At 48.1% G+C, this 239,957-nt stretch overlaps 9 protein-coding genes and 1 long non-coding RNA gene across 16 annotated transcripts; 5 read left to right on the top strand and 5 right to left on the bottom strand.

The window, feature by feature from the left end:
- Window positions 1-687: 687 nt before the first annotated feature.
- On the bottom strand, window positions 688-12,390 carry TRADD (TNFRSF1A associated via death domain). The gene is made up of 5 exons (XM_074583227.1): window positions 12,225-12,390; window positions 9,269-9,418; window positions 6,445-6,722; window positions 4,534-4,726; window positions 688-3,364 (listed from the first exon to the last, which is right to left on the bottom strand). Exons 1-5 carry the CDS (start codon window positions 12,388-12,390, stop codon window positions 3,057-3,059), a joined length of 1,095 nt encoding a protein of 364 aa, XP_074439328.1. The 3' UTR covers window positions 688-3,056.
- Window positions 12,391-12,412: 22 nt separating this feature from the next.
- On the top strand, window positions 12,413-19,319 carry FBXL8 (F-box and leucine rich repeat protein 8). 3 transcript variants are annotated; one of them, XM_074583225.1, is made up of 6 exons: window positions 12,413-12,552; window positions 12,935-13,115; window positions 13,211-13,383; window positions 14,424-14,588; window positions 16,511-16,742; window positions 17,283-19,319. In XM_074583225.1, the coding sequence occupies exons 5-6, from the start codon at window positions 16,579-16,581 to the stop codon at window positions 18,256-18,258; spliced, it is 1,140 nt and encodes a 379-aa protein (XP_074439326.1). In that variant the 5' UTR covers window positions 12,413-12,552; window positions 12,935-13,115; window positions 13,211-13,383; window positions 14,424-14,588; window positions 16,511-16,578; the 3' UTR covers window positions 18,259-19,319. The 3 variants fall into 3 exon arrangements, with proteins under 3 accessions (XP_074439326.1, XP_074439324.1, XP_074439325.1); XM_074583223.1 differs by lacking the exon at window positions 14,424-14,588 and having other exon boundaries at window positions 13,241-13,383; XM_074583224.1 differs by lacking the exon at window positions 14,424-14,588.
- A 6,996-nt stretch (window positions 19,320-26,315) lies between these two features.
- On the top strand, window positions 26,316-52,382 carry HSF4 (heat shock transcription factor 4). Its single transcript, XM_074583624.1, has 13 exons — window positions 26,316-26,438; window positions 30,414-30,522; window positions 31,683-31,810; window positions 33,135-33,259; window positions 35,568-35,643; window positions 37,103-37,167; window positions 40,059-40,158; window positions 40,936-41,060; window positions 43,051-43,275; window positions 45,357-45,462; window positions 46,900-46,965; window positions 48,317-48,404; window positions 49,635-52,382. The coding sequence occupies exons 1-13, from the start codon at window positions 26,316-26,318 to the stop codon at window positions 49,829-49,831; spliced, it is 1,533 nt and encodes a 510-aa protein (XP_074439725.1). The 3' UTR covers window positions 49,832-52,382.
- A 1,475-nt stretch (window positions 52,383-53,857) lies between these two features.
- On the bottom strand, window positions 53,858-68,033 carry DNAAF1 (dynein axonemal assembly factor 1). Its single transcript, XM_074583194.1, has 14 exons — window positions 67,805-68,033; window positions 66,541-66,772; window positions 66,067-66,204; window positions 65,482-65,617; window positions 62,869-62,960; window positions 61,811-62,032; window positions 60,838-61,004; window positions 60,451-60,572; window positions 59,674-59,888; window positions 58,362-58,619; window positions 57,653-57,762; window positions 56,204-56,272; window positions 54,774-55,122; window positions 53,858-54,473 (listed from the first exon to the last, which is right to left on the bottom strand). Exons 2-14 carry the CDS (start codon window positions 66,674-66,676, stop codon window positions 54,376-54,378), a joined length of 2,112 nt encoding a protein of 703 aa, XP_074439295.1. The 5' UTR covers window positions 66,677-66,772; window positions 67,805-68,033; the 3' UTR covers window positions 53,858-54,375.
- HSDL1 (hydroxysteroid dehydrogenase like 1) lies at window positions 68,031-78,778 on the top strand. 3 transcript variants are annotated; one of them, XM_074583197.1, is made up of 6 exons: window positions 68,409-68,532; window positions 69,028-69,260; window positions 71,294-71,739; window positions 73,682-73,909; window positions 74,846-74,855; window positions 78,687-78,778. In XM_074583197.1, exons 1-6 carry the CDS (start codon window positions 68,528-68,530, stop codon window positions 78,776-78,778), a joined length of 1,014 nt encoding a protein of 337 aa, XP_074439298.1. In that variant the 5' UTR covers window positions 68,409-68,527. The 3 variants fall into 3 exon arrangements, with proteins under 3 accessions (XP_074439297.1, XP_074439296.1, XP_074439298.1); XM_074583196.1 differs by lacking the exons at window positions 68,409-68,532; window positions 78,687-78,778 and adding an exon at window positions 68,031-68,138 and having other exon boundaries at window positions 74,846-75,767; XM_074583195.1 differs by lacking the exon at window positions 78,687-78,778 and having other exon boundaries at window positions 68,203-68,532; window positions 74,846-75,767.
- LOC141741952 (uncharacterized) lies at window positions 71,366-76,813 on the bottom strand. The gene is made up of 3 exons (XR_012586545.1): window positions 76,757-76,813; window positions 75,847-75,941; window positions 71,366-71,490 (listed from the first exon to the last, which is right to left on the bottom strand). It is a non-coding gene; the product is annotated as an uncharacterized LOC141741952 (long non-coding RNA).
- On the top strand, window positions 78,687-103,375 carry MBTPS1 (membrane bound transcription factor peptidase, site 1). The gene is made up of 22 exons (XM_074583193.1): window positions 78,687-79,181; window positions 80,366-80,623; window positions 81,042-81,245; window positions 81,622-81,732; window positions 83,038-83,147; window positions 83,535-83,651; window positions 84,632-84,699; window positions 85,318-85,420; window positions 86,189-86,340; window positions 87,344-87,505; window positions 88,076-88,220; window positions 89,347-89,535; window positions 90,127-90,299; window positions 91,298-91,413; window positions 93,425-93,581; window positions 94,450-94,574; window positions 95,600-95,677; window positions 97,466-97,606; window positions 99,945-100,076; window positions 100,588-100,714; window positions 101,397-101,527; window positions 102,543-103,375. Exons 1-22 carry the CDS (start codon window positions 78,995-78,997, stop codon window positions 102,737-102,739), a joined length of 3,183 nt encoding a protein of 1,060 aa, XP_074439294.1. The 5' UTR covers window positions 78,687-78,994; the 3' UTR covers window positions 102,740-103,375.
- Window positions 103,376-106,147: 2,772 nt separating this feature from the next.
- SLC38A8 (solute carrier family 38 member 8) lies at window positions 106,148-110,924 on the top strand. 2 transcript variants are annotated; one of them, XM_074583190.1, is made up of 10 exons: window positions 106,148-106,333; window positions 106,785-106,983; window positions 107,183-107,336; window positions 107,460-107,564; window positions 107,888-107,945; window positions 108,175-108,289; window positions 108,424-108,571; window positions 108,657-108,856; window positions 109,057-109,108; window positions 110,668-110,924. In XM_074583190.1, exons 1-10 carry the CDS (start codon window positions 106,148-106,150, stop codon window positions 110,762-110,764), a joined length of 1,314 nt encoding a protein of 437 aa, XP_074439291.1. In that variant the 3' UTR covers window positions 110,765-110,924. The 2 variants fall into 2 exon arrangements, with proteins under 2 accessions (XP_074439291.1, XP_074439290.1); XM_074583189.1 differs by having other exon boundaries at window positions 108,421-108,571; window positions 110,668-110,861.
- NECAB2 (N-terminal EF-hand calcium binding protein 2) lies at window positions 110,854-196,888 on the bottom strand. 2 transcript variants are annotated; one of them, XR_012586544.1, is made up of 14 exons: window positions 196,485-196,888; window positions 187,665-187,689; window positions 156,682-156,790; window positions 135,537-135,562; window positions 132,892-132,989; window positions 117,024-117,160; window positions 114,094-114,212; window positions 113,831-113,910; window positions 113,040-113,096; window positions 112,796-112,908; window positions 112,379-112,456; window positions 111,933-112,024; window positions 111,643-111,735; window positions 110,854-111,042 (listed from the first exon to the last, which is right to left on the bottom strand). XR_012586544.1 is itself a non-coding variant. In XM_074583192.1 (13 exons), exons 1-13 carry the CDS (start codon window positions 196,680-196,682, stop codon window positions 111,707-111,709), a joined length of 1,161 nt encoding a protein of 386 aa, XP_074439293.1. In that variant the 5' UTR covers window positions 196,683-196,731; the 3' UTR covers window positions 110,854-111,706. The 2 variants fall into 2 exon arrangements, 1 of the variants encoding a protein (XP_074439293.1); XM_074583192.1 differs by having other exon boundaries at window positions 110,854-111,735; window positions 196,485-196,731.
- Window positions 196,889-216,443: 19,555 nt separating this feature from the next.
- Window positions 216,444-227,784, bottom strand: OSGIN1 (oxidative stress induced growth inhibitor 1). Its single transcript, XM_074583188.1, has 6 exons — window positions 227,526-227,784; window positions 223,095-223,197; window positions 220,418-220,554; window positions 219,911-220,102; window positions 219,504-219,595; window positions 216,444-218,846 (listed from the first exon to the last, which is right to left on the bottom strand). Exons 2-6 carry the CDS (start codon window positions 223,177-223,179, stop codon window positions 217,853-217,855), a joined length of 1,500 nt encoding a protein of 499 aa, XP_074439289.1. The 5' UTR covers window positions 223,180-223,197; window positions 227,526-227,784; the 3' UTR covers window positions 216,444-217,852.
- Between the last annotated feature and the right edge of the window lie 12,173 nt (window positions 227,785-239,957).

Below are 239,957 nucleotides of genomic sequence, written 5' to 3'. Positions count from 1 at the left end.
GTGCCAGATAATACTAAAAAACCCTACTCTTTTTAGCAGGAAAGGAATCCGCTTGAGAACAGAATCAATTTTTCATTGAATCTAATGATGATGATGACCAATCATGGAAAAGAAGGTATGAAACAGCTACTGCTATGGTCCCAAACCATGCCATGTGCTCAAGATAATTCCATCACGGAATATCACTGGAAAACCCTTTTTCTTCGAGTCTCCGCAATGAAGGCACCTGTGAATGCTGTTAAAGACGACGATATTCCAGAAAGGCTGCCAGGAGCTCCAGCACTTAATGGCACTTTTGAGAGGGAATCTGTGAGTAAGAGGAAACACATATGCCAATTGCTGGCAGAGGAATAAAATGCACGAGGTTTGCATTAAGGAAAAAAAAACACATTCATGCTAAGTCCTCTCTAAGACAGTAATAAGAGCAAAGACGTTTTCTGGGCTCGAAGCAGATGCTGAATAATAAGCCTTTCTCATTCTGAGCATTAACAGACACTAGAAAAGCAAGAAGTTCTCACTACTCAGTGGCTGGCTTATAACTGTATATGAAAGTTGTGCACATGAGTAGCTAGCCTGAGAGCTTAGAAATGTTCATTACAAAGGAGACAGGCTATGCATATGACCTTGTCTTCTAAAAAAAAATCATTTTTGCAAAATCAAGAGCAAACCCTCTTGCTGTTAAAGTAATTTTCAAGTTTCTGATGTTGTGGTTTTTCTGTTGTTTTTTTTTTTTGTGGTTTTTTTTTTTTTTTAAAAAAAATACCATTTGCCAGGTGTGTTGCTGCCAGAGTTCCCCAGCTGGGATCTGGCAGGAAAGCTAAATACTTTGAGGTATGGTTCCACAGCAGCCTAAACTAACTGCCGTCAGCAGTGCTGTGCTGGTCCCGAAAGCAAAACTGTCAGAGAGAAGATGACTGCTTCCTTCTGGGAAGAGCACTGGTACTGCTATACGGGAGAGGGCAGGACACGGAGCAGGAATGGGGGAGATGAGACTGCAACAGCAGTGACATAGAATGGCTTAATAAAATGCCGTGGGGCCACAGCCTTTGTGGAGATGGTGCCTGCATGAAGTCCTGCTTCCTTTGAAGCTAAGGGCAAGATGGAAACAGATTCACACCCTGGAAACGTTCTCCCCATCTCTGACTCCCCTCCATTTCCTTTCCACACTGTGCACATGATCTTGGGGATTCCAATCCGCAGAAAAAAGCCAGGTTCCTCAGGATTACGCTGGGGAATGCGATGTTCAGCACATCTGGGGCACGTGGACCCCAACTGGGTGCGAGCTGGCCATCTAAATCCTCCTGATCCGGGCCTTCAGTCAGGTGGTGCTCACAGCATGCGTTTTAGCAGAAGCTGAGGGAGCAGTACCAGCCCCTGGAGCTTGGATCCGAGCCCACACCTGAATCCCATGTTGTGTCCCTCCTTATTGAATTAGACCTTTGACTCCAGGAAGGATTAAGATGTGAGCTGACGTTTAAAAGGCCGTCAGGGCTTGCCTGTCTAAAAGCTGGTCCTAACACATCTGCCGGTGGCCTGATACTTGCCTGCACACGCAGGCTTTGTGTGCTGGCAGAGCCGCCCTCTGCAGCTGAAATAATTTCCAAGGCCCACTGGCTATTCCCACAGATGGGAAGGGCAAAGTGGGATAGAATTAATGAAAAAGGATAAGTAAAACCGTATCAGGAAAGCGCAGGGAATAACTCAAAGGTAATCAAGCTGCTGTTGTGCTTCGTGGGACCCATGTCATGCTAGATACTTGTTGCTCTGTGCTTTGTTAGGGGCAAAGGTGTAAACACTGCTTGTTGCCATCTGCATCAACCATACCAGCAGAGGGTCGGCTTCTCCCACAGGAACTAAGAGCACGAGCCAGCCCCGGGGTTTGGGTGCTTTGTCCTTGAAGCCATTTTTAACCCTCAAAACCAGGGCAGGTAAATCCGGCGGCTGATGCCCAATTGTCACACAGTGACGACACTGCCAGGGAAAGGCTCTGTGCAAATCCCGGCGCTGGTGAGGCGCGATGGCGTGAGCTGTCCTCTGCGGGGACTCCGCAGGCAGAAGTTAAGAAGTGGGCGAAGGCACTAGCCAGCTGGCCGGTCAGAGGCGACTGCCCAGCTCTGTGGCCTGGGGTCAGGATGGCACTTGATGCTGTGACACATCTTAGAGCAGCAGTTCCAATCTGCGCTCCACAGGTACCTTGCTGACTACGAGGCTGTTTTCCTTCCAGCTCTGTGGTGTTTTTCTTTTCACGGATGCAGGCTCCCTCGGGGCTGGTGGGAAAGAGCCAGGCGCGATGTAGTCAATATATTCTTGTCCACCATGGTCCAGAAAAAGCTGGGAATCATTCTCTGAATTTGTCTTTGCCCATAGGGCTTGTTCAGTGCCTGAAATTTGTTCTCCAGCAGCAATGGTCTGCCCTGTGGGAAATTATGACTGTCCCAGGTAAAAGGGAAACCTTCGGGTGGTGAGAGGTGGGAAGGAGCTGTACTAGAGCAGGGCAGGAGACAGATGCACTTGCCACAGATGTTCCTCGTTTGAAGAACGAAGAAGTATAATAATATAAAATTTGCTTTTCCTTAATTTCCCCTCTGTCTTTGCTTGATGTCATGCCTGAGGGCACAAATATCTTACATATAAAAAATATATTGCAGCTCTTCAGGTGACAGCCCTGGGCCACAGCCTGAGATGCACTGGTGTTGTCTGCGTCCTAGAGAAATTCTCTGAAATGCCTTCCTTGCTCTTCTCCTCTCCGCACCCTCCCCTAGGCCTCTCTAACTGTCTGGCTGCTTCCCTGCGACATTCCAGTCCTGAAGGAAGTCAGGCTGAAAGCCTCTCTCACCAGTTCACGGGAAGGTAACGTGGACTTCTAGAAACAGAATGAAATAAGGAACGGCAGAGGTCCGTGCTGGCTTCTGCGAGCACAGAACCTCTCCCCGGGCATTCCCATCTAGATGGAATCCTGCGGTGATTTTCAGGGCTTTACATTCCCAGACACTGCAGCAGTCTTGTACACTAGCTAAAGCAAGGAAGCTCTTAGCAATGCCACTACCCTTCGGGCTCTAGGAGCAGTCCTCATTGGAATGGAGGCCCAAGAGCTCCTCAGCCAAGCTGATGAGACCATTTTCTTCCAGGGCTGCGATCAGCCGCGCTATTGTGGCCTTCTTCCCCTCCGACTGGATAAATCTGAGAAGCAGCTGATAGGCTTGTTCATATAGTCCCTCTCGGTCATATTCAAGGGCCAGGTTATCAATGACAGGATCACGCAGGGCCCGGCAGTTCTTCTGCAAAGAGCGACCCACTTGCTTCCATTTCTTGGACACGAGCTTGGCAAATTTCTGGTGGTCGTCTGGTGTAAGCGTTCTGTTGGCTGAAAGAGACAGAGGGCAGGTAAAACAGAGGGCTTTCATGGCTGATGTGATGCAGCTTGGACCAGTCCAAGGTCTGCAGAAGTGCAAGAGCAGTGAAGCTAAAGGGACTGCCCCGCCATGGGCCAGGGGTCCTGCACACCGGGCTGTGATGGCATGGAATGCTCTGTGACACAGGAAGGCTCTGATGGCATTCCGCCTCCACTAGAAAGGGAAAATCAGCTGGAGTAAGCCTCACCGCTTGGGGTGTCCCTGCTCCCTGCGTATGAGCTGGACGTGCCCGCTCTCCACTTAGTCTGCCATCCCCTGGGGCAGTGCTGGTGCCTTGGGTGGCAAACTGTAGCACATGGTGAGGCACTTCGCTGCTCACAGCCATCTGCCCTGGCACATCTGAGCTCTCTGCCTTGCTCAGGCCATTTCCCTTCTGAAATCCTCGCACAAGATCAGAGTATCTTCCTTTTTTTTTTTTTTTTTTCCCCTCCCCCCAGGATGGGACTGTCCTGTGGTTTGCCAGAGCCCGTTTTTTTTTTTTTCCGAGGGACATCCTCTTTATTTGTTTCAGCCTTTCAAAAGCAACTTGGCAAGGCCTTTCTGACCCAGTCTCCTGTTCCCTACCCAAGTATCCTCAAAATACTGAAATGCAGACAGGAGCTCTCTCCTTGGCCGTTTAGTACTGGAGACTGCTTACACAGCTTAAGCACACTCAGAAATGACCCAGCTGATCTCAAGCTAGAATTGCTATGTGAGACTATCTGAAAGCTCTCTGTAGAAAGCCAGCGTACAGATGGCTGCAAGCAGGGCTGATGGTGTCCGTAGTAACCTTCCCAGTCTGATCCCAACCTATGCTATTAATTCACCTCAACCAAATGATGTGGAAGAAGAGAACTACGCTGTACTCTTCAGTATTAAAGAGTTTTAAAATGTGAGGAACTTGGAAGAGACACAGAGCCTGAAGCATCTGGTTCTGCGCCACCCCAGCAAGAAAACAGGTTGAGGCCTGATCTGAAGCAGTGTGGCAGTATCTTAGGACTACTGTAATTCCTTCCTTATGGGATGCTGGGAAATCCTTGATTTATCTAAGGTAGACCCCAATGTAGTCATGTTAATTCTCCCTTTTGGGCTCTGCAGTGAGGAAGACCAAGGGCTCTCTTGGTCAGTTCTAGCTACTCACCGAAGTGTTGTCCCTGAAAGATGAAGGTGACTTGTGGGGAAAGGGAGCTGCCTTGAGAAGGACAAGGTAGAGATGGGGCGTTCAGAGAGGCGCAGCCTTTTACAGCCGTATTGTTGTTGATGCTCTGGTGAACAATCAGGCTCTTGAGGCATTCCTCCAGCTCTGAGATCTCCTCATCCCGCAGGCGGTCAGGCTGTAAGGCAAACAGCGTCGTCAGTGATTTGTGCCAGGTTCACCCCCTCGCAAAGCTGTAGATGCTTAGCTGGAAGGTGCAGCTTCAGATGATCATGCCATGAGAGGAGCAATGAGACAGCTATTGCCTGTGAACTGACCAAGTGAGATGGTCTAGTGGAGTTCTGGCTGTAAATGTGTGAATCTGCATTGGTAATGTGATATGAAATAGGCAGTCTGCCCCTCCCAGGTTTCCCACATGCAGCAGTGCGCTTACAAGTTGCGCAAAACTGCTACTAGTCCATGTTTATTTTCAGCGGCCCTCTGCGAGAATTAGGGCGCATCACAGGCAGCGTGGCTTCTCTGACTTACTGCACATGAGGGGCAGACCCACAGAATAGGGTGACCTGATCCCAACAGCTCTGGGCCACCAAAGCAGGCAGCTCCTGCTACCCGCCTTCTCTCTTTTTGCCCCTTTGTTACCTGGATCCTCACCAAGCCAGTTTTTCCTCACTAACCAAGAGAAAATTAGCCTGACCTCCAAAAAGCAGGTAATAAGAAAAGGAGTAAAGCAGGTAAAGCACATGGGAAGAGTCACTTGGCGAGTGCTGTGACTCAGTCTAGTGTTCAGCTCACGTACAGCAGGTACCCAGCACTGCCACAGCCAGTGACGGCTGTGCTGTACTGTCATCTTTGTGACCGCTCCACTGGTAGGCAGAGTCAGACTGAGTCAGTTTTGGGGAACTGAGAATAAGCCCACCTCTTTTGCCCAGTTCAGCTGGTTCAGCAGAGGGAGGGAGCAGCAAGCAGAAGCTGACAGGGTATGGGACATCACGTGTTGTTTGGTCCAGGGCTGAAAGGTTTGCGTTTCATTCTCTGTCCTTACAGAAAAGCAACCTGGCAAAACACACTCTTGTACCTAATCTTCCCAAATAGATGATGACTACCTATTTCTCAGGACCACCTCGAGGAAACCAGAGCTATAAGGTATTGCTAGTTCCAGGTGGGAAAAAAGAGGAGAGGAGAAAGGCAACAAGTGTAATCATGTCAAGTGCCTTGCTTTTGTGGTGAGATGACAAGATCTCACTGCTTTTGCTAGTAGGATTAGAGTGCCAGTGCCAAAGCGTGTGATGAGCTAGACGTTAGATATCACCCCTGAGGGAAGAGACTTTGCCTTCAGAAGGGCGGCCTACTCCTGCTGGCAGCAGATGCTGTGTGTCCCCACTCTGTCCCACGTTGTTGGCATAATGTGCAGACTGTGCTCACGCTCATTTCTAGGTGCAGTTACCACTGCTACTCTCAAAGGAGGTGGTGTGTGAAGCGGGGGAGGAAGGTGCTGAGCAGTGACGGTTCCACACAGGACTGCTGTCCTCTCTGCCTGCCTCACAGGTGTATCTAGGCACGCTTGCTTGTGCTCTCAACTGCACCTTCTGTAATTCCTCGTCTTAGTGGTGACAACAGCCACACTTACTGTTAGACACAGAAACCACAGTGATTCAGCAGAATCTCTGTAGGCTGTTTTAGGTAACTCTGTTGTCCTTCCAGAAAACTGCACTTTTCTGGGTCTTTTCTGGAGTCTGGGGAAGGGCAGAGCTGTTTCTCCATATTACAGTTGCAAATGGAAGGATGGAGAAGTCAACAACCCAGCACGCTGCAGCAGAGCAAGATTTGCACCCACCTTCCTGAGTCCTGCGCTACCGCTCCTCGCTGCTGCCTGCCCTCCCTCCCTCTCCCATTCACCTTTTCTCTGTAGATGCACTCCAGGCAGCGATCCTCATCCTTCAGCATGCTGTCGAGGTGCTCGTTGCCAGCCTTCAGCTCCATTTCAAGAGGCACTGTGGTCATGGCCAAGGAGAGCTGGAGGTGATTCTGGAGGGACTCCTGGAGCGCTCCTTCCCGGTAACTCTGCAGGAACCGGCGGCAGTTCTCCTGCTTGCAGAACTTGAGCTGCACTATCAGGTGCGGGTGGCTGCAGTGCACTTTGAGCATGTCCACACCATTCACACTGCCGGTGGAGTCTGGCAGGGAGAAGTGAGCAGAGTCACTATCCAGGCATGAGACAGACAACCCAGACCCACTCCCATCCACCACCAAGCCTGCAATGGAGCAGCTTTTGAATTCTCTTCTCTCTGTGATAAAGTCCTCTGGGAAGAAAAACCTGTATGTAAAACCAAGAGGAAAGGATTAAGTTTTTGCTGTCCTGCCACCATCAATCCCCATGAAGTATGGTGTCCAGCTGAAGCTTCATGGTACTACACTCCAGGTAATTATCTCAACACTGTTTATTAGGGGAGGTTTTAAGTTGGAGGTTCCATTTCCAGGACAGAAATGGTTACGCTAAACCGGTAGCACAGGAAAGTTTTAAAGATGAAAGTGCATAGTTCAGCCCAGTGCTCAGTCAGATTTCAGTTCGTGTGACTGGAGTTTTATGCAATGATGAAGGTCCTGGAAAAAGACCCAGCATTTCCTCTCCACCCCGTGCCCAGAGCTAACTTTTTGCTGTCTCTGAGCCTTCAATACATCCCACAAACAGAAAATGATAGATCCAGCCACAGGAACTAGGTTGCTTGAGTCTGGGCCTTGACTTGTTAAGCTCTTTTGCACAGAGAATTAATTCATGGTAAAATCTAAGCAAGAAGCAGCCAGGGATGTACCCTCCAACATTAGTGCTGGGGGAATGTGAGCAAAATGGACAACAGAAATTGTCCAGGCCTTCATTCTTCCTTCTCCCAGCAAAATTAAAATTTGATTAGCTGTGCACATTGACCTTGTCACCACAGGGATTTTATATGCTGATGATGACAGTTTAGAGTATGTGTTTTTCTCTCTTTTGCAGCAGAGGGCTGTGGGAGGCTGGCTGTACTGCTTCTGGACCCAAATTAACCTCCTGGCCTGCCCTCACACAGGGCCCTACGGAGGTACCAGGTCAGACAGGCACTACTACATCAGGTGCTTCTAAACCAAACCTCATGGCATTAGTTAGACATGCTTGGAGGGCAATCCCAAGGCAAAACAGTCTTACGTGCTCCACATTAGGCAGGACAAGTGACCTGCCATTTAAAAGTATATCATCTAACGGTGGGTTACTGAATCCTGGTTGCATCACAAAGTCTAGTTTGGACCAGATGTGTAACTGGGACACAGGGCTAAGCACCTAGGAAAGGCACTTTAATGCACTGTGGCTGACCAGAAATGCCTTTTTATCGCTTCCTTCGTGCTTTGTTTTTCGTGAGTGGTGGTTAAACAAAAGCTTCCGTAACAGGGTAAGAGGCCTGGGGAGGGGAAAAGCTGCACAGACATGGAAACCTTTATGAACGGTGTAAAACACAGCTTAAAGCTACCTCAAAAGAGAGGACTTTGCACGTAGTTCTTCATGAAACTTCAGCCAGTGTCAGATTTCATGTCCTTCTTAGGTCTGAACGACCATGGTAGGATTTAGCGTTTTTGTGGGCTTTCCTTTAAATGTGTGAGGAGATTTACATTCCAGTAACACAAAGCAGCCATAAATCGAGCCTAACGGGACAACTGTGTCAGGCTTCCTGCTGCTTCACATCTTTGGACCAAGCTGTGAGATGAGCAGGCCTGTACTGGATAAACTAGCTGACTTGGCTTGACTCGTGATTGCCAGAAGAAATCACAGAATAGTTACACAAGCCCAATTAAACAATATAGGTTCAGCTCTATGACAGGTAAAGAACGCCATGAGAGTCATTCTAGGCAAGTATGATAAACTCTGCAAATTACTATTATTCTGCAGTCAGCTTGGTGCAAGGGTGGATAGAGAAACGCAGTTTTATGGCCATTTGTATCTCAAGTCCTTTTTTATGTAAATAGGTCTACATACAGCTGAAGCAAATGTAATTGTGCCTGTTGATATCGGAAAAGAACTTGAACTGGCTATCACTAATTTTAAAAATCGTCTTCTCAAAGCAAAAATCATGTTTCTGTGGTGGTATAAAGACAGCAATTAAATCTTCTTTCACAGCCACTGCAATCTTTTCTCCTCTCACATAAATGGGTTTAAACAAACATTCATAAAGTAGGATAACTCACAGGATAGTTCAAGTTGGAAGGAAGCCCAGGAAGTCTGTAGCCCAACCTCCCATGTGAAGCGGGGTCAGCTCTGAGGTCAGACCAAGTTGCTCAGGGCTTTATCCAGTCCCGTTTTGAAAAACTCCAAGGATGGAGAATACACAGTCGCTCTGAGCCAGTGCTTGACTTGTCCTCATGGGGAAAATGTTTGTCCTTGTATCTGGTGTCCACCTCTCTTGTTTCAATTTGTGCCTGTTGCCTCCCAGTCCCCATGCACCACTGTAAAGGTCAGTCCCCCAAAGCCTTCTCTTCCCCAGGCTGAACAGGTCCAACTCCCTCAGCCTCTCCTCAGGACAAGTGCTCCAGCCCCCAGCCATCTTGGTGGACCTCTGCTGAACTTGCTCCACTTTATTGTCTTTATGAAATACAGTGAACACCAGCTTTCCTTACCCATGAGTGTGAGATTAAAGAAAGGCATGGCATTGTGTGAAGAGATGAGAAAGTGTGCCAAGATATCAGAGAGGATGGGTACCTGCTAAAGCCAGCTTCAGCGCCTTGAACACACTAGGTTTCTTCTGGGAGCTTTCATAGAGAGACGGCAGAACGATGGTCTTGCATGTCGACTGGAGGAAGAGATAAGCACTGCCGATCCAAGGAGTGGAGCTGCCAGCCATCTTCAGCCCTACAAAATCACACGGGTGAGCTGAGAGACCATAGGGAAGACGGCCTGATGCCGGGTGAGCGCTTACAGCAAACACTGAGCATAAACGTGACAGGATTATGGGGATTTACCCTTATTTCCTAGAATAGGTACTGATGTTGTTAAAGCAAATGTAACCTTTGTGGAGTTTACTGTTACTCTGTAAAGCACAGCACAGTGGGACATGGTGTCCCAGAGACTCAGCAGCTCACAAAGCTCTGCTTTCATTTTCCGTTCATTTTGTGCTTCAAAGGGACTCTGAAGCAAAGGGTTTCAGTCCTCATGCCTCTGCCTGCCCAGCCAAGCTGGCAAAGTCTGAAGATGCATAGCTGGGGTGCTGCAGGGAGCACCCTGCAGTCCTGGTTCTGGCATGCTCACACAGACCGAAGCCCTATTGCAGGCAGAGGTCCTGGTCCCCTGGTTGTCCTCCCTAAAGGACAGGTACGCAGTGGGAGACTTGGGGCTATCCCTCTGCTTTATGTACCAGTTCATTTATTATTCCTCTCCCACCACCTGCCTCTTGCAGCAATCACCTGGAAGCCAGCACACCCACCTCTCTGTTCTCATCACGCCCGTTCCTCGCTGGCCAGCTAATGCAACGCTTACATCTACCGCAGCTGCACCCAGCTCTGCTCCCACAGATTTGGAAGATGAACCAAAACACCTCCCAGGCTACAGATACTCGGAACAGAAAAGCTGTGCTAGACTGGGCAATGCTGGACTGAGGCTGTGGCGGCTGGAGAGCACCTGACAGTCCAGGAGACAGGCATGGCCACCTCTCCTTTCTGGTGTGTACACAACCTGTCTGAGCTGGTGAGTTGGTCACCACAAGCCCCCCGGAACCGCTCCCACAGAAAGCGGCGCTCAGAGCCAGCCCTTCCATCACATCACAGTGACAAGTAATTGGGGCCAGTCCCAAGTCCTGCCCCCTCCCTGAGTACTTGCTTGCACCTCTGTCACACCATCAGCTGCTTCCTCGCGGGCATCCCTTCCTTCCTGCTTTCTGCCCTGTTGCTCAACCCCAACAGCCTTCCCTTGGCTGCAAGCCCTGACCCGACAGTATAACTGCTGGCCTGGAGAGCATCCCTCTCTTCAGATGTCCCCTAGATTGTGGGTGTGAAGGTCTTTGGTCACCAGGGGCTGCCAGACCAAGAAGGATGACCTCCCATGGACAGGCTGTCCTCCAGGTGGTAGCTGGAGCTGGGAACCATTCCATCCCTTGATGCATGTCCAACAGCACACTGGGATGTATGGCACACTTTGTTTCCCTACTATAACCTTGAACTGTGCCCAGCACAGGAGCCTTTCACTTGTTCAGAAAATACAGGAAATAACCAGCAAATCATAAAATTCACACTGAGTTCAAGGAGTGCCTGTGGGATGCAGGACTGAGTGTTTCCAGGCCATGGCCTCCCACATCATACAGGCCTTCTAGAAAAGCATCTCATAAAGAAAAAAGAGGAGGATGCACTGCCGCTGCAGTCCTGGTCTGGTCTGAGCCCCCCAACACCAGGAAGTTTGGGATCTGGGCACCCATCTCCTTGCATCTTGCAGGAGGAGGGTAACAGAAATCTGAGCAACACCTTAGAAAACTACAGACATGGCATATCTAAAAGATTTAACCCAGAGAACAATTCATCTTTTGCAGTGCAAGTGCCTGAGAGCTCCCTGACAGCCCAGAGGCACATGAAGAACAAGGTCCACTCTTTCACCCTGCTCCCATTGCTGCAGCACGGACCCTGCTGGCCCGGCACCACTTCCCTGCACAGGCTGGGGCCCTGCTCCTCACCCACTGCCTGTTTCCACTTGGCGATGCTGGGGAGCCTGGAGGTTTCCCAGCTGAAACTCAAAAACCCAGGTGAGGAGCCCTTTGCTGCTGTGCCTGGGCAGTTTTCCAGCCTGACACATACCTCCCCAGCCCAGTCCCCACTTGGCAGTGGGGACCCCTCGATGTCAAACCCTTGTGGGGGGCTTCAGAAAAAAAAACAAGTCCAGGCACTAAGGTAACATATGTGATCATCATTATTGCCCTTTTTGCTGACATCACAGAATGGTTTGGGTTGGAAGGGACCTTAAAGCCCACCCAGTGCCACCCCCTGCCCTGGCCAGGGACACCTCCCACCACACCACGTTGCTCCAAGCCCCGTCCAGCCTGGCCTTGAACCCCTCCAGGGATGGGGCAGCCACAGCTTCTCTGGGCAACCTGGGCCAGGGGCTTCACCACCCTCACAGCAAACAATTTCTGCCTCACATCTCAGCTAAATCTCCCCTCTTCCAGTTTGAAGCCACCACCCCTTGTAAAAGGTCCCTCCCCGGCTTTCCTGTAGCCCCTGCAGACACTGGAAAGCTGCTCTCCTGCAACCCCTCTCCAGGCTCTGGGCCTCTACCTCTGCTATTACCATGGTGTCTGGCCAGGCGCCAGCCTGCTGCCGTGAAGCCGAACTGGGAGGGGGTTGGAAAGCCCAAGGGACTGCCTTTATTTTAAGGAAAAAGAGCAGAGGCCAGCCGCCAGCCCTGGGCCCCGCCGGGCCGCGTCGTCGCCCGTGCCCGCCCGTCCCCACCCGCTTCAGCGCCGGGCCCGGCCGACCCGCCCCGTGAGGGCCCCGGCCCCGCCATCCCATCAGCGGGGCGGCACCGGGCGAGAGCGCTCCGCTGTCCCGGCCTGCGCGGCCCCCCCCGGCCCCGCGCTCCGACCCCCGGCCCGGGCGGGAGGAGACCCCGGCAGCCTCCCCCCGCTCCCCGCCCGCGACAGCCCCGGTCCCCTCCGGCGGCTCCGGGCGGCTTTTACCTTCTGCCACCGCCGCCGCCCGGCCTCGGCGCCGCCGCTTCCGCCTCTGCGCGGCGCCGCCCGCGGGGGCGGCCGGGCCGGGCCCCCCCGGGAACCGGACCGCGGGCGGAGGGGGGCAACGGCACCCTCCCGTCCCCCATCGAAATATTCCGCTTCCCGTGAACATCCGCCGGTTTTCTTGTATTGCCCCCCAAAGCCAGCCCCGAGAACCCGCGTTGCGTCCGCCCGAACGGTGCCGTTGGCTGAGGCGGGGCCGGCCGGGCCTTGGCGCCTCTAAGGGCTCCACGCCGGCGGCTGGACGGACACCCAGCTTCGGCCACTCGTGTGGGTGAGGATACGTAAGGTGGTCAGGAACGACTTTGTTCAGGCAGCTGAAGAGCTCCTTGCTCCGTCGGGGGTGGAGGGGTTCGGGGTCACTTGGACCCCGCGTAGCTCGTGGCCAACAGCACCGTGTGGCTGGTGGGTCTTCAGCCTTCCCCCGCGACGCTAACGGGAGCGAGCAGTGGAAGCGAAGATTGGTTGGGTTAGTAATTACTGAGCTGCGGAAGGAGTTCATTTCTCACACCCTCCCTTCCCCGGAGCTCATTTTGAAAAAGTGGTCTTGGGGTAATTTAATTGCGGAACGCAGTAACCCTGCAGCACCTGTAACTGCGCCCAGGGGTTTGCTCAGGAGGGGAGAGCGATTGATGATGTGGAGTTTCCTTCTCCAGGCAAATCCAGCAGGCTCGACGGGACACTGCCGTCCAAGAGCGCAGCGGGTGAAGGGGGAAAGCTCCCAAAAGAAACGAGCAGGGAGCCCGGCACCATTTGTGAGAGCAGCCCTGATGGAGGGGACCTCTGAGACTCTGCTTAGCAAAAGCAGAGCAGCGTGATACCGAGCGCAGTGAGCAGGTAGGGACACCTGGGCTGGTCTTCGCATCTCCAGATGATGGTGTCAATATAGTTGCTGAATTCTGCTGGGTGTTCTGGTTTCGTCCTTCCTGCAGTGACCGGTCTCCCACCTCTTTCCGAGCCAGGCGAGGCTGTTAACTCCGCTGCGCTCCTCTGACGATCCGAATGGACAGGTAGAGAGAGCGAAGCAGCTTTTCCCAAGTCCATGAGAGGTTCTGCATCAAGCAAAGCAAGGAGCTGGATTTGGGTCTCCAGCGCTCAACTTCAGGTAGGAGCTTCCTGCCCAGGCTGCGTTTGCTTGTATAGATGTCCTGCCGTGCACAGTGGGGTAACACATAGATGTCCCGCTGTGCATGGAGGGGTAACAGCAGCTCCCTTGTTTGTCCCCCAGCTGGCGAGAAGCTGGCGTGGGCCTGGGGCCAGATTTTGTGCCCATGTGCTGGCTGCTGTCACTCTGGCTCCGCAGTCTGTTTGTGCAAACTCCCCACGGGGCTGAGCTTCAAACAGAAGTGGAAAGCATTATGAAAGATTTTTATATATACATAGATATATTGAAAATACATATGTATTTAATGCTATTTTACAACAACAGTATTTTAACAATGCTATCAAATTTGTTTGCTAAAGGAAAAACATAATTGAAATAAATGCCTGAAGGGGTTAATCCATGCTGGCTCTCCTGGGTGCTCTCCTTCACAGGGGCAGGCAGCACCCACAGTCCCCTTCAGGGTCTGTGCCCTGGTGGGGCCAACGCTTCTGAAAATCAGGCATTTACTTGCTGATAGTTTAAGAAGCAACTTTTAAGTTCATGCTTTTAAGGGTTAAGGGGGTTTAAATGAGCCTGGACATCCCAACCTTCCCCTACAAAAGACAAGCCTGAAGCAGTGCTGTGGGAACCACAGGGGGAAGTTGCTGTGGGGACCATCCCTCACCTGCGTCTCACGAACATTTTTCCTTGAAGCTAATCTATTTGCTCTATGTTGAGGGGGTAAGAAAGGAAAGGGCAGCTGAGACCTGAGTTTCTGCTAATCCTTGCTGAGTGCGAGCTTTCAGGGAGCATCCCGCAATGTGAAATCAAACCACTCGGAGTTTCACCGCTTGGGAAATAAAGATGAGGCTGCAGCTCAGCGGGGCTCCGCCGGCGTGGGATTTGGGTGTCGGGATTCAGTGGCGTGCCTGCTTGGGGAATGTGGAGCTGCAGTGTGGGGAAGGGTCAGCCCTGCAGGCAAGAGGGGTGTTAGCTGACTGGCGGGAGGACGGGTGCGGAAGGAGGAGGACAGGGCTATTAATCTGTGCCTTCCCATAAAGGATAGCGCAGCATCCCGGCTCCCACCCTGTGGGCAGGGAAAGGCAGCTGGCTCTCGGCTGGTGATTTTCCGGATCTCCTCCTCTGCTCCTCCATCCGGAATGTAGCCAGTGCTGGCAGCCGCAGGCGGGGAGTACAGAGGAAGAAGAGGGGCTTTGCTCCGAGAGGTATGCTGCCATGGTGGCGTCTTCCCTGTGCCGCTGGGCTCACAGGGAGAGTGGTAGCCATGCCCCGGGCGCCTTGGGCCCCTTGGCTGAGAGCCGCACCGCCTGTTCCTGTTGGGGTTGTCGGCTGCTCGCTCCCAGCAAGCCTCCGCCTGGGGCCTGCCGTGCGCAGAGCTGACAAAGCTCCGTCATCTAGTTAATAAAGCACAGAGATCACCGATGGCTTGCCGGAGCCGGTCCGGACCCGGCTCTCCTCACCGGGGCAGGCACGCAAGGTGGAGCCAAGCCAGCCCGCAGCGTTCACAGACTGTGAACCGGGCTCCTTGCCAACCCAAAGCCATTCCCTTACTTAAAGTAACGCCAGTAATTTTGCCTTTCTGCCTGTCTTCCTGCTCTCTGGCCGTATGTTTAAGCTTTTCCAAACAATCACCATGGCTAGAAATGTGCCCTTATTTTCTAAGAGATTCAAGGTCCTTTTCACCTGACTGTAAGGGCTCGACTTTAAGGAAAAATATTGTAATGAAAATGAAAGGAGCTGAACGTGTGAGATTTTGCCTAGGGCAAAGAGCAATTTAACATTTTGGCAACCATGTATTAGAGACGGTATTAAAAGCAGCTAAAAGCAGAAAAGCAGGGTCCGAGCTGTCAAGGTGATTGTCAGAGAAAATGACAGAAGATCGTGAGTTCCCAGGAAGGAAACGGGACTGTATCACTTGGCTGTTCGAGCTCGGCGGTGGGTGGAAAGGGGCTTGTCACTGATAGATGGCAGATAAGATAGTGTAGCTGCTATGCTACTGCCACTTCACGCTCAAAATAATGAGTCACTCTTCAAAGCAGCGTATTAAAGAAAAATGTGCGATGGTGCTCCTCTCCGCATTATGCTTTTTGCATCGCTACTCCGTATTTGCTTCGTGTTTTTCAACTCTTTCCCTACTTCGAGGATATCTAGAAGTGCAGGTTTTCATTCACATGAAACCTGCGATGCTGAAATAATGCTGTGGCTGCGGGACCTGGGGCTTCCATAGCAAGAGGGCATGCCCTGAACTTCGGAGGGAGATTGCGAGGCTCGGCCCGTGCTCCAGCGCTAGCCTAGGAAGGGGAACGTTTGGATTTAAAAATCCGTCGCTTGTTTATGAGAGGGTTGAAAAAATTCATCATGTCGGTAGTTTTATTTGTGCAAAAATCTAGAAGATGGATAAAACACATTTTTGGAAGATGAGGAATGAAAAAATAAGGTAGCGGTCTGTTCCTGTTAACCACAGCCTTCTTCCCAGGCATTTATTCTTTTGCATTATAGCTCACCTGAAAGGTTAATCAAAATATGCGTTTCCATTTCTAAGTCAGACATGTATAAATGCAGTTTCTGAGAACAGGATTCACAGTAAATAAGAGACTTTTTTCAAACCGTCACCTCTCATGATAGGCAAGTACCGCTGTAATTAAGCTACTGGTTTCTACTGTAGGCCTTCTGTTTCACTGTCAGTAAAAATGGATATGTGGGGCTGTTTTCTGTGCAGAGCTTCTGCTTGCAAAGAGGTTGGGTTTTTTTTTCACCCCACAGTTTGAGAAATCTGTCTCAGCTTTTTGAATACCGGTGCAGCAGTACTGGAAAATTCCCTTGCATTTTTATTACTCAGAGTGGCAAAACGTGATGGTAAGAAAAAAGGCGCTTTGTTTCACCAAGGCTTTGATCTGATATCTTTAAGTCTTGAAAAGTATCACCCAGCTTCTTAGCATTGATTGAAAAAACTGTGCAAAACAATTGGCCAACAGATTTTCCTCATTCTTGCGTTCAATTTCAAAATTCGGTGAAGTTTCAAGTTTGCAAAAAATTTTGATCTTCTCTGTGATCCAGTTGCATTGGTTTGATTTGTTAAATAAATTCTAATGTCTGTGTCTGTCTTCTGTTTTGTTTTTCTGAACAGGGACTTTTGAGAATTAATTGCAGTTTCGGAAGTTTCTCCCATTTTTGAAACCTGACTGAATTGGCAAAATGCCCGCTCCAGTTCCAGGACTGTGGAACTACCTCCCAGAAGAAATCCTCATCCAAATTTTCTATTATCTTTCGCTTCGAGATAGATACGCGGTCTTCCAGGTGTGCAGGCAATGGGCTACAGCTGTTTCTTCCAGCTCTGTTTGGCATTTCACAGAGATCAGGTAAGAGGGGTGGGTTTCTAATGTCCAAGCATCTTTGCAGGCGTCACCAGATTGTTGTTTCCAGTGCACGTCAAACATTTACACCGCTCTACTATGAGGTTATTGATGTGAATTGTGACTTCTGTGCGTGACGATATTATCTTACACGACTAGTACCTGTTTATATAATAGAGAAAACCGTGTGTTTATGATGGGTTGTTTCAGGTGCTGCTGCTGATTTGGGTTTTATGGGAAATACTACATCCTTAGGTATATTGCTCTAAGTTGCCATTTGAAAGTGGCAAGAGACAAAGGTACCGAATAGTTAACCTTGTTGTGACACTGACTTCTCTGATGGGTCTTTCTGGGGACTGACTCTTCTCACCTCCTGACTCCTTCAGTGTTTGACCGTACAGCGACTCTCCAGGCATCAAGTAAGAAGAAACATCTAGGGTACCTGTTGACGTTTGCAGAAACGCTAGTAAAGGAAAGGAGAGTATCTGCTCTGTTCTTGCTCAGCTCAGCGTTCACGGTGACTAAGAGTTTGTTTTACCCTTCCAGCTGTGATTCAGAGGATGAGGAAGGCATGCTGCAGAGCTTGCTCCAGTTCCTCAGCCAAATCAAACACCTGAAGATTGTGTTTGACCAATCCAAGGAGGTCAACCGGAAGAACGTGACACGCATCTTGGATGTGTTGGCAAAACAGAACCACAAACTGCAGCAGCTGTGCATTGTGTGCCATGGGGAGAACCCCTATTTCTACTCTGGCCAGGACATCCTACAGAGCATACGGAATATATGTGCCACTACAAACCAGATAGATCTTCAGCATATTGATTTTCGACAAATGCCCTTCACTCTCGACGACGAGCTTGTTGAACTCTTGGCTACCACCAACCCAAACTTGCACAGTTTGTTCATCAACAACCGCACCCTGGTGTGCAACGTGGCACCAGGCACCATTGGGAAAGTTCTCAGAGCATGTCCCAAACTCTCAGCCTTGGGGGTTTACTATGCCAGTTTGTCTGATGATGTGTTTCAGGAACTGCTCAAGCCCGAAAGAGCAGCTTTCACCCACTTAGACATTTTCTGTGAGCGCCTGGACAAATATATACCGGTTATCTCAGAAGAGCTCTGGGCTGCTGTAAGTCAAAAGCATCCTCAACTCCGTGTAGACCTAGAGTTTGATCATACGGTCCCTGCCTGCAAAATCCCACGGATCCTAAAGCTGAATATACCTGTGAGCACACTGCAACTTAATACCTATAATTACATGGTAAATCAGATTAGGTTTGTCACGCAGAGCTACAGCGGTACTTTAAAGAAGCTGATGCTGCAAACCACGTCCTCGGAGGACTTGAATTCCTCGCTCATCGATCTGGCCAGGCAGTGCAGAAATCTGTTGGAGATCCACTGCTACTGTGTGGTTAGCCAGGAGGTGGTAGAAGCGTTCCTCACGCACTGCCCCAGTCTCAAACAGTACACTCTGAAGGTCACCAAGGAACGGCACCCCTGGAAACCAGTAACAGTTCGGTGACCAGCTCCTACTGACTTCCTGGGGGAATCATGGGCCATCTGCAAGAGGACGGGGAAAGAAAATTTGGGGCTACAGGGAAAATGCTGCAAAGTGCCCTCTGCACTCATTGAGAACGTGCTGTTTCACCAGCGCTGGCTGTTACATATGATGCACACCTGTTCTGCAGACCAAGCATTTACACTCAAATGTGATAGAGAAAGGATTATACAGAGATACAGAATTGCCCCCCTTGGTTTTTTTTTTTTCCTTTATGGGGTTATTTAGGGCAGGTCTTTTTTCTTCTCTGTTTCTTTGTTTAGCAGGAATGCCGAGTTTACCCTTTGCCGGTTTTTACAGAGGACCTCAGCGAAATTTAGTTTTGATTTTACACTTTAAAAGAATGTCAAAGTCAAGCACATTGTGTCAGGCGCCCTCAAATAGACAGTTAAGGAAGTGGCACTTTTTCTGCCCAGTGGGGTACTTAGCCATGCAGATCCAGTGAGCTGTAGCAACAAACTGTCATCATCTGATGGAAAATCCACTCTAACTTTGGTAATTCCTCTTTTGGCATTTCGGTGATGATGAACTTGCCGTTATCCAGTTGTCACGTAACTTCCAGCTTGGAGGGAAACAACAGGAGCTGAATTATAGTAGAAAGTACAAGCAGGAGAAAAAGCACTTAAGGAAAAACATTCACAAGGTAGTAATAAAAGGCACATGGCCTGCAAATTCCCCTGCCCATCTTGCCTTGCTTTTGCTCAGGAATGCAGATTTCCAGGTTACAATTTGAATACCTTTTGCAAAGACCTTTACTTTTATTACATTGTTAGTGTTTCTTAGGAGAATCGAGAGCCTTGGCAGTTTTCGCAATGATACCTGCATTCATGTGCACGTTATCGTGCATCTGAAGTAGGGGGGGGGGGTGTTGGCCTGCTGTACCAAGGGTTTTGGTGAGTGATATTTGAAGAGCAGTTTCTGAGTTGAAATGAACTTGGCATAAAGCTACGCTGTGAGCACCTATTTAGAGCTATCTAAAGCATTTATAATAATAATAAAAGCATATTATCATGTGTCATGGATGGAATTATTTGACACGGTTATGATTTCGCAGCGATTCAAAATGTATTAGTGACTTGAGGTAGATCAAGAGGTTGAATTTTAGCAGCACTTAATCATTAGTCGACTGAAAGATGTACAAAGTGATTTAACAAAATAATTGAACAGCAACTTAATTACAGATTTGAAGATGACAAGATCCACACCAACTGGCTCTAAGGTATCCCCAATCAATACATCCACATATGAGCAAAAGCGTTTATCACAAATTAATACGTCTACATGTAAGAAAAGCCTATAAGCGCATACACACACACTTGTCTCTGATTGCTGGGATCAAAATCTCTTAGTAGGGGGAGACTCCAACAAGCCGAGGGGTGCCTTTTAGCTCCTACATGTGCAGGGACAAAGAGAACATCTGCATCTGTAAAGCTGATGTGCACGCCAGAAACAGAGGTGGAGAGGTGGACGAGAGACTAGCCTATAGTTAACGATTTCTCTTTTCCCGTGTTTCGAGTAAATACTCACAGTGCATCGGCATTCCCCAACGGGCCATAATTGAGGCTGGAGAGGGATTCTCTCACCCTGGCCTCTGCTCCTCCAGGTGTCAGCCTGAGCAGCTCCTGGCTCCGGGGAGGTGGTGGCCACAGCCCGCTGTGAGCCAGGAGAGCTCAAAGGGTCTCACTGGAATCGCTACTTATAGGAGCCGAGATAATTGTCTTTTGTCAGGTATGTTCCCACTCGGGCCCAGCTCAGGCAATGGGATATTCTGGCACTTTCCAGCGGTTACACCGGCCCAGAACTCGCTGGATCTTGGGGTCCTGGTATCCCCTGTGCACCGTGGCCACAGTCCTCCATATGTTGTCAGGAGTGATGGATTTATAGTTATTATTTTCAAAGGGCAGGAGCCATGGGAGCCGGGCACGCTGAGGGGTTGCCATAGCGTTCTGGTCCGTTGCTCTCCACCTTTCCTTTCTTTCATGTTGGACCATTACGTGATGTTCTGGCCCATTGTATGTGTCCCAGGTGGGGAGGAAATCGCGCCAAGCACTGAGTGGCCCAAAGTGTGTGTGTGTGTGGGGTGTTGCACCGCCACAATCCGCCCCGTGACTGAAGTCAATTTATCTCGTCCGTAGAGCGGCAGTGTGCCTGCCTCTTGCCTATAAACAGGGAATGCCGCAATCCAATTATAATTTGAGGGAAATGTTGTGTTTGGCTACTCTCTCCGACTTTCATTAAATGTGGTTAAATGACATCGTATACGCAGGGAAATTTTGGCAAAAACATAACTTATTTTAGCCATCCTCCAAACTCTGAACAATGTTTAACAATAAGTGCACTATAGCAGCGATCACTAAGATCACGATAGGGTGCAACACCAGGTTTAGTGTTCCAGTCGCCGTTGGAGACCATCCAAACAGGACTTCCCACCATGGCTGTTCTCTATCTTTTTGATGTTTTTTCACACTCAATGTATGTCTTCGACGTTTCGGTGGACTGTGATAAGAGTCTTTTGTACGGTTTCTCATGCTTGTTAGAGAAGGTTGGTTAAATCAGGGGTGGTGAAGGTATTGTCTGACTATAGTTAGATTCATTCTAACAGCTGTGGGTTGTAGCTCACGGTATAACATATAATCAAAAGACAAATCATCGTGAGCAGTTTTTGGTACAGAAAAATTAAAATCACAACCAATAATCATAGAAAAGTTGCACACACATAAGTTAAGCTGACTGGTTGTGTTATAGGCAAGATCATCTATCAATAAAGACTGACACAATGTTCGCGTGCAGACACATCCTTTTCCAACATATATGACCAGTTTCCGGAATCTTATTGGGGTTGCTCTGAGGGCTTTTACAATTAATTGATGAGCATTTTCTTTAGTTTGTTCCCAATGAGGTAAAATGTCTGATAGGAGCCATTGACTTGCTCCCAAGGCTGAGAAAGGTGGCTTTAGTGGGCGGTCTGGTTTGGTAAGATCATGGTAGCAGCCATAAGTTTGTTCAGTAGGACTTCAGTGTCTATGCTATCTAGTACTCCTAGTCCTGTTCCCAGGAACCCTGTGGTGTCCCAGCATACGCCTCGGGATTGCTTATTGTTAAAAGCTCACGCGTGTAGCCATGCTAGCCAGCCAGCGTGAGCGACTCCCAGAAAGGTAGAACAGTCTGGTCTAATTGGTGACACATTAAAGTGCAGGGCTAGTTCCAGTCTTTTTAGGGACCGACTGGGGTTAAAGAGAACTCGCTGTTGTCCTGTATTTTTACTTCTGTAAGGGCCTGCACTATAAATGTGAGGAGACAGTTTGATAGGAGGCCAAATTGGCAAAGATGGTTGTTGAATTTTGATTTCAACCTGGAAGGCCAAACTGGAATGGAAATTGAAGTTGGCCCAGAAACACATTCTGAGTACTGAGCAGGATGTGGTAAAGGTATACCAATATTCACGTCCATAAGGACAAACATGTGCGTGGTCAAAATCACGTTTATTTCCAATATATTCTACAGTAATGTGTAAAGCTTTTGCACACTCAGTATGGTTTTCAATTGGGCATCCTATTGAAACGGTGTCTCCACTTATCCGTTTTAGAGATGGAATTTGCCAATCTTTGTCATCATCTTTTATAATCCATTTTTGTTTAGGGAAGGCAAAATTATTGCGTAACACTACTACAGACAAATTTAGAGATTTGGCAGGGTAAGTGTTGGGTGCATACTCATTATAGCCTGTACGAGCGTGGATCTATGGCCATCCTGTTGTACGCGAGTCCCATATATTATGTGTGCCAATTGTCAAATCAAATAGTAGATCTGTGGTTTTATGGCCCTAAATACGAAATGCAATTACAGGTTTGGTAAAGGTGAAATTATATCAGTGGACTGAATTTGGTTCTGTTATTTTATAACAATTGTTGTTGTGATTTTCTGGTATAGAGAAATCAGTACAAAATACTTTATTTCGGTTGGCTTATGGAACGTGGATCCATTGATTACCTGGCACCCAATTTGTATTTTCTCTTCTGGCATGGCTTGGAGTTGAGCCATTCGATGGGAGTCATCCCAGCCCCATTCCTCTTTTTTGTATACTTTTTTCCCCATGTAAGACTAAAGTAGAAAGACTTAGGCCTGCCTTGCTTTGTGGTCTTCCAAGACTTCCAGGGTATCTTAGTAGTGCATGGTCCCATGGGTCTTGTGTGTGGGCCATTGTAAGCGTACTTACTCCAACGAGGAGAGAGAGAGAGAGTGGGGAAAGGGCGTGTATCCATCATCGTTGTTGTTGCCATTGAGGTATATCCCAGCAGATCGATGCAGCAAGGGAGAGAAGAGGTAGACACGATGCTGGGAAGATGCCGATGTCAAAGGTGGGATCACTTCCACTGTGCTATTGAGTGGGTTCGTTAGAGATGTTGTTCCTTCCCAAGATGTCGTTGGTGGAGTTCGTCATTTCTGTTTAAGAGAAAGAAAAAAGAAAGAACTGTCTCAGCGGGGAAGGCCGAACAGGTTACCCCCTTTTGTGATGCAGCATATGTCATACGCTTTTCACCAGGGAGCCGTAAATTAGCTTTTGCAGTTTGGCACACAGCAGAAGTTCCCACGATGCCAGTAACTTTAACTCTTTGCCGTTCAGGTCGTAAGCCCAGCTTGTCAGCATCCTCTTGTGTAATAATTGAAATTTGCAGTGCAGTATCAATGAAAAATTTTGTTAATTGCTTTTGAGGACCAACTGGAATTAAAATGTAAGGGTCACTCTCATTTAGCCATTAGTAAGTTTCTACTTTCCAGACAGGTAGGCCCAATCACCTTCCAGCCACTATTAATTCTTTCTTTTATGTTTTGTAACTGATATCTATAAGGGCAGAAAGGGTTAATTTTCTCTCTAGGAGCCCACAATGGAGGAGTTGGAGTGTTTGGATGGTGTCGTTTCTGGAATGCTTGAATTAGACTCAGAATGACACTAGTCAGCTGTCTCTGAATCACGGCTCTAGGAATTCCTAGCGCCAATGCTTGATTCCATAACTCTTTTCTCCACTCCTGGCCCTTTAATTGCTGGTCGAAGGGTTTTGGTTCTTGGGTGCTATTTTGATGTGAGTGCTGAATTTGCCTAACAGCACAACCTGTATTTTTTGTTTCACTGGGAATTCCGTCCCATCCCGTTTCTCACATATGATCGATAGTTTCATGCATTAACATTACCCAGGTGGGGACCTCCCTGCGACATGCCTCACTCATCTTCCTCTTCATCCTCTTTAATGGTCTGTGTTAAATTTATTCATTCATTATGATTTAAGTTCCTCTGGATTTCATCCCTTTTTGCAATAAGGAAAGGTTTGAGTGTGGCAGGGGCTCCTTTTATTAATGGTTTAAGCATAGCAGGAGTTACAGGAGCATCAACGGAGTCATGCTGATGCATGGCTTGAATACAGGAAGCCTTTGTAAAAGCTGCAGAGAGCTCATTTAGAGATTTGATAGGAATTAATAGGGGTTCTCGCCTCTCTAAAACGTCGGTGCCACCAGCCCAACCTGCTACTCAGCTGGTTGGTGAGTGGGAGTCCTTTGGGGGGTCAGACCCAGCATTTAAGAAGACGCCAGGGACCCAATAGCTCTTGGCTCCCTTGACATCTAGCAAAATTCTGTCTCCCCCGGTTAGAGACACTCCCCGTAGGCACTCGGTTTTGGTTTCTCTCGGCTTATGGCCATCACGATCTTGTAAATTGGTCTTCAGAGTTGAATCACATGGAGTTGTTCCAGTAGTGCTTTCTCCTTCACCGCCCAGAAGTCCTGCAGTTACTTCTGATTTAATAATTGGTCTGACCGGGAGTAGGGGAGGCTCAGGCGGATGAAAAGAATTAGCTTTGTCCGAGCCATTATTTTTTGAATCATCCCAGCTGTTACCATCCCAGTCTTCAGGAGACACAATTAATTTTCTAATTTGAACTATGTCGGGGGCATTTGGAGACTTCATTAGCATCAATTCAACACGTTCTCCAAGTTTTTGTTGTTTTAATTGAAATTCATTAAGGTTTTTTTGCAGTTGTTCTATTTTAACTGATAACAAGTTGTGTAGATTTGCGCCCCTCGAGCTCGTCCTGTAAGTCCTGTATTTTTTGAGTAAGTTTTCCTCTTTCCTGCCAGGCAGCTTCTAGGCACACTCCCAGCATTTTACAAATTATACCTTTGTCTTTCCCAACTTTAGTCGAACCTCTAGTGTTTGTTAACTGTTTCTCTACCTCTTCCCAGTTATGCCGATTATTACAAGCCCAATCCTCTGGGAAGGTGGGATTTGGTTGAATACCACGTTTTTGCAAGTATTCAGTGATTTTGCTTGCCATCCTGCCGACTATGCCAATCTGTCGCGGATGGAAATACTTGACACGGTTATGATTTCGCAGCGATTCAAAATGTATTAGTGACTTGAGGTAGATCAAGAGGTTGAATTTTAGCAGCACTTAATCATTAGTCGACTGAAAGATGTACAAAGTGATTTAACAAAATAATTGAACAGCGAGTTAATTACAGATTTGAAGATGACAGGATCCACACCAACTGGCTCTAAGGTATCCCCAATCAATACATCCACATATGAGCAAAAGCGTTTATCACAAATTAATACGTCTACATGTAAGAAAAGCATATAAGCGCGTACACACACACTTGTCTCTGATTGCTGGGATCAAAATCTCTTAGTAGGGGGAGACTCCAACAAGCCGAGGGGTGCCTTTTAGCTCCTACATGTGCAGGGACAAAGAGAACATCTGCATCTGTAAAGCTGATGTGCACGCCAGAAACAGAGGTGGAGAGGTGGACGAGAGACTAGCCTATAGTTAACGATTTCTCTTTTCCCGTGTTTCGAGTAAATACTCACAGTGCATCGGCATTCCCCAACGGGCCATAATTGAGGCTGGAGAGGGATTCTCTCACCCTGGCCTCTGCTCCTCCAGGTGTCAGCCTGAGCGGCTCCTGGCTCCGGGGAGGTGGTGGCCACAGCCCGCTGTGAGCCAGGAGAGCTCAAAGGGTCTCACTGGAATCGCTACTTATAGGAGCCGAGATAATTGTCTTTTGTCAGGTATGTTCCCACTCGGGCCCAGCTCGGGCAATGGGATATTCTGGCACTTTCCAGCGGTTACACCGGCCCAGAACTCGCTGGATCTTGGGGTCCTGGTATCCACCGTGCACCGTGGCCACAGTCCTCCATATGTTGTCAGGAGTGATGGATTTATAGTTATTATTTTCAAAGGGCAGGAGTCATGGGAGCCGGGCACGCTGAGGGGTTGCCATAGCGTTCTGGTCCGTTGCTCTCCACCTTTCCTTTCTTTCACGTTGGACCATTACGTGACATTCCGGCCCATTGTATGTGTCCCAGGTGGGGAGGAAATAGCGCCAAGCACCAAGGTGGGGGGAGACTTTGCACCACCACCACATTTAGATTCTGTGTGTAGCTGTTTTTATGACCCTCTCTTCTCACCCAAGAGCCAAATCATTTCTCTTGACAAATAACATAGCATCTGTAGCCAAACCAGCTTACAATTTTGACTTTTCAAAAACTTGCCACGGATGTGCAGCCCTGAGGTCTGGCCAGCCCTTATTCATCTCTCCTGGCCAATGTTTCCGACAAGAAAATTGCAAAATAACACTTCAGGTGCCTTCACAAACCTGGCATTGCTGTGCCTGGGCGTCCCACAGGCTCTGGGCAGGTGGGTTCATGCTGGTGACTCGCTAAGCGCCCAGGAGAAGGTGCGCAGCACGTGTCCCCTTTGCATGACGCTGCGGATTTATTCACGGCTCTGTGAGATCGGCTGCGGTGCATTTTCATTCTGTGTATTGTTCTCCGGGGCTGGTGATGCCATCGCTTTGTGCTGAGTTTTTAAGAGTGCGAGCAGCACTGCTGATGTGACTCCCCGGGAGCCTACTTTCCACTGGCCCGGGATAAAAATTCGGTGGTTCATCCTCTGTCGGCCGCAGGCGCGTGCAGGGAGGCAGGCACGCCGAGAGCGATGGGGTTAGTGTAGCCGGGGCGCCGCAAAACTATGCAGGATTCACCCGGCGCTCTGGTGATGGATGGATACTCCAGCAATGTGCCAGCTTTCCTAACCAAACTCTGGACGCTGGTGGAAGATCCCGAAACGAACCATCTCATCTGCTGGAGTAGTGTAAGTACAGCCAATATCAGGTGTCACCGAGTGCCTGCAACACCGGGAGAAACCGAGGCGTGAGGCCCAAACGGTACCACAACAGCTTTACAAGTGCTGGTCAGCTAAGTGGGAGAGTGAAAGGACCAGTAGTTCGTTAGGGGACCTTTTGAATATACTTGATATTATTTATTTGCAATATTGTGGCTTTTCTGTTTCAAAGGGAGAGCTGGTTTGAGAGTATTTTAATAACAATATTTACACATTTCACTTAAAGCATCTTAAGTGGTGTCTAATACTGAATCTTCTAAAAATCCAGGCTCTTTGAGAGGTTTCTCACCTTGCTTCAACCTGCAATTCCCTAAAATATTCTAGAAAAGGTGCAAAACCCTTAAATAATTCCACTACTGTTTGTGTTATTTCACGTGTTTCTTATCAGCCTTTCACAAATGCTTCGGGAGAAGGCAGCAGACAAAGAGCGTTCACACCTGAGGCTGAAACCGATAGTTTAAACAGATCTCAGAGTGGCACCCTAAATCGCTCGCTATTTCGGAAGAGCTTTACTTGATGTTACAACTAGTCCGTGCGATGATCGTGGTGAGGTGTGTATGTGCTGTCTGCCCAGCTTCATCTGGATAGAGTGCTTTGCTTTGGCTTCTGATTTCTCACCAAGGTGTTAAAGTACTAAGTGCAATCAGAGAATTAAAATGATTTATTTGTCCCCCTCGTACAGTATTTTGATACCACGCTGTGCTTTTGACCTGATTAGGACGTGCTGCAGATAATGTTGTGATTTGTCTTCAGCGGGGAGTTATCAGATCAGTTGTTTGCATAATCTTGTTCTCTGAAATTGAGACTCTATAACAAAAGCAGATTTAAAGGGAAGACGTCTAAAGCAGCCCCTCTGCCGTGTGTTTGCGTCCAGTAGAGTTTTCATGCAAAACTTGATGGGGTTTGAGTTGCATTGCTATCCAAGGCAACAGATGCTTTCTGATACTGGTATTACCTGGCCATACCTCTCCCAACCACCGAGTTTTGGTATCCTGTGTCTTAAATAAGGACTTTTAAACCAAGAAGGATTTTCTAAGATGTATAAATAGTCCCCTCTCTGTTACGCTTGTTTGCCTGACCACCCCCACCACGCTCTGCTTTCCTGCAACCTAACATAGGCTGTAGCTACGTTCTTGGGGGGGGTTGGTAAGGCTTTTAGGTGCCTAAGTTTCCCACGTCGCATCCTCCTCTTCTACCCATCAGTGTTGCTGGAGCTGAGAAATTGCGCGCATGCCTAAGATTTGTGGATGTAATCGGAACTCTTAGAAAATAGGACCTATAAGGACCTATGAACTGTTTCTTAGCATGAAGGAGAAGAGATGGGAGAGGAAACCTGGTGACAGTTTATATATATACTAAAGGCTATTGTAAGGTCAAAAGGAAAAGTCTGCTGTCTGTGTCCATGGTAGATTGGACAAGAAGTAATTAAATGCATTTTTGAAATGGAAGATGCAGTCAGGAAGAAATCCTAGCAAATTCCTGGAGTAGTTGGCCTGGGCTGGGCACAGGGTGTCTGTCATCTTGGGTCTGTCAAAAACAGTTAGGAGAAGCATCTGCCAAGACTGACATGCTGCAGAGTCGATTTTGCCTTGGGCAGAGAAGACTTTCAAAGTTTCTCCCAGCTTGTGCTCCCCTGATCTGAGACAAGCAAAGCACAGCTGCTGTATGGGAACAAGCTGGCACATGCACCGTTCTTCGGTGAACACACAGTAACTCCGAAGTCTCTTGTGCCCATAGGAACCTTTTTGGGAACACCGGCTTCTAAGAACATTGCAGCCCTGAATTCAAAGGAAGGACCTCTCAAAAGAGGTGATAAGGAGGTGTTCAGGTACACAAACCCCTTGTGATTTTCCATCAGCATGCCCAGCCTGGGACACAGCTGTATCCCAGAGTGAGTGGGCAGAAGCACAAGGGAAGCAGGATAATCGGGCTTTGTCCCCACAACAGCCTTTGCGGTGTTTTGGGAAACCCTGGTCCCTGCTGTCATGTCTGCAAGCTCAATCTGTGAGATAATACCAGCACACAGGTCATGAGTGAATCTCTTCAGTGCTGGATCAGCCTTTGCTTCTGCTGCATGGGGTAAGGAATGATAGGGAAGACCCTGGGGATGGTCAACGGGCACTGTCGAGGCAAACAGTCGTGTTTGCAGCCATGAACAAGGAGCAAGAAGCACAGCTGACCCAAAGTTGCATGTTTGTGGGCGTGCAGGGTTAATTGTTAGAGCTGAGCACAGAGGGCATTGGCACTGTTTGGTGATGGAAGCGTAGTGGCGATGAGCAGGGTTTGCCAGCTGGCTGTTTTCCAGAGACTGTGGGCAGGCTACAGGCACACACCGCCCCTCATTAGTCACTGAGCTTTCTCATGGTCCTGATTAGACTCCCTGCTTTAGAAACTTCTAGGCAGCCCCGAGCACACCCGTGCAGCTACAGACCCTGTGATGGGACCCACACATGGCTGGGTGCTCACTCTTACGAAACACTGTCCTCCTCTGTCAAAAACCAGTCTGCTGTGAAATAACCCCCCCGGGCTGATACACCACTTGATGCCGGTAGTAACGCTGAACGCAGCAGGAGGATGACGGTGGCTGTGCTGCTCTCAGAGCCCTCCCTGCCAACATCGTGCAGACCCTCGTGTCTTTAGCTAGCTGTCCCTGGAAACCCAACTGCAGCTGAGCTGGTAAGTCCCTAGCATCTGCTGATGTCTTTGCACTGGCACAGGTCTCTGCATCTTGCCCGTCCCTCCATAAAGCTTAGGCTGCACAGCTGGGTGGTTCTCCTCGTAGCTCTTTGCAGCTCTTCTCTCTCTCCTCAAGCAAAGACAGTGTGAGCCCCTACATACCATTCTCTGCAAGTTTACAAAAATGCCGCTTGTGCCTCAAACTCCATGGCTGAAATCATGACTCTTCATTCCTCCAGATTCCCTGTGCTGCCTGCCCATCCAGAGCAGAGATCGTATTTAAGGTTGTCCCTCTGTCTCCATGTCCCGGAGACACACTGAGGCTGTTCAGGTTGGGGATTTAGAAAACGTTTTTCCTAAGTGTTGGTTACAGATGAAAATCAATTGCCGGTTCTTCCATCCCTCAAAAAGGTTGCATGACTTGCTGTTTGTAAGATGTTTCAAGGCAGCTTCAGCGCGTCGTGTCTCAGGAGCCTTCTCTGCACCAGCTTAGCTGTCAGCAGGTGGAGGGCCGGGCAGGGAAAACACATGGCCTGCAGCATGTCCGTTTCCGCCAGCGATCCCAGGCAGTTTGCATTGTTTTGCAATCACAGATCCTGGCACTGCAACCCCAGAAACGGGTATTTTATCTGGTTAACATGCGTGTTGCTAGCTTGGACTGTAAAGCATGACTGTTTAACCTTTTGCGGGTTGCCCTCATGGCTGTGTACTTTTAAAAATAATCAAGAGAAGGTGCGTATTGCTTCTGGGTCAGTGTGGTGTCTCCAGAGATGATTTGCTTTCTTGCCTTGCTGTGTTTCTTGTGCCAGGTCTCCAGGCAGCGCTCCCTCCGGGACTGCTGTGCTCTGGAACAGATGGGTTGGAATTAGACCTATACAAGTAGATCGAGGGGTTATAATGGCAATTCACACTTTCCAGGACCTTCTTTGGACACCAGAGTCTTTCTGTGAGGTCCGTACAAGTGTGGACGATCAAAAGCTACCAGTTATTTGTGTGTAAAAGTCTGCAGTTTCTTTCTTGCATCCGAGGCTCTGAACTAAGCAGTAGCAAAGCTTAGTAGAAAAAGATCAAAACTGCGGTCAGAGAGGACTGAAAGGACCAGAACTGAACGGAGCATTGAAGCCCTCATTGAAGGCTGTTGTCACTTTTCTCAGCTTCAAGGTGGCAATTCAAAGAGCATGACTTCCCCTGCTGTAGGACTCAAGGAAATCACCTCTCATGGTCAGGGACGCTCCTCTGACTTTGCCTTTGTCCTTGTCTCCTTTGCAGAATGGCACCAGCTTCCATGTGTTTGACCAAGGACGCTTTGCCAAAGAGGTGCTGCCCAAGTATTTCAAACACAACAACATGGCCAGTTTCGTCCGGCAGCTGAACATGTGTAAGTTCAACCTCCAGAGCCAGGCCATGTGGGTCCTACAGACACGCGGGGAGTGACAGAGGGTGCAGGTGGGACAGGAGGTGTGAGGGACAACTGTGGATAGAAAAGTTGAGGTCTCACATATATGTGTTATTGTGGCATTATTGATTTTGCCAAAGCGGACTTGCCTCTGGGATCCCAGGAGAATGATTTCCTTGCATTGACCTTAGATCCCAGCATGAAATTTCTGTTAGACTACATTGTAAGATGCGAGCTAAGAAATGTTAGCCACCAGGTTTTCTGCTTCTCTTGCACCAATTTGATCACCTATTATTATTTCTTTTGCATTTTATTCTATATGGGCCTTTTTCCAGCAGCCTGATGCTGTGACACCTCCCTCAGAAACGGCCACTTTTGAGGGCAGAGCCCAGAGCTTACCCATTTCACCAGCCACATCGCTGAAATAATTACGGACAGAACTTCTCCCTGCAAACCTTGCTTTGCTTTGCAGACATTATCACCTCTTTGTGGAGGCTTAGGTGTAGCTTTTAGCCACATCTAGACCACGACTGTATTAAATTCGGGTCGTTCTTGGAAGTTTTTCAATGACTAATTCACAAAGTTCCTCAGTAAAGGAATTTTACTATTTAAGTACGCTATTTAACTTTGCTACTTAACTATACACTAGCTCTATTGTAAATTTTATGCCAGTCTTTAGATATGGTTTAGAAACTTTTCTAGGACTTGGGAGGAGTATTCCAAGTAGATATCCAAATGTACATGTGACCCTTTTTTCCCAAAAGTGGCACCCGGTGCTGGTCTGTGCCTTTTGAAAAACCTTCCCCTGAATCCCTTTGGCTCCCGAGTCAAACCAGAGATTTCCTAAGAGCGGGCATTCCAGCTCTCCTGGCCAAGGCATTGCCGGTGAGGCTTTCATGGCATGGGCCAGCGGCAGGGGCGGCTATTGGGATGCACAGCACTCTCCCTTGTGCCGGATTTCTTGTAGACGTTGCCCAAAAACTTGCCCAGCCCCAGGGAGGGGGCACAGCTGTGGCCTTGAGCACTGGAGCAGCTCAAAAAGAGGGGGGAGTGAACAGAAACATTCTCAAAAGCGACGGTGGTGGGAGGCGAGGGGGAAGGCCCGGGTCTGTGGGACCCTCACCCGCGCCCTCTCCACGCAGACGGCTTCAGGAAGGTGGTGAACATCGAGCAGGGGGGTCTCGTCAAGCCCGAGCGGGACGACACCGAGTTCCAGCACCTCTGCTTCCTGCAGGGCCACGAGCACCTCCTGGAGCACATCAAGAGGAAGGTGAGGGGGTCTGAGGGGGGATACGCACGGCGGCAGGGCCTCCGGTGAGCCCCCCAGGGGGCACGGCTGAGGGGAGGCAGACCCTGGTTCCAGAAGGTTCTGGAAGCACAAGCACTGCCTGGTGCTTGTTCCAAACATCCCTCAACAGCGTGCCCCACAGCTTAAGTAATGGTGTGTGTGGAGGCGTAGCTCTCGTGGTTTGCTTTAAACCTCTTGTCTCTTTATTTAATGTGTTTCCCCCGGGCCTTCTGCTAGGAGAGAAGTAGTGAATACTTGCGTCCTGTCCCTCAGGCATCTCGGGCGGCAAGCACCTCACTTCTGCCCGAGCAGGAGACCCTCCTGGGCCTTTCTAACCCTCCCACGTCCCTTTTTTGGGGCGGATTGAGCGGGACGGCACTCCGTGGCCATTGCGAGGGTTTCTACCACAGCTGTGCTCCTCTCTTGATAACTCCTCAAAATGCTTCTTTGCTTTCAGACCGCGGTCCGCCGTGCTATAGACTGCTCAGCGTAACCCCAGTAACCCTGCGCTCTAGCTTCTGTCTTCTCCATACGCGTGTATGGTTGGGGCAGGGGTCCTTGGCGTGCAAGGCTTGGCTTCCATCAGAGTTTCGTCTGTGTTTGTTTGCTCTGTCGCTCACTATCACGAGACCTTCGTGTAGTGCCGCACGGCCGGGCCTGCTTCGCACCCCTCTGCTTTTGAATCGTTACCCGCTTTTCTAGATAAGTACAGCATAGCTCCTACTGGATCTCCCAACAGTCATCTCCTGTCATTATAGAAGCAATAACCTACTCCTACCTTCTGTTTGCTATCTTTTAACCTCTTATTGATGTCCGAAAAGGGCTGTTCTCTTACCCAATTAGTGTATTGACTTCAGCGAAAGCCTTGTGGAAACCCAAGTGTAATATATCAATTTAAAGCAGTTCCTCGGGCTCATTCTTATAAAACATGAGGCTGGATTTGGTCTCTCTGTAGTTAAAATAGACAGAATTAATCAAATAACCTAGTTCAATTCCACCCTGTTCTTCAAAATACCTTTTTTTTTTCTTTTTTCCCCAAGCTGATTTGAAATAAGCCCCCACTGTAGTGCAGATTGTCCTGCTGCCGACAGACCCTCTGTAGGAAATGATTTTTCCTGCTCTTTGCTCTGTTTTATCCCTTTGACTCTTGCAGTAATACCCTAAGGGTAGTTCAGACTCTTGTGCATACATAGCCTGTCCTGGTATTTCTGCATGTCAGAGCCCAGCACCTGCGCCGTGGCAATGACTCTGTCTCTCTATGGCCGTCTTGTGTTGGTAAAATCCATCTTTGATTTTAATTCCTCAGGTGTCGGTAGTGAAAAGTGAGGAGACCAAGATGCGCCAGGAGGACCTCAGCAGGTTGCTATATGAGGTACAGATACTGAGGAGTCAGCAGGAGAACATGGAGTGTCAAGTGCAGGACATGAAACAGTGAGTTGAATGCTACTCAGGCTGCTTATTACGGGCATTTGCTTCTCGAGAGTTGTTGAACTTGGTGAATGTTTGAAAGGAGGAACCTTACACACCTCCTTCCCAGGGAGCACGTGCTGAGCCAGGGACTAATCATAGGAACTAGATCTGTTGAGATGACAACATGTAGGATTTCTATGCAGACCCCATTATCTACAAAATGAATTAGTACTCAGACTCTCTGTCTTCCGTGAAAGGTGGCCGTGTGCTCGTCGTCTCTGTTTTCCCTTTAGAGATGGGGGAAGCACAGCGGGGGCCATGCAGGAAGTATGTGTATAACCTGGAGACTTAGCTCAGATAACGGTATTTCCTCCAGATAGAAATGATGAGAAGCTCTTTCTCACACCTAGAAAAGTCCTTGGCAGAAATGTGGTGGTGCCCACTCCAGCTTTCAAAAAAAATAAAAAATATATCTCTCGTCCTCCACCTTCAAAATATATGACGGTCCTAAAGTATATAAGAGCACAAGAACTGCTGTAATGTTTAGTGCGTCTCTCTGGGGACTGTGTCTTCTGACCAGGCCAAAATTGTTGTATAAGTGCAAACCAAGCAGATGCAATGTTGCTTGCATGTGGCTGCCTGACCTCCAGCTGTCTGAGACTGGGATTTTGTGAGTCAGACACGGGCACTAGGAATTTAGGAAATGGATATGGTTTTATAAATCGTGTACTTGGAGAGGGTTTTATTTGCCTCCAGAATTTTAATCCTTGCAGAGAACTTTGTTTAAAAAGCACTTGAATAATGAAAAAGACCCAAACCCCTTCTTTTATAGTGAAAGTTGATATTCGTACATCACCAGATGACACTGGCATCCTGGGCCCTGAGAGAACACCATATACTGGGAAACTTCATTCCAGCCCAGCACCTTACATGCAACAGATAAATATTTTTATGCTACCTCAATTTTTAATGACTCCCACACTTAACACATGCATGAAATCACACCATGAAATCCAGGTACAGTGGCAACGAAAGAGTTTCTAGGCTTGTGTCTTATTTAATTTTTAAGGAATTCCAGTATCGATGATTTGGCCTTGCTTTTAGTTTATTCTCCTTTTTGATTAGCTTGCTGCCTTCCTCCATCTGGCAAAAGGCAAAATTGCATTCAACCAAGGAAAGTAATACAATTTTTGTAAGCTAAGACAGACCAGAAATCCCAGGCTGAAATCACGTTAAGAAATTTACACTGATGAAGAACCATTAGGACATAACTCCAGCACAAGCTGTCAGACTAAGGAAAGCTGCATTGCTGAAAATCCTGTCAGTACCAGTACCGAAAGTTCCCTGCAAGATTCTTGCTGTACAAACTGCTATACTCAGGCAGCTACTGTGCTCTTTCGAGTCCTGGACCTTATCTTCCCAGTTCCAGCATCAATCCACACTAGAAAGACTAAAAAGCAAAAGCATCTGTAAATTTCACCTGCATGATGGGTTTTGCTGGCCTGTCGGTTTTGCTACATCCATATACTCTTGAGATAAATTGACTGGCAAAGCCTTTTGCAGCATGGACTTGCTTGGCATCCAGGTTTGGAGGCAGCACAGTAAATAAACTCGGCATCTCCCCATCCCGCTTTCTGGGGCTGACTGTTCAAGGAAGCCTGTAAACTCCCCTGTGTGCTGCATTTGCAGACAGAAAATAAATATGCCCTATGCAATTGCAAGCTGGCCACGGGGTCTGTGCTGCATGAAATCAGTGACACCCTTTAACGAAATCATTACAGTCCTCCTAGTTCAAGGCTCTCAGATGCAGAAGCATCCCTTTAGCTGCTGCGGTCACTCCCAAACATGCCTTTGTACCACCACGTGTATGAGGTTTCAGCAGGCAGAATACATAGGATCTCTGTCCATGGGATCTCTTGGTCTTTGGGGGCGGTTGTGGAGAGGTTGGGCTTTCTTGGCTCCCACAGGAAGAACAGCCTTGGTGATCCAAATCATTCAAAGTCACAAATCAGGCCTTGCTGAAATTCTGAGTTTGGCCCAAATGTTCCATGAAAACTAAATACATGTCTTCCTGTTGCCCTCCCCTACAAATGTTGGCTTCTCTGTATTTGTTTTTCCTCCCTGCTCCGGTCTGTAGTTCTTTTGAGGTCAAGGAAAAGTAAGGAAAGCAATTGTGTGACCCCATTTGGGATGCCCAAAAAGAGCCAAGCACTGCAAGAGCCCCAGGGTGAGACAGGCTTTGGGCAGTTTGGTCTGCGGTGCATCATGGCAGCACCACGAGCTGTTGGGATGTTACTGTGCTCAGGGAAAATTTCTGTTTCACTTTCAGGCAAAATGAAGTTCTTTGGCGGGAAGTTGTTTCCCTCCGGCAGAACCACTCACAGCAACAGAAAGTGATCAACAAGGTAGTGGTCATCTAAACTCCAAACTCACTTGTACTGCATGGTGTATGTCCTCCTCGGATTTTTTTTTTTTCTTTTCTTGTCCCATAATCTTCTCCACACTCTGATATCACCATATGCTTATTTTCCCTGTCTTTCAAATGGCATGATGTTCTTACGTGTCCTATGGAAAGTGGTCATTAAGAAAACACAGATTATGCCCTTGAACAAAAGGTTTAAATTTCCCTTGCTGTGATGTTAGGAACCACTTTTCTGTTGAAGTCCTGAGCAAGAGAGCACAGCTCTCGCCGATTGCCCTGTATTGGCTGCGTTCTGGTTGTACCTATGCCTTTGGGCTTCCCAAATCTTTCGTTTTTCCTTTGTACAAGAGAGGAGCCTCCCTCCTGCCAGCACTGAAGCTGCATACAGCAGAATTGGCTAGCCATTCCCCCACTGGGGACCTCTGGCGACTGTTACGTTTTCTGGGGTTGCTGGTATGGTTGAGGCATTGCCGTACAACGTTTTAGACTGAAGAAGCACTGTGGAGCCATAGCCCTCAAAATCTAGCATGACCAGTACTAGAAAAGGCCTCTCCAGTGATTCCCAGATGGTGCTGAGTGACTGAGCATGTCACATTTCCCAGTCCCCCCGAAGAGCCAGGCTCTGACCCTCACGTGGCGTCACAGTCACAGGACTGGGTAGAAATGCACAAGGTTATCAATCAAACCTTCCTCCGGCTCTGAGGCCGGACCAGCCACACCACTCATTGCGGGGGCACGTATGCAACTCCATTTTGTTATATTGAGCAATGGGGAAGAGACAGCTGTGATACATAACAATAATAATGCTCTCCTTGTTTGGAGGTCAAAGCAGAGCATTAGGCTCAAGCTGACTTGGGAATATGTTGCTCGATGATTCCTCTCCAGAGCCATTCTGCGTCATTTTGAGTGTCCTGTTTTATTAACACTGAATTTCACAGGGCTGAAAAACGCAACTGAAAGAGCTCAGACCTCCATCCAGGGTCTCCCCTAGGGGGTTGCCTCTTTGCCTTGCAAAGTCTGTGTCAGAGCCTCTCGTAAAGGTCTCTAAAGACTTTTATGGAGGCCAAGTCTAACTCCAGGCCTAGGAATGTTTGCCTGTGTACTTCACAGGCAGGTTCCCGAGCCTAATAGGGCTACCCGGAGTTCTGCATGCACAGAAGCGGAGAGAGAAAGCGCTGAGCACGTGAGAGAAAGCAGCCTTGGCACAAAGCAGGCACCTGGCTGTGTTTCTTGAAAGCTAGGCAGGTCGTTTCAGTTCTTGGAAAGCTTAGTTTGGTTTCGGGCTCCAAAGTCTCGTGCAATTTGGCTCCCATATTTCGTGGCTGCTCCCAGCTGTGGGGTGGTGTCAGGAGGGAGGAATGCGTGAGAGAAGAACGGCTGTGAGAGCAGGGAGTGCTGAATCACTCTGCTGATTAACACCGGATTTTGATCTCTCCTGACAGCTGATTCAGTTTCTGTTTGGCCAGCTCCAATCGAGCCCCAGCAGCACTGGGATAAAGAGGAAGCTGTAAGTACCCTTGTGTGGTGCGCAAACGCTCACGGGTGCATAATGCTGCCCCCTCACTAAAAACACAAGCTCAGCTTGCCCAGGCAGGCGGTCACCGGACCAGGGCACCATGGTGATGGGAGATGAATGGGCTGAACTGCCGAGTCAGACCTGCTGACATGCCCCATTCAGTGGTCTTTAGAGAAGCACCGTGTCAGCTCATGACCTTTATTTGGGGAACACAGAGCGCGCTGGGAGATGGGAACGCTAACCAGTGGGAGGGTAAAGGGCAGGACCCTGCTGCTGGTCCTACAGGTCCTGGTTTTGCCACTTGTCATCAGTGGGAGCGGGGCTGGGCCCAGCCAGCCCACAGACACCTTTAGTTTGACCCGCAGTCACTGAATGGGTTGGGTATCCAACGTGGGTTGGGTGGCGTGTAACCTGCAGGCCTTACAGAGAGGAAGGCAGAGAAAGATTTTACCTAAGGGCTATCTTTAGCGTCATAAATAAGCTCTTCAAGGCAAATGAATAGAGGAGCTTGAATTAGGAAGCTTAGTGCCTTCCAGGAGAGCAGCCATGCATTTCTTGCTCTGTCATGCTTGTGATCTAAAGAGGGGAGAGGGGCTACTGAGAGGAAATTGCCTTTGTGGCTCAGGCTGAGGGCAGGGACCTGCCTCCTGTTCCCACCTTTATTACCTTGTGGCCTTTGGCAACTCAGAAACTTCTCCAAGCCTTGGAGAAAGGAGCCAGACTTCCCAAGAATGGCTGCTCAAGGGCTTGATTTTCTTTTAGTCAGTGTCCTTGCTCTTGGCTGACTCTTGGTGCGAGGATTGTAAAGGAAACACAGGATTGAACAAAGGAGCCCATAATCTGTACAAGCGAGCTGGATACTCTTACCTCTGCCTATCCTCTCTACTGAGCCTCTGGGAAACATGAACAGAGAATGTTAACAAAGAAAAGGACTCAAGGGAAGGATATCAGCTGCTCTGAGTTCCTGAGGTTCATGAGCGGGGAAATTTTCTTCCAGTGGAGTGAGGAAGCAGAGAAAGGAAATGCCAGAGCTGATCTCTGATTTCCACGGCCAGGGCCATGCCCTACCTGCAGAAGCTTTGCAGACCAAGAAATGTTGTCTTAGACTGCTGCTTTTTCAAAAAGCAAATCATTAGCGAGAACCCGTGCTGATAGGGGCAGAAGAGCACAGAACTGTCTGCACAGCAACTGCGTTGGCCTCCTTATGAAGAGGGAGCACAGTGATACAGCCCAGCTGCAGTTTGCACAGTATCGCGCATGTTGAGTTCCTGCTTCCTTGGAAACATGAAGGTCTGTGTTCAAGGAACCTCAGCTCTTGTGAGCTTCTATATCTGCCCTTCTATCTTTCACAGATTTCTTTACCTGCCTGTCTTTTAAATGCCTGCAGAGAAGCATAGCGTACAGCCCGGAGCAACTGTTGGTGCAGACCCACATGCTGACTGGGGGCTCTGGGTAGCTGTGGACAGGTCTGTAGGTCCCACGGGCATGTCTCACCTAGGAGGCTGTTAGATGAGTTAGTCGCCAAAGTTACTTTGGTAAGAAATGTTGGATGGGGAGGTTCATTTGTGGCTCTTGGAGCAGAGAGCTGGACACTTACAAATTCATAATTGTCACAGGGCTAGCTGTGATATCTTGGCGTGTACTGAAGGGTAGCTTATGCCATAACAAGGTCCATATCAGGGTGATTCAAATGTTCTTTTCTATTCTGTGTCTTTAGTTAATGCCACAGAATAGAAAAAGGCAGTTAAACGAGCTGTTAGACAACACTGAGATCTCGAGCACCATGGTCACTGTGTTGTGCTGCATAATGCCCTTCACTGTGGGATCTAATTGGAGTCTGAGCAAACCCATAATTTCTCACAGCATATCCTGCTCCAGTGTCTGTAGGACGAAGGGAGCTAGGAATTATCTTCTGCCAAGCCTGCCAGACGTTACTGTGCAAAAAACTGTTGGCTTTCCCTGGTGCCCTCAGCCAAATCACTGTCTTCCCGATGAACACTGAAGATGCTTTTCTGGACTGCGGGACGGTGGGAGGAGAAGAGGGATTTGCTAGGCAGTTTTATAGGACCAGCATTAACAACAGTGGGTGTGTAGCAAAATATACCCATTCGCAGCTTCTTTGGGACTGTATCACAACACCCAGGGAGTTTCATGATGGAAAGGCAGTGCCATTTTGAGGCTTCTTCTCATTTTCTCTAGGTTTCATCATTTAGGAATCATTTACATAAAGCGCTCCTGCTACAGGACCCAGCGTGCAGAACCACTTCTTGCCGTCAGTGGCCACCAGTAAAAGCCTGTCAGTCATTTTTTAAAAGCCCGTATGCAATGACTTTAGGCTCTGCTTTGCTTTGTGTCTCCCCTCCGTTTTATTACTTACTTAGAGGGTGGCACGGGTTCCTTTTATGCAGCGCTATGTACGGAGATGGAGCTTTGCCAAAGAGTCCCCGGGCGTGAGGGAGCTGGTAACAAGGCCAGATTCCCAGTATTGCGCTAATAATTTCAGCGTAGCTACCTCTGGTTAAACAAGCTGAGGACCCAGCCTAGAGCTTGAAACCACTAGCAATTAGAAGGAAATATGAATTGAATTTGTTCAATTCAAAATATGCATCAAAATTGTGATTTTTACTTGCATCTTTGGAATAGGATCTAGAAAACCCAGATCATCCCTTCTCTGTAGGGCTAATACCCTCTTTTAATGGTGACCTCCTCCAAAACTGTTGTTTCCCTTCCTTGTCCGTAACACTGGACAAGAAAGTACCTTACAGCTGAGGAAAAAGAGAGTACCCAGGGGAAAACAACCGTCAGCTGAGAGACGTTCCTTGTGTGACCAACCGGGATCCAGTCAGTATGTGCTGGAGAAACAAACCCATTTCTCTTCACAGACCGCTGATGCTTGACAACGGGATCACGGCTCCACAAGTGTCCAAGGTCAGCCGGCATTTGTCTACGGACCCCCTCCATGACCCCTATTTCATACAGTCGGTAGGTTTACGCCAGCCTCTGAGCTTTGTGGGATTTCTTTGGCCAGGGTGGAAGAACGTTTGAAGCGATGATACAGATTACAGAGTGGGCAGTTTGGCAGGAGTGTGACAGCAAAGAAGAGGTTTGCAAAGCTGAGTGACATTATTATTTCTTCAGCTCCCCTGTTCCAGGGAGGGACGCGTGTTTGCACACGACGCGTGTTTGCTGTCGTGTTCACGTGGCGGGCCATGGGTTGTGGGAGGGAAAGGCAGACCCCGCACACCAAACTCTTCATGCTGTTACCCCAGGCTGGCTCACCTCAAGGGCAGAGAGGAAGAAGTATGATCTAGAAGTGGGTACTCTGGTGTTTCTGACCAGAGCCAGGTTTTTGCCGTCACTGAAGGATCCCCGCCAGTGTAACCCACTAAAGCGGACACCAGACACTTGTGCAGTTAAAATACTTGAGCTGGCATGAGAGACCCATAGTCCCCTGTTGGGCTGTGTTGGATCTTTCCCTCCAGAGGAAGGTAAGCAGTCTAGGCAAAATGTCAGACATGGTAAAACCTCTCAGTAGCTGACACCTGAGTCACAGTGCTTATTTTACACCCGCACCCCTGCGTGGTTGGAGGAAAGACCGGAGGAAATGATAATGTTGCATAGGAGGTAAAAGCTTCCTTGGTTTCCATACAAGGGGGACTCAAGGGCATAGTGAATAAACCGTGACTGTCTGAGATAGGACCTCGGACTTGTTCTGGTCTTCAGAAGGATAAATCTGTATCATTTTTACTTTCCTCTTAGCCATCGACAGAACCTGCCTCTTGCTTAAACAGCCCTGCAATTGCTGGAGGACCCATCATATCTGATATTACTGAAGCATCACCTTCCAACATAATAAATATGCAATCCCCTCCGGAAAATGACAGGTAAATATCTTTGTGATTAAAAACAGGGAGAGTTGGGTATGGACCGCGTAACTTCAAAAGAGTTTGTCTTTCCTAGCTGTAATTTTACCAGAGTTTCTGACTGATTCGCAAATCTCTATAGAGATGGTGGGCTGGAATATTTTTTTCCAGTTTCCAATGTGGGTCAGATTTTCAGAATTCGGGAAGGATAATAACAGCATGACTTTTGAAGCAAAGTAATGAGTTTCATGCTGAGAATTTCCACTCACCTCTTTGAGAAGTATTCCATGTTTCTTTTTATTTTGTCCTCAAGACAGGGGCTGTCTCAGACTTTATCAAATAATGAGACGCTAACACTTGTTGAGTTTGTTGAGAAAGAGAGAAAGGAAGTTTCTTTTTGGCTTTGACAAATAAGAAACAGAATCAAACTGTACATCTTTCTGCTAATGAGAACAGAAAGGTTGCATCACAACAACTTCCGATGTTTGACAACTTTTCTGTGAAAAGGTCCCAGTAGCTCAAGAACTGAATACAGAGGTATTTTAATGCTTATCTCTTCCTGCCACAGCCATGCAGTGTATTGAGGGCTGGTGGCAGAAGAGCTACAGCTAAGTCAGTGGAAAGTAAGTAGACAGATGAATCATGGAAACAGTTTCTCAAGCATATAGGCAAGGCAGTTATACTCTAGAAATCGCCTGTAAATCTGCCTAATAATTGAAACCATAGCATAAAATTAGCTAGACAAACAAACAATCTGGAAGCCGTTTCTAAAGCAGAAAAAATTTAATACAACCTTCAAGTTAAATTGCTTTTTTCTACTAATTACTGAGTGCCATCTGGTGGCCTCTGATCTGTGCTGTGTCCACGTGACTTAAGAATGTGAGCCAGCCACAGCCCTAAGGAGTTCAGGAGTGTGGTGTTTCCTAAATCAACGTGAGCTTCTGGTGGGAGTTTTGGATTCATGAGATGAGAAGACTATCTGAAAGGAATGCCAAGGAGGATTTTGGAGTGTCACATCCCATCCCATATGTGTGACATGTTCGTGTGTTGTTTTGCAGCAAAGCTAGTCTGTAAGTGTTGTAAGATAATATTTTTTCAGTACGGCTTTCCATGCCCTGAGCCTGTTGATGTACGTGCCTCTCTCACTTTGGCTCCAGTTGTGCAGTTTCAGAGAGAGCAGTAAAGTCTCCTATAAGTAGTTCAGAGCAGATTTTTACATACAAAATGCTACTATTCAAAACTTCAATGACACATATCTATCTAGGAACCATAGAGTCGTAGAATAGTTTAGGTTGGAAGGGACCTTAAAGATCACCCAGTGCCACCCCCTGCCCTGGGCAGGGACACCTCCCACCAGCCCAGGTTGCTCCAAGCCCCGTCCAGCCTGGCCTTGAACCCCTCCAGGGATGGGGCAGCCACAGCTTCTCTGGGCGATAATGTGGAGTGCCTCTGTACCATTGGAAAAAGGCAAACCTCTGCTTCCAAACAAATGAAACATCTGACTGGGACTGTCAGCTTCTCTTCCAAATCCTGCAGGGCCACAAGAGCCCACCTGTGTCACTGGGATCTCTTGAGTGCTTGCTGGTCCAATCCTAACTTCAGGTCTAACTGATCCCATTCCTATCTCTAGGGTGGAGGCTTTTCTGTTTCAGGGGAACCTCTCTAACCTCGTGACCCTTTAACCTGTCTCAAGCCTAACGCTCATCTCAGGAATAATGAACACATGGAAGTGTATTTCCCGTATTTGCAAAACAATTGAATTGGGCAAATTCATTATAGCTATGACTGATGAAGTGACTGAAGCTATTCCAGCTGAGCATGTTTTTGGAGCTTGCTGAAAAGACAACCAGGTTGCTGGTTTCTTTTGCCAGTCTGGGAGAATGGAGAGACTCTGTGGGGCAGTTTGATGGGAAGTGGAAGCAAGCCCTTGTGCTATTAGCCCTTCCCAGTAGCGCCAGGCCTTTGTGGAGCAGATGTGTGTGTGTGGTGCTAACACTTGTCTCTGATGCAGAGAGAAGTGCCTCATGCTAATCAAGGAAGAGCCGGTCAGCCCTGGAGTGAAAGCCCCCGCTGAGCCTGATGTCCCCCTGCCAGGCTGCCGGGCTTGCTCTGAGCCCCCTGTGCTCCCGGTTGCCATGGTTCAGTCTGTTTTGGAAGGCAAAGGGAGTTGTGGTGCAGCCCCACCGGGGACCTCGCAACCATCCGAGAGAAGAGGCAGAAGGGCGTTGCTGGACAGGTGAGGGGAGCGAGGGAGAGCTGCGGCCCCTGCGTGTTTCATGACCCGCTCTTCCCTTAGCTGGGGAGAAAGGGAGGTGGCTTTAAGTCACCTACTACAGCCTGGTGACCTCCATCCTGTACCTGTGGCACCTGCTTAGAGGACCCTTTGAGCCTAGGGGACAGTTCACAGGGGTGGGGGGGGCCTGTGAATGACTTGCTTGAAGGACCCAACAGAGGAAGAGCTGTCAGAGCACGTGCATCAGAGCCATGGGAGCAGGAAGAGGCTTTTTGCAGTGAGAGGGATTTGCCCAAGGTCCAAGTGAAAGCTGGAGCCCAGACCAGCATCCATGTCTGCAGACTTGCAGGCCACTGGACAGCACTACGCCTCCAGTAGCTTCTGTGCCCTCTGTCATTTGTTTTATTGAGTCTTCAGTTAGATAAAGTCATAAGGAAATATTTGTCACTGGTCTTTCTGGGCAGTGAATAAGGTGTCACTTGTGTGCCAATCCAAAGATGGTGATGGAAGATGACAGTCCATCATCATCGTAACCTCTGCACTTCTGAAGGTACAGCCTCTGTGGGGCAAATATTTGGTAAGGCAGCAAAGTGTTTATCAGGCCCAGGCTTGGGCTTGAGAAGGAAATAATTTGCCCCCTTTCTTTTCCTCTCCTGTGCTGTGAAGTCAAATAGACTTCTCTTGTTAGTCTCTTCTCCCTTTGCATCTCCTCCTACCACCTGTCCAAGGTGACTTTCCTGAGTCAGTGCTAGGTGTCTTCAGGGGACAGCCAGTCACTTTGGCACCATCACATGGGCCACACGTTTCTGGGGAGGTACCGGGGAGCTGACACAGCAAGAGATCTCAGCTTCCCCATCTCTGCCTAAAGGTGAAAACCCATGAAGCTTAGCTGCATTGCCGTGCTTGTCCCCTTGAACTGGAGGGGCTCAGTAAAATGCTAGGCAGTCCAAAGCAAGGCCTTGTGAAAGCCTATAAAAGATAAAAATCCTGCCTTAAAATCACAAAATAGTAAGTGAGGTGACTCACAGGGATGGAGAGTTGGGAGTTTGTGTTCACTGAGTGCAGAAGTCTGACGCAAAGGGATGGAGGCTTCATTATTTTGAAGCCAGGGCACACAAGTATCCCGCGTGTGACAGTCACCCAGAGAATGATGTCCTTTTGCAAGGGGGGGGGTCAGCACAGCGTCATTCGGCTCAGCCACAGGGCGATCTGGGGGAGCCGCTTTTGGAGGTGCTCTAGCATGGTGTGAGACGGGCATCCCAACAGCACCAGCGTTAGGGGTGAGTGTGCGGCAGACTTCTCCAGCAGCGGGAAAGCACGTTGCAGCTTGCGGGATGAAGCAGAGGTTAACTGCAGAGTTCACTCTTTATGGCAACGGCAGCAATGTGAGAACAACAAGGGGGGAAACCCACACTAGACTTACCAGAAAGGCTTTTATTTTCCTTTGGGTTCTTATAGAGAACTAAATTCTTCCTTCATAACCCCACTGGCTACTTCAAAACATTTTATTAGAAGAAAAAAACGCCCTTTTTTAAAGACTCTAGATTTTAAGAGAAATTTTTCTAGCTTTTTGGGGGGAGTTAAACACAGCAGGGTGGCACAGTTGCTCCTTTAGCTGAATGTCTCTGGTAAACGCAGCCTGCAGGCTGAATGCCTGCAGTTAAAAGTCACTCCTTTAAAAACCTTTAATTACTGTTAACATTAGTGAATCATAATTCAGGCTTCTTGGACCCAGGAGGATGGAAATGCAGCCTGTTCTGGATCCCAAGTGCCTCTCTAGAAGGATTTCTTCTAAGGAAAGCTTTAATTTTCCCGGTCTTGAAGAGATGTGCACAGACTGTCCGTCTGCAAACCCCACGTGTCACCCAAGAGAGGAGTAGTCTCCCCAGTCCCCTCTGTGCTCTGCTGGGCTGTACTTCTGGGATCAGCCCAAGTGATGCGGCATAAACCCAGGCTGACAGGCTCGTGGTTTCCTAAGTGAGATGTCAGCATAAACCTCATGTCAGAGGGCTGTTCAGTCCTGCTTTCTGTATGTGTCTGTGCAAGTCTCATTCGTGGCCATGTTTCCCCTTGTCTTTTCTCAGAACAGATATTTCAGACCCGTTGGAGGGCACGGACTGGAGCTTGGAAGGGCTGCAGCTGCTGCTGCGGAGCCAGCAGTACGGGCTGGAGCCCGCCAGCCTCCTGGATGTGAGTGTCGGGCCCCCCCGGGGGCGGCTGCGGGGAACGGTTGTGAAGTTCCCAGCGGTACCTTTGGGCTGGAAATCAGATGGACCGTGTGGCTTGGTCTCGTGTGGCACCTTGTCTGTCACATGCTGCCAGCAGAGTCGCAGCTCTGGTTTGACCTGCTCATAGGAGCTGGCAGGATTTCAGACTTTAAATGATGCTTTTTTACATTTCTTTGGTAAATACACATATTTGAACTTCTAGGAGCACAAATTGGTAAAGACATCATCATGAAACCTAGGACGTGTAGATAAAATAGATTTAATACAACTCTCTAGCTAGTTGGGTAATTTCTCTGGGTGGGTTACTTTATTTTCTGCGTATTCTGCATCTTAGATACTCCTAGGTTGTGTTTAGCTCTACTACCTTCCCCTTTTCCTCACGTTCTGGGAAGCGTAGATGATGTTAAATTCTCTCCCTGCTGAGATGGTGATCTGTTTGCAGTTCTCAGGTCACTTTTCTTTAGAAATACTTTTTTCTTAAGTATATATGCAGCAATATGGAGGTTTGTTTCTTTCACTCTCTCCTCGTACATAGAGTCAGTATATGAAAGGGTTTTGCCAGTAATCAAATAACTCTATGTAGCAAAAGAATCTATATGTCAAAGATATGCTCCCTTGAGGAGGTGCTTCAGATGCAGGCACATGGTAAACTTGCATGGATAAACAGGAATGAAAAATCGTTAAAAAAAAAAATTCATCTTATTCTCTTAAAGCCAGTTCCTACGTCTATATTTGTTCCTAAGAGCCTATGATTGATTTTGACTTTATGGAAAGCTTCTCTAATGGCCTGCTCTGTCACCGGCTCCGTTGGTTTCTGTTTCTTCTGTCTCATTAGGAGGGGTTTTCCTGTCACTGACCCACTTTTCTCTCTCTGTGCCACTGAACGTCACAAGAGTGAGAATGAATCATAAAACTCTACCCCAGATCAACAGCTCCTTTGCCCACATTGCTCAGACTTCTCAAGAAATTGCCAGTGGGGCGTTGATGCAGCAGGAATCTGCCCTCTGCTACTGGGTTTTGGAAGGCTTTTAAAAATCCATGTGATTCTGGAAGCGTCCTAGGCCCCAAGAGCAGCAAAAAAAAAGGGCTCTGACTTGCGTGTGCAGTGACACAAAAGCTGCCCTGGTTTACAGCATGACTGTGGCACTGGGTGCCTGTGCCACCCCTCCAGTGGCAGGCAGCAGGGCGGGCGGATTGGTACTGGTGTCCCCGACGCAGCCCTCGCTGGTCTGGCCCAGGTACAAACCAGCACTCCCCAGCCTGGAGCTCTGGGTGACGTGCCAGAGCAGCTGGGGCGCAGGCAGACGCTGCTCCCCGGCACCTCCACAGACAGCTGAGGATACGAACACCTCCAACTATTGCACCTTTCCGAAGCCTAATTGTGTTTTCCTCCCAACAGGTCTTTAATCCCAATTTATCTTTGAGCGAGTGGAATTTGACTGAAATGGAAGCCAGTCTGTCCCCGGTAAGAGATGTGTATTTCTGAGATACGATAATAATAATAATAATGATGATAATAATAATAATAATGATGTCCTTATGAAGCAGAGCTTGTGCATAACTGAAGAACGCTTAATTATTTTATAGCCAGAGAGAAGGGTGCGGGAAAGCCCAGCATCTCCTGAGGGCAGGCTGGGAGCGTTATCTTACACTGCTGACCTGTCTCTCCCCCTCAGCCAGAGCTTGTCTGATGTCCCGGAGTCTCCGATCGAAACAATGGTGTGAATGTCACTTCCCACTAACACCATAGATCCATAAAGTGTCTTTGTGCCAAAGCCCTTTATAAAATGTGCCTTTATAAAGTGCAGCCATCCCTGAAACCACACGCAATTAGAATGGAGGTTCACGCGTAGCCGTGCAGAAGAAACGAGGAGAAGTTCAGTTTGGCAGTATTTGTTTGGAGTTGGCAGTGACACAGGCATTTCTGAAGTGCATATGGTGATTTAATAAACAGTGAAGGAAAAGTGAGTTTCATGACTTTTTCCTGCTTGATAGAGGGTGAGTTTTCAGAGCCCTCACTGCCAGCCAGGCCGGATAAAGACTTGGCTGGTTCTGCATCTCTACAGACGTGCCAGCGAAGCATAATCTATTCTAACGGAGTGTGAAAGGTCTCTAAGCCTTCCTCATGATATCACTATCCTTTTGAGTGTTAGGAAGGAGAGGCTCTGAAGAGACGGCTAACATTAGCAAGTCTTGGAAGCAAGGGACGATCTCTTTTAAAAAGGATGGCATGAGAGGAAAGGCCAGGGGGAGCTGCAATGTGCAATAGCTCGGTCCCCGAGGCCGCTGGTGCAGCCTGCCCTTGGGCTGGCTTGTGCTGCGGAAACTCTTGAGTGTAGAGGAGCCTGGAAGCAATACCCGCAGCAGCTCCGCAGTGGGAAGCGCTGTGCAAGCAAAAGCTAGTTTAACTTTAAAGACAGTCATAGGCAAATGGGAAGAAAATTACTTTTGTGTTTGTTGCCAGCTGCAGAGGACTGTGGGTTTGCCCTGTATGGCAGCCGGGCAGGGACAGCCACAGTGACACCTGGCCTCCTCACGTGACATGAGCTTCACACTGTATTAACCAGTGCCGATAGGGGATTACCTCTCCCTTCGCCCTCTCCTTCAGGCGTATCTGCCCTTCAGCACACGCTTTCGGGTATTTTGACGGCATGCAGGTGCGGCTGGCAGGAGAGGCAGGGCAGGGAGGACGGCTTGCGTTGCTGGCGGATGTTGTGCAGCATTGATGAAGCACTGATTTCCAGAAATGGCCTAGTTCTAACAAGCTCCCCTGTCTTTGTATAATTGTACATTGTAGTTTATATTTTTGCATCAAGATGCAGCGACTCACAGTGGACCTGGAGAAGAATGCAACTGAGGTGTCCTCAAAAGGGTTCAACCCCCCGTTTAACAACGCCTGCCCAGGTAGGAGCACAGCGGCTCTTGGGGACTCAGAAATGGGGATGTAATTAAGGTGTTAAACATGTCAGCACCTACACGCAACGTCTGGCACTGACCATTTGCCACTTGAGGGAGCAAAACACGTTTGTTATTTTGCCTTTGTGAGTGTCGGTCAGCAATGTTCCCACAACAACTGCTAAGCTCGTTACTGAGCAGTGGGAAATGCATGCGGGATAAACCGAGGCTTAAATGCAATTGAGCTGCCACTGCTCCCGTTTGGGTCCACATCGTGTCTATCAGCGGCTCCACTGTTTTCTCTGCCTCTTCATCGCCACCTGAGAGCAAAGTGGTGATCTAAATGGAGCAGGGGTGGCAAGAGCTGTACAGGTCCTGTGTTTCCACTGGCTCCTGCTGCAGAGGAGGTGACCCGGAGCTGCTACCAGCCAGAGGCAAAGGTTACGTCTTGGTTTCTCCAGACCTTTTACCAGACCTCAAGGGAACCGGCCAGCTGATCTTCCCATCAGTGACTCGGATAGCGTGTGTCATTGACCATAGATATGACTCTAGAAGTGTTTTCCTGGTCTTGGAATAGTGATATATTGATATTTTCAGGTCAGCTGGGCTAGACCTGAAAGAAGAGATTTTGTGAGCCTTAGTTTGGTGCTGTAGCCACCTGAGCCCACCTGAGAGTTTTGATGTATTGCGTGTAGTTCAGGGACTTCCAGTCTCCACCTTAAGCTCAGCATCTTACATGAGCATCAAAGGCATTAAAAGCCCAGCTGCACTGGAGAGAATCCTTCTGCAGGCTGGGGCTGAACTGCACAAGAGGAGCATCTCCTGTTTGCAAAGCCTTTCTGGTCCATGCGTGATGCTGGAATAATGGAGCAATTGGCAGATGTCTCCTTCTGCAGTGATGAGGAAAACCAGACAGTTCTTGAGTGAAGGAGAAGAGAAGCTGCCCTCACCCACTTCTCAGTGTCTCCAACCACTTGGTTGTCCCTTTTTCACTTCTTGTGAGGCATCTCAGCATTTGGGCAAAACCCAGCTTGGCACCTGCAGAGACTCCAGTTGGTTGTAACGGGTTTTTGAGTGAGCCCGAGTTTGACTCAAGTGTTTCCAAGCAGTTTTTGCCTGGAATGAGGCCCCTCACCTCCTGTTGCCATGGGAATTTGCAACTCTTCAGTTCTACACACGTAAAGTCCGGTAACTTGCCTTCCAGAAACTGAGCTTTCTGTTGTCCATTTGCATTCCTAGGGAAAGATGTCATTCTGGAAAGCGCCCAGCAGTTCCTTGTCGATCGTCAGTCCATCTTTGGCAACGACCTCATCAGCTTGCCTGAAAGTTCATCGCTTTATGTTCCATCTGAAAATATGGCTTCCTACCTGTCCTCTGTGGGTGTCCAAGGGGATATCCCGTTAAACCTGAGCTCTTCAACTGACAACAACCAGTGATTCATCTTCCAAGAAACGACGTCTCTCTCCCACCCATCCAAGCATCCGCAGGTTTGAATGTAAAGAAACAAACGTGACTCAGAAACCCCCAAGAGAGTTTCTTTTTGTGCCCTTTCTTTTTGAGTAGATGGAAATGGTCAGTAGCTGTTGCATGACCCTCCCAGCACCTGGATTTCGGTGTTTGTCCAGGATAACAATTTTAAAACAGAATGCTGCTCCTATGGGGAGTGAGAACTTGGCAGGATGGCTTTTTTTTCTTGAAAATGCTGTTAGAAATTTCAAATCTTCTAGTAAAATTTAAGAGAAGAGTAGCTTGAAAGTACATCAGGGACTTCATAAAATAAAGTGGTCCTGGCTAGTGTCTGCGATGTCAAACTGTTGGATTTTAATGAGGGCAGCACAGATTAGCTGAGATGCCTGACCCTTCTGGATGCTGTTTGTTAAATAGGAAAATAGTTCTTTATGCTAGTCCAATGCTCTAAAAATATTCTATTATCCATTTTCTGGTGTTGTTGGGATGTACTTGTGCCTCTCCCTTATCCTCCTGGGGTGAGCAGGAAAATGAAGATCCCTCAGAGTGTGCAGAAGATTGTTCTCAGAGTGACGGCTCTCAGAATGTGTCTCTGGCTCCTAGGGGAGCTGCAGACCATCACAGACCCCAAAACATCCCATGCCAAATTGAGAGGGTTTGTTCATTGTTGTGGGGTTTTTTTTCCCAATTTATTTTCTCTAACATAAGGGCAAGGCACTCCATACTTAAATAAAAATAAAAAAATAAAGGGATAGACTCTTCTGCAGGTACAATTTTCCATTTGCAGGGAGGACCGAGAGCGCGCTCTGGGCTTTGCTGCTGGCTAAGTATTCCATGTCCAGTCCAATGATTTTTTTTTTTTCCTTGACCTGCTCTACTTCCCCTGAAGACGTGCCTGTTGGTTTATTGATGTATGAAATCTGACAAACCAGTCTGATTGATGGGATCCCCTTTTTAGAAGGCCCCTCGGCTGCTCGGTGTAGGAGAGAGGCAGAAGGGTTAGTCCACCGCGTCCCACCAATTTTTCTTCTGTCCTTTGTGCATCTGAGACCGGCCCCCAAAGGCTGAATTAATCTTCCTCTTCCCTGTGGTTTCTGACAACTGAGTTTCTCAACAAAGCAGAGCTTTGTTTTTTTATGCTGTAGTTCTAATGAGAACGTATTATTTATCTCAGTATCCTCTAATTGAGTTCCTTTTCCTTAGGAAAGCTACCCAAATGCAGTAAGGCAGACCCAGGAAATTCAAACTCAGGGCTCCCGCGGGCTTCGACAGGGGGTATAAGCCGGGCCAGTACCATTTGAAGAAATTCTCTGCCTGCTTCCATCGCTGTGACGATTCTTGGTTCTAAACCATATTTCTGAGCATCTTGAATGCTCAAGCAGCATCCAACCCAAAAGGTAGCCAATGGATCGGAGGAATGCAGGCTCAGATTCTCCTTAATAAGATGAGCGTGTTTCAGATGGACCTTCCTGTCACAGCCCTTCCCTCCATCCATTTTTCAGCACGTGAACATATGGCTTAGTTCAGAAACATTTGCTTTTGAGCACATTTTTTTTCCAGCCGACCACTGTGTGCTGGCAGCTCCGTCACCGCCTTGGTGGCACCGTCTTTGCAGAAGCGAGGTTGGGAGCACTTCGGAATTAATGCCAGACGCTGGTTTTGTGTTCAGGACTGAGGGGAAAATTCTGGCAGCCCCCATTGGCCTGGTATTTAGATGATGTGCTTGAGTGTGTCATGGACAAGGTTTTCCTTTTTGATGGATTTGTGCTTAGAAAGTCCACCCAGATCAGCCCATTTCCCACTGTATTTTGTCATTTCCAGCGATGGGAAGTCATTGAGTTGCACTCTCTTTCCCTCTTTTCTCCTGGGTAACTGAAAACTGTCTGCTATCACCTGACAACACGTGTGTTATCCCCCTTGAAGATTTGCATCCTTCTCTGAACCTTCACACGCGAGATTGCCTTCTCGTTAACACTGAATGTATCGATCCAATAAGGTCTTTAAGCACGTGCCTAACTTCAAGCTCCTGAGTAGCTTTCCCGTGTTTTCATGAAGCCTGTCACACGCTCGGGGTCAAACATACGCTTCGGTGTCCTCCTGGATTGTCTCGTTGGGGTTGAAGAACGAGCCATCCCAGCAGAGCTCCTTGCAAGCAGACAAAAGTGCAGCTCAACCACCCAGGGTGCCTGGCACCGTCTTCTCAGGCTGCGCCAGTTTTTCTCGTGCCGGCAGCAGATTGCCCCCGCTGCGCGCAGCCGCTTGGGATGGTTCTTGGGTTGGTTCTTGGGTTTTCCTTTAGGCTTTTTGCTCTGCTGTAACCATGAGATTGGAGCTTGATGGTGAGAGAGGAACCGGCAGGAACAGTATTCGGGAGCCGCTCCTGGGAGGAAGCAAGCTTGCGTTCCTTGGCTTTTTACATTGTTAATTTTACTTGAAGGTGATGTGCTGACACTGCGTTTTTTGCACTATGCTGTACATTTGTAAAGTTTTACAGAAAACACTAATTAAATACATTTCTTTTTTCTCATTTAGTCCTGCTCTGGCATTCCTCTCACTACTTTCGCCTACCCCTTTCTCTTTCCCTCCTTCCCAAGTCCTGCTCAAGTGAGGAGCCCCCAGGAAGATGCCCCAGTGAGATAACGTGGGTGCCACTGGTGGCTGTGCTCAGCGCCGCTAAACGGGAGAGATCTGGCCTGTAAAATGGGGCGATTAAACACAGCTCAGGCAGCAGCCGAGGTCTTCAAACTGAAACGCTGGGCGGTGTGAGGATGTCAGGTACTGTCAGGATCAGAGTCAAAGAATCGATAGTTCTTGACTCACTTTTTTTTAATCTTTTTTTTTTTCTTGCTTTTAGTGACAATAGAGCTCAAACTTCACTCTTAGAATTACTTTTTTAAATTTGTTCCTGCTCTGTCCTGGAGGCCAAGGGTTTTACCAGTGTGTTTTCACTCACGGACGGTGGCTGGAGTTTAAAGCAATCGTCTTGTTTCCCCTGAGAGCTCTTACGATGATTTTGCATTCTAGTTAGGACGGGTTCTTTTACCACCAGATGGCACCTAAACCCAGCTAATTGGAAATACAGCTTTTCAACAAGTCCCTAGTAATTTTTTTTTCTTTAAATGTGCACACGTACGGGGCCGGTGCAATTTTATTTATTACAAATTATTAGGGATTTATAGAAATATGAAAAAAGACATCCACCTAAATTTGGGTATGATTAGTGGGGCGAGGTCACCTAAAGCCTGCCTTCTGCTGCTGCCACTGCGCTGGGTGGCTATGCCGCAAAAACAGCATCAGCCGTCGCCGATGAGGCCGATGCTTTTATGTGGCGCTTAAGCAGCGTACAATTGTTTTCTGCCTGCCTAGCACAGCCGCATCCGTGTGAAGAAAATGAGAGCCGTTAAAGCCTCGGCAGAATTGGCCAAGAGTTGTCCGTTTCCCCCAACCCTTTTTGCGGTGTCGCAGAGGAAGGGCTGCTCTCCAGCAGCCTCCACTGCCTCGTTTTATTCTCCAGCTCAGAAAGGGGAGAAGGCCCGGGGAAGGGGAAAGGGAAGAAGAGAGAACCCGGCTGGGGCATCCCTGCTGTTATCTTCTGTTTCACTTTGGCACAAGATACCGCTGCGATGTAAACGAGAAGCCAATGGAAGAATTCCTTTGGGCAGCTTGTTACGCCAAGGCTGTCTTTCTGCCACTACTGACCAATTTAGTTTTCTGTTATATTTGAAATCGAGATCCTGAGACACTTCTCACAAGGAAAAAGGATGAAAATGGCAGAGCTAAGTTTACGTTTCATCACAGACTGCCCTGAAAGGTAAAACTGTGTTTTCCGTGCACGGACACTATTTCTGCATCTATTTTTGCATAAACAATCATAATGTCTATGAATATCAGATCTGTAAAATACCCTCTTAAGAAGCAATCTCCATTTGTCGTTGAAGTCTGTCTGATATGCCATACATTTGTAAGGAGATGATACAAGTTAAAATATATTTGGCTACAGGTAGAATCTTTATTTAGCCCAAATGACAGAAACATGTTGCATTATGGACTGAAACTACATTTCATTATGTATGTAATGAAACCCAAAGATATAAACATTTAACTGAGTAATTTCTAGAAGGATGCAAGGGGAAAAATGACATGAGAGAGTGGAATTTAACGTTAAAACAGTAGTGCCCTCGCTTTCAAAGGCAGCGAACACTGCCAGCTGCCCCAAAGAGCTTGGAGCCGAGGGACCCCCGGCAGGTTTGTCAGTGGGGCCACGGGCGCTGGCTCCCTGCGGGTCATAGAGGGCTGCGGGCTCTTCTCACGCTGACGCAGCCACAGGCTCTGCCCTCAGGGGGGGATGCTGGAGGCCACAGCAGCCTCCCCCCGCCTGAAGGTGGTGGGTTTTTATACCTCAGTAAGTGTTACGTCAGCTTTAACTAAGGGTCCCGGCGCTGAACTCTGCATTTTGAGCATAACCGCATGCAATCAGACAGGCACTGTGCTCCGGATTTGGTCTGTATTTTTTTTAATCTAATTCGCTCTCAGGGTCCTTCTCACCTTGTGCTTCGTGAGGCCGTCCTTCGCCCTCGGCCAGGCACACCATTTCCCCATCACTGCCTTTCCCTGTTAAAGCATGAAGGCAAAAGGCAAATGAAACTCACCGGTGGTCTTTAATACTGGAAAAAGAAATGTAGAGCCCAATCTTTAAAAACCATTTAAATAAAACTCAGCAAGAACTTCTGTATGGAAAAACAGAAAATAGCATTTTAATTCCTAATTTATTAGCGTTCCCACATAAATAAAAGGAAGAAGTGATTGTTAACTAAAAGTGGATCAAAAATGTTTTCAACAAGAGCTGAACTGTCACTGTGAATGTGCCACCCACCTTTTCCTCTGTGGTTAATTATGTCACTGTAATCTTACCGTCCCCTTCCCATGGGCTTGAGCCACCTGGTCGATCGCAGACGGGTGACAACAGCAGATTACCCTCGGGTTCAGTGACAACCTCTTGTATCAAGGGTTTTGAGGGGGTTGCTTGTCTATGTACGATCTCCAGGTATCTGTGTGGATTAGCAGGCTCTGTGACGAAGCTTTCAACAAGGGGTCTTAAGTGCTCCTTTTCATGCTCTTTATGTATCTTACGCGCATTTGAAAAAATTGCTGTTGAAATTTCTTCTACTGAATTCTCAAACATGTTTTTATTGTTTTCCTCTAATGCAGAATCGCTGTCATTTGTCATTTCAGAAATTATTTCAATCTTTGGGTGACATTCCTGTCATAAAGGTAGAAAACAATTGAAAATATGTTACTCTAGATGTAAAAGCAAAAAGGTGGGTAACTATCTCCTGGCTCCACGTAACAGCTGTCGGCTTTGCCGTGCTGTTCTCCCAAAAGGTATGGGACGTGCTTCATACCCATAGCTCTGCTTCTTTGTGGACAAATCTCGGGGCACCAGCGACGAACTGATCATAGACTATTACCAGTTCATAAAAAGCAGACGAATTTCAGCAATGCGTGGGCTTCTTCGTCTTGTTAAGAACTGAACACCCTTTGGAGCGTGAGAGCTGCTAACACATACTCCTTCAATAATCCTCTTTGTTCCCTTATCTTAATTGTAGGCTTTGCTGGCCAAGGCATTTTGCAACGCTGTTAGGAGTCTGTGGCCAAAAGAGTGAATAAATCCTGGGCCTTACACTGACTGTAGGAAAGGTTTGCGTTATCTTGGAGGGACTTGTGAAAACACGTACTGCATCAGTCTCTGGCTCCAGCAAGGCAAGGAGGAGTCTACATCAGCACTAGAATTGGAGCCGGGCTTTTAATCTCTGTCGTTTTCTTTTTCCTCTTGTTTCTGCTTCTAGGTTTTTGCCTAGCAGATCAGTCCGAGCACAACACTGGTGTGGGCCTGTATCTGACCAGCCCCAGGTGGAGCAGAGGAGTTTCAATCTCCCTGTGTTTTCAGTTGAAAAGTCTGATTTTATTCAGCAGTAGGTGATTTGTACTATCTATTCAGTCCTTTGCAGCGTATTAGTACTGGTAAAGTACATTTTAAGAGCAATCTTCATTAAAACACTACATGCTACTAAGAAATTAATCTTATTTAACTGCTGCATTGCTTGATCTTAGGTTTTTCATTCTCCTATTTTTGCAATGCAATAATGTAAAAAATCAAATTAAAAAAGGAGTTACAAGTGGATAGAGAAGATCCGCTGAAACATCCATTTTAGTTTATAAGTGCATAACCGATTGTATTTCCCAAAACAGCATGTCACAACTTAGATGATTATCCTCATTTTGCAAAACATTTGTAAATGTGTTTAGGCAAGCTTCATCACTAGAATTAATAAGAATCTTACCTTTTGAGCAAAGATTTCCTCTTCTGGGGGAAATTCACTTACATCTATATCTTCTAAATCGGGCAGTTCCTGAGGACAAGCACAAGATGATTCATCAGTGGGAAAAAGGACTCTGAAGGCACACAGGTTTGTAAGAATAGCATTAGAAATGTACAAATGAAGATTTGAGACTAATGCTTGGAATCTGATGTCAACAGGAAAGCTGTCAGTCTTGTTCCAATCAGCAGGGCGCATTTGCAGATCAATCCAAAATCACTTGCTAAAAGTGATCCTGGTTTAGGTACAGAGAATGTAGTTCAAACACCACCCAGGCATGTGCAGCAACATGGGCTTGTTTCTGCTTGATAGAGGGATGTCATAACCACCGCATTACAAATCCTCCTCCACTTTTCTCCCTTATATTACTACTGAGAGTATCTACGGACTCCAGATGTGAATAAAGAGGACGGTGCTGCTCCAGAGCTTCTCTCCATTGGCATCGTCACGGCTGTTCCCTGCTATGTCAGCGCTAAGCCTCCTTGGAAAATCTGCAATAGCGTAAGTATTGGAGGGTGTTGGGAGAAGCTCTTTCCATTACTAAGTGTCATTTGGAGAACGAAGTAGCATAGAACACTGAAATGTGTATTAGCGTGTGATTTGGGTTTGGGTTTTGCTTCTGTAGAATTAGAATAGTCACACTTTTTATGTGTGAAAAGCCAGTCCATGCACGTATGCTGAAGAGTTCCTTTTGGACTGCGTTAAAGTTTGAGCAAAGGAGCGTGCTGCGGTGCCATGTATTTGCTGTATTTTTCACTGCTATCACCCATGTCCTCCTCATGGTTAAATGTGGTTAAACATGTTTAAATGTTTGCATCAATAGATAGAAATCTTAGATAATAAAGACTGTATTAAATATACAAATTGCTAATTATATACCTGAATAATGCACGTTCTGCTTTTCCTGGAAATATTCCTAAAAGTTCTATTTTGAGAATGAATTTATAATATCTGCTGCTGCTAGCTAACATTTACAGTGACTGGGTGGCTATTTCTTCCTTATACTTTTTCTGCAACAGTTCACATTTTTAGCTGCATATTTCATTTGAGTTTTGCCTATGAGGACGCATGTATCCATTAGATTCTTTTTGTTGTGATTTCTGTTTTTTAAATGAGAGCCCTCTGAGATATCACAGAGATAGAAGGTCAACTTCAGGTGATTTATGGCCAAAGGACAAAATAAACTTTGGAAGCAGTGGTAAATTCTTTAAACATGCTGCACTGGAGAGAAGAAATACCCCTACAACTTTACTTTTGGGGTTTTTTTTTCTTTCTTTCCTTTTACATTTCCTAATAGTAGACCATTTTTAGAAACCTGGCCATATAGTTTTATTAGCCAGGATGTTACAAGAATTCATTTGGGAGCAGACAATACCCACCCTGACCTTCCCAAAATCTGAATCCAATACATACGTCAAGATAAAGTTTCTCCGGTGTCTCCATTTTGATCTGTTCAATTTCAGCATATTCATCCAGTTCCGGAAGCATGGCCTTTTCAGTAACTGCCTTGTCTCTTGCTAGATCTATAGAATAAACAGTATTCAGATGCAGAGAACTAACTGAATAAAAGACTTTCTATATGGCAACAGCAAGCACTGCAGAACCAAACTGCTGGAGACCCGGCTACCACTGCAGAATTCACAGCTTTCCATCGTATTCTTGGTCTCCCTTACATTGTATACATTAGTATTTGCATTTTGCGATAACATATTTCACAAATCTACAAAAGCATTCTTCCACCTGTGAAGGCACAAAAACCACCTCTAGAGTGACGTCCAGCTTCTGCTGGCAGACAGACCCCACAGTTTCTGTGGGAGCAATGGAAGCCTGTAAGCTCTCCTGTCCTGGCACTAAACCTGGGACGTAGGAGAAGTGGAATTCCACTTTAAGTAGCAGAAGTTGCAGGTTAAGCCCTCCACATTTTTTTTGTTTGTTGTATTTAAAGAATATTTTATCCAGTATTACTTGATTTTCAAGTAGTCACTGTGGAAATCTAATGCGAAGTTCTTATCTATGAATCAGTTGGACTGAATCACGGCAGAGGCGGTGCTACACTAAGACAGAGCTCGGCTCATCGTCTCTGCTTCCTCAGTTTGGTTTGATTCTTCACTGTGTACATTACCGTCTGTCGTCTTGTTGAAGTTTGAGTATTTGTAAGAGTCTGATTCTTGTGCATCCTCTTGAATCCTAGCAGGAATATTTCCAGATGGGAAATCTGTGTCATCTTCCCTATTTGGTAGAAGTGTTGTCACTTCATCACGAGCATCAAAATTTTCATTTCTAAGTTTCTCATTCTTCTCTTGAGTTTCTTCCTTTTCTGCTATATTTGAAGTCTCTGATGCATTAGAATTTCCATCACTGTCATATGAATTTGTCGGTGCTAGTACAGAAGAAACATGTTCATTACAGCTGCTGAGTTACTCATTCTAAATATCCAAACTTTACTATGTGATCTTAATAGTTTGGCCTAAAATATGCATCAGAAGCTCCTACTTTGAGCAGCTATTCATGGATCAGCCAGCAGTCCTCCCAAGACCGCAGCAATGTTGTGGGTTTCCCCGTCCCAACTCCCCAGCAAACACAGTTCCCAAGCAAAAAAACTCATCGAGGGAAAACACTATAGTAAATAATCATCTGGCATCTATAGATAACTTTGAGAAGACTCACAAGTGACTACATATTTAAGTATATGTTTGAGCATTTTGATGGATCAGTGACAAACGCTGCAGTTACTCCGCACTGCAGCACTGCCTTATTTGCCTTCAATCCTATTTATCCTGAAACACGCATACTTCTCTAGAAAGGTGAGGTTGGGACCTATTACTGGCAGTAAATGTATGCCTCCCCGAATAATGTGACTGGAGAATTTGTGGCATAAAAAAGGGCAGTAAGTGAAGCAAATCATTAAAGACCTTTTTACTGCCTGTGTTACCACTGCTGCCGGCTCTAGGCTGAAGCTCTTACTGTTGGTGAACGCAGCGGCGGAGAGGTGCCTGGATGGGGACTGGTGAGGCGGTTAGCACTGGGACTTACTGGAGCCCACACGCCTACTGAAGCCAGCCCTGTTCTGCATCTTGGGGAAGTATCACCGCTGGGGTGTAATTGCTTGCCTCCACCCATGAACGCCTGCTGGAACCCTGACCAGCATCTGGTTGCTCTGCTAAAGGGCACAAGAGCTTGAAATGCTGGGACAAAAAGTAGTTTTTTGTTTTTCTGTTTCATCAGCAGTGAGAAGGGAGATGATTGCTTAAAATCATTGTGGTTAATCTAAGATACAATAAGATTAATAAAGTACTTAGTATGGGAAAAGAAGATTCATAAACATATTCCAAAAATCGCATCAGCCTGCTTCTGAACATTCGGGAACTATTCATTTATTTTAAACATTCAAATTGAAGCAGACACAGCCATCTTTCAAAACAGTAACAACAAACCTTCTAGGATGTCTGTTGCACCTCCATTTCCACGTTTTGCACTTTCATCTCTTTCTTCCACAGACTTTTGTCTTTTCTTTTCCTCTGCTTTTTGCCTGATTGCTGCTAAAGCATCGATACTATCTTGGATTTTTTTTCTCTCTCTGGTTTCCCATTTTTCCCTTTCTGCTTTCTCAGCTTCAAGCCCTCCAACAGCCCAGGCTTCTGCACAGGCTCTAATGAAAACACAAAAGCTCACCGTAATATAGCTATAAAACCCCATCTTTGTAATAAAAGAGAAATTTAAAATAGCTTGCAACAGCATAAAATAGCTGCAAGGGTTAAAAAAAAAAAAGCATACATCAATGACAATCCCTTACACAACAGGGATGCACATGTATCGTATCTTTTACGTGGAACTGCAACAAAAGAACCAAGATATCCAAATGCAGGTGACTACACCACCAGAGATCTGCCAGGAGTGCTCATCTTGGCTCTGCTTTCCCAGACGCTCGTTCAGCTTCTGTTGAAATCAGGATTTGCCCCTGGTCTACAGACTTAGCGTAAAACAACTCTGTTCAAGAATTAATTCTCATGTTAAAAAATAGATGGTTTTTTTCCTAGGTATGTTAGATGTAGAACTCTGTAGTACAATACTCTTGTATTCCAAGTCACCCACCCTCAATAAATTATACCAGTCAATCTTCCTTTTCTTCTGTGACAAAACATGGGTGAGTGCTCATTAGCATTTGAGCTTTAGTACTGTGTAAAGGTAAAGAAGATGCCTCTGTTTCTTACCTGTCCTTTGGGAAAACTGGTCTGTCATCCAGGTATGTCAGTTGTTTTAGTCGAACAATAAGTGTTTTTCTATAATTAGCAATTTTCTTTACCACTTGGTTTCCCATCAAATTCAGCACACGCTAGAGAAACAAGGGAAACAATTTTTAAAGTCAAGCAGCAAAAAATACCCCAATCTGGATATGCTCTTTCCCTATCATTTCAAAACCAAGAAGTGAATAAAACATCCTGGGTGTTACAGGTAATCTAGAAAAAAAACCCAAACAAATAATGTTTAATAACATTTCTTTTAGACCGATACCTATTGTGCCCTGGACCACGCGACAAAACCATTTAATGGGATTCACCCACCTACATGATACAAACCCCCAGCTATGTTCAGCTTACCAAATTAGGCATGGTCTCCAGAATAGTTATAACATTTGGATCACTTAGATTGTTGTGGGAAAGATCGAGGACAGAAATACTCAGACACTCTTGCAAGTGCTGTATGTCTTCCACCGCTTGTAACTTATTGTGAGCGATCTGTAGAGTCTGCAGGACTTTCAGACAAGCTGTCGGACAACAAGGGGAAAGGTAAGAGTCGTTGCTTCACGGAGGATTTTCTGGAGCAAGTAGAAAACTGCATTGTCAAAATAATTGTTTCTATTGAATTGGGAGCTTTTTGCCTAAATTTTTTATTCTACTCTATGTATGTTTTGGCTAGGGCTCCAAAGCTGCTTTCTTCACCCCAGGAAAAATAGTTCTTTGGCTTTAGGATGGTGGTTGTTTTTAATTCACTTTTCAAACTAGTCAGTTACACAAAAGCAAGAGCTTGTATTCTCAAGGAAGATGGACCGGTATAATTTATTGAGGGTGGGTGATTTGGAATACAAGAGTATTGTACTACAGAGTTCTACATCTAACATCTACAATTGATAATGTAGAGGAATTTTTTTTTATTTTCTGCTGAAGATGGAATAAATCCTTTAACAGACATAAAAGATTTCGTAATCGCGTCTGTAACTGCCAAAACGCATCTTGACTGCAAAGTGAATGCTGAAAACTGGATTGTCAGCCTGTCTGCAATGCAGGTAAGTACTGAGATGGTATTAAGAAGTGAGGAAAAACTATTTAATTGTCCTAGGTATCACGTCAAAGTAATTACTATGTCTTTTCTGTATTCTCACCTATTGCAAAATACATAGGTTTAACTCTTCATCAGAAGCCTTGTGGACTTTGGTATGGGAGATTGTGCAAAATTCTAACATGAATTAAAAAACCCGTTGCAACTACTGCCACTAATAATAGCTTAACTTAGTCAAAGCTTAGGCATATGGACTCATTATAGGTTAAACCATGTTGCACCAACAGTTCTTACAGAGATTCTCAATGGTCTTAACGTAGTTGTTACTGATATTGAGGGAATCCAACTTTTGTAAGGGTTCAAGGTTTTCAATTTTGCTAATCAAATTGAGTTGCAAGTAGAGGCAACGCAACTCTGTCAGAGCCTCCAAATTCTCAATTTTCGTTAAGCCATTGCATTCCAGCCATAAACACTTCAATCCAGTATACTCTTCAAGATTTTCCAGGCGGTCAAATCCTGCAGAAAAAGATGTTTTAAAATTAAATTGCATTGGCTGAAAACAAGTCTTTGGAAGAGTAAATTTCATTAAACCACTGCTACTGAAAAGAGCCTGTGAGAACACTTGTACTCAAGTTGCTGCCAATATTTCCACTGAATTAATGGTACAGTACCTGGCTCATAAAGGGCAAAACCATATAGGTACCTGTTCTGGTCTATACCTCGTACATATTGAGAAAATAGCAAAACCAAGGCCAAAGGTAGAAGGTAGATTTAGCATGTGCTATTTATTTAAAACAATTCTTATGCTAACCTGAACCAGCTAACCGTATCATCCAAAAACCTGCTCAAAAATCATAAGAGGACAATCCATGTTCATTCTAGCAACTTCTTTTACTTTCAGTAGCATTTGAGAACATGCGGCGAGTCTTTACTGTTTGTTTCCTTCCTGACCATTTTTATTTGGCAGTAAAAAGTCCCCAAAGCTGGAAAACAGCTTCTTTATAAAAACACATTTGAGAAATACAAGTATTTTCCTCTGAATGCAACCTAGACCAGTATTTTAAGACATTTCTTAGAAGCTAATGTTTTGGGGAGGAAAAAAAAAGGTTTCCTTTGATTCCTATTGATCCTTTGAAAGACTCCACAATGTGAATTAGGTCTATAATCAGTTCACTTTTCTACCTTCATGTTGACTCATTTGGTTTCACAATTGCACTAATGTATGTAAAATTAAATTATGTTTCTAATTTAAAAGAATGATTAGATACCTTACTTCGGTGAGACGTAAAATAGATGCTGAGCTAAAATACCACTTAGAATGATAAATCTAAACAGTCACATCCACATCTTACCTTTATAATGTAAGTAAAGTGTATCATTTAAGTATGGGGTCAAGTATAATTTCTGCTGTTTACAGATTTCTCGCAGAATCTTTTTTGTCATTCTAAAATAATAACGGGAAGCAGAAGCAAAACAAAAAATGCATTTCAGTGCACATTCTGAAATCTTTGGGTTTTTTAACAGATTTCAACGCAACATCATTAATAGCTCTTTTATGCAAGAGAAATAGCTACAGCTTTCAAGGCTATACTCCAAATAAAAAAGCAGTAGTAGTTTTTTAGAGTGGCTTTCCATTTCTACCTGTTGGAAGTGAGTTACCAGGCTCTTCTGCTAAAAACCAGAGAGTACGTAGGAAAGCGGGTAGGGAACTAGAGAGTCCATCTTCTTGGAAAAGAGCAGCATGGTTCTATGTTAGATTCTGGTTCCTTCCTCTCCAGTTCTTTGCTCCAATCCTTGCTGCTTTGGTGCAGGACCTTTGGTGGCATAGCCAATACGCAACATTTTTCTCAGACTAGAAAAATCAACAGTTATCAACCTAACGTTTTAATGAAATGCCGACTCTGGAATAGCACTGAGACAGAGGACTCAGCAAGAGGCACTGGGCAGAGAGCTACAGCGTGAAACAGCAGAGGTGCAGGGGCAAAGCACTTGGGCTGGCAGCCAACAGCGGCCAAACGAGGCCACAGCTGCACAGGGCAGTCAGCTGGACAGCAAACCCCCGAAGCCATCAGAAAGTACATGGGTGGCCTGAAAACTCTGCAAACAGAAATGGATGGCAGCAAAGAGCCGCTGATGGGGTGACTTATACCTTTATGTGGGACTCTGTGCCAGCACTGGGTCAACAGTTTCATAGAGCTGGTAGTCCCCAAGCAGGGACTTTGCAAGAAATGACAGGACATTGACAGGAGAGGACATTCATTTTGGAGGCAAGGTGTTCAGGGCTACATAAAATTTAGTAACATTACAGACAAGAAACTTGGGAACCCATCAAGAAAACACTTAGCAAAAACATTCCAAAGCCGAAAATACCTGTATCTTCCTGCTTAGAAAGATTAGATTCTGTAAAACAAAATTCCAGAATCAAATGTCTAGTAAATATCCCTCACTTAAAGTATAATGTTAAATGATCCAAAATTACCTTCTGCTTCTAAATTTCATCTTAACAAATTGAACTTTGCATTTGTGGTCATAAGTATTTTTAGGCCTAAGGTCTGTAACACTAAGATTTTCTTGGCATGAAGATATTTTCAAAATAACAAAAAAACTTGAGTAAAGGCAGTTAATGAAAGTTAAAATGAAACTTCAACTTAACTTTAACTTCAATGAAAGTTAAACCTATCATAATGAATTTGCTTTTAGATTTATTTACTTACTACACTAAAAATCTCAGTATTGTTGAAGAACAAAACTGTAATAGTCAATTAGTCAATAGAGTTCCTGGGGCAATGTGAAATACGTTTGTCAGCCTGCAACTGCCCTGTATGCCTGACATAAATCTCTGAAGGAATGAAAGATTTATAAACTGTGAGCAAAATCTTTTTTCTGTTTTCTTGTGCTGTCAGCCCAGCTACATTATCGTACGCTAGCTACGTGCAGTATATCCCATTGTTTTTCATTGTGCTATTTATAGTGGTGTTTAATCAAATTATTAGCATCCTTGGGCAATTTATAGGATCATAAAATGTTTTCCTTCAAAACGCTATCTTATGTGCAGTTATTGCTCTCTGCCATCATTCTTCATAAGAACTTAATTCTGAAGCGTGCCAGGCTGATTACCCCAGGAGAATGAAGTTTTCTGGGTAAGCGCAGTCCAACCTACCTCCTGATAACTCAGTGAGAGGCTTTCCCTTGACCTTGAAGGACTGTAACTGTCTCCAATAGCACAGCTATGTTAACGGTAGCAGCAACGTAAACTTTGCGAATTTTCACCAACACGCAGGTACAGGAATGGAGGGTAAATATTCATTGTTCCTTATATATCACTCCATTACAAGCCCACGTGACCAGATTTCAACAAAGTTATTAAATAGTACCAGATATGGGGTTTAATTTTATTATTTGCTTGCAACGTGCTTAATCAGAGATAACACGAGAATAATCCCATTTCATAACTTCCCAATAACATAATCTCATTTCATATTAATTAACAGCCATTGCAGCATATGCCGGTTAGGCTGGACCAAAAATCATAGCCAGATCTTACAAAGGAGATGTGCCTTATTGGTACCCATCTGAAGTACCTCTGGATTTCCTCTGCTAAAAATTATCTTGGCAACTGTAATATTTACATTGTGATGAATTAATACAATGCATTCTCTGAACCGATGCTGAAAAACGGTCAATTCTACTGACAAAAGACAACCACAAGCGTTTGCACAATTTTCTCCAGATCCATAAAATAGACTACATCAGGTAGTTAGAACGTAGTTTGCTACCGCGGACATAAAAAAAAAGGCTGAACAGATGCTGGAAATATCACCAATATTTCTGATTTATCAATTATTCTCAAGTTCATCTTCAAAATTATTCTCCTGAATTAACATTAGCATGTAGAGTAGCAAAACTCCCATTGACTTCAGTGATGCCAAGATTTAAATAGAAAACATCAACAAACAATGTGTTACCTTACACAGCCGCTCTTTTCTTCTGTCCTTTGACTGAATGAGCTGGTTACCGATTTGTGATCACCATCTGATTTTTGTTCATTCTGTTGATCTGCTCTGGACATACAGTTGATGGCCTTCTCTTGAGTTTTAACATCTTTGTAAATGAGAAAACAAGCTGCAGTTTAACAGCATGGGTGGGGAAAAAGTATCACGTTGGCAATTACTTTAGAGAAATATTGAAGAGCGTTTGAATATGAATTTCAAGAAGGAAGCGTTGCTGGCATTTTTATGGAAAGGATCAACTTATTTAGAAGGCAAAGTAGTAAAATTAGTAGCAAAATAAATTGTTGAAATTTGCATATTTTTTTTTTAGATCTGGAAGTCAGGTAGTACCCACCAGTCTTAAGATTATTATAACATACAGTGACAATAAAGTACTGGCACCAATGTTGTTATGGTCTTAGACAGCTACTATAGATTACATTTAATTAACAATAATTTGAGTTTAACAAGACTACTAACTTTCCATGTAAAGAGACTACAGTAACGGTGTATGAGTCATCTCCAGCACTGTTTGTTAGTCTAGATCCTCTACAAATTTACCCTTTTGCATTCGTTGGAAGGGGTCTCCAGTGCTATACTCCAAGCTGTCTTTAGACTGCCTTTGATTACTTGCATTTTCAATACTCTTCTCTTCAGATTCTTGTTCTGGACCTTCTAGTTGCGCTTCTAGTCCGTACACTTAAAAAGAGACAGTACAAACAAAATGATTGTACCAGCTCATTTAAATACGATTGTAATTAAAACATTTAGAGGTCACGCTAGCTGTATGATTACAACACGGGAAAAAGTATCTCTCCAGCAAGAAGAAAATGAAACAGAAAAGAAAACCATAAAAAAGCACAAGAAGATAGCAATTGAGTAATCTTCAGTTATGGCAAGACTTTCAGTGACTTCAGTGGGAGAAACAATAAATTCATACTGTATCCAGGGGAGTAACGACAGACTTGGTTTCTAGACTTTATGTTCACTAAAGTTCCCTAAATTCACCCAAGGGAGACAGCTGGAAGGGCTCACCTGTGTTGACGGAACTGCCTTCATTTTGTGTTTGGGTAGCTTTGTTACTGGTGTCATTCACAGACTCTCCTGACACCTCCTGCACAGTAACCTCCCCTCCAAGGCCTTTGCCTGAGTCTCCATTTTGTGGTTGCATTTTAAGATATGTGATTTAGACAAACATCATCCAAGTTGGTATTTGACTTCCAATCCAACTTCCAGTCAAAATGTGTAAAGGCCTTAGCAGGAGAACCTGTTACAGATTAAAAAAACGTATGAGTAAATGATGAAGCCAGCTCACAGCCAGCAACCTGGGGCTATTCACTGGGGAGTCACTTTTTCCCCTTTTGAAGCTGGCACGCTGAGGACGCGGTGATCACGCCCGTTCAAGGCACAGCCTGCATCCTGCCTCACTGCAAGCCCGGTGGGCTCCCAGGGGGAGCTGTAGTCTCCTCACATTTCAGCCCTGCATGTTTTGCTGCTGTCACCTGGGAGCTCTCTAGGCAAGACTCATGTTCTAGAGCACACTGCTACATCCCAAGCACAAATCCAGGCTGGGCAGGGAATCGCTGGAGAGCAGCCCTGAGGAGAAGGACTTGGGGCTGTCGGTGGATGAGAAGCTCAACACGCCCCGGCAATGTCCTCTGGCAGCCCGGAACCCCCCCGCAGCCTGGGCTGCATCCCCAGCAGCGTGGGCAGCAGGGCGAGGGGGGGGATTCTGCCCCTCTGCTCCGCTCTGTGAGACCCCCCTGCAGTGCTGCCTCCAGCGCTGGGGCACCAACAGCAGAAGGACACGGAGCTGTTGGAGCGGGGCCAGAGGAGGCCCCGGAGATGCTGGGAGGGCTGGAGCCCCTCTGCTGTGAGGACAGGCTGAGAGAGCTGGGGGGGTTCAGCCTGGAGAAAAGAAGGCTCCGGGGAGACCTTCCAGCCCCTGCCAGGCCCTAAAGGGGCTCCAGGAAAGCTGGGGAGGGACTCTGGAGCAGGGAGGGGAGCCATGGGACGAGGGGGAACGGTTTGAAACTGGAAGAGGGGAGATTTAGGTGAGATCTGAGGCAGAAATTGTTTGCTGTGAGGGTGGTGAGCCGCTGGCCCAGGTTGCCCAGAGAAGCTGTGGCTGCCCCATCCCTGGAGGGGTTCAAGGCCAGGCTGGACGGGGCTTGGAGCAACGTGGTCTGGTGGGAGGTGTCCCTGCCCAGGGCAGGGGGTGGCACTGGGTGGGCTTTAAGGTCCCTGCCAACCCCAACCACTCCATGGTATCTCCCGTTAAACCTCCAGCTCCCTTTACCTGACCCGAGACCTGGGCTGGGCCGGCTGTTCGGACCCAAGCCCCGGCGCACGGGGTGGGCGGCCGCTCCTGTCCTCACCGCGGTACCTCCGGGTCAGCAGGAGACGCAAACGGCGGGGGACGGAGCGGAGAGACCCGAAGCCCGCTGCTGGGGTCCCCGGCCGCGCTCCCAACGGCCCCAACAGCCTCCGTCGCCATGGCGACGCCGCGCGCGGCCCCACAAGCCCCCGCGGCCGCTACCGGCGGCCCCGCGCAGGCGCAGGCGGCGGCGGGCCGGGCAGGGGGAGCCGCCGGGAGGGCCCGGCCCCGCGGCCGGCGGCGAGGGGTCCCTCTGGTACAAGCCGGCCGGGGCAGGAAGCGCGGGGCCGGGGCGGTTGTGGTGGGCCGGGGCAGGGAGCGCAGGGCCGGGGCGGAGGTGGTGGGCCGGGCCCCCAGCTTGCTGTCCGTGTCGGGGGGTGAGGCCTGAGGCCCGCAGCGTGGCTGGGCGAGGGGCGGGTGGTGTGTGCGGGACTAAAGCCAGCGGCGGGCGGTGCCGGCTGCGGCTGTAGATGGGGGCTGCCGAGGAGGCGGCGGTTGAGGTTTGTGCTTGTTTCATAAAGTTACTCACTAGTAAAAACCTCGTGAGGCAGAGCAAGCTTTCTAGTGAGAGCCGGTGTGCCGTGTAGCGTTAATGCGGGGCACCGGCCGGTGGCCGAAGGATTTTCGAGCCGTAAGGACACGCAGATGCGGTGCGTTTGCTGGGAAAGGGTCAGTGCTTTGGGGTAGCACCGGGGACCAAAGTTACGTGTCTGTCTCAGCTTGCTGTGGCTCTTGTGTAGCCTTCTGTGCTTGGGAGAGCCTGCTGTTTGTTGTGTGCTCAGCTCTCTCCTGATCGTTATCCCTGCCTCCTTTATAGATGGATCTTAATCTTCCAAAAACTAGTTTTTACATGCTGAGCTTCCCTTATCTGCTTGGATTTGAATTGTTAAAATTTACAGCATCGTTGATCAGTGTCATTGCAGTATAACTGATTAATAGCTAAACCCTTGAACGAAGGCTAAACAGTAGCTAAACCAGTGAGGGTGATGGTAGGCGATACACAACTTTTTTTATGGCTTTTCTGCATCAAAATGGTGCTCAGACTGCACTGTGCTGAGTCTTAAAGGTTATCCATTCAGTCTGAAGAGTTTACGTGGCCCAAGAGGCGATTGTAATTGCCCCTGTCTCTCTTGTTTTTTTTCCAGGCTTGTGATCACCATGGCTGCAGTGGATCGTTTCTACCTCCTGTACAGAGAGATCAGCCGCTCCTGCAGTTTTTACGTAGAGGCCTTGGCTATAGTTGGAGCTTGGTACGCGGTCAGGAAGTGTGTCTCTCTTGCGTTCAACACTTACAGCATGCTGAGGGTGCATGTAATTCCAAAGCTGGGCGGCGAGATTGATCTTGTCAAGCGGTACGGAAAGTGGGCCGTGGTCACTGGTAAGAGACTGAAGCAGTATATTTGCTTATGTTTATATAGCATATTGTGCCGATGCTGTGAAACTTGCTAGCTTATATTGTTGGGTGAGCTTTATGTCACAAGCTGGGCCTGCATTATCTCAGGTTGCAAGTTCATCAGCGTGAGCAGTGACAGTTGTTCTGTGCCTTACTAAATTCACTTCCTTGGGAGATGGGTGAGCTCAGTGTTGACTAACCGCTGGGAAAGCACGACGGAACAATTTTTCCCCAAAATTACAAGGTACACTCCAAACGCATATGAGCGCAGAGAGAGATGCAGACAAGATCCTGTTTTTTTGCTATGGGCTTTTCACATGTGCTCAGGTTCTTCTGCAAGGTTTAAGTCATGTGCCTCTGACATCCTTGCCTTTCATTAAGGTTCTCCAAGCTCTCTGTTGTCATAGAAAATATAAAACTTGTATGAGTTGGGATTGCAGAAGGTTTCTACTGGCAGTCACAGAAACATGGTGGGATGACTCGCATGACTGGAGTGCTGCAGTGGATGGCTGTAAACTCTTCAGAAAGGATAGCCCAGGAAGGAGAGGCAGTGGGGTGACCCTGTATGTTAGGGAGTGTTTTGATTAGAGCTTAATGAAGGTGATGATAGGGTCGAGTGTTTATGGGTGAGAATCAGGAGGAAGGCCAGCAAGGCAGATATGATGGTGGGAGTCTGTTATAGAATGCCCAACCAGGATGAAGAGGCAGGTGAAATATTCTGTAAGCAGTTGGGAGAAGTCTCACAATCGCTAGCCCTTGTTCTCTTGGGGGACTTAACTAACCAGACGTCTGCTGGAAATACAGTGCAGCTGAGAGGGAACAGCCTAGGAGGTTCCTGGAGCATGCTGGGGATAACTTCCTGACCCAGCTGGTAAGGGAGCTAACTAGGGAAGGTGCCCCGCTGGACCTGCTGTTTGTGAACAGAGAAGGACTTCTGGGTGATGTGATGGCTGGAGGCCATCTTGGCAATCACGAAATGATAGTTTTCAATTCTTGGAGAAGCGAGGAGGGAGGTCAGCAGAACTGCCACCTTGGACTTCTGGAGAGCAGGCTTTGTCCTATTTAGGAGCCTGGTTGACAGAGTCCCTTGGGAGGCAGTCCTGAAGGGCACAGGAGTCCAGGGAGGCTCGACGTTCTTCAAGAAGGAAATCTTAAGGGCACAGGAGCTGGCTGTCCCCAGGTGCTACAAGACAAGCTGGCAGGGAAGAAGACCAGGCCTGGCTGAACAGAGAGCTTTAGCTGGAACTCAGGAAAAGGAGAGTTTATAAACTTTGGAAGAAGGGGCAGGCAATTCATGAGGACTACAATGATGTCATGAGGTTATGCAGAGAGAAAATTAGAGGGGCCAAAACCCAACTAGAACTTAACCTGGCTAGTGCTGTAAAAGACAATAAAGTGTCTCTATAAATACAATAGCAACAGAAGGAGGTCTAAGGAGAATCTCCATCCTTTATTGGATCCGGGGAAAACATAGTGACAAAGGCTGAGGAAAAGGCTGAGGTACTTAATGCTTTCTTTGCCTCAGTCTTTAATAGTAAGACCAGTTGTTCTCGGGGTCCCCAGCCCCCTGAGCTGGAAGATAGGGATGGGTAGCAGAGTGAAGCCCCCGTAATCCAAGGGGAAATGGTTATCGACCTGCTACATCTCTTAGACACACAAAAGTCTATGAGGCTGGATGGGATCCACCCAAGGGTAGGTACTGAGGGAGCTGGTGGAAGTGCTCGCCGAGCCACTTTCCATCATTTCTCAGCAGTCCTAGCTAACCGGAGAGGTCCCAGCTGACTAGAAGTTACCAAATGTGATGCCCCTCTACAAGAAGGGCCATCAGGAGGATCAGGGGAACTAACGATTCTGTGGTTCTATGACAACATTATCTTTATTGTTGTGGTTTTGAGATCGCTACATTCAGTGCCATGTGATCTTCAGAGAAGGGAACAAAACTATAATTGAAAGAACTGTCAAAAGAGAAGGCTAGGGCCGCTCTGATTTTCACCTTGTTTTTTTATTTTCTATTACAGGTAGCACAGACGGTATTGGGAAGGCGTATGCTGAAGAACTGGCAAAACGTGGTGTCAACATCATCTTAATCAGCCGAAACAAAGCGAAGCTGGAGGCTGTATCTAGAAGCATATCTGAAACCTATAAAGTGGAAACAGACTTCATAGTAGCTGACTTCAGCAAGGGGCGTGAGCCTTACCCAGCCATTAAGGAGGCTCTGAAAGACAGAGAAATTGGCATTTTGGTGAATAATGTAGGAATGTTTTATTCTTACCCGGACTATTTTACCAACCTGCCTGAGGATATGCTGTGGGACATGATCAACATTAATATTGCTTCTGCTAACATGATGGTGCATATTGTGCTGCCGGGCATGGTAGAGAAGAAGAAAGGGGCAATTGTGAATGTTTCTTCTGCATCCTGTTGTCAGCCAACACCAATGTTCACCATCTATGGAGCCTCTAAAGTAAGTTGGGGTGTAATGTTTAATGGTATGCACTGAAAAGTAGATGCATTATAGGTTGGTTGGTTGTAAACATATTCAGCACAGATATCAAAATATACTTGAAAGTTTTCTAGGGATTTGTTCAAGTATCGGAGGTGAAGGTTACATGTAATATGCAGCAAACTCTTTGTCTTCACCAATACTGGGCTTTGAACCAAAGTCAGTGCTATCTGGATTATGTGTGAACTGTGGCATAACGGTAGTTCTAGGAAAAATGTTACCTTCCTCAGAGGAATGATGCACAAAGCAAAGTGGCAGTTCTATGAGCCGTTGAAAGGGTCAGGAATTTCATCTCTCTCTCCTTCAGCTGAACTATGCAGACATACCTCTAGCTGTTTACACACTAGTATTGGGTAGCAAGAATTTGCTAAAATTACCACTGTGACAAGGGCTGTGACCAAACCCAGCCATTGCTTCACCTAACACCAAGGGGCAGAAGGCTTCTTACATCACTGTCTGTATCATATTTGGGGAGAAGGGAAAATAACTTCCACCCCCGGTAATTATTCTTCCTGAGGAGATCCAGTCAGTAATGAATAGGATGGGGCAGCTGGGTGATGCTGGAAGTACGAATGCACGTGGGGATGTGGATTTACGCTGGATGACTTGCTGCTGAATCCACAAAAGCAACAGAGATTGTAGAAAGATCTTGTCTTGATCCGGTGTCTAAACACAAGTTATTGCACCGAGCTGTGGGTGGGTGCCCTCTGCTGTAGCCTGACCCCTCTGCAGCCTTGCTCCTGGAATAACTCTTGCAAGTACTTCCTTTTGCCTGGAGCTCTTATTGCCCCAAGGTATAAAATTCCTTGCAGGTTTTCTTCATTGTGGAGACTGGCTTAAGATTGTTGTAACGTTGTAAACTACAACCAAAACAAGTAAAAGGCCTGAACAAAAAAGAACAGAACAAAACCAAGTGTACCAGAGTTTCCTCCTTTAGCTGCCACCATTAATCCAAATCCTAGATCAGCAATCCAGTTGAAAGCCTGGCCTCTGTACAATGGCACAGAAGTGGGAACAAGGTGCTCTAGCATCCTAAGCCTCTCTGTGCCTTACACTGTTAAGGTGTTTGAAGTGGTTGGTTGGTTTGTTTTGTTTTCTTAAAGCAGGCGTAAGAGCATTTGTAGAAGATGCTCTCCCAACAGTTTGTTGGGAATGGTGCTTTTGTGAGGCTGTTTGGGAGCAGAAACCCATTCCCTTGGAAGCTGAGTCTAAAATGCTCTTTCTCGAGGGCAATCGGGTGTGCAGTGCAGCAGCAGCTTCAGCGGGGTGTCAGTGTTGCTGCGTTGATAAAACCAAGCCATGCTCATTTTCCCGTCTCTTTGATTCCAGCAACCCCAGTTATCAGGCTTGCGCTTTTTTATGTTACTCTGTAAACGTAAAATGAACTATAGGAGATAATACAGATACATGTAAACAAATGCATGTTTAATTTTGCATAAGGGAGTCCCAGGAAGTAATTAAACTAGTTTCTGGGGAAGATCAGCTGGAAATTGAAATTAACCTGTAAGTGTATTAAAGAACGGGACTTCATTTTGTACTTTTGAAAACAGTATGTATAGTTTGCTTTGGAGTGTCCCCGACAATGCCCCCAAACTAAACAAGGTGTTTGTTTTAGAGGAAATAAATGTTTCTGTATTGTTTTTAAGCAGAAATTGTCGGATTTTTTGTTAAATTCACATCAGAGATTTAAGCAGTAGCTTTGTCCTGCAAGTTACTGTACTGTTGCAGGTTTTTAGCAAACAAATAGCAACAAATACCAATGTTGGTAATGCTTTAGAAATGTGCATTTCTGTACTATTTATTCAATGTTTTATATAAAACTCTGCCTTAAGACTGGACTGTTTTAAAAAAAAAAAAAAGGGGAAAGAAAAAAAGATGTCTCTTTCTGCTTTTGTCTTTCTAGACCTACTTGGACTATTTCAGTAGAGCACTACATTATGAGTATGCCTCAAAAGGAATCTTTGTTCAGAGTTTAACCCCGTTTATAATTGCTACAAAAATGGTAGCATGCAGCAGCATTACATCAGAGAGATCTTTCTTTTTTCCTTCTGCTGAAGAATATGCAAGTCATGCTGTTTCTACTCTTGGGATATCCACAAGGACTACTGGATACTGGAAGCATGCAATAAAGGTAACAGAATTCTTTAAACTATTTCCTGTTTGTCAATAGAAGTAAATAAGCTGTTTACTTTGCTAGGAGTCTGAATGAAAATTATGCTTGGATTCTGAAAAAGTGCAATATATTGTAGGACTTAAAGGCATTGTGCCATATTTTCTCACTAATTCTGCTTTAGAAAATTATGCTCAGGCGTGCTTATTTTTAGAATCGAGAGTGTGAATCCAATTCCCACTTGAAATGCGCAGCAGAAATGGGAAAGAGACAACTTTTAATTCAAAAGCACAGGGTGTCTCATTTCACTTGGGGTGCTGCTAACTAGGCAAACATTTCACTGTCTTCTATGAGCAGAAGTAGCTTTTTCCAATCTTAATTTATTGAGCATATTTCTACTTTGGGGAGGAGTGGACAGAGAGGATGGAATAATGGCAGGAAAAAAAGCCCACATTTTTATCCTGAGCTACCTGGGAAAAGGTCCTCTCTGTGTTAGGTTTTCATTTTTTGGAGGCAGACTCTGGGCTCTGAAGTAACTTTATTAACATTAGACACATCTCATGTGTCCTGCTGAGTGGCTTTCTATAGCATTAGGTCGAGTAGAAGGAATTGAAGAAGTGAGGATCAGTCCAAAAGAAATGAAGAGACGGGAAGGATTCTGGCAAGATGTGGCAATTAAAGGAAGTGGACAGTATTGCTGCTGCAAACTTGAACAAGCCACTTCAGGATTTATTTGCAGAAGCTAACAGCTCTGTTGTGTGTACTACTTCCAAAATGTCTAAATGTATTTACTTTCAGGAGGTTGAATTTAAGGCTTAGGTGCTGATGTTTAAGCAGGTTTTGCCTTGCTTTAGTGGCAATTTGAGAAACTGTTTTTTTTTTTTTATGGAATTTATTTTAATCTCTGCCTTCCTTTCTTCTTTTTCTCTTCTCTCGTCTCCCTGTGCCTCTCCACAGTTCACGTTGGGTGAGCGCCTACCTGAATGGATCTGGGCATGGTTTGCAATGTATTTTTGCAGAATTATACGGAAGGAAGCTTTAACACACAAAGCGAAATAGGAATATCTAGACATCCTGTGTAACGAGTGCTATATTCTGATCAGAGTGCTGCAAAAATGTTTAGTGAACCTCGCCGGACTTACTGTAACTTATCCATATCTTGCTCAACAAGCTACGTGTAACCTTAGACATCAGAAGTCTGGATCCTCTCTGTATCCTCGTATTAAATAGCTCCTCCTCTGCTTTCCTCCACGCCAAAGAGTTGACCTTGTTGAGGTTAATCTCTGTTCACTTTCTCTTCGAGGTAACTGGGCAGGAGCAGGTATAGTTTTAATTCTGACAGTAAATTGTTTCGTGCATAGTGCTACATGATGTCAACTCGTAAAATTGACAGAATTTGAGAATTCTCCAAATTTGTCAGAAATGGGCCCCCCAAAAATGATGCTGTTCACAAAGAGAATTACAGTCAACTGTATTGTCTTTATTATGTAGTTTTGCATAACTTTTCTGGTCTTTTAACAGCAGATGTTCTGTATGTTCTAAGTGCAAATGTTGCTTTCGAATGATGTTACTTAAGGAACTTCTCAAAATTAAGGTGTATGACAACACAGACTGGGAGGTTGTTTAAATGACTGAAAAGGTCTTACAGAGCTGTAAAGGAATTTGGAGATAAGCTTATAAGTTTTCATATTCCAAGTGGGAGTGATCTTGATAATACTTGAGATATTGCTTCATGAGCCTGAAATATGGCTGCAGAAATTGAATAAAGAATGTAAAAACACATTAGCTAAAGAAAAATAGTGAAGAAGTAATATTTTGATTTTAAAGTACTCTTTGGTTACCTAAGATGATAATAAACCTTATTGAAGTTTTGATGGTCTATGATTTTGATGTTTTTATTTATATAAATAAATATGTTTATGCATAATAAATAAATATGTTTATGCATATGTACTTACTAGAAGTCATCTGGTATCATACGTGGCTCGTGTGTTGCAGGCTCTACATCTGAGAGTCACGAAAGCTGTCCTTTCTGTGTACTCATAATTGCTACCTGAAAGAGGGACACGACTTACGAAGAATGGTGTCAGTCTTTTTGTATTTTATGTTATCATGGACTATTTAGTGCCGCTTCTGTAATGTTATACTGAAATATACAGTATCTTATGCCCAAGGAGCATCCTCCCCTCATTTGTGTTAGTATTTGCTGCTTGAATGTTATGGTGCTGTATTTTCTGATGGTGACAATGGGAGGTCAGTACACTACCCTGGCTTGCTCCCTGAAATCCCTACTGGAGGACGTACAACAGTGGCATTCTGTTGCTGAATAATGCAGTTGTGATTACAAAGCAGGTATCTGTTGCTCCTCTACAGTAGCTGTGGACTGGTGATGTTAGAACCTGGAGTTGTAACAGTGACGTCCCCCACGAAGCTTTTATGAGTAGGTTCTGTAGAGAATAAGTTAGTGGTCATCCCATCCAGTAAGAGACTGGGTACAAATCTGTTTGTAAATAACTTTATTCTAAGTTGTTCTGAGTAGGCTCTAGGAAAGCTGGGGAGGGACTCTGGAGCAGGGAGGGGAGCCATGGGACGAGGGGGAAGGGGTTTAAACTGGAAGAGGGGAGATTTAGGTGAGATCTGAGGCAGAAATTTTTTGCTGTGAGGGTGGTGAGCCCCTGGCCCAGGTTGCCCAGAGAAGCTGTGGCTGCCCCATCCCTGGAGGGGTTCAAGGCCAGGCTGGACGGGGCTTGGAGCAACGTGGTGTGGTGGGAGGTGTCCCTGCCCAGGGCAGGGGGTGGCACTGGGTGGGCTTTAAGGTCCCTTCCAACCCAAACCATTCCGTGATTCTTCAAAGGGCAGCCTCCTTACCGGCCCCGGCGTGAAGCGCCCCTCGCGGTCCGCCATCGCGCCTCCCCGCGCATGCGCACTGCGCGCCCCCGGCGCGGTGCGCATGCGCGGGCCGCCATGGGGCTCTCGCGAGAGCGCTGTGGTAAACAGCGCACAAAATGGCGGCGGCAGGCCCGGCGGCGGCACGGTGAGCGGGCGGTGGGCGAGGAGGGCGGGACGGCGGCGGGACTGCTGCTTCCGCCGCGCCGTTTCGGGGTGTGTGTGTGTTGTGGGGGGAGCGCTGTGTTGTCAAACTTTGGGGGTCGCGGAGCGGGGCGGGCAGCACCCGGGCCTGCAGCAGCCGGTGGCCATTCCCGGTGCCCCTTCACGGCGCCCCCCGTTTCTGGGGCTGCCTCGTCCTTCCGTGGCAGGAGCCGAGCTCCCTGAACGGGATGGCTCCTCGGCTGCCTCCGGGCCTCTCCCGGACGGCTGTCTCTGAGGAGATCCCGTCGCTCGGTCTGGGCTGCCCTCGCTTCGGGAAGACCGCGGAGTAGCTCCAAACGTCGCTGTTCTAGGAGAAGTTGGCGAGTTTAAGACCCTGTCCAGCTCCACACGCTAAGGGTATTAAACAGAATAAAGGTGTGAGCGTGCTGTTGTTCCTTTGCTCCTGGTTTCTGTCGTAGTTCAGCATCACGCTTACATACAGTCTGTTATCAGCCATAAGGATGTTTGTTTTGCTCATTAGCGTAGGTAGTTGTTTTATTTTATTGCATTACGGGTTATAAACCAACGCAGTGATAAGGTAGGCAGAGCTCAGCCAAGATCAGCAGTTAATGTACGCTGACCGTGTCTAATTTAGGGAGGAAGGGGAAACTTTGTAATCACAAGCAGTTCACAGCGAGCTGCTGTGGCGGTGGTTGCCGTCAGCTAGAAGTAGAGGAGAATTCTGTCCCTGTTGTAAGGAAATACTTCAGAATGCTAAATAAAGTTAAATAAAAATTAAGAAAGAGCTGTCGCATGCGGACTTGATCATTCTGTTGTTGTGCTGTGAGTTCAGCCTGTCGTTCTCCTAAATAGCGTGAATTCCTTAATAAGACTCCTGCTTTTCAATCCTGGTCACTGCAGCAATGTATAGCTCTGTGCTGCTATTCCACGTGCTGCGACAGACCAGATGAAAGTGTTTCTTTTCACTAATCTCACAATGGCTTTTTATCTGTCAGTTGCTGGTTAAATGTTTGGAATTTTTAAAAATGTTAGCATTGCAGTTTTTTCTCAAATGCTTCCCGTACCTTGGAACGTGAAGGGGAAAAAGCTTCCCCTCCGCATGAAAAACATTTTCAATGCTTTCTTTTAACTTCACGTTATTACACCTATAATCCCAGCCCTTATTTTCTCAGGTCCCCACGTTGTAGTAACTCACATTCCAGCTCAAGAAAATCCAAAATCCTTTTTTCATGCTGATTTTCTCTTACAAGCGCAGGGACTGAAAGTTTGCTTCCTGTCCTTACCAGCCCTTGGCATAGAGTTTGAATTTGATTCTCCTTGTGTAAAATGGCGTACCATAGCAGAATTTCTATTTGCCGCATTTCTGATTGGAAAAAAGCCACCATGCTTTTTTAAGTGTCGGTGGACGCTTTTTATCATGTTAATATTTTATTTTGCACTTTACTTTTTCCTTGCATGGGCCTGACTTCGTTTTTTTCTTTTCACTCCTCTTGCACAAAGGGTGGTAGAGTTCAGTTGTCACTGTTACCCGTTCTATTGTCAGGTTAATGCTTGAGTGTTCCACATGTGCTCTGGGTGAGCAAGGAAAAGACTTGAGCATTTGTGAAAAAATAATAAACACATGAACAACTTTTCCCATATTATTTCTCATACTAACTGCTAAAGGTGTCTGTCTTCTGTGATTTTTCAGGCTATATATTTGCACAAATGAGAATTTAATTATTTTCTATATTGCCCTGCCTTACAGGTTGGCTTGCAATCAGCTTTGCTAATTCTTCCAGGGAGTTAACTTTGCCATCAGAAATGGAGTACAGGACTCAGCTACCACATCCTGAGTGACCGAATCCTTTCATACAAAATGGAGAAGAAGCGTAGAAAGAAATGAGCCTGTTTATAAGGCTTTACCTCAAAAGACCATGAAATCTCTGTACTTATTTTGGACACAGCTTTAAGAATATCCAGTTGATCAGCACAGTGAAAGCAACATTTACTGAAACAAAAATGAACTAGTTTATAAGGAAGAAAATTGTGATTTGAATATATGGAATTTTTGGAATGAAACCATTTTCTTCTATGACCATGAAGTTTGCAAACATCTGGTTTGTTCTGGTTGTTATTTTACTCTGTGGCAAAAAACACTTCGGTACCAGACTAGGGAATTCCTCTCATGAGGCTCACATATGTCCTGGATGTTCTCACCTTACTTTGGAAGTGGAATTCACTTCGAGAGTCGTGGAGCATGGTAATAAAGAGTTAAACAGTAAAAAAACCCCAACCCTATGAAGTTCAAGTGTATGTTACTGATTTGTGGTGTTTGTGACATTGTGACATTCAAAGAGTTTCTGTAGAAGCATATCATCTGCTAGATTCTCTACATTCAAAAAGAGAAACAGATTTTTTGCGAAGGTTCTCAGTTTAACTGGAGACAAGATTTAAAGAACGAGAGAGAGGGGAGTAAAGAGGATGTTAAAAGTAAGAATGGAGTGTGAAGGCTCAGGTGGGCAAGTGTGGTCACTTTGGTGTGTTTAGTAGCTGTTTGTTTCAACCCAGCCAGTAGTATATTTGAGGCTCTTTTATGAAATGTAACCACAAGTCGGCCTCGAAGGTGTGAGAAAGGCCATAAATCTCTGTCTGTTTGTTCAAGAAAAAGTTTGGAAGCAGTAATGCATGCGTGGAAAACTTGCAAAGATAATTGCAAAGGGAGCAGATGAAAGGCAAAGCGTGGCAGGTATTACTGCTGATATGTCAAAGGGTAGCAGTAGGACACCTTGACCCTGTGTCCACTTGCTGCTTCAGGCACCCGTAATGTTTCTGCAGTGAATCTGTGTATGTGCCTGGGTGCTTAGAGGCAGGATGTCCGTGGAACCATTTCTGTGCGTTGTTAGCCAAAGACGTACTGTGGTGAATGTGGCGGTGTGCGCTGGGGCTCAGGTCCGCTCACAAATCACTAATCCAGATCAAGGACTAAACTGTTGGGACCAGCTTCTGTGCATGTCATACTTGGTGTCAGTAATTTGGACTAAACCTCAATACCATCTAGAGGCTAGATGTCTTTGAATCATACGTGTCAAGAAGCGTATTGAATTGGCGTATTGAGCAGTTGTTTGGATTGCTGGATGTAACAGTAAGTCTGTTACCTCTCCCCTGCTCCCCCTCATCTTTTCACCTTTCTATGATATTTACAATTCTGCCTTCCTTTCAAAGGTTTTTATCATATTTTGCAAATTTCCTGATAAAAAAAAAAAAAAGAAAAGCATTATGTAGCGCAGAAATAAATTGCAGATTTCTAAAAGCAACAAAAAAGTGATTTAAATTGTGATTATCTGTTCTGGATAAATTAAAACACAAATATTTGGACCTTTGCGATGTGAATGCACAAGTAAGCTGCTTAAACATCAGTTCTGATAAGTTGTGCTCTTGTTCCAGAGTATATTGTGGCTTTTAATGGATACTTCACAGCTAAAGCTAGAAGTAAATTTATTTCAAGTGCACTAAAAAGTAGTGATATTGAGAACTGGAGGATTGTACCTCGCAACAACCCAGCCAGTGACTATCCTAGTGATTTTGAAGTTATTCAGATCAATGAGAAACAGAAAGATGGAGTACTGACACTGGAAGATCATCCAAACATCAAGCGTGTAACACCGCAGCGGAAGGTCTTCCGATCGCTCAAATATTCAGAGTGTAAGTAATTTTCTGTGTGGTTGCATGAGATCTGCTTTGGAAAAGTCTTCTCAGCCTTTATTTCGGACCATCAGCTTAGTGTTACACAAATGAGAAGTGCCTTACAGGTTTTATTTAATTTACAAAAATCTGTTCTTTTGCCTATAAAATTATTAGGGTCTTGTCATACCTTTGCTAAAGCGTTGGAACAATTCCAACTACAACAAAGAAACCTTTCTTTTGCAGCAGTCAGTTAACGGAGACTGTGAGCCACTATATCTCTAGTAGATAAAACGTAAGCTTTTACTGATTTAGATCAGGGAAAATGGATACTCATCTGAAATTTTTGTTGTAACAATATGATGTGTGTATTTGCATAAAAAGCTAATCTTTTGTGGTTTTCCTCATACTGTATTTTCTTCATCCTCATTCTGCGTAGCTGATCCAATGTTGCACTGCAATGAAACCAGGTGGACCCAAAAATGGCAGTCGTCTCGACCCTTGAGAAGAGCAAGTCTTTCTTTAGGTTCTGGCTTTTGGCATGCAACAGGTCGACACTCAAGCAGGCGTTTGCTGAGAGCTATCCCACGCCAAGTTGCTCAGACCTTGCAGGCAGACGTCCTCTGGCAGATGGGTTACACAGGTATCCTTTTGTCTCTTGGCTTAGAACAATTACCTTCTTTGAAAAAACAAGTGAAGTGTAAGGAAAGGCTAATTAGCTCCTATGTGTTAATCTCTCATTGGGTGCCAGTTCCAGAAAGATTGAGAAATACTTTGTTTTGAGATGCATTGTATACTATGGAGAGCTCTTCTGTGTATGTGTGTACTGTACTTAAGAGAAGTTGATCATATTTATGATCTGTGGTAGAATTTGTGAATTGGAATATGTTTTCTTTAAGATCTGTAACTGGCAGAGCTTGTAAATTGCATGCTACATTAAACATAAAAGTTTTCTTTGACTTGGTAGAATGGATTTGCTATCAAGCTGAATCAGAAAAAGTGGTCCGTTTCTATTGTAGGTGCTGGTGTAAGAGTAGCGGTGTTTGACACTGGTCTGAGTGAGAAACATCCACATTTCAAAAATGTAAAGGAGCGAACAAACTGGACTAATGAGAGAACCTTGGATGACGGTGAGTTACTGTGCACAATTATCCAACTATTCCTGACACTGCCACGTTCTATTTCCCATTGTAAAACTGTCGTTGCTGCTGTGGTGCTAACATCTGTTGAAAATGTCTATCTTGAGATTTTAAGCTTAATTTTGCAGCATCCCGAGCGCTTTGTATACATACCAAATTCAACCAAGAGTATTAAGATTCCAGAAGGGTGTTGTGTAAGTCTCCTTTGAATCATAAGTGGCGTTTCATCATAGCATTTGAAAAAAGTCAGGGCCAGAAGACATTATGCAGGCATAAATACATTGTGAAAGTAGGTGGAGGTGAGAGCAAACCCCACAAAGCTGTTTCGTTCTCATTCCTTATGTATTCTGCTGTTTCACAGTGCATACATATTTCTGTACTTATGAGGGAGAGCATTTTCCTTCTTTATTGTGCAGTCCTAAACTAGTCAGAGTTTTGGCACCTTCCTGTAAAGTTTTTATAATCTATATAGTTTTCATCAACAAACACTGTGCTGACTCATGCCCATCAACGTTCCAAAGAACTTTTTATTTTCTCTGCAGTATGTTTTCATGTTGACCCTAGCTTTCCCTGACCATATGCTTTCACAGATTTTTAACTTCATACACTCTGAGTCAGTGAGTGAGCTGGCAATTTAATCCCTTTAGAGTTCAAGGTGTATGCATATCTTGCTCGGTCTTGTGTGCACCTCTGTAGTTTTATCCTGTGTAGTATTCTTGGCATTGCAGCACGTGCTTTTTGTAGAACTTGCTATTAGTTCTCTGCCCAGATGGTTGCTGAACAGGCAGATTTGGAGCACAGAAATGCAATGCACGCAGTCCTATAAAGCTGAAGCTTTTTTTTTTTTGAGGGGAAGAAAAAAAAGTGTTTTCTTATTTTTCATCCTTAGCAAATACGGTTATTGCAGTCAGGATGAAAATCGTTTAAGAAGTTTATGTAAAAATACGTTGGCCTTGTTACGTGCATTTTCCAAAATAACCTCTTTCTCTCGTGATCACTTTGTGTGGCTCTTGATTTCGCCGGTAGCAATCAGGAGCAGGTAAACTGGAGAGTGTATCACTCTGAGTTTCATCAGCTGGTTGTCTGGCTAGACAGTGCTGGAAATTCTGGCCCCAGTGAACCCAGTAGCAAAATAGGATTCAAGAAGACTAGGACTGAACCCAGTGTTTGCGGGTTGTTGTAAAGTCTGTTAGATTTATGTGATTTTTGGTATAGGCAGAGTTTAACAGTACAATCCTGGACAATGAAATAGTTTGTCTTCTAACTTCTTATTATGTTTCCTTCTCCCTGTGATAGGTTTAGGCCATGGGACTTTTGTAGCAGGTGTGATAGCCAGCATGAGAGAATGCCAGGGATTTGCTCCAAATGCAGAACTGCACATTTTTAGAGTGTTCACCAATAACCAGGTACTTATTTCACATGTGTTTCAATTTCTGCCTTTCCAGATGAATGCTGTGTTAATCCTTTCCTGTGGGAATATTGCAAGCACTTGTAAATGTTAACATATTTTCTTTGATAAGTGAGAAGGATGCATCTTTCTATCTGAAAGAGACTTACTAAAAGATATCTTACAGTTTCCAAATCTGGCGTATTTTCAGAAATAAGGTGTAGAAGTCTGATCTGTGTGGTCTTGGAACAATCACTCAAATGTACTGAGCACTAGAAACACTAGGAGACCATTGTCACTTTTGTGTTTATTTTGGTGTTGTTTTCTCCTCTCTGTCTGAAGTCTGTATTGTCATGGAGTCGCTGGATTTTCCAATGACAGCTTTTTACCCCTCTTTCTTACATAGGTCTCATATACATCTTGGTTTCTGGATGCCTTTAATTATGCAATTTTAAAGAAGATAGATGTGTTGAATCTAAGTATTGGTGGGCCAGACTTCATGGATCATCCATTTGTTGACAAGGTTAGTACGAGGAAATAAAGTGGTCATGGCTTTTATATCCCTCACACAAATGCTAGACTTGCAGAGCTACTTGCTTGCCACAGCTGCTGACAGGTTCTGTGGAGTTTCATTTGCACGAGAGAAATTTTGTACAGCATACAGGCTTTTAGGAATATATTTAAGGAATGGATTTTAAAAAACCCACACACAGCCAAAATATTCACAGAGCTATGGATGCACGTCCTTTTACTGTATGTGCTGCTAGGAAGCGTGACTCCCAAGCCGGCAACTAAGTGGGCCCTTAATAGAACAAGCTTAACTGAAATCTACCCTTACTTTTTTTCATGGTTAATTTATTTAATGGAAAAAATACATATAGTGTGCATTTAGCAGCAAATTGTTAAGAACAAATAGGTAAAAAGTATAGGTAGTTGATTCAGCTATGTGATAAGAGATTTGTTTCAGGATAAGACACAATTAGTTTTTGTCTTCGTAAATGTCATGGTTCCCTGAATTGTTTTTCTGTCCTTCAAAAGCACTAAGTGAATTAGTTTATGTTTTAAAAAAGGATAAAATCTTTCTTTGTGAAGAGTAATTAAGGGATTTGAGGCATAGAAATTCTTCCTTCTTTTTATGATAGTCTGCATTGAATTTTAGTTTGACAGTGACTTCGCTACTCTCCCCAGAGTATTACGGGGGGAGCTTCAGAATAACTTGACTTCAGTATCTGGAGTGCTTTGTTATGGGCAGGAGTTTTTCCTTTGGTGTAACCTAAACTTGTATTATCAGCAGTGTTGCTGTCGAGACTGGGTTGTTGGTCACATAATCTTAAGAAAGCTTGGAACTTAATACTGAATATACCAGTGAGATGTATTTCGTAAGTCTCAATAAGAGAGAGGGGCTGGACTAATTGTTGGCTTATGTCAGGCCCCATGGAGTGTACATTTGTTAGAAAAGTCTCTTTTTTGTGGCAAAGCCTTATTGTACATTATTTTTTGTAGGTATGGGAACTGACAGCTAACAACGTCATCATGGTCTCTGCTATTGGCAATGACGGCCCTTTGTATGGGTAAGTTTCAATGACCACTTGAAAGAAAAGCAATTATGTTGTTGTTATATGTTTTTGGAAGTAGTTGTGCTTGGTCAGGAAGTTTTGCCTCCTCCCTTTTTGCTGTAATCTATTTATAGAAAATGACTCGATTTAAACTCCCTCTTTCCACTGTCTTTATCACTTGCTGTAGTAATACAGCAATTTGTGAAGTACTTAGCTAAATATTTTTCATTGAAACAGTGGAAAGTCCGTAAAAGAAGAATGGCAGGACTTCCAGCTGACATTTCCCTGTTAGTTTGAGCAGACATCTTTGGGTACTGACCTTGGGCTTAAGGAACATAGAAGGGATCAAACCAGAGTGATTTGTGGTATATTTCTAAAATAAATGCTTAAAAATAGATTTCATTTTATCTTCAAGATACATGGTTTGATAGTTACTGGGTTAGTTGCTGAGTTACTAACTGCCTGAAAAGTTGCTCTCACTGGTAAGTATACATGTATTGGGTAGAACCAGATTTTTTTCTGTGGAGGTTAAAAAGAGTGTCTGGCAAAAATCTGATGGCCGCATGTCCATTATCAAGATAAACTTACGACTGTCCTGTTTTTTTGGTCTTCCTACTTCCCAACTTGTTCTAGGACTCTCAATAACCCTGCTGACCAAATGGATGTGATTGGAGTAGGTGGCATTGACTTTGAAGATAACATAGCTCGCTTTTCATCTAGGGGAATGACCACTTGGGTAAGATACTTTGACTAGGGCCAGCCATACCTGCAGCCAAAATAAGGGCCTTGGCAAGGGAGTCTTTTTTGAAGGGGTAATCCTGTGCAGATGGTATGCTTTGGAGTAACCAGTGATAAAACATTCCATCAAAGATCAGAAGAGTTAAGAGACTGTAAGTCTTTAAGCAAGAAGCTTAATATTCTTTGCAGGGTTTCTCATTATTAATCTTGACGACTATTGACATTCTTGATGTATTTGTAAAATGTACAGTACCTTTTGGTTTACGGTGAGGACTTGCCTGTGTGGTTAAATATGCAAAACCGAAAGCCTGCTCTTGTCCTTTAGTTTAAAAATCCTAGGGTTTCCAGATGCTACATGTAACATTGCACTTATTTGCCCGTTGAACTGAAGTGACGGGTACTGCACACATGATTTCAGAGGAGATTGCATTGTGATCTCGATTAAGGGGACTGTTCTATCTTTCTGTTCGTGCTGCATCTCATTCATTAGCCAGGTAGCGGTATGGTTACCATTTTGTCAGTGGTTTCATGCTTAGCATAGGTACTAAAGTAATCAGCAGTAATGTTAATGTTGAAACATTGAGAACTAGTCATAAACAGCTTGAGTCCTTCTTCAGGTGTTACTTGCTATTCTGTGATGCTGAACCTTGCCTAATTTAGTTGATAATCTTACTTCTGAATGATCTGCAGTCAGTTTAAATGCCCAGATGAAGCAACCAGTGTTCATTATGTATTAGAGCAATAATCTGTCTGTTTTGTTTCACAGGAGCTGCCTGGAGGTTACGGTAGAGTGAAGCCTGATATTGTTACTTACGGCTCTGGAGTGAGAGGTTCTGGTATGAAGGGTGGATGCCGCTCTCTCTCTGGGACAAGTGTAGCATCTCCTGTGGTGGCGGGTGCTGTTACTTTGTTAGTGAGGTAAGTCTTAAATAAGAATCTCTAATAAAGATACTGATGCAGGAGGGTCATAAAAGGCCCTATAAAGGAACCCACCAAATAAACCTAAATTGTGTTTAGATGTAGGAAAACAAACTTGGAGGATAAAATCACGGTTCTTCCACCTGAGACATTACCTTGTCTGACTAGCTCCAAGTTTCCTGGGAAAAACTTCAGAACTGTTTTGAGTGGTAGTTATGTCTTTGAAAATGTAACTAAGCAGAAGAGTACTATGAAGTAATTCTGTCACATTTTTAAATCATTTTGAATTGCTGAGCTTGTTGGTTGTGTTGTAGAAGAGTGTCCTGGTCTTTGAGCAGCTGCTCAAAGTAGGCACCTGTAGCAGGTAATTATCTAAGTACTTATAAATTTTATAGGATTTAGGGTTTTATGGCTGTTATCCGCTTGCATAAGTCATCTGTTGCACACTGAAGAACTTAGAAGGAAGTTGCAAGTCTGTACTTTGTGTTTCTCATTGCTACTACATAAGCATGAGACGAACTTTTATTTGAAAAACATTTATGCCGAAAATTCAAAGTCATCATCGTATTTGCTCTGTAAAACGGTCTGTTTTTCTTCGAACAAAGCTGTTTTTTTCCCCCCGGAAAAGTCATGTTGCAAAAGATACCAGCAAGTTTCCAGTTACAGAGGCTTTGATTTTCAGAATATTTTATTTAGTATATAAAAATACTACCCTGATTGTAATGAGTGCTAGTCATGGAGCACATTGTAAGGAGAAAAATTCATGTAATATTAGTTTTTAAGAGAAATGTGTCAGAAACTTGTCACTCTTCTTCAGCTGTTGCAGTGAGAAATCAAGTAATAATAGACAAATGTGAACTGTAGATCTTACTCACAACAACTGTGGTTTTGATTGCATTTTCTTTAAATCAAATGACTGTTACGGCAGAGTTTACCATTCTACAGCACTAGCTAGAAACTGGAATAAAGACCACCAAATGTGATGTGTTGCTTCCTATTTCAGCACAGTTCAGAAGCGTGAAATGGTGAATCCAGCCAGTATGAAGCAGGCACTTATCGCGTCAGCACGTAGACTTCCTGGAGTCAACATGTTTGAACAAGGACATGGCAAGTTGGATCTTCTGAGAGCTTATCAGATCCTCAACAGCTATAAACCGCAGGCCAGGTTAATTTTAATCCTTAATTAATCAATGATACACTATAATCTGCTGTATTTCTTGTAAGAGAGCAGGTGATGCATGTGCAACTCAGTTGAGCAATCTGTGCTTATGCAACAAAGAGGTCTTGCACAGATTTTATGTAATTGTGAAGCACGAATTTTGACAAGAGTGGATGAGAATTCAATGTATTTTCTGTGTAAGTTATAGCAGTGTAGGGGGTGAAGTATCTGTGAGAGCTAAATTTAATTTCTCTTTTAGCCTCAGATGTTATGAATAATGTAACCTAGAACACAATGGAAAAGTACTTGAACTTTAACTTTCCAGAATAAGAACGTTCTCACTATGATGAAAAGTTTCTTTTATTTTGTGAAAATCTTTTCACGAAGCTTAAAAAAAAAAGAGAGGGAGGGAAAAAGATTTTGGGGCAGATTTGGGAAGCGAGGTGAGAGCTTGATGGAGTAATTAGGACTGGCATGTTTTATCTGTAATTTTTTCATAGTTATGTATGGTGGCATGTTCTTTTTTTTATTGATTTTATTTTTTTTTTTAATTTTACCTCCTCCGTCCTGCTGTAGTTTGAGCCCAAGCTATATTGACTTGACAGAGTGTCCTTACATGTGGCCCTATTGTTCTCAGCCCATATACTATGGAGGGATGCCAACCATTGTTAATGTTACTATCCTTAATGGAATGGGAGTCACTGGGAGAATAGTAGACAAGGTAAGACTGGACATTGTTCCATGTCCTGACTATTAATGTTGCTGAAAGCTTCCCAGAAAATATTATTTTAGCTATAAATTTCATAGAACAAATCAAATTTCTTAACTGCTGAGAGCAAGAGATGCACAATGTTTGATTTTAAAGGACGCGCCCAGATTAGTAAGGTTTGTCAACGTGAACTGTCAACAAGTTTTCAAGCAATGCATTGGTTTCAGGGGCATGTAGCGTTTTACCTTTGTAAAACCAGTTCGGACTGACAGGTACTTAGAGATTTCTTTGTATTCTCTGATAGCAGTTAAAATCTTCTGGATGGACTTTCCTTATGTTTTTTTTTTTTGTTTGGTCTGGAGCATAAGCAGTCTCGATAAAGGATCCGGACATTATAAATCGTGCCTCTTCCATGGGTCAGAATGACCTGAATGTGTTGACTTACCAAGGTCTGCTGCAAAACCTGTTCTTCTACACCAGTGATGTTGAGCATGTTGGTTGACTAGGGAGGTTTTTAATGATGGTTTTTTTTTCATGAAGCTTTAAGTAAGTTTAAACGTAGAACAGATTTGGGAAATTATAAAGTTAAATAAGGCACCTATCCCAAAACTCTATTCAGTGTAAATGAGCTTAATTTCAACATTTTAGTGTGAATCCTGAGGTCTGTTTTAGATTTAAGCTTACATTAAAGGGTATTGAAGCTCTTATCCAACATCATTAGCTTATGGCAGTACTCAGACACAGCTGATGTAATTTGCCTGTGTCTGTTATAGCAATAGCTCTTTTTGTTACCAAAAGGAAATTTTGTGTTCTTCCCAATAAATTCATGCACAGGACTGTAAAATGCTAAAACGGGTGCACTTAGGCAGCATGCTGTTCATGTGGTGTCTTAGAGAGTCCTGCCTCTGGAAAGCCTGTAGTCAGATCGTTAATGCTGTCAGGATTAAGGATTAAGGATTAAGTTGATTCACCGACACAACACCAACCTTTTGGGCTTTGTGGACATTTTTAAATGTGACATAATTTCAGAAAAGCTAAGATTTGTTATTTCTTTGTGCAGAGGAAGAGGGCTATGTGTGCAAAAATATTGTGACTGCAAATACTGTCTTACCAGTGTTCTGTATTCTTCCTTTCACAGCCAGACTGGCAACCCTATCTCCCCCAAAATGGGGATAATATCGAAGTGGCTTTCTCCTATTCCCCTGTGTTGTGGCCTTGGTCTGGATACTTAGCCATTTCCATCTCCGTAGCAAAGAAAGCAGCATCTTGGGAAGGCATTGCTCAAGGTCATGTTATGATCACAGTATCATCCCCTGCAGAAAATGAAGTAAGTTCTGTGCGTTTTGGTTTTTCTGTGATAATTATTATTAAAACTGCTTCCCGATAGGCAACTACCTTCTTTTTAAGGGGTTGCCCTCGTCCCACCGTTTGAAGCATAAATTAGATCGGGGTCAGGAAATTGAAGAGTACAAATAATAATCTTTATAGTTGACAGCAGGATTAACCTGGGAATTGGATATGCTTTAGAATCAGAAAACCTCTCATTGAGACAAACTTCATAATTTCATTTGTTTATTGTGAATTCTAAGTAACATGTTTTGAAAAAGAGATAACAAGTATATTTCTTCTAGAACCATGCTTAATTGTTGCTGAGAAGTTCTTAAGGTTTTAAATGGTTGAACCAAATCACAGTTGTAAAATATTTTAAGTATTTTACATTCTGAGCATAAATATAAATACTACTAAAAAATACTATGGTGATTTAAGGCAAAAGTCATCTCTCTGTCTCCAGAGCTGGTACTGGTGACTAAAAGTAGATTTGATACCTCCGTTTTTTTGGTCTTTTACAATCCACAGTTAACTGATTAATGTTCCTGTGGGGAAAAGGGATTTCACTGTATTTTGTTCTGTCCTTCAGTCTAAGAATGGTGCAGAGCAGACTTCAACGGTGAAGCTTCCAATAAAAGTGAAGATTATTCCTACTCCACCTCGTAGTAAGCGAGTCCTTTGGGATCAATATCATAATCTCCGTTATCCACCAGGATACTTCCCCAGGGATAATTTGAGGATGAAGAATGATCCGTTAGATTGGTATTTATCTCAGGTTCTATTAAATCAGTGTTTCTTGAATGTGTGTTAATGATATGGGATAATTTTACTGAATGCCAGAGAGCTCTGCTTTTTTCAGTGTGGCATGGGATTACCTTGTCTAAGAAATCCATGAAAAGCACTTGGACTCTGCATGCTTTTGGTGCAGGATTTTTTTTTAATGCTCTGTGGTTTTATTCCCATGAAATTAAAAGCTTTTAAAATGCACGTTTAAGACACTGAGATTTTTGTTTGGCTTTCAGAGTGTAGCGGTTTTCTTTTCTGCTCTGATTTTTCCTGGGAAGTTAAGGGGGACACGTTATTAGCCACTTCATCATTCGCTGATCAAAAAAACATGAGCAATTTGAAAGACTGAATCCTCAAGAAGAAACCCCTTGTCTGTTGAGGGAGACTGTCTTCGAAGCAGGGCTGACCTGTTTTCTTCCATAGATGGAGAGGGAAACCATCCATAGGAAGAATCTTGCACCAGTGTATAAGTGAGGATTAATTGGGTCAGTGACCAAGACATAGGCTTTGGGAAAGCTGCTTGGAGCATGCAGATAAGCAAATGAGGAGGAAGTCTCTGCTGAGTTTCAGCAATTATTTACACCGCGGTCCTGTGTGCTTCTTCCAGTTAGTAGTTAAAACTGCCCCTGCTGGCTCTTTTGTGCAGAGGAAGTCCTGTGAGGAGCATCTGGTTTTAATGCAGCAGCGTTTCTCCGTGGTGCGATGCAAAGGTGTAGAATTGTGCTTTGTAAGAAACATGCTCAATCTCTAGCTTTGACTGTATAACTGACACTTCTCTGTAGCACTTGGAACCAGTGTTAATTTGTGAAGAATTTTGCAAAGAGGAGATCGTGCTTGGAAAACTGCAGGTTATCATTTGAAAAAAATGGACCTTTTAGAAAGGAAGCTAGGGAGTAATCTATAATTAGAAGATTTAAAATCAGATTTCTGCATGACAGATTTAATTGTCTTCAACACTTTTCTCTTTTCCTAAGGAATGGTGACCATATCCACACAAACTTCAGGGACATGTACCAGCACCTAAGGAGCATGGGGTACTTTGTTGAGGTTCTTGGTTCCCCGTTTACATGTTTTGATGCAAGTCAGTATGGTAAGCATCAGTTAATTGCCTTGTTCTCCATACTGTTAACTTCTTCCTAAAATTACCTGGGTTTTGGAACAACAAAACTTGTGGGGATGCAAAGAAAAATTCTTGTGGTAGTAGAAAAATACTATTATAACAGTGGGTGTATTTATTATTTCTATGCTGATATTTACTTGTGGGAAGTGTCACTGCTTGGGAGTCTAGTAGAATTAGTGCAGTTTTCTATCCTCATTATGAAAAAATGAGAGGGAAAGACCACCTCTGAGTGGGTTAGAAAACCCTCTGTATTCAGTCCCACAAAGGCAGACCTGTATTTGCCAAAAGATTTTGGCACAGTCACAGTGAAGCATGATGTGAATAGCAGACTAAAATCAAAAGTGTCCATTCTAGTTTTTGGTGTTTTTTTTTTTTTTTTTCCTCAGCAGCGGCATTTTAAAACATTGATTTTTGTGGGTAGATAAGAGAGCTGGTAAAGTATTTCATTCAGCCATATGTGATAGCAAAGCAGTATGTGGCTTATTTCCTCACGTTCATCAGGAAGGAGATTTGACAGATTTTCCAGGCAGGGGACAACCAAGCAGTCCATGCTCTTTTCAGCTCCAGTTTCCCCATGTATTTAACCATGACATGCTCCAACCGGACCCTCTTCTCTTTTGGGCTGCGACGTTCTCCAGTGGACTGTAAAGTGAGGATGCATTCTCCTGACAGCTTTCTAGTTCTGGAAATGTTGTTGGTAGTAATCTTTTGTTTATCTTGATTCTTCAATAAATATCTCACCATTATTTTTTGAGTTCACCGAATGTGCGACTAGATACAGAAATGGTAACCCTTTTAAAAAATTAACAAAATAGTTTCTCTTCTGAGACCACCAAGTTTTATAGTTGATAGGGAGCAACATTAGGCTGCTTCTCTCTCCTCTGATTCACCATTACCTTGTACCTCATTTCGTTAGTAGTTTGTTGGGCTTCCAGAATTTCCTCAACGTGAAGAAGTGAGTGGGAAAATGCAGTGATCTGTGGTCCATCTACCACTTCTCTCTAGCTTGTATTGTCTGCAGACTTGGTGAGGGTGCACTGTCCCATCGTCCATGTCATTAACATGGTTTCTACAGGATCTTTATCAGAAGGCTTTCCAAATGCAGACTGCCTGGACTTGTAGAAGTGGCCTCATTACAAGCAACTGTGAGACGCGGGGCGAGCATCAGTGCTTGATCAGATTGCTCAGGGTGTTGTCTTGTCGAGATTTGCGTTGTCTCTGAGGATGGAAATTCCACCACCTCTTTGGGCAGTCAGAAAGTGAAGAAGCAAAATGACTTGATATTTAGAACCAATCTAACAGCATAAACGTATTTTCAGGGAATAAAAGTTATTTTTCTGGTTGTGTTTTTCAGTGATGTAGAGAAAGTTGAGCTTGCTTGTTGACAGCAGTGGGAGAGGGTTATATGAAAGTGGCAATGGCACTTTACTCAGGTCTACTAAAATGCAGCTGTGATTTTCAAGATCTGAATCAAGCCAAGTTTCAGAATAGTTGTTGTCTACCTGGCTGCAAATCTGCAGTCGCGAGTGGGGTTAAAATTGGAGCAGTGAAACACCTTCTCACTAGGGTGCATCTACGTGCGCACTTTCATTTGGATCAGCGGTGAATCTCCTGGTTGTCCTCTTCTGCCGCAGTTTGGCTCAGTTTATGGAGCATTTGGGTGAGACCAAACTGCAAAATATATACCTGACATATGGGGGCATTCAGTTCATGAGACTATACAAGCACGAGTTGTAAGTAACACCCTTAAAAAGCATATTATGCTGCCAAACTAATTTTTGGATTTATTTGTAAACTGAATTTTCTTATATTTCCCATCCTTAAAGGTGACTTCTTTAGGTGAGCTGCCAGAGCAGGGTACATGGACCAGATGTGGTGCAAAATGAGCGCTTGTGTTGACTTTTGCCGTGGGTTGTGTGAACAGCTGTAACATTACCGTGACCAGCCTGGTGTGAACTCTTGTTTTTGGTTTTACGCACAGGGACTTTACTGATGGTGGACAGTGAAGAAGAGTATTTTCCTGAAGAGATCACCAAGCTGAGGAGGGATGTTGATAATGGACTTTCACTTATAGTGTTTAGTGACTGGTACAACACATCCGTGATGAGAAAAGTCAAGTTTTATGATGAAAACACAAGGTATTGATTTGTGTCAGTTCTTTGGGAAATAAAATGCCATAGAATTGCGATTTTATGCACATATTACCCTAAAAATACCAAATGTGATACGCTGTACTCCAGCACTTGCATGATACCTGTGAGATGGGACTACCTGAAGAGCAAAATTGACCTTAAGCAGCAGCTTAAGGAGAATACCTGCATATTTTATCATGATTGCGAAGGCCCCCTTGGTAATGTATTCTTCTTTTAAAGCCAAGAAAAACATTTACAATGAAAAGAAGTAAGAAGCTGGAGACTGACAATCAAAGAAAAATGGATCTGTTTTCACTTTCAAGGAGCAGAATAGAAAGAAAATGTGCATTGCAAACAGTATCGCCAGGTTATGCGCCTATTATTGATACTATCATATAAAGAGAAAATACACCAATATCACCCATGGTGATAGACACCCTCATAATTACTGTCATTGTCAGCCTGTTTTGTGTTACTGTTCAGCTAGAAAGATCTGTTCTGCAGTTTGTGAGCAAGTAACATTTTGCTTCATTAGAAAAATGAGAAGCAGATTATGTGACTGTTGCTTTTGCCTCATCTTAGCCAAAGAAAGAGCGTAAGACTGAATTTCTTTCTAGCAAATAAAGTTTTCCATGGAACAGAAATGCACGGAGAACTTTACAATAGTATTACTTAACTTTTGCTCAGAAGCATTGGTGTCAGAGAGACAGCTGCTCATGTGCCCCTGGAGTTAAATAAGGCTTTGAGATGTTGTTCATTATTTAAGTGACTTTGAAAAAGCCTGCATGGGGGAAGACACCTGACTTTTCATTGTACAAACTGTAGGAGTGTATTCTGTGTACTAATGAACTGTGTTACACTGTAATTTTTACAGACAGTGGTGGATGCCTGATACCGGAGGTGCTAATATACCAGCTCTCAATGATCTGCTTTCTGTCTGGAATATGGCCTTTAGTGATGGGCTGTACGAAGGCGATTTTACTATGGCAAATCACGAAAGTGAGTACTGCAGTCTCTTGCCGACGCAGGCTACAGTGCGTTGTTTGGAAAATAGTTTTCTGCGAGAATGAGATGGAGAGAGAACCAAGGGAACCACTCAAATCCAGTGAGAAGAGTCTCATAAACATGCTTAAACGATTACTTCCTTGGTAGACTCTATGTGAAAAAATTTCAGACCAGGTAATGCGTGTCCTCAGTTGAGGCTTGCATTCCAGGTGCTGATACTTTGCACAGTATTGTTGGGCTGTGTCTGTATTTGTCTGGACTATAAATATTAGTTGCTAAGTTGAAACCTTTGGTTTTAATTTTACAATTATGTGGAAATTTGGCATTTTCCAAGAAAGAAGTCCCTATTGATTTTCTTCCACCAAAATTTCGATTTAGACATGCATCACAACATCCTGAAATGTTTTGTAAATTCCTGTTCTTGTAATCTTTTGAATTGTTCCCCCTGAAATGAATATGTTTGGTTGGTTTCAAGTGCAAACTTTGTGGTTAGGCCACAGGTCTGATACCTTACCGTTTTCTGACTTTCTAGGTCTAGCCGGTCTTTCTTTTTATCTGATCAAGTCACTTGATGTTTTCAAGCATTGTTTCCAAATCTCTGTCTTCTCACTGGCTCATTTGGAAAGTGTATGTGAAAAGAGAAGGCACCAGCGTTGAGGTCTCTCTATACTCACCAGCATTGATTGAAGGAGACAGGTTCTCTGTAGTATAAAAAATGATTGTTAGTGTGAAATACTGCATTTCTCATGGCGTTTGATTAAGCTTTTCAGTTTAAAAAAGATAATGTCAGTCTCCTAAATGGAAAGATTTGAAAGCAGTATGTAAAGGTGAACCTGCAAAAGCTGTGCTTAGAAATGCCTTCTCTGTGAATACACATATTGGTCAAAATACGCAAATTTAGAGCAGTGTTCTTGGGAATATTTTCTTCTATGCTTGTTCTAACAGCTCACTGAAATATGGTGGGAAGGGAGGGAACGTAATTTTTAGTCTTTAAACTGCAGTTTTGGTATGTCTTTCAGTGAATTACGCATCAGGATGCAGTATTGCAAAGTTTCCAGAAGATGGCATTGTCATTGCACACACTTTCAAGGATCAAGGTATGTGCTTCCTTGTCTTTTTTCTGTGTTTTGAGAACTATGGAGTTGGTGCACAAGGAAAGCTACGAAGTCTAAAGGTGTAAAAACAATGGAGGGAAAAATGCATCGGCAGGGTAGGTATTTCTTCATTTTGCCTAGAACATGTCGTTGGATGCCTAACAGGCAGCTGCAGTGTGGCTCTGTGTGCACTTTTTGTGTAGTACAGCAACATCCAAGTGTATATATGCAGTCGTTTATTGTGTTTGCCGTATATAAACACATCTGCATGGCAGGGGGGGAGCGAGGGAGGGAGAGTGAGGGTCAATTTGACAAGTAGCCTGCTAGACCTGCCTTCTCTGGTGGGTCCTTTTCGTTGCAGTCATGAAGCAAAAGAGCGCTTCTGTTTTGCTTTTACTTTCTGAAGGCAGTGTCTAAAGTAAAGGAGACTAAATACTGAATTTGAAGTTTGTCTTATTTTGTTTTTTGAAATGAATGTTAGAGGTGGGAAACCTTTAACCTAAACCCAGCTTTCTGCAGACTTCATTTTAGTTCCTTCAGGAACTGGGGTGTTTTCGCTCCTGCTGCCTATCAGAGCTTTCAGTTCACAGGGGATAAAATGATTGGATGGATTCGTAAGGTACAAACGGCAGGTTTATAGCCAGGCGTCCTCTGGGTTTTGCTGCATGTACCCATCCACACTGGGAAGGTTCCTGTGCTTTTTTTCATCTTTTCTGTTCATCGATTATCTCGGTTAAAATTGTAAATATCTTGCGAACACGTCTTTTAGGTTGCCGGTTTATTACTCAGATGCTTGCAGTGCTTTTGGAGGCAGGCTTTTGAATTATACTCCTTCAAAAATTGCTCTTTACAATATTGGTATAAGTGTTTCAGAAAAGGCTGAGAAGCCGATCTCTGAGACATGGCAGGGCTGGACGTAATGAAAACTGGGTCTACCTGCCAGTTCAAGAAGCGGCTGGGGTGAGGAGGGAGTAAAATTTGCCAAAGGTTCAAGTTGGGGAGGGCGGGGAGGGGGGGGAAAGTGGGAAAACTCACTTGAGTTTCTTTTTTTTTTTTTTTTTTCTTTTTTGGCTTAGGTATCCTTGCTAAACAGACCTTTTCTTTGTTGTTGAACTGAAAGCTGAACAGACAAAGCACCAGGGTAACTAGTAACTGCAGAGTTGCAGAGAGATGCAAGCCCAGCAGTCTTTAAAATGGGCTTCCCCTGAATGGCTGCTTTAAATGGGTTAAATCAAAGCCTTTGTATTGGAACTGCTGCTTACGGAGAGACAGATGTGGTATTTCATGGAATGTCTCTATTCTCTTTTGTAGGTTCCATAGCCAATTTTCTTGTAGGAATAGGTAGGCATGGCAGCAAAGTAAGTTGGGGAAGAGCAGTGTGCATTGTCATGGCTCATTTTTAGGTTACTGTGTCCTGTAGATTTCTGCAGAAGGACTAAAACAACATAAAGCAATTTGTAAGGCAGATCATTTTGATTTTAAACCTGTTGCTGAAAATATTAGGATTTTTTGTTTGAGAATATTGAAGATAATCCAGCTTGTGAGATCTTTTTCTGCTTCTCCACCAAAGAAAGAAAAACATTAGTTATCCGTAGGAAATTTCACAGTCAGGGTCTTGGAGCCAGTTTCATTGTAACATCACAGGGTTTTTGAAAATATTTTGCATAAATATGTTACATGAAAGAGTGGCATAACTGCGTTTGTAAGTTTGCAGTGTAGGCTGTGTTGACTTACAGGGAAACTGATGTTGATGCTCTGCGGGCTGTGAAATTTATTTGTGCTTTGCTTTAGGTCTTGAAGTTTTAAAACAGGAGACTGCTGTAATTGAAAATGTCCCTATTTTGGGACTTTACCAAGTTCCTTCCGAAGGTGGTGGCAGAATTGTTTTGTATGGTGACTCGAATTGCTTGGATGACAGCCATCGACAGAAAGGTCTGTAAGCTTCAACACGCAGGAAAAGTTACTGTCTTAAGCTGACAGCTGTCCAGTGGGGCTTTTACAGCTGTTTTCTAGGGAATCTCTAAATATTCCAAACTGGGGATTAATCTCAGTTCTGCAGAGCTCTACTGAAAACGCTGTAATGTGCCATTACAACAAAAGAGCACCCCACATTAAATAGCCCCCTGATAGATGACAGCATTCCCCCTGCCCCCTGCATAGGCTACTTGGCTGTTTTTCTGTTCCACAAGCTTTGGGGGCTGGTTTTGGGGTGGGGTTTTTTGCTGCTTTGGGGTGGTTTTGTTTCCAGAAAGCAATGCTGTTACACATGCTTGATTTGCAGTTGGGAAGGGGCCATTAGGGGACCCCTTCACTTTTTCCCCAGTTGCATATTCAGAATGTTTATGTAGTAGAATGGATTTTACCTTTTGAGTTTGCGCATCAGCAGTGTTTCCTGGGAGGATGTATGGTAATGTTCAGCATTTCAGTTGTGCATTACTATTTTCAGGTTATTCTACTTTGACACAGACCAGCTGGTGTAATTTTGTCAGAAAGTAGGAATTCCTGTTTGGGTTTTCAAAGCGCTTGTTTGCAACTTTGGGTGGCAAGTGCGTGAGTTGCATGCGCATGTGGTTTCTGTGACTCCCAGAGAAGCTGTTCTCTCCATGTGGTTGATCCTTATAAAACCTTTTTCCAGCACTTTGATCTGACTTTTAAAATTTTGAAGAGGTTGATTGGGTTTCTCATGACATGTAAAGCACAAGCTGGTAGATCTGTGGCTTGAGAAGCCGAAGATAATGCAATATGTGAGGTCTTTTTCTGCATTTCCACTGAATGTGGTGTTCAACCTGAATTTTCTTTTTGTGATGAAAAGTATATTTATAATTGTTTTAAGTTTTTGTCACTGACGTTTTAAAATGTTGGGTTATGTAATCCATCCCTTGTCTAATTTCTTTAAGTTTAAAGAAACTTACTGCCTAAGGGAGCTCTCTGTCTGTAGCTCATTTCTTTTTCTCCCAAACATTTTCTTTTTCATTGAAAGTTCTGCAGTTTCTACTTATCTGTCTTTGAGTGGCTTCCAGTGAGTTCCCGTCACACCACCGTATCGGTGCCTTATGCGCTGTAGGTTATTGAAAGCACGTAGCATAAGAGAAGATATGTAGCCTTAAATTAAGTAATAGAAAACGGTGCTTTGTGACCTCCCTAATGCTGTTAAATTCAGTGTGACCTGTGAAGCAAGAAAAAGTGGAAGGCTCTAAAGAAATCCTTTAAAATTAGCTTTTAAGTTGTGAACCAGGAGCTATGTCTCCTGCAGAGACATCAGTGGCTTTAACTGAGGTAAATTCCTAACATTTGTGAATATAAATCCTTAAAATCTGATTGACCTCTTTAAATATCAAAGGTGGGAGTTTAAGGGACACCAGGATTATGAGGATTAATTCCCATTCCCCGCCAACTGTTCCTGGGGGGAGAAGTTCTGAGAAAAATAGTTTGCTGAGTGGTGGAAATAGCTGATAAGGCATTGTCCTACTCCTGCAAATGGAATTTTTAGAGAATTGTGATGTTAACTACCTGGACTCCTTGTTTCTTAGGGGTGGCTCTGGATTGAGGTAGTAGTAATTCAGGAGAGAATCAAAATGAGGGTTCATGTGCTGTTGAAGTGCAAAGGAAAACCATGATCAAGTATATTGTGGCGTTGGTGCCCAGCCTGGTCTGTACCACAGCTGCCGTAGGTACTGCTTTTGCTTTAGCTGGGACGTAGCCGGAACCTTTCCCCTTCATTTGTTTATTTATTTTTTTTAAGCTTGGGAAAGCAAATGAGTCATAGCTTTCAACTGAATGCACCACCTTGTTCTTACTTTTCTTTGCAAGGTACTTTATCCTTTCAAAAAAAATAGTTAGTTCTCTGTTTCCCTCTTTAAAATGGTATCAGAAGCTCTGAGCTTCCTATTTCAACACCAAAAAACCTCGTAATTTTTGCAGGGACTTGGATGGCCTTGCACAACCTGGAATTCTCATATTTGAGACCTGTTCCTACTGTCCTGCTCCCCAAAAGAGCCTGATTTGGTACACAAGAGAAGATACCTTGAAACTGAAGGGATTATTTTTGTGTTTGTGTATTGGGGTGTGGATGTGGGGAGTGTGTTGAAAGTCGAATCCTTCTGAAATTGGGCCTAGAACTTCAGAAAGAGAAAAACAAGAGCCAGAAAAACTGATGGCATGTCTAAATGTCATTACAGCCTTCTTAACAGAAAGATAAGCCATTTTAAATGTGCATATCTTGTGCGTATGCAATAATGTATGTCTTGTTTTGGGGCTATGAAATCCACAGATTGCTTTTGGCTCCTGGATTCCCTCCTGCAGTACACTTCCTACGGGGTGACACCACCAAGTCTCAGCCATTCCGAAAACAGACAGCGACCGCCGTCAGGAGCAGGCTACTCTCTCCCCGAGCGGATGGAAGGTGAGAGCCTTAATTTCCAAGTAGAGCCCGCAGCTGAGGGAATTTCAGGGTGGGATTGAGGAAGACTCAGGCAGACCCCTTGAGTTATATGCCAGTAAGGTTAGTTTGGTCTGAGCTCTACAACATGTTTTTTTACTAGAAGAGAGCACTTACTGTAGGCATTTGTCATGTTACAGTTGGGATGACTAAGGAAAATGTTCTGTTCATAGAGTAGGAATTTTCAGATGCCTAGTTCTCTAGGGAGCATTCTAGTTACTAGCTATGGAGAGCGTATAAAGCGTTCAGTCTTGTCTCACGTGCTGCCAGCAAAACTTGGATCATTGTAGGAGCACAGTCTTACTGTTTTGTAAGGTACCCTTTGGTTAATTTGAACCGAGATTTAGCTACAAGTCACCTTTACTCTAGAGAGCTCCAGGTTTTACAGCAGCTCTGTTTAGCCGGAGGCAAATGTCGGTGACTCGTATCCTACCAGTCTTTTGGTAACCCAGTCTGTCTCTGCTGTGAGTTGCAGGTAACCATTTGCATCGATACTCAAAGGTGCTCGAGGCTCACTTGGGAGACCCTAAACCCCGGTCCCTTCCTGCTTGTCCTCACCTGTCCTGGGCCAAACCACAGCCTTTGAACGAAACTGCCCCCAGGTTAGTGTATATCTTCATTATAGTTGTACGAGAAGTCTTGCTTTTGAGTTCAACTGAAAACTTATTTGTTCCATCTGCTTTGGAAAGGGACAGCTGGAATGCCTTTCTGAGAGAAATGCCAGATTGCAAAGAGGAAATAACGATTAATGGCTCTTCAGTGAATAATTCTGACTCACCTTACAGCTACACTGAAACTGTGGGATTTTAAAAATAGCTTCACAAGTCAGTTCACTGTTGTGATTGAGTGATCCCAAGTTAGAGTGAATGGTCTTGCTTAAATCCGTCGTCACCGTGTGCCTTTGAAATAGTTTTCTGAAGCAGCTTCTTGGACAGCTTGCCTAACTCTGCCTCTGGTGTATCATTTGCCAGTCACTTGAAGGAAAATGTGTCTGCGTGTAGCCCATACTTGTCTGCGGAGCTGCTAATGGTAACTTTTGGTACTCTGTGTGCAAAAAAGAGAGTTGTTAGTAGTTGCCAATCTAAGTGTGTCCCTGTGGCGCCTGAATTTAATTTCAGAGGCCTGCAAACTGCAGAACCTAAAGAACAGATCGGATTATCATTTGGGTCCAAACTAGTGAGTTATTTGTAGGTTCCAGCTGTCACTTTCTCTGTATCTTTCTACAAAATTCCTTGCGCTGCTGAAGTAAGTGGGCAGACACCTCTGTCTTTAAATTTCTTCTAGCAACCTTTGGAAACATCAGAAGTTACTGTCAATTGACCTTGATAAAGTGGCTCTGCCCAGCTTTCGACAGAACCGACCCCAAGTGAGACCATTGTCCCCTGGAGAAAGTGGAGCATGGGACATTCCTGGAGGTAAATATTGAAAAAAGTGAAAGTTGCTGTTTTGCTTTGCTTTTTGTATAAGCTTTGAAAAAGCAACAAACACAGTGCAGGGGGAAAAGAGGCCATGTGTTTATTTTCAGTTGTGAAAAACGTGCAAATAATAGTATGGCTGTGTTGTAAAAGCCCGAGAGAAATATTTTTGCACATGAATAGTTTATTTAGAAAAAAACATGCGTGTCATACTGGGAGGAAGATTTTGGTGGGTGTTTTTTGGGTAATTGAGATGTATTTTGGTGCTGTTCAGACCAACGGGTGTCAGCAGCAGTCCCTCTCCTTGGGAGCTGTGGCTAGATACCTCCTGCGAGTTAAAATTCCTTGTGTGAGTGCACAAAAGCGGAGTCCAGAAGAGTTTGAATGGTGCTTTGGGCAAGGTGTTACACTAGCAAATGATGTAGAGCACTTGAAACGGCTTTCAGTCTAATGGCGGGCTGCTCTCCTGTACTCACTTGGCACTACAGGCCCAGCTGGAAGCAGCTCAAAAGCCTCACGCATGCTCCTTTTCACAGTCTGAGCTGCTAGACCAAAAGATGCCTGTAAAACCGAAGGGTTTGGTTCTACAGCTCATCCTCACCGTGTGCGTGCACAGCCTCTGGAGCAAGCACAAAGTCACTTCCCTCGTGGCATCAGGATTTGGTGTGATTTATAGAAATTGCTTAGTGGTGAATTTGTGGTCAAGCGTTTGCATGGCTCTTCTGATGCGGAACAGGAGATTGTTGTTGCAGGGGAAATCTGGGTTACGCTCTTATGTGCCCAAATAGGCCAAGGTGGAAATACTCGTGCTTTTCTGTAACGTTAGCATCCTGTCTTATTTTCAGTAATCGGTCTGCAGTTGTTAATCTTCTTGTCTGAAATGTAATCTGATTAATAGCTGTTTCATCTTTGAACAAGAGTTACTGTCAGATCGTTTGGGTCGGTAGCGTTAATACTGCGAAGACTCGTAGCTCATGCGGTCGCTAGTCGCTTCCACACCTCTTTGCCTTTCTAGGTATAATGCCAGGCCGGTACAACCAGGATGTGGGACAGACTATTCCGGTCTTTGCTTTTCTTGGTGCCATGGTGGTTCTGGCGTTCTTTGTGGTGCAGATCAACAAAGCGAAGAGCAGGCCAAAGAGACGGAAACCACGAGTGAAGCGACCGCAGCTTATGCAACAGGTTCATCCACCAAAGACACCTTCTGTTTGAAAGCTCTCGTGTGCCAAAGATTGACCTCCTTTGACCGGTTGCTCTGCCGGGCGATCCATCGCTCCCAGTGAAAGTGCAGCGAATGCGGCACTGATCTTACTGGTGATTCACACCTGACATCATCTCATAGTCTTTGGTTTCTGGAGAGAAAAGAAAAAAGGACCTCAGTTGATCATCTGTACATAAAACTGCAGCTTTAAGCAGCCGAAGCCACCAAAGACTTGAATACTGTTTAAATGGCTGCTTAGTCACTACATATCCCAAGAGGGGAAAATGGACCTTTTTTTTTTAAGCTGACCAAACTAAAATTTATTTGTTTAGAGGCTATTTTCTATATTTATTGTTGGGGAGGGCGGGGGGAAAAGTCACTTTAAGGGCCTCTGCTAAGGAAAAACAAGTGCATTTTTTTTGGACGGAATGCAATTTTCTAGAATGGTATTATGCTGAAGAGTATAACATACACCGTTGAAGGAGGGAGGGGGCGAGAGAGACCAGTACAAATCGGTGAGGCGTACTCCTGCAGTTTATTTTTATAAAGCCAACTACCATGATGTTTTGTAATTTTTGGTCATGATTTCACCGTTGTTGGTGAAGCAGATTTTCAATAAATATGTTATCTATATGAAGCTAAGACAATGTGGTAGATGGCCCTTCCTCCCACTGCCAGTCACAGAGCGCAAGTTGTTGAGTAGAGAAAACATTTCATGTCTCCCCCTCTTTCCCCCATCTCTTTATCCTTAACAGCAGCATCCCGGGCTGTAGACTTTCCCTTGGAGCGTTAACGGGGAGCCCTGAGTGAGCCCGGAGTTTTGAGCACCTTCAAAACCGCAGAAGCAGCTCATGAGGAGAGAGCTCCCGAAGGGCAGCTCAGTGATGAGCTGTGTAAGAAACTGGCGTGGATGGCACCTAACAGCATAGTGTGGTGTGTCACAAAGCCAAAAGCCCTCTGGCCTTTGGTTTGTCCTGTTTGAAAGCCGACAACTTGTTATGGGCTTAGGTAAGGACGCAGGCACAAGTTGCCCCTAGCCACGCAGTGTGGGTGAATGTTGCCATCATTGAAATGGCTTCTCTTTTGTAGCGAAGCTGCGAGTTTTCCCCTGACAGCTGCTTTTATCACTGCTCCAAATAAGAGTGCCTTATCCCAGGAGGAGCAGGGAGCTGGTGGCTACCTCGGTGAACAAAGTGGTGCCCAGGCAGGGAAGTGGCTTGTACTGGTGGGCTCTTGGGCAGCTCGTCGGCTCCTGCACAGCCCTGGACACGGCTGGAGGGAGAAGGTGCCGGGGACAGCCCTGCTGGGCCGTCTGACTGCACCCACCCTGTTTGGGGCTTATAATCATGGATGGTGGTGCTGGGCCTTGGGAAGGGCGCTGCTGGAGAGAACATTTCTCCATGCGGCCTGGGACAAACCTTCCAGGAGGTGGCCATGGAATAGGTTTCACAGTGCACAAGCGTCCTGCAGAAAGGATCAGGAAAACCCATTTTCCCTAACCTGGAGAGCGGTTGCCTCTCCCCAGCCTGCCTCTTCCCTTCCGAAGCTGGCTCCCCAGCCTGCCTCTTCCCATCCTGTTGCTGTGCCAGAGGAGGGACTGAGCTTTCACTTTGGAGCTGTTAGTGGAAGCTCGCTGGGGCTGAGGAGACGGTCCCGAGGTTGGGCTGCTGTGCCATCCCAATGGGGCTGGGGCCCACTGCTCCTCCAGCTCTGTCCATGCCGACAGGGAGGGGATTTTGTCCGACTCACCCATGGCATCGGGGTCTCTCGTGGGACCAGCAGCCAGCCACAGCTCTGCCAGTCACACTGGTCGTGAAAGAGCTGTCGGTAAAGGTGTAAAATCTCAAGGGCCAGACCTCAGAAGACGTTGCAGGTAGCAAAGCCTAATGTCTGCGTTTTCATTTGTCCGAAACAAGGACTGTCCGAAACAAAGGCACCTTTGTACCTTTGACTGTCTTCAAACGAAGGGAGCCCTTTTTCCAGAAAAATAAGGGGAGGAGGGCACCTGCTGAGGCAACACAGCAGTGAGTGAAGCTGCCGAACCATAGGGACCCTCGGGTTATGGCTTGCACCCAGATAAATGGGAGAAAGGGGGGAAAAATAAGAGTGAGGGAGCCCCGAGCCACTGAGCGGGGAAACCGCCCGGGGGTCTGTGCCCGCATGGGGGGTGGGCTGCGTCCCTTTGATTTGAGGCGCTCCAGTTGGAGGGAGCCTGGAAGGCTTTGGTGTCGGTGCTAATGAGGAGGCTCGCTCCTCTCGGCACAACGCTAATGAGAGATTACAGCTCCGCTGCAGCCTTGAAACCAGAGTCAAGCTGTCTCAAAGCGCCAGTCCGAATAAGAGCCTTTCCCAGTGGCTGGTATTTTACAGCCCAGTGGCCAATTTCTAAATCGTAGAGGCCAATTATTTCCGAAGCCTTTGGTGTGCAGCTAATGAAGGCCTGGAAGGGCCCTTCTAAATGGTTATAAGCCCCGTAGGCGGCAGAGATGTAGTGGAGGTGGCAGGCACAATTAGCCATCCGTAATTCCTCCTAGCAGCTGATTAAAGTCTCTTTATCCGTCTTACTGAGATCAGAAGGGTGCATATTTGGGAAATCAAAAATGCATTAGGGGCTGTCAGCCAGCGTTGGGGTCCCGTGTGCTGAGCCCAGGGCGGGGGCGTGTACCAGCAGCGGCACAGAGCTGCTGCCTGTGTGTCCCCCTCTGGAGGGGACGGGCCCCTCGTCCCCTGTGGGGTGCAGCCTCCCCCATGCGGGTCCCCTGCAGCATCAGTCGCCCCATCCTGTTATCCTGGCACCCCCTTTCCCTGCGTGGAGCAGGGATGGGATAGGGATAGGGTCTCTGGCGGGCAGGAGCACCCCGGTGGGCTTTCGTCTGCTGTGGCAACACAGAGGGGTGCTGGCCCCGTCCTGCGCCCCGCGAGCAGTGGCGCATCCACCAGCCAAACGGCCCGATGGGCGCTGCCTGCAGCCGTCTCCCCCCCCGCCCCCCGCCCCGGGATGCTCCAAAATGCCCTGTGGTGGGAATTCCATGGATGCGGGGAACCCAGCCGCGTCGGGGAGCCCCCAGCCCGGCCCCATACTGGGAGCTGCTGGCGCTGCTGGTTTTCCCACCGCTCTTTGGGACGTGGGGATGCCCGCGGGACGTGGGCCAGCGGGATGCCACGAACCGTGGTCCGTCGTCGTCCCCCCCCGCGCCGCTGGCCCACGGGGGGGTTTCGGGGCGATGCCCCCACCCCTGCACCCGAGCCGGGGGTGGGATCGGGACGGGGCTTTGCCTGGGCGGGGGTTGGGGTGGGGAGGGGGATCCCGCGGCCGGTTCCTGCCCCCTCCCCACGGGGGCGGGGGGTCCGCGGGGGCGGAGGGGGTTGCGCTCCCCCTGCCCGCCCCCGTCCCAGAGCCCTGCCGGGGAGGCGCCGGGATGGAGCGGGCGGCGGGCGAGGGCCGGCCCCTGCTGCCGGCGGCGGGGCGGGGGGGCAGCGCCGGGCTCTCCTCCGCCGGCGCCGTCTTCATCATGCTGAAGTCGGCTCTGGGCGCGGGGCTGCTGAGCTTCCCCTGGGCTTTCAGCAGGGCCGGCGGGGCCGCCCCCGCCCTCCTGGTGGAGATGGTAAGGGGTGGGGGGGACCGGGGGGTGCCCGATGCGGGGCGGGGGACGGGGGCGAGGGGCTGCGGGGGACGCAGCCCCTTGAGGATGGCGAGGAACCTGCCGGCCCGGGGAACGGGGCAAAGGGATGGTGGGGTTCTCCTGCTCCGGCTTTTGGGGGTGCTGGTGCGGACCCTCTCCTTCTTAGAGATGCTCTTTGGCATCCGCAGCCACCCTTTTAGCTGGCTTTTAACTCAACCCGAAATAAAATTGGTGGCTGATCCCCTCCATGTCCTCAAACCCCCAAATCTAAACACAAAGTATCCTGTACGGCTGCTTCTCCATCCTTTTGCTGGCCCGTGTGACCCAGGGCCACAAGGCAACTTGGTCCCTGGCCATGGCCCTGCTGGATCCCCCTGCTCCGGGGGGGTTGGGGGGGTGACGGAGGGTCCGGCTGGTGCTTCTGTCCCCGCAGGGCTCGCTGGTCTTCCTGGTGAGCGGGCTGGCGGTGCTGGGCTACGCGGCGGCCCTCAGCGCCCAGCCCACCTACCAGGGGGTCGTCCGGGCGGTGTGCGGGGCGGCGGTGGGGAAGCTCTGCGAGGTCTGCTTCCTCCTCAACCTCTTCATGATCTCCGTGGCCCTCCTCAGGGTGGTGGGCGACCAGCTGGAGAAACGTGAGTTGACCTCACACACGCACTCGGGGCCGGTGAGTGCCGGGAGTGAGGGGAAGGTGGTCTCGTGTGGGCTGGGGGCAGCTCCAGGGGTTTCTTGGGACCCAGCCCGAGGACGTGGGGCTCCCTGGCCCTGCCATGGTCCTGACCCCCTCGGGCCACCTTTCGGGGCACAGCTGACCCCCCCCGCTGCCCCCCGCAGTGTGTGACTCCCTGTACCCCAACGGGACGCTGAGCGGGGCCCCCCCGCTGCCCCCCTGGTACGCGGACCAGCGCTTCACCCTCTCGGCTCTCTGCATCCTCGTCATCTTCCCCCTCTCCGTCCCCAGGGAGATTGGCTTCCAGAAATACTCGAGGTACCACCTGGGCACCCTGTGCCCCATGCCACCTCCTCCCAGGTCCCAGTGGGGCCATGGGCCTCCCCCCCCCACCCCAGGTGCCAGGGGTCCATGTGCTGACACTCTCCCATGCCCTGGCAGCATCCTGGGCACGCTGGCCGCCTGCTACCTCACCCTGGTCATCGTCCTCAAGTACCACCTGCAGGCAGAGAGCCTGGGCTCACCTGAGCCCCCCCAGCCCTCCAGGTGGGGGGTGGGGGTGGGGGGGTGTCACCCCCACATCCCTTCCACTCTGTCCCCTGTGGTGTCAGCAGTGGCATGGGGCAGGGCTGGAGACAGTGCAGGTGGCCTGCAGTGGCAGGGGGGTCTGAGCTGGGGCCAGCGGTGGGTGGGTGGCAGCCCAGCCCTCAGCCCTAACTTTTACCCTAGCAATCCCCCCTTCTCCCAAAATCACCAGGCGAGAGGTTCCCGCAGTGGCATCCAGGCATCACAGCTTATGCCACTAAGGTCCCCTCTGCCTCCGGGGGCCTCATGCCCTCTGCTCTGCGCTTCCTCCCCCCGTGCCACAGGGCTTCTTCCTGGGCCTCCGTCTTCAGCGTCATCCCCACTATCTGCTTCGGCTTCCAGGTAGGTCACCCTGTCCCCACTGTCCCCAGCTGCCGGGGTGGTGCTGGCAGCCATGCCGGACCAGGGGGACACCATCCCTTGCAAGGAGGTTTCCAGGGAAGGGGACAGAGAGGTGGCTGCAGGGCAGGATGTAAGCCCCTCAGGACAGAGGAGAGTGGGATAGGGCACCCATGGGTGGGAGGGAAGGTGCTGGGGGTTGTCCCTGCACTGTCCCGCCCGTGCCTTGCAGTGCCACGAGGCCTGCGTGGCCATCTACAGCAGCATGCGCAACCAGAGCTTCTCCCACTGGGTCGCTGTCTCCGTGCTCTCCATGCTCATCTGCCTGCTCATTTACTCCCTCACCGGTAACCACAGCGCCGCAGCCCTTCACCCCCTCCTTGCCCCAGGGGTCCCTTGTCCCCAGGGCTCATCCATCCTCCTCGGGCTCCTCTGTCCTTCTCTCCGGCATGGCTGCCCACCATCGCCGCCCCGTCAGCAGGGCTCTATGGCTACATGACCTTCGGTGAGGCCGTGGCGTCCGACGTCCTGATGTCCTACCCAGGGAACGACCCGGTTGTCATTGTCGCTCGCCTGCTCTTTGGCATCTCCGTCGTCACCATCTACCCCATCGTGGTGCTGCTGGGCAGGTGAGGGGGCGGTGGCGAGCTGGGTGTCCCCCTCCTTGGCCAGTGGAGCTCCGCTGGGTGCCGTGACCCCCCTGATGCCCCCCAGGTCGGTGGTGCGGGACATGTGGGTGACCCCCAAGTGCGGGGCCGTGGCGGTGCCCGAGGCGCACGAGCAGCGGAGCCGGGTGGCACTGACAGTGGCCTGGATGGCCACCACGCTCGTCATCGCCCTCTTCGTCCCTGACATCGGCAAAGTCATCGAGCTCATCGGGGGCATCAGCGCCTTCTTCATCTTCATCTTCCCAGGCAAGAGTGAGCCACAGGAGGGAGGGGAGGGCTCACCGGTGCCAAGAGCATCGCTGCAGGAACCAGGGGGGCTGTGGTGGTGGGTGGCCCATCCTGGCCCCGTTTTGGGGGTGCGGGGGACGTGCTTGTGGGGGATGCCGCGGTGGGACCTGGGTGAGGGGTGCCATGGTGGTGGGGCTGAGCTTCTGTGATGATGGCAGGGCTGTGCCTGGTGTGCATGACTGGGACACGAAACATCGGGCCACGCAAAAAGTGAGTGTCTGCGGGTTGGGGGCCGGGGCAGGGGCAGGGTGCAGCATCCCACGGCCCGGGCACGGTCCCCAGGGGTCACCCTGGCCAAGGTGGGAGCCCCAGGAGGAGGGGGAGGCTTTGGGACACCTGCAGGCACTAAAAGCAGAAGCAGTTGCTGGGGGATGTGGGGTCTGTGGTGGGGCTGAAAGGTGGGTGTGGAGGGATGTACCCCAACACTGGGGATGTGCCTGGGCAATGGGGGTGCGCTTGGGTATCTGGGATGTGTCTGGGTATCCGGGATGAGCCCAGGCATCGGGGATGTGCCCGGACATTGGGGATGTGCCTGGGCAATGGGGTTGTGCCAGGGTATCAGGGGTGTGCCTGGGTATCCGGGATGTGCCAGGGTATCTGGGATGTACCCCGGGTGCCAGGGATGTGCCCAGGTATTGGGAGTGTGCCTGGGTATCGGGGAGGAGCCCAGGCATCGGGGGGGGGTGTCCGGGTACCAGCCCCCTTGCAAGGCTGTATGGGATGGAGAGCCGCGGGGTGTGGGGGCACTGGGGTGCCCCGTGGGGGTCAGGGTGGGGGACAGAGGGGCACGGTGCCATCAGGTGGTCAGCGGCTGTTGTGCCAGGGCGGTGCGTCCCCATCACCGCTCCTGGCCGGAGCAGCTGGGGGTACGGCAGCAGCCCGTGTCAGGGGGACCCTGGCATGGCGCTGGCCCATTTTGGGGTAAGCGTGTGCCAAATCGTGTCCCCGCGGGGGAGCAGCAGAGTCTGAGTGAGGGTGGAGGTGATGTGGGGAGTCCTGTTCCCTCTGGCAGCTGGAGGCAGCACCCCCAGGACCTTGGGGTCTTGGCCAAGAGGGTGCCCTGGGGGGGCCCCATGGCTGTTTGGGACAAGGGTGGCCCCCAGGGTGCTGGGGGGCCAAGGCAGGAGGCGAGCAGGGACACCCAGGTGGGCAACAAGGACTTGGAGCGGTCCCTCGGGGAGATCCGACAGGGCGTGAGCCCGGGAGCGCCGTCTGGAGGAGTGGGGACAACAGGAGCTGGGGTGATGGGGACAGCGAGGGGACAGTCCCAGCCTGCCCGGGGCAGCTCAGGAGGCTGCACGGTGCTGACGGCCCCGCAACGGAGCAGCAGCGGGGTCTGGTGGTGAGTGCCGCATCCCAGGGGCTCAGTGTCCAGCCATGGCGGGGGGTGTGTGCCCGGGGAAGGGGGGGACAGGGGGATGCAGACCCATGGGTGGCAGGGCTGGGGATGGAGACCGGGAGGGGACAAGGGTGGCAGTAGGGGTGGGGGCGATGCGGGTCTGTGCCCCACTAGGCGCAGGCAGAACCTGGGGTGGTCTCATGGTGGCGGCTGCCAGGCTTTTGACCGGGTTTCGTGTGTTGTTGCAGTGGGCACAGGGGACGAGCCGCAGGGGCTGCTGGGGGCTTCGGCCACCCGCCAGGAGCGATGCAGAGCAGCATGGCGCAGGAGGCCGAGACCCCGCGGAGGGGCCCGCACCCGGGGGAGCCGGGGGTGCTACGTTTCTGGGGGCTGTCTCTGTCCCACCGTCCCCCTGCTCATGTCCCCGCAGGGCTGCTCTCATCGCCTGGGGCGTCCTCTCTGTCCTCGGCGGCGCCTTCGTCTGCGGGCAGAGCGCTGCCCTGGCCGTGCTGGGGCTGCTGCGCTGAGGGGCCATGGACTCCCCCATCGTGACCCCCACCATGAGCCCCCCACTGCAACCCCCCCAGCCCCATCACCCTGGACACGGCTACACCGCTGGATCCCATCGCGGTTTTATTTGGCATCATCATCGCCGGTGTACAGCGGCTAATAAAGACAGGACAGGGCATCGCCACGCACCCTGAGGGGCCCCCGGGCATGGCGGGGTGGGGGCAGGACAAGCGCTGCACACGCACAGACGGACGGACAGACACACAGACAGACATACAGACCCCAGGCAAGGGGGCTGGGGGGAGGGGGGAGGGGGGGGGAGCCACCCCCATGCCTGCAAGGCACCCACTGCCACCGACCACGCACAAAGGAAACCCCTTGGGACCACCCGCACCCGCAGGACTAAGGGATATCCCCCTTTGCCACCACCCTGACACCCCCCTCCCCGCCCAGGGAGACGGGTCCCCGTCCCTGCAGGCACACACGCACGCTGTGCCAGGCACAGCCCTCACACCCCAGCCCCCTCCCCAGGTGGCCCTGGGGACGCAGGGACCCCCAGCTTTCCCCCCCCCCAGGGGAGCTCCAGCCTCCCACTCCCACCCCTGCTCCTCATCACCCGCCCCTGCCTCGCCCCTTCCCCATCGCACGCCACCTGCCCCTGCCTGAGGCATGCCCCCCAAAAACCCTGCCAGCCCCTCCCTGGCAGATCCCGGGGGGGACACCCCACCCCAGAACACACGCACACACACACCCCCCCACGCCCCCCGGAGAGGTGACCCAGGTGATGGGGTAGCTGTGGGGGGGGATCTCTGGGGTGCTGGGGACACACACGGGGGTTTCCTTCACTGCAGACAGGTCACACCGACACCTCCCACCCACCCCCCCCCCCCCAGACATGCTGGGGATCGCAGCCACCCCACAGCGGGGACAGGCGCTGGCGGCCCCCCCGGCACCGGCGGTCACTCTCGGCTCAGGGTGCACCAGGCGGCTGTGGGGGAATGGCACCGGAGGGTCACCCCTGCCCGGCCCCACATCACCCTGACCCCTCTCTGTCCGCCCCCCCGCAGCCCAGCCCGCGCTGTCCCCCACCCTGTGGCCCCCCCCACCCCACTCCCCGACAGCGGAGCGGTGCTGGCCACCCGGGGGTCCCTGTCCCCCAACCCCGCAGGGCGGCCGCCCTCCTACCTGGCACGGCCACGCTGGAGATGGCCTCGGGCTGGCTCAGTGTGTCCACCTTGACGTGCTGGAAGCCCTTGCAGGTGGCACTCTGCAGGTGCCTGTGCCCGGGCGGGAGAGAGGGGGTGACAGCCTCCCCCCCAGATCACCATCCCAGCCCCCCCCACCCCTCCGGCAGGGGCTGGGTGCCAGCAATCCCGCACACCCTCCCCTTGGGCAAAGCACCCGCCATGGTCCAGCACAGCGAGACCTCCCGGCCCCCATGTCCAAAGGCATCCCCAGGTGGGAGATGCGCAGAGACCCCCCCCCAGGCCCCCGTCCCCTCTTACAGGGACAACACCAGGACAGAGAACCAGATCTGCCGCCAGACAGGGGACAGGGCTCGGCAGCTCCAACACCCCTCCGCACCCCAAGCACCCCACCCAAAACCGAGCTTTCTGCGCCCCCTCCCCTACCTCTTCCAGTCCTCCTCAGTCTCCCAGAACTCGTAGACGATGAAGGTGACCCCATCGGGCAGCTTCACTGCGGTGACGCTGGCAGGAGCCGGGAGAGGGGTGAGCCCAGAGCCATGGGGCCTCCCTCCTGCCTTGGCCTCTGCAGCCACAGGCCCACCCCCCCATAGGGTGGGCACCGAGGGGTGACCTCAGCCCCAGCAGCCCAGGACGGGGGAGAACCCCCCGAGTCCATGCAAAAGAGTTTTGGTAGCTGAGCATCACTACACCCCCACTCCCCCACCCCCCCACCCCAAATCCTGGCTGTTTTGCCTCAGTCCTTCACTTGGTGGGGTGCCCCTTGCTGCGAGGGCTGCTGGGCACCCTCCCAACCCCCCCGAGCCCCCGGCCCCCCAGGGCGCGTCTGCCGGCGGTACGCACTGGAAGCAATCCCGCTCCCCGGCCACGCTCTTCAGGTACTGCTTCAGGGAGCTGCTGAACTCGCCCAGGTGCTTGTGCGACACCGTCATCTCGTCCCGCACCAGGAGGAGGTACTGCCGGGCACCCGCCCCCCCCAAAACACAGACGCACGTGAGACCCGAAAAACAGGGTGACTGACATACACCCCCACCCCAGTGGGATGCCATGCCGCAGGGACAGGCCAGCAGCCCAGCAGGACTCTCACCGTGCAAGCCGTGCTCTCGCTGTCTGACAGCCGCTGGTGCAGGTCGAACCAGAGAGTCTGGGAAAAAGGGGGGAGTTGAAGCAGGGGGGTGGGCTGAGGCTGCATGTCCCCCCTCCCCGGCACTTGGCATGACAGACCATGTCCCCTTGCCCACAGGGGAAGGCTCCAACACCCGCTTGCGCCCTCCTGTCAGGACCCTCTGCCAAGGCTCCCCGTGCTCCCAGCCCCGCCGACATCCCCGACACCGCCTCCTCGCATCAGCCCCAAAACAGCCGTCACCCTGTCACGGCCCCTGAATTGCCCCGGGGACAGAGGAGCAGGGGTACCCACCTCTCCTCAATGCTCACTTGTGCCTTCCCCAGCCCCTGGCATGCTCTTAATTTCTTTGGCAACCGCAATCGGTATTTTCCTGCCTTGAACCACTGCCTTCCCCGCCTTCCTGCCTCCCTTCCCCTTCTGCCCTGAAAATGAGAACCAGGAGGATTTCAGAAACACCTCCTGCACTGGGACATTCTCTCCTTCAGTCCCTAGATGGAGTAAGACTGCCTCTACAAGAGCCTTTGACTTCTTCCTTATGTCTTTTTCTTGTTTAAATAAACGCCCAGTTAATCATTCTACATCCAATAGCTGCTGGCAGCTCATCAGAAGTTAACATCCTCCAACACCAGCAGCAGCAACCCAGCTCCCACCCGTGGCCTGTGCACACCATGGCACAGGGATGGGCATGGCCACCTCCAAGCCCCTGAGGACACCCAAGGGACAGCCCCACGCATGGAAACGCTGGCCCTTACCTTGTCCTCCAGCCTGCCAATCAGCTCGGCCAGCCTGTTGATCTGCCCCTCCAGGCCCTCCGCCTTGGTGTCGGGGGAACCTGCGGGGAGCCGGGAGGCAGCGATGGAGCGAGAGGCACCCATGGGCAACCCCCGAGAGACCCGCTGCCCTCCGGGGACGCTGAACATCACCTCCATGTTGCCGCTGGGATCACAGCTCCCTTCCCCAAGCACCCTGGGCCACCCCAGGCTGCCAGCACAGCTGGGAAGAGGCCACCACTTACCAGTCTGGAAGCTCTTCCCATAATCCCTGGGGACCATCCGGCTGGTGGGAGAGTAGCTGGGCACGGGGCTGTCGTACCAGGTGTCCATCAGACCGTGGCCAGCCTTGCTGGGGTAGTGCCTGCAACCAGAGAGCGCACGGACCGTCAGGGAGGGCAGAGCCGGGTACAAGCATCCTTTTTGGCAGCTCTGCCACCGACGCCAGACCTCATGGAGAGCAGCAGTGCCCACACTGCACACAGGCAGCGTGGGCTTCCCTCCCATCCCGTCCTTCAGCATCACCTGGTCTGGGGGGGGTCACAACCTTCTTCTCCCCTGAACAGACACATGCAACTTTTTCGGGCACTGGTAGCTGTGCCCGGCCAGCTGGCCGCACCTTAGCGGGGCTGGATTTGCAGTCGGATGGCGTTGGTGACTAACACACGGGAAAAGCTGCTGTCACACGGACACCACACAGGCTGCCCATGGCCGAACTGCTGCCCATGAGCAGGGAACATCCGCCCGCCCGGCTGGGTGTCCCACCAACAGGCTGCAGCAACGGTTCTCCTGGCAAAGGGAGACACAGCCACCATAGCATCTCCTCCACCTGGCCTCATCCTCTCGGGCTGTTGGTGTCCCACCAAGGGGCTCCAGCAACGGTTCTCCTGGAGGATGGAGACACATCCACCATAGCATCTCCTCTACCTTGCTTCTTCCTCTGGGGCTACAAAGCCCATTTGGCCTGGCTCATCCTGCAACACCTCTTGGAGAAAAGGAGTGGGTGTGCACACACGTACCCCTGAGACATCAAAGACCATCCAGCCTCAGCTCCTCAGCGGTCCCCCCAGGCCCTCGTTCATCTGGAAGCCAGAGAGGATGCTAAGACCTGCCATCCCCACCAGGGTTTGCAGCCGCCATCTGTGTGCAGCGAGATGGGAATGAGTTTTGGGAAGGATGACCCCCTCTTTCCTTCCTCCTCCACCGATGGGAAGCCTGAGCCGCAGAGGGAGTGACTGAGCTGCTCAAGGGGTTTCCAGCGTTTCCTTCCAGCGAGAGCAGCTCCACGCTGGCTGCCTGCTGATGGAGGTGCCCGGGAGCCCTGGCTCCTCTTGGCATCTCTCACCAGCCATTTGGCTCCCGGCTGGAGACAGCACAACAACAGCCGGCTGCTCTCTCTACCCTCTCTGGCTACCCCGGGCAATTCCAGCTGCCTCCATTGGTGCCAAGGGAGCAATGTCCAGGCTACTGTTGCCCCCAAAACTCAGCTGGTGTGGACCTGAACAAGCACACAGGGACGTGACGAGCTGCTCCCAAAGAGCATCCCCAAGATAAGGAAGCGGGAACAGCGATAAAGGTGGCAGGAACATCCCGGTCGCTACAGGCTGTGTAATAATCCCACTGCCAGCGCTGAATAATCCCCCGTCAATAGGCAGGAAATTAGGCGAGAACAGACAGAGACTTCTTTTTAATCACAATTTAATGAGGTGTCTCAGGCTTGGATGCTCTGCTCTTGCACTTCGTTTTACGGCCCTTTATTTTGGTGCTTTTTAGGCCACCCCTTTGTCTCCATGCAGATGTGTGAGATTATATTTCGTGGGGTGGTTTTGGGTTTTTTTTGGCTATTGTCACCATGAGGAAACAACTACAATACTCCTCATTATGAACTGGGCCCACATGTCAGCAAATAAAAGCCAGCAAAGTCTTTCATGGGCTCTAATTGCTCCGTCTGATGTTGGACTCGTTTCCTCCGCATTGGTTCCCAGGAGCTTGCGCTTTTTCCACATGTTTTTTGCAAGGTTTGCTGCAGGCCAGCAGTTTCCTTCCAAAAGGGGGAGAAGAAAGCGCTGCGGGGTGATGGAACCCAGTGCATTTCTCCTAGGAAAGCTGGTGAGATGTCACCAGAGCTGCCCAGGGTCTCACTGTGTCCCAAATGCAACGGCTCCTGCGAGACCAGCCCGCTGACACTGCCCTGGGACGCTCCTGATGCTGGTGTTGAAACCCAAAATGCCGAGACCTGGCTGAAATGAAGCATTCGGGTACGTCGTGTGGCGTCCCAGCCAGGGGCTGGGATTTTCACTCTCTGGGGTCCGCGAGCCTTGGTCCCTTTGCCTGCTCGCGGCTCAGGGAAACCGAGGCATCCCCTGAGCAGGTATGGCAGGAGATGGATCCGCTTCATGAGCAGCTGATGAACGGTTTCCGTGGCAACCTGTCCTGCTTACAGCCTGTGACGATGGTACTCGGGGGAGGCGAGTGACACTGTGACACCAAGGTGGGGCTCCGCTGAGGTTTGGGCTATGCTGACGGGTACCCCTTATGTTTTAGCCCTAGCAGCACTTGAGAAATCTTGAAAGCATCTCCTCCATCTTCTCCAAGCTTGGTAAGATGTGCTGGGCTGCTGGGATGGGGACGGTCCCCTCACATGGGACCTGTCCCCCATGCACAAGCACCTTTTGCCCCTGCGGAGGATTTCACTCACTGGGTGCCCCAGCAGGAGGGACAGTATCGCTGGCACGGGAAGCCACCTGCCGCGGGCCGTCCCCAGCACACCCCAGACACAGCTGCCGTGCCACTGGCGCCCACGCTTCAACCTGGACAGCTTTGCTTGGAGAAGAGCCCCCGATGCAGCCCTGTGCAGTCAGTGCCCCCCAGTCCATCCCTGGGGTGCTGCCCCCCCGGTTTGCATCCCCCTCCCCGCACCGCTCGTGGGTGAAAGGGTCAAGAGGGACCCTTCGAGCTGCGGGAGAGTCAGGGACAGGGCAGGACAGAGCGGCGGAGGAAAGCCCTGAGAGCTCTCGGGAAGCTGGGAAGGGAGGCAAAGGGAAAGGCAGCCGCTCGCCCAGCTCCCCTTTGCTCCTGCGCACCGTCTGCTGCATTTTCCCTCGCCCCGCAAAACCATCCTCCTCCTCTCCCTCCACCCAAACCAGCGGGGAGGAGGGCAGGCGGTGCTGCAGACCTGGCGGGGTTGGTTTGCTCGTCGATGGCGTCCACGGCGCTCTCCACGGAGCTCAGCAGCGACTGGGTCTGGTTCGCTGTCTCCTTCAGCAGGAAGCGGGTCACGAACTGGTCCACATTGCTGCCGCTCTCATACACCTGCCAAGGCAGACAGGGAGCGCGGTGAGACCCTGCACCGACCACCCAGCGCCGGCGGGCACCCGGCTGGGGCAGCATCCGTCCAACATCCCACCCGCGAGCTCCTCCCCTCTGTGTCCCCGACTGTAAGGACCACAGGAGGAATGAGCACGGGCTGTCCCACCCCACGGGAAGCACGTAGCCCTCCAGCATCCGTGGGTTGCCCAGCATATAGCCCTCCAGCATCTATGGGTCACCTAGCATATAGCCCTCTAGCATCCATGGGTCACCTAGCATATAGCCCTTCAGGATCTATAAGTCACCCAGCATATAGCCCTTAGAGCATCTGTGGGTCACCCAGCATATAGCCCTCCAGCATCCATGGGTCACCCGGCATACAGCCCTCCAGCATCTATAGGTCACCCAGCATATAGCCCTCCAGCACCCACAGGTCACCCAGCAATATAGCCCTCCAGGATCTATAGGTCACCCAGTACATAGCCCCTCCAGCATCCGTCACCCCTGGGACAGACTTGAGGAGGCTGCAATGGGAGGGAGGGCGGGCAGGGAGGCACATCAGCACCGCTTCATTTATAGATAAATAAAGCAACGTAAAGAGGTGATTCCCCATGGTTGCTTTCTTTACTGTGATCTTAAATTACTTTACAATTGCCTTGCCCGGCGAGAGCCAGCGGGTGCAGGTACGGGAAGTGGCCCCTCCTGTGCTTTGGAGATCCCTCCCCTGGGAGCTTCAGTGTGTTGTTTAGTGCCTTAGCCCACAACAGTACGGGCAACCCAGCGCTGAAGTAAAAGGGGTCTGGGATGACTAACGTGGCTCTCCCCGGGGAGCCACGAGCTGCAGATGCCTTCAAGCCAGCGGCAGAAAGCTCTGGCAGCTCGCCCCGTCCTCCGCCAGCCTCCCCCGGGTCCCGCACTGTGAGACAAGAGACTTAGCATATTTCGGCATTTGGATTTTTTTTTTCTGAAGAGGGAGAAGAGGAAAAGCCCTGTCCGTTTGAGGCTAGATGGAGGATGGAGCCAGCCCGTGGAGCAGGAATGCCTTCAGCAGGAGGCAGGCTGCTCCCAGGGAGCTTTGGTGGAGGAGGACAAGCTGTTCAAGCAACAGAAGCTCCCGGGGTAATCCAAACCCTCCCAAGACAGAAAAACACCTAATAAAATGCTTTAATAGCACGAGTGATCTGCTCAAAGCACCCAGGGCCCCTTCCCCAGCACAGCATTGCTACATCCTGCTCATGGCATGGTCCTGCTCCTCTGCCTCCTGCCAGCCACCAGCAGAGGCAGGACACTGGCACAACCGGACCAACACTGGTACAACCAGACCGACACCGGCACAACCAGTCCAACACTGGCCCAACCAGTCCAGCACTGGCCCAATGCCGCTCCAACCAGTCCAACACCAGCCCAGCTGGTCTGACCCCAGCCCAACCAGACCAACACCAGCCAGGCCACTGGCCGCATCATGTCCGGCTGAAGCTAACCACTCAGCATCAGAGCTAAAAAACCTTGTGGTGAGAAAAAAAGAGTTTAAACCCAGACTCACTCGCATCATGTTTTCCGCAGGCTCTTTCCAACCCTTCGGTGCCTGCTGGGACAGCACGTGGCCCAGGCAAACCCTCACCGGGCAGCCCGTCCCTGCGTGCCGGCACCTCCTGGCACAGGACTGCTCTGGGACTTACGACTTCTTGGTGCCATGAGATGGGGACAGAGACTCCTGGCTCCCTCCATGCCACCAGCAATGACCAAACTGGGGGTGAGACTGGAGTGGTCCCAGCACCACCAGTTACCTGAGCACACAGCGGCACAACGTGAGTACCCCAAGCTCCCCAAAGCAAATTATTCTTGTTTTATGGCGAAGTGATTAACAAGGGTTATTTCCATGGCAACTGGAGCAGCTCCGCAAGTACCCAGAGGGCCTTTATCTCCTATTTTAAATCATAAAAGAAGAATGAGCTGAAGAAAAACACTTCTGGGGAAACTGGTGGCAGAGCTGCTTTGTCACCCCTGATTTGGTAGGGGAACATGAGTTTCTTGGTGGCTTTTTGAGCATCTAACTAGCGTGGCAGTTAATGACTTCTCTCTAACACGAAAAAAATCTTGCTCCCCTCCCTGTCACGGCCACAGTGTTTCTGGGGGACACACATGACATGGCGAGCACCGCCGGACAGTGATGCTGAAGCAAAGTGCCGCGTGTCCATGATCTGCTGCAGCTGCTTGCTGTAGCCCTGCTGGGTGGCAGGGAGGGAGAGGGAAGGAGGGCAGGGATCAGTGCACTGAGTTGGTCTTTCACCAGCACAGCCCGTCCCAGGACACTGATCCAACGGAGATAGGACCAGCTCAGGGCGCTCCAGATCTGCCCGAAGACCAAGGGATGCTCTTTGGGTCTGGGGGACGCACTTAGCAGCACCCATGGCACCCTGCCTTTTCCAGTCCTTTTCAGCCTTTCTCCAAGCAGGACCACAGCCCCAGAGCTCCCCAGCACAGCCCAGTGTGCTCCACCAGCACCACCATTATCCGACGTCTGGGACAGAGGGAGGAAAGCCGGCATCGGTGCGGGATACGGGGAGATGCGTCAGAAGACTGGGCAGGAGAAGGGGGGATCTCCCTGGCCGGAGATCATCAAAACCTCAGAAACACAACCCGTAAGACTGAGTGTCGCCTCCAAGTTACCTCAGAGAATCATGGAATGGTAGGGTTGGAAGGGACCTCTGGAGATCATCCAGTCCAACCCCCTGCCAGAGCAGGGTCACCCACAGCAGGTGGCACAGGAACGTGTCCAGGTGGGTTTGGAATGTCTCCAGAGATGGAGACTCCACCACCTCTCTGGGCAGCCTGTGCCAGGGCTCTGCCACCCTCACAGCAAAGAGGTTCCTCCTCATGTTGAGATGGAACTTCCTATGTCCAAGTTTGTGCCCGTTCCCCCTTGTCCTGTCACTGGGCACCACTGAAAAGAGCCTGGCCCCATCCTCCTGACACCCACCCTTTAAGTATCTATAAGCATTGGTAAGATCCTTCCTCCTTCCTCCACGGCCTGGCGGTGTTTGAAAACAAGGTCAGCCAATTTAGAAAAACCCGCTCACCTGCTGGTTGTTATCATGGAGATTCATAACCCCCCGAAACCAAGCACAGCCGGTGAGTCACGGCTCAGTCACGCGGATGAGCAGGGATGAGGAGCACGATGGAGCAGTGTCCCCATCGGGACTGCCTCGGGACCGCCTCTGCCTCACCAGGGGAACTGAAGTTCGATGTCTTCCTCACTCTCCCCTTTGGGGATTTTGCCTTATTTTACCAGGGCGACGTGCCACGAGACCCCGCAGCCTCCTGGGGCTGGCTGCCTTCCCCGTCTGCTACAGAGGGGGCTGATTCTGCGTTTTTGCAAACCGAGCCCTTGCCCCCGGGACAGCAGGGCCACCACATTGAGCTCAGACATCTCCTGACAAGTCCTGCCCTGTTTTCCCTCGCCCTGGGCAGGCAAGGAGAGGGATGAACAGGCAGCCCCGGGACCAGCGATGCGGAGCTGGTGGAGCACGGCACTGGCCCCCTCCGTGAGAAGCACAGGCACCACCGCCAGATGAATAAACAGCAACAGAGCCAAGGCAGGGATGCGAAAACATTTGTTGAGCATTTGGATGGGGGGAAAAAATTTGAATGCTTTCACAAATATTCCTGGATAGCTGGACGGTCTCTGTTCTCCCTAGAAAAATAGGCACAACTCGCTCAGAATGTGCAATATACCCTAGATATATATATGTGTGTGTGTATTCTTTCCAAGCATGGTCCTATACATATATACACACAGACATACACATCACACCTGAACAATTCTGTACAGGCAGTGTATTGAATTCGCTGTGAAGGCACCTCACCCTTCATCTTCCTCTGCCGGCAGCCTTTGGAAAGAGCCCCAGACCGGCCCAAATCCACCCCTTCGCCCAGGCAACTATTTTATCATTTAACACATCTTCCACTATCCACACTCTGGCTAAGGAGGGTGTATTAAATCGATAAATCTCCTTGGCAAAGACATACCATTTCATTTGGGATCCGAAACAATTTCTTTTGCGGTCCCCCCACCCACCCCCCCAAACTCCACGGCTGCTGCCTGCCTGCAACCAGCAGCCTGCCCGTAACCAAGGCGTAAATACGTTAATCAGGCGCTCAAACAGGCCCTGCTATAATTACGGATAGGTTTTGATTACCTCTCGCGCCCAGCCCTGTGCTGATTGCTGGCGCAGGGGATCTGACGGCTCCGGCAGGGAACGGCTGTTCCCGGTGACTGGGGTCTGTGTCCCTCCTCACGGATTTAACGCGGGCCCCCAGGGGCTCCTGCTGCTGAACACGGAGCTGTGCACGCTCCTTCGAGCGGCTGATTGGATTATTCTTTTAATTAAAAGTGCTGTTTTTCTGGGACGTGGTTTGCCGTGCCAGAGCGTGGGGGCTGGATGCAGCGGGGCACGGAGCTGGGGGCTGCACCCGGGTCCCCCCGCCCCGAGACCCCGCTGCTGCCCCAAGCACTACAGCCATTCCTCGTTATCGTCCCTTTCCAGCGAGATCTGCGCCACCGCTGCCTTTTCCTCTTCTCTGATGGACGTGCTGCATTGCCCACGGATGCTCCGAGCCCATCAGCTGATTTTCCGCTCGCTCCGTGCTGTTTATCCCATGCTCCGTTTCCCTTCCAGAGGTGCAAGGAGCGCACCGGCTGCTTTTCCATTTCAATCCATGCGTCAAATAAATGGGGTAACGTGCCGCTATTTGCCTCCACTGTTCTGCTGCTCTCCAAGGCTCTACAGCCTGCCTCCGGTGAACGCCACAGAACAATTCCCTGACCAGCCCTTCCCGAGCCTCCTGTGAACAGGTCCTGCTCCTTTTGGAAAACCATATTTATGAAGCCGAGTGCTGTCTGAGCACACGGACTGGTGCCGGCTGCTAAGAATATAAGGCTGTGAGGGTGCGTGTAGTTAAACGTTTGGATTTTATTCCCACAGCCTATAATCTTGGTTCTGCTTTAGGAAAAATTAAAGAGGCGATTCCCGCGTTCCTGTAAAACTCAGCTTAACTCCCCACCACCGCGGCGCTCTGCACGGACGGATGCTGGGCACGAAGCTACGCCAGGCGGGGCAGAGGAATATCGGGGTGTCCGCGGAGTCCTGGTACTTTTTTGGCAGGCCAGTCAGTCCAATAGCTCTGAAATTAAAAGAGCAGCACGTTCCCCCCCTCCCTGCCCCCCCTCTCCATTTAACCACCTCTGGCCGTTTGCCAACCCAGCTGTGACATTTGCTCGCAGGAGCCGGGTCTGACACGCGTGTGCTCAGACCGAGCCTCTTCAGGAGTCCCTCAGGCCCTCCCCTGGCAAATGTCTTACTCGGCCTTGCAAAAACAAGTCATTAAGAAGACCAGCTCCAAAGGAATCCTTCCCATCGTCTTATTAAAACATTTGTCAGTCTGTCCTAGGGAGATTTAATGAGGTTTGGTCTTATTAATTCCACCCTGAAGCGTTATTTCCTCCTGGCTGTGCTTGAGAAGCTAAAATATTTATGGAGATAATATAATAATTGCTGCGCAATGAAGCTGCTTCGTGACAGAAGCTCTTGGAGAGGCACATCTCCAAGCCTGCTCTTTTCCATCCAGCTGGTCCATTAGTTCAAGGTTAGAAAGACTTCGGCACCACAGATACTACCCTGCCGCAGAGTGTTTCGCTGGCAAGCCTCGGCTGAGGAAGGAGCGTGGTGGCCTCCAAAGAGGCAGAGGAGGGTGAAAAAAGGCATCTCTCCCTCTGCAACGTCCCCGGCGCCCGGCCTTGACGTCTGCTGCTGCGAACGGGCGGCTGCGCGCATCCGCAGCGAGGAGCAAACGTAAAAGCCTCGTTGAAAGGACAGCCTTGAGATTTCTGCAGGGGACGGCTCTCAGGAGAGCCTCGGAAAGCCTCGCTGTTTGACAACCCGGGGCGTGAGCCAGAGACATTGAAAAATGAGAGAAGGAAGGTGTGGGAAAAGGACAACTTGCTTTAGCCACCGGCAATTGGGGAAATATCGCCCAGTGCTGGGTCCTCTAGTCTGCCCAGGATGAGGTCCAAGCCCCATCCCATCTCTTTCTTCACACGGTGGGCGCACACATCGGAGCACAGGCTGCTCAAAACCCCGCCACGGGGCCTTCCAGCCTTCCACTTCCATATGCACTTGCCCCACATCTGCCCAAATTCTGGCACAGAGTAATGAAAACACCCTTGTGATGTGCTACCTGTGCAAGCCACAGCTGGGATTTTGGTGCCAACACCGGTGCCCAGCATCCCTCACTGGGCATTGCGAACCAATGCCTAAAACCGGGCTCTCGTGGCTGTGTGCCTGTGCGTATCAAATGGCTGAAAAAGGAGATTTTTTTGATGTTATTGAGCATCTCGAAGTTTCTTTGCTGGCATTTTTAAAGGTCACTATTTATCTCGTTAAGACTACAGGATGTAAAATATAAATGATCCTGCGCCACCCACGACTCAGAGACCCCCCCTGCGACAGCCCCGCACCTTCACCTTGCCTCGCAGCGTTACCGCCTGACCGATGGGGCTCTCCAGCCCTGGTTTTCAGCAACATCAGCCAAATTGGCTGACATTTACCAAGCCTGGGGACATTGACGGCTTCTCCAATTTTTATTAACTCCAACCACCACCAAAGCGCGCCCACGGAGCGATGGCACCGAACGCAGGAGGCTTTTCAAACAGAAACCAAAGCCAATTCTGTTTCACCCACACCTTCCCTCCAGTTAAAAAACCCAAACCCAACAACAAACCCACTGCCAGGCCATGAAACACCCCTGTCAAACCTCATTCCAGGATGACGGAGAGGTTATCTTCCACCCCCTCACCCCTTTAAAAACCACCAGGCATGTGTTGTGCTGTAGCCTCCGAGTGGCTGATTTAAATTCGTTGCTCATAATTGCCTGTTTTCTTCCAAGAGATATTTTCTTATAATTAGAATAACACTCAGACCTGCCTCTCGCTCCTTTCCCTCCACCCGACTCTTAAATCCCTTCAAAAGCGGAGACCCAAAACTGATTGCCTGGCACATAATCAGTAGAAGAAACCTGAAGAGAACAGACACTTAAATAGTTGATAAATGAAATCATTAACATATGAAAGACCCTCAGCCTTCCCGAAAGGCTCTAAAAAATCAAATGAGACACCTGTTCAGATAAAAAAAGTAAAGACGGCATCACATGGGTTTTAGAAGTCGTTCACTATAAAATTCTCCTCTTATAAATCTTGGCATCAGCCACTTCGCAGCTCACGTTTGCCTTGTCTGGTCCTGAAGGCCTCCTGCCCTGGACCCTTCCCAAGCAATTTGTCACAGGACTTCCCTCTTCTCATTATCAGAAAAGCTCCTTGCTGCAATATAACACCACCATGTCTGGCTGCAGCCACGTGGATGTGAAGGGCAGGCAGCTGTTGGCCCACGCACGTGCTATACAGCACACCCCGGAGGTCACCTACGGATCAAGAGGCATATGGCATTTTTGCACCCTGTCCACTTACTTATCAGGCAAAGAACAGACTTGGCCTCCTACTTCTGAACACTCTGGCTATAATTAGCCTTTCCCTTCACACAAGTTCCTAATTAGCTGTATTTAGTATCCACAAGACCGTAAATTAATACATATTTTATTTCCATTTTCCAAGCAAAGTACAGATTTTGTTTTCCAAACAGGACCTACTCAAAAGACCCGGCAGACGTAATGACGTGGGACGGTCAAGCTGCTGAAGGCGCAGCCTGGTTGTGCCAGCTGGTTAAGTGTTGACTTGGTCCCTGCCTTTCCTTTTGGTGGCTCCTTCAAAGCTGCTCTCAGGCTATTTGGCAAGACGTCTGGTAGATATATAGAATCATAGAATAGAATCATAGAATTGCTATGGTTAGAAGAGACCTTAAAGATCATTGAGTCCAACCATCAACCCAACACCGACAAAGCCCACCACTAACCCACATCCCTCAGCACCACGTCTGCCCGGCTTTTAAACACCTCCAGGGATGGTAGTTCCACCACTGCCCTGGGCAGCCTGTTCCAATGCTTGACAACCCTTTCCGTGATGACATTTTCCCTAATCTCCATCCTAAACCTCCCCTGGCACAACTGTTCCTTGGGAGAAAAGACTGACCCCCCATGGCTACACCCTCCTTTCAAGGAGTTGCAGAGAGCGAGAAGGTCTCCCCTTAGCCTCCTTTTCTCCAGGCTGAACACCCCCAGCTCCCTCAGCCGTTCCTCAGAAGACTTATTCTCCAGACCCCTCACCAGCTCCATTGCCCTTCTCTGGACACGCTCCAGCACCTCAGTGTCTTTCTTGTGGTGAGGGGCCCAAAACTGGACACAGCACTCGAGGTGGGACCTGCCCCAGTCCTGCTGGCCACGCTATTGCTGATAGGGGCTAGGATGCTGTTGGCCTTCTTGGCCACCTGGGCACACTGCTGGCTCACATTCAGCCGGCTGTCGACCAACACCCCCAGGTCCTTTTCTGCCAGGCAGCTCTCCAGCCACTCTGCCCCATGCCTGTAGCGTTCATGGGGAAGCGCTATTTGTTCCCCTCACCATATAATTTAACTAATCCCAGCAGCAAGTGCCTTAAAACGGGAGGGAGGAGGAGGAAGACCACGTCCTACAGGAGGTCCGTGAGAGCCAGGGCAGCACAAGCAGGACCTCCAGTGAAGATGCTCTTCCTTCTCAGAGTGAGAGGAGGGACATAAATTTTGCAGCGACAGACAAGCAGAAGAGCAGTGAATAAACATCTTCGTCTAAAAATAAACTCCAAGAGAGACTTTCTTAAGATTCATCTCCCCGCTGCGCTCCCCGGCAGACTGGCAGGCCGGCTGGATCTCACATACAGCCCTGCGGGGCTGGCAAGGCAATCGCTCCGGATGGCATCGCACGGAGAATTGGCTTTCTGGTCTGGAGTATGAACAGAAAACTTGGGGGAAATTAAGTTCTTGCAGAACTGGAGTAGCACTTGCTGCTTAAATTTGCGGTGCAATATTTTTTTAAAATTAATTTTGGAGAAGAGTTGCAGAAATACTTTCTGATAAGCTAAACAAATATGCCTCTTTTCCTTTTACACTATTATTGAAATATAAAGTTCCATAACTTTTCCAGAAATCCACATCATTTTTCTTTGCTATAGGAATTGATACTGAAACCGTTCAGCATTTCTGACCAGAGAAGTTACATTCAAAATTTCCTGCTGCATTCCCACTCCTTTCTTTTTTCAGCCAAAACCATTCACCATAGATACACCTTTAATTGCATTATAGGAGTGATTCAAAAAAACCGCCCACCCACGAAAGGGGCAAAAAAGGAGCTAACAATCCCCAAAACAACTCCCACCCCACCAAGGCAGACCTCTCTGTGCTGCAAAGGTGAGGATGGACGACGCTCTGAGTCCCCTCAGAAAAGGCAAACTCGTCCCCAGCAAAGGGCCATTTGAGCAAACACCCTGACCCCTAGGGAACAGCCAAACGCTTCCAAGGGGGAAGACCATGGCAAGGTGGGCAGCATCTCCCGGGGTTCAGCCAGGTACAAAGTACCAGGAGATAAGCTGTTCCCGCGTTGGGCAGCAGGAAGCCAGAGAAGCACTTCGCTGAAGGACAGCGTGATGATGTGTGGTAGGGTACGAATTTGCCCAGGATGAAAGATGAAGCAACGGAAGTGCTGTGCTGCAGTGGTATCCCATGGGCTTCAAGCCTAGACCAGGAGAGCTCAGCTGATGCTCATGTAACCACCATGGCTCGGTGCGAGCTGAGTTGGAGCCAGATCATGATGTCTATGGGAATCATAGAATCATAGAATGGTTTGGGTTGGAAGGGACCTTAAAGCCCACCCAGTGCCACCCCCTGCCCTGGGCAGGGACACCTCCCACCAGACCACGTTGCTCCAAGCCCCGTCCAGCCTGGCCTTGAACCCCTCCAGGGATGGGGCAGCCACAGCTTCTCTGGGCAACCTGGGCCAGGGGCTCACCACCCTCACAGCAAACAATTTCTGCCTCAGATCTCAGCTAAATCTCCCCTCTTTCAGTTTAAACCTCTTCCCCCTCATCCCATGGCTCCCCTCCCCAGCTTTCCTGGAGCCCCTTTAGGGACTGGAAGGTCTCCCCGGAGCCTTCTCTTCTCCAGGCTGAACCCCCCCAGCTCTCTCAGCCTGTCCTCACAGCAGAGGGGCTCCAGCCCTCCCAGCATCTCCGGAAGCCCCAAGCAGCTCACACTGTTTAGGCTGGGCACTGCCCAGAGCTGGTACCAGCGTGTGGCTGTGACACCCTGCCATGGGCCAGCCTCCTGCCGCAGGAACGCTCTCTGCTCCAGGGACCTCAGACAACCTTGGTAGGAACACCAAGCTTGTTCAGCAGAGCAGGAGAAAACCTGCTCAAGTAAAAACGAAGGGATGAGATAAAGGATTAGCTAAGAGGGTAGGAGGAAAAGATTCTTTTTAAGGATTATTTCTACTGACTATTTTATCTTGAGGTGTCATCATTCAAAAAAGAGCAATATCATATTTGGCAAGCGTAATTTTGGCAGGTAAGAATGCAAATGAGAGCACTTTATATTGCTGTTCTGGACTGTGCTACAAAGCAACAACAACAAAAAAAAAATCCATCCATCATTTTCAGCATCCAAGACTGGTGGCAGATGGTGCTCGCTCTGGGGCTGTAACCGAGCTGCTCAAACAAGCGCTCCCTGGCAGCGTGCTGAAGGCTGGGGCAGACCGTGGCCATGGGGAGAGGAGGTCCACCGCAGCAGCTCCTGCTGAGCCCCAGGAGTGACAAGATGTCATAAGGCAGAGACAAGAAGGGAGAATGGCAGCAGGAACAGTTTTAACTCACGAGTAACGCAGGCAGCCCCCTATTCACCCGTATGTACACACCTCCCGGCTCCCCAGCGCTGCTGGAGCATCAGCAGCTGGCACGGAGGGTCAGTACACTCAGTTTTCCCTTTATGATTTACATATTCTCTCAGCTAAATAATGATTCTCAGGGGAAAATGTATTTGCAGCTGATTTGAGTACGGTGCCCGTCCATAAGGCACACATGTGGTATTTGGCAACCTGACACAAGAAGGCTCTCGGGGGGGGGTTGCGATGTGTCACCAGTCGGTCGTATTTCCACTCCCGGTCCATTAAACGGATTTTGGCAAGTGCTAGAAGGGCAATGGAGCGGGCAGCAAGCAAGCAAGGAGTAAAACACCATCTTTTACATCTCCTCGTGCCCTGCTCCAGGACCAAAGGCGATGCTGAACTTCAAGCAGAGGGTGGTCCAGGGCCACCCGCAGGTCCTCAGGCCTCCTCCATAAACCCCTCCTGCTGCCCGTCTCTCCTCCCTGAAGCCACTCTCCGTATTCCCACTGGATTTGTCAGCATCCCCTCCCTTGCTCCGCTCACCCATCCCTCGCCTCGCTGGAGCAGAGCGGCGCAGCCTTTCCACCATCCCACCAGAGAGATCACCTCCATTTCACTACGGTATATGCGTCGGGGGTTGCTGCAATTTTGGCTCCGATTTTGTGCAATTCTGCTTTCCAAGCCCTCTCCTTCCATCTGGGACACACCAAGGACAGCCACCAGCATGTCCTGGACCCCCCCGGTGCCCAACAGGAGCTTCTCCAGGAAGGAACGATTTGACCTTAAATCTGAGCTGCTTTGTCCTTGAGAGCATTCCTCACTCTGCATTTTTGGGACTTCTTTACAGCTTTCTTTTAAAGTGTGCCTCACCACTAAAGGTCAGCTGTGCTAATCTTTCCATGCTCGGTGCTGCAAAATGCTGATTTGGCAAAAGCGGGGAGCAGGAGCAACCCCAGTGCGGCAGGGGATGGGAGCCGTACCCAGCAGGAACCGGGATAATTGAGCCTCTTGGGTTCAAAAAAAAACGACAAAATGTGCTTTTCATTTTTTTTTAACCAAGCTAAAGCACATTTCCCGGGGCATGTGGGTTGTTGAGTGGTAACTGTCCCTCCAGCTCCCTGGGCACTGTCCCCCCACTCCCCCGTCCCTGTCCCCCCTCGAGGCTGGCGGGGATGGTGGGGACATCGACTGGGCACCGTCCCACAGCCCAAGGCGGGGAGGGGGGGGTCAGTATTCGAGTGGGGGGAACAGCTCAACCCGGCTCCGGCCCCCCAGCTCCCACCGATACCGGACACACCAATTGCGTCCTTCCCGGTCACGTTGGTTTTGATATTTGCCGACCGCACTATAAAACAGTAAATGAGAATTATATGAGAACGTCTTCCGCCGTCAGCTTTTTCTTTTTTTTTTAGATGCTGAAAGTTGATTTCGTTTCTCTCCAATTTAACTTTGCGTTTCCCATCATTTCAGCGCGGCACGGACATTGCCGTATTGGAAAATAATTACAATGACAGATTTTGTGTTGCTGTATGAGACCTTCCACTACTGAATCTAATTACTGCTGATACTTTATGAGCTCCTCCAGCACGAGATAATTGCTGCTTTCTCCTTTTATGAGGAAGAAATAATCAGTTGTCTTTTAAGGTGAGAAATATAAACAGCAATTAAATACCATGGCTATCTAGCCCCTCTCGTCAGAAAGCCAACAGAGAAGAAGGTGAGGCTTCATTTATCTTTTATCGCTTTTTTTTTTTTAATGGGGGGGAGAGAGAGGGCATAAGGAGCGCTCTCAAATGATTGACAATTTTCTCCAGCTGATGAGATACTTATTTTAGCACAGAGAAGCAGGGGCATCTCACAAGTCAGGGTGCTCAGCAGCAGCACCAAGCCCTTTGCAGGATCCGGCCTTGGGGAAACGCTGCAGAGACAGCAACGGGCTCCAGCACTGGGGCGGGGGGGGCTCAAAACCACACTGGGCTCCTACCAAAACCTGCTGCTTTGGCAGTCTGTTCCCTGATCCAGCGTTTCTAAAAATATATTTATATGTACGTATCCCCTAAACATCCTGACATCAGCACGGGCCCTTGGTTGGAGGAGGTGGAGCAGAAGGAGGCCTGCGTGGAGGGACCCATCAGACAGCCCACACCGGTTTCTGCAATCCTGGGATGGAGAATCTTCTCCCGGGGGCTGCAGCTTTACCCTGCAGGTGTGAGCCCAGCCCTGGAGGAAATAAAACACCCCTGCGACGTCCCCCAGGCTGGGGTATGGGAACATACACGGGCTGGCGCCTGGTGAGAAGATCTCAGCAGGGTTATTTTATCAGTTGGGATGCTAAGAAGCCTTCTTCTCACACTATGTTTTGGCAATGCTGACACTAAAACCAGAAAGTCCAGTAAACAAATGTTTCTTGTTTTTTTTTAAGGAAAACATATAGTGAAAAAATCTCACATCTAAAAAAAAAAAAAAAGCACTAATGGTTTGCACTCAGGAAAAGCTTCTGATGCTGCCTGGAAGCCTGTCCAGTCTGAACACTGGAGATGAGCTTCCCTATCACCTACAACAGCTTATTTTCTGTTTGGTTTGGGGTTTTTTTTCCCCGTCAGTTCTTTACTTGAACAAAGCGCCTGTGTTTGAATAAATCATTGATGAGGTTTGTACCACTTTGTTCACAAAATCACAGCAGGGAGCTGATGTTTTTCATGAAGTGCTTCTTAGCCAGCTCCTCTCCGTGAAGGAGCCTTGCTCCATCTGCTCGCTCGCCAAAAGTCTGCCGGGAGGTGAAGAGCAGCACACTCATGGGCTGATAAAATGGGGGTGATGAGGGGGTGCCGGGGCCACATTCCTCTCACCTGGCTTTACCCGTCTAGAAGGCAGATGTCTGCCTTGAGATCCTTCAGGGCCACAGGAGGAAGATGCCTCCAGCGCTCTGGATCTCCCCGGTTCCCTCCACAAGACCAAGACGGGGGTGACCAGCTCAGCTTTTGGTACATAACGTTTACCCGCTGCAATTAAGGCAGGTGAATCCTGCCACGAGTCACTGAATCCAGGAAGGAGAAAGACGCTCATCTTACGACATGCATCCCAGCGGATTGGGATCATGAGTAACCATCCCGCTTCTGCTGCGATTTCCTATGCAAGGCAATACCCACACGCTCAGGAATCCCATGTGAGATCCCTTTATAAACAAGGCATAAGCCATCCCCCTCTTGCAAAACGCTGTGAGGAATTAGTCATATATATATCAACCTCGCATTCGAAAAGTCATGGTGGAAGGCATAATGAATAGCAAGCAGGAGTGAATTACTGAGATATCTATGTTAACAAGCGTTTAAAATACATAGTTGGCAAATCTGACTGCCAGAAAATTTGCTAATAATGAATATATACGGAGGCACGAACAGACTTAGCAACTTAATTAGAAAAAATGAACTATTACTGTTGTCCCGATTTTTTTTACCCCCTTGTAATATGCTAAAAATTCACAAAATAATGTAAAAATGACCAAAAAAAAAAAATCACAAACACTTCAGACAGATCGGTGCTCGGCCGGAAACTTTTGCCTTTGGTTTATTATGGCAAGACATCAACATGTGAAATATATGGCTTCACTTTCCAGGCTGCCCTCCTCACACATATTAAAAAGGACGGATTTGGATAAAGCAAGGAAATTGGGATCTTTACTCAGCATCCAGAAGGGAGGGAAATTCGCTGTTTCCCACTCTGACTCCTAAAACTTCTTATCATTACCACATCTGAAATGTGGAGTAATTTGCGTTTCTCCTTTAGCTTCGAAGATAAGCAGGAGGGAGATTTCAATCCGGATTGCTCGGAGGAGGGCTGGAGCTGAATCGGGAAGCCCTTACGGGTGCTTGGAAAAAGCAGACACACACACCCCCCTCCTTGGCTCAGTCCTCAGCGCACCACATCACTGCTGGGGGAGGAAAGCAGCTACTTTTCTCTCGTCGTGGCACAAAAGAATGATGCAAATGCGGTTGAAGGTAGAAGTGGGAGAAGGACTGATTATCCTGAGGTAATAAATACCACCGATACAGCCTGGTTATTTTATTAAGTGGTATGGAAATACCAGGAAACGGCTTCAAAGGAGCAAGAGCTCTATAAACGCTTCTCTCCTCCCAAACGAATGGTGCACCTCCCAGCGGGGATGTTTACCCGGTACATCAGCTCAGATTTTCTAGATATTCGTAAATAAACTTCAGCGTGCTTCTTGATGAGTGCCACTGTCTAGCAGTCCGCTATTAATGGTACCATAAAGGTACATGGTGGATTTTTTAAGAAGCTGGAGTTACCCTGCACATATGAAATAGAACATTTCCCCCGTAGTCCTTCAAACGCACAGCCCCCTACCTTCCAACACTGCAGCCGTGCGCAGCAACAACCCTATTGCTGGAAGTCAGGATGCCTTCCAACACACGAGCTGCATTTAATGGCAGCTTTGTAACACGATGTTTCCAAAAGCGCTCCCAGTGATGCTAACAAGAACTCATGCACTGAAAATCCCACTTGGAGGGACCCACGGGCCGTGTTGTCTGAAGACAAGAGGAGCACCTTCAGACTTAGGAAGGCTGCCGAGAAGGTATGATGATCTGCCACAAAGACCCTGTGCCACCATCTACGGCACACGACATTGGCACCTTGGTTCACAATCTGGCCAAGATTTTCATGATTCATTTGCTGTTAAAACAAAAAATCCCCACTATCGTCCTGTTGCTGCAACGATCCACTTACCGCACAAATGCACCGGCACGAGGAGACAACACTGCTGACCGAGATGAAGCCTTGGGACTTAGATGCTCTGATAACATTTGCACCGTTTGCCCCGAGCCCATGGAGCACACGGCGCAGTCAGGAGGACTCACCCGTTTGGTGTAGTCCATCGCCTTCAGGATGGAGAGGTTCAGCGTCTCCAGCGAGGCCAAGACGTCTTCGTAGTCTCCCATATGGTCAGCAAAATAGTCTGGGAAAACCAAGAGGGACATGATGGGAACCGTTGATGTAACTTAACGCTTCAAGGCTACATGACGCAGCAAGGTCTATTCGTTGGTGGAAAGAAAAAAATGAGAGGGTGGTTTCAGGTATATTTTTATATTCTATAATCCTGAGTCAAAGTCACAGCTTGTCTTGCAGGGATGGGAAGTGGTGCAATTCCTGTGAAGTTTGGGACCATTTTAAAAAAGAGATGTAAGGCACAGTAGCTTCAGCTGAAAATAAAGGAGCGGGTGCTTTATTTCCGTGCCCCACTTCTGCATTTGACTATATCTTGTCTCTCTCCTTCCTATTGCCAACATGGAGGGAGAAGGCTCAAATTTTTCCATTCCCTTGGCAGTCTTTAACACTCAAAGCATCCAAATACCTGCCAGCTTCACCCCAGCTTATAGGCGCTGAGACTGGCCTTACATCTTCCCCTACATTCTCATGCCGTTTGCGCCTCAGCCGGCAATCCCAGGTCGCATGGGCTCCCGAGAGCAAAATATGCCTCGAAAAAAAGAGAAGGGAGCTGCAAGCTGGGCCCAAAAGCACGTGTTCTCCACCGAGAGGGAGTCCACGCTTTCCCCGTGCCATCCTCATCTCTCCTGCGGGAGCGTCGATGTGAAGTTACCGGGTTTCTGGGTGACTGACACAGACTACAGCTAAAAACCATTCCTTAAAAGCCACCGGCGCCATTCCTTAGCGCTAAGACATGAAGCTTCACACCGAGGTGGCATCTCTGCGGAATGCAACAAGACACAAACTCCAGGAAACAATCCCGCTAATTAGGTTCTCTTGGCTTAATTAGAAATGCCTATAGCTATTTACAGCCTGAGAACATATCCAAGGGGAAGAAGATTTTGGCAGAAACCGGAATGTCACAGCGTGATTGACAGCAGCTGTTTGCTGTTCCACGATAAGCCAAACAGCTTATCCTCACTGCAGCGTGTTTACTCGTGTTATTCTTCTTATTATTACTTTGCTTGGGAAAGAAAAACTGAGCAGATCTTAAAGGTAAAGGAAAACTGTACATGCATTTTCTGGGCATATCAAGTTCTGCAAGCTGTCCTGCGACAGGAGCTCCTCTGGGTGTGAGGAGCTACACAACCACGTTTAAATCAGTCTAGGTGCTGGTGAACTGTTGCACTTCTCGGCACGAAAAAAAAGCCCCAGAACTTTATAAGATGGTACCTGATCTGGATTAAGCCATATCAGATTTCTCACAGAAGCTGCAGGGATCAAGAAATCGCTTTTAAGATGCCCTCAACATCCTACAACACGCAACCCGTCTCAAGAGAGAGACCACAGCTTCCACTTTGCCGAAATGAGGTTTTACATTTAAACTAACACTTAGAAGAGGAGCAAGCAAACAAGAAACTGCAGACACGGGCAGGTATTCAGCAGATATGTGATCCAGGCAGGCTCTCGCACCGATCGATCCCCTCCAGCTCCAGCGGGAGGTGGTGGGTTTATCTCCCTCCTCTCCTGGCAGTGTCACCCCCAGGAGAGGCAGCGAGGTGGGATCACGCTGGGTAACAGCCGTGTGATTTTTCTGGTTTTTATCAGACTGAGGGAGAAAGCAGGGAGGGGGACAAGCAACGTCGTTACTACCCCTCTATCTCCTGGCAAAGGTGATGGTACAACCTGTGGGGTTTCGGTTTCTTGGGTCACGTGGCAAGGAGACCTAACGCAATGAGATGGGAACAAGCCCATCATATCGTCAGCAAACCAAAAGGACTTTATGAAAGGCTTAGTTTCTTTATACGTATATTTATACATTCTTATATTTATATATAAGCGATGAAGGCGAACGGTGAGGACCTGCTGAGGTGGCTTCCACATCCTGGCACGGGAGGGGAGGAGAGGAGGTGGATGAGCCCTCTGCCAGGCCACACACCTCTGTCTCCTCATCTCCTCCCAAAAAGCTGGGGCGCAGGAAACATTTCCCAATACCAAGTGTCCATGGAAAAATACACCCGAGTGAGCAGCAGGAGTCCTCTGCATGAGTCAGCTCTCACAGAGGCAAAGCCCTTTAGAAATCCCGGCAGGAAATATTCCCTTTCTGGTCAAGGTGTGGGACAAAACGTTATCAGAGATTTTCTTTTCAGCCTTTAATTTCTGCGAGCCGTGGGAGGTGCGGCAGAGGTGCCGCGCTCCTCAGGCATCCTGCTGGGACAGGCGAAGGTTTGCCTAAGGAGAAACACGTTACGGGTACTGCAGAGGGACACTGCTTTATTGAACTTCAGAGGGGAGCTGGAAGCCATGACATCGCCAGAAATTAAACTCTGGCTCGTTATTGAAGGGGACCCAGGTGCTCCGCTCAGCTCTGACCCCCTTTGTGCTGCACGAAAACGAAGGAAAGTTTTGTCAATTTTCCTATGGAATAAGGGGTGAAGCAGCAGAAGTGCTGAGACCCCACCCCCCGCTCCGCAGCCCCCCACGGCACCCCCAGCTTTGTGACGGGTTCATGCATCCTTCAAAAGCCCACGTGCACCAAAAGCCATCGTTTTTGCCCCGCGAGAGGGACCGCACTCACCGCACAGCTCCTTGGTGTCCACGTTGCTGGAAGAGGGGGAGGACGAGGCAGGGGAGGAAGCAGGAAAAAAAAGAGAAAGAAGATTGTAACGTAAAGGACAGGCAAAGGATACAGTTCGGATTTCTGCAGGCTTAACCCCAGATGCCCACCTGCAATGTCAGCCACCCCTCAGCATCCCCAGGGACAACCTAAGGAGAAGGCAATGGCTGGTGCCACCCAGGGCAACCCCACACTCTGCATCTTCAGCATCTGCCCAGTGGGGACGGGTTCACACGTTATTTTGGATATTTTGAGGGGGAAAACGGGACCTGTGCCGATGGGGGACTGTACCCACCCTGCACGGCAACTGCCCTGCCTTCCTCCCACATATCCAGTCAGGTGTGGCACAGGAACCTGTTTATTCCCATTTGCTTGGAATAAAAATGTGCACAATTTACTTTCCCAGATGGATCAACCCTCCCGATTCTACCCTGGGGAAGCATCCACGGGGCTGTGCACAGTTCCCGCGAGTTCCCGCCCGACTCCCTTGGACAAAATCACACAATTATTTCTTAATACGTGGACATTTAGTTTACGTAACAACACCTCAACAGCCAACCTGCTCTGGAAATAAAGATTGCTGCTAATCTTGTTGTGCCTCAGATTCCCACACAATTATTAGAGCTGCTCAAGCACTGGAACGATCTCTTAATAGAATTATATTTTATCAATCCATTTATGTCCTGGAAAGCTATTTCTTTAACCAAACTCATCCCTGCTCTGGCTGACCTGTCAAAGTAAGTGGATTAGGGAAAGGAATGTTTTCGCTACTGCTTTCATCAGCACGGCCCTGCCCTGAATCCTAAAATCCTCCCGAGCGCCCGACCGAGCCCTGATCGACAGATCCGCTCCCAGCCCTGGGACCTTCCCTCCCTCTGGCACCTGAAGCTTTCCCTCGCTGCGGGCCCTCCCTCGGGATGAGATATCCTTCCGAAGGGAGGGTGCGCGGTAGGAAAGCCTTAATTTGGGATCGCTGGACCCTGTCATCGAGGATTCACGACGCAAAGGAAAATCTCATCTCCTCTGAAATCTTTTGCCCTCTTCTGCAGCAGGGTCAGACCACGTGTGAGCGGAGCAGCCTCGCTGGGGCAGCGGGACGGGGCACAGCCTGCATTTCCGCCTCAAATAGCATTATCAAGAGAGCTCGATAATGCTATTTGACTTCAGACACTGATATAGGAGATTATTTTTTTTCTATTTACGCTCTGAGAAGATGCGGCGCAGGGGCCCTGCTGGCCCCTCACTAGATGCCTTTCATCTCCCAGGCGCATTAGCCAGGTGCATTAGAGCTAACCAGAAACGCATGTGTGCGTTGGTGATATCTGGGGAGGAAACTCCCCAAATCCACAGTGCCAGCTGTGCCCAGGTTCTCCCCAAAAGCAGAGCCCCTGCTCACGGTACTGGGGACGCCTTCACCGACCCTCCTGAGCTGTGGGACCTGCCGGAGCGAACACCAACATCTCCATCCCGTGATGATGCTGGCTGCCAGAAGGGTGCTACCCAACCCGTCTCCTGCTGTAGAAGCACGTTACTGAGTCACACACCCTTGTGGGTAACTCTTGTCTGTCACGGTATATAAAACCAAAGTCATCCCTCATGTCCGACACCTCTGTGGTGCAGAACACACGGCGTGGAAGCTGCTGGCACAAGCTTCAGCCAGAGGCACAGGCGGCACGTGCATCTCTGCAAAATGAGCTTTCGCACTGCTCTATCTTAATTCCCTCGGAGATTTATCATCTTTCTCAAACCTTGGGATTACTTCAGTGAATCTTAAAAAAACAAATGGAGGAGGCTGCAAGCTCAGTTTCCCTGACCTGATGTTCTCATGCCCAAACCCATTGAATATCCAGATCTGAAACCCTACCCAAAAGAGCCGACTCTTGACCGAAGAGTCCACAGCGCTTTGGCAGCGTGTGATTGCTAACACAGAGCCTCAGCAATCCGTCGGCAGAGAAAATTCAGGTGGGGGAAGAAACACAGGAGATGCATTTCCAACACCATCATGGCCCCATGTCCACCTGAGGACGACAGCTGGTCTTTCATCAAAGTTCTCATGGGAGCTGGGAGGTCAACCCGTACTCTCAGGAACATACACGGGAGTAGTTTTTACATTAGCACCACCCACAAGGTCCTTAAATAATATTTTTCAGAAGTGTTTATAAACACCTACCGAAGTGGTTATGGGTTTGCAGCTAGGGCACGTTACTGAGGAAAGAAATCTATTATTGTATTCCATGGGGTTTTGCATTGTAATAATTGGTCTGCTGCTGCCAAAAAATGGTCTTTTATTTCCTCACACCCTGCCATCATATTATTTAACTTAATTGCGCTTGAATGTTAACTTGGCTGAGAAGCTGCTTTTAATTTTAAGCCATCTTGCATTAAGAATAAGCTTAATCAAAGAAATTACTGAAGTCGTAAGTTATCTTCATAAAAAATATGATAATGTTCAGGTGAAAATTTATAAGGAGAAATCAATGGGTACTTGAGCATGACCCATGGCATTTCCTGGGATGTTTCCATCCTGCAGGAGCGCGTCCGTCAGGAACACTGCTAACAGGTGGTCACGTCCCCATTGGTGTCACGGGGGTTGTGTTGCCCAAAGTGGGTGGAACACAACGCATGGGAAGTGCACTACGTGGGTTATGCCAGTAGGATTTTTTACACTGCAAGTATTCAGCATCTGGGTTCCAAGCCTCAGCTCCCCACAAATACCCTCAGCATCCCGAGCCCTTCATCCCAGCACTGCCCTTCAGCAGAGATTTTTGGAGCAGCAGCGTACCACGAAGCCCTTTGACATAAAAACATTTAGGTGAGCATTAGCTACCGATTTTTTTTTTTTAAGCTGCCGGGTAGTCAACATTCCTGCAAGCCACAAAAAGAAAAATCACAACAAGTTGTTCTCATTTTTTTTCAGAAAAAAAAAAAAAAAAGAAAAAAATCTTGCAGCTACCAGAACACTTGGCTGTGAAATAGCTTTTAATTTTAAGTGTTCTCTACATTAATAGTGTGACTAATTAGAGAACTTATTGAAACCACGACCCAACCAACCAAGCAGAATATAATAATGTTCAAGTGAAACTTTAAATGAAGAAATCATTAAAGACTTCTGCGCTACACAGTTTTTTCTGCATAGTAGAGGCCACATCTATCCGATCTCTTTCCAAAAAAAAAGTTTTTCTTTCAAAGTAGAATAAAAAAAAATAATCAAGAAAATCCAAGTGTTTTTTAGTTTCAGGCCTTTTTCCTCCGTTTTCCAACAATGAAGCTGTAGCATGGCACAGCACAAGCATCCATCCACAGTTTTGGTGGGGGTGTGCACCCTTTGAGACTACTTTCCAAGGCAAAGATATACTTTGGAGACCCTCCATTTGCCTCTTGGGACCTAATTTCTCCGACAGAAATACGAGCCAAACACGAGAGCTCAGCTTTCCACCTAGAGCATCTTCTGAAAAATCAGAATCCAAGCCAGAAGGCTCATTTGGCCAAAAAAAGGACTGTTTTATTGCTCACCACCCACCACCATTTAAATACACGGGGATAATTTGACCAGATAAACATACTGGCAATAGGGAAATAGTTTTCCCTGCTGGTTCACATCCAGCTATTTCAAAGAAAAAGAAAAGTCCTCAAAGCGTGATACTCCTCCCTCGTATGTGGGAGTTTAAAGAGCAACAACCATGCTGCGAGAGCGTCTCCTCAGTGGGCTTAATTAAGTGAATTTGCCCAGCGGGTAATTACTGCTGCACAACCAGCAAGAGGAGGTGGCTGCCCGGAGTAATCGCTGTGCCTCCTGCCTACACCAGAGGGAAATGCATTTCTCCCCCCAAAACCCCACCCAATGTTAAAACGAGGTTTGATGAGCGCCTGAGCTAACGAGGATCCCTGGGAAGTCACCTCTTCGCCTCGCCGCGTCCTTGACTGTACTTTATCTGGTGGACGGGGCTTTCATAGGAGTTGTCCCTGCACCGACTTTCTGCTGCTTTTCCATCGGTTCAAAGCACTTTTAAGCTGTTTTTCTTCCCCGCCTGCCTTTCTTGAAGCACCCTGCTGTTTTTCAGACTTTCTCCCCGGGGAAAGGTGGGGTGGTGACACCAGACAGACGGCACGTTGCCACTGGGGGTCCAATAGCCCAGGGATTACGAGCTCAAGCTGAGCACCTCTGGGTGAGTGCCCGTCCCCCACATAACCTCCAGGACTCGGGTCAGAAGCTCCTGCTACATTGATACAAATCAGCCCAATACTTTGTTTAAGCAAATCAGCATTTTCCAGCAGGGGAAAAAAGGGTATTTCTGGAAATTTCGCACCTTGATTATTTGCTTTAGCTCTTAATTAGCAAGCCCAGCGCAGCACTGGAAGGCGTTACCCAGAGAGCATTCCAGGAGGTCTTCAGGGCTCAGCACGGCAAAGCCAGGGCTGTCCTGGTCCAGTGCTGGTGATGGTCCTGCTGCTATGGACTAGAGCCCTGCAGGGGTCCCTTCCAACCAAAATGGTCATGAATCTACCATCCAGCATCTCTCCCTCTCTTTCACAGCATCTCCCTGTCTCCTTAAGGCAAGGCTGATGGCCTCTGGCTTGCTGCTGTTAACGCGTTTCTCCAGGCTTCTCTTCAATTATAGAGAGGAGCAGAAAAGTTATCTCAGAAAGGAAAAGATAATGTGGAGGAGCGGGGGTGTGAAATTCCCTTCTTGAGTTCCAGCTCAGCCAAGGGAAGATGTCCCAGGCTTTCCCTACAGGCGGCACAATCAAAAACATAATGGGAACTCAGAAGTTGCAAATACATCAAAGTCTCATCTTCGCAGCATATTTCTCATGCAAATCACTGCCTGGATGTGCTGCTCAAATGCCACTCAACACCTGATCAGCTTCAGCTGAAGATAATAACTCTTTTACTTGGGCAGATGAAAGGTTTGCATCAGCAGCCACACAGCTTAGTTGCTTCAGCAGCACAGAAAATGGAGTTTTTTTCTGAAATCACGTTCTACTTCTATTTCCATCTTCCATTCACAGCTTTGGGTTTGCTACAAGGCTTCAAATGAGCATGGAAACAAATTATCCTCTAGCGTTAGCCACCTGCAAAACTCATTTTCATTTAGGAAAGACTAAAAAACAACATGTGCAGCTGGAAAGTATTATTATATCTGATGCTACGCCTTCTAGTCCCAGCAGCAACAGCGCTGTGTTATCTCAGCGCCTCAGAAGTGGAAAATGTACATCCAGATGCCTACTAAAGGGTCACAGATGGTCACTCTTGATCATTCGTTTTGGAACTCAGAGAAACGTTTTTACACAAACCCCAGAGTGAGTGAAATTCTTGCAGGCAGAGCATGAGAAATACCAAATACTGAATGCCAGCCAGGAGCTGAGTAACTTTAATTCTAAAGAACTAAGCAACTTCCCAAGCCCTTCATCATACTCTTCTGGAGAATCCTGCTAAATTCTTACCAAGACCTACCCAAGGACCTCCTTCACCTGCCCACTGGCTTTGCAACAAAAACCACACCACCTTTATGATATTTAGTCAAACAAAGACTTCCAAAATCTGAGGTGCCACATGCAAAGAAACAGCACGAGCCAAGGCTGCCCACAGCCAGACATGCCCCCAGCCAGCTGCAGCTTCAAATGACACAGACAGACAAGTATTCGTAACGTTATGTCAGCTTTGGCTTCCATTTCTTTAGCTGTGGCAAGCTGGCAGGCAGAGCTCTGGTGCCCACCTGGCTCTTACTCTAAAGGGTGGTCTTCATCTCCTGCCAAAATGTCCCTGCTCCCTGCATGAAATAAATCTGAAACGTATTTTGCGGTGCGATTCAGCAGGAATAACTCGAAAGCGAATGAACAGGCACAGGCTCGCTTGTCCCACACAGGGTGCGGTACAACCAACGCACAGAGTGAGCAGTGCGTCTGAAATAACCCAGTGGGTATTTTTCATTCAGCTCTGCTTTTTCCAGCAGGGCGGGGGGAAGCACCTATTTCAATGCCCCGAGTGGGTGGAGGAGAGCCCCGTTCGCATGAGCTGATACAGGGTTCACCATTCACTGCAGGCAGAGATTTCTCCCCAAATCCACATTACATGAAACGTGTCCAGTTCTGGGCTGCCCGGTTTAAGAAGGACAGGGAACTGCTGGAGAGGGGACAGCAAAGGGCTACCAAGATGCTGAGGGGACTGGAACACCTCTCTGATGAAGAAAGGCTGAGGGATTTGGGTCTCTTCAGTCTGGAAAAAAGACGACCGAGGGGGGATCTTATCAACGCGTATAAACACTTAAAGGGTGGGTGTCAGGAGGATGGGGCCAGGCTCTTCTCAGTGGTGCCCAGTGACAGGACAAGGGGGAACGGGCACAAACTTGAACATAGGAAGTTCCACCTAAACATGAGGAGGAACTTCTTTCCTGTGAGGGTGGCAGAGCCCTGGCACAGGCTGCCCAGAGAGGTGGTGGAGTCTCCGTCTCTGGAGACATTCCAACCCCGCCTGGACGCGTTCCTGTGCCACCTGCTGTGGGTGACCCTGCTCTGGCAGGGGGTTGGACTGGATGATCTCCAGAGGTCCCTTCCAGCCCCTACCATTCTGTCATTCTGTAAAACAGAGTCCATGTGGATCGCCACAAAACTGGGACACTTCCAGCACCAGAGCACGATGATTTGGATTAAAAGACCCACGGGGAACAGCTCCCACCGCGGCTCCTGAAAGGGACAGAAAGGCTGCCTTCTCCAAAGCAAAACTAATAACTTTATTCTTGCCTTGGCACTTGCTCCATCATCGAGCGCTTGGGGAGCACAGCAAGGGGGGCTGAAAGCCCAGCAGTCAACCGCGGTTTTCTCCGAAGCGCTGATACCACAGAGAGTTAAAAACAGGGACAAAAAATTGCCCAGAAACAGAGAGAAGTAAAAGGAGGATTTTGTATGAAGTTTTCACATATAGATTTTGTATTACGAAGAGCCTCATCACCTATGGTGCGTGATTTGGGATTATAACACATACTAGGTACTCTGGGAGACAATCTCTTTCCTCCTACTTGCCCTTGCTATCAGCAGTATTTTTGTTCACTGGTCTGAAGGGTGAAATCTAGTGTCCCCAGGGATGTTTTGCCCACCCAAACCCAGGGCGCAAGTCATTCCTGCTCCCCACACAGGCTTTCCTCTGGATTTGGGCAGATGATAACCAAGATAGGGACCGTTTCACTTCTTTTCCACACTTGCTGCTCAGCAAGACAGAAGGTGAGCAGCAGCGGGGCTGCACAGCAAACCCGCATTTAGACCCACTGAATATTAATATTTTCATATTGGTATTTTCACATGGCTTTCTCCATGGCTCCTCACCTTGATAAGCCATCTGCATTCTCATTAATACAGACACTGCCCGGATCCAATTTTCAACCCAGAAGACCACAAGCATCAGAAATGTTAGCGCATGAAGCTGTGCACGAGGGCACCAGAGTCCTCATTACGAGCCAGCAATCTGGAAAAACACTGATTTTTCAAGGTAAACCAAACTGACCTTCAATACAAACAAGCACGGTACATCTGTCAGGCTCAGGACAAAACACGCTCCTTTACTCATCATGCTTCAAGGCTGTTCCCTCCCTACACAAGGAGTCCCTGTGAAGCTGCTGCAGTGTGGTACTGGGAGGCCAGGACAGACCTGCTCTGCCTGCAGAAACACAGAGACCTCACGAGGTCCTGGTTCCCTGCTGAGCACCCGCAGGTAGTGCTCTCGATGCCCAAACCAGACAAAAAGCATCTCAAGATACCCACATCTGGGGTTTCAGCATCACAAAGGAGTCTCCTTTAAGTGACCTTCTAGCATGATGGGGAAGATCAGCAGGAGACCTTCACTCCCTCCTCCTCCTCCTCCTCCTCCTCCTCCTCCTCCTCCTCCTCCTCCCTGATGTGGAAGCCCCGTGGTGGTGGCTCTCCTGGGGCAAGGAGAGCCCTCTCACCCTCAGCAAAGTGCCACATCGCCTTATGGCCACCATGCAGCCCAGGGTGCAGGGCTCCCAAGCAGACACTGGCATCCTTCCCGCCATGCCAGAAGGTGCTGAATTCAGCCTGGAGCAGCTTTCATACCTCCGCATAAGGCAAGTGCCTTAGGAAGGCTATTCCAGCTCTGACTGAAAAGGAAAAGGGAGGAAAAAAAGAAAAAAGAAAAAAGGCTGGTTAGCACCGAATACTAACTCGTAATTGATTCATCATGGCGCTGAATCCCACAGGTGGGCGGCACACTTTGGGCAGCAACAGGTCCAAAAAAGCCTGGACCTGCTCCAAAATCTGCAGAACCCGAGTGCAGATGTCCTGCCTGGCAGCGCGGTGCAGAAAGGCGGTTGCCATAGCACTCGGCCTGAGCGGTAATTAGGGATGCGATGGGAAAATGTCTCTTCTCTGGCCAGTGGCCCGCAAAGCAATTGCATTTTCCTTGTAGCAGTAATAAACCTCGTAAATATGATGCGAAGAGGCTATTAAACTTGCTAAACAGACTCTCTGAAGTCCAAAACCATCCAAGCCGAGGTGTGGCCAGCATCTCTGTCCCCCGTGACCCCATCTCGGCTGCTGGTCTCCCATGGGATCCGACTCCATCTTGGCTGCTGGTCTCCCATGGGATCCACCCCCACCTCTCCCGGCAGAGCCCCTTACCTCGGACATGGCTTCACACTCATCACCGTCCTTGAGGAAAGGCTTTTAGTGTGGATTTTCCTAGGCTTGGAAAAGGGAAAACTCTCCTCCAGGCTTTCCACAGGCTCTCAGGAGTGACCCCACCGGCCCTCCCGGGCCACGTACCCCCTTCCCCTCCCCACGGCCGAGGGCTGTGCATGAGGTGGAGGTGCAGCAGCACCGGGCCACATTCACACACTGGGGCTTAGCCTGGCCATAATGCTGCTAACGGCGATGTTCCTGCTTTCGCTCCTGCAGCTGATAAAACCAACGGCGGCACTTTGTCAGGGTGCGGAGCATTAAACGCCCCTCCATTCATAATACGCTTTTTCAGCAGCGCAGCTTCTCAGAGTTTCCATTTCCTTTCAGGGAATCGATATCTACCATAAAGATAGAGACCGTTACAACACAACATGTTATTTGCTTAGTTTCTCATTTTTAAAGACTCCAACCTGCTGCTACATTTCAAGGCCGGTTCAGCTCCTCGCTCCCTTGCCGTACTGATTCACTGATTTATTCTGCAGCCATAGACATGCATGAAGCCCCGGGGCTGCCCTACGCAAGCCTCCGCGGGACCTGATTTCCCACCTGCAGCTGCAGGTCCGGGTCAGAAATAGCACGGTGAAGACCCCAATTGCCTCTCCTGCATCCCCAGAACATCCCAAGCTGCAAACCATCCCTGACACAGACCAGACGCTCTATTCCATCAGTGGTTTCAAGCCAACCAAAATCACATTTTCTCTGCGGTGAAGTATTTGACAGAACAAAACACCCAGCTCTGATCATCAAGGGCACCAAGAAAAGTGACTGAATGCGGATAAAAATGAAACAAATGTTCTGCATGCTGTTGGAAAACACGCTCTAAGCTCTCATTAGTTGAAAGAGAAATAAATGTCACTTTAAAAAAAAGGCAGGGGCAATAAACTGGCATCTGCGGCGTACCAGACATTTGTTTGTTCATTCATCACCAACTGCAATATGGCACTCTGGGCTGTCAGCCTGTGCGGGACCGTCTCGCTTTGTCGCGCAGCTCCGGCGCCGGAGTCTGGGTACCGCTGCCGAGCCGGGCCCAGCACCGGTGCGCCTCTGCCCCGCCGGCCCTACCGCTTCCCTATGTTAACATCACACACACAGCAAAAAGGTGCAATTTTCCGCAAAGTGCTGCTCATGAATCCAAGTCCCCAGACTCCATGGAGCGCAGGAGAAGCCCGAGGCAGAGATGTCCCACGGCAGCTCTCCATCCTGCCCTCCGCGGAGCACCCTGCACTCGGGGACACCACAGGCTTCTGCCACTCAGTTATGGGCAAGGGGATGTTTTTTCCCACGTTACGTATCCAATCGGGCCACCCGTGTTAAAAGCAAAAATTGGTGGGGTGGTTTCTGCTCACAGAAGAAAATTTTGGGTGATAAAAGGCTCCTCTTGCATCCCTCTTTGTACTTTGTAAGACCATTTCACAGGCTATTAAAAATAATCAACATCATCTCTCTCTGCTTTGTCAGAGGCGGCCAGAACCTCTAACCACTCACTTAACAAAGGAAAAATCTCTTGAAAAGCTCATAAAATCTCCGGACAAGACGACAACACAATAAAATGCCTGTTTGCAGTGCAACTGATACCCTGACAAATATATCAATGCAGCACGCTGATTTACTAAACTTAATCCAACAGCTGGTTTCTGAGCACAGTCATCACCTTAAATAAAACAGACATTTAGTACAGTACTAAACATTTTCAAGCCTCTGCGTGTGCCAAATCCCTAATAAATTGCATCTAAACCCTTAACTTTTTTTTTTTTTTTTTGGATGGATGACTTGATCTGGAAAGTATCACATCAAAGAAAAGAGGATGCAGGTTTAATTTCAGCCTACAAGTATTTTAGCGGCTAGGGGGGATGGCACTTCCAAATTTATTAAGTTGCCAATTATTATATACACAACTTGGGACCGGTGTGTATATACGCCGGGTTCTATCAGCTCTCGTTTAATTTATCCCCAGGCAGTGGAGGGTAAAACTGGGACTATAATCCTCGGAACGATGGGCTGTAGACACCGTGGCCAGCACAGAGGCAGCACAGGGCGACCCCTTTGCTCTCAGGGTATTTCCACCAGCTCCACTTCGGAATCACAGCACGATTTTTTGAGATATTTCCATCGTTGAGATAACTGATCATTTAATTTTGGCGGCCCGGTCCCAGGCAGAGCCGGTGTCACCAGCCTGCGTCCTGCACCACGTCCCCCTTCAAACCGAGCTCTTCGTCTCGCCCGTGCGTTCCATGAACAGTGAGCACAGCAATTGCGTCCCAGTTAACGATGCATCAATTTTGCTGTCAGGCTTCTGCAAATTCATCAGCCTCAAGACAGACTTTTAAATACCAGCTGCTTGCGATGCATTTGAACGGCTCTGTAATGTCAACTCTATTACCGGGATAGTTACTGTCACTATTTCGGTTTATTCTAAGAGGGATCCCCTGTTGAGGGGAAAAATAAAAAGGAAAACCAGGAAGGAAAAGAGTATTTTCAACCTATGATGCTCATTTATGGAATCACGAGGTAGCCCTCCTGCCATGGAGTGCTTGATAAAGTGCTTTAAAAAACAACAAAACAAAAAGTTGTCCAGATGGGCTCCCGTACACGCCCCACGAGTGTTTTCCCAGTTTGGCCAGTTCAATAGCATTTTCCTGGCTGCTCTGTTAGAAGCCAGCAACACCCACAAGCATGTTAAAGCCTAATCAGCATTCAGCCAGGGCTGCTGGGTTGCGGTGGCAGTGCGAGCGGATAAGGGATCACCTTTATGCAGCGCGTCTTCTTCTCCCAGTCGCGATGCCGGAGGGGCTCAGGTCATCTCCACACCAAATGCCACCGCCAGGAACGTGAGGGCACTCGCAAAGCCAGAGCTGCTTTTCAGTGCCCACCACGACGGCGGGGAAGCAGGCGGGGACAAAACCAAGACACCCCCAAGACACAAGTGCACACAGCGATAAACCAGTTATAAAGGCGGAAAAGATTTATGCATTCATAACAGCGACTGGAAACCACTGCCTGGATTTCAGAGCAGTTACCGTACTGGACCCTGCAGGGCTGAGTTTTCCGGAAAAGAGCGGTTTGCATCCAAACGCCCTCACCCCGCCACCCCGGGGTGCTGCTGGCCTCATCCTCCCTGGGCAAGAGAGCCAGGGGACGCCGTGGCTTTTCACCTTCACAGGGGCCCGTCAATGGCTCTGTGGCTCGCAGCAAAGCTATATACTTCAGCTGTTTTTTCACAAACCTCCCTCTGCTTCTTGGTCAGAGAATCACAGAATGGTTTGGGTTGGAAGGGACCTTAAAGCCCACCCAGTGCCACCCCCTGCCCTGGGCAGGGACACCTCCCACCACACCACGTTGCTCCAAGCCCCGTCCAGCCTGGCCTTGAACCCCTCCAGGGATGGGGCAGCCACAGCTTCTCTGGTCCTCTTGTTACCTTCAAAAGAAGTAACCATTTGTGTATGTTTTTAACCTTTTATTATTTCTTTTAGCTCGTTTTTCAAAGCAAACCACTAAAACAATGAAATACTCCTTTTTTGGGGGCGAGCAGAGGGTCTCTCAGGCCTTTTTGCATAGAGTGCCAACAGTACAAGTCAGTCAGAAATGGCCTTTTTTGACGAATGAATGTTTAACATTTTGCCTATTTCTACTTGATACGGAAGCCTGAATTAATCTGATTTCTATTTGTAATCTCTGTCACATTGAGCTGCAAAAGAGACAGAGAAAAAGTAGTTGTTTGGAGCTCAGCTGAATGATTTGCTAATTGCCAGAAGCAAACAGTAAGACACTGGGAGCATGAGTAAAAATTAAATCAGCTTGCTCTTCCTTTTAGATTTCGCAGGTATCTTGGTTATGATCAAATTTGTGCGTCGGAGAGGAAGAAATCAGAGCAGCAATCCGTCACACACAGCTGGCAGGGAACTAGTAAAAGAACAGCAAAGCAAGAAACCCCTGTACTCCGCTGCCTGTATTTTCCCAGTATCTTTGTTTCCTAAGTAGTCTCTTCTCCTGCCACTGAAAAATGATCTGGAAAAATCTCTCCCCACACTCAGTCCCAAGGCGGACTGCTTGCTCTGCCTACCAAGGACACGTCTGCTGCTTGGTCTTGGTGCCCTACGCACATTTATTCAGGAAAAACACATGGATAGGTTCGTAAGACTGGAGCTTAAACCAAAATGCTACGACCTCTTTGAATGCCTACATGACTTGAATACGAGCAGCTGATTAAAATTAAATATCTTAGTCACTTTTACGGTTTTAAGGCATGATCTCAGTATCTTTCCATTCCTGAGAAAAGAAAACCCCTGACGTAGAAGGGCCCCTGCACAGTCCGAAAAATAAGCTGCCGAGCCCCGTTCCCAGCTGGAAAGCCCTCTGGTGTGATGCTTCTCCACTCTGTGTGCACAGACAAACCCTCCCCGGTCCTCGCCCTCCACAGCGAACACCAGCCTGCGGCTCACAGCTAAACCCGCCTGGCCGACGGTATTGAACAGGCTGCCCCCGGGGACCCCACCAAGCAGCTGCCTGGGGAAATGCCTGGGAAATACAATGAGAAACAGAAAAATGTTCTCAAACGTCTGCTCAAATGAGTTTCTGTGCAGTTTTTCCAGCCTCGTGTTTCTCCCGATGACCTTCCCAGCAAGCGATTTGTTTTAAAAACCCCTTTTCTCCCATGAGCCTGAGGTGTCTTGCGGCTCTATCAGCACGCAACTTTGGCACCAAGTATTTCTTCACTTAGATGAAAAGTAGAGCAGAGTACAGCATAAGTGACAAGTCCTAGCTTATTCTTAGAGAAGAATAAGCTAGAAGAATATTCTTCTTAGAGAAGAATAAGCTAGGACTCAAAAAACATCTTCCACATAAACAGAAAGAACAAACTCCACCAAATGCCCACGCTCTCGAGAGACAGAAATTAGAGCCAGACATATAATTTTTGTGCAATCATTTTGTCCCTTTCAGAAGAGACAAGAACTGTCTCTTGAATCAGTTAATCAAAATCTCAGCTGATTATACCATCCGTAGCTTGTTTCCCAGAGAGCTAATTGAGAACATTCAATATTCAGAAATTAAGTTGGTTTCAATGGGCACATCCATCTCCGTAGCGTGGGCTTTGGGCTCCCAGACGAATCCGGCACGCCACTGAGCCAGGTTTGCAATGCAAATAGCCAAGATGAGGGAGGGGGAGAAAAAAGAGGGAAAAAATGCCCAATCATAATCATCATTGTTCCTTGCCCAAGAAGAGGAAGTACTTTCTTTTCAAATTTGAGAGGGCTGGGTGGCAGAAACCTGGAGAAAAGCATGGGCAGCAGAGCACTGCTGCTAAAGTCTCCCTGCCCACATCTATCGGATGGAGTCTCCTCCATCACCAAAGGACACCAAACCTGATGTAGGTCATGGGAAGGCAAAGCATCTGAGAGGGTATGCCCGGGGCAGCTGTGGTATCCAAGCAAAGTGGTAACAATAGACCTTTTCCACCAGAGGAAAACAATTACCGGAGCAGAAGGACAGCAAGTTGCTGCAGGACTGAAGGTCCTGAAGGTGTCCAGGTGTGGAGCAGGGTTGTATGCTGGAAGGAGGGTGTTGAGAACCCCATGTTCGCTTGTGATGATGTGAAGCTCCGTTTCTACCCAGGTTATCAGATGGAGCACAAGGCGTAGCTTTAGCCTGCACACATCAAGCTTCCTTGCAAGCTATTCGCCGCTTGCTTGGGATACAGATTTTGAGCTCTTCTGCCGTCACCTCTAACCCCACCAGAACGTCACATTGCTCTTCTACGAACACCAGGAGTTTTCAGAGCTCAGAGTACCACTGAGCCGGAGAGCTGCAGGGCTGCTACCAAGACATAGAGTCATAGAACCATAGAATGGTGTGGGTTGGAAGGGACCTTAAAGCCCAACCAGTGCCACCCCCTGCCCTGGGCAGGGACACCTCCCACCAGACCACGATGCTCCAAGCCCCGTCCAGCCTGGCCTTGAACCCCTCCAGGGATGGGGCAGCCACAGCTTCTCTGGGCAACCTGGGCCAGGGGCTCACCACCCTCACAGCAAACAATTTCTTCCTCAGATCTCACCTAAATCTCCCCTCTTCCAGTGTAAAACTGCTACCCCTCGTCCTATTGCTCCACTCCCTGAAAAAGAGTTCCTCCCCATCTTTCCATCTTCCTTTGGCTCCTCTGGTGTGGAACAGCATCAGTCTGGACCCCCAGCTACACCCGCAGCACCTTGCGAGCACCTCCTCCCACTCTTTGGAAGCTGCTCACCGTTGTAGAGCGTCAGGCTCCATAGCCACAGGCACAGAGCCTTATGCGTTTGCACAGGGTCTAATGTAAACCCATTTTACTCTCTGGGTATCGCAATCAAAATAACGGAAAAAACAAAATTCATCCATGCAAGCATCAGCCCAATTTTGAGAGCTTCTGGCTCTGCAAATGCCCTGCTGATGTTTGCGGAGGGTAGAAATGGGAGAAGATCTGGGGGATGTTTCCTAACTGAGTTGGAGGAGGAGCAGGAGGAGCACAGGCTGCCGTGCTCCCTGCCTCTCCCGGCACCCATGCTCCGCACGCCTGCCGCCGGCACCACACGCACCACAGCCCGCACCTCACGATGCAGGAGAGAGCTCACCCCGGCTCCTGTTCCTCATTAGTGCTGACACAATATTAACAGCTTCTCCTGCACAATTAACAGCCAATGACACATAGGCTTGTCCCTCCTCATTTGCTCTGCTTCCATCAACCTTAAGTAAGCGGCTGAGGTCCCACCGCGCCAGCCCAGGGATGGACCCAGCTCATCAGCTTCATTTCGCCAAGCAACAGGTTGTCCCCACCAACAGTTCCGCATGGAACTGCAGACATTTAAACACCTTGCGCAGGGCCATGTATGCCCCATCTCCCTGCAAAATCTCCCACCCAAAGCTCCCACCCTCTCTGCACCAGCATTGCAGGGCTCTCAAAACCCTGGGGCTGACTCCACCACTAGAAGCAGCGTGGCTAGGCCACCACAGCAGTCTCTGTCGCGGGACTAATTAGCACAGGTAGAGAAGCTCATCAGCATCGTTACCTGCTCCCAGGGTGGCCCTGCAGAGCCGCGTCTCCATTAGCTCTGGGGCTGAAGCCAGCACTCGGGCTGCCTTCATTGTACCCCACCACAGCCCTGCACCCCAAAGCGACCCCAAACTACTCTGGATTTATAATCCAGCTCCCTGTGGTATCTGAGCAGCCGAGAGCTCGGGGGAGGAAGGTGGCTCCATGTTTCCAAGGTGGCTTCCATGTTTCTCAGTCTCCGAAGGCTGACACCCATCCACCCCCTGTCCGAGCACAGCCCTATCTAACCACCACGAAGGGCAGGAGGCGGCACAATGCCGAATGCGCTACAGGCTGGAAAACCCCATCGTCTCCAGTTCTCCATTTGTCACAATCCTCCAGCAAAAGTGACAGCCTGGGGAAGCGGTGAAGGGCTTCCAAGAAGAGATACCGCTTCTGTTAATTATCCTACATGCATGCTCCAACCTCTTCTAGTGTTTGCCACTGGAGAGAAGAGCTCATTGAGAGGGGGGAGGGGGGGAAATAAAGCAATTAAAAGAAGAGCTATAAGCCTAGCAAAGAGATAACAAACGACAGAGCAGCAGAATGCTAATGCCATGTTCTTGGCTCCTTGTGAATGGACCTGTACAGCTCATCAGAGAGAAGTCCTGCTCCAGCGAGCAGATCTCTCCCCAAAGGATCGTCCTCTGCAGCCATGAAAAATGCACGAGATAGATAGAAAAGGAATTTTTTAAATCCCCTGCCAGGACTAAATTAGCCTGGTCAACAGCCACGTCCGACCTCCCCCTGCTTTCACAAGGACTGAGAGGTCCTTCCTTCCGAGGGGAAGGAGAGCAGGTGTAAGCGCTGGCCCAGGGAGCTGGGACAAGATGGGACCTGTGGATCAGGCAAAGCAAGCTTCACCCAGTAGCTTCACCTCATCCCTTGGAGAAGGTTTCACCTGGCCATTCGTGATCCTAAAACTGGCTTGACTTCTAATCTGCAATGACTTTTTCCTTTTAAAATTGATATATATTAGAAGAGGTAGGAAAAGTTGTAGATAACTCTCTGCACATGTAACAGGAATTCCCAGGGGAACACCAATCTAATGTTTTCTAAAGCCCTGTTCTGCCACTAAACCAAAGGTAAGTATATTAAAATATGTCTGTCTACATACCATACACATAATTTGTGCAATTCCAGTAGCATCGATATTAATAGTAACATACCATTACCTCGCCATTAATCTTCAGGCAGCTCCCCATAAAGCACTGCTGAAACCTCCTGAAATAGCAGCTAAAACCAATAATGAAAAACCACCTAGCAACATCTCGCTTTTGCCTCCTGCCTCAGCTGGGAGGAGGGAAGGAGGGCAGCCAGCCTGAGCAACGCACAGGCAAGCACCGCTTGATCACTGCTTTTAAGCAACAGCAGGTTTATGAGTATAATTTTGCCAAAAAAAAAAAAAAAAAAAAAAGAAAAAAAAAAGGATTGAAATACGTGACACATTTCGCACGTTCCTGCTGCCAGATGAAATTACCAGCAATGATGGGACTTGCAGCGCAGTCCTCGCACCCTGCCATGGGTTCTCTTACAGAGACACCCAGTAAGAAAAACCCCATGGCGGTTTTTGGAGCCCAGGCCCATCATTAACCTCCCAGAGACACTTCCTGGGCAGTCAAGAAGAAAGGAGGAGCCTCGCTAATGCCTCTGGGCTATTCAGAGCATCTCATTTCAGTTCTGCGTCCTCCTTAACACACCTTGTGGGCAACGCAGTGTTTTACCAAGGACCGTAATTCCCGAAGGAGAAGCCCACCTCCCCGCCGCAGCACATTGCAACTGACGCCCCACAGCAGCCCAGCTGCAGCTCCCTCATTAACCAGACTCACCTTCCCACCCATCTGCCCCAACTTTTCTCCTTTCCACCGTCATCCCAGCTAAAGCAAGTCAAGAAACCAATACAGGCGTTCATTTTGTCTACTCCAGTAAGGCAGTTCCCTGCTCCTAAAAATACTCCAGGAAATCGAATCAACGTTTTGCAATTTGGCTGCTAACAGCAATTACTAATAATCAGCAGGAACATAATTTTCTTCATTTTCTACTCTCGCTGTAACGTAATTTCAATAGCAAACTGTTTTGCACACTAAACAAACATCATGGGCAATATGAGAAAAACAGATAAAACAAAGTATCAAAAAACAGCTTCAAAAATAAACAAACTTCTATCAAACGGCACATGGTTGTCATTCAAGCAGCCTTTTGGAAAGATGAAGATAATACTGTTCCTATGCTCCCCTGTGAGATGGAAAAATGAAAGCTCCGCTCCACTCCTCGTTGCTCGGTGGCAGCAGCACTTGGAACTGCAGCCCCGGCCCCGGGGGCAGCGTCCTTGCCGCCCGGCCCCCCGGCAGAGCTGCCGACCCACGCTGCGGAGGACAGAGGACGGGGCGAGGTGAAGAGTGCGCACACAATTCCAAGGGCCGTACCAGACGCAAGACTGCAAGTCAAGCAAACCCCTCGTTCCATAGGGAAAAGCACCTTTTGCAGAAGGAAGCTCGGCTCCGAAATAGGTTTTCTGGAGACTGAGAGCACTCTCGCAGAGAAAAGAAAACGGAGGAATATTTTCTTCCCCCAACTCAACAAATTTGCTGTGGGTGCCTATGCTTTCCAAATCAATAAGCAAGTGCCAATTTCATGCCAGGATTTAACTTGGAAGGGTGACCAACTCACTGCTTCTCCTGCCAGCCGAGAATGGCAGATGCTGCACTGCTCTGCGCAAGCATCGGTCCCTGGCGGGTATTGGTGACTGAATCAAGCCAGCTTGGCAGAAGAAAGGCGCTACTGAATTGTGGGAACTCTTGCCGTGCTCAGGAGCTGCTCAGCGAGACCTTCCTTGCCGGCAGCACTGGTGCGTGACACTTGAGAAATAGCACATTTTCTCTCTGTCCAGTTTAGAGGAAATCCCTTACTAAGGCTCTGAGCAAGCTGCACATTCTCTCCAATCCCCAAGGAAAACCAGACTGCAACCTAATGTCCCGTTTCAAGAAGGCCAGAAGAAACATCTGCACACTAACCCCCATGCAGCCTGGTTGACACATCAGCTGTCTCCATCCTGTCAAAGGCCAGGTGAAAGCTGATAAGCTCAGGCAACACTATAAATGATTTCAGAAAAGAGGCAGGTGAGCACCCAAGTCCCAGAGTCTATAGAGAGCCCGCCCGGAGCATCACCTAGAGCCCGATAAATAGACCCACAACGCATACAGCAGCACCTCGTGTCCATTGAACAGGAACCATTAGACGGGATGGACCATTCCCAGCTAATTTTCATAACAAGATCACTTGAGCTCCTTTGATTAATTATTCAGTGAATAGTATATGCCGAGCTGGTCTTCGGCATTTCTGATCTTGGAATAAACTTTGGGAAGTACACACATTGGAAAGGTGGGATTTTGAGAAGCCCACATTTACTTTGCCTTCAGGAACACCTTCAGCAGCAGCCGTTGTGCCGGGTTGAAGGGTTTTACAGCTGCAGCTTCGGTGCCAGCGCACTCTAGAACAACAACTCCTTTCCAGGGGATGTTTTGGATGGTGGCAAAGCACGCACCACTCACATGGGCAAGACTCTATCTACCTGCTGCCAGAAGGTTTTACAATTAACCAGACCGTTATTTTTTTAAGCACTTACTGCAAGACTTCTCATTTGAAATTGGATTCTCTTTTCATCTGCTTTTTGGACAGATTTCTTCTCTCTAGAGGCATAAGAGTCACGCTGGAATACTACTCAAAGCTGGCTTTCGTTTGCATTTCCAAACAGCCTAACCTACCCGGGCTTTTGAAGGTGGGTTCCTCTTGGAAAGACAAAAGCCAGCAGTGGGCTGTGTCCTTTGTGCCGGTGCCCAGTGCCACCACCAGCTGCTGGCAGGGGGGGCTCCCACCAGGGACCCGCAGACCCCATGGCTTTGTGCCCATCCTGAACACTGCCGGTGCCAGAGCCTTGTCAGGGGGCTCACAAACATCTCACACCCCGCCAAAGGCAAAGGCAGTCAGAGGGACCTGATGGAGAGACAGCAAAGGCAGGCAGAGGGGCTGCTAATGAGTTTGGCACCTTAATTTGATAGCTGGGCGCAGCCTGCAAAAGCTGGATTCTCGGGGAGAGCAGTCAGGTGCCACATTTAGCTTCAACTTTGATGTAAGATCAAGCTAAAGCACGCCTAGTGCCCTCCTCTGCCATCCTTTTCCCCTGCTGCTACTGCAGCTGCGATGCAGACAGCGCGGTCTGCTCCTGGAACTGCTCCTGCGTGTCCAGGGAAGGGCAACGGAGCTGGTGAGGGGTCTGGAGCACAAGTCCTGTGAGAAGCAGCTGAGGGAGCTGGGGGTGTTCAGCCTGGAGAAGAGGAGGCTGAGGGGAGACCTTCTCGCTCTCTGCAACTCCCTGAAAGGAGGGGGTAGCCAGGGGGGGTCGGTCTCTTCTCCCAAGGAACAGGCGATGGGACAAGAGGAAACGGCCTCAAGTTGCGCCAGGGGAGGTTTAGGATGGATATTAGGGAAAATGTCATCACGGAAAGGGTTGTCAAGCCTTGGAACAGGGCTTGACCTGGGGCAGTCCACCAGGGCAGTGGTGGAACTACCAGCCCTGGAGGTGTTTAAAAGCTGGGTGGACATGGTGCTGAGGGACATGGGTTAGTGGTGGACTGGGCAGTTTTAGATTGATGGTTGGACTCGATGATCTTAAAGGTCTCCTCCAACCACAACCATGCTATGATCCATCCCCTTGCTCTTTGCACAGGCTTCGTGTGAACAGAAGTACGGCCGCACCAGGCTTCTGGGGTCAGAGCAGAGGCAAAGCGGCTGCAGGGCTTGGGCTGGCCTCCGCACCACTGAATTCCACCTTGAAGAGAAGGGGGCTGGTCTCTACCCAGTGCTAGAGTGATCATTGTGCCAGGGGATATTTTGGATGGGAGGCAAAGCAGGCGTGGTCTAAGTGCGGGGGATGCAGACAGATTTCAAAGAGACAAGACCACAAATCATTCCAGTTTTTTGTGTGTAAAATAGCTGGACGAGACAATGCTTACAGAGATTCACACAGTTACCTTTTATAGCACAGCAAAGCTTTTAGATAAAGTGCAAAAGCTGAAGAGCCATTTAAACACCATCACGAGTAAAACTAAGCATCATTTCAGATGCCATAAAGATCAGGTTGCACTAAAGAAAATGGCCTGCGAAAACCACCAAGACAACAGGAGTCACGGTAACCATCATAAGGAGACACAAACCAAGTATAAATGGAGATTTTTGCAAAGTTTTGCACCCCTGCAGCCTCCACGGTGCTTAGCTCTCCAGAGCAGCACTGCTGCTGCACACTAATGCAATGATCCGAAGGCCCTGTGAAACCAGGGGGTGTCAGCGCAGGGAACTCACTTGGTGTTGTCCGAGTCGATGGTATGAAAGAGCTTCTCAAGTTCTTCTTCGTTGAGTGTCCCATCTGAGAAAAAGGCCTGAAACTCCTCCAGGGACAGCTTCCCATCATCTGCAAACAGCAACACAGCCGCCGTTAGGGAACAGGCAAAACGAGGGGCACGACGACTGAAAAATCAAGAGTTATGTTCAGATTTAAAGATTCAGACCAAAAATTAACTCCAAGTGCTTTTGCAGAACTGACCCTCAACCAATGCAGGGCACAACCTCTCACTGGCCATAGGGCAGTACTGGAGGCAGGTGAAGCTGCAGTTGCTCCTGGGTGTGGATGTCATTAGCAACTAATTGGGCTATAACCCAAAGCATGACTCAAGCCTAAAGAGGAAAGCCTGCAAGCATCATCCTACAACTGAATTACGTTTAAGAAATTGTGGAATGTTTTGTCTACCCTGTGTTCAAGTGCTGCAGAATGCTCATTAAGGAACATATAATAGATAGGCAAAGACCCAGGGCTGGAGGTTAATGACAGACCCAGCAGTATCTTTCGCCATCTCCATCCAGCTGCATCTTCCCCAACATGGTGCATCTCCCAGCTCTGGACAGAAAACGCAAAATAGCAGCTACCAAGCATAACAAGACATGCCTTGCTTCAGTTGTCAGCTGTTCAAACGCACAAGGGCTGTGTCACCGTAATGTTGTGCCTTTACTTCTAAAGGGACCCGATGACGCACAGGATCCATCTGCCCGGCCATACGGGCTACAGGCTGCTGGCTGCCTTTTGGCAAACCCACCGGCAGGCGAAGGAGTCACAAGGCAGAGGCTTAATGACGTTCTCCTGGGCGCCTAGAGAGGAATGTGCGCTCATTCTAGCGGCAATCTCCAAGCTCATCCTCGAATGTTTATTTGGATACCGGCTCTGGGCAGAAGCGCGCGGGCACTTCAGCAGCCTCACCTCCGGCTGGACCAAGTGGCCCTGGAGAAAGCCAGTGCCCGGGGGAAACTCAGAGACTGAAAAATAACATCATCCAGATTTTAAAATCTGGCCATACACTTTGTGTATTATTTTATGCATTAATTATTAATTAATTCATTATTAATTTAATACTAGGATTACTACAGCCTCCTTAAATGACCAGGGAAGAACAAAAAAAATTATCATATCCATGTACGAGGGGATGCAAGAAGGACTCCTTTGCAACTTTTGCTGATAGCGGGACAAAGGCTCACACTTAACTGTTAGATGTAGAGCTTTTGTCTGTGTGCTGTGGACAGGTACAGCACGTCTTCAAAGCCACAGATAGACATGAGGTCTGGAGAAAGCTCCTATGGAGTTCAGCAATAAAGCAATGGGAGAGGCACAAAAGAAACTTTAACGAAACTTTAATTTGTGCTCTGGTGTGGAGCAGTGCCCAGGGAGGAATAACTACCCCAGGTCACATACTATTTAGAGTCTCTCCATTCATATCCACAGAAGATTCATAGACTGAAAATGATGCCTACTTTGCAGTAGAAGAATGTATCATTTATTATTTAATCAAACCAATTATAAACCCTGTTGCTTCTCTTTCAGGAAATGATGCTAGAGGACAAAATTAGCCAACTTACCACATACTCATCAATATTTCTTCCCCAAACTAAATAAGTCTGCTGTTCCTAAAACATACCTGCATTGCCAAATGCTAACCCAGTTTGCTTTACCTGACAAAGACAAATTTAGACCAGTGATAAATTGAGCCCAAGATACTTATTTAATTGGCAATTACGAAAGGAACACAGCAGGAGAACAAAATCTACAGTGAAAAGGGTATCATTTCCAGAGCACCACAATGGCTAGAGAGAGAGCCCAGCTGCCTATATTGTTTTCCTGCCTTCCCTCCCCAGAACGTGACCTCTTTGCAGCAGGCAGGGTGCAGAATACCAATGCACAGCTCGGAGCACGGGTACGATTTTTCTGATGGCAGAAAACTAAAGCCCAGTTCTGGGCTCCCCGGTTCAAGAAGGACAGGGAACTGCTAGAGAGGGGACAGCAAAGGGCTACCAAGATGCTGAGGGGACTGGAACACCTCTCTGATGAAGAAAGGCTGAGGGACTTGGGTCTCTTCAGTCTGGAAAAAAGACAACTGAGGGGGAATCTTATCAACACTTATAAACACTTAAAGGGTGGGTGTCAGGAGGATGGGGCCAGGCTCTTTTCAGTGGTGCCCAGTGACAGGACAAGGGGGAACGGGCACAGCCTTGAACATGGGAAGTTCCATCTCAACATGAGGAGGAACTTCTTTCCTGTGAGGGTGGCAGAGCCCTGGCACAGGCTGCCCAGAGAGGTGATGGAGTCTCCATCTCTGGAGACATTCCAAACCTGCCTGGACGCGTTCCTGTGCCACCTGCTCTGGGTGACCCTGCTCTGACAAGGGGGTTGGACTGGATGATCTCCAGAGGTCCCTTCCAACCCTACGATTCTGTGATCTGTACTTCAACAAGTGCCTGTGGCTTGAAGCATCCCACCAGCATCACCTGGAGGTTAACCCGAGGGGTTCAGAAAGGCTGTGCCCAGAGCAAGAGCCCCATCCACATCATCCATCCCCACAGCTGGATGAGAAGCTTCCCCCACAGTGCTCCTGTTTGTGCAGTATCCTAGGCCAAGATCAAGATCTGGCTCATTTGGCTTCTTGTGATCCTGACTGACAATGAATAGGTCTTCAAGCACCAACATAAAAACCATAACGGCATTCCTGCCTCATGAGGGCCTAACAGTTCTTTATATATGGTACGCTTTTCTTGTAAACCATAAATGAGTACTTTTCCACCTCAAAATTGTCCTTCCGCACAGAGGGCAGGCAGAAGTAAATTCCCAGGAAAGTCACATAAATCCACTTACTAAGAAAGGGAAACTGTAAAAGCAAGTGATTATTTCCAGGAGTGTACTTTAATCTGAATTTACAGTTTGCTCACTTCTGAAAGGCACAAAGTGTTTCTAAGTTTAAGGAAAAAGTCTTTTTCCTTTACCTAGTTTGTATCTTGTAACCTGCTCTTTCATTTTACTCTTTCTTGTTGTTTTTTTTTGGTTTGGGTTCTGGTTTTTTTTTGTTTTTTTTTTTTTTGAGTAATGTGTGCCATGCTGCATTTTTGCTGCAGCCTCTGAAATGCTGGTGTTTAAAATCTGTGTTAAAATGCTGCTCTGACTCCTATCTCGCAGCCTCTGGAGTCACAGGTGAGAACAGGTACCAACACATGCCCATTTTTCACTGGCATTCAACAGCCCAAAGTAATACAGGACGGGTGGAGGATCTAGAGGGAGGAGGAGAGGACAGTAAATTTAATTTTCGTTGTTTGGAGACCCCACAGAAGGGTTTGTCCCCTGGCAGGAATTTGAATAAAAGTACAAATTTCCCTCTTAAACAGTGCTCAAGACTTTCACCCCGCAAATAACGCCTTAAAGTACCAGCCAGCTTAAAGCTGATCCTTATTTCATACAAGGGGGAATACTTGTCTGCAAACACACAAAAGCAAAAGCCTTCCAGAGGAACGAGATAATCCTTGAGCTGCGTATCTATAATTGTGCAAGTAGCCTGAAAGCAGCGGGTTGCTGGAGCCCAGCCGACGAGGAAGCCTTGGGGGAACTCGAGCGATAAGAGGACGCAGACAGGGCTGGGATTTGGCAGTTACAATTAAACTGGTGGAAAATCGCGGGTGAGGAGGATTGACCACAACATTACAGACACCAGGTCTACCTGCCAGCGGGGGCTGTGATAAGAGCCGATGGAGCCGCTGTGGTCCAGGAGCAGCTTTATCAGGAAAGTCACAGAAAAGCAAGCTTCTCCTGAATGCAGAAGTGTCTGCGCTCACCAAAGAAAGGATAAGCCTTCCAGAAACCTGCTTTTTGCTGAAAGCTCCTGGGCTGGAGAGATACAACTTCTCCAGACGAACCGTCAGGTGTCGTACCAGAGTGGCAGCGTCAGTCGTACGGTCCGACCTGCCCCGTGCCCTGCCCTGCAGGAGATCCTCTGGGGACACGTCAGTCCTAGGCAGCTACTTCTGATAGCAAGGGTAACAGAAAAATTGAGATTCCACACCAAATCTCACTAAACAAAACAAAGTTTCCAGCAGTTTCAAGACCTACAGAAGTCTTTGTGACTTGTGACTTTTTCATCTGGGTGACCACACCAAAGGCTGGCAACCTGCTTCCACCTGCGCACAGCCCTCCCCCTTTAAACCCAGCACCTGAAGTCAACACCGAAGCTGGCAGCAAGGACAAATGCCACCACTGAGAAAAGAGATAATCAGGCTACAGTTACTCTGCCATTTTTTCCCGAGACACTAATCTTCATTTTACTCTAGCTTTTCAAAATAACTCAATTGCAGGCAGAGACCAAAGCAAATTACCTGCCAAAGAGAGTTATCAAAGTTAAAACTAACCAAAGATATAATGGAGAACATCAGAAAGCCCCAAATGGGATTTTATTATTGCTCCATTTGCCATCGTGAAAATCTGAGGAGTCTGGAGGCGGCTTCTGCACCTTCTAACTCGCACAATAAGGCTGCTCTCACCCACTAACACAGCCAGGGGAAAAACCAAACTCAAATCATAAATCGTCCAAAATATAGGAAATCTGATGGCTGAGTTTTTGGAAATTCACTCAAGCGATACAAATAGCTTAAAGCATCTACAAAATATAAGGTCACTGTTCTGAGCCTGAGTTTGCTAAATCCATTTCCAATTACATCAGGTTGAGCCTGCTCATATATTTTCTAGCTATATTATGAATATATTTCATTACTTATTTTTATTACTGTATAAGTTCTAGAATGCTTTAAGCCCGGGTTAGTGTGCAGTTGCCAGCAGAGCTACAGGTAAGCAAACTGGATTTTATTGTGGGCTGTGAATAAAAATGACAACTTCATTTTTTTTCTTCTTTCTTGGGAAATGCGTGTGCAGATACAAGAGCCAGCGAGAACATGGACAGTTAGTTTTCTACCCCGGCCCCTTCACCCACAGCTCCCTCAGAAGTCAGCAGGAACACTTTTATTCATTTAAATGAACCTGGATATAGACTTGATTTTCCAGTCCTGGGCTGTCAGGAAAAATTACCTCCAGGTCCAGAGATGTGATCTGTGATGGATCTGAAAGATGCGGATCAGACACTAAATGTGAGACCTCAAAATAGCCCTGTTAGCAGAGGTTTTAAGCTGCAAAACCTACTTTTAAAACTGGATGTTCCCCCTGTCCCAGCAGGGACATCCATCGCTTATCGCCCTGTTTCCCCAGGCTGTGGCTAACACAGATACACCCGGAAGGCACCAGGAACTGCACCCCGAGAATCAGATGCAAGGGGAAGTCATACTGAATGGAGGGAAGGATATAAATAGGTCCCTAAGCCTGGAGAAAGCCATTTCATCTTCCATTTTCAGAAGAATTCAGTGTGGGTTTTTTTAGACCTTTCTTTTTTTACCTAGATGCTGTCCCGGTAAGTGTCTTGATGTCCTCCAACATCTTAATCTGTGGCTTTGAGGCGGCCGGTGGAGGACCCCCCTGTCAAGCTGAGCTGCCACTCTCAGGAGAAGCTCACGGGTCACATCCCCTGCGTCACCGAAGGGCTGGGACTGCACCTTGCACGGCATCGCACAAGCCTTCTGCTGGCTGAGGAAGGGGGACCTCTGCTCCCAAAGTCACCTGCAGCCAGATGAAAATTATCCGCCCACTTTGCCTCCAGTATCCCAGTGTTGCTTCGGGGGCAATTGAATTTAGTTGGAAGCAGGGCTGGTGACTCACCCCCAGCTTTGGCTGGAGCCGTGATGCCATGGGAGCTCTGCGGGAGAAGCACAGCCTGTGTTTTGGTGGCTCCTCACAAGGATGGTGCCATCGCCACTGGAACTACTGCAAACGTCTTTGCTGATGAGATGGAACACACATTGTTAAAATGAAACTACTACAATTATGGTAATTTTCTAGTGAAAGGAATTTAAGTCATGACTTCAAAATCACCTTTTTTTGGAAAGGTAACGGATGCCCAGCCCAGATGTTTTCACCAGGGTTGGTGCCACGCCAAGCCATGCGCACGGATAACCTGAGAGACAGATTGATGTTTCTATCACAGCTGATAATATCTGTTGGAAACGCGCCTGTGCGCTTCCTAATGCCGGCTGGCATTGCTGATGGGACCGGCTGGTTGACGCGGGCATGGGAATGCAAAGGCTAGCACGGGAGAAGCCACAGTTTCCCACACCGACAACGCCAGGGACCAAACTTCAGGGGCTGGGGTGCTGCTTACTCAACTCATGGGAAAACACTTGATAAGTGCTTTTCTTCTTGCCATTGACACAGTTTCACGGTAGCGTCTCTTGTCTTCTGCCGGTGACCCCACCACAGCTCCCACCAGCACAACCCACCGCGCTCCTCGACGCGGGGCAGGCTGCCACATGCAGCTCCACTTTCAGCATCGCCATTTTCTTTTTGCCATGTGTTAACACAAACCTTTGGGATTTTTCATCTTCCTGGGACATCTTTCCTTTCTATGCTCAGACAGGACCTTACAGAGACACAAATTGCACGTGGCAAACGAAAAAGTAGCTCTTAAGAAGTCAGGCAATGTCCCTCCCTGGGCATTCAGCCCAGTAATAAAGATCAGCTCTTTTTCAGGAATTTGAAGATACTTCTCTCTGTATCAAAGCGCGGAGCTCATCAAACAAAATACGTAAGTCATTTTTGGTCTTTTTCTTCCTCCTCTGCAGCAGACAATGCAGTTTCGCGGTACAACTGGAACGGGTGCGTATTAAAAATCCTTTACATGCACCGATACAGCAGGACTGAGGCTCCTTTTTGTGCCAGCGTTAAACCTTCTCATTTCCATTAAAAAAAGGGGGAAAAGCAACTTTCATTTCAAAATAACCTCATCAGTCAGCATAAGATGTTGAGGAATGAGTTACAGTCTGGTTCTTGTCTGGGGTGATGAGTATGCGTGTACCAAGCAGAGGACTGGCAACCTTCCCTGCGGGACTTGGCCTGGGGGAAAGTGGGGATTTGCGTGGCAGCCAGAAACCTGCCTCTCCATCTCACCAGGAACAGCCTGGGCACCCAGTGATGTCCATTAACACGCCAGAATTTTCATCAAGCTGCTCAGCTCTTACCTTCAAATCAAGCCTTTTGCCATCCTACAATTAGAAGTAATTTTGAAATTCTTTTTAATAGTAGCTATAGATAGATAGGGAATGTAGGCCGGTAGGCAGGGAGACATGCAGGAGTGATACAGCGCGTTTTCTCCCACTGTCTTTTGCGAAGACTACTTTTTTTTTCCCCCATTTCCCAGACAATCCTCACCCTGCTGTTACGAACCGATTTAAATGGGTTTTATTCTGCACTCGCCCAACATATTGACTTCAGATGTTTTAGCCTAGGAATGTCTTCCACAGGATTTCCCAGTGCTTTACGAACTAAATGCTGGGATCAGATTTTCCCAGGCTGCAAACAGCCTGCCCAGGCTCAGTGCAATCGCTGCTTAACAGAGGCTGTAAGAAAAAAGTTACCCAGACATTTAGAAGAGGATTCAGCCAGAGGTGCCAGCATTCCATACCGTTTTCCTATGGAAAACCTGTGTCAGTTTCCCTCTCGCTAATTAAACTGCTTTTCTTTCCATTTAAAAAGAAAGTGAACACCAGCAGCTGATTCCAATAGATCTGCTTCACATCTGCAGCAGCGCAAGGCAGGACTGAGTCAGCCCCTCTGCGTGCTGCTGCTGCTCTGCAATCATTTATGAAAACCGCAGGCGATCTGGGGCCCCGGGACGCTTTGTACATGAACATGTTGGTCTAGCTCAGGGCAGATCAGTGGGAAAACGTTCGGGAAAAGGAACTGTAGCTTACAGGAACCGACCTCCTGGTAAATCGTCCACATGAAGAGACAACCTGACCCAAACAGCCCGATTCTCTCTCCCAAAGGCTTTGGTTCTCCACGTATTCAAACACCTGCCTTGCTCTCTCCAGCAGTACTCAGCCCCATCTTTCTCTGTTGGCCCGAACGTTCTCCATTAATGCGCCTTCAGCGTCCTCCCTCCCCAACACTTCCCTCCTCCTTCTCCTTTTTGAACTGGAGTTGTGGATGCAGTAGTACAAAACTAGGATTTAAGAAAAGACTGTATGGAGAGAAGTGGTTCAAACACCATCAACCTTTGATCCCTACTACTCGATCCCCAAAATTCCTGTTTAATTGCCCAGGCAGCCTTGCTGCAGACCCCTTATTCAACTTCAACTTTTGAAGTTGCATTTCAAAAACCCCACAAGCTCTCACTACCAAACCTGCCGGTCAAAGCGCCCGAGCTACTGACAGCCTCTCCAAACATTTGATCTAAAGGGGAAATAAAACACAAAGACAGCACAGCTTGTCGTTAATGTGAGACCACTCCGTGCTCCAGCCATCCCAAAGCTGTAAATCCTGACTTCAAAACTTCCTCCTTCCATTTAAGGCAAAATTCTCCCAAGGAGACCTTGCTCAAAGAGAACAGAACCTGCCTCCTACAGCGCCCTAAAAAAAACCTATGCTGCACGGGAAGTGCTACAAACCATCAACAATACACTAAAATAAACAATGTGAGAAAAACTGATATTTGGATACATATATTAGAATATTCGCTAGTGTTGCTGCTATTTTCCTACGCAACAAATAGTTAATTCCTATGTACCAGCAAACCACGGTGTTATACATAATACCCTGCAAGGTTAAGTATTTCTTTCTTTGCACAATCGAGGTGGCCTGGGAATCACAGAGAGAGATTTAAATCTGCCACTGAGCTCTGCCGCCACCCAAGCAGAGCAGTCGGTTTATTGGGGAGACTTTTTTGCAATTCCGCCCGCCTCCACCAAAAGCTACGCATGGTTTCAGGCTGTTGCAAGGCTCTGAACCCCTGCCACGCCACAGTCCTCCTCCAGATGCTTCCCTCGGGATACGCTAAAAGGCACAAAGCTCAGGGTGATGGGCAGGGATGGAGAACCACGGTGGCACTCGGCATGTTCTCCTTCAAGTCTCCTACAACAACGGGATGGGGCCCTAAGGGAGCTGACGCATTCCTGAACTCCAGGTTACCTTCACCTTAGCTGAACAAAAAGCCTCTGAGAAGCTACCACAGGTACCGTGTCGCAGAGTCCCTTCTCTCCCGGGAGGCTGAGGACTGATCACATAGACACACCAGTGCCTGACCTCCTGCCATGCTCAGCAGCAAAGAGGGAAACCTGGGTTCCTCCGTAGGGAAGTCAAAACATCACTTCTCAAGCTTATCAGTAGGTCATTTCATTTCCACCTCTGGGAGGGCAGCCAAAAGCTCTGTTACGCTGAAAAGCAGACCCTGGAGTCACAGCTCCCTCCTGCACCCAGCCAGATGGGGAGGGCACGACTGATCATCTTGGGAGACTGCTGGAGCAGCCACAGCGTTGGCACAGCAGCTCCGGAACAGCTGTCAGATGTACTCTGTACCCCACTGGATTTAGGGAACAGCTCAAAGATGAGTTGCCCCACAGCAAATCTGGACCACAGAACGCACCCAGCACTCGGCCTCCTCAGACAGCGCAGCGGATGCTTTGCCAAAGAGCACGGTGAACAGGAGAGAGAGGAGGCAGAAAATTCTAGATAGCAGGTTCTTCATCTTCAGTCACATCACGTGGGGAAACACCATCGTTTACTGACAGTAACTTCTCACGCGTTCCTAAGACGCATCGCAGTCCGCACAGGGCCCTTCTTGCTCCCAAAAGAGCAGCAAAACAGCTGATGAGGGAGGCGAGAGGAGAGGACCATATAGACTATGTTTGCAGCAGAGCAGACGATAGCACAGCCCGACCGCTAGCAAGCTTGCCCAGCAAGCGTGCACGTAGCCATTTCTCTAAGACTAGAATATTGTCCGAATTTGGGTGTTATTTCACTGGAAGAGAAAGAAAGGAAGATCTTGGCATCATACTGACCCTCCTCTGCCAAATGGACGTCCCTGCTTCTGAGTGGGGACAGGTCAGAAACAGCTTTAGAAAGACAACGTAGGTGATTTTGCGCCATGCCCCAACTGGGAACGCGTTAGCTGAAACACTGGGGAACCGTCAGCTCCAGGCAGACTGCCAGCACAGAAGTTTGCAAACTTTATCATTAAACTTTGGCAGAAACATCAAAAAAAAGTGAACCTGGAATGATATATACAGAAGTTTCAATCAACCCGAAGCAGAGGCCAGTGCTACCAACTCCAATACACCCCAGCTCTGCGATAGCCTATTAAATCCAGATTTCTTGGAAAGCTCAGAAACAGGCACCGAACAGCCCCAATCCCCCTCTGCTCCTCATTAAGCAGCCATTCTCGCTTGCTTTCTCCTCTCTAAGGTGCAGATGAATATTTCAGAGGGCCAGGGTAGGGTCTGCGCTCTTGTCAGCTCATTACACCCAGCGCCCAGCTTCAAAAAAAGGGAAGAGGCAAGTGTTTCAGCTCCTGCCCTACCTGGGGAAGCAGAGGGCTAAGACAGTTAAAAAATTTTTTGCTGTGAATGCAACTGGAACATTTTATGTGATTTCCTGATCTGCAGAAGTTGTATGTCAACCTAACCCAAGTCGGGAAGGAGCCACCAGTCACGGGCAGGTCTGAAACCTCACCTGGTTTCTGTCACGGGCAGCGGGGACACCACGGCTTTGTTTCCCCCCCTGTAAAATAAGCATTATTCTGTGCTTAGTAAACCACACAGCAGATGAAAAGCACTGCTCTAAATGACCTTTGACTAACACCAGTAAGAGGAAAGCAGCGGCATCCTGGCTGCTCTGGTGCAGTAGCCACCGGAGTTGTTGACTGTTGACAAATTAGCAGCAAATTACCGTGGATTAGAGAGCTACAAACTCATGGCTTTCTGCAGTCCCATGAAACAATATCCAGATTGCATTGGCAGCATCAACAGCTTTCCATTCCGCTAACAAGCTGTGCAGAGATGAAGACAGCAAATTAAACTAACTCGCAAAGCAGATACCTCATTTGCATTCTCAGAAGGCAGAAAAAGCTACCCTTCTGCATTAGCATTTGCAGCGTATAGGACATTCACGTCCTTGCGCCGGGACCGACAAGAAGTTATTTGAATGGCAAATCAGAACCTGCATAATTAATAACTTGCTGCTTTGTCTTAACCCCTGGACTGCGAAGTCCAGGCATGAGCCTGACTGTGTCGCTGATCTCTCGCAACCCAAACATTTCATTTCTTGAAACTCAACGGTCTCAAAATTCCCGTTGAAGACATTTCAAGGCTCTAAACCGAATTACTGCTCGTGTTTGATGGCCCCTCTCTGAGAAACTCCTTTGCCAACAGCCGAATCTCCTCCAGAAACTACTTTTTTTGGCTAATCTTTGCTGCACAAGTGAGAGCCAGAGCAGTCCCTCCCCGCGGGATGCTCCTGCTCAATAAGCTTCGGCATTTCTCCTTTGTTTTCACAGAACAAACATAAGCCCTACACTCGGTGTCTCCAGCTATTTGTCCAGGGCAGGATGGGGTGTCTCTGCCCTCTCAAGAGATATTTAACATCTCTACAGCAAACAATGCAGATCTTTTCCATGCTCTTTCACCCGCTTGCTTCAGCCAACCAGCCGAGCAGCACAGCAGCAGAGAGTCCTGCAGGGAAGGCGCATCCGCCCTGAAAAGATTGCAAAGAAAAAAAAAGAAAAAAAATAATTCCTAAATTCATTTTTATGCTCCAGCGAATTAAACGAGCACATCTTTAATCACATATTTCTGCTACTAGCCTTTAACAGAGCTCCACCTTTGATATCTTTTCTGTTTATTTTTTGTAGTTATTCATTTCAAAAGTAGGTTAAAAAAAAAAACAAAACAAAACAACAAGATGGCTCTTATTATGCTTTTCACTTTTAAGGGAGGGGAACGATATTTTGCTGTGTTTTCCACGATGCCCCCACGTTGGAGAGAATAAAGTACAAATGGCAACATATAAATTTAAACAAAGGAGGGATGAAATGAGAAGGAGAGGCACCGCAGCACCAAGCTGCACAAGGCAGACCCGCGCCAGCCGCTGGTGGAACAAGTAGGTCACGGCGCAGCATCCCCCAAGCGCCCATCCCACGTGCTCCACTCACCATTTCATTGCAGAAGCAGTCAAAGACCGTTAGTACCGGCACGAAAGGCAGAGGGAAAGCTGTGTACCAACCCAAAACTCCTTGTTTCAAAGCACCCTCCCGACCCCCTCCCCATCCCAGCATCTCCCAGTCGGCTCCTTTCAGCCCCTGTCTCCAGCATCCCAGACACTGGCTCCGGGGCTCTGCGGTTCAGCCCGGTCTTCAGCTTGAATTTGGCTCGACTAAAATGAGGGAAAAAAAGTATTTGAAGGACAAAGCCAATTGGAAAAATGCCCACAAGGTTTTTTCAGGGTTTTTTTGTTTTTGTTTTGTTTGTTTGTTTGTTTTTCCAGGGGAAGAATGGGGTCACCTGGCTTCTCTTCTTAGAGAAAGCTTTCAAAGGAACATCTGAAAATCCCAGACCCGACGTGTTTCGGTTTAATCCTAACTTTTTCCCCTGAACACTGGCAACACCCTCTCAATTTTTATTTTACTTGTTTTACAGCAAACCTGAGTAAGTTTCCACTGAGTTCCTAAGACAGTGTGAAAAGAAGACAAAAACCCCTCTGGTATGGTTTTTCATTGAAAATTGAGAACCGTCAGTGCATGAACCGATGGGGGCGACCAGCGCACGGGGGCTGCTCCTGACCCAGCACTGGAGAAGGGTCCCCCGCTCCCCTCCCCTAGCCCTGCTGCAGCTCATTAAAGCGCTTCTCCGGCAGTTTCAGAGAAGCCTTTGTGAATTTTTAATGCCGCGTGCTACTTAGCTTCTGCTGAATCCGCATTTTCTCCACGCCGTCTCAGCACCATGGGCTGCAGCTACACGACCTGCAGCAGCAGGCGGCCTTTCCCTCATCACCGATATCCCGGCATTGGCCGCATCCCGAGGGGATGGCACACGGGCAGCGCGGGGAGATGCCACCAGCAGCTGCCGCAGACCTCTGCCATGCAGAGCTCCCCTGAGCCACCCTCCAGGTTTAACCGGGATTCAAGTGATGCACCCATGGGAACACCCAGCAATGCTCCTCGTATCGGCACATCCAAACCCTCCAGCGCAGCACCGTTAGCAGCCTCTGCACCGGGAACTGCCGCTCTCTTCCCTTCTTTTCTCTTTAAGGTCTTAGGAAGCCTGGAGGCGATGATGGCTGGAGAACAGAGCGGGGAGCGATGGAGGCTGGCATCGGCACCAGCTGGGAAACAAATGCGTTGAGCTGAACAAGGAGGAAAACGGGAATGCGGGCCACAAAAGTCAAGATACACAACTTGTTTGACATAAGGCTGAAGCGTGGACCACCTTCTGCTTTTGGCAGAACGGAATTAAGACAGGAGCCTGGCAGCATGTAGGGCCTCCAGCACTTATGGTGGTGCTCAAGAGAGTTTACAAGATAAAACACACTCATTAGAGCTTTCTTCTCCCCCATGCTCTGGTAACAGAATCATTTTGTAGTTTAAAAAGCATCCCACCAAAACCCAACAGCATCAACATTTCACAGAAGCGCCATCCCAGGAAAAGTTCCACAGGCTACCCACGGGAACCACTGCTGACATTTTTTTCCCAACGTTTTGGTGTCCTGAGAGAGGGAGCACAGCCCTGCTCCGTTCTGCTCGGGACTTGCAATGGGAGTAAAGATAAACCAAGCAACCGACAAAGAAAAACCAGGAGTCGCTCTGTGCGCAGAGAGTTAGTTCACTGCGGGCTGCTTGGCTTGGCGATAGAAACGCTTGAGGGAACACTGTATTTCTTTGAAATACTCACGATTACGAGCTTTAGCCAATTTAGAAAATGTTAGGTTTAGCCCTGGATGGTATCTCCTGTGATTGTCAATCAAACCCTCCTCGCGTCGAGGAGGTGATTTATTAGCAGAGATTGGACCCATTTGAAGCAATAAGCATCCCGGTGCAGGAGAGGGCTCATCTAAGAGCTCCATCAAAGGAGCAGTTAACAGAGAAGTCTTCTGTCTTCCAGCTCACATATCGCTGCCAAACCTGTCATGGAAAAGCTTTTCAGAAAGCAGAGAAACACCTTCGCAGCCTCGGAGGAGCACAGCTCTCTCCGGGCTCCCCTTTGCCTGCAGGAACCCCACTGAACCTACCTGCATCTCCAAACTGTTAGCACAAGCTGCATTTCTAGACCAGTTCTATTCAGAAAGCTACGGTTGAAGTTAACAGGGTTTCTGAGCCACCCCCTGCCCTTAGGGACCTCTTGGCCTCACTGTACACATGTGACCTTGAAAAAATTGTGTCTTAATCACATACAAAGAGAAAGGACGTAAGAATAATCTAGGATGTAGGAAACAGAACAGCCTTTACAAAACCGTCGGTGTTGGTCGTGGTGCCAGCCAGACCTACGGCAAAGCCTCCGGCAGAAGGAAGTAGCGCTAGTGGCCAAGTTGTCCCCAGGGGCCACAGACGCTGTGTCCCAGCAAGCCCTACAGAGCCCATCTGAGGGTGACCCGCGATACAGCTCCCCTTCGGGGAAACCAGAGCAAACCGCCCAGCGAAGAGCAAGGTCTGGCTGAAGAAGACCAGAGTGCCGCTGGGTTTGGTGCCGTGTGTTCATAGGAAACCTCAGACTGAGGGCTTGGATGACATTTGGCACAGGAGATGACACAACGTTTGCCGTTTCCTGCTATCTCCACCCTAATTAAAGAGAAGCTAATCCCAAACCTCATCTGTCTCTCTCGTGGAGCCCACTGACGTGCTCAGCGGTTTCCTACCTGCCCAAGTCCCGCGGGATGTTTGTGCAACAGAACGACTTGTCTCCTACCGCATGATCAGCCCATACGTACCCGCAGCGAGTGCTGCAGTAGCAGTGCTGTGAGAAATGTTTAGTCCTCATTCTTGCTTTTATAAAAAGGGGGAAAACAAAACGTACTTGTGCTACACTGCAATGGCCCAGTCCTGTTCTGAAGTGATTTGTGAACATAAGAAAACTGCTTCCTTTTATTCCTTGGTTATTCGGTCTCTTGCTGTATGAACACCTTTGCTCATTTCAGGGCTCTGGGAAAAAGCACACGGGATGGAAGCGAGCGGCTCCGGCAACCGATGGCTTGAGGTTCTCTTGACACTGATACCCCGAGATGCCACCACGGGACACATGGCCCCATGGCCCCCAGCAGTTAGCGAGGCAGGGGCCACGTGCGCAGCTGCTGCTGTTAACCGCTGCCTTGGTCTTGCAGAGAGGTCCCCCCTGCCAACAGGCACCTTCTGCTGCCATTTCCCCCACCCAAAGCCACCCTCAAACTGCCCTGAGGTCTCTCTTCACCCACTTCCCCCTTATTACCTCCCCTAGAGGGAGGAGAAATGGGAAAAACACCAAGTATCCTCACTCATTTTGGTATCTGCATTCTGCAAATCTCTCTTTTTTAGGAAACATCTCCAGAAATTGCCTCCCCGGGCGATTAGACAACACCACACCCCGGCGTGAAGGACAGGGCACGCCAGCGAGCACAGTTTCTGACTGCATTTGCTCACCGGGGTCGCCCTCTCCCTGGCTGCTGACCTTTAAAATGTCGAGCTCCTCATTTAGAAAGCAACAACTGGTTTTTGAAAAGTTTCAAGTGTCTGTGTCCTGCCTCAGCCACGTTCGCTTTGCAAGAACATCCCCCACCACTGGGTTTTCCTTTTCCCCTCCTCTCGCCAGGATCTCAGCATTTATCACCGTGTCTGCTCACAGCATCAGCTATTCTTATAGGAGGTTTTAATAGTCCTTACTATGCGCAGTCCCACCTTTATAACTTCTTTTCAAGTTAACTCTTCTTACAGTTAAATGCAACAAAACCATTTCCCCCTCTGGTTTCCCACTTCGGAATTCCTTTTGCAAGATCTAAACTCCGCTGTTTCCCAATAACTAGATCACAGGATGCAGGGGAGGGGAAACAAGTCTGGTTCCCTTCTTTGAAAAATATAAATATTTCATCTTGGTTTTACAGTGTTGTGCAAGCAAGTACTTCCAATTATAGTACGCACCTTTCCCCCCACCCCACCCTGCTTAACACGTACCGAGTGCATTAATTGATACCTTTCACGCTCCAGCTACAAAAGTGTCACAAGACCATTTTGAGTTTGCATATAGAATCATATAGCCAAGGCCTGAACCCCATAAAGCCCAGGGACAGAAGCGCATCCCCCTGCTCCTGCTCTCCAGGTTGAAACCCGGCCAGGCAAGCTGTGCCTTCCCATCCCGCAGTTTTCCCACCTGCCAGGAGTGCGGATTGCCCCGTTTATCCCCCGCAGAGCCAAAAGTAATCCCTCCGTGCTCTATTAGGAATGACAAACCGCTAAAGTGGCATCAGATATTAATTCCTAACCTGTGCGTATTAGGGATTAAGAAAGCACAAAGCATATTGTACTGTGAGGAGCCTATTAATGTAAATACGCTGATTTCGGTTAATCTTGGACTATTTGCCAACGTTAATTCAACCTTTTTTCAGAAGTGGGGCGGGAGGTGTAAGGAAACAAAGAAAGCAACTGACGGTGCTCCAAAGGGGAGGAAGGAAAAGCAGCCTTGCTTAACGGTGTAGCATGTTTGACAGCCAGCAAGCCAGCCACCTGGGAAAGTAACATCTCCATGAGGAACAGAAAATTCTTTGGAGAGGACAACAAGTCTCAACGTACTTATTTTTATTAGCACACCAATCACAAACCTCTGCTTTGGTGCCGGCACAGCAGAGCAATACGTAACCAAACCATCGTGTGCCAAAAGAGTACACAGGCTCTGCGGGCTCCTGGAGTCAATTATTTTGCCCTGAGGAAAAGAAATCCCGCGTTTACATGCCCAGCACCAGCAGTGCCTGAAAGCCTCCCGCTCTGATCATCACCGACAGCAGCGCCCCAGAAATCCGGCCCCTGTCACAGGCTGAGGTTTGGGAGCGATGAGTGACGAGAGGGCTGGAACGGCGCGCGCCTGCGCTGTGTCGGGCTCGGTGCCACAACGCCACTCTCTAATTAAAGGCAGAAACTTGGCAGCAGGGACCGACCTCAGATGCAAACCCAAAGCCTGGGCTGAGTCGTTCCTTGAACCCGAGCCCACCGTGTACCAGCCTTTTAACATGCTGCTGAGCAGCCGCGGGAGCATGGCCAGAGCATCCTCCCTCCCAGCCACGCTCCGGATGGGGCTCGGCCGGCACACAGACAGGTTTCCCCCTCTGCAGCAGGGTCACAGAAGAGGAATTTCCACTCTAAAAACAATTTTCAACGATCCCCAGTTGTAAAACTCTCTGAAAGCACTGCAGGCTCTTTTTCCAGAGTGACACAGTACCTTCCCGCAGTGCGGACAACCAAGAATAAGACTAAAGACACCCAGGCTCCCGCGTCTCAGGTCCATGAACATCTGTTTTTCACTCTTTATTAACACATCCTCCCAGGAAAAAAAAATAAAATTATCTATTCCTGTCCCTCAGACTGTCCTTGCTGATCCTTGCTGGATCTCTGATCTGGATGTATGACCGTTTTAACTTCAGACATTTCTTTCCCTGATGCAAGTCAGTAAGATAATTATTCCCCTCTCTCCAATGTATATTATCTGGTAACCCGTGGATTTTAAAAGAGGGAGAAAGATAATAGGAAGAAACAGATACACATGATTTATAGCTGTTCCTGGCCAATTGCCTGAACGCAGGCTGCCAGAACTTATTTTCTCGCAATTGTCTGGCAAAAATTGCTAGCGAATTATAAGGATTACTTGCAGCGGTGTATTTGTTCTGGATTTAATTTTTGCCTTACTTAATTTTAACAGCTGTAATAAACCATCTTCAATAAATACCAGCTGATCTGCAAGAAGATACCTAATTAAAAGTGATGCCAGAGCCCGGCGCTGCCCCTTGCTCGCAGGCTGCCCAGAGCGGAGGGTGATTCACAGGCACCGGGGCCAGGGGCAGGAGGCAAAAGCAGCGATTTTCCTCCATGCAGGAACTGCACCGCTGCCCCTGAGGGACCGTCCTTCCCAGGAAAACACAGGAAAGCCCCGCTACCGAGGGAGAGAAGCAGTGATGGAAGCCGTACGTGAGATTTAGGTGGGGTGGCAAGAGAAATAACACATGCTGGGGGTCATGCAAGATGCCTGTAGCAGCGGCAAAGGCATTTTAAGGAGTTCCTGTGTGCTGGTCACCTCCACCTGGGTGTGAACCACCATTGCTGCACCACACCTTGTCACTCATTTGTAATACACCAGGAGGACACAAAGCACATCACTGATCCGGTTTAAAACAAGGTAAAACATCCCGGCTGGAACATCTCTCCACTAAAGGCGGCATCGTGCATAAGTGCTTCCAAGGGAAATTCACTGAACGCTAACGAGAAGCCATGCGTAAAGTCATCTCATGGCCACCCTGTTCCTTTGAACGCAGCTTGGGAAACACTTGTGGCAGTGACACCCTCCCACCCAGGGAGCAGGACAAACCCAAGCCTTTTTTAAGGTCAGTTGTGGCAAAGGGGCTCAGATCTTGCAAGGACAATTTTGGGGCTGCCAGTTCCTGAGGGCACTGTCAGGTCCGGTGTCTGGTGAGGTCCCTGCTGCCTGCGTCCCCCTGTTGGAGGACACATACAGCCAGCAGAGAGGGAAATACAGAGCAGGGAGGAGCAGATGCACCTATGAAACTAGAGATCACGAGGATTTAAGAGCCTCAAACCAGAGCTATGCACCTAGCGTCGACACGCAAGGGAGCAGCAAGCATTGCCTGCCAAAGGAGAAGAGAGTTATGCAAGGTGGCCAGAGCCCCACAATTTGTAGGGTTCAACTCCCAACACTCAAAACACAAACGTCCACCCTGGGAGCTTGTCCCTGCACCCAAGCCATGCCCTGCGGTCAACGCCTACACATCAGCCGAGTCCCCTAAGCCTGCACCCGTTTAACCTGTCAGACTACTACGGCCAGCCAAGTTGCAAAACTCCTTTCCAAGCACTTTAAAATTTCATCGCTGCCAAAAAAACAACATCAAGAATTTAGCAGGAGGAATATCGATTTGCTGGATCTGCTTTGAAAAGCTTCCCAGATACGGCAACATGAGATATTAATGAGATGGATCAAAAAGCGCCCTAGGTGCTAAGCCCTCAACATCCATCAGTTCCCTGGCTTGTCATTACAGCTGGAGCCTTCCCTTCGCCTCGTGCTGCCAGTTCCGTGCAGAAAAGACCTTCCTGTAGATGCCCTCCTCTCCTGAAACCAGAGCACGGCATTACAGTAAGGTTAGACATGGCAGTCACATCTCCATGAGGTCATGGCTTTGCTGCGGCCAGAGAAGCTGCCCCCTCCCCGCCGAACCTGCTCTATTTGTGTCCCCGTCCACAGGTATCGGGTGCAGCCACATCTCAGCAGACCCGCAAAGCCCTCACAGCTATCGCCTCTCAAGGATGCCCTGCTATTTTGGCTTTCTCTGGTCTTCGATGGTTGCTCCCCAGCCAGTCCACAGGGACATTCCCAGCAGCTGACCGGTCAAGGAGCCTGAGGTCGGTCTGGGGTTTGTGTCATGAACTCAGCAGGGAGAGACGCCAGGGCGGCTTTGCACAAAGACTGACCCATCGGCAAGGAAAATATATGAGTGTAATGTTTTAACTGAAACGGCCTTCAGGATGGCTACAGCCACAGCTCTTCGGGCCAGCTGGCAGCATCCAGCGATCTCCGTGCTCCAGAAAAGCCACAGCAAGAACCACCACTTTCAAGGCACTACCAATATAGCTCATGCTTTTTGGCTTGGGATCGCAAGCAGGTAACAGCTCCGTAAATGTTTCATAGTGCCCTTTGCTGGCCGTCATCGTGCCACGTAGACACATTTGCTGTGCAGCCCCCAATTAAATCTCTCAACTTTGGCTCCGGAAAAAAATGTCTATAAAAATCCTCTTGGCTAATTGAGCAGCTTTTCCAAAATCTCCTTGGGCAACCATAATCGCTTATTCCCACCCTCCACAACTTGCGACATGGCCATTAAATCTGTCACCATAATATATCCCATTCGCTCCTGTCCAGCCTGAAGTCTCTAATGAGGTTTGCAGAAGAAAGCCCACATCTCCCGCCCCACAGAGAGAAGAAGAAAATAACCCTCGTCTTCTTTGGGTTATGTCGCGTGTCAAACCTTAATTGGTGCATTTCAAAGCAAAGCGGGAGCGTTTGGAAACACTGCCCTCCAGATCAAACGCTCAGCCTCAAATTGCCAGTACCCCCTCCTTGATGTCCCCTCCCCACATCTCTTGGGGACACCCGAGCGCTGCTGTTTGTCTCTGAATCTGTATTAGAGGAACTGAAAGAGGATCCACGCGAGAGAAGGGATACAGCAGAAAAAGGGCATATGGAAACGCTCAGCTTCCATCACACACACGACACCCACCTCAAAGGCTGAACAGAGCCAGGCTGCCCCACTTCCCAGTGCAACACGATCACATTAATTAGTTGGAGCCCGAACACCTCTTTGCTCTGCCAGATCAGCGTTTGCTAAGCAGGGGGAGCAACGTTTCCTGAGGGGAAGAGGTTTGATGAACCACGGGAGGATGCCCGTGGGCAGGTGGGTCTCGGATCACCCTGAACCTCTAACAGAGATAAATGCGGGCAGCAGGAAGGCTTGATTGATGGGTCAGGCTGGAAATCCAGGCACCGGGGCAGAACGGTAGGTGCTTTTCAATGCAAAAGCTATGATCTAGCCTGTTCCTCCACGTCTGACCCCTCCGAGCGAGGTCTGGAAGAGAGCAGAGATCAGCAACAGCCCGAGGACGGATACTTTTGCTCAGACAGCGCTCGTAGGAAGACAGCCCTTCGGGTCAGCATCACTGAGGTATAGCCTAATAAGAACATGTGAAGGTGTGAAAGGCTGTGCATTTAGGCATCTGTCTGTCTTTGAGGTTCAAATCCATTTATTATCAACACAGAAGTGCCAGGAAGCCTTGAAGGCTACAGCAGTGACTGACTCTTACTGTGGGTTTTGCACAGCAGCTGAATTTTTGACAAAGGGTGGAGAGAAAGGCTCAGCAGCCATGAGAAGAGAAGGTGCTGGGCAGAGAGGGCAGCCAGGAGCTGCCAGCACAGCCCTTGGACAGCCCAACCTGGAAATATGCTGTAGTCACAAGGCAGCAAGTCCCGCAGGCTGGCAAGCAGGGCTGAGGAACTCCAAATATTAGGTGATAGTGATTTTTTAAATTTTTTTTGTCTTTGAGACCGGCTTGACATTCTAGCTGCAGGTTTTACTGCAAAAGGTGGAGGACACAGATGATGGCTACCAACGCTGCAACTATGGCCAATGATTTGTACCTTGGATAATGAGGAAAGGACATTCTGCATGATAACAGCTGGGCACCTGAGCTGTCAAATACCAGCTGAAGCGTCAGCAAGCCTGGAAGGCCAAGCACTCTGTTTAAATGCAGCAACTTTCCCAGCTGTGGATGACTGCCCCCATGCAGGGAAGCCCCATCACCACCATCCCCACACGTGCAGTGTCTCCATTGCCCACCATCCACAAAGGCTTCCATGACACCTTCTATTCTGGTAGCCTGCTCTTTTAGCAGGGAAAAGCTTTAGGAACAGGAGAGGAATATTTTAGAGAGCGATGGGCCATAAATTGATGCTGTGCAGAAACAGGTGGGATATGGACGTTTTTGTTGCAGAAATGAAAGCTCGTGTCCTGTCTACACCATTGGCTTGAGTTCATGGTGGAGCTTCTGGGCTGTATCCAAACCTTGCCCAGATTAAACTTCACCTGGTTTAAGCCTTGCACGAGGTAAACCACACATGGGCCCAGATCAAAGCCAGACTGCTACAAAACTGTCCACCTGCAGCACATGAGGATACAAATCCTAACCCTACGCGCTCAATTCAAACCTGCTTTGCAGAATTATGGTGGTCCGGCCAAAAAAGTATTTAAAAAAAAAAAAGAAAAAAAAAAAAACACTAAAACCCCTTGGTTCTAATATGCATTTGCTAATGAGGGGAGACACAAGAAGAAAAACAAGTCCTAAAAAAATCTCAGCTCTTCACTTGTGCTGCACACAGTGTGCAGCAAATACTTTCATATTTTTGCTGAAAGAAAAAAAAGCAGCTCTGAAACGGCACAAGCAGCTGAGAATTGCTCTTTCAAGCTGGTCAATGATGAAAATCAAGCCCTGACTCAGTCCACTGAGTTCACAGGTTTAAAGGGTGGACAGAAGTGCCGGACACATCTAGCGACAGCCTGTAGAGCATGGCCAGCAATCACCTTTCACAATTTCTACATGATCTCAAAAGTCGTCATCTGGTTGATAGGTTTGTTTATTATTTCAGGAACAGCATGTCCCGATTTAAACAGATGTCATCTCTTCAAAACCATGTGCTGTGAACTTTGCAAGGACTTGCAAGGATAATTGAATGTACAATAGAGAAAGCCAGGAAATTATACAGGAGTCCAAATAACTGAAAACAGATCCAAACTTTCTCCTGGTAAATAAATGTCATTACACAGTTTTACAAGGTGCTTTTTGATTGTTGCATGAAATACAGACTATCTTATTATTTATTTTTTTTTTAGAAAAAGATAAATGCATTTATACAGGTCATCTGGTCATGAAAGAACCTAGCAGATTTACCCATACTTAGAAAACCTGATTCATCACTGCATTTTTCCACTTATATGTGGGTGGCTGCTAATACTGTTTTTGTTATGCAAGAATTATAAATATTCGCACTTAGAACTAATGACTTAATTTGGACGCACCAGCGGGATATGAATAGCTCAAGGTTTTCCCTGTGCGTGAGGAGCAGTAGCCACGCAGAAGGTAATTACCCAGGTCTGGAAGATAAGTGTTTTTGATGAGTGGAAGGGGATTACGGCCGGGACCGCAAGGCTCCTGGGACCTCACAGGAAAAGCATAATTTCAAAATAGTGCAGAGTTGTTGCTGTGGAAGGAAGAGTTGTGTGTGCTACAGGAGGCTTATTAGGCGTTTGGGTTTTTTTTTAATCTGATACATAACATGGAGGTATCACGGTCCTAACCTGGCATCTCTTTAAGATCCGATGAAAGCACCCAAAGCTACCATGTCTTCATTTTTCTTCCTTGATGCCTTAGGTGCCGTATTATTGAAGTCCCAGCTGCTTACCACCATTCAAGTCCTGTGCAAGGTTATTTTGCCAAAGGGCCTCAGATTGATGGATGAAGGTGAGGAGACAAGTACTTCCAAGTCTTAAAACCACCTTGTGGACAATTACCATGCTAAATTCCGATCAAGCAGTTTTCCAAAAGTGTTTCAATAAATTAGCAAGGTAATTAATAGATGCCTGCTATTTTTAAACTCAGAACAACTCCAGAATTAAAGTTTTTTGCCCAGCAGTCAGATACCATAAAAAAAAAAAAGATGACAGGCCCTGGCAGGGCGAGCAAGCTGAACGGTGACAGCTTCTTGGGTTCCCAAAATAAGGAAAGGACTAAAAGTACAACCCCCAACACAGGCAGGACACCACGCAAGCAATACACGACATTCAGCACATGTCACAACAGCAGGGCTGGGCTCGGACTGTGTTCCCATTTTCCTGACCCCAAAGTGCCTCCTGTAACTTGTAGCCCTGCAGATGAGGAGCCCACAAGGACATAAAGCAGTCGACACTAAAAATGGGGTCTTTGGACGACCTGCTCGCCAGCGCCAGTTTTCTCCCTCCCTCTCTGCCTGCGTTTCCCTGTGCTCCCCCACTGCCAGAACCGAAGAGGCATTTGAACCCCTTTTTGTCCCAATTTCCATATTAACGACTCAAGCTCAGCGAGGGGCACTCTCAGAGTGAAAGGGGGAAAGGAGATGTTTCCACCGCGATGGGGGTCCAGTTGCTGTGAATTCGAGCTATAAGCACATCCACAAACACACACCAATTTCTTCCTGCTCTGGACTCACTGGAGGTGATCGAAATCATTTCTCCAAGTGGGGGTTGGAAAGGGCGGGTGAGACTTTGAAAGCTGCCACCATTAGAAATCCTGCAAATTTCCCAGAGCCCCAAAGTCCTTAGAGGAACAGTTTCTGCCTACAAACGAGGACAGGCACACAGCAGGACGTGGGAAGGGCTGGAAATCACTCTTCTGGAGACCCACCACAGCAGGACTGGTTCAGCCCTCTCCCTCCGCGGAAGGCCCGGGGCTTTCCCTGCTCTCCCAGCACTATCTCTTAACCAAGAAGCCCAATCCATGGAAGAACCTCAAGCATCAGTCTCTTCATTTGCATACTGCTGATTAACAAGGCTGGTTTCTACTTAGGCAACAGTTATGACGTGCCTCAGTTCTTTAACACATCAAACTGGGACTGAGAAACGAACCTGAAGCTTTTAATTTCCTCGTCTTTCTTTTTCTGCCTTTTTCCAGCTTTAGAAGCTTGTGAGCGCCACAGACAGCAGTGGCACCAGCACTATCGGCACAAAGCCATCGGGCAGAGCAATGCTGCTGGTTTATAGGTGAGAAGCGGAGCTTGCTTTACTCACAAGGGCACAACGCCGCCGCCATCGATCCTGGCTCCCTAGCCAGTTTGTTGTGATGCTGATGTCCAAAGATATTTATGTTCCCCGTTTGCAACTGGCTCCATATGTGCCCCAATCGTTCGTAGCACAATTTGCCTTGAGGCTTGCAACCCTGGGATATGCAGAGCTTTACTTACAAAGAATAACAGCATCCATCTCCTTTAATGAGCTCTTAAGTCACTAACAGCTAGCTGTGGGCAGCCATTTAAAGGACAAGCCCTACTGAGATAGGAATGGGCACAGCTCCAGCACCCTTGGTGGCTCTTAACCAAGAAGCCCTTTCCAACCCCTATTCCTGCCGCATTCATGCTTCCTTTTTGCCTTTATTAGCTCTGCTATGTCCTCTACAGGCCTTCAGCTGATCATCCCAATTGACTAAAAACTGAAGCTTGCTCTCAGCATTTGCCCTCCAGATCTCTGTGTTAAATTTATAATCAAAGTTAGTTTAATCCATCTTCACACTCCATTGTATTTAGGTTTTGATAATAGCAGAAGCTATCCAAGACAGCATGTGTTGAATGGCTCCGTTCCCATCCACACCTTCTCTAGGTGTGATAAATTCAAGGGAGAAGCACAACCATTTGGGCCCGTTCTCGGTGCGGAAGCCAAAAGGACACCAGCAATAGGAAGGTGCCAAGTTGACCGAACCACGATGTTAACTCACCCCTGGTCACTGTCAAGTGAAATACTGCACCACCATCAGCTCCTCCCGCCATGCTCTGTAGGCGCTTTATAACCATTTGCAGAGTTTTGGGCACATTTGCATCTCTCCTCTTCCACAGCAGAGGAAACCACCTAACCCACAGTGCCTGGCAAGCCAGCCCCATGGATGGGGCAGACCGACAGCCATTTCCATGAACATCATCTATTAATTATAGCTAAAGCTCCAAACTAAACCACAAGATTAAAGCTGGATGCGCTTCACGTTTAGTTACAAGACATGGGAGTTGGGTAGTTGCAGTGACTGGAGATCTCAAGATAATAAAACTCCAGTTTTTGGGAAGCAACGTTTCTATAATGAATCGTTAGCAATTAGGCTGTTCTGTCAAAATAAAACTGTCGTAATCTTTCAAAGAGAATGCTGGGCTATTTAACTTATAATTGATTAACAACTTTCTAATGAGAGGATTAAAATACACAGTAGATAACTCAGATGACTGACAGCTCTGCTTCACCAGCCTAAAACAAGATGCCTCCATTTTCCTACCACATGCCAATTAAACGATTAAGTATTGTTTACTGGGACCGTGAGGATTACAAGACAGTAGGTGGATTTATTAGCAGAGAAAGGAAAAACACTCCTACACAGAAGAGAAAGATTATTTTGAATGACTAACAGCCATGCCCCTGCAAAGCATCACTAGAGCTAGCTGAATTATTCACTGCCAGAAGGTTCCACCCCAGCCCTTTGCCTTTTTTCAGACCATTTGCCAGTTTTTTCCAGATGTCTCCAATGTGTTCCCCATTTCAAGGTGGGCTCTCCAAAGTGTTTGCTGAGTTTATCACACAGATCGTTGTTAAGTCCAGATGCTTGGTATTATTGATGGAGGCAAGGCTGGGGACTTAGCTCGCATTAGGGACAGAATCTCACTTTTCTGGGGCAGGAGACCAAGACATTTTTTAATGAGCAAGAGCTGCCTCATTAGCAGTCTCTTAGTACCTGCAGGCACTGAATCAAGTCACCTTGAAACAAGTACCTGAACATGGCAGGAACAATAATGTGTTTTAGCATCTTGCACCAAGAACATCTGATTTTACATGAATTAACAATTCACGCCGAGGAGGGAAGGGGAGGAGGGAGAAGCTCTTGAATTCACACGCTCAGGCTCCATAGTTACCACGTCTGAACCAGCCACATTGCTTTAACACAACACGTGCCATTTTTACCAGGATGAGGAAAAAATAAAATAAAATAAAATCAAGATGCTGAAAACATTTAGAAATTTATGACCTCTATGACCATAGGAAGCTGCACACTAAATGCCACAATTCCTTAGGCTTACAATCCTCCCTTTGCCCTGTAGTTTGAGTGACCCTTTAATTATCTGATCTCTGGATGGCAAAAGTTAAATGGGATGTTCTAGTTAAACTAGATGGCAGGAGCTGAAGTTTTGTTCAGATTTCCCCCTCACCTGTTTCCGTAGGGCTCCTACACGGGTCCACGAGAGCAGCTTTAGCATCGCCGAGGAAAGCAAGAGTCACCAGTTCTGGGCAAAGCTGCCAACGCTCCCTGCACTGGGAGCTCCCTCCCCAGTGTGCCACCAGCACACAGCGCCGGATAACGATCCGTCTCAGCTGGTTAATTAAAAGGAGCAAAGTCCCTGCCAGATCAGAACCTCTGCAGGTGTGGAGACAGCAGAAGCCTGTTAACAGGGTGAAATATTTTGGGTAACCTGTGAGCTTGTGTTTTCAGCAGCCTGTCTGGGGCTCTGGGCCCTTTCCTGGGATTCTGACAAACATCTAGAAGTGTAAGATTTTCATTTTTCAGTGGAGGGCTGTGCCTGGCAGACGGGCCACCTGCGGTGAGACAGGCAAGCGGCAGGCTGATGCTTCCATTGTTCCTTGGAGCTGTACCAGGTAAAGCCATGAAAAGACTGAATTTCAACAAATCAATAAATTAAAGGCCAGAACGTCAAAGAGAAAATTGTGAAAAAGAGATCCCTAGGGATATTAAATGCAAAGATATTACCCTCTGGCTCTGGAAACCTCTGAGCCGCCGTTTGTGGGGAGGCTGTGCCAAGGGAAATATTCCTGCACGTCTCCTGCAGCGACTGCTGCGAGGGGCGGCCGTGGGAAGCCCTAACCCCAAAGGGCTGCAGGGGAACACACTGAGCTAATTACAATGAGTGGCAAACCCTGTTATCAAGAGTTAAGCAAATAGGAATGGCTGGGGAAGCTGGCCACCATGACTGACAGGTGTTCTCTTAAGGAGAAAAAAAAAACAAAAATCAGCATCAGGAAAAATGCAGGGAAAGGCACTGCAGGACATACAGTCCTTCAAGGAGACAGCCCCAAGATTATGGAAACAACCCTCCTCCGTGGGGTCGGAAAGCAGCTGCGCCGAGATTGACATATGCTCGGCCACCTCGCCTTGTAGGAGACAACGTGGGACGGAGCTGCCACTTCGGTCCAGACTGCTTTGTGACAGCCTGTTATACAGGTCATCAAAAGGAAAAGGCAGCATCCCGTTTGCCTGGCAGCGTCAGTCCCACAGAGAGCACCACCAGAGTTTTGTTGTCCAGGCATTGTAACTGTAGGTCACCTGCACTGCGAGCAATGAGAGTGGAAGCAGAGATGAACTCTTTCTTCAGAGAACATCTGGCCTCCATTGACAGAGCCAGCTGTGTCCCCCCCCTGCAGTGCCCAGCCAGGGTTAGGAAGAGGCAGGACAAATTTCAGAAGAGCAATTGGAGGTAGAAGCCTGGCCAGGGCTCGGGGGCACCTTTTGTGCCTGCGCTCAGAGCCTTTGGTTTCCTCTCCCCCTGCAAGCCCAGCGCTCAGACCTGCCGCTCCCCAGCAGTGACAGCTCTCACCCTGACCCACTCAAACTCCTGCCCCACACCATCTTTGGCAACGATCCACCAATTTAACCAGGCATCAGGGTAGGGCTTGTCCTGCTGGTGCCTGTTCACACCACCCCAAGCTGGTTATGGGTCCTGACACATCAGCCCATCACCGTTACACCCAATGCGGTAGCAGCTACCCAGTGGCAGACGTGTCACTGGCAGTCCACACTCATTTCAGCATTTTTGTGACCTAGACAAGAGCATCTCCAGTTCTTCCGATGCATGCAAGCATCCCTGTTTGAGTTTTAATTGGGATATTACTGGTTAACATGGAACAAAGATGTTCAGACAAACAGCACCCAGGGGAATACCTGCAAAGGAGTGGACACCTTTTCATGTCCTCACAGCATGGCCAACAAAAGAGACTGCTCATCCAGGAGCGGTGCTCCCCACGGGCATTACTTTACAGGGTACCTGGTCCCCAGAAGGGTACATCTGCTGGGCAGGACAGCAGCTCCATGGAGAGGTGTTTGGGTGCCCAGCGTGACTGATGGAGACCCCGAGGTCAGCTCTGGGGTATTAATCTCTGCCGCTTTGCTCACATCCGTACCCACTCCGGTCGAATGAGCAGGACAAGAAAATGCTTTTAAGCACCACGCTGTACCTGAGCCACTCGTTGTCTTCCTGTGCACATGCAGGGGAGTTATCCTGCCTGTTATCCACGTGGATCACTTCCTCAAGCCTTACAAAGGGAGACGACATCCAGGGAGAAGCCGGGCATATTTTTCCCCAGGGTAAGGGGCAGAGGTAAAAACAACAGGTTTGCTCTTGCTATTGGAAGCACCTTGTTTGGCTTTTGCCCATTGTTCATGCTAAAACACTGAAGGAGTGTTTGCCCGTCAGTTAGTAACAGCATATAACGTTGCAAAAACAGGAGCTTTGGATGGGTTTCAACAACAGCAAGGGAACTGGTCAGCAAAAGTCACCAGTTTTCCAAAGGTACATCCTTCTTCTCAGAGACCCACCACAAGGCCGGACCCAGCAGGTCCAAAGGCTCATCGTTTCCCCATGTTGTCACCCACACCACAACACACAGACTCACAAGCTTGTCACTGGCACCTACCAAACACACCAAAAGAACTGTCCCTGTGGTGAGAGCTGCACTAAAATTTAACCCCCACAACCTTGTGATGTGGTAACCCCACCAAAATGGCAGCTTCGCCCTCTTGGCTGGGTTGAAAGACGTGTCTGTCTGCCCGTGGCAGGCAGCAGCTCCTTCCATCGTGCCGCAGTGAGCGAGGAACAACAAAGCTTCAAGAGCAACTTCTGAGTTGCTCTACTCGCCCACCCTAGAAAGGCCTTAATAATGGCACAACAGCCAAGACAAGATTTTGTACTTTGAGTTCCAATTCTTCAGCCCCATGGCAGCTGTTATGAATTTAATTGAGACTGAAACAAAAGCGCAGCATCATTCGGCAGAGTTTGAAAAGCAGTCACTGGAAGTAACTACATCAAGACCAGCACATCCTTTCAAGCTTCGTTCAGCCGAGTAACATTTGTTGTAGAAAAGAAAAACCCCTGCTTTTGGTTTCAGCTGCCCTACACGGAGGCTGTAATGGGAAGTGGAAGGAGGCTCCAGCAGGAGGGAGGCTAAACGCAGGCTCAGCAAGGAACAGTTTCACAGGTCGAGGTCTGGAGTTGTATTTTCAACTTCAGACTGAGATGGGAATAACCAAGCAGAGGTTTTAACCCGGTATCTGCATCTCACCAGAAGTCTGACGGGGAGCGAGCGGCAGGTAAGCCTTCATGACCACCTGGCGACCCCGGCACTCGGCGCCACGGGGCGGGCACCAGCCAGCAGAGAGCAAGCAGGCAGCCTCTCTCAGCGCCTACATCGCATACTTCGTCCAGCAAAACCTCCGGGTCTCCAATTATGCAACAATTAAGTGCTCGGGATGCTGTGAAGTATGACAGCCTGGGTGTTAAGAGCACAAATTCATTTTTTCCCCAGAAATCAGCATTTGGAGTGCTCTCCCCCCACACCAGCCCCCCCTCCCCAGCACTCCCATTTCAATGGCTTATTACTGTCGATTGTTATAACCAAACGTCCGTGTTAATTGGTCATTTACTGCTTATGTGCCAGCCAGCTCACAGCGTCCTTCACTGAGGGCAGTGATCAGACCCACAGGCTCTTGCAGAAATCGGGCACCTCCCTTTTAAATCTGGCTGGGACGAACCAGACTCTCCCCTGTGCTCCTCTGCACAAGCCTCCCACCTGTCCCTCCGCACACACACTCTGGTTTGACGCATATTTAATTTTCTCGTACAACAGGGAAAGAACGGAGACTAGGTCTTGGGATTTTAGCTAGGGGCTAAAATCAGATTGCTTGTCGGAGATCCTGGGACTGGACCCTGCTGCTGTTTTTCCCCATAACTACGTTATCTCACAGCGCAACAGCTCTCTCCTATCAGGATCCCAAGTCATCTAAAGACGACTCCTCCCTGTTATTCCCCAAACCGGGACAAGATTAGGCTTCAGCAAAGTTGGTCAGCTTTCTAAAGGCACAGGCTGAACACACACACCAGTACACCCTCAACATGTGTGTCCACATCCTTCAGGAACCAGACTAATATTCACAGATCGGATCAGTTTTGCAAAGCTATTCCAAGATTACCAAGAGGTGGATCCTTACTTACTACTTAACTGTGATTTTTTTTTTTTTTTGGTGAAATTGCCCCAAACCTGGCAGATGTTGCCACGCCAACTTGCACACTAGTATCACGTCCGCTCTAAGAATATATCTCAGCCAAAGAAACAACAATACTTTTTCCGAGGCTTAAAACATACCAGCATCAGGCCCAGTAAACTGAAGGACATTTAAACCATTAGATGTTACTATGACAAAACATGGTAATACTGACAAAAGTTCAATTAAGAAATGTGAAAGATGAATGCACAGACTTACCATTTTTGTCAGCTCTTCTGAAAATCTAGAATTGAAAGAGAAAGAGAGAAACATTTTTACTATGTTGTTCAACTTGAAAGGGTGAAGACCTTAGAAGCAAGACCATGTTCTACCCCACATGATGGACAACGACCTCCAGGAAGAGTACCCACCAGTTTGGCTTTGGACTGTAGTCCAAAGTAGAAAAGGAGCTAACTAGCAAAATAAAGATAAGGCAAAACAGCAGTTCCAGCATTTCCCATCTCCCTCACAGAGGAAAACCAGAAACATAGATCCAACACAAGGGAAAAAAAAAAAAAGCCTACGACAGCTATGCAGCAAGCCCAGCCAATTTCTCTAGCATTGATAATATCTCTTAAACCAAGTTTCACAGTTCTGCACTTCTGAAACAAATTATTTACTATTTTTTTTTTTCTTTTAAAAAGCAAGTTTCCTGCGTAGGAAGGAGATTATATTTAGACTTAAAACTACAGTGTGGAGGAACAGCCCACAGAGAGGAATCAGATAGCCCTTTCAGAAGAAAAAAAAAATAAATAAAAAAAATTGGGATAACGTGTAGTACAGTAGAATTTGCCAGGGAGAAAGACAGAAGCAACTGCTATTTTTCTGACTAGTCACGTCTTAGGAATAGCCCCCTGATAGAATGCAATTAATAGCAAAAGATTTGTGCAAGGGCTGAAATGTTATCGGTTCCTGCCAAAAACAGCTGCTAGCACAGGTTTGGCCATAAATTACCAAAAAATTAACATGCTCATAAGCTGGGCAGAAAAGGAAGAACATTCTTGTCGTCTCTTCAGACCTGACCCTATTAATTTGAGCAAGAGCGGAGATTTGGCTGTACAAAGAAATTTCCCTGTGGAGGGAATAAAAGCACCAGCAGGACAGATCAGAGTCAGCCGTAAAATGGAATCTCTTATTTTCTGGGTCATAAAATCATTAAAAAAAAAAAATCAGAAGAGAAACCGCTGCACAAAACAAGAAAGCCAAGAGACAAATTGAATTGCAGAATGTGCTATTTAAGTGAATATGGCTTAATCAAGCAGCATTAATCATTCTTTTGCCCAAGGTTCTTCGGAGGCTGCATAGGGCAAAGTCAAAGCTGGACATTCTGGCATAGTTCAGCAGAGGCAAACACCCCCTGCTTAAGCCCAACCCAAATGGTGGGGTCACCAAGCCCCAGCTTCAAGAGGGGGTCAGAAAATCCCTACCAGAATTTCGGTTTGCGACCACTCCAAAACTGCTTACTTCTTGGGCTGACCTCTTCCGACCTTTTTTTTGTTTTGTTTTTAGGGCAATTAGAAGGTTTTGGGGAAAATCCTACACCTGGCTCCATACTTACGGACTTCACTGGGGTTAAATATAGATTTTGAAGGAAGAACCAGTCACAGCTTGTCTACAGGAAGTAAGAACGAAGCCACGCAGGACAAGCAGGACCTCAGCCAGCCCCCTGGCTTTGGCACACATCACCCATCTGCCCACAACATGCCCTGCCAACAGTATGAAGTATTCCTCTTCTCCCAGCTTGGACACCCCAGCTCCTCACTCCCCCTGAGCACCTCCGGATGAGGCACTTTTCTTTCTAGATGCTGATTTTTTCTGGTTTTTTTTTTTTGTTGTTGTTGTTTCATCACCACATCCCTCCATTACCGTTCCCGCTGCTTTGAAACAAAGACATCACATCACGTCTAACGCAGAAGCGGTGATGTCTATTTTAAGGTCCTGTGGGACATCACCACCCCACTAAGCACAACTGGCAGAGGGAGAACGCGAAGGCAAAACGTAGCTTAAAGTGGGAGAAAGGCTCAATCTGCAGCATTTTGCACTGTGGAACCACCAACCTCGCAAGGAACTCTCATAGCAAAAGCGGGGGGAATTAAGAAATGGAAGAAATGTTGAGATATGTAAGAATTGATGCACAGCTTCACTAAGTGAACTTCTTAGGGCTTTAAACCCCCCAGGTACTCCTAGAAAGTATGACTATTTGTAAATGAACCGGTTTGATGGAAGACCACATCAGCTCCGTTACCTACCAAGGATTATTCTACAGGACCAAGCTGTTTAGTTTTTATTGCTAATGAGCAAGATTTATTCTTCCAACTTAATTGGACCACCTAAAAATTTGCACGCATACAAAAAATTTAAAACAGGACACCCCAGCGGGAAAGTCATTTCAGATAAAGTCATCTGTCAACACAGGGAGGCAGTACATCAAGGTATGAACACTGGAACGAGCATCGGGAGGCTGACAAAAACACAACATACTCTGTGATAACTCGGTAACGCTGCCAAAATCACAGCTTTTGTGAAGACCCAACTCCAGCTCAGCAAAGAACAGTGCCCTCCCACACACAACCTGAAGATGCCCTCCTTTCACCTCTTGAATTAGCTGTTCCGCTGCAGGAGGGATGCGGCAAGGGAAAGGTAAGGTAAGGGGAAGAATTAAAGGAAGGGAAGATTTTACACCTTTTGGAAGGGGAAAGGCGTAGGACCTGGTGATGGAAGGGAAACTGCAGCCCCTCACACTGGAGAGGGGCAAACCCCTGAGGGCAGCTCGGTGCCAGGCTCCCAGGGAGCTCGGGGAAAGGGAACCACCGAGCAGCTCCGGGAAGAAGGGAATATACACAAGGAGGATGCCACGCCACCTCCAACACAGAGGCTGCAAAGCTGGCCCGCCCCACGGCCGCTCTCTGCGGTGACTCCGTGGGTGCGATTCTGGCTCAGCAGCAGAAGTCGCTGAGACTCAGTGAAGGCAGAGCTGAGAGAGGGTGGAGGCCATGAAATATTGATGGAGGAAGGCCCTGTCCTACCATGCGCTGGGTGGCGATTGGCTTCCTGCCTCGCCGCCCCGGCCCGGGACCGTCCCCAGTGGCCTGAACGGGGATGCTCTTTCCGCTCCGTCACCCCCAGCTCTCCAACCGCCAGGGCAACACGCCACCTTCAGAGGATAAACGAGAAATTATCCGGTCCAAAAAGTACTGCAGCAACCATCTCCCCCACTGGCTAACGCTTTTATTACAGGAGTCTCCTGAAGCCCCAGGCGGAGCTGCACACTGAGCCCACGGGATGCCCACAGTATGGACCAGATTAACCCATTTTATAGGATTTACACAGGCAATGCACGCGGTTTGCTGCCTGCAGCATACTCATTCCATTTACCAGGTGTTTAGATGAATATAAAATCTATTGTATTTAGAATCCCCGGTGAAGATTTATAATAGCTTTTTAAAAAAAATGTACATTTTTGCTGTACTCCGAAATGGCTACTACAGATATTTGGCTGGCAGAAGTAAGCAATTCAAAACGCTAGCATTTTAATAATAATAAACTTGAAAAAAAAAAGAATTGGTGATTTCAAGTTTCGAATTTAAACATTCAGTTCTGCCTGCTCAAAGCTCCTGGATGAGAACGTGCCACGCTGGAGGCAGCTTCAAAGAGGTTTTCTCAGCAATTTTATTGAATTCACACAAGCACTCCCCTAACAAGACTAAGAATTATTACAGAGTTTGTAGAGTTTATTATCCCTTCAGCAGGTTAATATGATGTTGATTTCAAATAGAGTGCAACCGAGCTAGAATTTCGTTTTCCATCATAATCTCGGCGCAGAATTGAGGACAAACACAACCTAAGTCTCCTGGGTGAGGAAAGCCTATGGATGAGAAAGCATCCAGATACACAGAGGTACATAAAACCCCAGCTGATCTGATCGCTATGTTCCTACATTCCTGTTCTTCCTGGGTTTTTTTTTTCCCTGGGGTTTTTTCCTTCTCCCCCCTGCCCCTTCCTCCCCAAGAGGAGAGCAGTTTACACCATGTCCTAGCTCCTCCTTTCACCCTTACCTTCTCCTTAGACTTTCCCCTGTTGTCCTAAATAAAAGTTTCACGCGATAGGCAAGAGTGCGTTCCATGTTACCACCTTCACAGCCCTAGAAGCTACTTTTCCACCAGCATCAGCCCTTGGTACAGCTCCCTTTCAAGCACCTGCTTACACTGGAAACAGCATCATTGACAAAAGAGCTGGAAAACTCTGACAGTTTTTTAGAGGCACCTTACCAGAGTCTTTGAGAAAACGTAACTCACTTACAAAAAAAAAAAAAAGACTCAAAGCCAAACTCAGGCCTAAAAATCAAAAGTGTAATAGGTTAAACATAGGAGCAAAGGGGCTGCCTAGAACTGAAAAATCCAAGTTGACTCCAAATGAGGAAAATAGACAGGGAGGTATATCCTGGTCGTTAAATACAAGAGTATGGGAGGGCATGCTAAAACGATCTTGAGAAGCAACAAGTAAATGGTATGAAAACTATTACAAGCCTTTTCAAATGTATCAGAAGCAGGAAGCCCGTCAGAGTTGGACAGGTACACAAGGTGCAGAATAGATGCTCAGAGATCTACGTTTGGAAATGCACCCTTGGCACAAACCAAATTCTCTGTATCTTCTATCCAAACACTTCACTCAGTCTCATGGGGATGAAGTACAAATCAGATTTGGCTACGTAAGAGAGGGTGCAAGAGCAGCCATAAGCAGGAGAGCTGGATTTGAAATGATCTTTCTGACCCTGCCGAAGAAGGAAAGAGGCAGACAAGGATCAAAATTAGTTTTCAGCAAAAGACAGAGCAGATTAAACAAAAAGCTTCATCTGGCCTGAAATGAATGGCACTGCTTTCTTCACGGACATTTAAAATAAAGCCAAAAAGCAATTCACCCACTCGCTATGGGCAAAGCCAGAAAGGCGGCAGAGATGTCACCATCCCTTGGAGCGCACGGTCCTGCCACGGGGATGCTCACCCATACCCGAGGCTGACCCTCGAGTAAGGGCAGTCAGTAAGTCGGCACTGAAGTACTCCCAGACAGAGCGATACCTGTCTAGACATTTCCACGCCGTGGGAGCCATCCACAGCGGCTCCCTATTGCACGTGGACTCATCCACACTCAGCAAATACGGTCTAGTACAGGCTTATCCCCCACACACGCTATATTCTCCCTTCCATAAGTCTTGTGACATTTGCAGATTTGTTCTGGACTGGAAATGCCACCACCGCCACACGTGGACTCGAGCAGCACCTGTGAGAGTTTCAGCTTCCTTAGGACAAAGGGGTTTTGTCCTCGGGGATGTAGGGAGAAGCTCAGAGCCTTTGGAGGGCATCTTCAAGCAGCCCAGAGGGCAGATAGAGAACGCAGCATTACCATGAGCTGTGGATAGGCGCTAGTTGTCTACAGCAAATTGCACGCGCTGCCAACCCTGAGCCCTTGGCTCTTGCAGGCGGAGACGGTGCAATCCAGAGCCACGGAGCAAACAACAGCAGCAACACCCGAGGGCGAGTGCAGGACGGGTGCAGGCCCTTTGCTCAACCCCAGCTCCTTACGCTGATTTGACTGACGCTGTCAGAGCTGACCATTAAATGAAAAATGATGCTTTCCAGGTTGCTGGAGTGACACATCACCTCCATTTGATCTACTACCGCCACTGAAGAGCATCTATCACTTCCTAGTTTTACTTGCTGCCTATTTTAGGCAACGCTTAGGACTCGCGTATCTTCTTCATTAGTTTGTACAAAGGGCTTAGTTAATCTGCAGTTTTAGCCATTTTTTACACTTGGAAATCGATGATTTTGAGATGAACTAATAAACATTATTCAACCTTTTTAACTGTTACCTAAAAAGACGCAAGCAAAATAAAAGAAAAATACTGAGAACAGCCTCCAAATGGCAGTAGCCAGGTTGATGGCAGAAGGCATCCAACCCCTTTGTTGTATTTTGTTCTTCCCCAGCCTTCAGTTTGCCCCACAACGCCACAATTTTGTTTCTTTGGTGGAAAGGGCGTAGGGAACTTTGTACTGACCCACCAGCCACCCTCACGGTCTGGAGGAGCCCAAACAAGCATGTTGGGGATGGCTGAGTCAAAAGAAAGCCGGAACAGAAGAGGAAGAAAAAGTGACTAAGGTACCATTAGCGTCAGCGTCATCTTATCTAATTCATAGCCAAAACCAAGCTTAATCCTCCTTCCCCAGCCCCCGATCAACTGCCTACATAGCACACCAGGCGCATGCAAATGCGTTAGTTAAATATAAAAATCTTACAGGTCTTTTACTTCATCCCCACCCACCGAGGAGCCGGGCTGGGACTCGCTGCTTCCCCAGCACATCCACATAACACAAGAACTTGAAGGAGTTAAGCAGAAAATACGTTCCTATCCTTGAGGATTCAGGGTGATCCTTGTTACTTTCCTGCTAATGTGTGAAAATTAACCTAAATGCGCGTTCCCGTGTTTCAGCTCGTTGTATGAAAGGGAGGGTCTGGCCGTGCGCTTGGAGAGCCTCTTACAGCGGAGCCACGGCTTCAATTGACGTTTCTATTGGAACCACAGAAAAAGGAGAGGAGCAAGTTCTAAGGGAGGAGGGGAGGAAAAAAAAAAAAAAAACAAACCAACCCTCAAACCTTATATTTCCAGCATCCATTTCTACTTTCAGCAAGTGAGAAAGGGCTCCCAGACCCATTGTGAAAGGGGAAAAAGGATCAGGAGCTGCACACCCAGCTCTATTGTATTTCCTACCGGTTAAGCCATTCTGAAAGTCCGTGGCTCATTTTCTCAGCTCAAACCTCAAAGTGGGGGGAAAAAAACGTCCATTATACGATGGTAAAGTTGAACAGATAAGATACCATTTTCGTGGAAAAACAGTCCTAACTCAAGAACCTCTTGCATAAATTTAACATTGCTTCCCAATTGCATTTATGCTCTTGAAGCCCAGATTCTTGTAAAATTTTGGTAATTTCAGGGCAGGTTAAAAAAAAAAAAAAAAAAAAAAAAAAAAAGGAGAGAAAGGAAAGAGAAGCAAGCTAACTTAAAAGACGTAAGGGTATTAGTTTCATTTGTCATTTCAGTTTCCCCATGAAGCAGCATTTCCTACAGCTGGCAGTTGCCCGCCGGCCGGCCCGTTTCATCCATCCCGCTCTGCTCTCCGAGCTGCTTTCAACAGACACAGCTGGAGCGGTTGGTTCAGGGAACCGAAATGCCTATCAGCCCAGGGTGCTCAGAGATGTAATGAGTTTTGGACTCACCAGCCCATGCCAATGCCTACCAGGGACGAGGTAGAAGATTCAGCAATTACTTAGAAAATGCAAGGGCTCACCTGGAAGAGCTACAACTGCCTAACTCTGAGGAGGCTGGAGGAGAGCATGAGTTATCCTTTACTACAGCCAATGCCTCAGTAGCTTATTTTTGCATTCACTAAGTTGTTGGGGTTTTTTTAAAGCTAGGAGATAGCAAAGCTGAGGATCTATGTGTTTAATTACTAGATACTGCAAGAAGACTGTGTAATTACAGCATTTGCACTCCGGCTGATTCCACCCGGTTCTCCCAATTCATTTAAGTGCAAATAGCCTCGTTAGCTCCCTAATCAGGAAGTCTATAAATACAACAGCCGAGGCACTAAGCACACCCCTGCCTGCCCCCCCACACCTGGGTAAGGGAACCCCAGGTCCCAGGCACTTGCAGACATCCAGGACCACGCTGCCTGGCTCCCGCTCCACCGTCCCTCTCACCTGCAGCCCTTCAGGGACGGGGGTCAAGGACCTGGGGCCGATGCAGGACCTGGGAGCACCCCTGTGCACAGCTAAGCTGGGGGCAACCCACCGTGCAAGACTGGGGGGGTCTGCAGCACCTGGAGCCCTGCATCCCCATCTGGTCAAGCTAATATCACAATTAAGGAGCCAGGGTGCATCCCCATCCACCTGCTCCAGGGGCTGCAGAAACTGGGAAAGGGATAAAGGACTTGGGGTGCACCCCTATGCCCAGCCAGTCCAGAGGGTGCAGAAACCGGGTGCATCCCCACACCCAGCAAGCCCAGGGGTGCAGGATCCTGGCAAGCAGATAAAGGATACAGGCTGCATCTCCATGCCCAGCGGGTCAAAATTAAAACATGCAGGATCCAGGCTGGATTTTCACGCAGAGCCACTTTGGGGGTGCAGGACCCAGAGCGCACCCCCATGACAAGCCATCCTGGGAGGTGCAGGACCAAGGTGCATCTTACTCCCAATTGTCCCAGAGTGTGGAGGGCAAAGGGATGCAGGACCTGAACTGCACCCCTAGTACCCAGCCAGTCCGGGAGGTGCAAGAGCTGGACAAGTGGATGCAGGACCCAGGTTTCACCCCAATCCCCAGCCAGCCCAGGGGCGCAGGACCTGGAAAAGAGGTTGCCAGATCTGGGCTGCACAGCTTCACCCAGCCAGTCCGGGAGATGCAGGACCTGGGCTGTACCCCGTCCCCAACCGGCCGGGGGTGCAGGACTCGAGGAATAACCCTGATGCCAAGCCGACCGGGGGGTGCAGGATCCGGCAACAAGGGTGAGGAGCCGCTGTGCACTCCTGTGCCCATGCAGCCTCTGCGGGTGCGGGATCTGGGCAAGAGGGTACAGGAACCGGGGTGCAGCCTCTTGCCCAGCTGGTCCGGGAGATGCTGGACCCAGGCGTAGTCCCTCGGATGCGGAACTCGGGAAATAACGCCGATCCCAAGCTGGCTGGATGGGTGCAGGACCCGGGACACGGGCAAAAGGCTGCGGGACCCGGGCTTCCCCCTTATGCCCACTGGGTCCGTGGCTGCGGGACCCGTGCAAGGGGACAGGACGCACCCCCGTGCCCACCCAGTCGAGGGTGGCAGGACCCGGGATATAACCCGTCCCCAACCGGTCCATGAGGGTGCAGGACCCGAGGAATACCCCCGATCCCGAGCGGGTGCCGGATGCGGGCAGGGGGAACGGCCGGAGCCGGCATGCGGGTGCGGGATGAGGACCGCGGGGTGCATCCCCGGCGGCCGGGGGGACCACTCACATCGAGGATGACGGAGGTGCCCTTCCTCTGCGCGGCGGCGGCGCCCGGGTTGAGCAGCTCCCGCTCGGCGACCGCCTTGTCGCCCATCCTGGCCACCACCCAGCGCAGCAGCCCGTCCAGCCCGCGGAGCGCCGGCGGAGGCTTGCGCAGCAGCCTCTGCACGCCCGCCCGGCAGTAGCGCGCTGCCTGCTCGCACATCGCTCAGCCCGGCCTCATGCCGGAGCTGGGGACTCCCCCCTCCTCCTCCTCCTCCTCCTCCCCCTCCTCCTCCCACCGCCACACGGCGGGCAGCGGGCAGGGGCGGGCCCGCGGGGGGACCCGGGGGGATTTTTGGGGTGGGGGTAGGTCGCCCCGGAGTAGCCCCGCTGGGTGCTGCCTGGGTGCTCCCACCCCCATACAGCCCCCCCCCACCCCGCTCCAACACAAACCATCCTTTTAGGCATTTTCGGTCTAAAATGAGTGTTCCTATGGCATGTCCTCTCCCCGCTGCAGCCTCCCTAACCCCACAACAGATTTTAGCAGTTCTTTGCAAGGACAGCAGGGAACAAATTTCTTGCTAGGAAAATAAAACTTGCCCCTGACCCCCTACCCCAACTCCAAAAAGCCCCTATACGACGAATAGCCAGCGATTCCAGCTGGGGTACTGCAGCATGCATGGCTACAGAGATAATCACAGCATTCAGACGGACAAACATTTCCAATCCTGGAATTCTGTATTACGGGGATATTCCTTTGGGATACTCCTGTGCTCACCTACACAGATCAAGATCTAGACTTGCAGTAGAGGCAGTAAGTCTTCTGGCCAAAATGACACTAAATCTTGCCCTCCACACTTGAGGAGATGGTCCCAGTTCGAGTTCTGACCCAGAAAGGCACCAAAGGCAGAGAGCTCCAACCCAGACCCTCTCGGGGGGGGGTCAGGTCCCTGGATTTGAACACCTCCGACACATGAGCCAGCAAGCCCAGCACCCCCGTGCAAGCATTACATGCTTCCCACACTCAGCCCGATGCTTGATCTTCAAATGAGGATCAGCACGATCACTCCAAAAGGCCTGACCAGCTACTGCTTCAAGAGAAAAAAAAACAAACAAAACACAGCAATAAATTATTTCTTTAAACAGAGCTTATATACTGCAGTGCACCAGAGCCCAGACACCCCAGCAAAGTCTTGCTGGGGGTAGTATATAGTCTCTTCTTCTAACCACCCATCTTTATTCAGGTAAATTAAGGTGAAACTTCTGCGTTCGAGGCGACAGGAAGGGGAACGTGCACTTTCCTCTTAGCTGCTGCTCAGAGAAAATCAAGCGGGAGCCCAGTTCTCTTTGCTGGAGTACATGGATAATGGCTGGAAGCTCTCGAAAGGCTCATAAATAGGTGGGGCATGGAGAAGTGTGACAGTGGGCCAGGATACCCGTGGGCTGAGCCCCTCTTTCAGCCAGCTCTCGCCTTTCAGGGTTCCCTTCTTCTCCAGCAATGTAAAATTAATGGGGGAAAACAGAGGAACTTCAGGAGGCTTATGTTGGCTCATGGGAGCTGTGTGGAGCGCTTTAATAGCTCTGCGTTCGTTTACAGGGATGCTCAGAGCAGGCGGGCGCGCAAGCCAGCCATCGCTCAATCCCCACTTACATCTCACAGCAAAGACAATTTAGGCAAGACACATCTTATAATCCTTGCCACGGGCTTAGGAGGGCTGGATCCCTATACACCTACCGCTGGTACCATTCAGCCCATACCCCTCATGGCCTGAATTATGGTGCTTTTTTCGTACTTTTACAATCCTCAGATTATTCATAGGCTTCTTTCTCTTTTAGACATCCCTCCGCTAAATGGCTGCTTCAGACTGTATTAATCACAGCCAGTTTAGAATTACTATACGCTCGTTATTTAAAATTATTTACTGAATAAGTTATAAATAAGGTTCTTTGAATTTTTGTTTCTGTGTGCCAAGAAGATTCATTACTTGGCTTGGAAGTTTGGGGCTATTTCTGTGCTTTTGTCAAAAATCAGTTCTTGTTAATGTCAAAACCAGCTTTATGGCATTCAAATACTCATTTACCTCCCTAAATGGATCTAGATAGAAAGAGTTGCAGCCACTAAGGCATTAGTAAACACGCCTGCAGCCAAGGCATCGGGGCTTTGCCAACCTCTCCTGCCACCCTGTGCCACTGGTCGCGGCACTGCCCAGGTCCCCGGCATGCAGCCATCACCCAGAAGAAGAAACCAAATGAGTGCTGGACAAGTGGAGACAATGTGGCTTTGACACCTGCCTGCCTCTCCAGCCAGACGGTGGAGCATCTCTTTAGCTGCTGCTGCCTGGCATCCAGCACGCTTTTTGCTCTTTCATTAAAGGTGGAGAGCGGGGGACCACCAGCAGCCGCTGGTTGCCTTGAAAGCTTTATGCATATGCAGAACGCAGATGCTGAGCAGCACAGGAATAAAGAGGAGAGAACACAGACGAGACAACAGAAAGCACAGTTAAATCCAGGCAAAGTGCATCCCAGTGAAAGCAGCAAACATTAATTACAGCTCTTGACAGACCCAGAGCAATCAAGCCACGCAGCACCCAATGGCAGAAGAGCCCAGCACAGCCTGCTGTCTCCACTCCTGACCCACTGGCGTTTTCCTTTCCAGGTTGCTTTGCAGGCAGCGAGCTCAAACCCTGCCCAACAGTGGCAACGGCGAGCTGCCGAGGGACGGCGGCAGCTCCGGCTCCACCTTCTCTGCCCTGACATTGAACAGCGAGCTTCCCCACTGCTGCCCCTGCCAGGAATACGCCGGGTCCCAGACCACCGCAGCCCTACAAAGGAAGGGCCCAGTAAGGACGGGGAGGTTGTTGACAGCTGGGAGAGACCAGAGCTATTCTCCCACACCCTCAGCTCCAAGTTCAGAACGTCTGAGGTCCCAAGAAAAGGCTATGGCCATTCCAGTTTCACGCCTGATGCTGGACCAGCAGTTTTCCCTCCCTGGTCCACACGGTGCTCGGCACAAAGTGTTGGTTCACCCCCATCACTGGTGACATTTGCTCTACAAGCTTTCATCGGGGGCTTTATTCAGGTGCTACGCCCAGTATTTTCCAGCAGCTTCTGGAAAGGCCGTTGGAGCAGGAGCTCAAACCATGAGCTGCAATTACAGATGAGGGGCCACCTGAAGAACCCAAGGTCTTCTCTGAAAGAAAGGTCCGAGACAGAGCAGAAGTCCTGCCCGCACCCTGGTGTGGCAGGCAGAGGCAGCGCCTTTCATCTCCCCTTTGAATTCTGCCTTCTCCCCCCTGCCCCTCTGCGCCCAGCGGGGAGCTTTATTTAATTAAACACTTCCAACAGGCAGGACCTGCAGCCCCACTTAGTGCAAAATGTCACATATGACTTACTAATATTTACTAATGACTGAGGGATTGAGGTTAATCCAAGGGTTCGATGGCAGGAAGAGGAAATGGTGACCCCGTTATAGAGATGGGAATTGGGCAGAAGGACTTTGCCTTCCCAGCCCGGAGGCTGAAATGCCACGTTAGTCCCTGCACTAATTTAGGTTTATTATAATGCCACATGTAATCACCAGGTGATTTTATAACAAATTTATACCCCAGCTTGAAAATGCCACGCTGCCAACCGCGCCGAGGTAACGCACCGGCCTGCACTGAAGAAGACTCGGGGAAACCATGTATGCGTGCAATGTATGTCAACACCTAAAAATACAACAAACCCCCTCCCCTCTGCAAGTTGAGGGGTTCAGAGCTCATGGTTCGGGGAACACAGCTTGCCCACTCTGTTAATAAAGCATGGATTCCCCCCCAAGTCGCTGCGGTCAGGGGGTTTTGACCCAGGCCTTGCAACCAGGGCAGGAGCTGGAGCAAGTAAAATGCTTCAAATGCACCGTTTTATATCCCATTGATCTTAAGAGTGCTACACTGGTGCTTGCTCGAAGATAAAATGTAGACTTTGATTTTAAATATCTACAGAACCTTTTCCAACTGCGGTTAGGCTAATGAGCAAAAAAAAAAATCCCTTCTAAAGCACTCCTGCTTGCACCCAAACTTCTCCTCCTCAGGGACTTTTTTTCAGGAATTACACAGCCCACCCAACGCACCCGGTTCCTGCAAATGGAGACCAGGCGCAGCACGAGAGTTCATGTTATTCCTGGTGCTATGCCTAAAGGCAACGCCCCCCAGACATCTGAGCAACCTTGTAATTACCTGCACTAACCTCACCATCAAGTAAAACTCCTGCAGCATTAGGAGATCCAGCTCTGGATCCAACATAAGGAGGATGTAGACTTGTTGGAGCGGGGCCAGAGGAGGCCCCGGAGATGCTGGGAGGGCTGGAGCCCCTCTGCTGGGAGGACAGGCTGAGAGAGCTGGGGGGGTTCAGCCTGGAGAAAAGAAGGCTCCGGGGAGACCTTCCAGCCCCTGCCAGGCCCTAAAGGGGCTCCAGGAAAGCTGGGGAGGGACTCTGGAGCAGGGAGGGGAGCCATGGGACAAGGGGGAACGGTTTTAAACTGAAAGAGGGGAGATTCAGATTAGATACTAGGAAGAATTTTTTTTACACTGAGGGTGGTGAGACACTCTCAGGTTGCCCAGAGAGGTGGGAGATGCCCCATCCCTGGAAACATTCAAGGTCAGGCTGGCCAGGGCTCTGAGTAACCTCGCCTAGTTGAAGATGGTCCTGCTCAATGCAGGGGGGTTGGAGGAGACGACCCTTAAAGGCCCTTCCAACTCAAACCATTCTATGATTCTAGTATCACAATCCCCAGATGCCCAGACTTCCCCAGAGCTCTGAGAGGGTTCCCCAGAGCAGTATGAGGAATTAACACCACAAGAAACAAAAAACAAATAAATAAATAATAATCAAACCTCCAAATCTTTAGAGACTCACCTTCCAAGGCATACAGAGGCTCATCCCGGAGAGGGCCCTGGAGCCGTGTGGCTTCTCCCGAGCCCGGAGCAGCAGCACAGCTCCTGTCTGGGGCTGCCCACGGGCTCCGGGCATCCTGTGAAATTCAGGACACCTGGGCTGGGGGCTCCACACCCGGCTCCAGGCACGGCCTTCCCCAGGGAAGGTATCACTATAGAGTGGAAACCTTAAAAAACCAAAGAATATTGCATTTTTGTTATTCTGAGGTGCAGGCAAACTTAGTGAACTCCTAGCAGAAGGCACAAAGCCTGGAGCCCCCTCCGCTGATGGCTGCTAAATAAATTCTGAGGGTGGGGTGCTGAGTTGTTGTTTGGGTATTAAGGGGGCATTACCCAGCTCTGTTGTTTTGGCAATGGCGAAAACGAGCATTTAACACCAAAACCGACCTGCCCTTGCTTAAAGTCACAGGCCACGGACTCGATAGAAGCTGTGATTGTGTACTTGTAGGGAACAGACATTGTACCATTTTTCTTGCGTGTTTATTGCTTGTAATAGCATTTACATAAAGCAGACCAAAATATTTTTCCCTTCAACGTGCAACTTAGGTCAGAACTATTAAGAACCCTTGGAATAAACTAATCTGTTTCTGATGACCTTTCAAAATTACCCTTTGTTTCTTGTCCCTGGTACACCTTGTGTCAGATCATATGTAACAGTATAAAAAGCACAGAAAAGGGGAATTGTAGACTTTCAGATTTATAAGCATGTCTGTGGGCATGACCGATAATTAAAAAAAACATTTGAGTTATTGCACCTAAATAAATTATTGCCACTTTATAATGGACCTCCCCAATGGCAACATAAAACTGTTAATTCACACCATTTCAATGAACAAAATGTGTCCGCGAATGTATTGAAATTAGAGCTATCGAGCTTCTTCGTAGCAAAGGCGGGGAGGGAGGGACTGGCATTTTTCCCATTGCTCATGCCCGCTGTAATTAATTTCTAAAATAATTTCCTCCTTTGCCCAGCAGATACCACCTCTAGCCCCATTTGTGGGAGGACAAGATTCCCCCAATTTATTAACTGACAATAAATACCGTTAATTACTGCTCAGAGGGTAAAAATCTGGCAGCTTTCAATGTAAGAGGGACTCCCTCTGGTGTACCCAGTATATGATGGGGTACGATGGCAAAGCCCCTGGCGAGAGCCGAGGCAGTCTCAGGCTCAGCCGGGGCATGGCAGGACACTGGCTGAGCTGCCCCAGGGGATGCTCGCTTTAAAGGAATAAAATAGAAACCTTTCTTATTCTTAACATATTTAGCCTGTGGCTAAAGCTGTGAATGCGTGGAGGTTATTCAGTAGGGCACAAAACTTGCCTGAGTGTCCCTTTTCCTGCGGCATTGCTCTCTGTCCTCAAAGCGCGGCTGGAGCTGTAGGACAGGAGCAATTTTGGGAGAAATGAGGTTCAGGGTAAGCAGACGGCCCAGCAGCAAACACGGGCGACGAGGAGGGGAGGTCTGCCAGGGCTCCCCAAAAGACGCCTGCTGCAGCCTCCAGGAGCAAGCCAGGCTCTCACATAGAGACCATCAGTTTAGTTGCATACTCAAGGCTGCTCCTTGCTGCCCAGGCACCCGGCACACTCATTTTTCCAGCGGCATTTTATTTGTCCTTATTTGCTGTCCTCGAAGTGACAGAAGTGGGGAAATTATTTATACGTTACACCGCTCCAGTAATTATTCACTAAGAGTTGGGGTGAGTAACATCTGCCATTTCTCCGGTCCTGCTCACTGCTGGACACACAAAAAAATTCATTTCGTAAGCAGATGCTGGGTTTCCTGGCTGCAACCCTGTTTTAAAATGCTGCTCCGTTTGCCACTCGTGTCATTTAATGGGTTTCACCGAGACATGACCAGACCTGCAAGGCAGCTATCGATTTCCCACAACAAAGAGCTGCTCTTGAAATAATTTAACGAGATCGCCATTAAGTGACTTTGAGCCGCAGGTGCTGGGCTGCGCTCGGACGAGAGCTCGCTGGGATCTCATGGAAAACGACCCCCCCCGCCCCACGAGCGAGGGAGCTCCTGACCTGGCATCCCCAGGGGAGCACGAAGACAAGCGGGGCAGCAAGCGCCTTTTGCCCATGAAGTCCCCTCCATCCTGCAAGGCCAGAGCTGGACAAGGGCCACCTTCGTCCCGTGGCAATGTCACGCCGGCGGCCTGTGAGGCACCGGAGGGTGCGCGCCCGCGGCACGGCACGCAGGGACATCTAGTGCCCGGTGCCGGGGCTGCAAGGAGCCACCGCCTTACCGCAAAGTGTGCTTTTCTGGTGGTTTATTATCCCCTGGCAGCAACGAAAAATCCCCGTGTGCCCAGCGGCAGCGGTGGTCCGGAGAGCAGGGTCCCGCAGGGGGGTGGTGGCAAGGCTCTGTGTCCTGGTTTGAGCGAGACGGGACTCACTTCTCTTTCAGTAATTTTACTTTTCAGTATGGTCTCTTCTAATGCCTGGGAAAACTGCACATTTAGAAGACTCCAGTGTCTAAATTGGTGACAATATTTACTTTATCGCCAGCTCTGGGGTGCGAGCTTCAAGGTCTCGGTGTTTTCGAGGTGCGGGGACGAGGAGGAGCGAGACCCGGGCATTGCCCCAAGCTGCCAACAGGGTTATTTCATACCATGAACGGCACATTCAGTATAAATTAGGAAGTTTGCTGAGGAGTTCTCTCTCTCTCTCTCTCTCTCTCCCCCTCCCTTGCTGGCTGCCATCCTGAGCACTCCTCGCCCCGGTGCCGCAGCCCTGAGCCCTTCCCTTCCTCCCACAGCCGCAGCGCTCGCAGGGTCCCACATTGGCTGTCCCTGCGGGGAGTGCACGGCTTCTGCTGGGGAACGGGCTGGGAATAGTCCTCATGTGGTTTATATTGGTATCGGGATCAGTACTGGTTCTTTAGTGTTATTAATGTTAATTATTTAGTCTTATTCTATTAAATCTGTTTATATTTCAACCCTCAGGTTTCCTTGTTTTTTCCCAATTCCCCTTCCTGGGTCGGGGGAGAGAGAATAATTGTTGGAATGACAAGAAATTGCTGTGGCTTCCTCAAACCACAGCACTCTGACATGTGTTTCAGCTGTCTGCCACGTCTGAAGCTTTGGCTCCCCAGCTGGAGCTCCCCGACAGCCCGTGCCCCCTTGCCTGAAGCACAGCTCCTCTGACAAGTCCAGTTTGGGCAGTTTTGGGCCATTTCCCCAGCTGGGCTCTGTGGGGTAACGCAGGTCGTGCATCACAGCTGATGAGAATGTGAGATTCGTGTCTTCATCCACTTGCAGTGCCCGCCTCTCCAGCCCCATACCTGGTTTGTGGGCTTCTCAAAGTGCGGCACAGACGCAGCATCCTAACGGAACACTGCACCTGGGGACGGAGCTCACCATAAGGTTTGCAGCGTAAGGAACTTGATCTTGGTTCCAGGGGACATACTCCCATCCAAACTACCTGTAGCCAAGCTGGTGCGTTAAAGCTGCTTGGACAACACAAGCAGGGCTAGTCAAACCCTTGTACAAGCAGAAATACTGTATTTCTAAGGATCATCCAAGTTATCTGCTGTTGAGGAAGGTGGACAATCAAGACTTGAAGACCACTTCATGGTGCTAAAAGGTCAGAGCATCGCAGATTGACACAGGGATGTATCAGTGCTTTAGGCACAAAGCGTGTTTGCATAGTACCCGTCCTGCTCGCATCCCTACAGAGCCCCAGGACACGGGGTGGCAGCAGGGAGGGCGGTGGCAGTGACCAGGCTGCAGCGATCGTCAGAAACCCCTTGCACCGAGGCGCTGCCAGCAGACACCTCTGCCCACCCCCCCCTCCTCAGGCAGCGGCCCTCACTGTAAAATAGACATCTTTTTTCTTTACATGAAATTGGAAAAGATTGTTGGAGATCGGGAAGGTCCCACTGGGCTACACAGCTCAGTGGAGAACCTGAAATAATTACGGATTTGGGATGTCTTAATCTACCCCTCCCGGCAGGTGGGGATGCGATGCGTTCATGCTTTAAAGCCCCTCTGCTCTGCAGAAACCAGCCAGTGTCACAGCCAGCGCAATGCCGGGTTCATCCAGCGCCCGTGGGCTCCGCAATCGGGAGAGGGAGCTGTGCTGCTGCGGGATGGACACACGGACACCTCAGCAGGACTGAAAGCCTGCTTTCCACCAGAACTCGCAGCCAAATGTGCTCATGTTTCCTTACTAAAATATTGATTTTAAGCGGTTTTAATTAAACACTTTGGCATTTTTAAAGTTGTTCTTTCCCACCGCTGGGTGCATCCCAGGTCACGCCACACAGTTTAGCCTCTTAATTAGGGTTTGAATCACACCTTCAGAAGCCCAAAACTGTTTCCCAGTAAAACCTGTCCCGACAGCTTTACCACCCCATGCAAGTCCAAATCAGTGCTCTGGGTCTGGCAAAACACCTAATCCCCTCCTTGAAGGCATGTCTGTACAGTCTGTACACAGATAATTGCATAACACGATGTCCAGAATATCGTGACGGAGAAGATCTCCACGCTGTTCCTGTGCGAAGGCCCTGAGCATCGCTGGCGAAGCCGGGGCTGTCTGCTCCCGCTGCCAGGCCACTGCGTGGAGCCACCAGCATAGCAAGGACAGCATCTTCTGGGGGCTCCCCGGCACGGATTTACAAAGAAATCCCTCTTCCAGCACCAGCAATAGATACCGGGAGGGGTTTACCCTTCCTCGCTGTCTGCTACTTCCTGATTTTGGGTGGTAAGATACAGGACGGCAATTAATCTCCAGGTAACTCTGGAAGATCATGGAAAAAGATCCAAAGCAAACCGCAAATTTGAGCGGTAAAAAAAACCCTATTGTGATGTCTTTCTGCTGTTGCTTTCATTCCCAGTTCCTAGGTGCACCTGAGGGTCCATATATTTCAGTAGGAGACCATGCAGCATGAGACACACCGGTAAAAATACGAAGCTAATTATTTACCACACGACTTTTCCCATGAAAATGGCAGAAATAAAGATATTAAATGAAGCCATGCTATAATCCTAACTTCTCCTATGCCACCCAGATTGTCTGAGTACCTTGTAGCAGGATCTGTCTCAAAAGACGTTTCTTTCTCGGGCTCCTTAGCGCTGATTCTGACATGGTAGAAGCCCATGTCTCATGACCAGCATCCAGGAAGCGCAAGCATCAGGCAGGATGTTGGGTACCAGGGCACAAGGCTCCCCGCTGACAGAGCCACCAGGTGTCACTTCAGGTTTGTGAGGAGTGGCTATGTTAAATAGCAGAATAAAGCTTGCGTCCATGACTGCGGAAGTACAGAAATCTTAAATTGCAGTGAGATAAACTACCTGAAAAACTGCTGGTTTTCTTCCTGGCAGAGGAACACTGCTTATGGATGGCATCCATGGGTTGTTTCGGATCCTTTTTTAGGTTCCCTTCATTTCTGGGACATTTTAGAGGGATTCCCCCAGTGTGCCTCACCAGCCAGAATAAATCTGGTGCCTTGCAGAAATGTTTCTGAGGGTTTCTCTACCAGGTGCACACTCTGAGTCACCGCAGATTTACTGCTTCACCTTTGCCTCCAGGATTATGGCAAGTGACTCCAGAAGCCCATTACAGACTTGAAAACTATCCTGCCTCCAGCAGAGAGATTCTCAGTGCAGCGCTCCTGTCCCGCTGTTCATTCTTTATGGCTGTGAGGCATTTCTAGCTATTAGTCTCAGACCTGTTAAAACAAAGGATCCAGAGTTGTTTATTTTATAGCGTTACGGGGCACACCTTAATGTCCTGCTGCAAACATAAATTACATAAAGGCTCTGATTGCAGCAGGGAGGTATGTGTCTCCGAACAACCGCTCCTGGGAGGGATGGGCATGTTTTGGTCCCCAAGAGCCATCAGGCTGGAGGGCTCCCGGGCTGTGGGCTCGGGGAGAGGTGGAATGAGACTGGGAGAGGGCACGAAGCCTGGTGAAGAGCCCCTGGGCGCCTGCAGGGAGCCCAGCAGGGCCAGCCACGCCAGTGTGGCTGCGCCAGCCATGTGCTGCTGGGTCTAATCTCGTTGCCAGGAAATTCAGGGACCGGGGAGATAAATTATCGATAGGTGCCGGAGGCATTCTGTTGGAATTACGACCTGCCCTATGTCACAGTCCTGAAGCAGCCAGGGAAAAAGTCCCTCTGGGGACTTTGGAAAGTCCCTCCAAGGACTGGCATTTTGGAAAATGGCCACGTGGGTGATGCTGGCTTATTAACCCAGCCCCTTCCCCAGCCCCAGCTTATGGCTCTTACTCATATTCCGTCGTGCTGGCAAGCTCCATGCTGGCAATCATGACGTCCCCAACAGCAAAGCTGCCTCCTACGCCCCCACCACAGACACCAGCGCTCACCCGCCCTGGCAGGCTCCAGCAATGTGCTAGATGCTCCGTTTTTACAACAAAACCCAAAAGCTTTGGCTGACAGAACAGTCCAGCGCGTTTCCGAGTCCACCTGCCAAGAGGGGGTTTTCTCAATGACTTTTGAGGGTGGAGTTAAGACAACGTGATGCCATCCTGCATCCATCCTGCCCCTGGGTGGCCAGCTGCCCACGCTCGATCCCTCGGGATGGCTCACACGCCAACATTAGAACCAGAGCTCAGGATACAGCGCACTGAGATAACAGCCTGGCCCAGGGTCAGCCACAAAATGTCTAGAAGTGTGGGCAGCGCCCTCCATCTCTGACAGCCAGATTAGATACTGCCAGGAGGCCATGTTTGGGGCCGTTCCCTCAACAAATAAACCATGATTTCTTTTCATATTTACTGAAACACAAGCACCAGCTAGCATCAGGAGGTTTTTACGCTTGCAGGCATGCTAGGAGGAATGCTGGCCGTGCAGCAAGTGAGCTGTGATAAATACGGTACTGCACGTCCCAGATCAGGGCGAGGATGCCCGTGCCCTGCCCCAAAGGGGTTCATGACTGCCGAAGAAGGAGAGAAGAACTAGAAAGAAGAAGGCATCGGGTGTACCCGTGGCTCCCACGAAGGCCAGTCTGAACACACCACTTTTGCGTGACAGTGGAGCACAGGAAAGCATCCTTCCCAGGCTAAAAATCCAGCAGGGACCAGCTTCGTCCAAGGGCCGCGTGGGGTTGGTGAAGAGCAATTAAGCATCCCTAGGAAATGTCTGCTTTCAATAAAAAGCAGTCATTTCCCAGCTCCCTGTAATAATCTCACTCCTCCTCCTCCTCCACGAACGTGATGCATTTTTTATCGAAAAGAGAGCAAGAAGTACGCCGCCCGTGCCCAGCTGGTTGCTGCCCCAGTGCCAGCTGTACATGGAAGCAGCCTCCAAAGGAGGCCGGGCACACCAGCACCCTGCACACCACCACAGTTGCCACCTTCAGGTTCTCCAGCCCAAATCCAAGGAAGTTTCCTCAAATAGTTTATTTTCTTCAGGCTTGTCCCCTTTTGGCCTTTTACACCTTTTCTTCCCTTCAGCTGCCCGTTCTGGTCAGGCCTCTTTGTTGACCCGGGACCCCATCACTGGATATATCAGGGAGGTCCTGATGGAGGACCTGAGGAGGGACTCTGGATCAGGGAGGGGAGCCATGGGACGAGGGGGAACAGTTTGAAACTGAAAGAGGGAGATTTAGATGAGATCTGGGGAAAAAATTCTTGGCTGTGAGGGTGGTGAGCCCCTGGCCCAGGTTGCCCAGAGAAGCTGTGGCTGCCCCATCCCTGGAGGGGTTCAAGGCCAGGCTGGACGGGGCTTGGAGCAACGTGGTCTGGTGGGAGGTGTCCCTGCCCAGGGCAGGGGGGTTGGAACGAGATGATCTTTAGGGTCGCTTCCAACCTAAACCATTCTATGATTCTATGAAACCTTTCTTGTAGGTGGGGTGGCTGCCTACCTACGGCCACGGTAAGGATTTTGAAGCCAAACTTGGCCGGCAGTCAGATCTCCTGGGGTGGGCCGTTTATGGAGAATATAATCCCCATTTGTTATTGTTAGAGCTGTCAGAAAAGAAAACACGGGCAGCAGCAGTTTCAAGGTGTGATCGAATGCCCTGGGAGAAGTGAGATATTTGGTGGGGTGGTGAGAGGAATTACTTGATATGGACTCAAAACTGTCATAAACCACAGCTGAGGAGAAGAGCCCAGATTCCTGGTGGGAGCTGGGGGGAAATCAGAGCATGTGAGCTGAGAAAATTGGATGTAGGAAACGAGGCTGTTGGGTCCCCCTGTTCTCTGTTTAGGCAGCCAGCTCGGCTCTGAATTCGTTAAATTAAAGGCTGTCAGCATGAGGTAACCGCACCAAGCAAACCCCGTGTCTACACCTGAACAGCTATGCTCTGATCTCAAACCTGAGCTATGTCGAATTTCCATCAGCAAAGCATCTGATGCTACATCACGAAGAGCCACGTTACAGGGCACGCAGCATCTGTCCCGTCCTCCGCTGCTGGGGACCAGCCCCGGGCGGCGGCGACCGGTGCTTTGGGGAAAGAGCAAGGACAGTTGGAGCTACAAGTAATACATTACTAGTTAAGAAAATTTAAAAAAAAAAAGACAGAAATATGTCCCCTTACTGATAGTAGCAAAAAAAATCCCATCTGAACAGCAATGGTCCCCTTCACCTCCTCCCTGTGTTTACTTGAATATACATCGTTAGTCACCATCCTTCTTGCTGAGCTTTTCCCCTGTCATACAAACTTTGATTGTAGTAAATAATTCACAAAACATCATCCTGACAAATCTGAGTATTGGGGAATCAGAGGAATACAGAAACTATTTTTCCATCTAGAAAATGCTTAGTGTTGGTTCTTTCACCAAGTGGGGACCATTGGGACCTTCTGGCCTCGGAAAGAGGGAGAATTTGGGGCTCAGTCATTCAGCCCTTAACAGAATAAGCACTTTCATCCTCTGCATTTCCACTTCCCTTATCAGTGTGGTATTCAAAGCCTACTGGGACTGCTCACACAAGGAAAGTGAGGAAGATGGTTCATCTCTAATGATATCTGACCAGAGCAAGACTTTATTGTTTCAGCTGCAGGATTGCTTTCGAAGCCCCGTAGTTTCCTCCACCTAAGGCTGGGAAAGCTGCGCACTGCAAAGCGGGAGCTGCTCCAGCGGAGCCGCATCGCTTCTGAGAGTGGCTCAAACAGCCAGCCGCTTCCCAGCACACAGATGGAGGGGTATCCATTGCATTGTTTAAAGGGAGGGGGAGGGGGTGGAAAAAAAAGCCCTTTGTTGGAAATGGATGTAACAGAGCGCAAGGAAGGTCACAGGGGACAGGCAGCCTGGGAACGGGAGATTCCACCTCCCTTCGGTTTGCTTTCCTTTGTTTCGGGGTGAGAACATTTCACTTGGCCGGCTCCCGGCCAGCGCCCCCGTTATGTCACATCCAGATTACTCAGTGGATGAGGTATTTGGAGTGTTACGTCAGGCGGATAACATGTGTTTATGTAACTTTATCTTTTTCTCAGACACTTGCTTCTCCTTCTTCCTGAAAAATATTTATATAAATATTTGTATTTCCTGGAACGTGAACTTACTTGTATCAGCCTCAGGATGACAGTCCCCTTAATCGCGAAACGGCACAAGTGGTTGCTGCAGGCCTCTACAGCACCGCCTGGGAATGTTTTTTGCTTCTTACAAACACGGGTTCACCAAAAAACAGAGTGATGCAGGGGAAGAGACCAGCTCTGGTGAAAACACAAACCTGGAAATGTCTCTTGGCCTTGAGACAGAAGCGCTCGCCAAAAAGGGAACCAGAAATCCACCCCTAAATCCCAGCAGTTACAGCATTCACCGCAACGTCAGAGCGCTGCATCTGAGGCTCTGCTATAAATCCCCAGTCGAAAACTGGTTTCTGTCTCTCTTTCTAATGAAAAATTTCCAAAGGTCTTACTTCCACCTCTACGTAACACCGAGGGAGGATTTTAAAGCTTTAATTTTCAGGGGAGAAAACCTTCTTACTCTTACACATTTGTTGGGGTCAATATATCGCAGAGGTTGTGTGCTGCCTGCTTTCATAAGCTGCCTTAAGCCATCTTAGTTACAGTCCCGCCAGCAAAAAATCCGACCAGCTGTTCACACTCCTGAGAAGTCTCTTTTGCTTAAACTTTGTGAAAGTGCAATGCGGGTGACGTGGTGTGTTTTTGCAGATAGGTTACTTCAGGCAGCGTGAATCACATGTAATTCATTCATACGAAACAGCGCCCTTACCTCTCACCGCTCATGTGCCTTATTGCTCATTAATTGCCTTAATTTCCTGGGCAGCTGCCAGAGATGCTGCGACAAGAGCAGCATTTACAAGAAAGCTGCTCCAGCGACCCCTGCGAAAGGGAGCTTGGCAAACAGGTGCTGGAAAGGGCTCGGGGAAAACTTGGATCACCACATCCGAGCTGGGAATCCATGCTCACACCGCAGCCCCGGGGCTGGGCTCTCACCCCTCTGGCCGTGCCGACGTTGTATCTGTATCTCTGTATCTCTGCAGGTGCCTTGGGAAGACAAACCTCTCACCCCCCTCCATGTCACGATGCCCATCGCATGTACCCCTTTCCTCCCGGCTGGAGGCGGCCATTCAGCCCCTGTGTCCCCTGTGGTCCCCAAGCAGGGGACACTGCAGGGGACGGCTTGAACCCGGTGCAGCCCGTGGCGCTTCCAGCACTGCATCCCCTAGCACATCCGCATTCAGCATCCCACTGCTTTGCCATTGGCTTGCTTTTGCTAGACCTTAATGTTTAAACCGAAAAGTCCATTTATTACCCCAGATAAACACCAAGGAATTTTTTTCTGACATACAAATTCCCTGCCTTTTTCAGCCGAAAGCTCTATCGGCCAGTTTATTAGCTTTGAAAGCCTCTGAGACCTCTGCTGACTCGGAGTTACGGTAATACTGGATAACTCGGGTATTAATGCCAAGTTGCAAATGAGGTTTGCTCCGCTGGGCTGGCTCTCAAAGAGAATGAATGTTTTAGGCCTGAAACTGTGTCTGTGGTCTCATAAAAAAAGCACAGCTCTCCTGGTTTTCTATTTCTCTGCCATTAAAGGAATGATTTCATCCTGCCCTTTGCTCATCATCTGGTTAAGGTTTGCCTCCCTGGCAAAAGGTTCAGTGGGCTATAAAAGCGCAACTGAAATTTGGAGACTTACACAATATAATACCCTAAAACCCCACACTTCGTTGTCAGCAGTAACTTTACACCCTCACAACCCCTCTTGATCCGCCTCTTCATTCCTGGCTTGCAGTGAGCCGCTGTTTCACCCAGCGAACCCCCTCTGACCTGGCCCCGATGTAATGCTGTGCCCAAACCAGCTCTGTTTACCCCCAAAAACAGCGGGGCTGGCACCAAAAGCCCCGTCCTGGCCGCCCAGCTGCGTCCCAGTTCCTAAAGGTGGTTCCTGCGGTTATTTCACCAGTCCCTTCGCTTCCAGCAAGACCCAGATGTGGAAATTCACCTGCAGGGTAAATATCGTAAATAAATAGTGCTTTCACCTTCCAAACCGGGTTTCCCGGCTGGCGGTGATGCCGGTTACGGAGCAGGGCCACGCTGCCCGTGCACGCGTGCTGCCTGGCTCAGGATTCCCCTCCTTTCCCTCATTTCCAGCCTGCTGCAGCACAGCTGTAACATCAGGCGGAACCGTCCGCGCTTCCAAGAAATGAATGCGACCAGCAAAAAACTGGGCTGGAAAACAAAATCCATTCTGCTCCCTTCGCAGAAAGCTGCCTGCTCTGCGCCTCCTCGGACAGGCTCCTGTAAATCGATATGTTGGTATATACCGGCACCACCCAAGCTCCCTGTGGGTGCCCATGTGGAGCAGAAGGGAACGTTCATACGGCCAAAGGCAGAAATGCTGTGAGACGTTCTCCTTGCCATGCCAGAGCGGAATCTCCCTGTCTCCGAGCTGCACAGCGGAGGATCCAGGTTTTGTCCTGGTCCTCAGGGCTTGGTCCCCAGGGATGGCAAAGGAAACTCTCCCTGAGCAGCGGATCCTTGCAACTTCCCAGGCTCTGGCGGAGGTGGGATCCAGCCAACGAAATTTGCCTTCCCTTTTCTTAACTCCCCACTTCTCAGATGTTTTTCCCTGGAGCCGCCAGGCTTGGTTCCAGCTTGAAACCCCTTCTGCTAGAAGACCCCCCCTCACTGCCCCGCTCCCAAGTGCCCCCCCATTACAAGCATAACTTGGGAGCTGCCAGTCAGCAGTGATGCGCTGGCTGCTTGCCTGCACACAAATATCTATATTTCACAAATAAAGCAGGTTAATTTAAGGCACCGCAGCCTGCAATAGCCTGGCAGCTCCCTAAGGGTCCTTATAAAGCTAAGATTTACAGCATCATCGGACTTGCAATACATCCTAATGCTCTGTAGACCTTTTAAATAGAGCGGTTTGGCCAAGACGTGGCTGGATTTAGTCCTGTGCTCAAAGACAGAAGCGTGGCCAAAAAAAGTGAATGCTGAGCAACCAGAGGGGTTCCCAAGAATGAAATAATATTTTACTGAAATAATTTCAACCCAGATGATACGTAAAAGACAGCTCCTTTTAAAAAGAAGATACCTTCCCCTTCCTTTGAGAAGTGAAAGCTCACAACGAACATGCTCCGACATCTCCTAAGTCCTTCACCAAAGCAAGAAGTAGCAGCAGTAAGTTTGCACGTTAATTGCATAAGAAAAGGTACCTGAGTTTAGACTTGTACAGTCAGTTCTGCCACACCCGCAAGTGTGTTTATTTAAAACACATCAGCCTTGACTACAAGGACTTGCTAGCACACAAAAAAAACCCAAACAAAAAACCTCCACAATTCTCTTTTTTTGGTCTTGTTGGCAAACTTCAAAGCCTTGAATTTCTGCTCTGGGTGCATGTTTTTCCTCTGTTCCTGGCCAGTGCCAGTGGGTCTCAGGAGCTTTTCTGCAACGACACGAACTGGGGACTGATGAGTTTGGGGAGGAAACCAAAGGAGGCCGAGGAACTCTGAAGGACAGAAAATGGGTGCCCAACATGGAGCCCTTGTCGGGGAGTGATGACCATCACCTCTCAGCGGCAGCCAGAGGTCTGAATAAAAATAACGTTGCTCTACCCAAATTTGAGCAGAGCAGGGAGCTGCTCAAGGCGTCCCAGACTGACCCACTCTGGTCGTCATGGCTGCAGAAGGTTCCCCCTGGGCAGCAGGGAGGGGACACCGAAGGACTTGCAGGGGACAGAGAAAGGAAGCAGGGCGATCTCCAGTTTCAAACAGCCAGTGAACTCGCCCAGGTGGCCAGCTAACTGCACATGGGCCTCACATGCAGCAATGGAAACGGTGGTGAAAGCGTTCAGTATCTCGCCTGACAAAGCTGCGTCACTCCCACCAGTGGCATGTGACAGGCAGAACGTTCAGGAGACTAATTTTTTTCCTTGTCCCATCACATACTGTAGGTCAAGGTCATAATGCACGGGTGAATCCCACACATAACAAAGCCGGTATCTGTTGACTCTCATGGCTGATGTTTTGGAACAATAATTCACATTTGTCTCCCTGGATACAGAGAACTGAATGACAACTTGGATTAGCGCTGCACAGCCTTGCCCCAAGGACTTGTCATTGTTGATGAGGAAACCACTACCTCTGCCATTGAGATCCTCCGCTCCCACATTCCTCCAGGGCAGAAAGTAGGATATTTTCTAAGCATCAGCTGTAAAAAACCACTTCCCTTCCTGGTTCTACGTAGGGCAGGCAATTAGCTCAGCCTCTTGGACAAGAAAGCTGGCTATTTAAAACACGGCCACTCAAGCTCCCCCGAAGCAGGCACAGGCTGCTGCCCTCATTAGGAGCTCCCCAGTGCAGGGCAAATGAGATCATGGTCATGCAACACAGGATACAGGAATGATCAGCATGAACGCTGTGACCTTGACCTCAGTGATGGGAAGAGCAGCATTTCACTGACGCCAACCCTACACCCTTATTCCAGCACACTCCAATGGCCCTTGGTTGGTTTTTTTTGTTTGTTTGTTTGTTTAAGATGCCCTTTGGCTTTTGTTCTCCACTTCGTTTGCTTTCAATGTAGGAATTTGAGATTTGGCCAAAACCGGTATTTTTAGAAAGGTGATCACCAATTTCTTTCTAGCAAAGTTCAGCTGCAGGAGAGGAACAGCACAATCCTGCACTGGCTTGGGACCTGGTCTAGAGGAACACAAGGCAGGGCAAACAGAGTACCCAAACCACATGGTTCTGTGCCATCTTATATTATCCACACTCAGGAATGCCCAGATTCAGGGGAACAACCGTCACCTCATTTAAAGCAAGGCTACCAAAGAGAGCCACCCCTCTGGCCAGTGGCAATTAGACCAGCAAACTCATCCACACCACACATCTGCGCCCCCAGAATCCTGGGGGCTCTCCAGTCTCAGCCTTCCATAGAGAATGAGGATGGTGTTTTAACACCTTGAGCCAGACTCTTCTCAGAGCTGTGCAATGAAAAAAAAAAACCAAACGAAAAAACACACAAACCAAACAACCCCCCCCAAGATGCAGTGAATAAACTGCAATAGGGATGCTTCAACCAGAGAAGAAAATGGCCCACAATTCTCAACAGATGGTGGTCAGATGTTGAACAAGGCAATCAATTGTTGCTAGTGCAATCTCCATCCTGGGAGATACTCAAAGCTTTCCCCGATAAGGCACTGAGCAGCCAGGTCTAACTTCAAAGTTTGCCCTGTTTTAGGGTTGGACCACAGACCTTCAACAGCTCCTTCTGATCTAAACTGTCTTATTGACTTACTGGACTAGGCCCTGACTCAGGATTTCTCCAGAAAGGAGACAACAGCAGGTAACAGGAAAGAAATCTAAGATCCCCCAGGCAAGAACGTGCTTGGCAAAGAGCTTGGTTTCCTATTGTGTTTTAACCTCACAGAAGAGGTGGATACTCCAAACCCCTCTACAAGGGTTCCCCATCCTGCTGGGGAGAGGAAGACGCACAGAAAGCAAATCCATAGCGGTGCGCTCCCGGGGACGGGAAAGCTGCTGGATTGAGCAGGCACAAACCACAAGCTGGTGCTGGCCAGGAAGCCGAGGAACAATTCATTAGATCTTCTCTGCATCAGAGATTCAAAGTCAGAGTTAAAAAAAAAAAAACCAAACCAAAACCACAAACTAAGTCTGAAATCACTTTATTGACAAATCTCATACAAGAACAGTCAGTTGCAAAAACATTTGAGCACGATACAGCAATACCACACATACACACTTCGTACATCCCAACCTGAGGGCGATTCATTTACAAACAGCCTCTGTCTCCACATACTCAGCTTTACAGACACAAGCAGCATCCTGCCCCATCGGTGAGTTTCAGTGCAGCACAGGAAGCAGAGCCTGTCTTTACACCAAAGATCAGCCATGGCTCCCATTTTTCCTGTGAAAGGTCCCACAGGTCTGTTGAGAATGCTCTCTGCAACACAAGGCATCATTCCCACCCACCCCAGCTCATCAAAACACTGACTGAAAGCTCGTCACAAAATGTTTTGCCAATACAAATCTTTTAGAAAACTAGTATTAGAAAAACCTGCTATATGTAGCATAAAACTATCAGAAAGTGACTGTGCCAATTTCCCCTCTACAGAAATAGTATTCTTTAGAAAAAAAAATAATAATAATCACATTACATTAGGAATTCATACAACGTGTAACATATTGCATCTTTCTGAAATCCTCTGTGCAGCAGAAGCCCCACACAGCACCTGGGCAGGTACATACAGACCCGTTGGTTCTGCTGTCTCTGCAGAACAGCAGCTGCCAAGAATTCGGCTGTTGCAATTTTAGGATTTCGAAAGCAGAAAGCTGCAAGATTTACAAACAGTTGGTTTGCCATCAGTACCACTCCTTCTCAAGAAGGAGGGGGGGAAAAAAAAATCCAATCACAGGAATCCCTTGATTAAAGAGATACTGCATATCATTTGTTGCTGGTGTCCATGAGACAATACAGTTTTGACTGGTTTTATGTCGGTTTTTGTTTGCAGAGTACCACTTCATGTGCCAGAGGTACCTGCAACATCTTTCAGCGATTTCTGGCCTAATAGGAACATACAGCCAAGCTACTGGAGCTAATAAAACCACATCGGCTTACTCTGTTTCATGAAAAAGCTACTGTAAGACACTGAGAGACACAGGGCTGTCAGCCTGCTGTCTGGAAATAATTAACGTTGATTGTTCCCCAATTCAGTTTTCAGCAACCTGGAAGGTGTTGCACAGAAGAGCAATCCATGTCTTGCCCCCTGTTTTTCCAGGCACAAGATTCAAAGCCCCTGTAGCCTTTATGCACAGCTGGGCTGGAAAGGAGCTGAATCCCCAGGGCCTGAAGGCAGTGCCGTGTGTGAAACCCACTCTGTGTGGTGACTTAACCTTCCCAAATAGCTCAGCTACTAAGAACTTCGCAACTCCCTGCATAACCTTGAGGAATACCAGGAGCGGGCTTTACATGTGAGGATGTACAAATCAGATGACCTGCTTCTCTAAGAAAACAGCAGTAACCCAGACACAGTTAGCGCAGGGATATTTTTTGTTTTGTTAGGGGGGATTTTTGTTTGCTTTCTTTAACAGAGAGCTGGCAACAGCCAGAGCCCCCCCCTGCACAAAGCGTACAAAGTTATCTCCAGCGAGAGGTCCTAGAGCATACAGCCCTTTCTCCTGAGTGCATTCATAGGAGAATGGGTCAACATCTATGGGATTCCTCTTTGGATTGACTGGTTGGCCACTGTCCATTGCCAAGTCAATGCCGTTATTCGGCAGAAAGGAGAGGTTGGGGTTCGAGCCAGTTAGAACAAGAGCCATGGAAATTTTATAAACTTTCTGGTAGCCATTCTTGTCTTGAAAGATACATTTCTTGTCGTTGCCGAAGGATAGCACGTGATGCTCAGGAAGGCTAACGTAACGCTCATAGGGCCCAGCACAAGCAGCTGACTGTTCTTTCATCATCTGATGGACTTTGTGGTATTCAGGGTACATCATTTTGGGGAGCTGGTTAAATATAAGACCCGGATCAGTGACTCGCCTCCGAAATACATGGATTACTGGAATATTGCAATGGTGAGCAAGGAGAATCGCATCAGCAGCTGTCAGACCAGCACCTACAATCAAGACTGGATCTGACATGATGCCAACAGTGTTGTTCTTCACGGCTTCCTCCAGGGCAGACAGCTGGTGATGGACATAGGAAAGGTTCTCTCCCTTGACCCCAAGCCAAGTAGGACTATCGTATGTTCCTGTCGCTAAGACCACATTCTCTGCATAGATAGAGAAGGGCTCTTTAACGCCTTTCACAGTTTTGAAAAATCCATCCACCTGGAAGACCTCCGTACTTCTCTCATTGAGGCTCCAGAGCGAGTCACTATTCTCCTGCAGATCTTTCTGTGCGTGGCTGGAGATGCTCTCTGCACTCACTTTCCTCACAGAGGTCACAACAGTACCAGATCTGAAATTCTTCTGCAGTCTTTTCCTCACCACATAGTGTTGGTAATATTGAGCAATGTCTTCTGCCGTGGCTCTGTTGTTTCTGAGGCCTCTGTAATATAGCACAAACAAAGGTCAAGCAGCAGTTAAGTAAGAGGCTGAAATTTCTCCCCTCTTCCACTGAATCTATCCTAGGGCCATCTATCCCGGCACTATCAGAGAAGACTTATCTAGTTTCCCTGACTTCGGCAAAGTTATTCCTGGTACATAGAGCTAACACTCGGGCCCACAAGCTGTTGGACACAGGCAGCTTTCTCTAGCAGGAATCCCATCCCTAAGAACATGGTTGCTCGTTTGTGCCTTTCTCTTGCATCTTGCTTCCATTCCACTTTTAACTCCTAGGCTTTTTAAGATTACCCATCTAGAGAGCAGAAGCACCCCAGAGACTGCACAGTAGCTGAGCTGATTGTATTCGTCATTAGGGACAGCAGCAGAGGACACAGAAGTCAGATGACCATGCCTTTTCCCAGCTTTATGCAGAACTCATGGTCATTGTGATCCACCTCCCCAGCAGGTGTTGAGAAGGACACACTCCAGGCAGCACGGCAACTTTACCTGAATCACTGAATGCAGAATGGACTTTTACTGGGGGGTGGAAGGATGTGCTTTCTCTCCCTAGAATCATCCATAACAGATGGGTAGCTACACTCAAGGAGACCACCCCACGCTCCCAAAAAACCTCTGGATGTTTGCCCCATAGCTATCTTACCTTCTCTTTTGCTTCAGCCAGTCTTTGAACGGGAGATCTGGGAGTCCCATCCATTCACCTCTGCTCAGGGTAACCATAGAGCCCTCGATAGACTGGAACAAGAAACACAGCAAAATAGCTTTCAGTTATTTAATGCAAGAGGCAAAATGCAATTTTGTCATGTTTCAATACAGCGCAGATCAGGAAATCAGTGATTTCCTCTGATTCGCTGTCATGGATGAAACTCTTCACGTCTCCAAAGAGAACAACAGACTGGACATATAAAAACCCTCTCATGCTTTTTTTCCTTTTAAACTTTTGCTTGTCTATATACATGAAATCAAACGTGGCTGACTGGCACATAGAGGAGCTTTTGCCTCTCCAGTCAACACATGCAGCCCCAAGCAGTTGGGTTTCAATTCACTTACATGCCAGGCACCTCCCGGAGCATTTCTGCCAAGGACCAGGTGGGGGATGGCTCTTTCGGTCTCATGCCACCAGGTGAGGACAGATTCTGCTGTTCCACCAAAGTCTGTGTCTGGACGCTGAAGGGTATCAAACAGAAGAGCCACAGGGCTGTGGGATCGTCCCTCCAAGCCTTCAGATAGATACTCCAAATCCTAAGGAAAGGCAGATCAGATGCTCAAAATGCGTGTCCTGCCAGGCAGCAGGCTGCTTGTTACTCTGGTATTTCCAGGCAGTGGTTTTGGTGTCCTGTGAAGCTCATTTACTGGCACACAGACCCTGCTATTGCCCAAGGACTACCTCAAGAGACAGTAGCAATGCTGGCATTTCCTACAAGGGAGATCTGGACAACTAAAAGTACTTTGCCTAAGGCTTATTCTGCCTGTGTACTTTGAAAAGTCAAATGAGGTTATCACTTGTACTCCTAGGACACTTTACTATGATGTTATACTGTTTCTCTTTACACGAACCTGGTCCAAAATAGAGACATCTGGTGCCTCTTCCAGTTTCCTCTGGAGAATGGGATGAGGATGAAGAGAGTCTCTTTTGAAGTACGGGATGTAGCCCGACAGCAAATATGAGAGACAGATTCCTGAAGGTCCATTCCCTAAAAAGACACAATGGAGAAGAATTTATACTCCTGAAGATAGAGCAGCCCTTTGAGGAATGTTTCTAATATCCAGACCAATTCAAAGGGCATGAGACTACTATGGATACAGGTGAGTTTTTATTCCAGGTTGACCACTGACCTATTGGATGGAGTTGGGGAAATCATTTTACCCTCGTACGTCCCCTTCTCCTCCTCAGTTGCATCTATTTGCATTGCAAGGTCTTCAGACCTTGCTGGAGAGACACTGGGTTAAACATGCCAGAGGTTAACATCACCTGAAGCCTGCAGTCTCTAGCATGCTGATGAATTGAGTTACTGCTCATTAGCATCTTCAAATGTTTAGCAACTGGTCACACACTGACTGGGGGGCCACAGCTCTCCTGGATGCACATTTCACACCAGTACAGGGTATTTCATCATGCACAGGATACAAAGTCCAGAAAAAACAGTGACTATTGAAGTGAAGGGGAACCGCTCTGCTCAGTAAGAAATCCCATCTAATAAGGGATATCTGGCAATAGTAGTTTTGACTAACGGGTTTTGAGGACGCGTTCAGCCCCACCATGGTACTGCAGGGAGTGTGTTAAGGAAAAAAAAAATAAAAGTCTCTGCCACACCAAGACAATCCCTCAGAATACAGCCCTTTGAGCAGGCTGCCGAATGACTGAACTCCTCCTGCTGACCACCCAACAGCCAGTGGAAAAACTTGATAGATGTGACGCCAAAGCGCAGTGAGAGCAGCCCGTGGAAAGTTTTCACATGGCTGTTGTCCAGCATGTTTAATGTTTTACGGCGTCTGCATAACTAGGTGTCAGCTTCCCCAGCTGCTCCGGCTCTGCTGCTCACTAGTGTGTGACTAACCCCTGGTTCCAGCGTGCAGTGACGATACAGGGGCGGAGAGCTGAAGTGACACAGCAGGCTGTGTTGACACAGCGCCCGTGCTGCGTGCGTGAGCGACTGGAGCAAAGGCTGCTTCGTGGGGATGAGACAGAGGGAGGCTCGGGCTGTAAAGCCGACAGGGGGCTGAGCTCTGTGTAGGGCAGCACACACCAGAGCTGGGGTCAAAGTCTGCTGTGCTGAGCAAGGACGGCTTCAGGTCAGTGTGTGGAATATTCCACTTGCAGGAAAACTTATCCAAAAGCAATAGAAATTAAAAGCAAACTAAACCGCAGCTAAAGTAAAAGATAACACTTTTCAGCTTACTTCTTTGCTTTAGCAAGTACAAGGAGGTGCCTAAACCAAACTGAGTGCACACACTGCTCAGAGACACACGCAAAGTATTTACTCTGAACCACGTTTAAGTTTGATATGGATGGTCACAAGTACAGCTGCCTCTGGAGCTCCAACTATTCTCGAAAGCAACTGCTTTGCTGAGGCTGCCAGCAGAGCGGAGGGAGCTCACATCCCGCCTGGAGCGGGGCCTGGGGATGCAGCTGGAACCTGCGTGCAATGTCCAGCTGCAGTGAAACAGCTGAGCTGCTTCAGTCCAACAGTCTCTTCACAGAGCACATCTTCACACCGCTGCTCCCGAGGCTTTAGCAACATCTCTGTGCTGGATCCCTGTATAGGTGCACTAGGGACGTACCAAAACCATCCTCCCTCCCACCTCCAGGCTCGTACAACTGGACAGTACAAAGCCACCCTCAGACTAGAACCCGCTGGCAGGAGTGTCCTTGTCAAGCTCACCATTAGCAAGGACTGAGTGTGATTTATGTGGTGCGCTAACTTTGGACTAGCTCTCCCGGGGGCTATAAATTAGATGACAGCTAAGGAAGGAACCTGGCTCCGCAAGGCATTTAAACACGTGCTCAGATGAACAGGGTCTGGCACCTGCGCTGGAGCAGAGCCCGCGGCAGGTCTCAGAGGGGAAGGCACTGACATCACCACGAGTGCTTCGCCCCAAGAGTCACCTCCCATTACAAACCTCCCCCTTTGCAAGGGAGACGAGACAGTTACTGCCTAACCTGTCTGCTAAACTGCCAGAAAACCCACAGCTTTTTACCATTCTACTACATCCATCCAAAAAAAAAATAATATCAGTGTAGCTGACTTGCATTTTAAAAGAATTCTGTGAAAAGTTTCAAGAAACTTTAACAGCACCTGGAACACTTTCTAAACACACCTAATGGGGAGGGGGATAAAAGATCACACAAACACGCCTCCAATTCAAGTACTACAGATAGCGAATCAACTTGCTGTGAAGTGATTATCTGTAGTGGAAAAGATTTCAAACCCTTCTAAGTATCCAGAGAAAAATCAGGCTCAGCTGAACTGATGCCCAAAAGGTTACCAATTTTACTATTTAAAAAATATATATATATGTTTTAGTTTGTCAGATACCTGGTTCCCTGCTTCCCACAACTCTTAGTGATCTTTCTCTTAGTACTAGGGAAAGTTTGGCTGTCAGGGAAAGGATGCAGAAACTGTGGCCACGCATTTCTGGTTTGAGTGAGAACACATGGAACAGCTGAAAAACAGCAAGCCCAAAGCGACAACAGCAGGAGAGAACACAGCAATGCTGGCAGGAGAAAGCTCACCTATGATCACAACAGGCAGCGGCTTGAACCCACTCTTATTTTGCGGTCTGGTCGATAATGCGTGCATCTTCCTGTCCGGAAGCATTTAGATCCTGGAGTCCACCTGTTGAAACAAGTAAGTTTTGAATTATTTGCCTTTTGGACAAAGAAGCCCATGACTTTCTACAGCCCACAAACCCAGGTTGATCTAAAGTATAATCCTTGCATTGCAGACCAGCACATTACACTTCCACACTCAGGACAGGACTACTTATCGTTTTCTCCTCTTGCTGCCCAAAAACCATAGGATGATTCCTGATTATACACCACACCAAAAAAAAAAAAATGGCGAGAAGCCTTATCTTTCTCTTCCACACATGAATTCCAGTCCCTCCAGAACAGCCAGCAACTTCAGGAACCCTCCAACTACAGTAACTGAAGTGTTGCAGCTTGTTAATGAAACCATCACTTTTGCCTGTACTGTGTAGAAAATTGTCATAATTATCACAAACACTTCGTACTCTTTAAAGCAAATCGTGCATTTACTGATAATTACAGCAAACCTCACTTAAGACTTCTGTGCAAAGGCTGGAAGCCTCCTGGCTGCATTTTCAAACACATACCATTCCACCACTACAGGGGTTTTTCGTAAGTACTAGTTTAGTTCCTGAGCCGCCTTTGTAAATTTTCCAGAAAATAGAGAGTTCTAGGTCTGAACAGGTTAATAACAAGTCCTTAAAAATATACATCACAATTCTCTTGGAGACTAAGGTGTCATTGGAGCAGAATCTACAAAACTAATCATTATGCAGATATTCAGTGAACAGCGACTCAAAGCTTTTTGCCATTCCTGCAGGAATCCCACCACGTCAAGTAATGACTACTTTAGTTTTCCAGGGAATTCAAGTATACTGTCTCTAATCTAAAGAGGTTAAAAATATGTTTTTACCACAATAATAATGAGATTTTTAATTTTTTTTTTTTAAATTCAGCATAAGCTTTTAAGTTATTCTACAGAGAATACAGTTCTTTTATAAAAACACCATTGTCATTTTGGAAAGCTAAGTAAAAAAATGCCGTGAGTGGCATGGCTTTGTTCAGCAGGGCATGCTCTCCATGCCCTTTCCAAGCGCAGAAAGATCTTTGGCAAGCGCGCTGCACGCTCCCATCAGGTCTGGCACATCACCGCCTTTGACACAGGCATTGCAGCAAGTGTCGTCCTACAGGCGTAATGCTCCGCTTTAAAGCCTGACATTTACATCACCAGCAACTACAGTAACGCAGCGAGACCCTGGCGACGGAAGGAGCAGCCAGAAAAAAACCACAGGCAAGTTTAGGATTTGCAGAATTCCAGGCTTCCAGAGGAGTCTTGTAAGTGCATTTGCCTGCAAGGATGTGACAATTCTCACATTCCCCAATTACGGCCATTGCTGGGCTAGACAGAGCTATTCCAAGAGGACCGAGTTCATCTGAGTAGAGAGGCACATAATTAGTCTTGCAAGTTGAGTTCAGAACTAGCAGCTTTGTCCAAATTTTTAGATCACAGTGTAGTAACACTTACTGGTTGCCTATTACCACTCAACTAAGCATCAGTCAAAGACTCTCACGCATTTTGCCTGACATGGCAAGAACCACTTAAAAGACATAATAGTCGTACTTTCTAATTCATTTCAAGCATCTAGCTTTGAAGCGAGCTGGATTTTAAGTAAACTTTCAAGGTTCCCAGTTTACCTGAGACTCAAAGGTAGCTGGGTGCACTACAGAAGATGAAGACTCCCGTGTGTTGTGTCTATATCAAGGTGTGCATCAACCCCTTAAGGCACGTTGAGCCCAACCCCGCCAGCTGCAGGAGCACAGCCCAACCGCCCAATATTTCCCCAGCTTTTTGGGTAGGTTCTGCCACAGGAACTAAAACCTGCACCACTTTCAGCAGACTGTTGTGTAACTTTACCCCCAAATAACTCCCCACCACAAAGCTCTGGAGTTGCAACTGGTAGAATCCAGCACTAGCACCTGGGATGGCCAGGGACACCAAGAGAACAGGACGCTGGTGTGACCAGTAAGGTATTCCCTCAAAACAGCTAAACCGCAGTACCTATCTGAAGCTTAGCAGAAGTTTCTTCCCCGTGGTAACAAATAAATCCTTCTCCATGGCTGCCCTACCCAAGACAACAAGTTCTCATTAGTTTTTCCTAATACAGAGCGCACCTCTTGTCTCTGTGAAACTATTGGGAGTCCAGAGAGGGAAAGCAAGATCTCTGGAAGCAATCTTCCAGGTTTCTGCTCCGCAGCAGCCTGCAGCAGCGTTCGCATAAAGACCATATGCGCTCCATAGACAGCGGTAACCCAGCAACATCCGTAACACTTTTGCTGGAAGCAAGGACTGCTGAACCGACCCAGCACAGCGCATGGCAACAGTTCCAGGAGAGCTGCAAACCCAGCATATAAATAGTGAGCCTGCAAAGCCCCTTTGTAAGGCTCGGGAGCAAAGTTGTGCTGTTGTGTGCCAGCCTTTTTCTGGGGGAGCCTGAAGAGGACAAAAAAAAAAAAAGGCTCAAGACAGCAGAAGTCAGCCTGGCACCCCTGCTTGCTTTAGAGGAAGGTTGCCTTGGCTGCTAGCCACCATGCTAGCCACCCTACCCCACCCTGATAGGGAGCAAAGCCAGCAGCCACGGGCTTGGTGATAACGCTGCCCTCATTTTGCATTCCTCCTCTATCCTGTACCTTCTGACGCATGCAAAAGGAGCATTTGCTAGAATTAAACTAAACTCTAATGGCTAGAGGAGCACAATTGTTATTCCAATGAAATTACTAGATCTGTGCACATACATGACCTTCTTTAGCCATGGTTTTATTCAGGATCTGGTTCATGAAACCCCAGAATGACCATTGTAGTGCTACACGCTTCGTTTCCTGAAGTTTGACACTGGACAATTCTATCAAGATGAACCATCAGAGATGCTTCTGTTTACCCCGGCATGACTTCACAAATGGGAGAAGTCCCTTCCGCATCCTGTAGCTACAATTTGTAGCTAATAGTTCTTTTTAGTAGAAGCTCAGATGGTGAGCTTGTTTATTGACAGCCTTTTTTTTTTGTATTTTATGGGAACAGCTATTCCCATCCTGTAGGCTAAGCGTTTGATTTCTGGGGGTAAAACCGAGCTCAGAGCATCTCAGGCATTTCAGTTCCAGGCTGAACGTTCATTTTTCTTGCCATTAGAAGTAAAGGGAGATTATTGTAAATTGGTGGTTTTTTTGGCAATCTTCAAATCAAGGGACTAGATATCCCTTGATAACCTGTCCAGCTAATCCAGCGTAGCAGATGAAAGCCTGTTCTTGCAGAGGCTATTGGAAAGAGCACAGGACACTGAAGTTCATTTCAAATCTATACAGAACTAGTTAGTAGCCAGAGAAAGCCTGAGCTAGCAAGAAACCTAAGACTGCTCTTCTCACCCTCCTTTTACATCAGGTAGGCTGCCAGGCACTCACGCTTATTCAACTCAGCAACACTGATCCCTGTTTTGGCTCCTGCTTTCGGCTTCCTACTTTAAATGGATATCTCTCTCCTCTTCATTTGGGAGCATGCTGCAAGCTCTGCAATTTATCTCCTTGCTGCTTCCAAAGCATTTCAGTGTCTATGTGACCTTACGTAATTCTTCTGGCTTGGAAAAGGACCCGGCTCATTCTGGGCCAAATTCCACATCCCTTCCCGACACAGCCTTCAGCCGGGAGGGACCATCACTCACAAAGTTGGTCAGTCCGGCCCCCCAGTAGTTCCCAGCTGCACAACTGAAACAGGTTTTAAATGAGTAAAAGTAAAAAAGCAAAAGGTGTGTTTAGCAAGACAATGACACTAAGTGTGGTCTCCATCAGAAATAAGAAGCCAAGTTCCATCAGCCATATGCAAGTAGCTCCCCCTGTAACATCAACGAGACTTTGGCTCAAGTGTGGCCCACCAACTATGGCCCTTACAGCACATGGGGAGAGTTCGGGAGAGTTCAGGAGAGCAGTGGGGTCAGTATATATAAATAATGGAAGTGCTATCATGATGCTCAGGTTTCAACAAGAACAATGCTAACACAAAGGCAACGGTTTTCTTCAGCTTCTTTTCTTCACCAACCCATTCATTTCACCAGCAGTTTTTAAAAGTTTAATTCATTATTGCTTTTTAAAAAAAACACACAAAAAAAACCAAAACAAAACCAGAAATCTCAATAGCTTTTACATTTTATACTCGCCTACAAGTTTCAGAAGTTTGTTCCCACACACACTCTGCATGATCATTCTTACATGCCAGACCAGTTACCACACAACACACTTAAAGCATGTGGAAAAAAAAATAATCACCTTTATGGTACATAAAAAAAAATAACATCACCCCTGCGATATTCAGAAAGCAATGTTAGAGTATGCCGGACTAGAGCTCTCTACGTTTACTTGTAGCCTCCTTACCTTTGGCAGCAGGTCCGATGAGAAGCGAGATCTTCAGGAAAGCGCCTGTACAGTCAGGAAAGCCAACCAAAGTGCAAGCCCTGAATCCTGCCTCTGCTCCAGGACAGCTGTTTAAATATAGTAGGCTCCCAGCATGAAGAGAGGAGAGGAGGAGCTGAAATGAATGGAGGCGGAGCAAGGAAATTTCTTATAAGCATGAGTCAGCAGGAATATTCCCCTTCCCAGCCCGTGAATGAATGATGTAGTGATCTTCTTCAGTAACATTCAGCTGACTACATAACTACAGCAAAAAAAAAAAAAGGCATTTAGGGTCCATGCACAACAGAAGTCCTGCACTGAACAAATACCTTCATTTTTAGCCCTCAGGGCAAATTAAAACCTGAGGCTTCATAAAATGCAATGCTTCCTCTGGGAGAATTGGGTTTTTCCTCTGTATTTAAAAGAAAAGCTGCCGGTTATAATTAGATGTGGCGATAAAAGTGCTAGAACAGCACTGTGTGCTTGTTTTAAAACTAGCGGTGTTTTTGGCCACAGAAAGGACAAGAAAACATGATGACTTTCTTCCTACCAGTCTGTGGTTTTACTTTCACCTTATTATATCATACAGCGGGTCTGTAAATAGAGGGTTCCGTTTATATTTTTTTTTCCTTGAGTGAGATAAAGCCTTATAAACCTGTTGCACAGTAGCAGTAAAATGAGTCAGACTGTGTCCTGTAAAACTTACAACATACCAGGATTGTCATCCAAGGTGTCTTACTCAATTCAGCGGAATAATTGATAAAGCTTGCTAAATTTAAAGTGCCCCTAACAAATGAAAGAAATCTGTGCCAAAGTGTTCAGTTCAAGTAGTTAAAGTGCTGCATATTTTTATCTCTGAGGCCATCTATTTTGAAACTACTATCTCCAGAGAATCAGGAGGACTGCTGATAACCAGTACTTTCAACCACGTGACATTAAAAAAAAAAAAAACAAACAAAAAACAGTTGATAAGGAATTCTATACTCTCACAATCCACATCAAAGCAGGATACTTCATAATCTATTGTAATTCCACCAAAATAAGTTGTTTTAATAAATACGAAGCCATTGTTTTCACTTAAAATTTAACTAACAGCGATCCCTCGGAAAATCTGACTCAGTAAATACTTGTCAGACTGAGGGGTGTTTTGGTTTGTGTGGGGTTTTTGGGGGGGTTTTTTGTTTGGTTGGTGTTTGTTTTTTTAAGGTCTCTTTATCCACAATAGCATTTGCACAGAGCTCTTAAGTAACTCATACTGAATTTTATTTTTTTTTTTTGACAGGAGCAAAGGCTTTTATATGCCATTATCCAGACATTTATTCACAAATAACAAACGTATTCATATCAGTCAAGAAAAAATTAATCTTCCAGAGAAACTAAGGCATTTGTTCAGTTAGGTGATTTATCACTGTCCTGTTACTAGTTTTTTCACAAACTATCTTCAATCTATCAGTATTTCATGACAAACGTTTTAGAGCAAAGATGTTCAAGGCCATGGCTGCTCATAGCATAGACACAAGAGGAAACGATAGGATGGTTTGTCAGGCTTTATAAGCAGTAAAATCAGGAATACTTATACATGCAAGCCTGCAGAAATAAAGTTGTCCCCTATGTACAAGGAGAGGAGATCCTCTCCGTCTCCCACTAAAATTTGGAAAACTAGAATCTGTTACCTCTGCAAATAAAGCCAGGATGACTTTCCCAAACCACAAGCTCTACCATATTTTTTGCATACAGTACAATTATTTACAGGAAGAAGTTAATGTACAACAATAACCCACTGTCCTTTATTTGCTTGTACAATAAGACCATTGAATACAGTGATTTGGGGGCTTCTTTTTTATAGATCTCCCAACCGACACATCACGTGGAATAGATATCAGTATTCCTGTTTCTGCTTGTGTACCTTGCTTGGAAACAAATAATTCAGCCCAATGCTTTGGTCCACACAAACTTTCCAGAAAAGGAAGTAATTGTGCAATCCGCACTTGGCCTGGCAGCCAGCCTTTGACCTACAAATTTATGCAATCCACTTAAATTTTTTTCCTGATTTATCACAAGCAGCATCATTCAGATTAGTTCACTGCCCAAATAAAAAGCTTATATAGAGATTCCCAGCGTGACTTTGCACCATCTCTCTTCACAGCTGTCAGAGTATGCAGCTGACCAACAATACTAACTTCTTACTTTGCACAAACCAACCAAAACATTTTATTCGTGCACAGATTTAACAGTCTTTAAAGGGCTTCAGATTTTTACAGAAAAAAAACAAACAACCCTCTTCTAAACGACTAGTCTGTAGACTTATCCATGGAGGTGTATTGCACTATACTCCAGCTCAGGCCTGAGGAATCTACATCTCCACCTGAATTTGTCAGGCTTAAGTGAAAACTGTCAACAAAATGAATTAATTGCAAGGGTTTCTCCTCTAAACTCTCCGTTAAACTTTTTCATTTTAAAAATAAAATAGTAAAGTTTAGCCTCTAATCAACATTATCCAGAAAACAGATACTAAGCTAGATTAGCAAGACACCACCGAATGCAAAAACAAAATAATACTTATGCAGTAGCTTGTGAAAAGGTTCTTTCTTTAAAAAAGTTGTTTGCTTTTTTTAGATGGGACCCATGACATTAAGGGCTGCCTAATGGATCCATTCTACCTCTGTACATGCAAAAACACAGAGCACGGGATAGAGCACTACGTTTGCTTTTATATGGATAAGCCTTGCACATAATGTTAGCTGGGCAAATCATCGCCTACCAGGGTGTCAGGAAGAATTCAAAACACTCGTCAGTCCCGTGTGTGTGTCCCCCTCCGTCCCCCCCAGAAGGTTTTGGCCTGTGGAAGAGGGACAGACTTCACTGAGGGTCATGCATTCCACCTTCAGGTCATACTCCGCAGTTCACAGTTATCAGCAGTACCAGGTGCATTTGTTGCCAAGGTCAGTTTGTTTCCCTTTAGGTCACCCACGGTACAGTTCTCAGAACTCCAAAAAGTCAATGCTATGTTTTACCAAAGTAAAATTTGTGGAATATGCCACAGCACCTTTCTGGGGAGAACATTTTGCACCTGAACCATCCCCTACCACAACAAATTTCCTTGTCACCAATTGACTTGTCACCTCAGGTCATTAAGTTATACCCATCCACGTCCTGCTCATGAAACCTGTCAGATGGCCCCGATTCTGCTGTCTCCTGATTTAGGGGAGCTTAAGGAGTAACACCCCTCTGGTGCCAGAATTCATTGCTGTCATCTCTGCTGCAGACAGCTCGTGGCAGGACACTTCTTACAGTACCTCTCTAGCCAGACTTAAGGTGTACCAACTCCGAGACAGATTAAGACATACTACATCGTTTCACATGATGGAACTTCATGTTCTGCTGGTTTTTCATAATTAGAGGAACACTCCCAGTCTGGCCCTCCATGGGCCACAGTAGTGCTTTGATGGTTTGGTGTTTCTTTCAATTATGGTAAAACACAAATATAAAGTTCTGCATGTTTTCTGCCTAAGAGAACATTAAGTGCTTCACACCCCTGTGCAGATCATTTAATCTAAGGCAGAATCTCAAATTCAAGTATTGGAAAGCCTGTCCGAGTGGTTTTTGTTCTTATAATCTCCGTGCGGTATCTAAAAATCCAGCTCCGCTCTGTCGCTGCCTAAAGCATCTCCACCTTTTTCACACAGGAAAACTTCCACCTACAAAACTGCAGGTCAGTTTATCCACCAAAATTAGAACCCATGTATTTCATGATAATAAGTGGTTTGGCATCAGTTCCCGAAACATTTTACCTGGATTCTTTTTGCTTTAACTTAAGAAAAACCCCAAAAAACAAGAAAATAAGAAGCCCACATTTGTCACCAACACCGTAACCTGGACCGACATCAGCAAGATGCTCCCCGTAGATGTCCTGGCACCCCCCGAAGCAGAGGAGGCAAGCTGTGGCCACACCATCTCCAACAGCAGCTGGGTCTCTGAAGTACATGACTTGCTCTGCCAAATGACAGAGGTAAAAGCCATGGGGAAGCCCGGATAGTTGCTAGGCTTGACAGAAAAGGCAGCTTTGGCAACTTTGCACGTGTGAGAGGCAGTTCCACTCCCAGTTATACTTGTGACTTCCTACATGCGTTCGTGCTTTCACATGGCTTCCTCTAAAGAAAGATTTAGCCCAGAGCGCGTGTCTCTCTTTCCCGTGTCCCTGCCAAGGCTGTATCTGTCCTGTGCTCATACTTCTTTTTGCCATGTTTAGGCAGCTGGGTCCAAGGGGAGAGAAGTAAAGGTTCACCGCATCTGTTTGTTATTCAAAGAGATATTGACCTCCCAGTCAGATAAATGATTGAAATGGTTTTGTCCTAGTAACCTGGAAAATTGTTTGAAGAAAGTAAAAAGCAAAACCTTACATTTCACTAGAGCTATTTTAAAACAGCGAATTTTGCTTTTCCCTGCTCTGAACTCATTACCATGAAATCATTCTCTGTTCTAAGAGGGTTGTCTCCCTAAATCAATGAGAACAAACTGGAGATTTTCACCACCCTCCGCTGTCCAGAGGCAGCGGCCATTTCCACCACTGTGTCTTGAAAACATCTGTTAAGAAATAAACCTGGGGAGGCGAGAATCAATCATACTACCCAGGAGGGTCATGAAGCTCTACTGTCTGCATTCATGCAGTCATATCTTTGGCTACTCTGCAGTAAGGACTTGTGTGGGCCCTCTAGTGCCTTACTGGGAGATCTTGCACATCTTCTCTCTCCAGGCTAAAGGGACAATAATGGAGAGCATTAGCAAAGATCAAGCTAGTTCACATAAACACGCCCTGAAAGAGATGCTCCTAGCAAGTACAAAGTAGCCCACCGTCCTGTGAGACTGGCAGTGGATATCTTGCAAAAATACAGTCACTCTGAGTTCACACGTGAAGTGCCCGTGCAGAAAAGCAGTGCAGAGCGCTGGGTGGCTGTGTTTGCGTTTCCCCTTTCCCCTTAGAAAACAGGCCAGGACTGCTGTTCTCTCCTCAGATGACGGTGCATGGGGATGACAGCCAGATCTAGTGTGCTCTCCACTTCCCAGCACACATGCTTTCTTCCAAAAAACAGTAGGATGCAAAGAGGTAGAGCCTTTAGGCTCAAGGGGCTACAGCCATGCCTGTTTCCCAGAAGCACTGGGCCTTTGCGGATTCATTGTTCCCCGAGTGCCACACGTGGAGGGAAGCTCAGCTCATGCGCACGGCGCTCAGGCCTCCATCACGGTCTCAACGTTGATGCAGTTTGGGGCAAAAGTAAACACGTGCACTTTCATTTCAAACAAACAGCAGCTATGACCTAGTCAAAGATTAAACTGCACATGAAGCTGGTAGGGAATCTTCCTCCTCTTATCTTAATGTCAATATATTCATAAATATTTACATGAGTTCAGGATAGCAGGATCATTTGAAGACACAGCCTTTAGTCTCTATAGTCTGTGTTCAGTTATGTTCTATATTGGCATTTAGCAACTGATAGCTTAATATATTAAGCTGCTGCTATCATATTATGATGTGCCAGACAGAGCAACTTGGCAAGCATATGCCCCAAAGCAGAAGATATCCCAAAAAAGCTAACGCTCATCGGTTTCTTGACTGGAATAACCAACAGAAAAGAAACCTTGAAGTAGGAGGTACAGCCTAAGCATGAGCACTGAGCATCTTTTCTGTACATGTTTTCCCTCAAGGCAAAACAGTGACTTTCAAATACAAAGTGGGCGATTCAAGACTGGAAAAGGAGCGTGCAATGCAAGGAGCTTGTTTAATTCAGTAACACAAAATTTCAGAGAGCTGCAGAAAGCCTTTGGAGCTCCTTAGATTCATTTCCTCACCACAGCTTAAGCCACTCTGCAGCTCTTTACCCTAACTTTAACATTTTTTTCCTTTACTTTATCAAGAATCACTGAATCAAGATAAAGGATTTAGTAGCATTCCTGAAAGGCTTTGAAACATGTACAGCTAAGGGCATCCAGAGCTAGCGTTGCCATCAGCACTGATTTTCTCAAGGGAAAATAAGCATTTCTGCAGCACAGCACAGTAGTTTTTAGCTGTGAGAGTTTAGGAGAGGACTGTGCTAGCGTTATCCTGCAACTTCCTACCCTCAGGGCTTATTTTCATCCTCATCTTAAGCAGCTGATAGCGACTATCAGGAGTAGATGCTGCTTAGATCCAGGTTACCAATTCTGATGTTCCCGACTTGCGACATTTTTCCTTCTGCTGTAACTTTAAGAGTCTCCGGGAAATTCTAAGATTTTAGCATGCAAGTCCCTTCCTCTTAACAGGGCTTTCACGTGCATTGAAAGATCAGCTGACACGACATATCTACACGTAAGTTTTTCTTAGACCCCAGTTCTGCTTCAGAGTAGTGCCACGTGCTGCAACACTGACTGCCCGGAGTGAAATTTAAAGTCCCTTGGAACCATTCTGGAACCAAACTGGATAAACCAGTATCTTTTCCAAAGACAATCTTATCGCTTAGTCACAGTATAACAGTAATGCATTGAAGTGTAACAAAATTATTTCATAGGTCAAGGTTTCTCACCTGTAATTGACAGCTCTATTTCTAGACTAGTTTAAGGAGGCTGGAACATGAAAGGAGCTGCCACTTGCTGTAAGAGAGAATGTGCTATTTTGAAATACATGCATATCTTCTGGGGTCATTTTGTGGTTTAGGGGCATAGAAAATATTCACTATGAACTCTGAAAAAGATTTGGCACAGTCAATTTATAGGAAAGAAAGAGGAAGGATTTCTGCACAAGGATAAAGCCATTCAGTAATTAATTCCCCAACACACCTGTTTTAGAAATACCTAGTGTAATTCCAGCTTTAGCTTTCAGTCATCCGTTCTTGCACATATCAAAGCTTAAAGCTGAGCATAGGTCAATGAAACAAGCATGCAATGCAGCTGTAGCAAGAATTATCTTTCAATATACACATTCAGCATCTAACAGATTAAAACCCAAAATCCCCTGAAGATCGTGTTCAAGTTCCTTTTTTGGAAGAAATTTCACTAAAGGTGTCTTCCTGGCTTCTCCTCCCCAGCTATTCTACCAAAAGCTTATTATTCCTGCTTCAGGTGTAATTTTTTTGCTTGAATGACTTTGGTTTTGGGTGCATTTTTTTTCCTGCTTTATTTTTTGTCTATCAAGCAGCTATTTCTAGACTAGAGATGAGTGACACTAGATTAGTCCTATACCCTTGCCAATAATTACTCTATAGAGAGGAAAAACTCATTTATAATCCGCTCACATTTTTGGCAGCTGTTAGACCAGCTGCAGCACGCCTCGATTTTTCCTGTTTTCCCACAGAGAAACTGTCCCAAACAGGGATGAAAAGGAGGTGGTGTTTCTGGTCCCCTAGTCAATATTTGTCTCGATTGTGAAAATGCTAAATTTGAATCACCAAACAAAACCTCTACCAAAAAACCTGCAGATTGTAATATTAAGCGACCCTTTACCTCAAGGCTGAAGCCACACAGCAGAGCAGTGACAATGAAGTACCTGACCTGCTCTGTTGATCAGTCCAGACCGATATGTGCACAGCAGGGCACCAAGGTGACCCGAAGCCTGAGCTATCTCTGATATCAATTCCCTGGGAGCTCTGACCAGGGTGTTATCTGAAGCCTTCTTTTGCACTTCTGACACCCTGAAGGTTAAGGTCAAGGGAGGTGATTCTACCCCTCTACTCTGCTCTGGTGAGACCCCACCTGGAGCACTGCCTGCAGCTCTGGAGTCCTCAGCACAAGAAGGTCATGGAGCTGTTGGAGCGGGGCCAGAGGAGGCCCCGGAGATGCTGGGAGGGCTGGAGCCCCTCTGCTGGGAGGACAGGATGAGAGAGCTGGGGGGGTTCAGCCTGGAGAAGGCTCTGGGGAGACCTTCCAGCCCCTTCCAGTCCCTAAAGGGGCTCCAGGAAAGCTGGGGAGGGACTCTGGATCAGGGAGGGGAGCCATGGGACGAGGGGGAACGGTTGTAAACTGCAAGAGGGGAGATTTAGGTGAGATCTGAGGCAGAAATTGTTTGCTGTGAGGGTGGTGAGCCCCTGGCCCAGGTTGCCCAGAGAAGCTGTGGCTGCCCCATCCCTGGAGGGGTTCAAGGCCAGGCTGGACGGGGCTTGGAGCAACGTGGGCTGGTGGGAGGTGTCCCTGCCCAGGGCAGGGGGTGGCACTGGGTGGGCTTCAAGGTCCCTTCCAACCCAAACCATTCCGTGATTCTATGATTAACATTCTAGGCTATCAGCAATAACTGCAGATGAGAGCTAGTCTGCCATGACAGGGGGAGCTCATGTCCTTGCCCCTGCTGCTGCAGCCCACTGTGCCTGAAGACGTGCCCAAGCTGGCACGCTGGGTACCTAGAGCTCACTGTATCTGCACTGCCTGGAGGGGCACAAACACAAAACAGGCCAGACTGACTTAAAAGGTCCATCCAGCCTGGTGTGCCATCCCCAGCAGTGGGTATGAGCAGACACCCACAGAAGAGAATAGGAACAGGCTGCCCAGGGAAGCGGTTGAGTCGCCATCTGTGGAGGTATTTAAAAGACGGGCAGACATAGTGCTTAGCGATATGTTTTAGTGATGGTTTTTGTCAGAGTTAGGTTGATGGTTGACTCGATGATCTGAAAGGTCCCTTCCAACCTAGGCAATTCTATGATGTTTGTCTTGCATCTGTCCCTACCTCCAACTATTTGCAGTTGGGGGAACCAGCTGGAATCTCATGAAGTTTTTATTCACTTGATAGCACCTTCCATATCTAGTTCCTACCGATTTTGCACGTGGCCTCTAGTACTTAGGTTGAAGGGAGATTACACAACTGACCCCCTTCCACACTATTCAGCTCTATATACTTCTTTCTCAGTCTTCTGACTTATTTCCACTACAGAAACCGCTCCGTATCTTATATCAACCTGTTTTGCCTCCTCTAGACCTTCTGCAGATCTCTCATACACCAAAAGGAAAAAAAAAAACATCACATCCAGTAACCTAAGCACAGATGAACCATAAGTTTGTGCAGCAGCCTTCTGGTTTGGCCTCCATCCTTTCCTAGCACCTGATTTGCTTCACTACCAGCAAGCACTGAGCTGGCAGTTCCACGGGACTATTTATCATGACCTTAGATTCAAGTTCAAGCTAGCCCCTGCTCTGACTGTGCTTCCTTGCCTGGGCCTGTGCCAGCGGGCGAGACAACGCATAGGAATTGTGCAAAAGTGTGAAGTAACATAACAGTACGGAAGCATTGCACAGCTTGTTCTTCAAACCAATGCACCCGCATGCCCGATCAAAAGCAAAGTGGAAAGCCTTGGAGAATTTCTGGATACTTCTGGTTCACAAAGAAACCTCAACAAAATGACTGAAGGGAGTGGGAAGAAGCATGTTCTCACCTTGTACCTCAGGAGGCAGGTGGCCCTAGGTAAACACAGTAGAGAAGCGCGAAGACCTCAGATTGCACTCCATCCCCCGGCCTGCTCTTGATCTGCTCTTATTTTCCCACCTGAAAAAAAGCAGACATCTTCACTCAAGTCACACAGCATGCAAAGTCACTCCTAGGTTCGCCTCAGGAGAGGCTGCTATTCATACCTATTTAAAAGAGACAAAGCAACATGCAGAGCCAGTGAACGTACTGAACCCTTGGCTAATCTGGACTAGGCACAATGGATATTAAGCGGCACCAAGGTAACACGCAGGACTTCGAAAGTACTCCCTGCCCTTACTGCCACCAGGGAACACAGACCAGGCTGCTGAGCCTGGGAGAGCCGAGTCTTCTGCATGTGTGCTACTCACGCCGCAGTGTCAAACCCCCTTTTGCACGCAGACTTGCTAGAAAAGCAGCCCATTCTGCTGACCTTCCTGTGAGCGCTGCTGCTCCGCTTCAGGCCAACAATCCCAGCATATGACTAAGTCACTGTTGTACCACATCATTCTCCATCTGTTGTCTCTTACCCCACCTTCCACTGTGGCCTACTCTGTATCTTCATTCTTCTCTCCCTCCCGTCTTTCCCTACCCTTTTCCCATCCCTACAGAACCTACCGAGTTGTGTTAAAAACTTTTCTATTAGTGACCATGAAAAAAGCCAGCCAGACATTCGCAAATGTCTCGCCAGCAACAACAAGCCACGGGCCAGTTGTCAATTTAATTGTGTTTGATGTCCCCAATATGGTAAACTGTAATAGAAACCTTAATTCCTAGATTTTTGGCACTCAGCATTTGGCGCATTGCAAAGTCAAAGCAACTCTGAAAAAAAAAAAAATAAAAATCAAGTTGCACATCCTGCCATGAGCATGTTCTGGGCCACTTGGGAATCCAGTTCCGGCCCCAGAATGGCTCCAGCATGCTGACCGGCGCTGCAAAACACAACTCTGAACACCTGTTGAGACTGAAAAAAGGATGAGGGCTCCGGAGTGGAAAACGGAGTGTTCAACAAGTGTTTTCCACTGAAAGTACCAGTTGAAAGAATTTATAAGTTCAGTGGAAAACATGTAGTAATTTTAGTCGCATCTAAATACTATGAAATGTTAACACTAAGAAAGCACATTACTTCTTCACTTATGCAATATTTTTTAAATTGTAACAGTTTGAACTTAAGACTAAAAAAAAAAAGCACACAGGAAAGTAACAGACTTCACTCCATTCTTGAAGGAATTTTCATTTTCTCACATTACTTACCAAAACCACTGCCAGAGTACACGAGTACACCTGACACTTGATTCAACTCTTCAATTCAGCCTGTGAATAAAATTACCAACTACGAGCACAACTATACTGGCAAATAAATTGCATTTCATACAAGCTTTGCAAGGTAACAAAAACTATCGCTGTCAAACAATTACCTGTAATTACTTCCCTTTTCTGTTTCACAGATTTTAATTTGAATTTAAGCATACAAGTGATTACAAGAGAGCAGCTGCCCTCATGGTTAAGGGCAGACATGTGATCCAAGTACTTTTCCTGAAGAAAGTCTTTGTTAGAAAGCCTCAAGTTCTTTGCTGATTCAAAACTTTACACTTCAGGGCAAGTGTTATGGCAGACAGTGACCTTGAGGCGGAACAGGACAAAAGTAGCTTTAGCAAAATAATTGGAGTTACATTCATCTACAGAATTATGCAAGCTTGCCATATATCCCTCCAATTTTTTATGATTTTTTTTTCAGCCGTGTTAATGCAAGCTATTACAATGGAAAATAATTTTAGAAGATATGTGGGTTTTTTAGTTTCCCATAAAACCTTGCTGCAGGATTCTGGGTACCACTTAGCTTTGGGATGCTTTCATACATTGGAAGTAAAGTGTATTCGGGGAAGCACAAGCAAACCTGTCCTGCACTCAAAGATTGCACAGTTCAAGTACACAAAAGCATAGTAGAAAATAAAAAAGTCCAAAGAAATAAGTGGGTTGCACACAAATGAACACATAACAGCAGAAATCCTGTTACAAAACAACAGGAGACTTTTCGTAACATAAGGAAAACCTCTGATCTTAACGCAGTGTCAGTCTGTCACACGAGTACCACATAGGTGTGACTGGGCATCAAGTAAATGCTCCCAATCATTTAAGGACACAAACACTTCACAGAGATTAAGTGCCTGTTTGGTAATTGCCATAACAGAGCCAAGGAGGGAACCCAGATCTCCTGGCCTGCACTTCAGCCACAGGGCTACTCTAGCACAAGAATTACCCAGATTTCTGGCTGTGCTACCAGAAAAAAAAAAAAAACAAAAACAAAACACGTCACACACCTTTCTGTGCCTGATCACAAATACTGAGCACTTCATTAAAAAGTGCTAAAACTTTCTAATACAATAGAACAAGTGACTTGTAACAGTTATTTACAATACCTATTCATCTTTAGTTATGGAATATGATCCCCCCAGGAAGTAATTCACATTTGCGTGCTGCCAGCGGGGTTTTTTGACCTGAGATGCCTCTGCAGTCTCCGCAGCACCCTGTAACCTACCCCAAGGGCTGTTCGGGCACGTTCTGCTGTAAACGGGCATCTCTTCTGCAGCCGCTGCACCCGTCAGCATCACCAGGAGAGAGTACATTTTATATCAGTCATTCCTGCTGAAAACCCCCAGCGATCCCTCTGTAATAGGCCACTATAGGAACAGTCTATGATTTAGATATCCCTGCACCTGTATAGCTACATTATTTTCCAGTTTCGAATCTCTCCAAGATGTTACAATTTTCTACAGAATTGCAGGTTCTACAGAAACTCCACATATTTTCCAATATACAAGCATTTATTTCCTAGTATATATGTGAACAACTAAATCAAGCAGCCTATTACAGCAAGTTTGTTGAACTTTGCATTAAAACTCTTTGTAAGCTGCACTTAGTCTGGAGGCATGTTTGTCCTACAGGTTCTGATCTTATCTTTAGCCTGTACTGAGAAATTACTTCCATGAACTTTG

This window comes from Larus michahellis, chromosome 4 (genome assembly GCF_964199755.1).
Source record: "Larus michahellis chromosome 4, bLarMic1.1, whole genome shotgun sequence".
Classification (NCBI taxonomy): domain Eukaryota; kingdom Metazoa; phylum Chordata; class Aves; order Charadriiformes; family Laridae; genus Larus; species Larus michahellis.
This window is presented reverse-complemented; position numbering and strand designations above follow the sequence as displayed.

Bases quoted from the DNA above. Each gene is read 5' to 3' on its own strand.
- TRADD (XM_074583227.1), bottom strand. From the start codon at position 12,390: ATGTTCACGGGAAGCGGAATATTTCGATGGGGGACGGGAGGGTGCCGT. The intron at 9,419-12,224 runs GTAAAAGCCGCC...GTGATTTTGTAG, and splicing joins GGCGGCGGCGGTGGCAGAAG to GGCTGAAGATGGCTGGCAGC. The intron at 6,723-9,268 runs GTACCCATCCTC...TCTCCCTGCCAG, and splicing joins GCTGAAGCTGGCTTTAGCAG to ACTCCACCGGCAGTGTGAAT.
- FBXL8 (XM_074583223.1), top strand. From the start codon at position 16,579: ATGCCCGCTCCAGTTCCAGGACTGTGGAACTACCTCCCAGAAGAAATC. The intron at 16,743-17,282 runs GTAAGAGGGGTG...TTACCCTTCCAG, and splicing joins TGGCATTTCACAGAGATCAG to CTGTGATTCAGAGGATGAGG.
- HSF4 (XM_074583624.1), top strand. From the start codon at position 26,316: ATGCAGGATTCACCCGGCGCTCTGGTGATGGATGGATACTCCAGCAAT. The intron at 33,260-35,567 runs GTGAGTTGAATG...TTTCACTTTCAG, and splicing joins CAAGTGCAGGACATGAAACA to GCAAAATGAAGTTCTTTGGC. The intron at 37,168-40,058 runs GTAAGTACCCTT...TTCTCTTCACAG, and splicing joins ACTGGGATAAAGAGGAAGCT to ACCGCTGATGCTTGACAACG.
- DNAAF1 (XM_074583194.1), bottom strand. From the start codon at position 66,676: ATGCAACCACAAAATGGAGACTCAGGCAAAGGCCTTGGAGGGGAGGTT. The intron at 56,273-57,652 runs GTATGTATTGGA...GCTTGTCCTCAG, and splicing joins CGGAGAAACTTTATCTTGAC to GAACTGCCCGATTTAGAAGA. The intron at 55,123-56,203 runs GTAAGATTCTTA...CCTTTATGACAG, and splicing joins AGGAAATCTTTGCTCAAAAG to GAATGTCACCCAAAGATTGA.
- HSDL1 (XM_074583197.1), top strand. The intron at 69,261-71,293 runs GTAAGAGACTGA...TTTCTATTACAG, and splicing joins AAAGTGGGCCGTGGTCACTG to GTAGCACAGACGGTATTGGG. The intron at 71,740-73,681 runs GTAAGTTGGGGT...TTGTCTTTCTAG, and splicing joins CCATCTATGGAGCCTCTAAA to ACCTACTTGGACTATTTCAG.
- MBTPS1 (XM_074583193.1), top strand. From the start codon at position 78,995: ATGAAACCATTTTCTTCTATGACCATGAAGTTTGCAAACATCTGGTTT. The intron at 85,421-86,188 runs GTAAGATACTTT...TTTGTTTCACAG, and splicing joins CTAGGGGAATGACCACTTGG to GAGCTGCCTGGAGGTTACGG. The intron at 90,300-91,297 runs GTATTTATCTCA...TCTTTTCCTAAG, and splicing joins AAGAATGATCCGTTAGATTG to GAATGGTGACCATATCCACA.
- SLC38A8 (XM_074583189.1), top strand. From the start codon at position 106,148: ATGGAGCGGGCGGCGGGCGAGGGCCGGCCCCTGCTGCCGGCGGCGGGG. The intron at 106,984-107,182 runs GTGAGTTGACCT...TGCCCCCCGCAG, and splicing joins GGGCGACCAGCTGGAGAAAC to TGTGTGACTCCCTGTACCCC. The intron at 107,946-108,174 runs GTAGGTCACCCT...CGTGCCTTGCAG, and splicing joins CTATCTGCTTCGGCTTCCAG to TGCCACGAGGCCTGCGTGGC.
- NECAB2 (XM_074583192.1), bottom strand. From the start codon at position 196,682: ATGTGCGAGCAGGCAGCGCGCTACTGCCGGGCGGGCGTGCAGAGGCTG. The intron at 117,161-132,891 runs GTGAGTCCTCCT...CTGCCTTGGCAG, and splicing joins CGATGGACTACACCAAACGG to GTGTATGAGAGCGGCAGCAA. The intron at 113,911-114,093 runs GTAAGTGGTGGC...GGCTCCCCGCAG, and splicing joins TGGGAAGAGCTTCCAGACTG to GTTCCCCCGACACCAAGGCG.
- OSGIN1 (XM_074583188.1), bottom strand. From the start codon at position 223,179: ATGCTTCCGGACAGGAAGATGCACGCATTATCGACCAGACCGCAAAAT. The intron at 220,103-220,417 runs GTTCGTGTAAAG...GCCTTTCCTTAG, and splicing joins ATGTCTCTATTTTGGACCAG to GATTTGGAGTATCTATCTGA. The intron at 218,847-219,503 runs GTAAGATAGCTA...GCTATATTACAG, and splicing joins TGGCTGAAGCAAAAGAGAAG to AGGCCTCAGAAACAACAGAG.